Genomic DNA, 288,358 nt, shown 5'->3' with positions numbered 1-288,358 from the left:
AGTCTTTACCAGATATAAGACCCTGACTCCACAAAAAAGAGCACCCGTGTTTCCCTCTTTACAAGAGGGCTTCTAAATCTGTCAACAGCCCCTCCTCCATGATGGATGTTCCATCTCCAATTTACAACCTGGTCCCTGTTAATCCTCCGAAAATTCTTGTCGGGACTCCTTACAAGGATGAAATACTTCTCTGAACATTGAAAAAAATCACAGAGACACAACAGAAGAGTTATTAAACAAGTTTACAGTGGTTTCTTCACAAGGCCATTTGATTGAAAATAATTGGACAGGAAAAATTAATTCCAGACTGAACTGAGTAGTTATTTTCCGAAATGGAAAGAAATGCTTCTCCTTCCATCATCAAAGCCCCTAAAAATGCCACCAAGATTGTTGAATACCACTGACTTGAAACAGGAAGCCAAATGACTGGAAATCCAGCTGCCCCTGGTTTATTCCTATTTACGCCCACAGATTCACCCTTTGGCCTGAGCACACTTGACTCAGAGAAGGGTTACATGTGCCTGAACACCTAGCACTGGCTTTGAAACGCTTTGCATGGCAATGACCAACAAGAATTTTGGTTGGTGTAAACGTGAGGCTGGGCGCAGAGTTATGTGAAATAATGGGACAGAAAGAGACAAGGGACCACATCCCAGAGGGGGATGGAATGAAGCAAAACAAAGGAAGAGAAGGACCAGATCCAAACCCAGACCCCACACATAGGCTAGGACATGGCTTGGGTTGTCTGGAAGCAGTTCCCAGACAGAAACCTCAGTGTGATGAATCAGTTTCCTTGGACATTGAGGGGATAAAGAGTCCACTGTAGAGACAGAGCATATTTATCCAAGGAATGGCTGTGAGAACTGGGCATGGGCAGGGGGCGGGGAATGGAGTGTGGAGTATGCGGTGGGGAAAAGCCACCATGAATCCCCAGTCTAGACACTGAGCCCATAACACCCAGGGAGAAGCAAACTATCTAAAAAAAAGGGTGTGTTTGCAAGAAGCCAGTTGAGACCGGCTCTGAAATGGCTGGTGGTGATACCAGAATCAGATTTTGCAGACAAGCCTTTAAAAATCAGAGTGGAGAAAATAGAGATGAATTTAAGACAGATTTTAATAGGAGCACAAGTCTTCTTTTCTAGCCTGTAAATCACATTCCATTGTAAACAATGCCATAAAAAATGTCTACAACTCTAAACAGCACAAATTTCCACGTATTAGAAAAAGGCTCCCTTATGTGAACCAACACAATTACATTAAGCACAAAAGCAATGTTCAGACAACCTTTCATAACTCAGGACTACTGTCACTCACAAGGGTGTTGAGACCAATACTGTACATTCCACACCCAGACAAATCCCACCACGAGACCAGCAGAGACCTACGTTATGCACTTTGGAAAAAATGGCACTTTTCCTCTTTTACTTTCCGCTCAAAAGAAGGTCCCAATTCTTTTGTGACCAGCCCTACAAATGCCTGATAAATTCCAGACTGCTGTTAGCTGCAGGACCCAGGGCTCGAGGCTACTTTTAAGTGTCTCTGTACTGAAGAAATAACAGCAACTCATATTTGTGTCATTTTTTTGTGTGTGCTTAAGAGGCATTTTTACATACATTATCTCAGCTGAGTCTCACAAAAACCATGTGAGGTCAGTGTGGCATATACATTCCCTTAGCCCAAAGCCCTTCTGTCTCTCCTTGGAGACAGGGAGGCATTTGGAAGGAATGAAAACAGTCTCCCTCCCTGACTTTACTGTGCACCAGGGCCTTCTCATCCTCCAAGAAAATAAACAAGCTTTTATAGTCCCAGGGTGTAGGTGCCACTTTGGTGGGCAGTGGGCGCCATTCAACATGCTTTTGTTGTGGGAGACGTGGAAAGAGAGGGAGCTAGGGTGGAGAAAGGGGAGTCAGTTACCAGGTTTGGGGGACCAGAGATAGTTGAAGATCCTGGAAGTTCTGAAGGCAGTGCCAGGGGACAAGGAGCAGGATGAGGTCAAGTGTCTGAGGCGTGTTCTAGTGGCCATCCTAAAGGAAATCAGTCCTGAATATTCATTGGAAGGACTGATGCTGAAGCTGAAGCTCCAATACTCTGGTCACCTGATACGAAGAACTGACTCATTAGAAAAGACCCTGATGCTGGGAAAGATTGAAGGCAAGAGAAGAAGGAGACAACAGAGGATGAGATGGTTGGATGGCATGCCTAACTCAATGGACGAGAGTTTGAGCAAGCTCTGAGAGTTGGTGATGGACAGGGAAGCCGGGTGTGCTGCATCCATGGAGTCACAAAGAGTCAGACACAACTGAGTGACTGAGCTGAACTGAACTGAACCAGTGCTCAGGCGAGACCAGAGAGCCAAGCTCAGCTCTGAGAAGCGAAGGCAGTCGGATCTAGTAGGAAGCCCACCAGGATGGAGTGTGAGACCCCTTGCCTTCCCCTGAGCTGGACCAACTTCCTCCTAGGACTTCCAGCCCCCCCACCTCAGTGCCAAATTGCTAAGCTATCCAAAACATCTCATAGACATTTGTAAGCCCTCGTGGGACCTGGAAACCCCAGCGAGGATGGAAAAGGAACGCTAAGTCTTGTTCTTTGGGGCCAGATGGGCACACTTGAGACCACTACAAGCCAAGGAGAGATGGGAATGGACATCACTTTTCCACTGGATTTATTGAACCATCATCACCACCATCATCATCAATATTTGCCCATCCTTTCTGGTAAGTCATTAAGGCGCAGTGAAGACAAAGGACTTGCCAGGATTTCATAGCTAGTGAGTAACACCACCACCTTACTCTGACCCTAAGGCCCTGATTACTTTATTAAACCTGCTGTAAGGGTAAAGAACCCCAACCACTGTGTGCATTTGTCAAATGAGGAGAGGCCCTGGGAATTCCCTGGTGGTACAGTGGTTAGGACTTGGCGTTGTTACTGCTGGAGCACAAGTTTGATTCCTGGTAGGGGGACTGAGGGGCTTCCCAGGTGGTGCTAAGGGTAAAGAACACACCTGCCGATGCAGGAGATGTAAGAGATGCAGGTTTGATCTCTGGGCAGAAAGATCTCCTGGAGAAGGACACAAAAACCCACTCCAGCATTCTTGCCTGGAGAATCCCATGGACTCAGGAGCCTGTCGGGCTACAGTCCTTAGGGTCTCAAAGAGTTGGACATGGCTGAGCGACTTAGCACACATGCAGGGGAACTAAGATCCTACAAGCCAGATCGCATAACAACAACAAAAAAAGAGGGCGGCCCTATGTTCTCCCTGTCCCTGGCTGCCCTGGCCCCATGGTTCTAGCCCTGGGGCCCTGACTTGGAGGAGATGTCTCTTGCAGAATGACCACTATCACGCCCTTGGCTTTCTCTCAACAGTGTTTCCTTTGTCCCTGTCCTGGGCCTGCTTTATAAGGTGCGTGCTCAGTAGCTCAGTCATGTCCAAGTCTTTGTGACCCCATGGACCGTATCCCGCCAGGCTCCTCTATTCATGGAGTCTTCCAGGCAAGAACACTGGAGTGGGTTACCATTTCCTCCTCCAGGGATCAAACCCGCACATCTTGTGTCTCCTGCATTAACAGGTGGATACTTTACCACTGAGCCACCTTTGCATAATGAAGCCCTTTTTAATACTGGGGGGAAAAAATGTAAAACCTTGGCTTGGAAAGAATCCCAGACAGACCCAGCGGACACAGTTCCCCGGAAGCTGGGAGCATTTCTGCTCAGCTCCAGGTGCAGTCACCCAGGACGTGCTCCGGAGGGGCTATTTTGTGACCAGACAGAAGAGCCCTCTTCTCTACTATGCCTGTGAAAGTAGCAGCTGTGCTGTGTTCTTCTGTCCAGGAAACTAGCAAACGACTCAGAGAAAATTCCCAAGAAAAGCAACAAAGATGATTAATGAGCTAGACGAGCAAGTGAGGGCCTTGGCAGGTCACACTGGCAGAGCCGGGTGGGTACCGCTCATGGGAGAAGGAGCTGGCCCCATAGAGAGGAAATAGTCGGCGATGGCCCCAGGGAGTAGTAGTTCTATAAGCGTCATGGGAATGAGATGGAAAGAAAAGGAGGATGTCAGCTGAATATCAGGAACAAATTCCTCATGCGGGGCACCCCCGGGGTTGGGATGGAAAGCACATTGCTTTGGTTGCGTCATGGAAGGCCAAGATGGAGATTTGGGCCAGGCTGGCAAAGCCCCAGAGAAATGGAGAACCCCAGAAGAGCAGCAGCTGGATATTCCAGGTGGGGAGGCTGGCTAAGAGGGCCCCCAGCACCTCCCTGGCTCCAGGCCCCTCCACTGCTCCTGAGTCTGCTCCCCTCAGGGGCCAGAGCTCCTGCGGCTCACGGCCCTGGACGGTCACTGAGATTTATGTGACCACGGCCTCCCCGACGAAGACCAGGGATCTTGGGAGCAAGTCTTCCTTTCTTGATGTACTGAAGTCACTGGAACCCATTAGTGAAGTTTTATCCCTGTCGGTAAATCACCGCCTTAGTCATGCAACGTAACTCTTCAACAACTGGGGAGGTTTGTTTTTAATTCTCTTAGACGATGAGGCAGAGATGCAAACACTGGCCTGAAAGCCGCCTTTGTTCCTGTTGTCCTTGTACACAAGCACCTCCCAGCCTCTGCACTCCTGCGGGAGGCGGCCAGGCCAGAGGGCTCTCTGGGGCATTGCAGTCAAAGGGGAAGAAGGGGTGCTGAGGAACCTGGAGCTGTCAATCACCTGGGTCCAGCTGCAGAGTATTTTTGCAGCATCCTCTGGCCCCAGACTGGAGGAGGAAATGGCAACCCACTCCAGTATTCTGGCCTGGAGAATCCCATGGACCGAAGAACCTGGTGGGCCACAGTCCATGGGGTAGTAAAGAGTCAGACATGACTGAGCAACTAAGTATCAGGCTGACCCCAGATGCCCTGCTCCCTCCTCTTACACACACATTTCCACTTACACACTCATTTCCACAGCCACAGCTTCCAACTGTGGCCTTTTCTCATCATCAACCTCGGAAATGTCTGCTCTGTAGGACCCAACCCTGGGCAGGTGATTTCACCTGTGATTTCACATCTCCCTGAGAGCCCAGAGGAAAGACACTTCAGGAAGAGCCTTGGGTTGGGTCTCATTGAACCAGTTTGTGTCAACATGCTCAGCCCTTACAGGGTTCAGGGGATCAGAATATGCTGAGTGGCCAGTTCTGGACACTCAGGTTGCCCTAGCACCTGAGGAAGGTGATACTGTTAAAGGTGATACAGAAGAATGGGATAGACACAGAGGAGATCAAAACAGTCAAGGACTAACCGATGGCCCTGGTAAAAAGCTGCCAGGTACAATGTTGGACACAGGCTGGCCTGTGCTGGAGAGGTGGTGGTGAAAGGGGAACCCTTCTTTGCTGTTGGTGGGATGTTAACTGGTAACATCCACCAGAGAGAATAGAAAGGAGATGGATTTAAAAGGTAAATATCATACTGAGCTACCATATGATCCTGCAATCCTGCAACTGGGCATATGTCTGAAGAAGACCAGAATTCAAAAAGACACAGGCACCCAAATGTGCACTGCAGCAATATTTACAATAGCCAAGACATGGGAGCAACCAAAAAGTCCATCAACAGATGAATGGGGAAAGAAGCGGTACATGTACACAATGGGATATTACTCAGCCATGGGAAAAAATGAAATAATGTCACTTGCAGTAACATAGATAGTCTAGTGATAACTTCTCCTGACTTTACCTCAGCCCCTTCCCCCAAAATCATACCCTCTCCCATCCTCCTATTATCTTCCAGTTCCTACCTGTCCTTCTCCACCAAACCATCTCTGACCTCCATGGTAGGAAAGAAGAGACCCTCCTTTGCATTCTGGCTGTGTCCTGGAATGTCCATGACTTGTCTCATCACCAACTTACTTGTCTGTTTGCCCCATGAGACTGACTTTCTTGAGGGTAAGATCATGTCACAGTATTTATTGCATAATAAGTACTCAATACACGAGTGTAAAGGAAAACAGGCCCTTTGGGAAATGAAAGAAATAATCTCATATGAAGTCCACTGATTATTTTCCATGAATTACAGGAAAATGAATACGTTAATGACTGCCTAACTTGAGTTTCAAAATAAGGTTTTCAGTAGAGATCTGTTTATGATAACCAACCGCAAAGAAGGACTATTCCAAAGTCTATTTGATTGCAGCTCTGATACACTATTCCTTTAACTTCTTACTCAACTGGTACATTTTTAAAAACAACAGTAAAAGGAGACTTCCCTGGTGATCCAGTGGCTAAGACCCTGCACTCCCAAAGCAGGGGGCCTGGGTTCAATCCCTAGTCAGGGAATGAGACCCCACGTGCCACAAGCATTGCATGCTGCGATGAAAATCAAGATCCCCTGTGCCACAACGAAGACCTGGTGCAATCAAATAAATAAATAAATATTTTTAATTAAAAAATAAAATTAAAATAACAGTAATAAATAGTTTGGGATTGGTGTGAAGATTACATTGATCACATCAGGTTTTACCCTAGTTGGATGCTAATATTTTTAGCAGTTATTTGAAAAGGAAATGTTAACCAAATGAAAGTCTGCTTTAAAATGTGTCTCCAAATAACAGACCTCAAGGGGGTCTCTTGCATGCTGGGTGCCAACTCAATTCTATCACATTAGTTTGGAAGGAACCCCCGAACACACACACACAGGCACACACTTGCATGCACACAGGCACACACCCCCCTACCCAATCCACCACCATCCCTTTGTTCTCATGCTCTCAATCCAACAAATATTGTTCACAAGCGTCTTAGACATCAAGACTTGTGTCTTGGTTTCTCCATTCAGCGTTTACGGAAAATGGTTGGGCTGAATCATGTTCCCCCAAACTTCATACGTTGAAGTCCTAAGCCAAAGCACCTCAAAATATGATCACATTGGGAGTAGGGTCTTAAGAGACATAACTAAGTTATAATGTCATGAGATCTGGCCCTAATATACTATGAGCCATGTTCTTAAAAGAAGAGGTGGACACAGACAGCACAGAGGGAAAGCAATGTGAGGACACAGAGAGAAGACGGCAGTCGGCCAGCCGAGGAGAGAGGCCCCAGAAGAAACCAAACCTGCAGACACCCTGGTTTTGGACTTCTGACCTCCTGAACTGGGAGACAATTTCTGTTGTCTAAGCCACTATCTGGTATTCTGTTCAGGCAGTGAGCAGACTGACACAGTTGTGCTCGCGAAGACAAGGATTCACCTATGTGTACCTGGGGTCAGTGGCCACAGGGAAGTCTTCCTCCAGCTCAAAATGCCCACCCATCTGCCTCAATCAGCATGGCTGTAACAGAACGCTACGCACCAAGGGGCTTACATATTTATTTCTCACAGTTCTAGAGGCTGGACCTTTCCAAGATCCTGATACCAGCATGGTCAGGTTCTGGTGAGGGCTCTCTTCCTGGCTTATAGACAGCCACCTTCTCTCTGTGTCTTTACATGGCAAAGTGAAATATCTCTATAGAATATAAGAAAGGATATTTCTTATATGGACTCTAATCCCATCATGGTGACTCTACCCTCAAGACCAAATCACCTCCCTAAAGCCCCATTTCCTAATACGATCACACTGGGAGTTAGGGTTTCATTGTGTGAATTGTGGGGGAGGGGGGAAGGGCACAAGCATTCAGTCCACAACACCAGCTGACCTCTAAAACTTGAAATTCTTTTAAAGGGAAGCCAGCCTTTAATGTCACAGTTAAATATAGGACTTAAATACAAATGAACCTACACAAGGTAAGGACTGTCTCTGAATATCAAGGAGCAGAAGTCCAGCGGAAGGGCTTGCTTGCGAAGAGGAGCCTGTAGAAGGAAGGGGAGGCAGGAGGCCCAGAGTGCAGAACTGCAGGACCCTGGGGATGCGTGAAGTTCTTCTTGCTTCACAGATGTCTCCAACCCCATCTAAGGATGCAGACCCAATGACATGGAATCAATAAATAAATTTTTCAGATATAGGGAAATGATATCGGAAGGCAACTTGGAATATCAAAAATGAATGAAGAGCAACAGAAATGGCAAATATATGGATAAAGAGACTTTTTTTCTTCTTGAAATTATGCTGATGGTTGAAAGCAAATATTTAATATTTTTGCACTCCAATGTACATTAGGTATTTGACTCCACTTATACAAGATACCTAGAACAGTCAAAGTCATAGAGTCAGAAGGTGCATTGGTAGATGCCAGGGGACAGAGGGTGAGTGTAGGGAGAGATGTGGAGCTAGGGTTTAATGGGGACAGTTTCAATTTAGGAAGGTGAAAATTTGGGGAGATGGATGATGGTAAAATTGCACAACAGTACTTAGTGCCACTAAACTGTACACTTAACTATGGTTAAAGTAGCATGTTTTATATTATGTGACTTTTACCACAGTAAAAGCACGTTTAAAAAATTACAATATTTTTGTTAATTGTTTTCTGGTTGTTTTGTCATTCTCTTTCATTCCTTTCTTCTTCTTTTGCTCTTTTCTCTCATAATTTGATAACTGTCTTTTGTGTTACATTGGATTCCTTTCTCTTTTGTGTATGTGTGTGTGTGTGTGTAAATCTCACTGACTTCAGACTTCCCTGGTGGCTCAGGCGGTAAAGCGTCTGTCTATATATATATTACCGTTTTTAGTTTGGGGTTATTATGAGGTGTATATATACCAACATGTTTTTGATTATCTTGGTTTTCCCAGGTGCTAGTGGTAAAGAATCCACCTGCCAAAGCAGGAGATACAAGCGACATGGGTTCGATCCCTGAGTCGGGAAGATTCCCTGGAAAAGGAAATGGCAAACCACTCCAGTATTCTTGCCTGGAGAATCCCATGGACAGAGGAGCCTGGCAGGGCTATAGTCCATGGGGTGTCAAAGAGTCGGACATGACGGAGCACACACACATTATACAATTATTTTAGGTTGATAATCTGTTAAATTTGAATGCATTCTAACCACCCTGCATTTTCACTCCCCCACCACGTGTTTAACATTTGTGACCTCACCCTTGTTTACCCCTTACCTACTTACTGGAAGTAGGGGTGATTTTGACTGCTTTTGTCTTTTACCCTTCCCACTAGCTTTATGAGTGGTTCATCCACCACTCTTACTGTATATTTGCCTTTACCAATGAGATTTTTCCTTTCATAATTTTCACATTTCTCGTTGCATCTTTTCTGCTTAGAGAAATCTCTTTAACATTTCTTGAAAAGCCAGATTAGAGGTGCTGAACTCTTTTAGCTTTTGCTTGTCTGTAGAACTCTTTATCTCTCTTTCAAATCTGAATAATAGGCTTGCCAGGTAGGGTATTCTTGGTTGTAGCTTTTTTCCTGTCATCATTTTGAATATTGTGCCACTTCTTTCTGGCCTGCAAGGCTTCTGCCGAAATGTCAGCTTGCAGTCTGATGGAAGTTCCCTTGTATGTAACTAGTTGCTTTTTCCTTGAAAAAAAAGAGTCTATTTTTAATTGTTGCCCTTTTTTTTTTTTTTATTTTGCCACACTGCATGGCATGGCAGGGCTTCCCTAGTGGCTCAGACAGTAAAGAATCCATCTGCAATGTGGGAGACCCTGGGTTCGATCCCTGGGTTCGGAAGATTCCCTGGAGGAGAGCATGGCAACCCACTTCATTATTCTTGCCTGGAGAATCCCCATGGACAGAGGATCCTGGCAGGCTACAGTCCATGCGGTTGCAAAAAACGACTAAGCACAGCATGGCATGCAGGATCTTAAGTTCCCCAACCAGGGATCAAACTCTCGCCCCCTGCAATGGAAGCAGGGAGTCTTAACCACTGCATCTGCAGTGAAGTCCCAATTGTTGCCATTTTAAATCATTATCTTTCTTGATGTGGACCTCTTGATCAGGACTCTCTCTGCTTCCTGGGCCTCAATGTCTGTTTCCTTTCCCAGATTAGGGACGTTTTCAGCTATTATTCTTCAAATAATTTCTCTGTCCCTTTCTCTCACTTCTCCTGGGACCCTTATAATGTGAATGTTAGTATGTTTGATGTGGTCCCAGAGGTCTCTTAAATTCTTTTTCATTTTTCTGTTGGGCTTGGGTGATTTCCACCACTCTGCTGAGTGTGACCAAGTCCCAGTGCAGCTGGCTGTGTAGCTCACTGCTGATGCCAGCCCACTGGTGGGCAGGGCTAGGTCCCAGAGCAACTGGCTATGGGGTCCTGGGGGCGGAGTGGATGTCTGAGACTGGTTTCAGCCTTCTGGTGGATGGGGTTGGGTCCCAGGATGGCTGGTAGTAGAGCCTGGGGATCTCAGTACTAGTACCAGCTCAGTGGTGAGCAAGCTCACATCCTGGGCCTGCTGGTGGGTAGGGCTGGGTCCCCACACAGCTGACCTCTTGACCTAAGAGGTCCCAGGATTGGTAATTGGTGCTACTCAACTGGAGGAAAGATAAGACTCTGGTGCTAATAGGCTAGAAGGAAGTGTGTGTGTGTGTTAAGATAGAGCTGTGTCCGACTCTTTGCAACCCCAGGGACTGTAGCCCTCCAGGCTCCTCTATCCATGGGATTCCCCATGCAAGAATACTGGTGTGGGTTGCCAGTCCCTTCTCCAGGGGATCTTCCCAACCCAGAGATCGAACCCGGGTCTCCTGCATTGCAGGTGGACTCCTTTCCATCGGAGTCACCAAAGAAGCCCAATAGGCAAGTGGGAAGACTCCAAACAAGTGTTTGCCAGTGCCAGTTTCCTTGTGGTAGAACAAGTTCCCCAGAGTGGCTGCTGCCAGCACGTGTCCCCCGGGGGAGTCCTGGTTGCCTCCTGACTCTCCAGGAGGTTCTCCAAGGTGGTCTGACCCAGGCTCATCTCAAAGTACTGCCTCTGTGCTAGGTTTTGGAGCATGAGAGATTTTGCATGTGCCCTTTAAGAGTGAGTTTCTGTTTCCCACAGCCCTCCACCCCTCCTGTCCTCATGCTCTGCTGGCCTTCAAAGCCAGATGTTCTGGGGGCTTGTCCGCTCAGTGCCAGGCCCCGGGGCTGGGGGTGCTGATGTGGGGCGCATACCCCTTTCTCCTCAGGGAGAACTCTGCCATTGCGATGATCCTCCCATTTGTGGGTCACCCACCCAGGACGTGGGGCTTGACCATATTGCATCTCCCACCCCTCTTGTTGTAGTTCCTTCTTTATATTTTTAGTCGTGGAAAATATTTTCTGCTAGTCTTCAGGTCATTCTCATCAATAGTTGCTCTGTAAAGAGTTGTAATTTTGGTGTGCATGTGGGAGGAGATGAGCTCAGGGTCTGCCATCTTGGTCACTGCCTTCTAAAATTACTAACTTCTGCTCATAAACCTTTAAGATGGAAATAACAAGTTACACACAGAGAAGGTGGGTAAAGCCTTGTCATAATGTGATAAGCAGGGTCTAAAAAATTCAACTGCATAAAGTGCAGGATTGCACTTTTGCAACAATTGTGAAAAAATATTTGTGAAAAAAATTTTCAATCAGTATTTCAGTTATTGTTCGAAAAAAATGAGGAAAATGTATTTATGAGTTGTGTAGGAAATAGACATTTAAATGCTGACCTAGAAAATCCCAAACAGATAAAGAACAGTTGTTTCCAAATGCCATTCCTCTGTCAACAGAGGGAAAGAAATTTAACCCACTCCTGTTTGTATGCCCAACCAAAATGGAAAATATTTTTCAAGAAGAGGGAAAAAGAGCATTTTTAGACAATTCAAATCAAGCAGACTCTCAGTCACTTCAGAAAGAAGTAAAATGATCCCAGAAGAGGAAGATCTGAATGCAAGAATAAATGAACAGCAAAACATGCATGGGTAAATCTAAGTAGAAAGGGATGATGTAAAACAATGATAATTATGCTCCATTTATGCAATTAAAGTAAAACAAGTCAGAACTAAAATACTTGACAATAATACCACACACGTCTGGAGAGAATGATGGGAATTTAGGTATTCTAAGATTTCACATTATTCCAGAGGAAGGAAAAGATAATAATTAACTTCACATGTTAAACGTGTAAGGTTAACTACTAACACAATAGAAATGAGAAACAGAGCATCCAAACCTGTATGGGAATATAAATGGAATAAGAAAAAAATATTCATTCAATCAAAAAAAAGGTCAAGAAATATAGAAAAATCAAAGAAAAATGCAAGACAAACATGAATCACAAAAGGATGGTAAAAACTAATTCTAAAATTATAATTACAATAAATAAAAACAACTAAATGCTGCCATTAAATGACAAAGATCGTCAGATTGAGTAGTAGAAACTGAATTCAGCTTTATGATGTTTAAGAGAGATACAACTGAAATATAATAATACAGAAAGAGTGAAAATAGATAGAATGCAATATTCCAGGCATGCCTAATATAGGCTAATGTATTAATAATTAATATGAATTAAAATAGACTTTAAGACCAAAAAATAATTGCTAGAGATAGATTCAGTACACAAAGATAAAAGGTGCAGATCTGAATTTGTAACTAGTTAACAAGAGACTCAAAATGTATAAAGGAAAAATGGAAAGAACTATAACAAGAAAGAGACAAAACCTCCAACACAGTAGGAAGGTTTAGCACATCCTTTCATAGAATAAAAAAGTGAGAAGTCAGAAAACATAACATGTATTTTAACAGCACAATTAACAAGCTTGATCTAAAGGATCTGTAAAGAAAACCTATACATAACAACTACATATTACATAATTTTTCAAGCACATATGACATTTATGAAAATCTATGACATACTCAGCCAGAGAGCCAATTTTAACAAATTATAACAGTTTAATATTTTACAAACGATATTCTTTAACTAGAATGCAATGACGTTAAAAATCAATAATAAAAAGATAAATAGAAAAGCTAAAATATTTAGAAGTTCTTCTAAATAACCCATAGATCAAAAAAGAAATCAAAACTGAGATGAGGAGATATTTCCAGTCAAACTATAATGTAAATACCATATTAGAAATAAAAGGCGTTTTGCAAGACACAGCTAAAATGCCACTTAAATAGAAATTTGTAGTCTTAAATGCTTGCATTAGGAAAGAAGGCAGAAAAACTAATCAAGTTTGAAACTTAGGAAAAAAAGAGTTAAAAATAAACCCTAAGAAATAAAAAGAAAAAGATAATAAAGAGAAGTTAATGAAATAAAAAACAAATTACAATACGATTTTGTTTTATTTTATTTTTTTTACCATAGGATTTTAAAAGCTGATAGTTGGGTTTTATAAAGATTAATAAAATCAACAAACTTAAAAAAGAAAGGATACAAATAAAAAGGTTAAGAATGAAAAGTGCTGAAGTTGCTAGGGGCTTGGGCAGGGGCGAAGTGTGGTAATAAATATGCAGAATATAGAGGATTTGTAGACCAGTGAAAATACTCTGGGTTACTGTAATGGTGGATACATGTGATTATACATTTGCCAAAACACATAGAAGGCACAGCATCAAGAGTGAATCATAATGTAAACTACATACTTCGGGTGGCAATGATGCCACGCAGGTTCATCAACGATAACAAACCTACCACGGTGGTGAGGGATGTTGATAAGAAGGGAGGCTGTGCAAATGTGGGGAAAGTGGGTATATAGGAACCCTTTGTACTTTTCGCTCAATTTTGCTGTGAACCCAAAACTGCTCTAAAAAATAATAAAGTTTATTATTTTTAAAGTGACAATTAAAATGCTGTATAGGGGGAAAAAAAGGTTGATAAGAAAATAGTGTAAAAAATAAAGGCCAGGAAGTTTGCAAATGAATGCATTTCCAACTTACCAAACTGACCCTAGAGAGGGAAAGTGTTAATAGTTCAACAACCACGAATGACATTGAACTGAGTAGGTAAAACTCTTCTCCCAGCAGCAGCAGGCCCAGATGGTTTCACCAAGTTCTACCAAACTTTTAACTTTTTCTACCAAGGAAGCAGTTCTATTCCAGAGTATAGATAAAGAAGGAAGAGCCCTCACCTTCTGTTATTAAGCTATCATAGGCTTGATTGTAAAACTTGATTATAAAACTGCATCAGTGAAAGCCCCAGCAGGAAATTAGATGATTTGGAGAGGACTCATTTGCAGCATGTGGTCGAAGGGAAACGAGGCATTTGTACCTGGGATGGGAAACAGGGAAGAGAGACGTTATCAAAACCACAAAAGATAAAGAGTGAAGTAGAGTAGGCCGCTCTGAGAGGACCTTCTATCAAAGGACACAGCCAGTCTGTAGTGACCTCACTTTCCTCTCCCACCTCCTGCCAGGGCTCCCCTTTGGCTCAGCCCAACTGTAAACCAGAGAGTTACTGAAGACACTCATATCCTCATACCTGGCAGTCCCACTTGGCAGTGAGCCCATCTGCAAAGGCAAACAGAAAATCTCCAAATCACAGGCCAAACTTGCTCATGAATTTCAATTTTAAATCCTTTTTTAAAAATTAGCAAATTGGGGACTTCCCTGATGGTCCAGTGGCTAAGACTCCACATTCCCAATGCAGGGGTCCTAGGATCAACCACTGGGAGGGAACTAGATCCTATATGCCACAACTAAAGATCCCACATCATCTTCTGTGCCACAGCTAAGCCCTGGCACAGTCAAATAAATAAATATTTAAAACAAATAAGCAAATAAAAAAATAAAATTAGCAAATTAAATCTAACAATGTATGAAAATTCTAACATAGGATAACCAAGATGGATTTAAATTAAAAATGCAAATTTGGTTTAACTTTGGAAAACAAATTAAAGTAGTTCACTGTATTAGCAAATCAAAGGAGGAAAAATCTTGATTACCTCTATAGATGCAGGAAAAGTATTATTTAAAATTCAATATCTGTTCACGATTTTAAAATAGAAATATTCTCAGCAAACTACAAATAGAAGGGACATCCTTAACCTAATACAGTATATTTACAAAAAACCTACAGCAGACACAAGAAACTAAAATGCTGAAGGCTTTACCTCTGAGACTAGGAATAAGACAAAGATGCCTGATAACTCCAGTTGCTTTCAACATTTGCGGGAAATGTTAGACAACACAATAAGGCAAGAAAAAGAAATAAAAGGCAAGAGGTTTAGAAAGGAAGCCTTTCTGTTATTATTTGCAGATGATATGGTTTCTACAGAAGCATCTCACTAAATAATTTACATTTAAGTTACTAGAGTTAATGAGTATAATAAGAATCCTAGACACAACATCTAAATATAAAAGCCAGTTGTGTTTTTATACTCCAGCAAAAAAGAAAACGCGGTTTTTTAAAATTCCAAAAGTATGAAAAAATAAAATGCTTAGAAGTATGAAATAAAAAGATGTGTCAGTCTTTAGGGAAGAAAATTCTAAGACTTCATTGAAAGATATTAAAGAACTAAACAAATGAAAAGAGGTGTCATGTCCCTGAATTAGGAGAATCAATATTGCAAAGTTTTCTTCCTGAATTAGTCCACAGGGACCCCAGATTCAAAGAACTATAGGCAGAGGGGCTCAACAGGGAACTTCTGAAAAACCCAAGAAAGCAACCACGACAGACAGCTTTCATCTTTTTTTAAGGAGCCGATTTTTAGGTGATTTTTAAAGGACTTTTTGTCTAAGGTGCCGGATGTTTCTCTAACACAGTCCTCTATTTCCCTTGATCTGTGTCTTGCATTCCATGTTGAGCCTTTGTCCATGTGTATCCCATCTAGTTTACAAAGTATACAGTCAAAGCAGATAGGATTAGTCCAAGACCGCTCCAGCTGGGGGCAGTGGGGCCAGGGGCCAGAAGAAAAGGAAGAACGTGGTTTATACACCAGAAATATTAGTCTGCTAGGGCTGCAATAACCGAGTACCGCAGACTAGGTGGCCTAAACTATGGACATTCATTTGCTCACAGTTCCGAGGCTGGATGTCTGAGATCAAGGGGCAGCACGGTTCGTTCTTTCTGAGACCTCTCTCCTTGGCTTATAGATGGCCACCTTCTCCCCGTGTGTTCACATGGTTTCCCTCTGTCTTTGTCCTAATCTCTTCTTCTTCTTATAAGGACATCATTAATGCTGGATTAGGGCCCAGCACAAGGACCTTATTTTACCTTAATCACCTCTTTAAAAAGCTCCATCTCCAAATACAGTTACATTCAGAGCTGCTGGGGTTAGGGTGTCAATCTATGAATTTGGGGGGAATCTAATTCAGTACATACCAACAGCTTTCAGGCATGGTTTTCAAGTAATCCTCCCAGCAAAGCTATGAGGCCAACATCCCTTTCTCACTCATATATGATAAAACCGAGGCCCGAGAAGATTAGGTAAACTAGCCAAGGTCACACAACTAGTCAATGGCAGAGAAATGAGTCAAACCAGGTCTGACTGCCCCCAGGCCTGTGGCCGTTGCACCACACTGCCCACTGGGACCAGGTGGCTACAAGTCACGAGGGCTAGAGGCGGCGGTATATTATAAGCTGGCACTAAAAATACTGCACAGAGGGTCACATGCCCATGTGTAGTCAGCCCTAATCTTTCCTTCTCACACCCCTGTCCAGTGCCCTGTGTGCTTCCTTCCCCGCTAGGTCAGCCCTCATATTTATTCTTTACTTGACTATTGGCAGGAATTGCAGAGACTCCCTCTTCCTAGGAAGGATGGGACCTCTATGGAAAAGGTGGGTCTATAAGGGGCAGAGAAGGATGCACAGCATCAGAGAGGCCTGTCTCTGACTTGGGGCTGCTGTGGGGGGCAGCTTGGAGGCTAGAGTAGGAATCAGGAAAAAGCCTGTGGAATTCTGCTGTGAGTAGGAATGGAGTTGTATGGCCTTACCCCTTTCTTCTCAGGAATTCAATCCCAGTCTGGTCTAGAGTGGCTGAGTCCAGAGGTTCCCAAGTGTAATGAGCTGATTTGTGTCCTCCAACATTGATATGTTGATGCCTTAACACCTGGTAGGTCAGAAAATGATTCTATTTGGAAATGGGATCTTTAAGGAGGTAATTTGGCTTGATTCATGTTGATGTATGGCAGAAACCAACACAATATTGTAAAGCAATTATCTGTCAATTAAAAATAAATAACTTTTTTTAGAAAGACGTAATTTAGGTTAAATGAGGTCTTTAAGGTAGGCCCTAATCCGATATGAACAGAGTCTTTTTAAGAAGAGATTAGAGGACTTGCCTGGTGGTGCAGTGGCTAAGACTGCACTCCCAGTGCAGGGGGACTGGGTTCAATCCTTGGTTAGAGAGCCAGATCCTACACGCCACAACGAAAAGGTCTCATGTGCTGCAGCTAAGACCTGGTGCAGCCAAATAAACAGATAAAAATAAATAGTAAAAAAAGAGGAGATTAGGACACAGACACACACAGAGGGAAGATCACATGAGGACAGAGGAAGGAGACGGCCATCTGCCAACCAAGGAGAGAGGCCTCGAAAGGAAGCAGCCCAGCTGACTCCCTGATCTCAAACTTGCAGCCTCCAGAGTTGTGAGACAATAAATTTCCATACTTTAAGCCCACCCAGTCTGTGGTACTTTGTTCTGGCAGCCCAGGCAGACTAAGGTACTAGGTAACAGGTCTCATAACACTGGCGAAAGCTTGGCTACCAAGGCTGCCCCAAATCTTCCTCAGTTCCCCCCCAGGATTTTCCAAAGAGATGGACTTGCTCAGAACAGACCCTCCTCTGAGCCTCTGAGAATCAAGAAAAAGGTCAGCTGGGAGAGAATATGAAGACACTCAAATTCTCTACCATCATCAGTGGGGGGCGGGGGGCCGAGGGGTTCAGTGGTAAAAGAAGAGAAAGGAGAACGAAATATTTAGTAAAAGGAACAAAAGGCACACTGATCAGTCCTTGAGCAAGCTTGACCTTTGCTGCCTTTGTCATTTTGAACAATATCTTTTTTGACTTTTTGGCCTCACTGCACAGCATGCGGGATCCTAGTTCCCTGACTACGGATTGAACCCCCACCTCCTGGAGCAGAAGCACAGTCTTAACCACTGGACCTCAAGGGAAATCTCTGAACAATATCTTCAGGGATCTCTGTCACCTTCTTCTTCTATTAATTGCAGTTTTCCCAGGTAACTCTGTGAACCAACCGGTTTCATGTTAACCAGCCAACCCAAGTCTTTAGGAATTTAGCCCAGGACTTCTGATTTTCCATCCCCTATTCTAGCAGCCAAGAGGCAGGCTGCTTGTCCTCACTGCTAAGGCGGAAGAAGGCCATAAAAGTACTTATGGCCTAAACATTCCAGAACCTTCCCAACACATCTGTTCCACTGTCTCCCCTAAAAGCTGGACCCGCTTTCTGAGAGCTGAGGAGTACTACATTTTCTTTCTGGGCCAGCTTGTCCATCTCAGCTTAGTTCACACAAACATGAAACCCTTATCAAATGACAATCTGCTAACCCACAGAATAGGAAATTTCTAGCTCAGCACAACAGTTGCAAGTTGGAAACTCAAAGATGGAAGTGGCCTGTGTCATTTGTCAACAGAGTTCCACGCCACGTAGCAGCCCCGGCATCTCTGCGCCTCCCACTGGCAAGTCCCTGGACTGTTTGAGAGCTGAACAAGGACAGCGTGGCCATGTGAACGGGCAAAGAGGGCCCCGAGCTGCCCACAGGTGGAGGCATCCATGCCAGGCTCGTCAGGCAGAGCGCAGGCTAGATTCTAGCCCCGTTGGGCAGCCTTGAAGGCCACGGCCCCCGGCAGCAGCAACGACCAGGCATTCCATCGCAGAGGTAACAGAATGTTAAAAGTGACACTTTGAAGGCCAAACTGCTTTTGCTGTAAAATTCCAAAGCAAGAAGTGTTCACAGGAAACACTCAAGGTTCACAGCATGTGAGCCTACTGACCCTGAGAATATAACCCGTCAGCTCATTGAGAGACAGGATTTTAAAGAGAGGGTTTTCTGAGAAGTGTAGCTTTGGAGAAAGCACAAAGTGTTTCTTGAAGGTCAGGTGGGGACCTGCCCCTCATTTCAAACATGTTGGGGGTTTCCACCAACTACTTGGTGAGCTTACCATGTGAGTCCCTCTCAGATGTCAGGTCTAATTCTTGGAACCTATAACTGTGACCTTATTTGGAAAAAGTCTTTGCAGGTGTGATTAAGTTAAGGCTCTTGAGCTGGAAAGGTGATCCTGTATTATTCAGATGAGCCCCAAACGCAATTACATGTATCCTTATAAGAGAGAGCAGAGGGAGACCTAACTGTACACAAAGCAGGTCCTGTGACCAGAGAAGCCGAGATTGGTGTGCTGGGGCCACAAGCCATGGAATGCTGGCAGCTGCCAGATACCCAAGGAGGCAAAGAGCAAATTTTCTCCCAGAGCCTCCACAAAGAGCTCAGCCTTCCTGACACTGGATTTTAGCTTAGTAAGCTGACTTCAGGGACTTCCCCAGTGGCTCAGTGGTAAAGAATCTGCCTGCAATGCGAGAGACCTGGGTTCGATCCCTGGGTCAGGAAGATCCCTGGGTCAGGAAGATCCCTGGAGGAGGACACGGCCACCCACTCCAGTATTCATGCCTGGAGAATCCCTTGGACAGAGGAGCCTGGCTGACTATAGTCCACAGGGTCACAAAGAGTCAGACACAACTAAAGCAGCTGAGCATTCCCACATACACACTGACTTCAGACTTCTGTCCTCAGAATTGTGGAAGATCACGTTTCTTTTAAGCCGTCAAGTTTGTGGTAAGTCTTTACAGCACCCACGGAAACCTAATGAATAGGCAAGGTCACTTCTTGTTAGGTGGTGGCAGCAGGAGCAAGCGCCTGGTTTGGGGTCACCCTCCACCTCAAGAGTTTGTCAGGGCAGATGACGTGTGAAGGTTAGAGCCAGGTGGACCACACGGGGAGGGAACCAGGATGGCCTCATTCCAAACTCATCTGGCAGAGACCCCAGCAGCAAGAAGTTGGAGGTAAAGCTAAGGGAAATGTCCCAAGGGACCACTCAAAAGAGGGACATCTCCCCTCTTCTAAAGTCAAAGAGGTACAGAGCCTTAAAAGAATTCCACCAGGAGAAAGGTCAGCTTAAACCATACTGGACTCCCACAGCATCCACTCAAGGAAGAGCTCTCCTGTGCCTGCTACTTGCCCCGAACTCCAGCTTCCACCTCGGGGAGGTGTGGTGGAGGGCCCAGAAGTCCAGCAGAGGAGCTCCCTTTCCAAAGCAAGCCTCCAGGCCTAAGCAAGCTAAACTGGAGCCAGGAAAAGAATGGGATGTCAAAGTTGAGAGTTTTGACTAATATCTTGGCCTGGACCTTCAAATTCCAAATTGAGACTGTTTTCCATTTAAAGCGACCTTAGGACAGACTATTTCCTAAGAGGAGCAGAAACGGCAGCAACTGCCAGCGTTTTCATCCCAAGCCAGGGTACATTAATCCCGCTGAACACATTTTAAAGCGGCAAGAGCAAACAGACCCTGAAGTTGCAGCCCCCAGTCCACCGCAAGCCAGGTTTATTCAACACACTAGTTGCAAGGACTGGTGAAAACATCTCAGTGGAACAGAGCATCGCTGAGTTCCCGTGAAAGGAAAAAATGCAAATTTGTTTTCGGTATCACTGTGAAGCTTCCTGCGTGGAGCCCTTGGCCTTGACGGACTCACATTGACGTCAGCCCGAGTTAGCCAGATCCGAGCAGCTGTTGGCTTCCTCCCTCAGCCTCGGCCCCTGGTGCAGAACACACGCTGGTTTTGTTTCATGGAAGATTAAAAACATTTGCTGCTGCGTCCATAATTCACAGCCCCTGTTATCACTGGGACCAGGAACACGGAACAAAAAATGCTTAGTCCCCTCTCCAAACCAAAGAGAAAACCCCAGAGGGAGGCCAGACGCAGGATGACGCATCAGCTGGGACCCAGCCCAGACCTGGGTCATTGCATCCTTTCCTTTCTCCTGAAACAAGAGGCAAAGGATCTATAACACACTTCAAATCATGGTCATGTGCACCAAGATGCTTTGTCCTTACACATGTGAGTGAGACAGGGCTACCTACCCCTGGAAGAGGACCCCTTGCCTCTGGTCTCATGACAAAATACCAGCAAAGCAAAATGTGAAACCAGCTCCCTGGCTCTTCACAGGGTTGTGGCAGGGCTGGTGTTTATAGTGGCAAGGCTGATCGTCATATGCCCCCACCACCCCCTCCCACCGAAACTGCAGTCAAGATCCCAACTCTCTATCTTGAACCTTCTGGCCCTTTCCAGCACCCAGGAGAAGACTAGGGCAGACAAAGCCCAGCTGAGATGGTTCCCGCAGCACATAGCCAGTTCTGCAGGAATTTTTGTGGGATGGATCTTTATTGTCAAGCTGGTTAGATAATCCCACATCTTCCGTCATGGTGCTCAGACACGTCCTCTAGGTAATGGTGGTTTGGAGCCTCCATTAAAATGCAACAGAGGCAAGTAGATTCTTTATCCCTTTCATTTGTTTAGTCACAGGAAGACACAGGCTTCCCTGGTGGCTCAGTGGTAAAGAATCTGCCTGCAGTGCAGAACACGTGGGTTCAATCCATGGGTCAGGAAAATCCCCTGGAGAAGGAAATGGCAACCCACTCCAGTATTCTTGCCTGGAAAACCCCATGGATGGAGGAGCCCGGCAGGCTACAGTCCATGGGGTCACAAAGAGTCAGACACCACTGAGTGACATGATCTTCCCTAGCTAAGGCAGTGGGGTGGTGGCTCAGTGGTAAAGAATCTGCCTGCAGTGCAGGAGACGCGGGTTCAATCCATGGGTCAGGAAAATCCCCTGGAGAAGGAAATGGCAGCCCACTCCAGTATTCTTGCCTGGAAAACCCCACGGATGGAGGAGCCCGGCAGGCTACAGTCCATAGGGTCACAAAGAGTGAGTGAGCAAGATCAACTAAGACAGTGAGCTGGGTGAGAGAAGGTATGTGAGAGCAGGAAGCGGGGGCTGGGGGAGGGCTGGAATGCATGGTCACATCTCTCTGTGGCCTTCAGATGCCCTCGGCAGGGACCTGGTGTGCCCCGAGGTAAACCCCACTCCACCGTCCCTCTGAATTCAGAGCCATCAGAGACCTCAGTTGGAATCTTCCCCATGCCATCTCTTATTCTACACAACACAGTTTTGGTCCAGACACTGTGCCAAGCTCCAACCAACACTGGAGGTCCAACTTCTGCTCCCTTCCCTCTTCCCTCTCCCAGAGAGGTGGGGGGGAGTCTCCCCTGTGCCTCCCACCCCGGGATGGGTGGGACCCTTCATCTGACATCACTTCCCTAATCACGATTGGCTGCAGGGGGCTGTGGCATTTCCCCATTGGCTGTGAGTCATGGGACCACAGGGACCAAGCCCCTCTAAACCCAACACATAAAATGCAAAATGAAGTGTACCAACTTCAGAAAGAGTCAAGATATTATTGTTGTCATTCATCTAGTATAGTGAGTCCCTTACCTACAAACCTTCTAGTTGCAAACTTTCAAAGGTGCAAATATGCCTTCCATCAATATCAGGCATGAGTGACATTGCAGCTTGTCCTGTCTCCTACTGCTGACAATCCTTCAGCTCTACCATCTCCCACCCCCTCTCCCTCCTCCCCGCAGTAACTCTTTTTGCCCGTTCACTCAATGCCAGTCCCTGTATGCCAGCTGTTGTACTGTATTACTGTGCTTTTCAAGGTACTCTATGCTATGCTATGCTCAATCACTTCAGTCTTGTCCGACTCTGTGCGACCCCATAGACGGCAGCCACCAGGCTCCCCAGTCCCTGGGATTCTCCAGGCAAGAACACTGGAGTGGGTTGCCATTTCCTTCTCCAATACCTGAAAGTGAAAAGTGAAAGCGAAGTCACTCAGTCGTGTCCGACTCTTAGCGACCCCATGGACTGCAGCCTACCAGGCTCCTCCGTCCATGGGATTTTCCAGGCAAGAGTCCTGGAGTGGGGTGCCATTGCCTTCTCTACTGCAACATTAAAAATGTTTTATTTCTTGTGTTTGTTTTTAATGAATCATTTGTGTGAAAAGTATTATCAACCTATTATAGTACAGTACTATATAGCCGATTACATTAGTTGGGTACATAGGCTAACTCATTGGACTTATAAACAAACTGGACTTACGAACTCGCTCTTGGAACGGAACTCATTCATATGTGAGGGACTGACTGTTATGATAAATAGCCATGTTTCCCTTTCTGGAATCTGAGTAAACCCATAAGATGCTGTGGATTTACATCACAGACTGTCTGCATTGTCTCATCGGAGTTGGGGGATATTCTGGAGGAAGGCAGACTGAAAAGGAAGTTATTTTTGCTATTGTTACTTTTAATCAATCCTTTGTTCACAGCTGCAAACCTTTACTCAATTATGGATGAAACATAAGAACCTTTTTGAAATGCTCAGAAAGGAGTGGGTACCAAGTGACCACAGTAAAAATTGAAACATGAAGTGGGGAAGAGGCTGGGGTTGTTCACTGAGCATGATCCAACCCACGGCAGGGAGATGGTGGCACTAACGGGAAGGAATGCAGGGAGCTTATCTCCCTCAAACTGCTAAATGCTATTGAAACACTACGGACGGAGCAATTAGATGAAATTGCCTCACTGTCCCCCAGAAGTTCCCAGCTTCCAGGAGATGCTGTCACCCCATGCTGAGCAAATGCTATACAGGTGGGGCTGGAGGAGCAGGGGGAGCAGAAAGGGGATGCAGATGGAGCCTGGTGGTAACAGCTCAACTCAAACACCAAGCAGACTAGGGCCAAGCCCTGGAATGGAACCTTGTTGACTCTGGGACTGTCGTCAAGTTACTTAAGCTGTCTCAACCTGTTCATGCCCCTTTGAAATGAGAATATCAGTGTCCACTTCTGAGGGCCATGCTAAAACAATCATACAGCCTAGTCCACAACTTGAAGAAAATCCGCAGTTGAAAGTGTTAGCCATTCGGTCATGTGAGACTCTTTGTGACGGCTCCTCTACCCATGGAATTCTCCAGGCAAAAGTACTGAGGTGGGTAACAGTTCCCTTCTCCAGGGGATCTTCCTGACCCAGGGATCAAACTCAGGTCTCCTGCATTGCAGGCAGATTCTTTACCATCTGAGCCACCAGAGACACTCAGTAATATTAGCTTTCATTCTTATTCACTCAACTGACAAAATCAGAGAAACTGCCACAGAGGAGGTGAGATTTTAGATGTATCAGGACTAGGACTTCCCTGGTGGTCCAGTGGTTAAGACTTGGCCTCCCAGTGCAGAGGGCTGTGGGTACGTGTTCTATCCCTGCTTGAGGAACTAAGATCACACATGCCTTGGAGCAAAAAAAAAAAATAATAAAACATATAAAATAGAAATGATACTGTAACAAATTCAATAAATTCAAAAAAGACTTTAAAAATGGTTCACATCAAAAAAATATCTAATTTATAGGATATATACATCAGGACTTAGGAAGGAGAACCAGGGATTTGGCGAAAAGGATATGTCACTCACAAAGATCTCATTTGGTTGTTCTGTCACTAAGTCATGTCCAATCCTTTGCAACTCTGTGAACTGTAGCTCACCAGGTTCCTCTGTCTTCCACTATCTCCTGGAGTTTGCTCAAACTCATATCCATTGATTCGGTGATTCCATCCAGCCGTCTCCTCTGCTGCCCTCTTCTCCTCTTGCCCTCAATATTTCCCAGTATCAAGGTTTCTTCCAGTGAGTTAGCTCTTCACCTCAGGTGGCCAAAGTATTGGCACTTCAGCATAGTTCTTCCAATGAATATGCAGGGTTGATTTCCTTTAGGACTGAATGGTTTGATCTCCTTGCTGTCCAAGGGACTCTCAAGAGTCTTCCCCAGCACCACAATTCAAAAGCACAAAGATCTCAATACATAGACACATGCAAGGCATGTTTGGAAACCAGCAAGGAGTTCAAAGCCATCGTTCTGAGGGACTTACAGGAGGGAAGAGTTGGATGAGTTTGTTCCATGCTAGGGAATTGGGACTTTGTCCTGTGGGCATTCGGTCAAAGGACAATGAGTTTGGGAGTCAAATGGTTGAGTTCCATCCCCCACACGTACTGTGGGTAGTGAGATTAGGAATCCAGAGGAGCAAGCAATTGGGAATAATAACATCCCACCTGGAGCGTTCTTGAATGGTTTACATGCAGGAGGATCAGAAAATTTTCTCTAAAGAACCAGACAGTAAATATTTTGGGGTCAGCAAGCCATACAGTTCCTGTTGCAACTACTCAACCCTGCCAATGTAGCATGAGAGCATCCATAAACCATACTGACATGAGGACAGTTATGTCCCAATAAAACTTTATTTATAAAAACAAGCAGTGGGCAAGATTTGATCTGCAGGTAGTAATTTGCCCACCCTTGCTTTAGATTAGAAAACAAACCTGAAATGCCCTAAAGCAAGTCACCCGCCCTCCTTTCCACTTGCCAATAGCAGGCACTTTTCCTAGATCTTTATCTCATGTCCAATAGCTCCAAGACATTGCTAAATGATCTGAAGATTATACTGAGCTCCCCCAATCTAAGCTCTAGAGACAGACGTCAAGATAATGTGTTCCACAGAGTGAGAATTGCTTTGCCAGGAGCACTGAGTGTTTTAGTAATCAATCAATCAGTCAGAGAAAATTCACTAAGCACTTGATGCTGGAGACACTGAGATCACTGAGGCTGGATCTGCAGGAAGAGCACGTGGTTTGGTGAGAAAGTCCCACTTCCCAGTCGCCTGCATTCTACTCAAAGTTTTACACAGTTTTACTTGTGCACAATCCTTGAGAGTCACATTTTCCATTTCTTAATCTGTACAGTAAAGAAATTCAGCCAAGCGAGGGTGTGGAGAAAAGGGAACCCTCCTACACTGTTGGCAGGAATGTAAATTGGTACAGTCGCTATGGAAAACAGTATGACGGTTCCTCAAAAAACTAAAAATAGAGTTGCCATATGATCCAGCAATCCCACTCCTGGGCATATATCGGAAGAAAACTCTAATTCGAAAAGACATGTAGGCCCTAGTGTTCACAGCATGTATAGACATACATACACACACACATATACGCACACAATGGAATACTACTCAGTCATAAAAAAGAATCAAATAATGCCATTTCCAGCATTATGAATGGACACGGAGATTATCATACTAAGTAAAGTAAGTCAGACAGAGAAAGACAAATACCACATGATATCACTTACATGTAGAATCTAAAATAGGACACGAATGCACTTTTCTACAAAACAGAAACAGGCTCACAGACACAGAGAACAGACTCATGTTGCCAAGGGGGAAGGGTCATAAAGGAGCGATGGATTGGGAGTTTGGGGTTAGCAGATGCAAACTATTACATACAGGATGGATAAACAACAAGATCCTACAATATAGCACAGGAAACTATATTCAATATTCTGTGGAAAACCATAATGGAAGAGAAAAAAATTAGCCAAATGGCAATGTGATTCTGAGTGTGCTTCAGAGGGCTTTAGGAGTGGAGGAAGGCTTCCTGGCACATCCTGAAGGAAACCATGATCATGAGTTGGCCTTCAGAAGTCAGGTTGGCATTCCTGGGGGAAGGGACACCATGAGCCACGGGGAGAGGACATGATTGGCAACCAGAGTGAGCATCAGTCCATGAAGGAAGGGTTCAGGGAGGGAGATGCAATAAAATGGAGAAATGGGTGGAGCCAGTGCACTGAATACTCTTGGTACTTTTGCTGTCTTTGCAAGAAGAAGGAAACTTGCTGGCACATGGTATGCATAGATCAAGAGACAAAAACGCAAAGTCTGCAGGGGCTGGGTAGGTAGGAGTGAATACGTGGGATGGATGCAAACACCAGGAATCATGAGGACAGGACAAACTGGGGAGTGTATGTCTTCCCTAAGACTTTTTAAGAATGTTGGAAATTTAGGGACTTCCCTAGTGGTACAGTGGTCCATCCCCAGTGCTGGGGATATAGGTTCAATCCCTGGGGGGGGAACTAAGACCACACGTGCCACATAGCAACTGAACAAGTGGGCCACAATTACTGAGCCCACGCGCCGCAACTACTGAAGCCCACTGGCTCTAGACGTACTCTGCAACGAGAGAAGCCCTGAAGTGGCAACTAGAGAGTAACCCCTGTTGGCCACGACGCAACTGAGGACCCAGTGCAGCCAAAATAAATTTTTTTAAGTGAGAAAAAAAAAATGTTGGAATTTTATTTCTATGTGAGAGCTCCTGATTTTTTTTAACTAACTAAATTGTTTTTATTAACATCATGCCAGCCAAACAAAGCATGGACAGTTAGATTCTGCCCAAGTTGCTGGCTTGAAACTTCAGCTATAAACGGTGAGGCTGATTTCAGAAAGAGCTTTGGAGAGCCAGCAAAGCGAAAGAGCAAAGCTGGGACTTCCCTGGTGGTCCGGCACTTGAGAGTCTGCCTACAATAATGCAGGTGGCACAGGTTTGATCCCTGGTCAGGGAAGTAAGATCCCACATGCCTCCGAACAACTAAAGCTGCATGCCGTAACTACTGAGCCCCACACTCTGATGCCCTTGTGCCTGCCCCAGTATCGGAAGCACAGAACCTTAAACACTAGATCCCCAGGGAAGCCCTTATCATTGCTTTTTGTGGTAGGAATAATTAAGATATAGTCTCTTAGCAAATTTGATGAATACAATATTGCTATATATATTTACTATACTGTGTATTAGACTTCCAAAGCTCATTTATCTACTAGTTGCAAGCTCATATCCTTAAATAACGCTCATACTCCCCCATACCCTAACCCATGGAAACCACTGTTTTACTCACTATTTGTGCAAGTTTGGCTTTTTCACAACAGGTTCCACATATAAGTGATACATGGTATTTGTCTCTCTCTGTCTGACTCATTTAGCCTAATGTCCTCAAGGTCCATCCACGTTGTTCCAAATGGCAGGATGTCCTTTCTCGTGGCTGAATAATATTCCACTGTATATATACAGCACATCTTCCTATGCATTCAGCTACTGGTGAATGCTTCAGTTGTTTCTATATCTTAGCTTTTGTGAATAATGCGGCAACACCCATGGGAGTGCATGTCACTCTTCACCATCCTGTTTTCATTTCATTTCCCTTGGGCACATACCCAGAAATGAATTTGCTGGGTCATATGGCAGTTCTATTTTTGATTTTTTGAGGAACTTCTGTATTGTTTTCAGTTGTGGCTATAGCGATTTACATTTTACCAACATACAGGGGTTCCCTTTTTTCCATCTCCTCACCAACACTTGTCTCATCTTCTTAATGAAAGCCATTCTAACACCTCATTTTGGCTTTGATTTGCATTTCCCTGAGGATTAGTGATGCTGAGCATCTTTTCAGGTACCCATTGGCCATTTGGATATTTTCTTTGGGAAAAAAATGTCTATTTATTTCCTCTGCCTATTTTTTAAAAATCAAATTGTTTGGGGTTTTTTGTTATTTTGTATATTAACCTCTTATCAGATACATGGTTTGCAAATATTTCTCCCATCCTATAGGTTGCCTTTTCATTTTGTTGATTTTTTTTCTGTTTCTGTACAGAGGCTTTTAAGTCTGATGTGGTCCCATCTGTTGACTTTTGCTTTGTTTTTTGTGCTTTTGGTACCACATCCAAAAAATCTTTGCTAATGCCAAGTTCAAGGAGCTTCTTTTCTGTTTTGTTCTAGGAGTATTGGGTCTTACATTTAAGTCTTTTTGATCCATTTTGAGTTAATTTTTGTAAATGGTATAAGATAGAGGTCCAGTTTCATTTTTCTACATGTGTTTATCCACTATTCTCAACATCATCCTTTCTTCATTGGGTGTCCTTGGCTTTCCTGTCAAATATTTGTTAACTGTATATGCTGGTAGAGAGTGGGGTTAACTTTAAGCTCAGAATTTTCCTTCTTAATTCATGCTACTGTTCTTCAGCAGCACAGCTCCTGCTGCAGGTAGTATACAGATGGTTTCTTATGTACTCAGAATATTCTTTGAGGGGCTCAGAGAAACCCAGGACTGGTTCCAGCCACCCTCTGCACCCTCTGTGTTCAGGCCTGAGAGCCAGATCCAAACACAGAACAGCTGGGAAGGTCTTCAAGCATTCTGAGGCAAAAAACAGAAACAAGAGTATAAAGTTCTTTTTTTCTCTCTCTCTTTTTAAAATATTGATGTGTTTATTTTTTTGGCCATGCCTCACAGCATGAAGGATCTTATTTCCCTGACCAGGGATCCAACTGTGTCCCCTGCTGTGGAAGCCCAGCACTGGACCACCAGGGAATGCCCTTGAAGTTCTTCTGTATTTTATCAAATTCCTTTCCCAGACTACATAGAGGATGACAAAGTATGTCTTCCGTTGACACACAGAGATGCCACCGCCACACACGTGCACACACACACACGTTAATGGCCTCTGTGAGTATTTGTTTAAATCTACATCTCTTAGAAACATTGCATCAGTTTCCGAGGGCTGTATCTTACTCCATTTGGGCTACTATAACAAAATTACCATAAGCTATGTGGTTTATACACAACCAACATTAATTTCTCACAGCAGAAGAGGTTGGAAGTCCAAGATCAGGGCACCAGCAGGATCAGTGTCTGATGAAGGCCTGCTTCCTGGCTCACAAACAGCACCTTCTCAAGGTGTCTCCACAGGGCAGAAGGGCTGAGGGAGCTTCCAGGGTCTCTGGTTTAAGAGGGCTCTACCCTCTTGACCTGATTACCTCCCAAAGGTCCCGCCCACTAATACCATCTCACTGGAGGTTAAATTAAATATATGAATTTTGGGAGACACACACATGCAGTCCATAGGACCAGCTGACCTCTACCACTTGAAATTCCTGTAAAGGAAAGCCAGCCTTTCGTTCCACGGTTAAACATAGTCTTAAATGCAAATGAAACAACACTCTTTTCCTATGAAACTCAACCTCAAAGTAACTAAAAGATAATAATGACACATAGCATCTGTTTTGTGTCTTTAGGCACCTTGATGTATGCTCATCACACTCACAGCCAGAGGACCCCCAAAAGGAAAGGCACACTCACCATTCTGGAAACCAGAGTCAGTGCTAGATTTCTAGAAGCCTGACCAGGGACAGTGGGCCCTCAGGATTGGCCTAACTGACGCCTTCCAAGCACACCCTCCTTGGAAGGGCACATGGGTAAACCGAGCTCCCATCCAGACCCCACTGCCACGAGGGATGGCAGAGCAGCTGCCTCTGCTCTGTGCCTGCCCGCCTGATCAATGAAATGCGGATAACAGACTTGATGTCTCTCATTGGTATTCTTGAGAAGTGTTAAGAACCAATTAAAGATGTGTCTAAATGCTCGATGGAAAAAAGAGTAAGCTACAGAGAACGTGACTTGAGCTGACGGCGGTAGGATTTGGTTCCAACATAAGGAAGGATTTCCGGGGAAATGTTCTTCCCTCTGGTCTTTCTTCCCTCTTTCCACGAATGGTTCTTGGATCTTGAGTGCCTTGTGCTAAATGCTGGGATCAAAATGACCAAAACAGAGAGCCCCACCCCCTGCAAGTAATCAGTTTCACTGGGCCACTTGATCCCCCCAAAATAAGCCCACCACCCTTAATCACGGGGCAGCTGCTCATGCGCAGAGGGCCCAAGGAGGCAGTGCTGTCTTCCAAGTGACTGGAAATGAAGATCACGTGTCGTCTGTTGGCGACTGCTCAGGCAGGCAGGCTAGATGCTTCCTCGGGCCCCAGGCAGGCCCCTCACTGGTTACAATGAGTAGGATCGTAGGTCCCTGGGCTGGACGAATTCTAGAGGTCAGATCAGGAAATTGAGGACACTCAGGTGGGGACCAGGCCTCCCACAGGCCCTCAGAGCAGACTAGCATCCCAGGCCCTCTGTCTAAACAGTCGATTTTCCCTGCCTAGCAATTGAATTTATGAGGTTCTTTTATGGTAATGAGTTGGAACCGTGTGCCCGCACACTGAAATTCAGCACAAATCACCATGAGAGCTGAAAAATGCTAATCTGCCTCCAACATCTCCCCACCATTCTCCCCAAACTACCTGCTCCTACAAGGTTGCGGCAGGTTAATTATCGCTGCAGAGGAAATGGCACTGATTTGCATCAACTTCCATCGACTGGAACCAGTCAATGTCAGTCCTGTGGGAACAGGCTCAGGTTAACCTATGAGTCCCACAGCTGACAGGTGGGAGGGACTTGGCTTTGCCCCCAGGACACCGCTTCCCTTGATGGATCACAGGCGGTACCCCGCCGCCTCAGGCCCCTGCGGTGATCCAGTTACTGTTCACCTGTACTTGACACATCTGACACTCCGGAGCCTTCCCACCTGTTCCTCGTGGCAGCAGCAACATGAGGCCCAAGCTCAGGACCTGGTATTTCATTCGGTCTCTTTGAAAACTTCCATCCGTACCTAGTGAACTAATCAATAACCATCAAAGCCACCTGTCTTCCTCTGCAAGTTCCAGGCTTCCTGTGGAATTTCAATTTTTGGCCGGCTAGTACTGAGTATTGGAGAAGGCAATGGCACCCCACTCCAGTACTCTTGCCTGGAAAATCCCATGGACGGAGGAGCCTGGTAGGCTGCAGTCCATGGGGTCACTAAGAGTCGGACACGACTGAGCGACTTCACTTTCACTTTTCACTTTCATGCATTGGAGGAGGAAATGGCAACCCACTCCAGTGTTCTTGCCTGGAGAATCCCAGGGACCGGGGAGCCTGGTGGGCTGCGGTCTATGGGATCGCACAGAGTCGGACACGACTGAAGCGACTTAGCAGCAGCCGCAGCAGTGCAGGTCAGGGCCTTCCAGATGGTGTTAGTGGTAAAGAACCCTCCTGCCAATGCAGGAGACGTAAGGGTTCGATCCTTGGGTGAAGAGTCCTTGCAGAAGGGCATGGCAACCCCCTCCCATATTCTTGCCTGGAGAATCCCATGGACAGAGAAGCCTGGTGGGCTGCGGTCCATAGCGTCGAAAAGAGTCGGACACTAAGTGACTTTGCACAGCACAGTACAGGCCAGGCCCACTTCTGAAGGCAGGATCGGTTACCAAACAGCATCACTTGCGTTCAGGGAGAGTGTAAAGAAATCACTAAATGGTTCAGGCCTCTGGGGCTCTGAAGACCTGAGTCCTCTACTCTCATATTGCAAGGAATTTGAAAGATCACTGCCTGTTTGTCCGCCTCTGTGTGTAACAGAGCACTGACTAGTTCTGAGAAAAGGAAGCATCATAATCCATGCATTGATATGCAAATGTGTGTTTACCCAGGTGAGGTGCATTGTGAGAGACGCACCTGGTGTAGGTTCCCATTCTGAGCTTCACCTTTATCCCTGGATTCCTATGTCAGACTGCTGCCCAAGAGGGTTTTGAAAGAAAGTTCTGCTTGCAAGCATGGCCCATCTCCAAAAATCCTTCTCTGAGCTGTGTTTTAACCCTCTCAAAGCTAATTATGTCTGTATTCACATGTGTGTGGACGTGCGTGCTAAGTCACTTCAGTCGTATCCGACTCTTTGCAACCCTATGGACTGTAGCCTGCCAGGTTTCTCTGTCTATGGGATTCTTCAGGCAAGAACACTGGGATGGATTGCCATGCGCTCCTCCAGGGGATCTTCCCAACCCAGGGATTGAACCCGTGTCTCTTAAGTCTCCTACATTAGCGGAGGGGTTCTTTACCAGTAGTGCCACATGGGAAGCCCTTCATACGTGTGGATTGTCACTGAGTGATTTATTATAATAAGGGCACCAAGAGTTTCATATCTAGAAAACACCTGTTCTGGAAGATTCTTGATGATGCTAACTATGTTCAGACATAGTTCTTACTCCCAGGTGGTTCAATAGTAAAGAATCCGCCTGCCAATGCGGGAGACATGGGTCTGATCGATGGGTCAGGAAGATCCCCTGGAGAAGGGAATGACAACCGACTCCAGTACTGTTGCCTGGAAGACTCCATAGGCAGAGGAGCCTGGTGGGCTACAGTCCACAGGATCACAAAGAGTCAGACAAACTGATCACACATGTGCATACATAAGTAGCATGTATTTTGTGTTTATAGATGCCACTGTATTTTATCCCCAAAAGATGCTGAGCAACTCTGTGCTGATAACCCTGCCGAGGGTCCAGGATCTGATCTCAGAGCACCTAGTTCACTCTCTGGCGTTGGTTCTCACAAGCTCTGGAGAGCAGAACTGAGCCTATCCTGTTTCTATACCTGGGCTGAGCGGGGCAGCTGGCTTAGAGGATGTTCAGTAGCACTGGGGCAGGGTGCTTCCCAGGTGGCTTGGGGTAAAGAATCCACCTGCCAATGCAGGAGACTCGGGTTCCATCCCTGGGTTGGGAAGATCCCCTGGAGGAGGAAATGGCAACCCACTCCAGTATTCTTGCCTAGGAAATCCCATGGACAGAGGAGCCTGGTGGGCTACAGTCCATGGGGTCAGGTCGCAAAGATTTGGACACGACTGAGTTACTCACACACGCACACGGTAGCACTGGAGCAGAAATGAGTGGGTGAAGATGTGTAGGAATGGGCAGAAAAACAAAGTCTAGCTCGTAAAAAGATAGCCAGTCATGGGAGGAGGCTGTGGCCACCAGAGAAACCCCACTAGGTGAGGACAGTCAGCAGAAGGGGGCCGCTGCCTGTGGCCACCTGAACAGTGCAGGGAGAGGCAGATATCTGCTGAGGAATCCGGCACAAAACATGTGGCATCTTGTACGACTAGAATCTAGGGATCTTCCTAGGGCAAAAAAGGAGGACTCGGAAAGTGTCAGCAACGCCCCACCTGGTTAGCTAATGCCAGGAATTACACACTGGCGCCAAGGTCTAGTCTATGCAGGTGTCACTCAGGACCGGTACAATGAAGGCCAACCGCAGTGCGGGGCTCAAGTCCCCTCACTGATGGGTGTGTGTGTTACATGCTGCCCGGGGGGCCATCTGAGCCGCACCTGGGGTGCCGTGGCAGCTCAGAGGGGGCTTGTGCCCACGGCTGATGGCCGTGACCATCACGGGCTCCCCTCGTGTGACGCTGCACCTGCCAGCCCCCTCTCAATCCCCACCTCCCCTCCCACTCATGCCCATGTCCCATCCCCCGTTCCCACCGGCTCCCACCAAATCCCCACCAGGAGGTGCTGATAAACGTGCTGAGTCAAAACAGAGCCACTCCACAACCTCGACTCTGTGGCTCCATCACATTGTCCAACCTTAGGTGACCCCAAACAGCACTGTTATGATACCTTCCCCAGCCGTCGCCCTATAAAGGAACACAGCTGCTAATGTACTAGGCCACTGTCAGCTAAGCCACGTCCCTGCCAGCGCATCGACCTTTATAAACAGCGTTGGACACAGGCTCGGGGCACACATGCCCCTCGTGCTTGTAGACGAGATGCAAGCCCAGATGCCTGATGGCAGGAAGAGAACTCTGTAGCAGCCCCCAGGTTCACAGAAGGCTCTGGGCTGCGTTATCCTAGCAAATCCTTGTCTCCTTTAGCAAATTGAAGCTCGGAGAGTTTCAGCATCAGTAAATGACAAAGCCAAATCAGGCTCAAGTCTTCTGACCAAAAAAGGCAATGTGAGAGCAGTCGGCCACCCCAGACAGGGGGGGACGGGTTCTGTGATGTCTCTTGGGGCCCTGCCAGGTGTTCCTCTTTGAACTGTATTAGCTGTGAAGAGGCCTAAGGGCCAGGACCAAGGACTTTTCTTTGCACTTTCCTAGAATATTTGCCAACAAAGGTCTGCATTGCTTTGTGACAAAAGTCCATATAGTCAAAGCTATGGTAGTCATGTACAGATGTGAGAGAGGGACAATAAAAAAGGCTGAGCACTAAAGAATTGAGGCCTTCAAACTGTGGTTATGGAGAAGACTTAAGATTCCCTTGGACAGCAAGGAGACCAAGCCAGTCCATCCTAAAGGAAATCAATCCTGAGTAGTCATTGGAAGGACTGATACGGAAGCTGAAGTTTCAATACTTTGGCTACCTAATGTGAAGAGCCGACTGGTTGGAAAAAACCCTGATGCTGGGAAAGATTGAAGGCAGTAGAAGAGGGAGGCATAGGGTGAGATGGTTGGATGGCATCACCGACTCAATGGACATGAGTTTGAGCAAATTCTGGGAGATCGTGGAGGACAGGGAAGCCTGGTGTGCTACAGTCCGTGGGGTCACAAAGAGACACGACTGAGCAACTGAACGACAACAACAAGAATATTTGCAGTCTCAGAGTGACACGTTTATTGAGATTCTAACATGCTGTATGTTGTGCTAGAAACTGGGTTGTAGCAAAACAGGTCCTGCTCTCAGAACAGTTACAGTCCCACAGATGTGAGTGGCAGCAGGAAGTCAGATAAGATAAACGACACCAGAGTCGCAGGGAGAATGAGAGCAGTCTCCTCGTGGTTCAGAGGAGGGTGACTGATCCTGCCTTAGGGAGGAAGCTGTCTTAGGAGGAAGCGGTGGTGATTCTGAGTGAGGATCTTGCAGGATGAATAGGAGTTTGCCAGGAAACTGAGAAATTAGGAGTTATCCCTGGCAAAGAGAATCATACTTATTAAGGCCATGGGCATGTTGCTGTTGTTTAGTCGCTCAGTTGTGTCCAACTCTTTTGTGAGCCTATGGACTCTGTAGCCTGCCAGGCTCCTCTGTCCATGGGATTTTCCAGGCAAGAATACTGGAGTGGGTTGCTATTTCCTTCTATAGGGGGTCTTCCTGACCCAGGGATCGAACCCACATCTCCTGCATTGGCTGGTGGCTTCTTTACCATTGAGCCACCTGGGAAGCCCCAGTGGGCATGACCAGCATGCAGATGCTGGTGATTACAAGTTGCTCAGTACTTCTAGAGCCCACAGTATCAGGAAATGAGGCCAAAAATATAAACAGGGTCCACGTTTGCATGCCAGGCTAAGAGCTTGTATGTGACCCACAACTAATCAGCAGTCATGGAAGGACATAAATACACACACACAATGGAATATCACCCCACCATAAAAAAGAATGAAGCAATGCCATTTGCAGCAACATGGATGAACCTAAAGATGATTGTATTAAGTAATATAACTCAGAAAGAGAAAGACAGGCACTTCCCAGGTGGTCCAACAGTTAAGATTCCACACTCGCAGTGCAGGGGTCCTGGGTTCAATCCCTGGTCAGGAAATTAGATCTGGCATGCCGCAATCCTGCATGCCACAACTAAGACACAGCCCAGCCAAATAAATAAATACATAATAACGTTTTTAAAAAGAAAAGACCCATACCATATGACATCACTTATATGTGGACTCTAAAATATGAAATAAATGAATTTATCTATGAAACAGAAACAGACTCCCTGACAGAGAAGAGACTTGAGGTTGCCGAGTGGGAAGGGAGGTGGGGGAAGGCTGGATTGGAAGTTTAGGATTAGTAGATACAATCTATCATATGTAGGATGGATAAACAAACAGGTCCTATGATATAGCACAGGGAACTATATTCAATATCCTGTGGTAAAACATATGGGAAAAAAGACCAGGAGGGCATGGCCATATTCCCACCATCAATGGTTACTCTACTGAGTTTGGAGAGAGTTTCAAAGGAGAAGCAAAGAGACTAAAAGATCAGCTATTGTCATAGTCCAGGCAAGGGAGATGTGGGCCCAGTGGGGCTGCCAAGCGCTGAAGGGCAGACTGACCCAGGAGACAGGAGTCAGAAAGTAAACTCAACCAAAAGACTAGAACAGGGGAGATGAGGCGGAGTGAGGATGAAACCCAGGTGTTCTGTCTTGAGCACCTGGATGAGTCTGCATCCCCAGCTGACATGGGAAATACCAGGAGCTAAGCAGACTTGGAGAGGAGGATGGCACATTCATTCCTGACCGTCTTGAGCTTGAGACGTCTGTGGGACCATTCCCTCAAGGTGCCCCTGTGCGCCTGGAAATGTGAATGTGAAAGAGTGCAGATGAATGGCCTTAGCAAGCGTGTTTTCTGTGGGTTCATAAGGAGTCATGAGGAAGTGAAAGCAAGAGTATAGCCAAGTCCTGAATGAGTGAAAGCTAAGGATAAAGAGCAGGAAAATCAGAATTCTGCAGGGTAACAGAATTGACTTCCCTAGGATGCAAGAGAGCTTCAGGGAGTGAGGGGTGGGCTGTGGGGCCAGGATGCAGGCAGACATGCAGATGGGTGGCCAGGAATAGGAAAGGACAGTTTATTTCCAGTTCCTGGAGAGAGCAAGAGACAGACAGACGTGTGAGGACAGATATCATTTGGTAAGCTGGGACAAAGAGGGACAAGAAATCAAGAACTATAATGTTGTTGTTCTCCTCTATTCAAACAAACACACAAACGGGCTTGGCACTTGCCTGGTGGTCCAGTGGCTAAGACTTCACGCTCCCAATGCAGGGGGCCTGGGTTCGATCCCTGATCAGGGAACTAGATCCCGCATGCCACAACTAATGATTCGGCATGCTGTAACGAAGATCGAAGATGCCATGTGCCATAACTAAGACCCGGGCAAGCCAAATAAATATAATACATTTTTTAACGGGCTTAATGAAAAAGTTACCTAGGTAATTAGATTGCATTTTTTAATGACTAGGCAAGAGAATCTTTAGAAAGATAAACGAATTCTGAGTGAAATATGGTCAGATCTGTCCATAGGATATGCACATACATTCATGATATACCAAATGTGATGGTGGAAAAACATCCTCTTGGATATGGCAACACTGATGTATTGTGCTGCTTCTGCTGCTGCTGCTAAGTCGATTCAGTCGTGCCCGACTCTGTGTGACCCCATAGACCGCAGCCCACCAGGCTCCCCCGTCCCTGGGATTCTCCAGGCAAGGACACTGGAGTGGGTTGCCATTTCCTTCTCCAATGCATGAAAGTGAAAAGTGAAAGTGAAGTCGCTCAGTCCTGTCCGACTCTTAGTGACCCCATGGACTGCAGCCTACCAGGCTCCTCCATCCATGGGATTTTCCAGGCAAGAGTACTGGAGTGGGGTGCCATTGCCTTCTCTGGAGGTATTGTACTAAGATGCTGTAAAACCATAAAAACATAGATCGCAGCAGGTAAAACCACTGCACATCAAACACCACGTAGACTTCAGCTACCCCTACTTAGAATAATCAAAATCTATGAAAACATAACACAAATTTCTGCTCATCTGAGAAAAAGGCTGTCTGTCTCGGTATCTGGTCTTCTAAACATCACCGAACTGGAGAACAGAACACAAGCTTCAACCTCCCAAAGGAAGAACATCTGCTATCACCCAGAGCCAAGTGAAAATGCCTTTGGAGACTAGTTTGAGGGCATTTTGAAGACTTTGATGTGCAGAGAAATTTCAAGCTTGAAAGAACAAGAGGCAAGAAGAAATAAACATTTCCAGCATTTTAAAGAACCAAGGCATCAAACTGCTCATTTGACCAAGGGGAGATTTACAAAAGCCTCGGGATGTAGCTTGAATCCAAAGTGGATCGCCATGGCTATGGGCTTTTAAACCACCACTTGCTGAGAACAGGATTCCTACAGAAGGTATAAGGTGTGTGAGTGGGTGGGTGTCGGGTCCACATTTTGGCCCCATCTGTCAAATGCCCCTCTCTGCATAGCATGGTGCAGGCTCTATTCAGTCTCAGGTCCCAGCACCCTGGGGTCACACTCCAGGATGAATTGCAAGGCAATTACAGCATCTGCCACACAGGGGCGCTGTGAGGGATAAAGGCTGTGGTCCTGACGAGCAAGGCAGGCCCTCCCACTGCCTGAGAAAAGGTCATACCTCCCACCAGCAGCTCTTCGGCAAGAGAAGACTGGAGGGGAGAGGGCTGAGCATGTTCCCTGGCACCAGGAGAATCCCCTGGAGTGAAACTTAGACTTTCCGCGAGTCACTGTCTAGCTGTGCTTCTCACCTGTCCTGCTTTCTCTGCCTCAAGAGTTTTGGGGATAAACACAGGGTCTGCAGGCAGGCTTCCGACTCCAGAAGCTCACTCTTCAATTGCCACATCCTCTTAGCAGAATAACTGGGGGCGGGGAGAGGAAAAGAAGAAGATTCGGGGAATGTGATTGCCTCCCAGGCAATCACATTCAGCGTGCCTCCCACGCTGACCAGCCTGGGAGCCCAAAGACTGGGTGTGATGCAGGCGCCAGAGGAGCAGATGACAGAAGCCCTCTGGGCAGAGCTGAGGACATGAGTGTCCAAATGAGGCAGTCTTCCCGTCCCAATCTCGTTATGTTCTTCTTCAAAAGGTGTTTTGTACATCTTAAGTTCAAAGGAAAAATTTGGACAAAAGGCAGGCTGTTCCATCCCCTAAGCCAGTACTTGTTGGAACACGTGGCTTGCCGAGCGCTGACGAGGCAGGGCCAGAAGCCCTGGACCGACCTCCCTGAGGTCCTTAGGCGATGGCAGGGTACCCGCTCTGAGTCAGACGAAGGGCATGCTTCTACTATTACCGGTTCCTCCGCCACCACCAAAACAAGCCGTGTCTTTCTCTTTCCCACGTCTCTGGGCTGAGAAGCAGGTGTGATCCATTGCAGCAAGTTTACATCAACCAAAACCACATTCCTGGGTGCCTCAATGCTATTGACATGTGCAGTTTCTGAGGCTGAGTGACCCCTGACCTCTGGCCAGTCCCTGGGTTTACTCCTCCGTGCAACCCACTCATCCATCAGGGAGTAACCATGCTCTTAGGATGCTCCTCCAGCTCAGCCCCAGAGAGAGCGTTGCAGGGGTCCAGGAGAACAAAGTTTGCCTGCTGCTGGAGCCCAGAGCATCCTCGAGGGTGCTCGCGGGGCATCGGCTCAGATGAACCCGCCTCCCCCCCGACTCCAGCCCACCTTCGTGTCAGCTACTCGGTTGCATCCATTCATTCGGGGTATTGATACTGTGTGTGCCAGCCCCAGGCTCTGCCAGGTGCTGAGGGTGTGACAGGAGGCGGACCAGGTACAGTGCCGTCTCTGATGGAGTTTACCTTTGGGTGAGAAGAGATGTGAGAAGCAAACAGAGAAACCAGTTTCTGGTGGTGACATGTGCCGTGGGAAGCACCAAGGTTGTTGGGGGCATGGGTGTTAACGTCAGGAAAGCCTCTCTGAAGAAGGGACACCAACCTGAGGCCTGAGTGGAGACTTTCAAGGACATTTCAGCCCTGGGCCCTCATCAGGAGAGGCCAAAAGGGAGCCGTGATGGAGAGCCAGGTCACAAGTATGAGGCAGAAGGCCCCGGCACTACCCTACTTCATCAGTTACAGATGCCCGGGACGTCCCTTGTTAGTCCAGTGGTTAGGACCCCAAGCTTCCACTGCAGGAGTCATGAATTCGATTCCTGGCCAGGAAATTAAGATCCTGTGGCCAAAATATACGTAGGCGCTCACTGCGGGAACATGTACAAATGTGTTCGGGACTCTGTCCCCCCCTGCCCAACTCTGAGGTACAGGACTTCCACGGACACCAGTGCAGGTGGGACACTCTGGACTCGGACAAGAAAGCAAGCGTGACCTGCTCAACGAGGAAGCGAGGTCGTCCATGCAAGGACACTCGGGTAACTTGCAGTCGCTCAGATTTCCCCAGGTGACCTTCCAGGTATGCCCATCACAGGATGCAAAAGGCCTCAGCCAGCTCCTGTGAACCAGCATCCCTCCTGTTTGTGGGTGCAACTTCCACCTAGTATTCTCAGAAGAGGGGCTGGTTCAGGTATGGCCAGGGTCCTGGGGGGCTCTGGGCTCCTGGGCTGAGCTGCCTAGCACATCCTCCCTTCCAGAAGCTCCCCTTCTCCCCACCATGTGGAAGGGTGCCAGGCCACACCGAGGCTTCATTCAGGAGCAGCTCACCTCCCCACTAAACGTTGCAGCTCCGTGCACTTCCTGGGGTGATGAATGACCTTCACTCACATGGGTGAAGTAATGGCTTTCAGTCTCAACCTTCTTGGTCACATTGCAACACAGCCTTCTGGAAAGAAGAACTCGTTCCCAGGTGCCAGCTCAGGGAATTTCAAACACCTCCCAGGCTGGGCTTACCAAACTCACTGTCACACGGTTGGTCCAGGTGCCAGAACCACCCTGGCCCTTTTCCATCAAAGATGCAACAGCAGGGCCTTGGGCAGGTAGAGGCCAGAGGACTAGGGCTCATTCCCAGCTCTCCCTTTGCTGTGTGACTTTAAACAAATGACTCAACCTCTCTGAGCTGCTGCCTCTATATCCGCATATGAATTGTGGGGAGAATTGGATGAGGAAATGGTCGTGAAAGCACTTTGTGAGTTGGAGAGCACAACACCAATGATAGTCATTCTGTCTGGTTGAAAAACTGATCCTAATAGGCGAACTTCTGACTTTTTACCCAAGGAGTTCTTGGGGTATGAGAACTGATATCCCCAAATCCACTTCAATGTTTTTAGTACACCAAGAAGTAAACTTCCAGGGTAAAATCCAAAATATACACTCTGTGCCACATTGTAAAGCTTTATGATAAGATGTCAGGAGATTCCCATACATGTAAACATCACAATAAATCCTTTGCTCTAAAATAATTCCCTGGAGACCCAGAACTGGAGCTTCCATGGCACTACTGGCTATAAGTTGGCCTTGCAGTGACATAGAGTAGGTGAGCCCAATATCAAGTCTCTTTATAGCTTCCAATTTATGCTACAAGAGAATGAACGGATTCTCCTAAGGTACATGCTTTGAAGAGGCACAGAGGGCCCCAGCCCTGCTTCTCAGCAGGTCCCTCTCTGGCCAATGACATTGCTGTTCACAGCTCTTCAAATGCCTCTTTGCGGAAGACATGGCTAAACCCTCACCATTCCATTTAAACCAACCAAATGAGAGACAAGGCTCCAGGCCTTCCTCACCCACAGGCGATGACATCAGTCTCACTGCGATGCCCAAGGACAAGTGACCAAGAATTTGGCTTTGAACAGGAAGGGACAAGATGGGCTGGACAGGAAGGGACAAGCAGGCTGGGTCTGCAGAAGGCTGTTCACCATATGGCACATGGCCATCTTGGCTGGTCTCCTTCCCCTACAGTAGAAGAGACCTCCCCAAACCCAGAAAGTAGGAATATAATCCTCTTTGGAAAATATGGGATGTGAGGCTTCCCCTGGAAGGCCCCAGTGAGTTCAAAACCCAACTGGCATAGAACTCGCCACTTTTTTTTTTTTTGGCCATGCGTCATGCAGGATCTTATTTCCCCAAGCAGAGATCAAATGTGCCCTCTGCATTGGAAGCGCAGAGTCTTAACCACTGGACCACCAGGGTTTCCCAACTTTCCATTTTTCTTCTCCATGATCTCAGAAGGAGAGCATAAGAAAGGCTGAAACTCAAGCCCCATTTGCAGCCGGCTAGAAGGCAGCATCAAACACCCATGTCCAAGACCATCCTCTTCACTTCCCATCTCCGTGTGCTCTAAGTCCTCCCCATCTCAATCTGCCGCTCTACTCTCCAACTCAAGCAAACACTCAGAAGTCATCCTTAACTCTTCCCTCCTTCATGCGCCACATCCAGTCCATCAGCAAAGTATGTCGGTACCGCCTCTCCAAGAAATCCAGGGTCACATACTGCTTGCTTACTCCCAACGTCATCTCTTGCAACGTCCTTCTCCCTAACCTTTGAACAGGCCACCTTCATTCCCCTGTCCGGGCCTCTGCACCACTGCCCCTTCCCTCTGGCATGCTCGGCCCAGTCCAGCTTCTCCCCATCATTTGGGATTAGCTCCTACAGACTCATGCTCTGCTCCCCTACCTAAAGTTGGCCCTCCTCCCCCAGCCTACATCGTGCATTTTTATATTCCTCTTCATTTGATGTGGTGACTGTCTGTCTCCTGCAAGCCCCACAAGCCACAGGGGCCACGTCTGCCTCATTCACCACCATAGCCCTGGAAATATTACTGGAAATATTACCAGCACAGCTGCTCAAAAAGTACTTAATCACCACTTCCAAGAGTCCAGTAACTTCAAGCAGACTGGGCTCAGTACAGCGCGTTGACACTTGCTGGGGTCACCCACGGCTGGGGTCAGCATCTTAGACCACAGGGCCGTGACCGAGTTCCTGGTTTGGACACCGAGGCCATCAGTCCCAAGAAGCCCTGCACTGCCTCCACCCCTGGCCTCTGTCTCTGAGGGGTCTCCCCCTTACCCCCAGGAGCTGGGCTTGAGACCACGAGCCAGCAGACCCTGGCACCTCGTGCCCCAGAGTCCCAGGGGAGGGGAGGGCACCCGCCTCCCCTTCTTGGCCTCACCAGCTGGCCAGGCCAGCCCTGCCATTTCCCATCTATAAGACAGGGACAAAGAATGCTTTGTCACCCCACCTACTTCTCACGGGTGTTGTGAAACTACTATTTGCTTGGAAAACACTCTGAGAGCAGCCCGGGTGAAGGTGCCCGTGGCTCGGATGACGCTGCTGTATTCAGTCCAGGCCAGGGAGGGCCAGGCCAACTCGTCATCCGGTGACCGCCTCAGCTGCCCGAGGGACAGGAGGGACGCCCGCCTCCGCTGTGTCGCCAGGCCCGGTGTCGCCAAGCCTGCTGGCTGTGCTGTGGTCCCAGAATATACCCACGAGGTGCGTGTGCATTCCCAGAGCCACCTGACCCACTGATTTCAGCAGAATATGACCTCTCCCGGGGCCTGGGCAGTGGCCACCGAGCACCCAGCCCACCCTGGTGTCAGGAAGGAGAGTCGAGGGTTACCTGGGGATAACCTGCCTGAGCTCAGAGCCACGGCCCGGGTGCCGGCCTCGCAGGCCAGGAGCCGGGAACAGACGAATGTGACGGTCTTGGCCCCTGGCCCGGGGAGGGCAGATCTCACCAACCTGCATGCACTCAGGTGCCCCTCACCAGCTGCAGGAGCAGCAGCCACTGTGTTGCCATGACAACCAGGCTTGGCAACCATCTCTCTGCCTCCCAGGAGGGGACAGTCCCCAGAACTGACCAGGCATTTCCTGGAGCCGCTCAAGGTTGACGATGGAGAAAGGCAGAGAGGCAGGCAGTGCAAGGGACAGGGAGCATACCTGCCACTCTGCCAGCACTCTGGCCTTCACGTTCCATGGGACACTGAACTCAGCCCCACCCGCTCTCTCTCCCTGCAACATCCACCCGGGGGGCTGCTGCTTCCCTAAAGCGGGTGGCGAAGCATTTAGTAGACAGGGAACAACAGACAGCGTGTACATTTAATTATAACTCTCCCGGATAGGAAGGGCTGGCTATATACAGTATGTCTGCCTGTTACTAATTATATTTATTTTCAAATGACGAGGGGGAGGGGGATCTTCTGAAGATGAGTCAGAAAAAAAAATCGTTCAGTGTTATGAAAGCAGAGAGATATCTCTGGAGGGTGTCTGTCATGCATGGCTGTCACAGCCTGATAATGGAAAAACCTGAGCCAAGAGAACCACGCTGCTGAACACCTCAAGGGGGCTCTCCTGGCCTTGCGTCCCCTCAAGTCAGGACCTGAGCAGCTGAAGGGCTTTCCCCGCCCTGCCCCCTGCCCTGGACAGAGCTTGCTCTCGTTCCTGCAAAGACAGGGTCATTCAGTGTCTGCTGTCACCCCAATTGGGAGCCAATTTTCCAGTTGAAACACAGCTAAGTTTTTTTTTCCCTCATCAAAGGAAAAGCATCCTGCCCAGATGGCCGAAAGGAAAAGGCTTCGTCTTCAATCCCCATACAGCCCATGATTGTTGTTATTTATAACAACACCTAGAAACCCAAAATAGTCAGCCCCCCCACGCCTGGCAGAAGCCAGTCCACACTTGGGAGGAAGGCAGACCCCTGGGCTAGTTTCAGCTGGACATGGGCCAGCACGCACAGGTGCACTCACCTCCACATCTGAGTGTGCGAGGTGCGTGTGGTTGTTTAGAGGGGCCTGTTTACCGGGCCCCATCAGCTCCTCCTCCTCCTCCAAGGCTGCCCTGGCCCCTCCCCGCTACACGCACCAGGGGCTGAGCAGCAAAGGGAACCCAAGGTGACACATCTGCCCCAGAGGAGCCGGAGCATTCATGAAGAAGGCGTTTTCCAATAATTTTTTAAATAGTCACACTTGTTTTGTTTGCTTTCTTCCAGGAAGGCGGCACTGTTTTGGAAAAGGAGGGGGAGGGGGGAAAAAAAGTGAGTTCATTTCCTGAGTCTTTGAAACGTTTCTCCGCAGACAGAGCATCGAGAAGCTGTGGCCCCAGGTAGAGAGAGCATAGCACACAGGGGGCGCAGAGAGGAGCTTGGCCCCCACCCTTGTTCGTTAGGGGCCAGCGGCGGGGTACCGCCGGGCCATGGAAGGACCTGGGGGAGCAGGTCCCAACAAATGTCATTCAGACCAGCTGTTTTGGAAAGGGTCTGTTTGTCCAAGGAAGGTTGGATGATTCAATCGGTTTATTCAAAGGAGAAGGCAGGAAATAGACCTGATAATCAGGGACCCAGGAGAGGGTTATGGGAGCTGCCAAGCCCTGTCACCGTCCACAGTGATTTTGGAACCCAAGAAGACAAAATCTGTCACTGCTTCTCCTTTTTCCCTTTCTGTTTGCCATGAAATGATATGATCTTAGTTTTTAAATTTGACTTTCAGGCCAGTTTTTTCTCTCTCCTCATTTGCCCTCATCAAGAGGCTCTTTAGTTCCTCTTTGCTTTCTGCCATTAGAGTGGTATCATCTGCATATCTGAAGTTATTGATATTTTTCCTGGAAATCTTGATTCCAGCTTGTGATTCATCCAGCCCAGCATTTCACATGATGTACCCTGCATGTAAGTTAAATAAGCAGGGTGACAACATATAGCCTTACCGTACTCCTTTCCCAATTCTGAACCAGTCAGTTGTTCTACAGTTCACGGGGTCGCAAAGAGTCGGACACGACTTAGTGACTTAACAACAACAACAAACGTGCTTTTCACATTTGTTATTTCACCCCATGAGCAGTGGCATTGTGCCCAGTCCACAGGGAAGGCGGGCAGGCTCTGGACAGTACACGGCAGACCCAAGAGTATCCCACTCTGCCTGTGATAAAGCCGTCTTTCCTGGTGGCTCTCTTAGCCGTCTGTCCCTCTGCTTCAGGGCTGTAGCTAGCCTCATGTACAAAAGGCACTGTAGGGGTGAGTCAGCCCGTGTCTGTCTATCCATCAATCCCACTAGAATAAAACCTCCACAAGGAAGGGACATCCCTGGTAGTCCAGTGGTTAAGACTCCACACTCCTGATGCAGAAGGCCCAGGTTCGACCCCTGGTCACGGAACTAAATCCCACATGCTACAATGAAGGTAGAGGAACCTGCATGCCGCAACTGTTAACAAGACCCAGCGCAGCCATAAATAAAATAAATAAGTAAATGTCTACATTAAAAAAAAAAAAACTGTTACATATACAAGTCTCTCTCAACAATCGAGAATTTCATTATTGTGTAAGACTGAGGACTCCCCAGGTGGTGCTAGTGGTAAAGAACCCGCCTGCCAATGCAGGAGACGTAAGAGACGCAGGTTCGATCCCCGGGTCCAGAAGATCCCCTGGAGGAGGGCATGGCAACCCACTCCAGTACTCTTGCCTGGAGAATCCCATGGACAGAGGAGCCTGGCGGGCTACAGTCAATAGAATCACAAAGAGTTGGACAGGACTGAAGTGACTTAGCACACACGAGCACTTCAAAAAACAAGATTATGTTCCATTCCTGGGTCACACAGAATAAATGTGGAGAAGCCTCCCTCCCTTGGATCAGTGGCCTTCAGAAGCCGAGGCCAGCAACGGGGGGACTCTTCTCGTGGGCAGGACACCTAACACACAGCAGAGAAGCGCCAAGACACCAGGACTGGCTCTCCTACCTCCCACCGCCACGCTTTCCAAAAGGCCATTTGGCTCCAATGTATCATATGACTTGTTCTTAGAGTTACATTTTAACTGACAAAGTTTAACAACAACTATGACTTATGGCCTTCTAAAATTGGCAGCAGAAAAATGAACTGAGGAAGTAATGGAAAAAACCACAAGTGAAGCTGCTCTGTAATATGCACAATTTCTGTTGTGTTTTTTTTTTCCTTTCTAAGCATGTATATGTGTGTGTGTGTGTTTTCGAATGGTAGAAAATATTTTCCAGATACACTGCCCGGGCATTTCCAAGCATGTATTTATGCCAAGTTTATAAAAAGCAGCTGCAGACAGGGTTGACCGAAAGGATTGCTCTGCTGTCTGGCTTTCAGAAGGCGCTTGGGTCCTAGCTCTGTCATCAGGACACATTCTTACCTCCTAAAACTCTCTCACCTGTGTCCTGCTCCCGAAAGAAGACAAACCTCTTTGGGGGCCCCGTGCCCCAGAGGGACACGGGGCCCCTACTCTCCTAGGCATTCACATCACGCTTTTGTTTTGCAAGGTCCTATAGTGACCTGCGCTTTATCACTTTTAGTCATTTGAAATCCCCACGCAGACACAGAAAGGAAAATGTTCCGAGGTGCATTTCATAAATATATGGATGGCCTGCTTGGAGGGGCAGAACGATGGGGGGCTCATCGGCGTCAGTTTCTGAATTGTTCAGAGCAGACTGTGGAACTGTGTGGCTGAGCCTGTATCAAACTGTCTGCATCTTCTCACATGGACCTGAGACTCTCCAGTCCCCTCCCCTTGGCCCTCAGTGGGTGAAGCCCCCGGCTGCCCAGTGAGAAGCTCCAGCCTCCCCTGCGCCCTGGAGGAGCCTCTCCCTGGAACACCCTGAGCCACTGTCTGCCTGACCCACATCCAGACACTCACTGGCCTGAGGCAGGCCTTATGAGGCACGCCTTAATGAGGATGACCATAACCTGCACCCTCACTCTCCCGGGGGGTGACTAATTCATTAATCCTGGGAAGGCCCTTTGCAGAGGACAGGCAGGGTATTACTCATGGGACTGAAGGCAGGCACCTGACCCAGTCTGGGCCTGAGTCAGCAGAGAGACCTCCCACCTGCAGGCAGGCTGGGCAAGCTGGCTGGGCTCCCTGCTCAAGGTCAGGGTTGGCCAAGAGGAGGGGTGTGGCCAGCACGCCTCCACGGAGTTTGGGAACCATGTCTCATGGGCGTTTGTATGATTGAATAAGCCTTCAAATGACTCTGCCAAGAGGCCAGCACACCTTGAGAATATCAGTCAAGACAGGATTTCCTGGTCATTGTTAGGGGAAAATGCTTTTCTCAGAGCGAATTCCTCCCAAGAAATGTTGTTTTCGTCTCCCCTGAGGGGGAAGCGAGCTGAGGCAGCAGCGCCTGGCAGCCTGGGGGACCTGAGATAGGTGGGCAGAGGTGGGGACAGCTATGTTTTCTCTCCTCCAGCTCTTGGTCCTCTCAGTCTGCGCCCTACTCACATCTCACAGGAAGAGGAAATGGCAGCCAGAACTGGGAAGCAGGGGTCAAAACCAGTGCACGAGGGCGAGGGTCGCTCAGGACTGCACCCCGCCTACCCTTGACCCAGTGGAGGGGGTTCTGACACAGCGGCAGCTCAGAAGCCAGGAACAGAAAGCCTTTGAGTGGCCAAGTTGACGCCAAGATTCCACTGCCGAGAGCCCGTTTCCTGCACTCTGCACATTCTTCCCCCGCCCCGTTCCCCCTTCCAGCACCTTCTTCCAGTGACCCTGCTCCACGCTGCCTCTGTGCATGCAGCCCTAGTTTCTTTTTCCTTCTAGAACACAAGTCATGCGACCAGAAGGATTGCAGGCACTTCTGCTTTCTCTTTTAGGCCCCCAGGTCCTTATAAGTCTTTCATGGCCCTTGCCACTTCCCTAGATTGCCTGAAACTCTAGAGGGCCACCCCGCCACCACACACAGAATGATAAAGATGCAAAAACAGGATGGACAGAGGGGACCCTGAGGGCAGAAAAGGAGGCAGTGGGGCTACTCATCTTTGCAGGCAGCCAGGGACGGACAGGGCGGACTGGGTTGGGGGCAGAGCAGCAGGAACAGGCTACGAAATGATTTTGTTCTGTTCTGTTTGGAAGGAGGTGGGTGGAAATGACAGTTTGGAGAGGATTAGAATGAGGGAAAACGGTTGCAGGGGAGGAAGCCTCTTTTCTCCAGTTCTAACAGTGCCATCAAGTGGCTGCGCGAGCAGGCGCAGGGCAGAGGCGCAGGGTAGAGCCTCTGGACAGCCCCCGCGAGCCCTGTGGAGAGAGGAGCTGCGGGACTTTCAAAGGGCGCCCAGCTGAGGACCGGGGGCCGGCCTCCAGCCGCATAGCCAAACCCCTTTCCCTAGAATGGTTTGCAAGGACAGGGCCAAGAGATCTCCCCAAGTGCACCCTTAAAAACCCGTGGAGGGACTTCCCTGGTGGTCCAGTGGCTAAGACTCTGCAGTCCCACTGCAGGGGTCTCGGCTTCAATCCCTGGTCAGGGAATGAGATCCCACATACTCCAGCTAAAGATTCCACATGCCACAGGAAGATCAGAGATCCAGTATGCTGCGATGCCACCAAATAATAAATAAACAGAGAAAATATAAATGGTGTTTCCCGAAGGACAAATAAGATGAGCTTCTTTTCAAAAAGTAAAATAATCCACATGGATAGGGGCGACCAAGCTTACCAGGTTCCTGCTTCATTTAGCTTCTGCCTACACACACACAGGCGTCATCTGGAGGTGTTATCCCACGAGAGGCACCAAAGCACATTTGCAACCGGAAAAGTGGTCAGTGGCCAGAGCAAGCCTATCTGGGCCATCAGACCCTCGTCCATGTTCAAGGGAGAAGGATCCTGAGCAAGACGAGGCAAGGTGAGCACACCTAGGGAAACCTAATCAGACTAAACTTCCAGCTCAGGGCACAAATCTCCTGGCATTTCACTTAACTGTAGTTGCTTTCTTTTTTTTTTTTCTTTTTCAACCCTGTAAATCAAAATCAATTTGGCTTAGAACTCCACAAATTGCTTTCTTTCCAAAGAGAGGCATTTTACTAAAATAGGAGACTTTGCCAGCCGTTGTGTGTTTGGTACCTGGGATCAAGGAGCAAGTGGAATTTCGTAAGAACGTTCCCCCAGGAGTCTGGGCTCTTGATGCTCATCACACCCTGACGCTGAGCTGCTGTGAACCTCCGAGGCGCTAGCTTCTGTGCTCAGTTGCATCCGGCTCTTGTGACCCCATAGACTGTAACCCGCCAGGCTCCTCTGTCCATGGGATTCTCCAGGCATGAATACTCGAGTGGGTTGCCATGCTCTCTTCCAGGGGGTCTTCCCCACTCGGGGATCGAACCCAGCTCTCCTGCATTGCAGGCAGATTCTTCACCGTCTGAGCCTGTTCTATGAAAACAGGAGATACAGTTAGATCCACAGTTTTCAAAACTCACTCCTCAGCACTAACAGAAGGAGATCAATTTGGTGGGACTTTGGTTACCATCTCCTTTACCAGAACAACTCGGCCTCTGTCCATTTTTTTCATCGTTGGCTGCTAGGCAAGATCTTACAGACAAGCAAAAGTTAGGAGAATTCAGCACCACTAAATCAACTTTACAACAAATGCTAAAGGAACTTCTCTAAGCAGGAAACACAAGAGAAGGAAAAAAAAAAAAAAAACTACACAAAATAAACCAAAACATTTAAGGAAATGGTAATAGGATCCTACATATTGATAATTACCTTAAATGTAAAAGGATTAAATGCACAAAAGACAGAATGACTGGGCAGATGAAAACATGTGCCTGGATGCACTTCCACTCACCACATCTCTCTGCTTGGCCCCCGAATCACTTGTAATTATTTTATATTGTTAGTTTAATCATGTTTCCACTATGGCTTGCAACTGTAATGAATTTTTATTTTTTGTCTGGCTATTGATTGTGAAAACTGATAAACATCTTCTACAATTAAAAAAAAAAAGATCTTATATGATCAAAGGGTTCCACAGTGCCATAGCCAATTTTTTTAATTTTTCATTTTATTTTACTTTACTTTTTATTTTATTTGGCTGCACCAGTTCTTAATTGTGGGATGCGGAATCTTGTTCTGCAACCTAGGATCAAACCCAGACTCTCCACGTTGGGAGCACAGAGTCCCAGCCACCACCAGAGAAGCACCACCGGAGAATCTCTTCATGGGCACTTGAGGTACTGGCCCGGACCGCAGTTCTCGTGACGCCCCACCACGCCGGCAGACGCCCTAACACCACGTCTTTACGCCGTCACTGCACACCCAGATGACGACTACCCGAGAGATGGACAGCTGTCCCAGGTGACTCAATCCCGTTCTTCCTCCCCAGAATTTGAGAGTGGGTCAGACTGGGTCCAAGTCAGTCTCCCTTCAGAGCTGAAGTGGCCAACAGGGAATGGGTGTCTGGGATTAGGGGAGGAAGGAGCCCTGAGCAGCTTTCCACTCCCCATGGGGTTCCCCCAACCCCCTCCCCCCATGTCCCCCTTCAGTAAACAATGTTGCCTGTTAAAAGCTGCCCTGTTCCCCTTCAGTAAATGTCCCCTATTAAAAGCTTTAAAAGCTCTAGACAGGATCCTCTAAAAGCTTCTTCCTGTCTCTAAGAAAAAGCGAGATCACCCAGCCCAGTGCAATACACCTCATCTCCCTGGAGCCACATTCTGGTTTTTCTTTTTTTCTTTTTTAAGTGCAGTTTCTGGGACTTCCCTGGTGGTCCAGTGGTTAAGATTCTGTGCTTCAACGGCAGGAGGCACAGGTTCGATTCTTGGTCAGGGAGCTAAGATTCCGCAGGAGGCACAGGTTCGATTCCTGGTCAGGGAGCTAAGATTCCGCAGGAGGCACAGGTTTGATTCCTGGTCAGGGAGCTAAGATTCCGCATGCCGCAAGACAAAGCAAAAAAAAAAAGTGGGGGGGGCAGTTTCTAAATAGACTTTGTAATTTTATGAACTAAAATGTTTACTGCAGTAGGCATATAATGACTCAGTACAAAGCAACATTATCATTGCCTCTGTGATTAGTATATTCAAAAGTCATTTATAAATCAATCATTTTTTTGCTGCTATACATTTGAATTTCAAAAACATTTTGTTGTTCTTCTGTTCTCAGACCACATTACCGGTAACACATTTCAAAATTTATTAGTCCTGAAATCTTCCATCCAAGGACTTATGTATCTATAAATATGCTAATTCATTCATTCATCCATTTTCTTAGATGAATTTACCAAGATGAAATTCAAGATGAGTTTACTCTGAGATTTACCAAAGAAATAGATGGCAAAAATCTCTTCAGTTGGAGCTTATAGGGTAGAAATGAAATAATGTCATTTTCAGCAACATGGATGCACCTAGAGATTATTATACTAAGTCAGTCAGACAAAGACAAATACCATATGACATCACTTGTATGTGGAATCTTTATCTTAAAAATGATAAAAATAAACTTATTTACAAAACAGAAACAGAATAACATGTTGTGGTCCATGCGCAGGTTGGAAAAGAATTTCCAGACATGAGGCAGAATGAGACAGAAATTAAGTTTATGAGAGGGAGATGCTCTGAGAACAGCAGGCCAGCTCAAGGGAGAACAACATTGAACCAGGGTCCTTAGTCCACTTTTATACCCAGGGTACAAGGAGTGGGATAGGGGTCTTGCGGGTCATTTGCTGGTTAGAGGAGGCATGTATACTGGGTCAGGGAAGAGGAGGGCAGATACCGTCTCCCTGTGGGGTGGGCGGGGAGATGGGTTATACTGTTTCATAATAGTTACAGCACGGGGGAGGGAAGGACAATAAGGGTCAGGTTTTTCTGTTCCTGCATTCTAAGACCCTCCTTGGTTTCATCTGCTCTTTCATCCTTGGGTCACCACATAACAGACTTTAAAAATAAACTTATGGTCACCAAAGGGAAATGTGGGGGGAAAGGATAAATTTAGGAGTTTTGGATTAACATTTACACACTACTATATATAAAAATGAGAATCCCATGAACAGTATGAAAAGGCAAAATGATAGGATAATGAAAGAGGAACTCCCCAGGTCGGTAGGTGCCCAATATGCTACTGGAGATCAGTGGAGAAATAACTCCAGAAAGAATGGAGCCAAAGCAAAAACAATACCCAGCTGTGGATGTGACTGGTGATAGAAGCAAGGTCCGATGCTGTAAAGAGCAATATTGCATAGGAACCTGGAATGTCAGGGCCATGAATCAAGGCAAATTGGAAGTGGTCAAACAAGAGATGGCAAGAGTGAATGTCGACATTCTAGGAATCAGTGAACTGAAATGGACTGGAATGGGTGAATTTAACTCAGATGACCATTATATCTACTACTGCGGGCAGGAATCCCTTAGAAGAAATGGAGTAGCCATCATGGTCAACAAAAGAGTCCGAAATGCAGTACTTGGATGCAATCTCAAAAACGACAGAATGATCTCTGTTAGTTTCCAAGGCAAACCATTCAATATCACAGTAATCCAAGTCTATGCCCCAAGCAGTAACACTGAAGAAGCTGAAGTTGAATGGTTCTATGAAGACCTACAAGACCTTTTAGAACTAACACCCAAAAAGAATGTCCTTTTCATTATAGGGGACTAGAATGCAAAAGTAGGAAGACAAGAAACACCTGGAGTAACAGGCAAATTTGGCCTTGGAATACGGAATGAAGCAGGGCAAAGGCTAACAGAATTTTGCCAAGAGAACGCACTGGTCATAGCAAACACCCTCTTCCAACAACACAAGAGTAGACTACACATGGACATCACCAGATGGTCAACACCGAAATCAGACTGACTATATTCTTTGCAGCCAAAGATGGAGAAGCTCTATACAGTCTGCAAAAACAAGACCAGGAGCTGACTGTGGCTCAGATCATGAGCTCCTTATTGCAAAATCAGACTTAAATTGAAGAAAGTAGGGAAAACCACTAGACCATTCAGGTATGACCTAAATCAAATCCCTTATGATTATACAGTGGAAGTGACAAATAGATTTAAGGGACTAGATCTGATAGATAGAGTGCCTGATGAACTATGGACGGAGGTTTGTGACATTGTACAGGAGACAGGGATCAAGACCATCCCCATGGAAAAGAAATGTAAAAAAGCAAAATGGCTGTCTGGGGAGGCCTTACAAATAGCTGTGAAAAGAAGAGAAGCGAAAAGCAAAGGAGAAAAGGAAAGATATAAGCATCTGAATGTAGAGTTCTAAAGAATAGCAAGAAGAGATAAGAAAGCCTTCCTCAGCGATCAATGCAAAGAAATAGAGGAAAACAACAGAATGGGAAAGACTAGAGATCTCTTCAAGAAAATTAGAGATACCAAGGGAACATTTCATGCAAAGATGGGCTCGATAAAGGACAGAAATGGTATGGACCTAACAGAAGCAGAAGATATTAAGAAGAGGTGGCAAGAATACACAGAAGAACTGTACAAAAAAGATCTTCATGACCCAGATAATCACGATGGTATGATCACTCACCTAGAGCCAGACATCCTGGAATGTGAAGTCAAAAGGGCCTTAGAAAGCATCACTACGAACAAAGCTAGTGGAGGTGATGGAATTTCAGTTGAGTATTCCAAATCCTGAAAGATGATGCTGTGACAGTGCTGCATTCAATATGCCAGCAAATTTTGAAAACTCAGCAGTGGCCACAGGACTGGAAAAGGTCAGTTTTCATTCCAATCCCAAAGAAAGGCAATGCCAAAGAATGCTCAAACTACCGCACAATTGCATTCATCTCACACGCTAGTAAAGTAATGCTCAAAATTCTCCAAGCCAGGCTTCAGCAATACGTGAACTGTGAACTTCCAGATGTTCAAGCTGGTTTTAGAAAAGGCAGAGGAACCAGAGATGAAATTGCCAACATCCGCTGGATCATGGAAAAAGCAAGAGAGTTCCAGAAAAACATCTATTTCTGCTTTATTGACTATGCCAAAGCCTTTGACTGTGTGGATCACAATAAACTGTGGGAAATTCTGAAAGAGATGGGAATACCAGAGCACCTGACCTGCCTCTTGAGAAACCTATATGCAGGTCAGGAAGCAACAATTAGAACTGGACATGGAACAACAGACTGGTTCCAAATAGGAAAAGGAGTACGTCAAGGCTGTATATTGTCACCCTGCTTATTTAACTTCTATGCAGAGTACATCATGAGAAACGCTGGGCTAGAAGAAGCACAAGCTGGAATCAAGATTGCTGGGAGAAATATCAATAACCTCAGATATGCAGATGACACCACCCTTATGGCAGAAAGTGAAGAGGAACTAAAGAGCCTCTTGTTGAAAGTGAAAGAGGAGAGTGAAAAAGTTGGCTTAAAGCTCAACATTCAGAAAACGAAGATCATGGCATCTGGTTCCATCACTTCATGGGAAATAGATGAGGAAACAGTGGAAACAGTGTCAGACTTTATTTTGAGGGGCTCCAAAATGCAGATGGTGACTGCAGCCATGAAATTAAAGATGCTTACTCCTTGGAAGAAAAGTTATGACCAACCTAGATAGCATATTGAAAAGCAGAGACATTACTTTGCCAACAAAGGTCCGTCTAGTCAAAGCTATGGTTTTTCCAGTGGTCATGTATGGATGTGAGAGTTGGACTGTGAATAAAGTTGAGTGCCGAAGAATTGATGCTTTTGAACTGTGGTGTTGGAGAAGACTTTTGAGAGTCCCTTGGACTGCAAGGAGATCCAACCAGTCCATTCTGAAGGATATCAGCCCTGGGTGTTCTTTGGAAGGAATGATGCTAAAGCTGAAACTCCAGTACTTTGGCCACCTCATGCGAAGAGTTGACTCATTGGAAAAGACTCTGATGCTGGGAGGGATTGGGGGCAAGAGGAGAAAGGGACGACAGAAGATGAGATGGCTGGATGGCATCACTGACTCGATGGACATGAGTTTGAGTAAACTCCGGGAGATGGTGATAGACAGGGAGACCTGGCATGCTGTGATTCATGGGGTCGCAAGGAGTTGGACACGACTGAGTGACTGACTGACTGATACATAAAATTGGAGAAGGCAATGGCAACCCACTCCAGTACTCTTGCCTGGAAAATCCCATGGACAGAGGAGCCTGGTGGGCTGCAGTCCATCAGGTCGCCAAGAGTTGGACACGACTGAGTGACTTCACTTTCACTTTTCACTTTCATGCATTGGAGAAGGAAATGGCAACCCACTCCAGTGTTCTTGCCTGGAGAATCCCAGGGTCGGGGGAGCCTGGTGGGCTGCCGTCTATGGGGTTGCACAGAGTCGGATACGACTGAAGCGACTTACCAGCAGCAGCAGCAGCAGCATATATAAAATAGATAGCCAACAGGACTTAGTGTATAATACAGGGAACTCTACTCAATATTCTGCAATAACCTAAATAGGAAGAGAATCAGAAAAAAGAGTGGATGTATGTGTACGTATAACAGATTGACCTTGCTGTACACCTGAAACTAACACAACTCTGTAAATCAACTATACTCCAATATAAAATAAAAATTAAATCAAAAAAAAAAAAAATAAGAGGGAGTTCCCTGGTGGTCCATGGCTAAGACTCCACACTCCCAATACCGGGTTCTGGGTTCAACCCCTGATCAAGGAACTAGATCCCACATTCCACAGCTAAGACCCAGCACAACCAAATAAGTACATACATACATACATGAAATAAATAAATTTTAAACTTTTAAAAAATGTGTTGGATTAAAAAAGTAAGAAAAAATCTAAAAACAGAATGACAGGGTATATAATATGAAGAAATCATCATTTTAAGTGCTGTGTTGTTGTTCAGTCAGTAACTCATGTCCAACTCTTTGCGACCTCCCAGACGGCAGCTGTGAGGCTTCCCTGTCCTTCACTGTCTCGCAGAGTTTGCTCAAATTCATCCCATTGAGTTAGTGATGTCATCCAACCGCTTCGTTCTCTGTTGCTGTCTTCTTCTGCCTTCAATCTTCCCCAGCATCAGGGTCTTCCCCAACGTGTCGGCTCTTCGAATCCGGTGGCCAAAGTATTGGAGTTTCAGCTTCAGCATCAGTGAAGCTGATATTATTCTGAATATGATATATATTATATATACATTTAATATATAGATATATATCCAGTGAATATTCAGGGATGATTTCCTTCAGGATTGACTGGTTTGATGTCCTTGCTGTCCAAGGGAGTCTCAAGAGTCTTCTCCAGCACCACAGTTCAAAAGAATCAATTCTTCAGCGCTCAGTCATTTTTTATGGTCCAACCCTCATATCCGTACATGACTACTGGAAAAACCATAGCTTTGACTATAACTTTAAGTCAGTATTTTGTAAATTAGGTCTTCTTATGCTACAGAAGACCTGTGTCTTCCTCCACAACAGATCAAAAACTCATGTAACGTCAATTTGTAAAAAGGCTTTCAAGGAGCACATGTATTTGTCAAACTCTGGGTCACAACCTAATGTGGACCCTAAAATCCATTGAGTCGACAGGAATGAGCATTTTATATATTTTTTTAATTTAAATGTGTCTCATGAAATAAGGCGAAGTATCGTTATGGAAAACCTGATTTCAGCTCAGCGTGTTGATGCCAAATGCACCTCTCACTGTGGGCTGGGGGTGGAGGATGGGGCAGGTGGCCAGAGGGATTGGCAGGCTTGAAAGCCCTGCTCACTTTTGGTCTAGCTAATGCTTGGCCTGGATGACTGAAGCTGTCCGGTAGCCATGGTTCAGTCGTCTGACATTATTCGTGGAACTTACAGCCAGACAGCAGCCTGTGGGAGATGCTATGGACATGCCATCGCAGAGAATCTAGTTGATAAGTGATGTTTTGGTTTATGTGGTACAAAACAACACTTTACCTAATTTTATTCTTCAAAAGTGTGATGGAACCTCAGTTTTGTTTGGGGCTCAATACAGGGCAGACCCTTACCACTGAGGACCTGGCACTGGGAGCTGGGCCTCACTCGCTACTGCTGCTAAGTCGCTTCAGTCATGTCCGACTCTGTGCGACCCCATAGACGGCAGCCCACCAGGCTCCCCCGTCCCTGGGATTCTCCAGGCAAGAACACTGGAGTGGGTTGCCATTTCCTTCTCCAATGCATGAAAGTGAAAAGTGAAAGTGAAGTCGCTCAGTTGTGTCCGACCCTCAGCGACCCCATGGACTGCAGCCTTCCAGGCTCCTCCGTCCATGGGATTTTCCAGGCAGAAGTACTGGAGTGGGGTGCCATTGCCTTCTCCGGGGCCTCACTTGAGAACTTATTAAAAAGACTTCCAAGCCCCATTCCAACTTAATAAATAAGAATCTGCATTTTAACAAGGGCCTGGAGATTTGTGCATACATCTAATTTTTTTTTTTTTTTTTTACTTTTGGCCTTACCAAGAGGCATGTGGGATCTTAGTTCCCTGACCAGGGATGGAACCCAACCCCTGTGTTGAAAGCACAGTCTTACCCCCCAGACTGCTAAGGAAGCCCCCCGTGCATGCAGTTAAAGTTTGAGGAGTTCTGATTTGGAAATACTGGTCCCCTTTAACTGACACTCAGCTTTGGTAGAATTTTCACTGGTCCACGTAAAAATGTCAGTGTGAAATTTATCCTTTGTTGGCAAGAACTGGGTTTCACTCTGATTTTATCCCCTTCCTACTACGTTTTAGGCATCACAAGTGCTTTAGGAAATGAAGGCGGTTGTGATGATGGATTTAGTTCTAGTTTGTTTCATGTGTTTAGCAGACAAAAATAAAACTTGGGTAACGAGGCCTGCCTTTTTGTCATTATTTTTCCTACCCCATGAACCCAAGGTGGCGCTAGTGGTAAAGAATCTGCCTGCCAGGGCAGGAGACACAAGAGATACTGGTTCGATCCCTGGGTAGGGAAGATCCCCTGGAGAGGAAATGGCACCCCACTCCAGTATTCTTGCCTGGGACACCCCAAGAACAGAGGAGCCTGGCGAGCTACATTTCATGGGGTCACAAAGAGTCAGACAAGACTGAGTGACTAAGCACAGTACAAGAACCATGAGGGGCTTCTCAGGTGGCGCTAATGGTAAAGAACCCACCTACCAACGCAGGAGATAACAAGAGATGCAGGTGATATAAGAGGTGAAGTTTTGAGTCCTGGGTCAAGAAGATCCCCTGGGGGAGGACACAGCAATCCACTCCAGTATTCTTGCCTGGAGAATCGTGCAGACAGGGAGCCTGGCGGGCTTCAGTCCAGGGGGTTGCAAGAGTCGAACTCCACTTGGCATCTAAAGCACCACCACCAAGAACCATCGGAAGATGACGCCTACATGGCCCAAGACCCAAACGTGTCCAGGCTTGCTTTCTCTGACATCCTCTCCTGAAGTATGGAGGGCCTCTTATGAGCAGGAACCAGGGAGAAGGTGACGAAATCACGCCCCTGGGTAATAGGAGTGACTTTCCTGAAAAAGTGGAACATTAAGATTCTAGGGTCCTTGAGAAAAACAAATGGAGGGACTGGCCTAGTGAGAAGGAGAGAAGCCCGAAAGGCAGGCAGAGCCTGCAGAAGGCGGGAGCGGCCGCGACCCCAGGGCAGAAGCCCACGTCCCAGAAAAGACTGAGCTCCCTGCATCCGGAGAAGGCAGGCAGGCCCGCCCTCCCCCCTGCCAATCCCCCCGCCCCCTGCGCGCCACCCCCCCCCCACCCCCGCCCAGTCCTGGGATTCTCGGCATTCCAGAGCCCACCAAATAACAATGGCAGTGTTTGTGGCATCTCAGATCAAGCTTGGAAACTTTTAAATGTCAAAATGAATGATGTGAAAGACTTGTGGGAGCAGCCAAGAGGGAAAAGCTGAGCTGAGAAAACCGAGAGCCCAGGGGCGCCAGAGGGGCCACTGGTTAACACGTCTGCAGGGCTCCAGCATCTTTTAATAAAAGGGATACTCAGAAGCAGAGAAACATCTTGAGCTGTCACGAGAGCCAGTGATATGGCAAAAACGAGATTTATGCGGTCCCGGCGGGGATAGCTGGGCGCATGTTACTGATTCACAGAAGATCTACTGTCTGGGCCCGGGGACGGGCAGGAGCTGCTGATCTGCACCAAGGATATGACAGAGCAAGGAGCCCCATCGCCCCAGCTGACCCAGGCCTGGGGTCCCGACCTGAGGACACCCCAGCCTCGCTCAGAGCAGGGGGCCCCATGACTGTAGTTCCCCACGTGGAAGGCCAGATTTGTCACCCGATTCCACCACCCACATCGGCCCCTCCAGAGAACAAGGGCCACTCTGGCCTCTCAGAGCCCTTCATCCCCTGGGTGGAGGTGCCCTGTGGACCACAGCGGGGAAGCCAGGGCTCCAGCCCCACTCTGCCTGCCTCCCTGGTCAGAGAATTAGATTCCTCATGCCTCAACTAAGACCAAGAGCAGCCAAATAAATATTAACTATTAAAAAGCAGCAGAAGAAGCAACCACAGCAGAGTAGACCCTCCGGAGCAAAGCCACAGAGACCGGGGACCACCCGCTTCTGGCTCTCAGGAAGTCATGGGACCCCACCTAGGAGAAGCAATATGGCAAATGAATCATTCCAATGCATGTGGCCTGGGGATGAGTTTCCAAGGAAAAGGGGTTGAACACTCTTTCAGAATATAAGCTGAGCTCGGTTCAGTTGCTTGCCCTGAGTAAGGTCCACGGCCTGTCTCTCCACGGCCCAGACCCACATGCGGCCAAATCCACAGACCTCTGGCTCTCCCAAAGTCAGGTTTCCCAATGAATTCACTGAAAAGTCATCTTAGCATAGAACAACGTGAGGAGTGAGATGAGGATACATTTTATTCTACAGGGTCTGGTATTTAGCACTCATGGGTGACTGGCAGGCTGGCAGCCCTCAGCTGCCTGCGAGAGACGGGTCCATCCCCTGAACAAGCCTGAGTGCAGGGGTACCACCTGGCTCCCCCCAGACCACAGGTCAGCAGATGACAGCATCTTCATGATGGGAGGCTCAGCGTCTAGCACAGTCAGTCTGAGTAGGGAATGGATGGGTAAGGCGGACATAGGCCCCTCGTTAGGCCTGAGACAATGAAAGAGGTGGGCAAGTTATCCTGCCCTGGGGCAGAGAGCAGATCTCCAAAGAGGAGAGCATAGGCTCGGGAGCCCCACCTCCCTCACCCCCCATGACCCCCTGCTGGGGGACCAGCCTATGATGCCTGAATTTATCTGGGGTTCTCCAGCAGCAGGTAGACAAGTGGGACGAGCCCAGGACCAGGTGAGCCTCGGTCTGCTGCTCACACTCACCTAGCCTCAGAGAACAAGCCCCACATTGTGTACCAGCTGCCACATCTGTAAAATGAGGACAACAGCACCCAGCAAGTGCCCAGGACTTCGGAGACAACATCACCATAGGGAAAGCCCGCCGCACAGCTTCCTGCATACAACAGATGCTCAGTAAGTGTTCATCACTGCACTGCCTGGCGGTCCAGTGGTTAAGAATCTGCCTACCGATGCGGGAGACACAAGTTCCATTTCTGGGGAAGATCCCACCTGCCGTGGAACAACTAAGCCCGTGCGCTGCAACCACTGAACCTGTGCTCTGGACCCGGGAGCTGCAACCACGGGAGCCCCAGTGCCCTGTGCTCCACGACCAGAGACGGCCCCGCAGGGGGCAGCCTGAGAATCGCAACAAAGAGTAGCCCCTGTCACAGCAACTAGAGAAAGCCCTCTAAGCGATGAAGACCCAGGGCACCCAAAAATAAAGTTTAATTAATGAATTACTAGCGGCTCAAGGTGGTTTCTCCAGTGAAGTGTTGCCGACATGTCTTGCTTGAAAGAGCGCCCCTGGAGCCTCAGGGACACTCAGTCAGCACCTGTGAGTTCACCACAGGAGGTGGGGGGGCTGTGTGAGGGAGAGGGGGTGACCTCGGGTGGTCTGAGGAGGGGGTGGAGGCAGGGACCCTGCCAGGGAGCAGAGAACACAGGAGGCTTCCTCCGGCCCCCTCGCCATCCGTCCTGCCCAGAGCAGATGAGGAGAGGGGGCAGGGGTCGCCCACCTCGGGTCCAGCCCCCACCCACCCCATGTCCTGGTTCCTCAGGGACATGCCCCCCACTTCCCGAGAGCTCCCCCTTATTGTGGGCACTCAGGAGTGCAAGGCTCTGATCTTTACAGAACCACTGCCACACGCTGGCAGATGCAAGGAAGTCAGCCCAGCGCCTGGAGGACAGCCCCACGTGTCCGCTGTTTACAGGACGTGAAGTCCAAGCAGGGCGGAGGCCAGGCCTGTGGGGAGCAGGAGTCACACGTCAGCAGGAAGGTCACTGTCAGGGGCAAGGCAGAGCGGCCCCCTGCGGGACCAGGGCTCCAAGGCCTGCCCCTGAGGAAGGAGACTTGAAGGCAGGACTGTGTGGCCCAGCGGGAGGTTCTGATGGGCAAAGTGGGGAAGAAGCTGCCAACAGCCATGGAGACTTCCAGAAAGACTTGGGTCCCTGCTGGGAAGCAGAGCAGACCCTCCACAACGCCCAGCTCCCTTGTCTCAGGGTGGACTTCCACAACTGGCCCAAAGGGACCACCATCAACACCGAGGGGAGCCCCAAGCTCCCGCCATGCTGACCGGCACCAGGGCCACCCCTGAGGAATCCCCTCTGCAGCCCCGCCCTTCTGTCCAGCCCCACCGTAGGGAGCCCACATCCGATCAGAGCTGGGCTGCTCAGCATCCCTGCCCACGAACCCGACTTGCTGAGAGATGTGGGCTCTCCCTAGAGGACCAACAGACGGCGTGTGAACTTGAAGCTGTGAGCGGTCCTGCCATCCTCGCCGGAGACTGTGGAACCAGTGACAGGCCGGAACAAAGCTGGTGCAAGCGTGAGAGCTGAGGGGTGGATACTGCTCAGCCATAAATAAGAATGAAATAATGCGTTTTGTATCAACATGGAGGGCCCTAGAGATTATCATACCAAGTGAAGTAAGACAGAGAAAGACAAATACCATACAATATCACTGATATGTGGATGCTAAAAAAAAAAATACAAACAAACTCATTTACAAAACAGAAATAGATTCACAGCCATAGAAAACAAACTTATGGTTACCACTGGTAGGGGGATAAATTAGGAGTTTGGGATTAACAGATACACACTACTATATATAAAGCAGGTAAACAATAAGGACCTACTGTACAGCATGGGTAACAATAACCAATATCTTATAATAATCTATAATGGAAAAGAATCTGAAAAAGAATATATATATGTGTATATACATGCATAACAGAATCACTTTGTTGTATACCTGAAAGTAATACAATGCTATGCTAAGTCACTTCAGTCGTGTCCGACTCTGTGTGACCCCATAGAAGGCAGCCCACCAGGCTCCCCCGTCCCTGGGATTCTCCAGGCAAGAACACTGGAGTGGGTTGCCATTTCCTTCTCCAGTGCATGAAAGTGAAAAGTGAAAGTGAAGTCGCTCAGTCGTGTCCGAGTCTTCGTGACCCCATGGACTGCAGCCTACCAGGCTCCTCCGTCCATGGGATTTTCCAGGCAAGAGTACTGGAGTGGGGTGCCATTGCCTTCTCCGAAGTAATACAATATTGTAAATCAACTATACTTCAAGTTTTTAAAAAATGAGCCAAGACAGAGAACAAAAGTTGATAGAAACACTTCTACCTCCACCCCCATCTCTGTGAGCTTTCTGACGTTTTCCCAAGAAACTCCTTTTTCCACTTACGTTAACCAGGTTTGATTTTTGATGTTCACAGAGAAAAACTCAGACAAGTCAAGCACGTTACCACACTGGAGTCCCATAACAAGCTCCCACAACAAGCCTGCATGGACAATACTATTTTTTGCATCTCACACATAAGCAAATGAAGGCAAGGTCTCCAGAGCTCAGATCTGCTCCTAGACCTTCTGTCTCCAAAGCCTGCTGTCCTCCTTGTGGGACTAAGGGCCTCTCTGCCGCCACCTTGCCTCAAGCATAAAGTAAAGAGACTGCAGCTGAGATCATAGTCACGCCCGCCATAGGACGCAGCCGTGGTGAAGGAAGCCAGCGGGGGAGGAGAATGGTCCAGAAGGCCCACAGCTGCTGGAGGGAAGTGGCCGTGAGCCAGCACTCCGTCTCACAGTGGTGACCCTCGAATCTTCCTTGTCCGTCCCTTAGCTCCTGTGCACGTTTCTCTCTTGGCCCTGAGCTCATGTGACTACGATCATCTGCTTCTATTCCGTTTCTCCAGCTGGGCTCTGAGCTCCGTGGAGGAGAGAGACCACTTGCTGCATGTCTTGGGTACAAGCAAGGCTTCTCTAAATGTTTGTTAAGGGAATAAAACAAGGAGTGATGTACATGAGTATCAGATCGGATCAGTCACTCAGTCGTGTCCGACTCTGCGACCCCATGAATCGCAGCACGCCAGGCCTCCCTGTCCACCACCAACTCCTGGAGTTCACTCAAACTCAACGTCCATCGAGTCGGTGATGCCATCCAGCCATCTCATCCTCTGTCGTCCCCTTCTCCTCCTGCCCCAATCCCTCCCAGCATCAGAGTCTTTTCCAATGAGTCAACTCTTCGCATGAGGTGGCCAAAGTACTGGAGTTTCAGCTTTAGCATCATTCCTTCCAAAGAAATCCCAGGGCTCATCTCCTTCAGAATGGACTGGTTGGTTCTCCTTGCAGTCCAAGGGACTCTCAAGAGTCTTCTCCAACACCACAGTTCAAAAGCATCAATTCTTCGGCGCTCAGCCTTCTTCACAGTCCAACTCTCACATCCATACATGACCACAGGAAAAACCATAGCCTTGACTAGACGGACCTTTGTTGGCAAAGTAATGTCTCTGCTTTTGAATATGCTATCTAGGTTGGTCATAACTTTCCTTCCAAGGAGTAAGCATCTTTTAATTTCATGGCTGCAGTCACCATCTGCAGTGATTTTGGAGCCCAGAAAAATAAAGACTGACACTGTTTCTGTTTCCACTGTTTCCCCATCTATTTCCCATGAAGTGATGGGACCGGATGCCATGATCTTCGTTTTCTGAATGTTGAGCTTTAAGCCAACTTTTTCACTCTCCTCTTTCACTTTCATCAAGAGGCTTTTGAGTTCCTCTTCACTTTCTGCCATGAGGGTGGTGTCATCTGCATATCTGAGGTTATTGATATTTCTCCTGGCAATCTTGATTCCAGCTTGTGCTTCTTCCAGTCCAGCGTTTCTCATGATGTACTCTGCATAGAAGTTAAATAAACAGGGTGACAATATACAGCCTTGACGAACTCCTTTTCCTATCTGGAACCAGTCTGTTGTTCCATGTCCAGTTCTAACTGTTGCTTCCTGACCTGCATACAAATTTCTCAAGAGGCAGATCAGAAAAAAAAAAAAAGAGGCAGATCAGGTGGTCTGGTATTCCCATCTCTTTCAGAATTTTCCACAGTTTATTGTGATCCACACAGTCAAAGGCTTTGGCATAGTCAATAAAGCAGAAATAGATGCTTTTCTGGAACTCTCTTGCTTTTTCCATGATCCAGCAGATGTTGGCAATTTGATCTCTGGTTCCTCTGCCTTTTCTAAAACCAGCTTGAACATCAGGAAGTTCACGGTTCACATATTGCTGAAGCCTGGCTTGTAGAATTTTGAGCATTAGAGGTCTATTAATATGTGTATGTGTGCTCAGCCGCGTCCAACTCTGCGAGCCCATGTACTGTAGCCCGCAAGGCTCCTCTGACCATGGGATTTTTCAGGCTAGCATACTGGTGTGGGTTGCCGTTTCCTCCTTCAGGGGATCTTTCCAAACCAGGGATTGAAACTGACTGATCTCCTGAGTCTCCTACATTGGCAGCAGATTCGTTACCTCTGAGCCACCTTTGTACTCAGGGAATTAAATCGGTGATGAAGGTGCAGTACCTAAATTTGGCACTAGATGGAACCCAAGCACGCCAAGAAGATGCTTCTGAGACATCTTCAGAAGGTTTGGGTTTTGGGGGTTTTTTTTTTTTTTTTTTTGGAGAGGTATTTGTTTCGGTTTTTTTTTTTTTCTTTTTTGATGTATTCCTTTCTTTTCTTTTTTTAAATAAATCATTCGTTTATTTACGGCTGCACTGGCTTTTTGCTACTGTGCACTGGCTTTCTGTTACTGTGCACAGGCTTTCTCTAGTCATGGCAAGCGGGGGCTGATCTCTAATTGTGTGGGGGGCTTCTCACTGCAGTCATTCCTCTTGGTGCAGAGCATGGGCTCTAGGTGCCTGGGCTTCAGCAGCTGCGGCTAACAGGCTCTAGAGCACTGGCTCAGTAGTTGTGGCACATAAGCTTAGCTGTCCTGCCAGATGTGGGATCTTTCCAGACCAGGAATCAAAGCCATGTCCCCTGCACTGGCAGATGAATTCTTCACCACTAAGCCACCAGGGAAGCCTGGTCCACGGATTTTAAAGAAGACTGTGGCAGGTCCCCTTAACTGAATAGCAGTAAGCTTGCACAAATGATCCAGTCTCAGTAGGACATACTGTATTAATCAGGGTTCTCCAGAGAAACAGAACCAATAGGCTATGTATAGAAATGGATTTATTATAAGAAACTGGCTCCTGCAACTATGGAGGTTGACAAGTCCAAAATCTGCAATGTGGGCTGACAAGCTGAAGACCCAGGAGAGCCAAAGGTGCAGATGACTTTCAAAGGCCTTCAGCTGAGGACTTGCCTGGTAGTCCAGAGGCTAAGACTCCATGCTCTCAATGCAGGGGGCCCGGGTTCTATCCCTGGTCAGGGAACTAGGTCCCACATGCTGCAACTGAGGTTACATGCCACAACTAAAAGAGCCTGCATATCACAACTAAGACCTGAAGGAGCTACATAAATAAATACATGTACATTTAAAGCCACCAGGTGGACATTCCTTCCAGCTCAGGGAGTCAGGTCTTCTTGTTCTATCCAGGACTGCAACTGATTGGGTGTGGCCCACCCACATTAGAGAGGGCAATCTGCTTTACTCAAAGTTCACCCATTTAAATGCTAATCTCATCCGAAAACGCCTTCCAACTGACACATAACATTAATCACCACATGATACCCTTTGAGCTGTTGGTCCAGAGTGGCTGTGACCTTGCATGGAGACCTGCCTCTGTCTTAATGAATGCAAGGTGCTAGAATAAAGACCTGGTTCCTCTTCTCCCCAAATCCAAAGTTTAGATTGATCAATGTGTTTTTCCTGCAGGGACCCTACCCCTCTGGAGAAAGCAATGCATGGAATATGAACCATGACAGTGGTTATAAGCTAACTTTCTGGGGGCACCATCCTAACCTATGGGGCTTGAGTGTACTGTTTGAAAAATTTTAGTGAAGGTTTAAGAATTGGTTGATAATCCCTAAAAGCCTGTGAATTGATTGTAAGAAATTTAATTGGAGATGAGTAAGTGGGAAGAAGGAGGAGAAAGTTCACTCTCTCAGCTGTTCAAAGCTAAAACCCCCAGCTAGGAAAGCCCTATGAGCAAATTCACTAAATGGAGTCATGCTTACCTTCCTATTGTCAACTGGAAACATTTGCTTGTTTAGAGGATGTCTCTTGAATTCAGTGTGATTGTTACAACCTCTCTACTAAAGGAAAGTGCAGGGTGGAGACCCAGGCTCAGCAGTTTCATAAATGACCCCGTGTTAGGTGAGACACAGACTTGCTTTAGCTGCAAAATTATTTTCTTTCACCATAAAACTGCAAATGGTTCTGCCATCAGTAAAATCATTCATGATTCTCTGTATTGGTATTTTTAAACAACCCTTCTCAGGAAAAACTGGTGTTTATACATTGTCAGCACAATAAAAGATATCTTATTTAAAGTGAAAATTTCCCATTTGCAATAGACTCATTAAAAATCACTGGGGTAAAAATCCATGTTAAATCAAATGAGATAAACTCTACTTTGCAATCCAGTTTTTAAAATAAGACTTCTGACAGATACCATTAGTGAGCTAGTGGGCTTCTGTCTTGAAAGAAAGCCACTGTGGCCTGTCCCTTGGTCCACCTGGGTGAGAATGAAGGGACAGGACAGCAGAGACAAGGTTCTGGATGGTGGGGATGCCCTTCTATCACAACACACAACCTAGGCGTGGTGTTATTAGGTCTTATCTGATCCCCCAAGAAAAGACTGAAATACACTGTGGAAAACAGGAGGGAGTTTCCTCAGAAAACTAAAAATAGAATTGCCATTTGTTGTTTGTTGTTCAGCCGCTCAGTTCAGTTCAGTTGCTCAGTCATGTCCGACTCTTTGCGACCCCATGAATCGCAGCATGCCAGGCCTCCCTGTCCATCACCAACTCCCAGAGTTCACCCAAACTCATGTCCCTCGAGTCGGTGATGCCATCCAGCCATCTCATCCTCTGTCGTCCCCTTCTCCTTCTGCCCCCAATCCCTCCCAGCAGCAGAGTCTTTTCCAATGAGTCAACTTTTCGCATGAGGTGGCCAAAGTACTGGAGTTTCAGCTTCAGCATCAGTCCTTCCAATGAACACCCAGGACTGATCTCCTTTAGGATGGACTGGTTGGATCTCCTTGCAGTCCAAGGGACTCTCAAGAGTCTTCTCCAACACCACAGTTCAAAAGCATCAATTCTTCGGAGCTCAGCTTTCTTCACAGTCCAACTCTCACATCCATAGATGACCACTGGAAAAACCATAGCCTTGATTAGACGGACCTTTGTTGGCAAAGTAATGTCTCTGCTTTTGAATATGGATGTGTCCAACTCTTTGTGACCCCAGGGACTGCAGCATGCCAGGCTTCCCTGTCCTTCACCATTCCCAGAGTTTGCCCAAATTTATGTCCACTGAATTGCCATATAATCCAGCAATCCCACTCCTGGGCATATATCCAGAGAAAAGATACATAATTCGAAGAGATACATGCACCCCAATGTTCACTATAGCCAAGACATGGAAGTAACCTAAGTGTCTATCAACAGAGGACTGGATAAAGAAGGGGTACATGTAGACATGGAATACTGCTGCTGCTGCTGCTAAGTCGCCTCAGTCGTGTCCGACTCTGTGCGACCCCATAGACGGCAGCCAACCAGGCTCCCCTGTCCCTGGGATTCTCCAGGCAAGAACACTGGAGTGGGTTGCCATTTCCTTCTCCAATGCATGAAAGGGAAAAGTGAAAGTGAAGTCGCTCAGTCGTGTCCGACTCTTCGTGACCCCATAGAAGGCAGCCCACCAGGCTCCCCCGTCCCTGGGATTCTCCAGGCGAGAACACTGGAGTGGGTTGCCATTTCCTTCTCCAATGCATGGAATACTACTCAGCCATAAAAATGGATGAGATAATGCCATTTGCAGCAATATGGATGCAACTAGAGATTATCATACTAAGTGAAATCAGTCAGAAAAAGACAAATACTATATGATATCACTTATATGTGGAATCTAAAATAGCACACAAATAAACTTATCTATGAAAGCAGACTCACAGACATAGAGGACAGACTTGCGGTTAGGGGGGATGGGGGAGAGAGAAGGATGGACTGGGAGTCTGGGGTCGTAAAAAACAAAACAGACAATAAAGACTGAAATAAGGCTGAGACCAGTTCTGAGCAATGGTTTTCTCCTTGGAGGTGAAGGTAGCTATTGCCCTATCACACCCATTCTCTGAAGTAAGATGAGTAGATCCTTGACAGAGTATACAACTCCAAGCTAAAATACCAAAATCCAGACTATAACACAAGGACTTCCCTGATGTCCAGTAGCTAAGACTCCATGCTACCAATGCAGAGGGGCTTGGGTTTGATCCCTGGTCAGGGAACTGGCTCCCGCATGCCACAACTAAAGATCCCACTTGCCGCAACAACAACTCGGCACAGCCAAATAAATAAATGTTTTTTTAAAAAAGAGCAACACGCTTGACAGATTATCCAGGAATGGTTCCAAATCATTCCATTTTCATTGTCAAATTGTTCCCCTATCTGGCTTTTCCAGGAAAAAAAAAAACTGGCAATTAAAAAGGTGCAAAGGCTTCCCTGGTGGCTGAGTGGCAAAGAATCCACCTGCCAATGCAGGAGACACGGGTTGAAGCAATTTAGCCCCTGGAAGTGTTAGTTGCTCAGTCGTGTCCAACGCTTTGGCTCCCCATGGACTGTAGCCCACCAGGTTCCTCTGCCCACGGGATTCTTCAGGCAAGCGTCTACTACTGAGCCTAGGTTCTAGAGCCGGTGCTCCGCAACAGGAGAGGCAGCGGCGATGAGAAGCCCGCACCCCACAACTAGACAGCGGCCCCCACTAGCCGCAACAAGAGAAAAGCCTGAGCAGCGACAAAGACCCAGCACAGCCGAAAATAAATAAATCAATAGCTCGAATAAATAATAATAACAAAATAGAAAGGCCACGTCTGGGAGAGAAAAGAGGTCAAGCAGGAGTAAGACCAAAAAGTGGCCCTCCCTGCCGCACGTGGTGCTGCTCTGTAAACCTGAAGCCTAGGAAGGGGAAGCAGAGCCCCGGGGTCGCGCTTGTTATCCAGGCCGCCGGGCGCCCCGCCCCGCCTCCCCCAGCACGTCTGCAGCTGCGGCGGCCCTGGGGGAACAGGGCACAGGGCGCCAGCACCACGCCCACCCCGAGCAGATGGTCTTCCTCCGGCTGTCAGCACAGGAAAAAGGATGGAGTGTGAAACGCTCGGGATCTGTGAGAAACTATGTGGTCTGGGCAGAAAATCCCTGAAAATCGTTTTGATGGAAAAGACTTTGGGCAACGGGGTCCAGTGAGGAGAATTCTCCTTTCCCACCGTGTCAAGCGCTTTCTGCAAAGTCAGGAGGGAATGTTGGCGTCCGATCCAGTGTGTCCCTTTGTAAAAGTCCAGGGAGGGTAGATGACTCGAAAGAGAAACTGGACTAAACTCCGGGTCTTTTGACCCTTCGCCTCCGGTTGGCCCTCCGAGGGCGGTGGAGTTTTAGCCTTTAGTGTTAAGGTTAACTCCTCTCTCCACCAGCATACAGAAATGTTATCACAGCACTATCCAAGCCCCTGGAGGTCCTGATGGTTTCCAACTCAACCGATATGAAGAAAGGTCAATAGCCCATATGGTGGCTTCAGGCAGGGACAGGGACAAGGAAGGAAATGTCTTAGCAGCGTGAGAAAAAAGGTAAAGATTGCCCAAGAAAGACAAAACGTGAAACAGGGAATTCCCTGGTGGTTCAGAGGTTAGAACTCCGAGCTTCTTACTGCCAAGTGCCCAGGTTCAATCCCTGGTCAGGAAACTAAGATCCCACAAGCTGCACAATGTGGCCAAAAAAAAAAAAAGAAAGTGAAACAGTAAGACATATTGGAGGTGGAGAGAGAAATGAGTGGAAGAAGACAGTTTAAACTGAGCATTGGACCCACAGGAAAGTTTTATCACCAGAGTTATTGATCCTAACTTGCTGTTAAATCCTGATGAGTTAACCCGTCCCTTTTTGCTTTGGCTGCCAGGAAACTCAGAACCAAAATCTGGGTTTAATCAGAGCACCTTTCTTCAACCGAAGCATCCTGCTTCCTGCATCATTGCTAATCCTTTCTGAGAGGAGGAGGCTATGGCACAGATGATTTTCTGGTTATGATCCATCTATTCCCCTCTTCTGTTAAACAGGCACCAAATTACCTCTCAGAAACCACCTGTCCTCCAACCCATGTGCTTGGTTCCCACCTCCATCTCAGGGAACACGAACTGATCAGCTGCTCTATCCTTCTCACCCCAGCTTTGGTTTTGAGGGGAGCGTGTGAACCAAGAAGATGCAAAGAACATTTTGCCAGGAATCATGGACCAGAAATTGTTCCCACTAGAGCTGATGTCGGAAAGATGCAAATCTAAAGCCGTCGCAGCTGTGTTGTGACCACAAGGGAGCATCTGCCTGAAAGTGGAGCCAACTCAAGAGGGAGACCTGCAGGATGAGAGAGAGAAAGACTCCCAGGCCTTCGGTACCCAGCACCCACCCCCACTTGGGAAGCCACAAACTCCCCATGCACTGCAGTGTGATCTGGACTTATTAGTCACTACAGAACAGGTCGGGAAGATCCCCTGGAGGAGAGCATGGCAACCCACTCCAGTATTCTTGCCTAGAGAATTCCATGGACAGACGAGTCTGGCGGGCTACCATTCATGGGGGTCACAAAGAATATGAATTAAAAAAAATCACCCCAAACCCTATAACTTAGAGATGATGAGATAATGGACAATCCCCCAAATTTACTTTGAAGACAGGGAAAAGCCACCACCCCTGAGCATCTTCAAGCTTCCCTGGTGGCTCAGCAGTAAAGAATCTGCCTGCAATGAAGGAGACCCGGGTTCAATCCCTGGGTTGGGAAGATTCCCTGGAGGAGGGCATGGCAACCCACTCCAGTATTCTTGCCTGGAAAATTCCATGGACAGGAGTCTGGCAAGCTACCATCCATGGGGTCACAAAGAGTCAAGCTTCAGGTCACATGATTGAAGCTGCTTAGCTTGTGCAAGACTGAAACTGCTTAGCATGCACGCATGGAGTTATCTCATTTAAACCGCACACAGGGATGGGACTTCCCTGGCGGTGCAGTGGTTAGGATTCTGCACTTCGACAACAGGGGGCACGAATTGTATCCCTGGTGTGGGAGCTAAGACCCCATGCGCCACCTGGCCAAAAAGGAAGAGTCATACAGAAGGAGAGATTTTTGTCCAGCTCTGTTTAGCTTTAGAGGGTTGTTCGAGCAGGCTTTTGACTTGGATTTAAGAAATATTTCCACCTTCCAAATCCAAAAGCCATAAATCTGTGCTCCTAGAAACCAGACACATGGTGTCGGAGATCCTCCCGACTCTGGCTTGGCCTGGCTCCAAAGGCATTTTGCTACAACAGCTGAGCCGATTGAGGGCTGCCTGCCTCCCGGCAGCAGCTGGCCTCCTTTGGAATCGGCGTGGAGGCAGTGCTGAGCTTGCCAGGCTGCTGTGATGCATCTGTGCACGGCCCTGGGAGGTAAGCTGCGGGGCCCTTGCCAGGAGTCCAGGCCCAGGTGACTTTGAATCAGTAACCCCGTCAAAGTCCTGCTGCAACTAGTTATTGCGATAACTAGTGCTCGGCTTTCTCTAGCTGCAGGGCGCAGGCTTAGTTACCCCAGGGATGTGGGAGCTTAGTTTCCCAAGCAGGGATCAAACTTGCATCCCCTGCATTGCAAAGCGAATTCTTAACCATGGGACCACCAGGGAAGTCTGTTATTATTAAGATTTTCAAATGTACGGAGAGAATAGAGAGAATAGTGTAACGGACACTCATGTGTGCCCAGCTTCAATTTCACAATTAACATTGTGCCAACTTTGCTTCATGTGTTTCTCTTCTTGCTGAAGTAAATTATAAACATACTATTTCACCTCTAAAAATTAAATTATATATATATGGATGTATTTATATAAAATGAAATGGTTATCATAATAATCCCAATTATGTATTAAAACAGCTAATAAAAATAATTTTCAACATGATCAAATACTCAGTTCATATTCAAATTTCTCCAAATAGTACAACATTTTCTTTTAAAGCTGTTTCGTTCAAATAATCAAGAACCATACAATGTATTTGGTATTTTATCTCTTTTCTTTTCCTTTCTTTGACCGTGCCACGCTCCTTGTGGGATCTGAGATTGAACTCCTCCCCGCTGCAGTGGAAGCACAGAGTCCTAATCACTAGACTACCAGGGAATTCCATCTCTTAAATATATTTCCTTTTTTTAAACATTTTAATTGGAGGCCGATTATTTTACAATATTGTGGTGGTTTTTGCCATACATTGACATGAATCAGCCGTGGGTGTACATGTGTTCCCCATCCTGAACCCCCCTCCCACCTCCCTCCCCACCCCATCCCTCAGGGTCATCCAAGTGCACCAGCCCTGAGCACCCTGCCTCATGCATCAAACCTGGACTGGTGCTCTACTTCACATATGATAATTCTTAAATATATTTTCATCCAGGACATTCCCCTCTCCATCCAGTCTCTTTCTTAAAGATATTGACTATTTGAAGAAACTGGTCAAGTAAAATATCCCATCTCTGGATGTGTCCGATGGCTCCTTCAGAGCACATCATTTTATTCTTTTAATTCCTGTTCACATTAGACACCTAAGAAGGCTAATGTAAAATAATAGCTACCATTTATCCATTTAGAGCCCTGGTGGTTCAGCTGGCAAAAAAATCCAGCTACAATGCAGGAAACCTGGGTTCCATCCTTGGGTCAGGATGATCCACTGGAGAAAGAAATGGCAACCCATTCCAGAATTCTTGCCTGGGAAATCCTCATGTTGTAGCCATGCGTTCCGGGAAACAAACTCACTCAGAAGGACAATGCCGATAGTGGAGTGCAGTTTATTACACTGGCGGGCCCAAGGCAGAGTCTCCTCTTAACCAAGGACCCCGACCAGCATTTGTGAAAACCTTTTATACCCCATGTGCACATGTCTGAACCCACCACTCCAAATTCCTTGAGACTTACATAAACCAAGGAAAATACAATCCCAGTAACCCCATCATTCATGAGCTATGTCCTCATGTGCTCAGTCAAACAATTAGCCAATAATCAATAAACCCAAGGTTACATTCTGATTGATACAGAAAAATTTATGGCCTGTCTGGAGAAAGGGGTGATTAGTGTATGTTTTCTCTTAGGCAATGAGTAACCTAGATATGATCCTCAAGGTTCCCCGGTCTGGAGGGGGTCTTATCCTTCTGTTGTTGTCTTCATAGGCACTAAACACAAGAGTTCAGAGTCCACTGGAAAGGTGGCTGAGCATGATCAGCATAAACAGGCCTAAGATGGAGTCCAGGCCCTATGAATTCCTTCTTCACCATGGACAGAGAAGCCTGGTGGGCTACAGTCCACGGGGTCCCAAGAGTCAGGCACGACTCAGTGACTAAATAACTATAACCACCACCATTTATTCATTTATTAAACACTTGTTACTTGCCAATGGCTTCATTCATTCACTTATTTGCAAATATTTATTGAGGACCAATTAGGCTTGAGGGCTTCCCAGATAGTAGTGTAAAGAAGCCACCTGCCAATGCAGAAGACACAGGAGACTCATATTCTATCCCTGGGTCGGGAAGATCCCCTGGAGAGGGCAATGGCAACTCACTCCAGTATTCTTGCCTGGGGAATCCCACGGACAGAGGAGCCTGGTGGGCTACAGTCTATGGTTCACACAGAGTCGGACACGACTGACTGAGCACACACACAATTAGGTTTGAAACCTTGGGGATATAGCAATGAATCAAACTAAGGTGCAAGGGGAAGCCAGCCCTCATGGAGTTTACATTTTTGTGGAGGAGATGGGCATTAAATAGATAAATAAGAAACAAAATATATAGTATACATATGGGCTTTGGAGAAAGGACCACAGTGATCGTGGATGGGGTGAGTCGATGGGTTCTGCATACACTAGAGAGAGCCAATAGGATTTCCTGACAGATGGGATGTGAGGTGTTAGACAAAAAGAGGGCTCAGGCATGGTTCCAAAATGTTTGGCCTAAGCAACCAGATGGCTAAAGAAACTACTAACCAGAGTAGAGATGATCCCAAAGAGAACAGACCTGGAAGGGAGGGTCAAAAGTTCAATGCAGGGACTTCCTCACAGTCCAGTGGTTAAGACTCCACCTTCCAACTCAAGGAGCATGGGTTCTACGAATGGTCGGGAAACTAAGCTCAGGGTGTGGCCAAAAATTAAAAAAAAAAAAAGGTCAGGGGTGTGGCTAAAAATTAAAAAGATAAAGGTCAGGGGTGAAGTCCAGGTTGGTGATGCTACTCAAAAACATTCAGAATATATAGATAGCATTTTCAGCCTTGAGACTGGATGACATCAGTGAAGTTCGTATAGCTAGAAAAGACATCCAAGAACTGAGCCCTAGAGACTGGGAAACTGCTGGCGCAGGAGAACACTTAAGAGAGTGCAGTGTCTCATGGCCAGAAGGACAAAGGGAGAATGGAATGAGCGTGTCAAATACTGTCGATGGGCAGCAGAGATAAAGACTGAGAACCAACATCAATATTCAGCATGAAGAGTCCACTGCTTTCCTTGGCAACAGCAGTCTTGGTGAATGGGCCAGGAGAAGAAGTCTGATAGTCACCAGAACAGGAGAAGCAGAGGCAGTGGGTAAGGACAGCACTTTAGAGATGTTGTTCTATGATATAAATGTGAGAAGAAAAATGGGGAGCTGGCTGCTGGGCATGAGGAGTCAGATTTGTTGTAAGATGAGAGAAATTATACCATGTCTGTGTGCCAATCAAGTTAAGGAGTGGAGAGGGGAAACTGAGGATGCAGAAGTCCTGCTAGGTAAGGTCCACGAATGAGCCAGAGAAATGGACATCAGAGCAGTGTGGACAGCTTACCTCTAGGAAGAGGGGGAAGGCAATAATATGAGCACAGACACCGTAGTTTTCTCTTTTTAAATTCTCCTTTTGAGATGACACTGTCATCCTCTTTGGATAGGAGGCAACTGAAAGACCTCCCTGGTGGTCCAGTGGCTAAGACTCCACAGTCCCAGTGCAGGGGACCCAGGTCTGATCCCTGATAAGGGAGCTAGGACTTCGCAGCAACTAAAGATCCTGAGTGCCACAACTAAGACTGGAGCAGCCACATAAATAATTTTTTAAAAAGAAATGAAGCAATTGAGCCTCAAAGAAGGTAAGGTCCCTAGTAAGTGGCAGATCTGCGACTCAAGCCCAGGTCTCTGACTCTAAAATCTGTTTTTGCACATTGATTATACAGAATTGGGAGAAGTTTAAGAAAATCTCTGTCTCATTTTATTCATTTGGCATGTTCCCATATAAAATTTTAACTTATAGGGATCTAAACCAAGACTTGACAAAATGTCATCCTGGTACATTTTCCAGGATGAACTCTTCCCCGTCTAAATGTCCTAGCATTTTCCTTTCGCTCTTGGTGATCGCTATACATTATGGAGGGCTTTCTTGGTAGCTCAGATGGTAAAAATCCGCCTGCAATGCAAGAGACCCTGATTCCATTCCTGGGTTGGGAAAATCCCCTGGAGGAGGGCATGGCAACCCACTCCAGTATTCTTGCCTGGAGAATTCCATGGACAGAGGAGCCTGGCGGGCTACAGTCCATGGGGTCGCAAAGAGTCGGACACGACTGAGCGACTAAGCATGGCACATACATTATGGAATCACATTTCCGTGCAAGGGGACGCCGAGGGCCTGAGCCCAGAGGCTCCGCGGTGATTTACTCCAGGTCGCCGGCTAGCGGATGGCACAACGGTCCCGGAGGACCACCGGGCCCGGGACAGGGCATGGCCGAGTGCTTTGGCCGCCGGCAGAGACGCGGCCACCAGGTGGCGCCAGAGCTCTCCTTCGCCTCCGCTTCCACCTCCACAAGACTCTCCCGGGGCTGCGCATCACTCAGCCGCACAGGCCGCACGCATCTCCTCCTACCCCGTGTTCAACGCCCCCGCCCCGGCGGGGACCCCGAGCGCGCCGCCAGTGGTCCTCTCCCTCCCGACTCGATCCGGCCGGCGTCTTCCTCTGCGACCCAGATCACTCAGCGAAGAGCAGCGCAGGGCTCGGTGGATGTAGGAAGGCAGGAAGAGGTATTTGTGAAAATACTGCTGGACACATCCTTTGCTGACGATTGCTTCTCATAGAGCCTGCTCCAGTGTCCTCCACAAAGCCAATTCAGCTGCCTTCACCTCTGTGGGGTGGAGATGGAATTTCCCCTGTGGAGCAAGCAGCTGATGGCTTTAAATCGTCTTCAGATGAGCTCACCTGTTACTTCTTTTGTTCCATGGTGACACGCCACCATGGCACGAAACAAAACCAGCTTACAGATACTTGATACAGCAGTCTGTGGTTGACAAGTCCATACTTGAAAAACTTGTCCGTGAGACAAGTTAGATGAAAGAGCTCCCTATCTGATGAATATTATCTACAAATAACCAACCCAGACCCCGCCCCCCCTCCCCCCACACACTCCCACACCCAGAGGGCTTCCCTCATAGCTCAGATGGTAAAGAATCCACCTGCAATGCAGGAGACCCCAGTTAGATTCCTGGGATGGAAAGATCCCCTGAGACAGGGATAGACTACCCACCCTAGTGTTCTTGGGCTTCCCTTGTGGCTCAGCTGGTAAAGAATCCACCTGCCATGCGGGAGACCTGGGTTCGACCCTGGGTTGGGAAGATCCTGTGAAAAAGGGAAAGGCTACCCACTCTAGTATCCTGGCCTGGAGAATTCCAAGGAATGTAGTTTGTGGGGTCGCAGAGTCCAACAGGAGTGAGCGCAACCTTCACTTTTTCAGACCCCTTTGACAATTGGTTAAGGGAGATGCTTTTTCTTGACTTGAGAGCATATCTGCCAAGTGCTTTTCAGCATGGAATAAACTAAAAATTTTTCATCATAAACTGTTTTAAAATCAGAGTATATTATTTATGATAGGAGTCTTCCAGGCATACTGTGGATCTAGAGCTGATGTTTGCAGGGCTGGCTTAGATGTTTCCTGGAATAATTTTTTATCACTTAAGTCACTCTGAGGAAGGAGTTGATCTGAGTATCTGCTTTGGAAAATGATAGCAGAGGTAAAAGGGTAGAGTGTAATTGAGATGTCACCTTTACTATGAAAAGTATTTCATATTGATTAGTACCCCTGGGAACCTATTAATAAGTTCCCTGTTATTATTTACTAATAACAGCCTTTTCTCTCCAACCCCATACATTTTTGTGTGTGGAACCTATGTCTTTTTAATGAACTCATTTAGCTTTTACTGAGGTGTCCATCTTGTGCCAGAAACTATTCTAGGCACTGGGGATACAGCAATGAACAAAAATAGTTTAAAAAAAAAAAAAAAGTAGTGCTGTGTTCCTCTCCTAGGATAGGAGACCACCAAGTTTTTAACCATTCATCCTGTCAAGATACTTATTAATTTACTGTCCTCAAAGCATCATGACATAGCATGGTTCGTGGTTCACATGGCTCAGGTACAAGCCAGGAAGATAAGCTTGAATTCATTTTAACCACTAATCAGGTGATTCGGAACAACGCCCTTCACAGTTCTATGCCTCAATTAATATCCTCTGGTAATATCCTGCCTTCCTCATAGCGTTGAGACTTCAATGATAAAACATCTAGAGCTGTAAGAACATTACACAAATACAGGTTTCTGTTATGTTATGACACAGTATTTAAAGAGAGCATAAGCTAAAATAAGGGAACACTTGATTACTGGTGATTTTTTAAACTGGTGATTCTTAAAATCAGTCAAAAGACTTGTAAGATTAGGCCAGAACTCCCTCCAAAAGAAGGTATCATTTACTTTCAGCTCTAATCAATCTCTCTTAAAGGGATCAGAGTTGAGGCACGTTGTCAGCCCTGAAAAGAAACCGATGAGCATTTTTTTTTTTTTTTTAAAACCCATGAGTTTTAGGTGTCCTCCTAGCAAGTAGGTAGACTCCCTTGGAGAGTGGCTTTAGGCAGATCTGCAGAAAAGGACTGGCTTGCCCAAACACAGAGAATGAAAACCAGCCTTGCCAGCCCCAACAGCGCTGATCTGACGAAGCTCAAGTCCACTGTGGATGGCCTCTTGCCTTTGGGGGACTCTCCAACACTGGACAATCCAGAGCCTCTCTCAGGAGCTTCGGTGAATGTGAAATGCACAGAGAAGACAAGACGAGATGGCTGCTGAAGATGTGGTGTCTAAGGCTGTGGAGGCTGCAGTGCGTCCCACAGAAAGAAGAAAGAACCAGAAGAAAGAACTGGTGGAGCTGAGTGACAGCCCCGCCCCCGCGCCCACCCCCGACAGGATTCGTGCTCTCAGCTTCCTCCCCTCCCCATGCGTCCTGACAGTTAACCCCACCACCGGCAGACTTCACAGGGACTGAGTTTTCTTTTTTCATAGGAAACAGGTAGAATATTAATTCTATTTTTCTTGAGCACAGAAAAATCTGTCTGCCCTTTTGAAGAAGAGAACTCACACGTGGCAAAAGAAAGAGCCTGTAAATCCTGCATATTTCCAGTTCAAAGTCCTTCTTTATTTAGAAAGCAGGCTGGCTGGCCATTCTATGTTTCTACCGATAAACAGGAGAAATACACGCCACCCACCCACTCCTCACAGGCCCAGATGAAAGGACTGTGGGCCAACAATTTCTCTGCAAGGAAATTAAACACTAGGACACCTCCTCTTCCACCTCCTCTACTCGATGCAAGTTTGGTGTGAGCCTAAGATAAATACCTGTGTCTACTCTCAAAATAAAGGAAACTTTGGGTCCAAGGGCATAAGGAAGAAATCTCAAGTTTAACAGAGACCTAAGAGGATTAACAGAAATATCTAAATTTTGCTTGGCATTCTCTTTGGTAAAATAAAGGGGGCAGTGAAAACATTTTGGCTGACTTCTTCATCCCATCCGGAAACTTCTGTCTCTAACTAAAGGAATCACCGTTAAGGCCTAGCCCAGAAAGGAAGGCCGTCTTTGTCAGGTGTTAGAATATCTTAGTTCAAGCCAAGTTAACAGGTCCATTTGCCCTGATTTCTGTTCAATAAATATTTACTATCTGCCATTGACAAGCCAGAGTAGACACTGAGGATCCAAAGGAAAATAAGATCTGGCTCTGTATCAAGAAAACTCCTGGTCTATCAGGAGAGAAAGCAAATAAGCAAACGATTGTATCATCTTACTTTTTCCTCCATTTTACTCATGAGAACCCAAGGCTAAGAAAATATTTCTAAGGAATGAAGTACCCAAGATCAGACAGCCAGTACATGACAAACAATGTCTATGATGGAGCCTACAGTCACTAAAAATATTCATAATTATTATTTAAATTGAGCTTGCTGAATACCTAATGTAGTACCTAGGAAGTTAAAGAAAATTTGTAACGGTGTTTGTCATCAAATATTTAGTGAAGACATGGTCATTTTAGCCAGTAACTTCTCCTGAATATAAAGTGAATTTCAAAATGAGTCATCTATTAATGTAGGTTAGATTTCAAGTCTTCCAAGTTCTGTACGAAGTCCAATTCTGGACTCCTGTGTAAAGTTCTTCTTGCTCTAAGGATAGGTTAAAAAAAAAAAAAATCCTGTCCTTTCTAAGGCACTGGGCAGAGTTTGGACTGTCCACAGAACAGCAGATTCAAGTGATGACTCCACATAATTCACTCCACATTTGACAAGATTTCAACAAAAGGACAAATAGTTTGGAATGACTCTTAGTTGCCTTTTTTAATCTAAAAAATGCTACTTCAATGTCTGCCAGATTTGCTTTTCAAAATTTTTTGGCTTTTTCTTAAGCCAGGAGGCTGTCAAGAAATATGAAAAAACTAGTATGTTCCCACCTATTCTCAAACTGTGTTATTTCTAGTCCAGTGACTTAGTAAGCAGCTTTTAAAACAGACCTCTTCACTCCTCACAATCATACTTTTTTCCTTCCACTTATCCTGCATGTGTCATGTCAAAGAATCTTTAATTTCATTGTGAAAAATTCCCAGCTGACTTCTGCCCATTTAAATCTCCATTCATCCATTATTTTCTCAGCATTTAAGTATGCTTTATGCTGGGAAATCCAATGGTCAGTAAGACCTATGTTCTGGACGTCACTGGCGATCCAGTTATGTGGAATCTGCCTGCCAGTGCAGGAGACATGGGTTCGATCCCTGGTCCGGGGAGATTCCAGTGTGTGGGGGCTCCCTTGCACCACAGCTGAGCCTGTGCTCAGCAACAAGAGGAGCCACCACACTGGGAAGCCCGCACGTCGCTACTAGAGTGGCCCTGCTCAGCGCAACTAGAGACAGCACAGCGGTGAAGACCCAGTACAGCCAGAAATCGAAATAATAATAGTAATAATAAAAATAAAGAATTTTTTCAGATTAAGTGCTTTAAAAAATAAGACATGTCCCTAGAAGTGGTCTAGTAGGAAAGAGGGACAAGTTACCAAGAAATTACAGCAACTTTGGTTGGTGCCATGGTTAGAACATTCCTGGATCCTAAAGAATCTCCAACAAAAGGCACCTACTCTGGCACCCAGGAAGGCTTTTTTCAACCCCATGGTAAAATCGGGGGCCAAGGAATGTTTTGCCTGTCCAAAGACCTTTGGTGGTGTCTGGCATAGTCTCTGGCCCATAGAATAGGATACATGTCACACGCAGAAGCCCCGAGGCAACAGACAGGATCCTAGCTGGAGAGGAAGGCACTTCTGGGGGGATTAGTTTGGTCTAAAACTCAGCAGTGGCCACAGGACTGGAAAAGGTCAGTTTTCATTCTAATCCCAAAGAAAGGCAATGCCAAAGAATTCTCAAACTACTGCACAATTGCACTCATCTTACACACTAGTAAAGTAATGCTCAAAATTCTCCAAGCCAGGCTTCAGCAATACATGAACCGTGAACTTCGTGATGTTCAAGCTGGTTTTAGAAAAGGCAGAGGAACCAGAGATCAAATTGCCAACATCCGCTGGATCATGGAAAAAGCAAGAGAGTTCCAGAAAAACATCTATTTCTGCTTTATTGACTATGCCAAAGCCTTTGACTGTGTGGATCACAATAAACTGTGGAAAATTCGGAAAGAGATGGGAATACCAGAGCACCTGACCTGCCTCTTGAGAAACCTATATGCAGGTCAGGAAGCAACAGTTAGAACTGGACATGGAACAACAGACTGGTTCCAAGTAGGAAAAGGAGTATGTCAAGGATGTATATTCTGACCCTGCTTATTTAACTTATATGCAGAGTACATCATGAGAAACGCTGGGCTGGAAGAAGCACAAGCTGGAATCAAGATTGCTGGGAGAAATATCAATAACCTCAGATATGCAAATGACACCACCCTTATGGCAGAAAGTGAAGAGGAACTCAAAAGCCTCTTGATGAAAGTGAAAGAGAGTGAAAAAGTTGGCTTAAAGCTCAACATTCAGAAAACGAAGATCATGGCATCTGGTCCCATCACTTCATGGGAAATAGAAGGGGGAACAGTGGAAACAGTGTCAGACTATTTTTTTGGGCTCCAAGATCACTGCAGATGGTGATTGCAGCCATGAAATTAAGATGCTTACTCCTTGGAAGGAAAGTTATGACCAACCTAGACAGCATATTAAAAAGCAGAGACATTACTTTGCCAACAAAGGTCCGTCTAGTCAAGGCTATGGTTTTTCTAGTAGTCATGTATGGATGTGAGAGTTGGACTGTGAAGAAAGCTGAGCGCCTAAGAATTGATGCTTTTGAACTGTGGTGTTGGAGAAGACTCTTGAGAGTTCCTTGGACTGCAAGGAGATCCAACCAGTCCATCTAAAGGAGATCAGTCCTGGGTGTTCATTGGAAGGACTGATGCTAAAGCTGAAACTCCAGTACTTTGGCCACCTCATGTGAAGAGTTGACTCATTGGAAAAGACTGATGCTGGGAGGGATTGGGGGCAGGAGGAGAAGGGGATGGCAGAGGATGAGATGGCTGGATGGCATCACCGACTCAATGGACATTAGTTTGAGTGAACTCCAGGAGTTGGTGATGGACAGGGAGGCCTGGTGTGCTGCAACTCGTGGGGTCGCAAAGAGTTGGACACGACTGAGCAACTGAACTGAACTGAACTGACCAGAACTTAGGTTTCTGTTTGGGCGGGGAGGAGGACGTCTGAGGAACGATGTCATGGTGGTGGTTTAGTCACTAAATGGTGTTCGACTCTTGTGACCCCACTGACTGTAGCCCGCCATGCCCCTCTGTCCATGGGATTTCCTAGAGGAAAAATGTTAGTGAGTTAATCAGGTCAGAGTATAAAGCACTTGGACATTACACTAGGGACAAAATGTTTCCAAACAATTCTTTAGGCAGCAGAATGGATCCAAGGGGATGAGGCTGTGCATTTATACAGATAAATGGCCCACAGGAGTGATAGTGAGGCCTGGGAGGAGTGAATGGATTAGGGACATGGTAAGAAGAGGAGAGGCAAGTATGGACACTGATGGAATGTGGTGAGCAGTAACAGCCAGGGAGAGGGCAGTTAAGCAGCAGCAGGTTCAAGGGAATGGATTTAATCATCCACATGTCACCGGAGACGCCTGTGGACATCTGCCTGATGCTGTGCACAGAGCCAGATCCCCCTGAGCTCAGGAGGGGTCATCAGGTGCCAGTGCCACTGAAACCAGAAAGGATAAAATCACCCGGGAGGGACGGAAAAACTGGGGAGAATTTCCAGAAGGAGACTCGAAGAGAGGAGCAAGTTCCGGCAGAGGTTCACCACCTGCCCTGAGCGCCAGCTCCCATGGCCTCTGGCTCTCACCCAACTTCAGCGTAGTCCTCAGCCTCCTAAATGAGCTGCTCTCCAACCTCTGGTCCCATTTATCTGGTCCAGTCTGTGACAGCAGCTTAGAAGTCACAGAGACGTTCATTCCTGAAGCATTACATTTCAGTAACTTGGGAGATTTTTCTTAGACATTGCCAAGTTATAAAGCAGAAAGCACACCAAAAAAGTCTCATTTTACAAAAGGTGTAAGGCACTTCCCTGGCGGTCCCGTGGTTGGGAATCTGCCTGCCAGTGCAGGGGACACAGGTTTGATCCCTGATCTGGGAAGATCCCACATGCTGTGACGATTCTAGAGACCTTGCTCCAAAACAAGGTGCGGCAATGAAGAGAGGAGTCATCAAGATGAGAAGTCACCGCACCGCAATGAAGAGTAGCCCCCGCTCACCATAACTAGAGAAAGCCTGTGTGCAGCAGCATAGCCAAAGATAAAAATAAATAAAAATTTTTCAAAAGATGTAAGATTTCAATGATGTGTCATATTTTATCTTCTCAGACTCCGTTCTCACTAGAAATGGGCATGCACTCTATGTGCAACTTGAGTTATATAGTGACCATCTTTAAAAACATCAACAAAAATATCCCTAATGCTTTCATCCTATCAAATAGGTAAGGCAGCCAAGTACAGTGCAAATTACCCTTCTTAATTCAAGTCCGAAATCTTACAGTCAACTAACCTTCAACCAAAGTGCAAGAATACACAACGAGAAGGGTCTCTTTAATAAATGGTGTTAGGAAAACCGGATATTCACCTGTAAAAGAACGAAATCACACCCTTACCTTACACCAGATGTAAAGACTAACACAAAAGGGATTAAGGACTTACATATACACCTGAAACTATAAAACTCATAGAAGTAAATTAGGGGAGAAGCTCCCTGACATCAGTCTTGGTGATTTTTTGTTTTGAATCCAAATGTACCGCCAACACAATAAAAAATAAGCAAGTGGGACTACATCAAACCAAAAAGCTTGCTTTTTTTCCCTTTGCATAGCAAAGGAAACTTAACAAAATAAAAAGGCAACTAACGGTTAACCCCCTCCAAAATATAAGGAATTCATACAATTTAAGCAAAATAATAATCCAATTTAAAAATGGGCAAACAGCTTAGACAGACACTTTTTCCAAAGACAGTCAAATGACCAACAAGTATGTGAAACACTGCTCATCACTAGTCATCTGGGAAAGTCATCAAAGTCCCAGTGAGTATCACACCTCTCATCAAGCTATGCTGGTGAGGGTGTGGAGAAAGGGGACCCATGCACTGCTCATGGTAATGTAAGCTGGCGCAGCCATATAGAAAAGTGTGGAGGTTCCTCAAAAACTAAAAATAGCACTAGACGATCAAGAGTACCACTGGGTACACATCCAAAGGAAATGAAACTGCTATCTCAAAAAGGTATCTGCATCCTCATGGTCACTGCCACATTATTCATAAGACTCAAGACACAGAAATAACCTGTCAGCGGATGAATGGATGAATGTGATACACATCCGCGTACAATGAAACAGTCACCTTTATAAGGAAATTCTGCCATTTCCAGCAGCATAGATGAACTGGGAACATTATGCTAACAGAGGAAAGCCAGACACATAGAGACAAATACTGCATGATCTCACTTAATTTCACAATGGCCACATACATCAGACGTCACACTGTACATATATTTAATTCAAAATACATATACAATTTTCATTTGTAAATCACATCTCAATTGACCAGGGGGGAAAAATCCCTGTCTTCCACTTACTGTGCAACACTGGGCATACCTTGTAAAATGGTGAGGATTCATTCGTTAATTCATTCTAGAGCTCAGAAAGGGCTTTCCCAGGTGGCGCTAGTGGTAAAGAATCCACTTGCCAATGCAGGAGACCCAGGTTTGATCCCTGGGTTGGGAAGAACCACTGGAGAAGGAAATGGCAACCCACTCCATTTTTCTTGCCTGGGAAACCCCATGGACAGAGGAGCCTATGGTTGCAAAAGAGTCAGATACGACTGAGTGACTACACCACCACCACCAGAAATCAGGAAGTGTGACTGTCTTTACACACGTCTGCAGCTGCCAGAGCCCAGAGCTCCAGCCTCCTCTTTGTCAAAATGAAACAAGCACAGTGAGAAGCAGAGATGCAAGGAGCTGTCCGGGTGTGGTGATCCAGGTTCTAATCAGAAGTCTCCCTGAAGAGCTAACAAATGCTATTATTTCTTAAGCTAATTCAAGTGGGTTTTCCATACTCGCTATAGGGTCCTAATTCATACAGGGAACTGCAAAGGAAGCCTTTGCAAACCACTGCAGCCCTCCACAGGAATGGAATATGGATCAAACTGGTCTATAAGAAATTTCCCGATGGTCCAGTGAGGACTCCATGCTTTCACTGCCGAGGGCCCAGGTGTGACCCCTGGTGGGGGAACTAAGATCCCACAAGCCTCATTACATGTGTCCCCCACACCCCCGAAAAAGAAAGAAAAATGGTCTATAAAAGAATCAGTCTCTGCTGACAACTACAAAGTTATCCTCTTCAAACGCTAAGTAGGGAGAGCAACTGTGTGTGATGTGAACACCGCGCAGAGGTCAGAGTAGTGCGTTCAGCCTCTATGGGGACCAGGGCTGTGTTAACTCGGGGTAAACTGAGACATATTCTGATTTTAAAACTTCAAAGGTGCCTGCTCAACCAAGGAAAAAACGGAAAGGCCAACACAGTATGTCTACTTTCTGATGCGATTAAAGGCAGGGTCCATGGGGTTTGAGGACTTTTGGGGAATTCCAGCGGGACCTCGCTGTTGTCCCTGAGTGTGCAGACCACCAGGCACCGTGCCGTTTCTGACATCAAGCCCCAGGTTAGCCACAGCCTCTCTGCCCTTTCCCCCACCTCTAGCTTGTCAGTATTACGTGAAAGTACTTGACTCCCTTATCAGTTATTAGTGGAAATTAAACCAGGATTTACTACCTCAAAAATTATATAACTATTTAAACACTATAATGTTCCCGACAACCCGAATCTAAAAAGGGGGGGAAATCCATCTGATTCACTCAAAGATATAAATGTGGAGTAAAAACTTAAAAATGCACAACTAAAATGCTTAGAGGATGTAATTTCTGCTTAGTTGAATTTATTTCCCTCCAGAAATTCCTAAAATACATCTACTGACCTGGCCTATCTTGAACATAGTCTGATAACTGAGGGCCTGTACGGGGGGGGCGCCCATCAAGTTCCACTACAGGGGGCCGGTTTAAGCACGTATCTGCTTTTTAGAGTGCTATAGGACATCATCTGTGACCTTAACACAGCGTAAGTTCTTTCTATGACCATTTCCTATTCACATTTTCCACTTCACCACTGAGCATCACTGTCTGTGTCATACGCATGACTCCGACACCAGCAATATCACCAAAACCAGGGAACTTGCTAGAAATGCTGATGGATACGTGTTTCTGCCCAGACTTGCTGCCCAGCAATTTGTTGTTAACAAGGCTTCCATGTGACTCTGATACATCTCAAGTTGGGAAAACATTACTACTACCTAATCCTCACCTGCTGACATGAAAGCAGGGAGGGGCTCTTAACCTGGACCTGTGAATGCTCTGAAGTTGAACGCAAGTATCAACTGGGGAGAAGCTGCACAGCTATCAACTTTCACAAAGGAATGGTGACCAAGAAACTTAATTCTGCTTTGAATGACCAAACTCAGCAGAATTCACTTCTGCAAATATATGCCAAGCCAAGATATTCTCCAAGCCTTAACAGCACTTAAGAGCACTTAAACAGGTGAGGCACAAGCAATAATAAAAACTCTATTTTTTGTTACAAAAAAAATTTTTTTTTCTATGGTAGACCAGTATTCTCAAAAATCTCTTGCAGTAACATTAACAAACACTCTGGTCTACAGGCTGATTCAACAAGGTCAGAAAGGCAGATAAACTCCTGAACTTAACTGAGGAGTAAAAGGATTCAAATGTTTACTGAATGCCTACCACACACATGGAACCAGGTTTCACACACTTTGTGTGAGATGTGAACCTAAGTTCTATTTATCTGATAACAGAACAGCACTGATACTACCAGGTAAAGTGAAGTCACTCAATCGTGTCCAACTCTTTGCGACCCCATGGACTGTAGCCTACCAGGCTCCTCCCTCCATGGGATTCTCCAGGCAAGAGTACTGGAGTGGGTTGCCACTGCCTTCTCCAGGGGATCTTCCTGACCCAGGGATCAAACCTGGGTCTCTCGCATTCCAGGCAAACGCTTTAACCTCTGAGCCACCAGGGAAGCCCCCGTTTTAAATGCTCTTCAAGTACAAACCGTGGAGACAATGGTGGAGAATCCAAGGGTACCTTTTCTCACGAGTACACCAAAATCACAACTACTGATCTGTCAATTTAAAAGGCTGGAATCTACAAAAAGATACTCTACAAAGACATAATGAGCCCCATACCAGGCTCCCCAGACCCGGGGTCCAGCATTAGGAGGAACCCCCACAGCTTTTGGCTTTGAAGGCCAGTAGGGCTTGTTCGCAGGAACCCCCAGAACTGAGGGCAAAGGAGATTTCACTCCAGGAGGGTGCACACAGGGTCCAGCACGTGACAAAAGCAGCAACCCCATACAAGATGGGTCAGATCTACCTGCTGGTCTTCAAGGGTCCCCTGGGCAGGGGGGAGCAGCTGTGGCTCTCTGGGGTCATTTAAGCTGGTGGCAGATGCAGCTGGGACCTATGTTAACTCCAGTTAGCAGCAGACATTTTTCCCATCTTTGGCTTAGAGACCTGGCCCCACCCGACAGCCTGCAGGCTCCTATGCTGGGACTCACAGGCCAAACAACCCACAGGGCGGAAACAGAGCCCCACACCACCTTTAGACACGTCCCTGCCCACTAGAGGGCCAAGACCCAGCTCCACCCATGAGTGGGCGTGGACCAGCGCCTCCCACCAAGAAGCCTGAAACAAACCTCTAGACGAGCCTTGCCCACCAAGGGGCAAACACCAGAAGCAAGGCAAACAGCAATCACAGATCAGAACCTACCCAGGTCCTCAGCCCCTGGGAGACAAGAGGAAACATGCTGCTGGGACACAGAACATATACAGAAGGCTGCTTCTTCAAGACACATTAATGATGCTATTACACAGATAAAAATGCAAACAGAAATTAAAAAAGGAGATGGCCACACAGTAGGTTCCAGATGAAGGAACAAGATAAAATCCCCAAAGAACTTAGTGAAGTGGAGGTGGTCAGTGGCCAGCCTATTAGAAAGCGTTCAGAGTAATGGTTGTAATCCACGAACTCGGGAAATGGATGCACAGTGGGATTTCAAGAAGTTTTCAGCAGAGAAAATATACAGAGCAACCAAATAAAGAGCTGAAGACTCTAAGCACAAACTGTGGAACCAAACAGCAATCTTTGTCCAAGGAAGCATGCCAATGTGCACTAACATTTTCATTTCCAAAGATACAAGTGCAACTTTAACAACATCCAAGCCATTCCACTTGACTTAAATCTTGGGTTGAGCTCCATTTAGCCAGCATCCCCACCAATGCCTGTTTCCATCACTATGTGTGTTCAGCAACTGTGTGTCTAGAAGGAAAAAAAAACTTTTGGTACCAGTAGTTTTTAACACAATATAGCTATAGCTTTCAAACGTGGTATCTAATTTTTCATGGCAAACAGAAGGGGTAAAAGGGGGAAGTGACTCATTTTCTTGGGCTTCAAAATCACCATGGACAGTGACTGCAGCCATTAAATTGACACTTGGTCCATGGAAGGAAAACTATGGCAAACCCAGATGGCGTATTAAAAAGCAGAGATATCACTTTGCCAGCAAAGGCCTGTTTTTTCCAGTAGTCATGTACAGATGTGAGAACTGGACCATAAAGAAGGCTGAGCACCAAAGAACTGATACTTTTGAATTGTGGTGCTGGAGAAGACTCTTCAGAGTCCACTGGACTGCAGGGAGTTCAAACCAATCAATCCTAGAGGAAATAAGCCCTGAACATTCATTGGTAGGACCAATGCTGAATGAAGCTGAAGTTCCACTACTTTGGCCATCTGATGTGAAGAGCCGACTCACTGGAAAAGACCCTGATGCTGGGAAAGACTGAAGGCAAAAGGAGAAGGGGGAGGCAGAGGATGAGAGGGTTAGATAGCATCACTGACTCAATGGACATGAGTTGCAGAAACTCCGGGAGATAGTGAAAGACAGGGGAAGTCTGACATGCTGTAGTCCATGAAGTCACAGAGAGTCGGACACAACTTAAGGGACTGAACAATTTTTAAAGCACCGAAACTGTCATTCAAGTAAGACGAACTGGGCAAAATCAGCTCTACTATAAGCACTTCACTGCCTCTTCAGTAAGCATTAAAGCAAAGCTGATTATTTTCCATAAAGCCAGGTGACACCCAGCTTGGACGGCACTGGCGTTCACAAAGGCGTATATTAAGCATCCCCTCCTAAAATAAAACCTAGGCCAACCCCTCCTCCTCTTGGCCAGCTGTCTGCCCCTTGCTCTTTCCTCGTCTGTAATCCCCGACTGTTCCAGTCCATCCCCTTTTGGCAAACGTAGGACAGAAGACTGCTTCCTAGTTGCGTGGCCAATCACGAACTGGGCACCACTGCACTATTTTGGATTTGGGATCCTACTAGGAAAATGAACCGATCAACATGATTGTAGTGTTCACCTCATCCCACCTCACCCCCTAAAGAGCCTGCAGGGTTGTCACTGAAAAAAAGCACACTGTTTAAGGGCTCAGGATCACAAACCTGAAAGGTTCCTGAGGAAAAGTCACCAGGAAGTGTGAGTGGCCTAGTCTGATGTTCTTATTGTATAGATGAGAATATTGGAGTCCAGAGATGTAAGATGGGCGTGCCCAAGGCTAGGTGATTATCCAGAGGCGGAAACTAAAACCATCCTCCAAACTCTTCCCACTACGTCACAACCACCACAAAACCCTATTAAGAAAAAATGTCGAGTATATAGACAGGGTCTCTCCACAGACTTTCAGACAGAATAAAGGCAATCTGTACAACGAGAAATGCCACTCAACAGACACCACTAAGTACCAAGGATCTTTATTCTTAGGTCTGATATTTAATCTGTGGCTGCAGATAATATGTCACTATTTAGAGGATAAAAGGTCCCATTATCTTCATTCAAGTCTTCAGCCACAAAGTTACACCTTATTCTCATACAAGATAAGGGTTGGTAGGGGATTAAGGAGGTACACTGAGGATAAAAGCAAAAGGGAACAAACACTTTTACAAGCATATCGTCCCAGTCACCGTGAAGGTCACGTTTCAGGTTAATTTACAAAAGTAGTGACAGAACCATGATTTCAGTGAAAATCAACACGTTATGCCTTTTAAAAACCAGAAACACTACGCCAGGCAAGCATGCGAAATTCAGAGTATAAAAGAACAAGGGCTGGCTGCCCAAACAGGTATTTCCCTCAGAAAGAGGGATTTGAAAATGCTGCACAGAACCAAAGGAATTAGAAGCTGAATTAGCACACCCATTTCCTCAGTTTATATATGAGGCAAGTGGGCAGACATTAACTGGTAAAGCTTACTCAGCCAGATTAAGAATGTACAGACATCCAATTCCTGGTGCCATCTGCAACTACATGTATCTAAAATACAAGGAGGTAAATATCCAGAATACATCAAACCCACTGATTTAAAGAAAACATTTCAAGGGAGGGGTGAAGTTGTTGTTATAGCATAGCAGCACATTACACATATTTAAGAGATTAAATGGAAAGAAATAATCTCTTAATGCTCAGTTTTGATCAACACAAGTTTCCAGCCAACTTTCTGATGTAGAGCAAAACAAGTATATTCTTCAGTTTTCTTCTACATTTTTTGGGGGCCTATCTTTCAAAACTGAGCACCGGGTATTTTTAATGTAAGTAATGGGATGTTATATGTACATTCTAATCACACATTTTAAGAATAAACAAAATGCGTATTTCAGTAATTCATAGTGTATTTATAAAATGAAAAGCTCTCTATCAAAATACACTTTTCACTGGGAAAAATAAATAAAACAGACAAATGGATCTACACAAAGTAAAAATTAACTTTGGTAGACTTCACTGTGGAGGACAGTCCATAACAAGCTTATCTGCCCTTACTCCCAAGAGCCGATCATCTTCTGAGTTAAGATTTTAAAAATATGTTTTAATTGAGATCATTATGTTGACATTTGTTTCTCATTCCACATCATCTTCAGCCAAGCTCTGAGCACTTACAATTCTCTGAAAGAGAAAACATTTATAAATTTATAAATACTTATAAATTCTTAAAAGTATAAGCATTTAATCAGGATTCTAAGTTCAACATAAAATGCTTTTTTGATCTCTGAATCAAATCTTGCTGAAGTTTATTAATATTGAAATGTCAATATTTAACACTTCATACACCGTTTTTATTTAAGAAAATAATCTGTCAGCCCCACCTCAAAATTCAAGTCAATAAAATAGAGGAAGAGTAACATTATATTGTGTTATGTCAATTTTTTAACTAAAATAAAAAAGAATTTAAGATCTCTATTCACTCCCATATGAACTAAAAATAATGATTAGTGTTTTAGTGATCATTCTATCCTCCAAACATTTCCCTATTGGCCTGTAAATGGTCCGTCATTATACAAAGAAGGAATACAGTATTCCGAAATATTAGTATTTTGAAAATATTTCCACGTAACATGGGACAAGTGAACTAAGTAAAAGAGGCCATTCTTACTGAGGAATTCAAGCTTCATCCTGAAATCATCCATATTTCAAAAGACATCATACTCAGGTCGATTTTCCAAAAGCACTATGCTATGCTGTCTTTCAAAAGGTGAGTAATGTTAGAGGATTCGGACAACAGACTGGGAACCACATTCATTAGGATCAAAAAATAAAATAAAAAGGATCAAAATCCAGTTTCTTGCTCTTTCAATTCTTTCCTTTAGATCTTTGGGACCTTTTTCTTCTCAGTCTTTTCCCAATCCAGATGAGTAAAAGCTCAGTTTAAAGAATTAACCAGTCATTTTTATTAATTTTCAATTATATCAACCATGAAGACTCATTTAATAGACATAATATTCCCAAAAGTAGATTCATTGGGGCTCCTTGACTATTTAAAATGAATGGGATGCATTTTAATCAACTTCTAAGTTATGCTTAACCTACTGTATCAATGAGGATGTATCGAACAGCTCCAAATTCAAAGCCCAACTCAGCATTAGCAGACACTGAGGCCTTCAGATAAGTGGGGTCTGAGAGAGCCACAGGCCTTCAAGGGTCTGATTTCTAGGCTGTGCCACCTTGGCTCCTTTGTCCTCTGCCACTTAAGTAAGGGGTCTCACAAAAGAGGCGGCAGAAAGCTAGGTTTAGAAAGCAGCTGGAAGTGATCTCAATTTGGGGATCTGAACACCAAGGCCTGAGATTTAGCATTAGAGAGACTTACTTCCAGTCATGCTCCTGGGCACGATCACTGGATTTTCTGCCCCTTTGTCTGGATGTTTTTCTATTAGTTGAGCACTGACATCTCTAGTACTGTTTTCATTATACGGAGGAGAGGCTCATGTCGTCATGTTCACTAGACTCATTTTTAAATGCCAAACTCTCAGATCCTACTCACTTATGTAACAGTTCAAATCTTTACCTGACTAATTGTTGGGAGCTTAGTCAGAAGCATCTGGAACACTGGTGGCGGAAGAGTTTGTTGCAATACTTGCAGTAACTGCTGTGGCTGTCCACACACAGCAATCGCATTTGTCAGATGGTCCACACCCTTCTCATATTCACCTGCAAGATTTACATAAAAATGCTGTGTAACTGGAAAAGCCTCTGCCTTTAAAGTCTTCACTATATCTCCAAATGATAATGACCAAAAACATCACGCAGGTAAACATCTAGAAAATATAGTACACTCGTATAACTAAGAAGCCACCAACAAGAATAAGTCAGATTAGATGAAGGGACTCCAGTAACACTTTCAAAGGGGGAGAAATTAAGGTACAGAAATGTCTAAGTTTATTACTAGTTACATACTGAGTATTTCTCCAAGATTACTTAAGAGGTTGCTAACAATGAAACAACACTTTTTTACGAAAAGAGAGGACTGGAAGACTGGAGGACTGAGGTGGACAGGCCCAATTTCACTTTAAACCCCTTATACTATGGGAATATTACCACACGCAAGTAGACACCTACAGGCCTTTAATCTCTTCTGAACCTAGTCATCACTGGCAGTTATCCTCTCTGCAGATCCAACCGCGAGCAACGCCTTAAGAATCCTGTATATCCAGAAGACACTTATACAATCACACAATCTCAGTAGTGGTCAACCTGTCATCTTGAGCTTCCTTGTTGCTACAACTTTCATAAAACTTTTGCTGACTGGATGGCCAGATCTCAAGTGGTACCTTGAGAAACAGCATGGAAAGCAGCATATAATCCACTTAGGACATAGCAGAGCAGGATCAAACCACGTGTTACAAGATGAAAGTCACCATCCGCTCCTCTGCTGGGCAAATGCTCTCCCTTTCCTCAATGCCTAGGCCTTCTCTCTCAGGAAATTCAAGGTGCAGCCTGAAGGAGACCTGAAAATGTTTCCCTGGTTTATCTCATGTTCTCCTACACTTGTTATACACAGTTTCACTGATTCTCTTATTCACTGAGTGTTGATCTTTCTAGGCTTGCTAAGCAATTTAATGTAGGGACTGGACCATTTGTAACTCTTTAAGTGAAAATGAACAAATTCTAATTATGTAAAAAAATTATTTCTTAGGATTCTGGATTGGTAAATATATCAAAGACTAGAAGGGTGGCACCTCCAGAGAAGGCATGAAAGTTCTCCACCCCCTAACCCTTTGCATCTCCTATAGCTGGTTACTCCTGAATAGTATTATTTATAATAAACCAGTAAACACAAAAGTTTTCCAACCCTGAGTACGAATGGGACCAAATAAGGGACTGGTAAATGAGGAGGAACTGCCTGCTACATAATATTTTTATTTAAACTACTCAAATTGAAGAAAGCTTTAATTCTACAAAGAAGCATTAAAAATGGAAAATGTAAGGCACAGGTCTTCCACATAGGACTGGACCTCCATCAGGGCCACAAGGGCTCCACTGACTTGGAAATTAAGATGCCACAATGGCCACTGAATCCTCGGGCCACTGAATTTACAGGCAACAGAGGAGCTCACAGTATTGTCTGAGAATATTAATTCTTATTATTAAATGGAAATAAATAGAGCTGCTACCATAGTGGTATGTGTCGAGCACAGGGGGTCTTTGGCTGAGACACCTCCTAAAACTTCTGAACACATTGGAAACCGTTTATAAACAACCACAGCAATTTAGTGTAGAAATGAAACCATTTCCTCTCCACACTGCAGCCTTGATCCTACTCACTTATCCTGAGATATTGCCCAGTTATTACGGATGAAGACACCTGCACGAGGGAGGCCGTGTCAAGCAGTGAGGCTCACTGCCTGAACTGCTTATGCTTTCTCATGGCCTGCTGCTAAGTCGCTTCAGTTGTGTCAGACTCTGCGACCCCACAGACGGCAGCCCATCAGGCCCCGCCGTCCCTGGGATTCTCCAGGCAAGATACTGGAGTGGGTTGCCATTTCCTCCTCCAACGCATGAAAGTGAAAAGTGAAAGAGAAGTTGCTCAGTCATTTCTGACTCTTAGCAACCCCATGGACTGCAGCCTACCAGGCTCCTCCATCCATGGGATTTTCCAGTCAAGAGTACTGGAGTGGGGTGCCATTGCCTTCTCCGGTTTACCTTTCCCTAATTCTAACCTCAGGCTGGTTCAGTGGATTCCACCAGAATAAAGGCGGCTTGGCAGCTGAGTTACATAACTCTCAGGGTGTGCTAGGCTGAAATGTGGAATATAAGCTTCAAATAAAGAACACAAAACACTTCCCTATCCTTTCCTGACCCCCTCACTCCCCTCATGAGTTAACTGTTCTTGTCAATATAGATCTAACAGCTCAAGTCAAAGAGAAATGGCCACAGTAAGTGATCTCCAAGATAAGCATGTAATTGGGAGGGCACTATAGTATCTTAGATAAATTTTTTTACATTATGTTTATTTTGGAGGCTAGAAGGAAAATTTGATAGTCATAAACTGACATCTTTATGAGTATAAACAAATACTGACAATATCTTTGCATAAATTGAAACATTATAATCTCTATCCTTAGAAACAGATATACATGCTTCACTTTTCTTTCGATATTAAACCAATGAAATTATAGTCTCTCAAATGACCTTTATGAGGACTTAAGTGCTTTACTTTGCCCAATGATTAAAAATCCACAAATGACCTGCATCATATAGTTCAATAATGTCAAAATCTATTATAATACAACAGTGAGAATAAGAAAAACAAGTTAACACGTGATACCATTTCAACAGCAACTACTTCAAAGCTACTTTTGTGATAAAAGCTATTTTGACAATAAAAATATAAATGCATTTAAGACACTCAATTATTGAATAAATTATGGTTCTCAAATTTGAAAAATGATCATTTTAATTTCATAATAGTAATTTTTAAGACAGAATTCTTAATTCTATTGATGGAACACACAAAGCACAAAGCCCAAAGCCTAAATTCTGGGTCAGATTTAGATCACTGTTTCTGAAAATCATACGCCATTAACTGTGTAACTTGAACAGGTAAACTAGCCTTCTCTGGGATGTATTCTATTAGTCATTCCTTCCTACAGGTACTGGGAAAGAGCTGAAGATCAGGTGAAGGAGCTGAGGAAATTACATTCCCAGATATTTCTCTCAGTTACTGTTTACATATTACAATTGACTATATTCTTCTAAACTACTTTAAAAGCAACCTCATTTGTAAAGATTACTTATTTTCCTTGCATTATTAAATGCCTCATATTATTAAAACCCTAATTCTTGAAATATTTAGAATATCCCTTTAAAATTTTTTTTGCATTAGAGTATAGCTGACTAACAATGTTGTGATTGTTCCAAGTGAACAGCAAAGGGACTCAGTCACACAAACATACGTATTCATCCCCCCAAAACTCTCCTCCCATCCAGGCTGCCACATAACATGAGCGGAGTTCCATGTGCTATACAGTAGGTTCTTGTCAGTTATCCATTTTTAACATAGCAGTGTGTACATGTCCAACCCAAACTCCCTAATTATCCTCCATCCCAGAAATTTTAAGAATATCTTTTTAAAAAATAGCCACACTGTACCAAAAAAGCCCCTTATCACCTATCTAGTTTCCTAGTCTTTCAATGACTATTAATTACCTTGAGCTAGTAATTCTTCACCAAGCTGTATTTCTTCTAGAAAGAATTTCTGAACAGCTTCAGCATCTTTAAGGTCAGGTAACTGTTTGAAAATAGAATATTTAGTAATTTTATATATATTTTATTTATATATATATTTTATATATCCTTGGTTTACTCAGGGATATACACAATACAAAAAACTATGCCATTAAAAAAACAGCTCATTATGAAAGCTGACAAAAAGAAATTTACTCTTCAACAACACTCAAGGATAGGAGTTTAATATCTACTTTAAAATAAATGCAAGAAAAAAATCCTTTTTGATAAAACGGTGTTTGAACAGTTCTTAGAAAGCTGTGAATCAAACCTCAAGTAAAAAGACGGTACAGATATATCTTTACCACAAAATACGAACTTTAAAACTTACACTATTTTTTGATGGCCATTATCATAGATTTTTATATAACTATATTGAGAAATATATAACTGTATAATCATGATCTATTTGTTGGGCATTTGAGCTGCTTCTGATTTTTTTTTTTGTTATTTCAAACAAGAAGCTTTATTTAATTAACTTTGCCTTTCTGTGTTTTTGTTTTATGGCTTGTTATATTTTACCAAATCAAATGACTATAATAAAGTCACCAGCTATATGCATTATCTTTGTATAAAATGTAAACCAAGTATTTAAAAAGTCCCTTTTTATTTAAAAACCTAGACTACTAATAGAAGTTTCTGGTTCTTGAGTATTATTATATACACTCTTATTACAGGTGTGTACAGTTATCAGACACCATGCAATGCTACGTACACAGTACAGTGTAAACACAACTATTACATGGACCAGGAAACCAAAAAATTCACAGTCTCTTTAAAACAGTGGTCTGGAACCAAACCAGAAATATCCTGAGAAAGAAAAGACTACTGAAACATAATGAATATATTAGATATTTCAGAAAGGTAGTTTGGATACAACAGGGAAACAGAGTGATTGCCTCCCAGTTTCATCTTGCTATAATCATATCCGGTCAGTTAGGTGTGTTAATTACTCAAATGTAACATTAATTGATCTAATTTTTTCACTGCTTCAACTTGCTTTAAAAAGAACTACTACTGATCCAGTAGGTCCAAGTACTGTATATCCAGACGATGGAACTAATTTCAATTAAAAAAAAAAAAAAGGCTATATGCTCAGTGATTAACATTTACCTATACATAAAGCAGAGACATTACTTTGCCAACAAAGGTTCATCTAGTCAAGGCTATGGTTCTTCCCGTGGTCATGTATGGATGTGAGAGTTGGACTGTGAAGAAGGCTGAGCGCCAAAGAATTGATGCTTTTGAACTGTGGTGTTGGAGAAGACTCTTGAGAGTCCCTTGGACTGCAAGGAGATCCAACCAGTCCATTCTGAAGGAGATGAGCACTGGGATTTGTTTGGAAGGAATGATGCTAAAGCTGAAACTCCAGTACTTTGGCCACCTCATGCGAAGAGCTGACTCATTGGAAAAGACTCTGATGCTGGGAGGGATTGGGGGCAAGAGGAGAAGGGGACGACAGAGGATGAGATGGCTGGATGGCATCACTGACTCGATGGACGTTGAGTCTCAGTGAACTCTGGGAGCTGATGATGGACAGGGAGGCCTGGTGTGCTGCGATTCATGGGGTTGCAAAGAGTCAGACACGACTGAGTGACTGATCTGATCTGAATGTTCTTTATAAAATAAATCTATGTAGTCATTAAAAATAATCACGAACATAGGATCTATGAAAAGGAAAAAAATGAATAAGACTCATGTCTACATTTACATATTACAAGGTAAAAATTCGACAGGCAGTGGGATTGTGGATCAGTGGGTGTGAATAATCTTATGTAACTTTCAAAATGAGTAACGTGGTTCTTCTAAAGGAATCAGTAATAAAGGTTTTGTTATTTTGGAGCAGCTAAGTGAAAAAGTTTAAACTTTTTGTTAAGTGTCTTCAGTGCCTATCATCTTACCACCCTCAAACACTGTTCGCACAGAAGTTGTCTGCTGTGAGGCTGACAAAGGGGAAATAAGGAAGGACTGAAAAATCTGAAGGGCAACAGAGCTAATAACTGTTCTTACCAAGAAATCCTATTTTAAAACATAAAATCAGTGTCTGATACCAATTAGCTTTCTCAAAATATACATTTGAAGTAGACTATAAAAAAAGATTATTACCTTGGAAAGCCCAGCTCTCTCCTTGGCAAGCTTCTGTTTCTTTCTTCCTGCAAGAAAGGGAATATTTTCATTTTATTATTATTAAAATGGGAATCAAAAGAAGTCTAATTGCTGTGGTACTCATTCTATTTGCAAAACATGACCAACTCAGGCTTTTTTTCTTTTGATTTGTCAGTGTCATAAAAATAGTTCAGGTCAGCTACCAGCAATGGGACATTCCTGGACAGAAGCTTTGTCCTTCCCTCTGGGGTACCAGGATCGGCAGTTTGCAAAATGGAGATAATTAAGACACTCAGCTGTTGGAACCATCCTAAGTAGAGGAAGTCTCTCTCCCCAACCTCCAACCTACATAGGACAGGACACATGACCAAGAATCAAGCCTCTGTTGTTATGATAGATCTTTTTACTGAAATATAACTGACTCTGTCTTTACTAAATTTTGACAACTATCTGGCATTATTAAATAAGAAAAGAATTTAAAAAATCAGCATTTGAACAAGCTTTCTTGAGAAAAAAAGCATTTGGCATTTGGCAAAAATAAGGGCAAAGAAAGGCAGCACTCAAATAATTACCGCCAGTTAAAGGGAAAAAAGCCTCGCCCTACAGTCTGTAGGCTGTTTTTGTTTTTGACATGAAATAGTAATACTAAAAACTCAGGAGTAAGGGACATTGTTTAAATCATAATTAGTCAACCTTTTAAAATCAAATCAGTAGGAGGACACTAACAATATTTTAAGCTGTTGTTTAATTGCATGGGCTTCCCTGGTAGCTCAGCAGGTGAAGAATCTACCTGCAACACAGGAGACCCTGGTTCCATTCCTGGGTCAGGAAGATCCCCTGGAGAAGGGACAGGCTACCCATTCCAGTATTCTTGGGCTTCCCTGGTGGCTCAGCTGGTAAAGAATCCGCCTGCAATGCAGGAGACCTGGGTCCAATCCGTGGGTTGGGAAGAACCCCTGGAGAAGGGAAAGGCTATTGACTCCAGTATTCTGGCCTGGAGAATTCCATGGGCTGGAGAAGTCCATGGGGTAGCAAAGAGTCGGACACAACTGAGTGACTTTCACTTTAATTGTACACTCCATGAGAAAGGGTGCTGGCACAAGGAAGCTTGGGTTTCCTTTATACCCCAGATCTTCCACTGACTAGCAGTGTGACCTTGGGCAAGTTACAGTTAACTTGCTATGCCTCTCTTTCTCCTTATGTAAACCTGGCTTAAGAACAATACCTGCTTCAAAGAGTTGATATGAGGATTAAATGAGTTACTGTATTTTCAGTGCCTGGTTGGCACTATTGAGATATAAGCACTCAGGACTGAGCTCAACAGCAACCAACTCCTCAGCTAAGGAGTTGCACTATGCTAAGCAGTTAAGTTAGTTTCACTGACCAGTAAAAAGTACCAAAGACACCATATGGCCAAGAAAGGTAAAGCTCTAATACTTATTACTGGGTCAGCAAATAAATATCAACTCGCAAAAGACCAGACATGCTTTATTACTGTGAGAAACAAAAGTCATAAAACAAGCAAATGTCCTCTTAAAACCTTAAAGCAGTCTATAAATCCAATTTTCAATGCATGAGTAGAGAGGCGGTGACCTAAGTGCACACAAATGGTTAATTTACTCTGGTCAGGGAACCTTTTCTAACTTGCATTTACAAACTAGGCTTACCACCAGTATCTCTAGCCAATTCTAGCCCCCAGATTACGTGAAGTGCTACAACTCTAAGGCCTTAGCACTTTCAAAAATATATACACAGGTTAAAGCTGATCTTACTATTAATTTGAAGACTGCCTATTTTTCCCAACTACCTTTCTTAGGTGTTCATCATTAGGCAACTGCGGAGAAACAGAATATATAGCCTCAATTAAGGTTCAGCTCTCTTTTGGCAGAATGAAACCAGACTATATTACCTAGTTATTAAAAGACCATGATACAGACGTGCTGGGAAGAGGACTAGGATTGGACATGGACACTTGATGTTAAGGATAAGCACTTGTTTTAGATTCAAGAGAGACATTATTCTACATGTTACTAATTAGCTTATTTATCCTCACAGCAACAGGAGGACAGGTACTGGTATCATCACCATGTTATCACAGAGATAATTTACCAGATCACAACTAATGGGTGGTGGAGTGGCAACCCAAACACTCAGGCAGCAGAATTTCACTCAAACATCACTCTACAGTATAAAAGGCATCTCAGAAATAAACCCAGCAAGTTAGTGGAATAAACTGAGATATACAATTTGCTTCATCAAAATTTGCAGAAAATGATAAAAGTGAAAATAGTACAAAGAAGCCTGATTTCCAAACATATATATACATGGTTTTTTAATGGAGTGGAGAAGAACGTATGATTGTTGCTGAATGTTTGGTAGTTACCAAATTTTAAGCTTGCTTAGCTGCTTTAAGTTTACAGCAATAACATTAAAATTCTCACTTTACTTTTGTAAGACAACTAACTTGTTACATCAACTTATTTATCAAATAGTATCTCTGACAAACAGGCAGATAACAGACTGAAAAATCAAGGAGCTACTACATATTCAATTAGCAGACTGACACAATATTTACTAGAAATCAGTCCAAAGTGTCTCTGCGTAAACCTAACAAGTTAAAACCGACTAAAACAAATACACATAAAATGCAAAAAGTCCCGAATCTAAAGCAATCTTTTAAATTAGATTACTTAATATATTTTAAAATGAATCATTTCATTCAGTGCTGTAAAATGAAAAACATCTGTAGTTGGTACTTTGTAGGTTAATTTTCACTTATTAGTTATTATTTAGATAAAAATTATGCTGTAGGAGTTTCTGGTAATCTCACATTAATGAAGGTAAGAAAAAAATTGGATAAATTAGTCTTGATTTAACTTCAAACCTATTTTAAACAGCCTAATTCTCTTTTCCTAAAAACAAAACCAAAAAACCTTTAGAAACACTAATTTGAAAAACTCTGCCCTTTTATTACAGATGTCAGTCAATTCAGTGGCTCAGTCCAACTCTTTGAGACCCCATGAACTGCAGCACACGAGGCTTCCCTGTTCATTACCAACTCCCAGACTTGCTCAAACTCATGTCTATCCAGTTGGTGATGCCATCTATCCATCTCATCCTCTGTCCTCCCCTTCTCCTTTCTTCAGTATTTCCCAGCATCAGGGTCTTTTCCCACGAGTCAGTTCTTCGCATCAGGTGGCCAAAGTATTGGAGCTTTAGCTTCAGCATCAGTCCTTCCAATGAAGGTAGGGTGTATAAGCCCCACCACAGAGCCACTGAGCAGAGAACCCACAAACTGGAGAACAATTATACCAAAGAAGCTCTTGCACTGTTGTGAAAGTTCTAGGGTCCACAACAGATTTCCCAATGTGGGGATCCTGCAAAGGAACTGAGAACCCCCAGGGAATTAGACTCTGGAAGCCAGTGGGATTTGATGACAGAACTTCCACACCACTGGGGAAACAGACTCTTGGAAGGCACAAACAAAACCCTGTGCTCACCAGGACCCAGGAGAAAGGAGCAGTAACCCCACAAGAGACTGAACCAGACTTGCCGGAGTGTCCAGTCTTCCACGGAGGCGTGGCCTGCTGTGGGGTCAGGGTACTGAATACAACAGTCCTGGCATAAGACCTTTTGAAGGAGGTCGTCATTATCCCTATCATAGGTCAAACTACCTGGAGGGAACACAGCCTCACCCATCAACAGAAAATTGGATTAAAAATTTACTGAACAAGACCCAGATTCCCCCCAGTTAGCTCTCATCAGGAAGCTTCCACAAGCCTTTTATCCTTATCTAGAGGGCAGACAGAATGGAAACCACAATTACAGAAAACTAACCAAACTGATCTTGCAACAAACTGTGGATCACAGCCTTGTCCAACTCAACGAAACTATAAGCCATAGGGCCATGGTAGTGTTTTGACAAAATGTGGTCCACTGGAGAAGGAAATGGCAAAACCACTTCAGTATTCTTGCCTTGAGAACCCCATGAACAGTATTACAGATATAAATATTCTATTAGAAATTAAGCTAAGAAAATGAAAAATTAACTAAACTGAAATCAATTACACCCCACAAATACAAAACACCCTCAAGTTCTTAAAATCAGTCAACCATACAGACTTTAAAAAGACTTCAAAATTACTCTGAGCAAGTTTTATTTGCTAAAGAAAATACAAAATAACAATTATATTCACAAACAATCTTTCAGTTCAGTTCAGTTCAATTGCTCAGTCCTGTCCGACTCTTTGCGACCCCATGAATCACAGCACACCAGGCCTCCCTGTCCATCACCAACTCCCGGAGTTCACTGAGACTCACGTCCCTCGTGTCAGTGATGCCATCCAGCCATCTCATCCTCTGTCGTCCCCTTCTCCTCCTGCCCCCAATCCCTCCCAGCATCAGAGTCTTTTCCAATGAGTCAACTCTTCCCATGAGGTGGCCAAAGTATTGGAGTTTCAGCTTTAGCATCAGTCCTTCCAATGAACACCCAGGACTTTAGCATTCATCAATTACCATGTGTCAGGTATTGTACTAAATTCTACATTACAATGTTTTACAAAAAAAAAAAAAAAACTAAAGCTTGAAATTTGTTGCCCAAGGTTATTCAGCTACTAATTCAAGTCTGACACTTAAGTCATTAGGCTACTACTGAAACTAGAAAGAAACTTATGGAAGACAAAAAAAAAAAACTGTGAAAATAACAGATTTCTCAATTTGTTCAAAATGACAGCTTTTATTATTTCTTCAACCAAAAATTAGTTTTCTCAAGGTTTTCAACAATAGGATTGCAGCGATTCCAAAGGAAGGCTTAATCCATTCTTTACCGAGATCTACTTCCACACCACCACTGCCCAACTATTTCTTGGAAGCTACAGGAAAATGATAAAAATTCCAATAATTACATTTACAGCAGGAATTTATAGGATCTTCTCCATGTCAAGAATGGTGGTGAGCACATCAAACACTTTAATCTTCACAAAACCAACAAGAGGCAATACCTGATTTTGCAAGCTAAGAAAATTAAGACTCAGAAACCCCAAGATCATACTGCTAATCTGTGACTAACCTGAGTCAGGAAACTCAGTGTCTGAATTCAAAGCAGCATTATTTCCATTAGTCTACCTAACCATAAATAAAAAAATTACCTCTATATCCCTTTATTCCTGAGACACAAGAGAGCCAGAATCAGATATCATATTGCAGATGGTATAAGAGCGGCAGTTTCCAGTAAGGTAGTCCCAGCCACGTGTGACCCAAGTACACGCGAAACGCTAATCACTTCGTATTTTTCTGGGCTTTAGTAACTTACCTATACATTCTAGTTTCAGGAACTACTCTGACTGAGCAACCTAGGTAGATTACAAAATTATTTCTTAATGCAACAAATTTGCTCTTCCGTTGCTGCGAACGAGCATACCTCCGAAATTCAAAGATTACGAAAGGTTTTGGTACCTCCGAAATTCAAAGATTACGAAAGGTTTCGGCGACACGATTTCCTTCTTGCAAATCTCTTTTAAAAGATGTCGCAGGTATGAAATAAGGCTGAGCCACAGGAAACCTGCAGCCTTTTGGACGCCCCTGCGATTTCTATAGCATTCACTCATATCTTGGAAGCCTTTACAGTGGAGCTACCAAGAGGGTTTAAGAATGCACGCAACCTTATCGTTTGAGAATGACACTGAGCTGGATTTGCAGGTTCAGTCTAAGCACAAACTCGTAAAATACAAAAAACACAAAAAACCCGACTTTCGAGTTCGGAAGAGGTGAAAAAAGATAAAAGGCAAAAAAGAGCCACAATCCCCTAAATTATAATACAAACGAATCTGCACTTACACGGTACATGTTTAGGGAAAACAAAATGGGAAAAATCGTTCCTCCAAAATGGAGGGACGCGTTCGTTGGCACATGGGCCGGGAGCAACCCTGGGAGCGGCGCCATCACCTTTCTCTGGCGTGTGCGCTCAGGGCCCCAGACCCTGCAGCACCACGCGGCCGCCCAGCACGCGGCGGGTCGGCCGGCGCGAAGCAGGGGACGAGGGCGCCGCGGGGGGAGGGGGAGGGAGGCCCAGGGAACCGGAGACCCACTCACGTTCTCGCAGCCTGTTCTTGAAGTTGGGGTCACTCCGTCTCTTGCGGTCGAAGTAAATGCAGTAACCGATGAAAAGGGCCCCGCACACGCCGGCGGCGATGGCGCTGTTCCGGCCCACCATCTTCTCTCCACCGAGGAGCCGGGTCGGCTGCGGCGGGGCCCGCAAAGAAGCCGTTGACCGCGAAGCCTCGGATCCGAGTGCGCGGCTCAGTCCAGACGCCCGCCGCCCGCCGCGAGGGACGCGGAAAGACGGAACATGCGTCACTTCCGGCCCCCGTCGCCGAGGCCCCCGGGGATGTCCGCTACAGTGCCTGAGCGGAGGCACCCGCGCCGCTTCTGCGCCTGCCCAGGTCCTAACCCCCCCGGTTCGCTTCGGAGTCGAGATTTTGCGCGAGGTCGCGCACGTCCTTAGGAGCCTATGAGCTTGACGTAATGAGGGCGGCACGTGGCCGTCGTGCGCACAATCCAAAGTGTGTGTAGCTGACTTTCTTGCTTGTGTCAAAGATGGAAGGTCGCTGACCACAAATGCTTCATCTTTTTATGTTACACAGGCACCCTCAAACTCTTGTTTGAATTGTTTCATTTGGTTTTCAAGCTCAGTCACAGTCCGTTTTGCAGCAAGGACCATAATCTAGTGATTCGATTTCAAAAGATTGTTACGGTCTCAGGAGTGGAAGAAAATTAAATGGAGCGATTCCTGGAAAAGGATAACGGGTAAGAGACACAATGGAAAAAAATAGTAAACGCTGAGTTGTCAAGTTGTACCCACCGAAGACATGTGTGTAGTTTAAATTTGAAAAGACATAGACAGGATCCTCTGAAACCTTTGGAGTGATAGGAATGTTTATTATAGACTGTTGTGTCCTGACAGTTTATGCTAAAGAGATGGTTCATGATGGGGTGCCCAGCAATACCTGAAAGACCAGGGTTGTGATTAGAGGGTTGAGATTTTGATCTGGGTGGTATCAGCCCTATTTCTGGGGGAAAGAAGGGAAGGAGGCTGGAGAATAATTTCATGGAGTTCAACTTCATGTGACCTACATAATTGAAGTGAAGTTGCTCAGTCGTGTCCGACTCTTTGCGACCCCATGACCTTAGGCTACCAGGTTCCACCGTCCAAGGGATTTTCCAGGCAAGAATACTGGAGTGGGTTGCCATTTTCTTCTCCAGGAGATCTTCCCGACCCAGGGATTGAACCCGGATCTCCCGCATTGTAGGCAGACGCTTTACCGTCTGTGTCGCCATGACCTCCATAGGGAAGCCCAGTGAAGGCTCTGGACACCGAAGCATGTGCACTTCCGAGGTTGGCAGTACTCTGTCTACTTAGGAATCAATGTGCCATGTGCACAGAGGGTGAGGTGTTCTGTCTTCTGTGAGGTGTTCAGGGAGGGAACAACAGAAGCTTTGAATTTGGGACTCTCCCATACCATTCCCTTGTGCGTGCTTCTCTTTCCCTTTGGCTGGTTTTGGTTTGTTCTTTTTTGGCTGCACAGCAAGGCTTGTGAAATCTTAGTTCCCTGACCAAAGGTTGAACCCTGGACTTCAGCAGTGGAAGTGCTGAGTCCTAACCACTGGACTACCAGGGAGTTCCCTGGATGCATTTTATTTATATCCTTTTGCTGTAATAAAACTGTAATCATAACATGTTCTTGAGTTCTGTGATTCCTTATGGTGAACCTGAGAGGTAGTAGGAACCTCCAAAATACCAGCTGGCTGGTCAGAAGAGTGGCCTGGAGACACATCTCCCCCCATATTTGTGACTGGTGTATTCTCATACAGCAATCTTGTCATACAGCAATACTGTCCCCATAACACGAAGTCTGGCTTGACTCTAGGGTAGATGGTGTCAAGTTATTGTAGGGTACTTATGGAAACATTTAGCTGACATTCCTAACCTAGTCCAAGAGCTTGGGAAAGCCCTTTTGCTTGAGTGATAATGAATCTGTGCATGTGTGCGCGCTAAGTCACTTCGGTCATGTCTGACTCTGTGACCATATGAACCTTCCAGGCTCCTCTGTCTATGGGATTCTCCAGGCAAAGAGAGAGTACTGGACTGAGCTGCCATGCCCTCCTCCAGGGGATCTTCTGAACCCAGGGATCGAACCTGAGTCTCTTATGCCTCTTGCATTGGCAGGCTGTTTTTTTACCACTTGCGCCACCTGGGAACCTGAGATCCTATAAGACTGGAAATCTGATCAAAGGTACATGTCTATTGCCCGGACTGGGGTGAGATGTGAAGGTGCATATATATCACAGCAAAGCAAATGACTGATATCAGGGGATTGCACACAACAGAAAAAAAGCTTTTCCTTATATCATGCACACATACAGATTCTTCCTAGCCTTAACAGTGCACCTGTATCAGTTGATAGAGGTATGTCCTGAGCCACAGGTGGAACAGAAGACTTGTAAGGCCACACAGATGACCTGAGGCCTAGAACTTGACCCGGGGCAATCTGAGACTATGTGTCTGTTACCTTATGGCACTAAGGAAAGAACATGCTGTTCCTTCTGTTGTGCATTGCAGAACGCCACGTAAGTGGGAGGTGATTGCTATAAGATAAACCAAGCAACCTGCTGATACAAAGAACAGTTAGTGCAACTCCTGTGCCTCGGAATCTCTCAACCACACTACGGTTATTCACTTGTAAACCATCTATAAGCATAGACTCCTCAAACAGAACCAGACTGTAAATCCCTGAGGCATGTTGCTTCTAAGTGGTATTGTTACTGGGCTGTGGACTGACAGTGGTTCATCACCAGTGTTGTAAACAGAATGAAAAGTATCAGAGGGCAACATGGGTAGTAAGGACTGGTATGGTCATGTGAGACTTGTGTGTCAGATAAATATACCTATGTCTGTACTGATCACTGAAAGATTAAAGACTATCACAGATCATAGTCAAAAAAGTGGGAAACCACTGATCTAGTCCAAGCCCCTTATTTTCCCAGTCAAGATATTTAGATAAAGAGGTTGAGGTTTGTCCAAGGTCATGCATATACAGCCAGAGAACTGGGTCAAGGATCAGATGTCCCTACACCCTAGTCCAGGGCTCCTTACATGAAAACCTAAAGACCAACACTCTGTATACACTAAAAAGCATATACAGAAGCATATATATATATATATATATATATATATATATGTATATGTATATATATATACTTATGAGAAGCAAGCGAACTTCCCTGATGGTCCAGTGGCTAAGACTCTGCACTCCCAATGCAGGGAGCCCAGGTTCAACCCCTGGTCAGGAACTAGATCCCACAAGCCACAACCAAGACCTGGCACCATCAAATATATAAATATTGAAAACCAAGGTTCAAAGTGCCATAGAAGATCCTAAGCATAAAACATCCAGTCTTTGGATACATGAAAATGGAGCTCTTTCTGCTTTCTACAGAGCTATGTTTTAAAGACCTATTTAGGTTTTACTTGTGCAATGCCTGAAAGACAACATTTTCAAAATGAGTAATAACTCACTGTCCGCCAATTCCCTTACCCACCTGTAAGGAATCAGTTGCATGTATCACAGATGAGCCTGCCTCAGATCAGCCCCCCTGGCTCACGCCCACTCCTCCCTCCAGGTCACAGCTTCAGCTTGCTAAGTCTTGTGAGCAGGGACACCAGCTATTATGTCATAAGGGTAAATCTCAACGGAATGCAATGCTATTCTTTCCCCTGGTTGAACTTTACACTTTGTGACTTCAGTACCATACTTTTTCAGAAAATTGTTTCCATGACTTTTTTAAACTTATTTTTTGGCCTGCATGCCACACTGTGTGGCGTGTAGTCTTGGTTCCCTGACCAGGGGTCAAAACCTGCGCCCCCAGCATTGGAAGGTGGTCTTAACCCCTGGACCTCTGGTTTTTGTTGTTTTTTAGTCACTCTGTAGCACACCAGGCTCCTCTGTCCTCCAGTATCTCCCAGAGTTTGCTCAGATTCATGTCCACTGAGTCAGTGATGCTGTCTAACCATCTCATCCTCTGCCACCCTCTTCTCCTCTTGCCTTCTATCTTTCCCAGCATCTGAGTCTTTTCCAGTGAGTCAGCTCTTCACATCAGATGGCTTCCAGTTCAGAAAGTGAAAAGTTAAAGTGTTACTCGCTCAGTCATGTCTGACTCTGCAATCCTAAGGACTGTAGCCCACCAGGCTCCTCTGCCCTGGGATTCTCCAGGCAAGAATACAGGAATGGGTAGCCATTCCCCTCTCCAGGGGATCTTCCCTACCCAGGGATCAAAACCAGATCTCCTTACTGCAGGCAGATTCTTTACCTTGCCACCGAGGAAGTCCAACAGTCCTTGGGAAGTCCCTAAATATGATTTTTTAAAAATAGTTTCATTCTATTGGGTGACATTAAGTATCACAAGTTTTCCTGGGAGAATATTCTTCAAATTAAGAACCCGCCTGCCAATGCAGGGGACACAGGTTTGATCCCTGCTCCAGGAGGATTGCATGTGTTGTGGGGCAACTAATCCCCTGTGCCACAACTGCCGAGTCCATGCGCCCTTTAGCCTGTGCACCACAACCCACTTGCTGCAACTAGAGAAAAGACCAGGACTCGGTGCAGCCAAAAATATATAAATAAAATTTTAAAAAAAATTGAAAAGTAAAAATCTGCCTTATAGCAGATTTACCAAGGACTGCAATAACCAATCTAATCACCAATTAAGAATAAGAAAGCAGACCTACATTTGATATAAAATTCCTGTTTAATTAGGTTGATGAAATAAAATTAAAACCTAGAACTCCACTTATCATAAGTACAAAAGAAAGAAAGAAAAAAATGACTAGCTATCATATACCAGCCCTCAAAACTTTACTTCTTATGGATTATCATTTGACCTCAGATCAATCAGTATTCCCACTTTTATTTAGATATTTTGTCTAGGTACAATAAATATTAAGGTTGTTTCATTTTTCTTTAAATTTACTCACTTTTAAATTTAGTCTCATCCCAAGTAATTCTTTGGACGGAAGAGCCTGGTGGGCTGCAGTCCATGGGGTCGCTACAAGTCAGACAAGACTGAGCGACTTCACTTTCACTTTTTGCTTTCATGCATTGGAGAAGGAAATGGCAACCCACTCCAGTCTTCTTGCCTGGAGAATCCCAGGGACGGGGGAGCCTGGTGGGCTGCCGTCTATGGGGTCGCACAGAGTCAGATACGACTGAAGCTACTTAGTAACAATAGCAACAAGTAATTCTTAAAAATGACAGGTATATTTGCAACATATGGTAAAATAATACATAACCACTAAAATTCTAAATGTTCACCCTACACTTAAAATCATCTCTCATACAATCAGCAGTATTACATGATGACTGAACTGCCGACATCTTAAAACAGTTGCTTCAAAGGTAGTATTACAACATGAATAACTGAAAAAGTGTCCATGTTTCACATATATAAAAAATTCTGAAACTCAGTACATGGATTTATCACAATTACCAGTAGTCAGTGAGGGGGGAAAAAAAAAGATTCAGGTTGTTACTTCTGCTTTTTCTGTGTCTTAGTTCGTCTACTTTTCTTCTGTCCTTTCTTTTTCTTCTTCATGAGAACAGCTTTTTCTCCAATAAACAAACCTTTAGAATTCTGTGCACTTTTCGAAGCAAAGTTAAGTCCCTGCTTAGGTTTACTGACATTCTTCAAACTAAGATTTGAATTTTGTTTTAACTTTTCTTTATGGACAGAACGCATGACTCTGAGTTTTCTTCCCATCAGTTCAGAATTATTTAATTTCAGAGCAAGATGAACAGCATCTGTATTCTGTAATAAAAATCAATATATTAAATTTTACAGAAACTCTTCTGCAAAGAATCTAGCAAAATTACAACTTTTATGGATTAGAATAATTTTCAAGCTTGTGATTCAGAAACCCCTGTCGGGAATTCCCTGGCAGTTCAGTGGTTAGAATTCTGTGTTTCCACTGCAGGGGGCACAGGTTCCATCCCTTGTTGGGAAACAAAGATCCCACCAGTCTCGGTGTGGCCAAAGAAAGAAAAAGTAGAAACCCTGCTCACTTCCACAGGTAGGCAAGTCCAAGCCGCAGTGTTTCAACAGCAGTGCTTGCAGTTTTAATCATGTACCCTCATGCACTTCTCCCCAGGAAGCACTTAGGCTATCTTGTCAAATGACCAGGTAAGCCCACAATCAAAGAGGCTTCATTTTTTCTCAATGTAAAATGAACTTTCAACTAAGGAGATGAATCCTAGGTGGCCTTTTAAACCAATGAAGCTCCTCCTCACGAGCCTCTTCCTACAAAGCCCCAGCTGTACTGGTTGATGTGAGAACAGAGAACTCTATTACAATCCTCGAGATGTCAGACTAGATGCCTTCAGGGTGCCATTTAAACCCAAATACGGTTACTCTTTTATTCTAACTCAGTGTTAACAACTCTAAATATTCATGACGTGTTTGTTATAGGGGTTTACAAACTTATCAGCAGTCAGAAGACAGAGAGCAGAGAGACAGTGAGATTGTTACACCACAGTCATGGATGGAAGCATAAGAATGTGAGTCCCTTCCTTCAAACCCATCTGGCCCTACATACGAAGAGCCTTAAAAACAGTCACATGTCTTGATCTGGTTAGTGATGACCCACTGGGGAACTTTCCTAAAGAAGTAATCCAAAAATGAAGGCAAACATTTGAAGGAAAAAACAATCACTCCAATTTCATTATTATAGGGAAAAAGAGAAAACAGTACACATGTGTGACACTTGGGAAACACTAGGGAAAAGACAGTATAAATTATGTTACATGCCTCAATGGAGCATACTTACACAACAGAGAACATAAAGGCAGGTTACAGAACCTTATGTTCACAACATTAAGTATGACCACAAAAGGGCAGAGATAAAAACCAAGAGGACATATATGAAGGGGTGATTGTAGAGGGAAGAAAAAACTTGAGTGCCTTTGGGTTGTTTGTGTAATTTTAGACACAAGATGCTAGTTAATATTTAGCGAACTAAATATAAATTGTGTAACAAAAACTAAAATTTTCTTCTAGCTGAGTGAAGAGTCCATTTTCTCCTTTTCCAGTAGGTAGAGATTTGGAGATTCAGTACCTTTAATGTTGTTGTTCAGTCACTAAGTTCTGTCTGACTCTTGGAGACCCCATGAACTGTAGCTCACCCGGCTCCTCTGTCCATGGGATTTCCCAGGCAAAATACTAGAGTGGGTTGCCATTTCCTTCTCCAGGGGATTTTCCCCAACCCAGGGATCGAACCTGCACCTCCTGCACAGCAGATTCTTTCCTGCTGAGCCACCAGGGAAGCCCAATACTTTTAAAAGCCAGCATCTAAAACATTATTTAAAGAAACAACTGACAAAGGATTAATTTCCAAAATATACAAGCAGCTCATGCAGTTCAATACCAGAAAAACAACCCAATCAAAAAGTAAGCAGAAGACCTAGCACACATTTCTCCAAAGACACACAGATGGCTAATAAACGCATGAAAAGATGCTCAACATCGCTCACTATTAGAGAAATGCAAATCAAACTACAATGAGCTATCACCTCAACTGGTCAGAATGGTCAGCATCAAAAAATCTACAAACAATAAATGTTGGACAGGGTGTGGAGAAACAGCAACCTTTTTGCATTGGTGGTGGGAATGTAAATTGATGCAGCCGCTATGGAGAACGATCTGGAGATTCCTTGAAAAACTAGGAATAAACCTACCATTTGATCCAACAATCCCACCACTGGGCATAAACCCTGAGGAAACCATAACTGAAAAAGACGCGTGTACCCTAATGTTCACTGCAGCACTATTTACAATAGCTAGGACAGGGAAGCAACCTAGATGTCCATCGACAGATGAATGGATAAAGGAGCTGTGGTACATACACACAGTGGAATATTACTCAGCCATAGAAAGAAAGCCATCTGAGTCGGTTTTAATGAGGTGGATTAAAATAGAGTCTATTATACAGGGTAAAGTAAGTCAGAAAGAGAAAAAGAGTATATTAATGCATATATATGGAATCTAGAAAGACAGTACTGATGAACCTATTTGCAGGGCAGCAGTGGAGATGCAGACACAGAGAACAGAGTTACAGACACAGTGGGGGAAAGACAGGGCCTGAACTGACAGAGTAACATGGAAACATAATAACATATGTAAACTAGCCAGCCAGTGGGAATTCGCTATATGACGCAGGGAGCACAAACTTGGTGCTCTGTGAAAACCTAAAGGGGTGGGATGGGGTGGGAGGTGGGAGTGAAGTTCAGGAAGGAGGGGACATATACACCTATGGCTGATTCATGTTGATGAATGGCAGAAACCAACAGAATACTGTAAAGCAATTATCCTCCAATTAAGAATAAATAAGAAAAATACAAAAGTCAAAATGAATGAATAAATAAAACATTATTTCATGACATTACTATGGAGAAACAACCAGGACATCTCATAGTTAGACGCATAATAGAGCACAGTAGGAACAGTGCTCTATTATGGCAGGTTATGAATTTACTTAAGGTGCAATTTGAGGGTGACAGCGAGAGTTATGGTGGAATGATGGGACAGCAGGGACAGCCTCCCCCAACACACTTCAAGGACGGTGACGCCACATTAATCTCCATACCTCAAACAGCACGTAGCCAAAGCCTCTGCCGACTCCAGTAACTTGATCCCGCACAATCCTCACGGCCACAACGTTCCCACAGGCCAAAAAGTGCTTCTCAACTGCAGATTCTTCAACTTCTAAAAACAGGTTCAACCAAAGGGGAAGTGAGGACTTGGAATCGCCTCAGGACGTTAGAGATGTTTAATTATACATCAAGGTAAGCGCAGCCTCGCAGTAATTAGTCAAGTTACACTCCACATTTTTCAAAGTTAGTCTTAAAGCAAAACACTGAGTGACCACTCAGGTGATATCTGCATTACTTCAATGACAAACAGATAGCTTTTTATTTAAACGAACTTACTGTATGGGAGATTTCCCACAAATACGGATCTCTTGTCCCTCTGAAACACAAAATAAAAAAATCACGAAAGAGAAAACAGAAGTCACAATGAAGTCCACTCTTTCCCTCACCGCACATGTCTGACGGGGCTCCATCTCCTGATTCCCCTGCCTATCAGGCCCCTGTTGGATTTGGCTTCTGCCATCTTTCCCGCAGGAGTATGAGCCCCAGAGTGAGGAACTTCTGTTCACAGCTGGCACTGACAACATGGCAGTGCTCAAGGAAGGCCTGCTCCTTTGGAGGTGGGCACACTTTTTCTATAAAGGGCCAGAAAGCAAGTATTTTAGGCTTTGTGGGCCATGCAGTCTCTGCTGTACCCCTTGCCTCTGCTGTTAAAGCAAAATAACATGAAATTAATGGGCTTCCCAGGTGGATCAGTAGTAAAGAATCCACCTGCCAACGCAAGAGACTTGGGTTTGATTCCTGGGTCAGAAAGATCCCCTGGAGGAGGAAATGGCAACTCACTCATGTTCTTGCCTGAAGAATCCCATGACAGAGGAGCCGGCGGGCTACAGTCCATGGGGTTGCAAAGAGTCGGACATGGCTGAGCACGTAATGGGTATGGTTTTGGAGCAATAAAACTTTATTCACAAAAACGGGGAGCAAACATTGGGCCCTCAGGCCAGTTCACTCTTTTGTGCCACGTCCACCATCAAAGCCAGGACAGTCAGCCAGGTCTTGGTCATTTCTCATCTAGCTACCCTGATGCCGATAGTAACACATTCTGTCTCTGCAGTGAGTTCTTACCAACTCATGCTTCATTCATTTCAAGAGACCCCAAGGAAAAGCTTCTGAACAAAACCCAGATTCCTCAACATGGCAGGCCAGGGTCATCATGACTGCCCTCCACATATTTCTCCAACAGCAACTCTGACTGTGGCCTGTCCTCACACTACCCACTAATAACTGTATCAAGCTCTTGGAACCCCCACAAAGGATTAGGTTTTGGTCCCACCGTTCACAGTGTTCAAAATTTTTTTGCCCATACAACACTGATAGGACACCTGTTCTCCAGGAAACCCTCCTTTGTCCCTTCTTGCTGGCAACCTCCCACACTGAGTGGCCCAATCCTGAGCTGACGTTTATGACAATTTATCATAAAACAGTGCCATGGTCAGCCCATCTGCTCACCTTTACGTTGCGAACTTCTAGACAACTGAGACTGTGTCTCAGCACTAACATCTGACACAGAGCAGGGACTAAACACTATTAATGAGCAATGTAACTCGAGACCTTAGTCTATAAATAGGGTGCTGGCTCCAATGCTCTTTAATATTCCTTTCAGCCACACTCTCTAGGATTATTGGATCTGATGTAGGAGTGGGAACCACTTTCTTTTTTTTTTTTAATTAATTAATTTATTTTAATTGGAGGCTAACTACTTTACAATACTGTAGTGGTTTTGCCATACACTGGCATGGATCAGCCACGGGTGCACATGTGTTCCCCATCCTGAATCCCCCTCCCTCTTCCCTCCCCATCCCATCCCTCTGAGTCCTCCCAGTGCACCAGCCCAGAGCACCCTGTCTCATGCATTGAACCTGGACTGGCGATCCATTTCACATATGGTAATATACATGTTTCAATGCTATTCTCTCAAATCATCCCGCCCTCGCCTTCTTCCCCCGAGTCCAGAAGTCTGGGGAGCCACTTTCCTGAAGCTAATGCTGACTTGGACTTCCCTGGTAGTCCAATGGTTAAGACTATGCTTCCAATGTAGGGAGCGCAGGTTCAATCCCTGGTTTGGGGAACTAAGATCCTACAGGCCGCATGGCACAACCAAAAAGAAAATAAAAGTCAAAAGCTAGAGGCTTCCCAGGTGGTTTAGTGGTAAATAATCCACCTGCCAATGCAGGAGACATGGGTTCAATCCCTGGCTTGAGAAGATCCCCTGGAGAAGTGGCAACCCAGTCCAGGATTCTTGCCTGGGAAATCCCATGGACAGAGGAGCCTGGCGGACTACAGTCCCTGGGGTTACAAAGAGGTAGACATGACCGAAGTGACTGAGCACAAGCAAGGATGAGCAATGCTGACTTAAGCCCTCGCCTGCCCCAGGCGCCCAGGCTGAGACCACAGAGGGCAGAGGCGGCTTCCTCTAATTCCCTCATGCTCCCGGCTAATCCAACTCTTCTCCCAGCACAAGCTCAGAAGAAAATGTTCTTCTCTACACTACTGCAGCGAAATTCTTCAGACAGTGCAAACACTACTTACGGAGGAGGTCTCAGTTGCAAGATCCACTCTAACACGAAATCCTTCTTCAAATTGGGCCCCATTTCTGTTATAAATATGAAGGGAAAATGGCTGTTAAAAACAGGCACTGAACTACTGGGGTATTTAATCTGAAGTGAACCCAAAGAATAAAGACAGCATGGACTCATACGTAGAATAATTCTGTTCAAACATCAAAGAGACGAAATTACCTTTCCAGTGCTTTTGTAGCAGCACTCTCATCCTTAAACACAACATAAGCATTAATATTTTTCTGATCGGGATGAATTTTACGCCTACATAAAAAAAAAAAAAAAAGTGTAAAATTTGCTAATCCCAAAGTCACTAAAATAAATACAGCTCGTTTTACACTCTCATTCAACACCTATGACAAGAATTTCTGGGAGGATTTTCATAAATTCTTTTCATAAACATTTAGTAATAACCCCCAAAATAACACACAACATGTACAGATAGTGGTGAAACACGCGACCTCCGCCCTCTTCCCAGTCATCACAGTGGGCAAGCAGAAGACTGCCCCAGGCGACCCCACCACATGACCAACGGTCCCCTTAGCTGCACCTCTGTATCTCACACACACATAAACAGGAAAAACAACTTGCTTTTTTCTTTTTACTGTAAAATAAAAACTACACAAACCTGTAAACGTGCACAGCTAAGGAAATTATTAACAGGGTAGTACCTAAATAGCAAAGCACTCCAGTATTCTTGCCTGGAGAATCCCATGGACAGAGGAGGCTGGCAGGCTATAGTCCATGGGGGTTGCAGAGTTGGACACGACTGAAGCAACGTGGCACTTAGCACCCTTGTAGCCTGTCCGTGGCCCCAACAACTGCAGCCCCTCCGCTCCTTCAAAGGCAACCACCACTCCCACCTTTATAGGAACTACTTCCCTGCATGTCTATGTGGTTTTACCACCGAGGTGTCTACCCCGAGACATACTTGGGTCTTGTTCAGTTTTCCACTTGAAAAGTCTTTAGAATCCTGTTTAATCTGATTCCCCATTTATCTATCTTATAGTTTGACCTAAAGAATTTCCCTGGAAAAAACTGGCCAGCCAACAGCAATCATGAGGCACCTCTGATTTGAAGATGCATTCTGGCAGAGGAAGGAGAGATCAAATTGCCAACATCCACTGGATCATCAAAAAGCAGGAGAGTTCCAGAAAAACATCTATTTCTGCTTTACGGAATGTGCCAAAGCCTTTGACTGTGTGGATCACAATAAACTGTGGAAAATTCTGAAAGAGATGGGAATACCAGAACACCTGACCTGCCTCTTGAGAAACCTATATGCAGGTCAGGAAGCAACAGTTAGAACTGGACATGGAACAACAGACTGGTTCCAAATAGGAAAAGGAGTACGTCAAGACTATATATTGTCACCCTGCTTATTTAACTTCTATGCAGAGTATATCATGAGAAATGCTGGGCTGGAAGAAGCACAAGCTGGAATCAAGATTGCCAGGAGAAATATCAATAACCTCAGATATGCAGATGACACCACCCTTATGGCAGAAAGTGAAGAGGAACTAAAGAGCCTTTGATGAAAGTGAAAGAGGAGAGTGAAAAAGTTGGCTTAAAGCTCAACATTCAGAAAATTAAGATCATAGCATCTGGTCCCATCACTTCATGGGAAATAGATGGGGAAACAGTGGAAACAGTGTCAGACTTTATTTTTGGGGGCTCCAAAATCACTGCAGATGGTGACTGTAGCCATGAAATTAAAAGACGCTTACTCCTTGGAAGGAAAGTTATGATCAACCTAGATAGCATATTCAAAAGCAGAGATGTTACTTTGCCCACAAAGGTCCATCTGGTCAAGGCTATGGTTTTTCCAGTGGTCATGTGGATGTGAGAGTTGGACTGTGAAGAAAGCTGAGCGCCGAAGAATTGATGCTTTTGAACTGTGGTGATGGAGAAGACTCTTGAGAGTCCCTTGGACTGCAAGGAGATCCAACCAGTCCATTCTGAAGGAGATCAGCCCTGGGATTTCTTTGGAAGGAATGATACTAAAGCTGAAACTCCAGTACTTTGGCCACCTCATGTGAAGAGCTGACTCATTGGAAAAGACTCTGATGCTGGGAGGGATTGGGGGCAGGAGGAGAAGGGGACGACAGATGAGATGGCTGGATGGCATCACTGACTGGATGGACGTGAATTTGAGTGAACTCCAGGAGTTGGTGATGGACAGGGAGGCCTAGCGTGCTGTGATTCATGGGGTCGCAGAGAGTCGGACACAACTGAACGAGTGAACTAAAATGAACTGAACTTTGAGCTTAAAAATGTTAAGGTAAAGGAAATATGTGCCTTAGAACTGATGAAATGTGATACTTGTGATTTATAATAGAATTTTTAGATGCAAACTTTCTTATTCTCTTCACCCAGTATGTCTGATTAAACGTCTCTGAAATTTCTCATTTCTCGTGGCACATTTTAAGTCATTCTGCAATTCTTTCTGTGACTCTACAGCTTACATTGAGGCTTGAAGACAAACTCCTGACAAATTTATGTTATTATAGACATCAGAAACAATAAACCATGATGGTTCATCCAAATATACACATTTGTGAGGTTAAGAAATTATCTCATTTTTCACCAAAATGGAAGAGAATTTACAAGTACTCCCTTTCTCTAATTATAAACTTACTTTATTGCTGCCAACTTTTTGGACAAAGTTCCCTCTGCTGGAATCTTTAAGAGAAAAAAAAAAAGTATTACAGGAAAGTCATCATTTGACATTATTTCAAAATAATTATATTTTAATTAATCGAATTATAAATACCTAACTCTGATATGGAATAAAAATGAAGGAAATACTGAACCAGAAACAACTGTCCTAGTGCCGTATGAATGGGGCCTTGTGGCTGAGGACAAACATTCCCAGCGACAGCGCCGCATTCAGATTTCACAGGCAGCGACTCTCCAACTAGGTGGGAATAACGGATGACTCGAAGGGGTTGCTGGCATATGAGGAGACGATGTTGTTGAAGACACATGTGAAGAGTGTTAAGGAAAACTGTTTTATAAAATGGGCATGGAAAAAAGGGACACTTCTAAGTTGACATTTTATTGAATATGCTGCTGCTGCTGCTGCTGCTAAGTCACTTCAGTGGTGTCTGACTCTGTGCGACCCCATAGACGGCAGCCCACCAGGCTCCCCCGTCCCTGGGATTCTCCAGGCAAGAACACTGGAGTGGCTTGCCATTTCCTTCTCCAATGCATGAAAGTGAAAAGTGAAAGTGAAGTTGCTCAGTCGTGTCCAACTCTCCGAGAACTCATGGAGTGCAGCCTACCAGGCTCCTCCACCCATGGGATTTTCCAGGCAAGAGTACTGGAGTGGGGTGCCATTGCCTTCTCCGATTGAATATGCTATCTTCACTCATATCTCTCTGAGTTTATATATGCCAACTGGCAAAAACAAAACCCTTCAGTATCTGTCCTCGGACAAACAATGGAATCTCCCTTTTTTCAGGATCATGCTATTTTCAGTCATATACAGTACCTAAGAGTGATGGGAACGGGTAGGGAAAACTTTATGGAGAAGGTGGAAATTCAAGTCAACAATGGTGACTAACAGCAATGTGCCAAATACCGCCAGGTACTGTGAACAGGAAGGTCAAAAGATGCAAATTGCCAAGTTCACAGTCCAGGGGTATCTGTAAACACCAATCTCATTTAGGGCAGTCACTATACACCTCCTCTGGAAAACCTGTCTTTTAGTCATTTGATAGTTCACATAGTAAAAGTAAGAAACTGAACTACTACTTCTTAGTCTGCCTTGCTCAAGCTAACAAATGATAAAGCTCTCAGAATATAGACAGAAACATAGTCCAAGACATGCAAAACGCCCACACGAATAATCAACATGTGAATGCCAGGCATCAAAATTTGTCCCCTAGGTGCTTTCTAGGTGCTCTCAAGGACCTGTGCCCTGCTACTAAAGATGAGAATGAATAGATATAGCATAAGACGATAAATTACAAAAAGGATTCAGAGGAAGAAAAATACCACTTGATGTTACAAAGCATCAAAAAGCCTTGAATAAGTGACATCTTAAGTGCCTTCTGTAAAATACATATTATCTTGATGAGCAAAATGAGAGTTTAAGGATTCCCAGAATATACAGTGAAATACTACTCAGCCATAAAAAAGAAGGAAATCTTGCCATTTGCGACACCATGGATACATGCTGAGGGTATGCTAAGGGAAATAAAGACCAGTACCCTATGATGTCACTTATTCATGCATCTAAAAACCAAAACAGGGAATTCCCTGGTAGTCCAGTGGTTAGCAACTCCGTGCTCTCACTGCCGAGGGCCCAGATTTGATCCCTGGTTGGGAAACTAAAATCCTACAAGCCTCACAATGTGACCAGATAAAAAAACAAAATAAAACTCAAGAGATACAGAGAACAGATTGGTGGTGACCCAGAGAGAAGGGGGTGGAGAGTGGGCAAAACGAGTGAAGGGGCTCAAGTGCACAGTGACGGATGCTGACTAGACCCATGGCGGTGACCATGCTGTAGTGTGAACAAACGCTGGACTGTTACACTGAACGCCTGAAATTAATATGTTACATACCAATTTTACCTAAGTTAAAAAAACAAAGAACTGAGCAAAAGGATGTGGGTGGGAAGGCCCACGTGTTGATCTGCTACAAGCGCAGCGCCCAGGCTGCAGGACAGTCACGTGTGGCAGAGCGCAGGGCCCCAGGGCCGCCCTGCACAGACCGTCAGGATGTCGGGAAGAACAGCTAGAAAAATGACAAGATTTTAGGCACCTCCATACATATTTGATGTGAACCGGTGTAGGTGCTGGTGACCCAGCGGGCAGCTGGGCTCAGTCTGGTGGCACAGAGGAGCAACATCACAATGTCCCAGCCGCCTCCTAAGGACTACAGTGAGGTGCCGGCCACCAGAGGGTGGACGGCAGGGTCACCTGATGCACCAGTAATCCATGGATACGAAGAATCAGGGCTGGCTCCTCAAGGAGAACACCAAGCCAAGGCAGGGGTGTGTGTAATGTTCATGGGGAGGGAGGTGGAGGAGAGAGATTTCGGGTTAGGAGCTCCAGGAAGAAGTGCTTTAGGAAGATTAAGTAGACAGAGGTGTGTTGGCTACATGTGAGGCAGACAAAGCAGGAACTGTAACAGGCCTTTGCAACTATTTTGGCCAGAAGTGAAAACTTAGGTGGGACAATGCAAAAAGAAAGGAATGACTCATCTTCAGAAGAAACCACAGTTGAAAACCAGGCAGGGATGATAAGCAACAGGCTGGATGGGCTAAAGAGTCCAAGGCTGGCAGTCTGAGCGGTACTAAAGAACAGGTAATCAGTAGATGGCATAGGATAGGGTTGTGGATCGATACAGGTAAGGTGAGCACAGAGGGGCTGGCAGGACAACCCTGTGGATGTGTCAGGCAAGGATCTGATATGAGGAAGCAGGACTCAAGAAGGGCTGACAGAAGACACATGTGATAAACAGAAGAATCTAAAACCGTGATAGTAATTATGGAGACTGTGCCAAAACCTTAAGGTCTACTTTTAGAGAAGTGGGCAGTTTTGCCTGCTGGGGACGTTTGGCAATTGGTTGTTACGACTTGGGTGGGAAGGATGCTACCGGCACCTAGTGGACAGAGGCCAGGGATGCTGCATTACAAAGGTCAGTGTCCAACAACACACAATTACCCAGCATCAAATGTCAATGGTCTCACGGCTGAGAAACCCCATTTTAGAGAGTCACGTTGAGAAAGAGCAGTTTGAAACAAGGAATAAACATTTCTTATATTCTAATACATATTAATTGTATTTTAAAAAATCTATGAATGATGCTTCTTCATGCTCCAAGGAACATGGCTGTAACTGGTCTACAGAGCACTCAATTGGTGAAATCAGATACCATTTGCTTCCATACAGTTTTAACATTAAACTGATTAAACATACTTTATCCTTCTATGTCAGAGCATAAGCACTGCTCTCCAGAGTCAAGCAAACCCTCCATATGAACAGCTGTGATTCCAGAAATGCTACTCAATAGGTTGAACATCTCCACCTGTTCAACTGACTCACAAACAAAAGTCACAGATCCACCCTCCAAAATATACTTAGGAAGGATATCATTTTACTATGTGAACTCATTAAATTACCTAACCAAGTCCAGGGGTCAGTAATAGACAGCAGGTGTGACTCTGCTTTGGCGCTACATTTGAGCCTGTTGGTTCTAAAGGTTAAAGTCAAGGGCTCCTTCATCTCACTAAAACCAACACATGAAAACGTCTGATTTACATGCAATACATTTTCAGATGATGTACTTTCAAGGAAGGAAAACATACCAGGGAACGAAATCGTACAGATTCTATCTGTCCATACTCTTTAAAAAATGACTTCAGCTTCTAAAAAAGAGAAAAAAAAAGATACATATATTTTAGTCCATTTTAAGAACATCAAGTAAGTACCACAAAACAGAATTAAGTAAAATGGTTGGATAATCTTTTCCTGCCACGTTTCAAGAATATTTCAGGAAAAGTAAGTAACTATTCAGTTAGAAGACAAAAGTTTTTAAGTAACTATTCAGTTAGAGGACAAAAGTTTTTACTGAAACTTATGTAAAAAAAAAAAAAACAACACACAATTCATGTTACTATCCCTGAAATACACATTTCTGCCTTTCAATCTTTCAAAATCTTTTACTACATGTAAACTAGTACTATATGCTCCATAGATTCTGTCATCTTTTCACACTGGCTTATTTAAACCAGAAATGGATTTTAAGGATGCTTATGTCACTATGGGAAATTTCCCAATTGTCTGGAACCAAGACCATCAGATTCAAGAAAAATCTTTGGGTGAATTATATACATTATGCTTATGACTGGCTCAGGATGTGATGAATGTGTATATTTGACAGCTCACACAATAATGTCTATAAGCAACTTTAATTCAAAAATAACTTATTAAACATGTAAAGCTCCACAAACACTCCCCTCCCTTGAGCCCTTATAATCTAACATGAAGATAAGTAACCAAACCAAAACTATACTACTACGGAAAATGGCTTATCTTCTACAAAATAATCACCCATCAAAAGCTAGGAGACAAAAGGTCAAAGGGGAAAGGGAAAACCCAGAAAGTAAGCTTCTTGTACTGTTTTAAGAAAGTGGAACTGAAATTGTTCCTTAAAAGATAAGCAGGATTTTGACCCAAGGGATTGCCATCAGGGTGACTATCACATGAACACACAGAAAGAAAAGGGCGTGTCTTGGTTGATCGAACTCCAGGTAATGGAGGGAACTTAGGAAGGATGGATTCATTTTCATGACAAATATTTATCAAGCCTCTACTACACATCAGGCACTGTTTCAAGTGCTAGTGACAGAGACGTGAAGAAGAAAAATACACATCCCTGCACACACCGTGCTGCTGTTCTCGTGGCATGTAACAGAAGAGAAAGCTGGAGGAAAAAACCAGAGAAGACCACTGCGACAGTTCAGATAAGATTTGCAAAAGCCCGAATTAGAGCAGAGACTCTGGGAATGGAAAGGAGCAGGTGGATGCTGGAATGAATCTATCAAATGATTTATATAGTCATTTATAATGAAATTATGTATTAATGACTTATTAATTATGTACTTATTCAATAAAGTGATATCAATGGCCTTCCTGGGCGGCTCAGACGGTAAAGAACCTGCCTGCAATGTGGGAGACTTGGGTTCAATCCCTGGATTGAGAAGATTCCCTGGAGGAGGAAATGGCAACCCTCTCCAGTATTCTTGCCTGGAAAATCCCACAGACAGAGGAACCTGGTGGACTGCAGCCCATGGGTTTGCAAAGTCGGACATGACTGAGCAACTAACACACAAACACAAAAACAAAATTATGAATTAGTAATTTCTCTGCATGTTTATAATACACAGACTATACACTCACCTTCTTATTACAGGTGACAGGCAAATTCCCAACAAACACAGTTCTCTCATTCTTTAATCTCTCTTCTTCTTGGTTGATTTGAATTTTCTTTCTTTGATTTACAACTGTCTCTTCTACATCATCAAGTAATTCTTTATCTGCAACTGTAACACCAGGTTGAGAATTTTTCCTTTTCTGCCCTTGTTTCTGGTGAATTTCTTCTTCTAAATCAGCACTTGCTAAAGCATCTTCCCTTTTTAAGCCAAAAAAAAAAAGAGGGCATGGAAGTCAGGTCTAGCATTTGGCAAAGCACAGATTAGGAATGCTTCCCACCTCCTGGCTTTCCTATAAACTTACCATTCATAATCTACATTTAAATAGCATTATCAAAATGTGACTCATATCTTTAGGAAACTCAAGAATTAGCAAAAGGTCAATTTCTGAAGATAGTTTAAAACTGCCAACTAATTAAGCAACAAAAGTTCACTCAAACAAAAGCTGGTTCACTTGAAGTTCTTGGGGATTTAGTTTACCTGCTGCTGCTGCTGCGTTGCTTCAGTTGTGTCCGACTCTGTGCGACCCCATAGACGGCAGCCCACCAGGCTCCCCCGTCCCTGGGATTCTCTAGGCAAGAACACTGGAGTGGGTTGCCATTTCCTTCTCCAGTGCATGAAAGTGAAAAGTGAAAGTGAAGTCGCTCAGTTGTGTCCGACTCTTAGAGACCCCATGGACTGCAGCCTACCAGGCTCCTCCATCCATGGGATTTTCCAGGCAAGAGTACTGGAGTGGGGTGCCATTGCCTTCTCCGAGTTTACCTTCTACCAGTGCCTAATTTTATTCTCTGCTCTAGAATTCTAGAGTTACTGCAGCACTCCCAGGGGCTCTATTAAGGTTAACAGACCAGCAAAGTATTTAACTTTGTAAAACCAATCTGACTAACAGAAGAGACCAGATTTCCAACTGCAATATTTAAAGGACTGCTTATCAAAATTATTGGCTTGGCCAAAAAGGTCATTTGGGTCTTTCCATAAGATGTTATAGAAAAACCTGAATGAACTTTTTGGCCAACCCAATAAATTCTGCCAGTATTGTAAAGTATCAGTGCACTTGGATAAGCACACCAGTCCAGAAAGAGAACTGGACCAGGAACTTAGGAGTGAGGGGGGAGAAGCAGTAGTAGGCATCATCAAACTCATTCATTCATTCGCTCAATAAATATTTACTACTCAGTTCTAGCCTCTGAGGATACAAAGATAAGCAGACCATTAAAAGCTTTTAACAGTCTAGTCTCTGAGGAGACAGGCAAGCTTCACCATAAAATAGTAACATGTATAATACCTGGTGTAGAAACATAAAAGAAACAAGAGACATTCTCAGAGGAGGAAAGGCAGTATACAGCATGTGGTCAGTCCTCAGTGAATGATGACCATTATCATCCCTCCACTAGACCACAATTTCCACTAAGGAGAGGGTATATGCCTAGTTTTCCCATTTACTATGGCATTTAAAGTACCTAGCAGGAGTGAGATGAAATGAGACGCAACAGTAAGGTAGGAACCAGATCAAGAAGGACCATGCCTGTTATGCAAAAGTGCTTAGATTTTATCCCACAGAAGACAAGGAGCTCGTGAAGACCCTGAAGGTGCCTGAAAAAGGTCATTTAGCAGCAGCTGCTGTTCAGTCACTCAGTCGTGTCGACTCTTTGGGACCCCATGGACTGCAGCATGCCAGGAGGTCTCCCTGTCCTTTACTGTCTCCTGGAGTTTGCTTAAATTCATGTGCACTGAGTCAGTGATGCCATCTGAACATCTCATTCTCTGTCGTGCCCTTCTCCTCCTGCCTTCAATCTTTCCCAGCATCAGGGTCTTTTCCAATGAATCGGTTCTTTTCATCAGGTAACCAAAGTATTGGAGCTTCAGCATCAGTCCTTCCAATGAACACCCAGGACTGATTTCCTTTAGGATGGACTGTTTGGATCTCCTTGCAGTCCAAGGGACTCTCAAGAGTCTTTTCCAGCACCATAGTTTGAAAGCATCAATTCTTCAGCACACAGCCTTCTCTATGGTCCAACTCTCACATCTGCACATGACTACTGGAAACACCATAGCTTTGACTAAAGCAGAGCAAAGTGATGTCTGATTTTTAATACGCTATCTACATTTATCATAACTTTTCTTCCAAGGGGCAGTCGTCTTTTAATTTCATGGCTGCAGTCACGTCTGCAGTGATTTTGAAGCCCAAGAAAAAAAAGTCTGTCACTGGTTCCACTTTCCCCCATCTATTTGCCATGAAGTGATGGGACCAGATGCCACGATCTTGGTTTTTTGAATACTAAGGTTTAAGCGAGCTTTTTCACTCTGCTCTTTCACCCTCATCAAGAGGCTCTTTAGTTCCTCTTCACTTTCTGCCATTTGAGTGGTATCTGCATATCTGAGGTTGCATATTCTGCATATTTCTCCCAACAGTCTTGCTTCCAGCTTGTGATTCATTCAGCCTGGCATTTCACATTATGGGCAGCAGAGCAGAAGATAGTTATGAATGCAGCAAGGCTGGGTAAGGGAGACCAGTAAAGAGACAGTTACAACTGCAGGCATCTCAGAAGACAACAAACTCACCAGAGCAAGAGAGGTGGTGGAAAGGGAAATCACATTATAAGAGATAATTAAAAGACAGCATCATTAGGACTTGAGAAACGTAGGGAAAAGAAAGAGTCTAAGATGACTCCCAAGTCACAGGCTCAGGCAACTGGAAGGCTGATGGCACCACTCATGCAGAGGAACAGATATGACGAGTATAATGAGATCAGTTTGAAGCATCCTGAATTTGATGTGTATATGAATAAGCCGATGGGCAGCAGAGCATTGCATGATAGGACACTGCCAAAGAATTGATGCTTTGGAACTGTGGTGCTGGAGAAGACTCTTGAGAGTCCCTTGGATTGCAAGGATCCAGTCCATCCTAAAGGAAATCAACTCTGAATATTCATTGAAAGGGCTGATGCTGAGGCTGAAGCTCCAACATACTGGCCATCTGATGCAAAGAGCCGACTCACTGGAAAAGACCCTGGTGCTTGGAAAGAGTGAGGGCAGGAGGGGATGACAGAGGACGAGATGATGGATGGCATCAACAACTCAATGAACATGAATTTGAGCAAACTCTGGAAGATGGTGAAAGACAGGGAAGCCGGCGTGCTGTAGTCCGCGAGGCTGCAAAGAGTCTGACACGACTGAGCAACTGAACAACAAGAACAATCAACAGGCTGACAAACAGATATACAGGCTTACAGATCAAGCAACAGAGATCAGGGGATTACCCTGATGGTCCAGTGGGCTTCCCTCATGGTTCAGACAGTAAAAAATCTGCTCTCAATGTGGGAGACCTGGGTTCGATCCCTGGGCTGGGAAGATCCCTTGGAGAAGGAAATGGCAACCCACTCCAGTATTCTCGCCTGGAAAATCCCACGGACAGAGGAGCCTGGAGGATTACAGTCCACGCAGTCGCGAGAAGTTGGACACGTCTGAGCAACTAACACTTTCACTTTCACCAGTGGCTAAGATTCTGCGCTCCCAAGGCAGGGGGCCCGTTTTCCATCCCTGGTCAGGGAATTTTATCCCACGTGCTGCAACTAAAAGATCCCTCGTGTCACAACTAAGACCTGGCACAGGCGAATAAATCTATGTTTTAGAAAGAGACAGTGAGATCAGAATGCTAGAGCCACACAGACTGGGAGACTGCCCAGATTGATGGCTATAAAAAAGAATTATGAGATGACCAAGAACAGAATTCTGAGCGAAATGAACATTTAAGGAATAGTCAGAAGGAAAGGTGCCTGAGACAACAGTGAGAAGGAACAGACAGAGAAGTGGAAACTCAGAAGAGGTTGACACCAAAGAATGCAATAGCTTCAAGAATGGCAACCACATGACATGTAAAAGAGAGGGCTACAGTTAGAGGCAGTGCTCCCTATTAAATGTGGCACCTAGGTCAGAACGGCTTCCCTGAGCACTGTTTCAAAAGTATGGTCAGATCAAATAAAAAATTAACAACCAGAGTGCCAGTGTGTGGAAGAGAAAATAGATCAAGAAAAGGAAGAGAGAGCAAGTGGAGATTTCTTTTTCTAAAAGTTCAATGATGAAAGAAAGATTTGGGGGTCACATATGCCTGTGGACAGTTGGATTTCTTTAAGATGAGAATCTTTAAGACAATCTTGAGTGGACAGATCAAAGATACAGGAAAAAAGCAGAAATGGATATAGGTATCTGATGGCATATAACCTCTGAGAAGACAGAAGAGGTACGTGATATATAAACAGTACAGGTGACTGCAGTAATCTTGGACAGGGAGTAAGACACCCTTCTCTGAAAGCGGAAGAAACTAAAAACGTGATAGCTGCAATCAGGAGGAGGAGGAAAGGAAGCAATTCACAACCGTTAGCAATTCATGACTCTCAGAATAGCTAACAAGACCACCTGCCAACAGAGAACAGAGATATAAAGAGCGTGAAGAGAATGGTCTAGAGACTGAGGAAAGTTAACTAGAAACGTATAGTGTTTAAAAAATAAACTGTTTAAAAAAAAATTGAGCTAATGGAGGAATCTGATCTCTGAATAAGTTTTAGAAAACCAAACTCATCTTTTATATACACAAAGTAATATTTATAGATGAAATCTAAGTCTTAGGTTTGCTTCCAAACAATGAGGAAGATATGAACAGGATAAAGATGAAACAAGCTTTGCCAAGTATTAATTACTGCTGATGCTGGGTACATGGGGTTCCTTACTCTTTTCAATTTTTGAATATGTATGGGACTTAACATAATAAAAAATTTTTAAAGAGAACTATCAAGTGAGAAAAAAAACTAAAATGAATACTACCAGTGTACGAATCTCAATTTCGTTACCATCTGATTTCTTTCCCATCAACTTAAAAGAATTTTACCAACCTGTTTGCCAACTTCTTCTCTGCATCAGAAAGTTTCTTCTTCACTTTCATTTTTTTGGCAGGTTCTTGCAAAAGTGGCCTTTGGATTTGGGGTGAACTTTCTTCCTCCTCATCTCGTTTCCTTTTTTTGATGGCTTCCTTTTAAAAGTTTAAAGTTATGTTTGAGACCTCATCACTTACTGGTCTTTCAAAGTAGCATCTTTTCTCTCTCACTGGTATATCCAGTAATGAAAGGTTACTGAAAATTGATCATATCTGCCCCAGTTTACAAAGCATCCCCTGCAAGGTAGGTTGCTTGTTTTTAAGTTGTTTTAATGGGCCACTCGTAGTAGAACGCAATGACTTACTTTAGGCACAGGCACGTACACAGGTTGAAGCTGAGGGTTCACAGAGCCGAAGAGGGAAGCCAGTCGACCGGTACTACCCCTGGAGGGTTGCTTGCCGCGGAATAAACTATTGGCGACTTGTCCCACCTCATAGTCTCCTTCCAGATTCCCACAAGCGCCGTCGTCCGGGTTCTGTCTAGACACGGACGCCAGAGACTCAACGACATGATTCCACGCACCACCCCTCGCGTCCCAAGCTCCCGAACGCATTCCCGCCCAGGCAGACAAGCCACGAGCCACTCACCCCTCCTGCGCACTCTGCTTTTTCTCACGTTTGTTCTTCCCTTCCAGGGCCATTCTTCACCTAAAAGCCTCCCAGCCCGCCGCAACAGCACGTGAACCCGCACTTCCGGGTCTCGGCCGCTCGGCTCTCGGAGCCACGCCCCTTCCGCCCCAGGAGTCTCTGTGGACGCGCTAGGGGTGGAGACAGCAGGCGAAGGGGCGGAGATAGCGGATGAGGGCGGACACTGCGAGCCTGCCGGTCGAAGCCAGACTTTCGAATCGGTTCGCACTTAACTCTCTTTGGCTGAGACCGAGTCTTCTTCCGTGAATAGTTCAGGTCTGAAGTAGGAATAAGAATCAGCCGCTGTGAGTGGGCTACGAATCCAAGCAGAGGTAAAACACGTACGAGAATCTCTGCGTTGTCGAAGACAGAGGAGGTGTGTCGGGAAATGAGGTTACAAAGATGTAGGTCACACTGTATTAACAAATGACGAATCGGTGTGAAGGATACATGGGGCTCCTTAGTGCTGCTCTTGCAACTTTTCTGAAATCTGACATAATTTCAAAGTAAAATTGAGAAGAAATTGTGGTAGACCACAGCTCTAACCTGGGCTTCCCTTGTGGCTCAGACGGTAAAGAATCTGCCTGCAACGCTGGAGACCTCGGTTCGATCCCTGGGTTGAGAAGATCCCCTGGAGGAGGGCGTGGCTACCCACTCCAGTACTCTTGCCATGGACAGAGGGAGCCTGGCGGGCTACAGTCCATGGGGTCTCAAGAGTCGGACAGGACTAAACGACTAAGCAGAGCACACGCACAACTCTAACCTGCTCTGCGCTATTACACCAGAAAAAGGAGAACCTTGGCTCTCAAAGCCTGAAGAATCCCCATGGACAGAGAAACCTGGCGGGTTACATTCCTTGGGGTCGCAGTTCAGTTCAGCCGCTTGGTCGTGTCCGACTCTTTGGGGTCGCAGAGTCGGACACAACTGCGCGACCAAGCACACTGCATTGGCTCTCAAAGCTAATGCGATTTTCTCAACCTACTCAGCGTGCGTGATAAGTCGCTTCAGTCGTGTCCGACTCTGCCATCCTATGGACTGTAACCCGCCAGGCTTCTCTGTCCATGGGATTATCCAGGCCAGAATATTGCCAGGAGTTGCCATGCCCTCCTCCAAGGGATCTTCCCTACCCAGGGGTCGAACACACGTCTTTAAGTCAGCTGTATAGGCAAGTGAGTTCTTTTACCACTAGCGCCACCTGGGAAGCCCCCACCTCCAAAGCCTGCTTTTTCCCATCACCTAGTTATTTCATAACCTGTCATTCCTTATTTTTGTTATGCCTTCCTCCACTATTATCCTCCTCTTTACCCCTCATTGTCACCAGCAAAATTGTACCCATCCTTCAAGGCCCAACTCACTTGGTAAAATTCCCTGCCATTTACAATAGAGATGAAATAGTGTCTCTAGATACAAATTGGTCTCTTATTCATCCTGTATTCTGTATCCCCACTCACCATACCTAGTGAGTATGTGGTAAACGGACTTTGAAGTAATAAAAGATAAATATTAGATTATCATTAGTCATTGACTCAGTAGTTTGGGTGATGAAAGCAAGTGACCTTGAATCTTTGGGGACAGACTTGCTATTTTTGGAGAGCTGCTTAACAAGTCACTGGGAATGTATGACCTTTTTTATAGTCCACATCAGATAACATGATGGTAAACCATTATTTGCTTGGCCCTGATTTTGCTTTGAGTCCCTCAGTTTGACTTCCCATAATTGTGACCTTGTGGTATCTCACAAAGAGAAAAACTGTCCATATCTGCAACTCAAGCATCTCCATCTATTCTATACCATCCAAAGAAGATATTTTGTTCACTTTTCTTTCAGAATGTCTTCCAATCAGATTCCTTCCTCACTCTAAGATTTCAAGAATCACTTCCTATCTGGAGCACCGTAACCTCATTGAATCTGGCCTTCCTGACACTTCCTCTCCACACTAGCCTACTGCATTCCACTTCCAGATGAGTATGTTAAATGCTAAATTAAGATTTGCATCTCCTCTATGTTACCATCACACCAATCATCGAGTTTCTTGTATGCTCATACACTGCCCTTGTTAAAGCTCTTATGCACGTTTTCCTCAACCATGTAATTTAGTGCTTAATTTTCAGTTCAGTTCAGTCGCTCAGTCATGTCCGACTCTTTGCGACCCCATGAATTGCAGCACACCAGGCCTCCCTGTCCATCACCATCTCCTGGAGTTCACTCAAACTCACGTCCATCGAGTCGGTGATGCCATCCAGCCATCTCATCCTCTGTCGTCCCCTTCTCCACCTGCCCCCAATCCCTCCCAGCATCAGAGTCTTTTCCAATGAGTCAACTCTTCGCATGAGGTGGCCAAAGTACTGGAGTTTCAGCTTTAGCATCATTCCTTCCAAAGAACACCCAGGGCTGATCTCCTTTAGAATGGACTGGTTGGATCTCCTTGCAGTCCAAGGGACTCTCAAGAGTCTTCTCCAACACCACAGTTCAAAAGCATCAATTCTTCGGCACTCAGCTTTTTTCACAGTCCAACTCTCACATCCATACATGACCACTGGAAAAACCATAGCCTTGACTAGACGGACCTTTGTGGGCAAAGTAACGTCTCTGCTTTTCAATGTACTATCTAGGTTGGTCCTAACTTTTCTTCCAAGGAATAAGCATCTTTTAATTTCACGGCTGCAGTCACCATCTGCAGTGATTTTGGAGCCCCCCAAAATAAAGTCTGACACTGTTTCCACTGTTTTCCCATCTATTTCCCATGAAGTGATGGGACCAGATGCCATGATCTTCGTTTTCTGAATGTTGAGCTTTAAGCCAACTTTTTCACTCTCCTTTCACTCTCATCAAGAGGCTTTTTCGTTCCTCTTCACTTTCTGCCATAAGGGTGGTGTCATCTGCTTATCTGAGGTTATTGATATTTCTCCCAGCAATCTTGATTCTAGCTTGTGCTTCTTCCAGCCCAGTGTTTCTCATGATATACTCCACATATAAGTTAAATAAGCAGGGTGACAATATACAGCCTTGACATACTCCTTTTCTTTAATTTTATGATTTTATATATATATATATATATATATATAGAGAGAGAGAGAGAGAGAGAGAGAGAGAAAGAGGCTTCCCAGGTGGCCAATGGTAAAGAATCCACCTGCCAAGCTGGAGACACACGTTCAATCCCTGCACTGGGAAGATTCCCTGGAGAAAGAAATGGCAAACTGATCCAGTATCCTTGCCTGGGAAATCCCATGGCGGGCTACAGTCCATGGGGTCTCAAGGTCGGACATGACTTAGGGACTAAGCCACAAATACATATTACTTCCACAATTAAATCATGGAACTATTCCTCTGGGAGATTTACCTCTTATACATACAAAACCCATCATACGATGTTAGATAAAATTCCCTAAATAGTAGCTTAAGTTTAGACAAAAGGTGGAGAAATGGCCTTTTGAATTTCAACAAAGAATGAAAGGCAGCCCACACTTTGGAAGGAAAATGGTTACGTATGCAAGAGACATTGGTTGGAGACAGTTAAAAAATGATCCACACTGCTATTAAGAACTGTTTTTTAACCATTTAGAGACCACCAATGCCTTTGAATAGTTTAAACTTATAAGTTTAAATAGTCTTAAATAGTCTTAAACTTATAAGGGCTCTTTTCATTAAAAAAAATACATTTTGTAAAAAACATAAGGGGTTTCATGAAATCTACTCCACTATCTCCAATCTCCCCAGGTTATTAAAATTTACAAGATCTCACCCTCAGGTTATTTCAGAAGGAAAAAAAGGTTTTGGAGAACACTAAAAAACATATCATCTTAATTTTATCTGAGATTGTAAACTAGTTTGCTAAAATGTAGTTTAGGTGATCAGGGAAAAAAAAGTCGAATTCCAGAAATGCCATGAAATTCTCAAACTCTCTGGAGAAGCTGGGAAGAAATAGGCAAGCAAGAGGGCAGAAAAACCCAACAGTATAAAACCTCAACTCCAAAGCTGATCATCATTGTCCTTTAGAGCACTCTTTCTGTAACACACCAAGTAGATGATATTGGGAGTTTCTTGAAAAACAGGGTTTCATGATCAGGTAAAACTAAAAACAGTAGGTTAAGGAAAAAACTTCCCTAAAGTTTAAAATATGCTAATATTATAGCTCTAAGAGGCTTCCCAGGTGGCACAATAGTAAAGAATCTACCTGCTAATGCAGGAGACCCAAGAGACTTGGGTTCCATCCTTGGGCTGGGAAGATCCCCTGGAAGACGAAATGGCAATACACTTCAGTTTTCTTGCCTGGAGAATCCCATGGACAGAGGAGCCTGGAAGGCTACAGTCCATGGGGTCTAAAAGAGGTGGATATGACTGAGTGATTAAGCACACACACACTGAAGCTCTAAGAAGGGAATGTGCTATATATAAGCCTTTCCAAAATATATTTGATAATAAATTCTCAAGAGCATTTCCAAGGAAATACCAGGGACTGGTATTCCAGAATCTCATTTTTGAGAAGCACTGTTCTATAAATTTAAAAACTCATCCCTTAAATGTTAAACTTCTGTGAAAACGGTCATCACAAAAGTGAGTCAAAAAGTAAACATTTGGGCTTTTGGGGCCTTGAAAAAAGTTTTTGTTTTACAGAAAGGATTTTCTCATAGTGGAAAGGTCATTAAATGAGGCGAAAAACCCTAATTACTGATTTTAAAGGTTTGGAGCAATATAGTGGTTCTCAACCTAGATGCATATTAAAGTCACTGTCCACCACCTTAAAAAAGAAAAAAAAAGGAAATCAATATCCAGGTATCATCCCAGACCAATTAAATATGACTTTTCGAGGGTGGACCCTGGGTATTGACTATTGTTTTAACAATGCCCAGATGACTCCAAGCTGTACTAACGGGGTCAAGTACACTAAAAGCTTAACGGAGTCACAAGGTCTAATTACATTAAAAGACAAGAATAAAAAAGCTGCTAGTAATGGTTTCAAGTGTTAAAAGAAAAAGCTTTTTTGATTTTTCTTCTTTAGACAAACCTACAAGTCATAAGTATTCATGTTCAGACTCAAGCTGAACAGTGTATGCAAAGATATAAGAATGCCTAATAACTCCTGTACATAAATCTGGTTAATGGACTTTCAATTCCTGTAGGCAGAATATTCCCTTTTTTAAAAAAAAAGAATCCTTTCTGATCATATATGCTGGAAATGTATGTTTTGGTCAGTCATCATACAGAAACTAAACTAAAATGAACTAAAATTACTTAACCTTTTAGAAACAAAATCAAGGATTCACAAACTATGGCATTTTATTTCAGAGCCTTTGCTTACATTTGTACAATATATTACATAATTCTTCATTGTTTGCAGATCCTAATATATACTTTATAGCTTTTATTCTATAAGCTTTTCTTCAAGGTTTTGCTGTCAACAAATCTTTACAGTCCTGTACAAATTTGAATAACTTGAAACCATTTTCAACAAAATTAGTTACTGTAAGCACACACTACAAGACTGAAAATGCTTTTCTTAGAAAAGTTGAATGTAAAGGATTCTGACACGTTAGCATCTACAACAAAACGCTTCGAAATTCTCACATGTCGTATTGCCAGAAAACAAATAAAACATGCCAGCTCCATCCAAAAAAAGTACACAGAACTACAATTAAAACAGTAAAACAGTCTGTACAGTAAAGTACTGTGTATTAACAGTGCCAGGTATTAAATAGCTTGAATGAACACATCCGCAATATACAAATGTCTTACAAAGGTGTAGAATTAAATACAAGTGCCAAACAGAACAGAGATTGGAATCATACAACATAAAGTCAACACAAGTGAAAACAATTTTGCGTTCATTTTGGATTTTATACAAGGCATTTAATTTTTATAGGCCTACCACCCCAATTAGCTATTTATACTTAAAATAACAACCATCCTTTTGAGACAGTTCATAGCAACAGCCTTGAACCATACTAATAAAGTTTACTTGTTCCTGAAGTCCTCTTGTTGTAGCTCATAATAAAATAAGCAATACAAATGAATTATCTGTATTTAAGGAAAAAGAAACATTTACAAGAAAACACAAAAATATAACTGTTATAATTCATTATGAATAAATATACACTTTGAACTGGCTAAGTACAATCTTTATACATTGTTTAAGATTTAATACAGTTTATTAGCCATTTTCTTTTTTCACACAATGTATTATATCAAAATTAAAAAAAAATACTGATTTATAGAAAAATGGCAAAGTACAGTAGTTCCATTCCAATTTGAAGGGGCATGAAAAGCCACTGCAAGACCTTTTAGCCTAATTCAAACCTGTAAACATGTTCAGTCTTTTTTAAAGAGAATCTTTAATATTTGGTTATCAGGATTGATGTCTAACATCCTGTTAACTGCAGGTTTTGAATTTATTACATGTGCTTGACTTATACAATTAAAGCCACCGTAAGGTGACTTGCTTTAAAAAACAATTAGCTTGTACAAATGAAAATAGGTTCATATTTTTTCATAAATAAATGGAAAAATATCAAATGTTCCAGCTTTAACAAAATACAAGGGAATACATATACAGTAAGTTTTCTTAACATGTTCTGGCCACCCAATGACTACGCTTACTGTATTGTCTCTACAGGCAGTGAAAAGCCTCCATTTGCCACAGTGGAAGGCCTTCAAGTTACCAGACACACAATTCCCAGACAAGTTGGAAACAATTATTGCTTGAGGAAAAGCAGTCCATTGTACTTTTTCTTCATAAAAAAAGTGCACTTAAGTGCCAAGTCAGCTTGTCAAGAAACAACTTTAAATATAAAATAGTGCTTGTCTGATTTGTTTGTGCCGCTGTGCAGTATAAAAAGGCGTGGCCTCAGAGCCGGAAGTGCGCAGTGCCTGGCCAGCCCCGCCGTCACCTGCACTCGACCGACACTCCGTTCTGAGGCGCGCCGGGCATGGGCGGTTCAGCCAGCGCCAGCATGACAGCAGCCGTTATGGAGCTGGATGAAGGCGAGGACGACGACGAGGAGGTGGCAGCACCTGAGAGGAAGGGAAGCCGAGAGCTTAATAACTGCAGAAAGAAGCAACACACTAGTCCTCTAAACTAAGATTCTGCTGTAGTATCCAGAATCATTTAGCTTACCAGGAGAGCAGTCAATTTTTAGGATACCATAATGTACACAAAGGAGAATCTAGTGCACCTCACGTAAGGAGACACTGCCAAACTACAGAAGTGACAACAAAGGAGAGACCAGGGAGCGTTCCTGCACTGTTCAAAGGAAAATAAACTGTGGGCTCTGTCCATGGAGATATGGAAATAAAATAAAGGGTAGACTTTCAGTAATAATGAAACCAATGTCAAAAAAAACCTTGGAATTCAATAGGAAAATCTTAATCTATCCCCAAATCTTTTCCCCCTTCCAATTCCTGTATCTTTCTGCTTCTGGAGTTCCTTATGAAATGAAATAGTGATGAGAATCGAGGGCTAACTGCTTTTTAAAGTTGGGAAAAATAACTACTACTACACATCACATCGTAACTACTGCCTTTTGTTCCACTTGGTTTACAAAGCAAATGACACATTATTATTTTCCTCAAAGAAATTCTCTCAGTGTTATAAATCAGCATTTCAAAACTTATGTTTTATGGAATATATGCACAAGGTTAAAAAAAAATCATTCAGAGATGGGAAATAAGGGGTAAAAATGAATCTTCCTCTGATTCAGGACCCTCCTCGTCTTCCAAATTCCCCTCCCCACTGTTACCCCCACTGTTAACAACTGCGCCACCATCTTTAAAACGCCACAAGAAGGACTGGTAAATTACTGCCCCAGGGCCAAATCTGGTCTGCCTATTTTTGTTAAGAAAATCTGATTGGAACACAACTATGCCTATTTGTTTAGATCTAGCTTATGGCAGATTTCATACATACGATGATAGGGTCCAGTAGTTCTAGAAACTACAAGGTTCACAAAGCCCAAAATATTATCTGTCTCTATAGAAAATGTTTGCAACCCCAGTTCTAGAGGAATTTTATCTGTAGAATCTAGACACATGACATGCATATTTAAAATGAGAACACTAGTAACTTCGTTTTTAAAAATGCAAGTGGAAGCATAGTACAGAGTCTAAGTAGGTTTTTACACTTAACAATCTGAGATGTTCCTTATCAGTACATACATAGATTTACCTTTTTCTTTTCAAAGCTGAATAGTTTTCCATTATATTTATGAACCGCAACTACTTTAATTCCTAGCCTTTTGCTGTTACCAACAACAAATGAATACTTCAGAGCATTATAAATAAAAATTTAAGTATTTAAATATATTATTGGAGAATACAATTTAAGGATTTCTATCTTCTACTATAAATACTACCATAACAAACTTATTTGTGGCCACATATTCTTCCTTGGGACCCATTCTTGGAATTGGAGGTAGCCAGTTGTCCAAAGACACGGTCAAACCATTTCCCAAGATAATTGGGCCTGTGGTCCATCTACTTCATTTTATTATGCTTTGCTTTACTGTGTTTCAAAGATACTGTTTTTTACAAACTGAAGGTTTTCGGCAATCTTGCATTCAGCAAGTCTAGTGGCACCATTGTTTCCAACAGTATTGCTCACTTTGTGTATGTGTCGCATTTTGATAATTCTTACCATAATTCTAAGTTTTTCATTGTTACTATATTTGTTATGGTGGTGGGAGCAGTGAGTTTTGATGTTACTATTAAAATTGCTTTGGGATATCATGAACCATGCTCAGTATTATAAAAGAGTGAACTTTTTGATTACTAAAATAATAACATAGGATTTAGAATAAAACAAAAACTTAAGCTGATGGAACAGCAGCAGGGTTTGAGAAAACTAACTTCAATTCTGAAAGAAGTTCTACTGTGGGTAATATGCCATCAAACAACACTGCAGAGAAATCATTCATGAAAGGAAAAGCCAATTGGTAGAGCAAACTTCAGAGTACTATGATGTAGTCTTATGTTAAAAAACTGCCACAGACACGCCAACCTTCAGCAATTAGCACCCATCAACATCGAGGCAAACCCTCCACCAGCAAAATGATCACAATGAAGGCTCAGATGCTGGCTAGCATTTTTAGCAATTAAGTATTTTCAACTGAGGTACGTTTATTATTCTTTGGAACATGATGCTATCGCACACTTAACAGACTACAGTACAATGTAAATATAACTTTCATATGCACTAGAAAACCAAAGAAATTCCTATGACACGTTATTGTGACATTTGCTCTTTTGTGACAGTATGGAAACGAACCGACAACATCTTGGAAGTAGGCCTGCACTTTGTTTCAGCAGCCCTGTCAGATTAAAACAACCCCCTTCCCTCAGATTTTAACCTCTCTCATTCCCTCTGGTCCTTCAGGTTCAATGCAAATGTTACAGCCACTCTGAATATAACACAACCCACCCAATCACTGCCTTAGCGTTGCTCCACTCTGTTCACAGTGCTTTGTACTATCTGACATATTACTAGTTGTTGAGGGGGGAAGCAGATGGTAAGCTCCATGGAATTGAATATTATGGTTTGAGATAATTATTTTAGATAAAGTTTTTCGATTTTATAGATGAAGAAAATAAGCCAGAGCAGTTATTGCCTGAAGAATCACAGACACAGTTCACATGAGCCCAACTGTCGAGTCAAAACTCCTTTGTGTTTAGGTAAATTAAGTAAAAACACTTACTTTCTCTTTCTTTCTTCTTTAAACGCTTTCTCCTCCGATCTATGGAAGCTACTTCAGATTTTAATGATAGATAATGTTTTCTGATTTCTTGCAGTTTTTCTTGAAGAATTGTAATGCGTTCAGCACTTGTCATATTTTCCAGGTCCGCTGTGAATTTAAAACTTTCATTAATATGCATTTGTGAACAAAATTTTAATATATTAGAGAATATATAGTGTGGTTGCAGAATGAGGTCAAGACAGAGAAACTTTAAAAAAAGGCTTATAAATACTGTTTGCCTATTTTCTCCCCAGCCTAAAAAAATACCCAGCACTAATACATGCAAGGTAATTTTTGAATGAATGTATAGAATTAAAGATCTTATGACCTAAATAAACATAGAGGTTAAAATTTCCACATTTGTGCCCCACCTCCCCCCCCAAAATCCACATATGTGTATAGCATCACCACAGTACATCATTAAAAATACTTAGAAATAAGACTGGAAAGACACCAAAATGTTTAAATTGCATATATTTTTGAATGTTAGAACTCTGAACAAAATTTTTTCTTATCTTTTTCTTATCTTTTTTTGATCTTTTTAATAACTATGCATAACTTTAAAATTGTTAGAAAAATTTTCAAATGCTCTGAAGCAATTTTCAATCTCCTAAGAATATTTCCTTGCATGAGAAACTCTGAAGTAGTCTCTTTTTAAGAAGAAAAAAAAAACTTGTAATGGCTATTTTTCAGGTATACAAAGGTGCAAAGAGTAGTATAACAGAGTCACATATACTCATCCAGCTTCAATAATTAGCAATTCATTGTAAACTCTGTCTCAGGTATACCCTAAACAATCCACTTCCCAGGAGCAACACTAGATTTTTTATAGTAAATTTCTGACATTATATCAGAAATATCTAGTCAAGGTTGATATGTGCCTCAAATGCCTTAACATACTGAGTAAAGTCAGTCAGACAGAGAAGGGGAAATATCACATGACATCATTTATACGTGGAATCTAAAAACTGACGACAAATGAACTTACAAAACAGAAAAAGACTGACAGAGAACAATCTTCTGGTTGCTGGGGGGAGAAGGATGGCGGGAAGGGATAGTTAGGGAATTTGGGGGACATGTACACACTGCTGTATTTAAAATGGATAACCAACAAGGGGAAAAAAATTACTGGGAAGAAGTTTCTACTGCTTCACCTCTAACTTAGCATATGTCACTTACACATCTGAAAACTCCATTTGTAAACTTTGGGTAATCGATTACTGGGTTCCTTGAGGTCAGCATCCTTATCGCCATTCTTTCCGCATTTTCCTGGAGACTGCGTCCTAGCAGGAGATTTGGTACCATGAGCCTTCATCCCAGTGGAAACTGATTTGATGGGCTGAGTCTTAGTTACACTTTCACCAGCAGAAAGTTCTTCACTATCACTACTATTTGCTGAAAAAAAAATTTTTTTAAAGCATCAGTAAACAGAAAAGTAATCATAATTTGTTACAGATTTTAGTGGACAATTTAAAAATTAACCATTTCAATTCACTACTACAGTAAACAACTTGCTTTACAGACCCTGACTAAAAACTTGGAAAATCAAGTATAAACACAGCAGCACAGCAGTTAAGGAAAACAAAAACTCTTCTTACCTGAACCGCCAATAATGTGTTTTTAAAAAATACTCAAAGTAATCTTTCATTATATCTGGTAGATTACCAAATATGCAGTAATTATTTAAATAGCTTTTAACTCTACTATATTAAAATATATATAGATAGTAGAATACAGCATTTTTTAAAATGAATCATATGAAATCTTCTTAATTTCATATTTTAAATTGTGTACATGCGACACTTTCCTACTTCTCTGGCCAAATCAATGACACATAATCATTACATTCCATAAAGAGTTCTTTGAAAATAAATTCTAAATTTTAATATATACAATAATTTCTTAAGAAACTCCTACATCATAACCTGTTGACTAAAATAAATCATAGGTTTTACCCTGATAAATACATTCAGTAATTTATGAAGAATTCAGAAGTCTATGTAATAATGTTAAATCTGCCTTTGTTGATTAAAACCTCAACAAAGTGTGTGAGTGTGTGTGTGTGTGCGCACGTACTCAGTCGTGTCTGACCCTTTGTGACTTTATGGACTGTAGCCTGCCAGGCTCCTCTGTACATGGAATTTCCCAGGCAACAATACTGGTGTGGGTTGCCATTTCCTACGTCAAGGCATCTTCCTGACCCAGGAATGGAACCTCTGTCTCTGTTTATCTCCTGCATTGGTAGATGGGTTCTTTATCACTGTGGCACCTGGGAAGCCCAAAGCCTCAGAACCAGAATGGAAATCTTTAACATCTTGACATGTGAATAGGTGATGGGATTGCTATTTCCATAAATTACCTCTTTATGGATACAAAGCATTACTGTAGATTCTATGAGAGTTAATTCATTTGACTATTCTCAGAGAACTGTTTCCTCATTCTGATTTACCAAGATATAAGTCCAATAATTAAAATGTTAGCATATATAATCAACAGTTATAGCTCAAAATTATATGAATATGTCAACTGACTTGTTGAAAATGAGCCCTCTTGGAAAATATCATTTAAAAGTCTTGAAGATAAAAACATCACAATGTAATTAAAAAATGGCCTTGAATATCCTTTCAGTTACTCCATATGTGGCATCAATCTGGCATCAAATTTATCCATTTTCTTTTATCAATTCTTCATTTAACAATAAGCTACCCTCCAAAAAATATAGTTCAGCTGTAAAAAACTGAAAAGTATTCCAGATAGCAAAGACACAGAACAACTCCTCCCCACTGTGGTGTTCAGGAGTAAAGAAACTACACCACTCTTTTGTACATGTCTTAAAAGAATCCGTTCCCAGTCCCCCCACTGCTGCTCTGGAACCCCTGGCAACTCCTAGCTCAGCCACCCAAGGCTTGGCCCCACTCTGATGCAGTGGTCTGCCTCAGCTTGGCTTTCATGGCCTCGCTGAACACAGCCGCCCGGGGCCCCGAAGGATGCCATATTCACCGCCTGGAAGTCATATGGGCTCAGCAGAACCGCGGGGAGCTGGCCGCAAAACCCTTTTCTGCACTGAAGTGCAGGCAGGCCGGCCGATAGCAAAGGTCAGGCAGTGGAGGTGGCAGGAATCTCCTGGAAGAGCAGCAGGAGGTCAGTGTGGGGCACCTGAAAAAAAATTCTTTACATATTTTCTGCTTCGTACTTTGTCTATGAGAGAGAGAAAAAACGTGCAGCTCTCAGGAGAAATACAATATATATATTCCTGTAGACTGATAAATAGGAATCATTGCTAAAGTCATTAGTTAGAACATATTTAACCCACGTATTCTTAGAGCTGCTCTTGAATACACAGTTCAGGATATTGAAGATAAAGATAGTAGGCTGCAGCTATTGGAATTATAGCTCTAAAGCTATCTTGATTGTTCTCTTCTAGGCTGATTTTGCCTGAACGGATTACAAAGCAATCAGTTTCACTGTAATAAAAAGAATATATAATTCAAGTATTTAATAATATGTAATATATATAATGCAAAAGAATTTACATATAAAACTAACAAAAATGTTGGTGTTTATATTATACTGGCTATTATTTTTTAAAAAGATTACCTGAATCAGCAATCAATACCACTGCTGAATAACAGCAAATTGCTCAATCCTAGAATCTACCTACAGTCAAAAGAGACTTCTGTGTGATTTTTGCAGGGGTAGAGACAACAATCAAAACATTAACTATCCCATATTCTAAATACCCTTTTCTTAAAGGGAGAAAAAAACATATCCACCATTATCTTCATATTTAAAAAATTAGAGATTTCACACTTACTGCCTTTTCCCTTCTTTTTGTTGTTTACCACTGTAGATTTATGGCTTCGTTTCTGCTTTTTTGATGAACTTCCTCCTCCCTGAGCTTCTTTCACTCTTTTCTGACCTGTACAGGCTTTTATGGGGAAAAAAACTATTAAGTAACACAAAATAAAATCAAGCTTGTCCCCAGGTATAAATTAATTCCACATTTTAGAAGAATAGACCAATTCTGAAACTATAGATGTTCTTTGAGATTTACAAGTTATCACAGAAATTATTAGAATTTTAAAAAGTCATTAATGAACTGAATTATAACACATAATAAAACTAGAGTTTTTTAAAAAAGCAAATAAAGCACTACCCTGGTGGCTGAGTGGTAAAGAATCTGCCTGCCAATGCAAAAGACATGGGTTCTATCCCTGGTCTGGGAAGATCCCACATGCTGCAGAGCAACTAAGCCTGTGTGCCACAGCTACTGAGCCCATGCTCTGGACCGCAGGAGTCGCAACAACTGAAGCCCTCGTGCCCTAGAGTCCGGCTGGGCAACAAGAGAAGCCAGTGAAATGAGAAGCCTGTACAGAGCAACAAAGAGTAGGCCCTGCTCACCGCTACTAGAGGAAAGCCTGCACAGCAACAAAGACCTAGCACAACCAAAAATAAGTAAACAAATAAAAATGTAAAAATAAAACAAAGCATGCACATCCTTCTTGGCCAATGGTTAACATATATACCGTTTACAAATCCAGTATAGTAGTTCTAAAAAAGAATTTCATCTTCTTGGTAGGAAGTTTTTCCAAAATATTAAGTCTCGCTTTTCTTCAAGGATTAGCCCGTCTTACCTTCCCTGATGTCCAGGCTAGTTCAAATTACAGTTTCTCTACTTCTAATAGGATCCTCAGCATCTGCTGTGTTTCTAGCGTTCTAATTGTATGTATTGTTTTTCAGAATATATAGTAATCTCTTTTTCCTGAGACTTATAAAGTCTTATCTCTATTCCACTGTAGTGTCAGATACTATTAATATAACCACAATACAATCAATACTATGATAAAATTATGCCACGTTTGTTACTGCTGCTGCTGCTAAGTCACTTCAGTCGTGTCCGACTCTGTGCGACCCCAGAGACGGCAGCCCACCAGGCTCCCCTGTCCCTGGGATTCTCCAGGCAAGAACACTGGAGTGGGTTGCCATTTCCTTCTCCAATGCATGAAAGTGAAAAGTGAAAGTGAAGTCGCTCAGTCTTATCCGACTCTTAGCGACCCCATGGACTGCAGCCCACCAGGCTCCTCCGTCCCTGGGATTCTCCAGGCAAGAACACTGGAGTGGGTTGCCATTTCCTTCTCCAATGCATGAAAGTGAAAAGTGAAAGTGAAGTCGCTCAGTCGTATCCAACTCTTAGCGACCCCATGGACTGCAGCCCACCAGGCTCCTCCGTCCATGGGATTTTCCAGGCAAGAGTACTGGAGTGGGGTGCCATTGCCTTCTCCAATGTTTGTTACTAAAAGTTTCTTAATCCTGTTACAATGGTAACATATACAAGACATGGTTTTGTTGGTAAAAAAAATTGAACAAGCTATTTTAAATGTTTTCTTTGCAACTTTTTAGTTGTTTTTTTAATGGGTTACATCTAATTGATAACTTTTCCTAAGGCTATTTTAATATAACAAGGTGAACCATAAAGAAAGTGATTTAGATATTACCTATATTAAAGTACAGAATCTTAACAATAATTGCCATATTTCTCTCCAAAAGAGTTTAATTCTGAAACTTTCATCTCCAAGAAATAAAAAGCTTACTGTAGGCTAACCTGGAAGGCAATCTGAAATCTAAATTGTAAAACTTACGTTTTTACTTTTAATATAAAGTCAAGTCTTCAATATCTGCAGATAAATTTGCTCCTTTTGCAGACAAAAGGAGCCATATTAAACAGGTGCTTAAGAATTTATTTTTAAAGAGATACAAATTCTAATAAGTTCTGTAATATGCTTTGATTTGATAAGACAGATATATCCTAAATGAAGTTCTCAAACTGTTTACTTTTTAAGCTAGTTAAGATTAAGATTCAAAAGGGTAATACTGACCTAGTCTATCAGAAGACAAGCTATCAAATTTCTTGTTGAAAACACATCTCAATCTTTCATAAGATATGAGGAGCACGGTGAGGATGCAACCTCTTCAGAATTATGATTAAAAGTTCATTATATTATTATTGAAAGCTTTTCTAATCATCTGCAATAAATGCTTCTTTTATCTTGAGGATATTTATGCCTGGATAATTCAATTCCATGAGACAGTACAACACACAAACATAATCACAGTAGCTATGCGTATAAATATTTAAATAAAAAAGGATCATTGAAATCTGCAACTATCTTTTTTACTTAATATTTTTTGAAAAATGTTTTATTTGTGTGATAGTTATGTCAATTATGTCTCAGGGAAACTAGAAAACGAAAAGAAAAAAGGTTTATGAGAGAAAACTTAAAGTTAACTAATTTGGTCTAGATTGTATCTCTTTAAGTTTACCTAAAAACCTGAAATCAGTATAATAAAACCTGATATGTTACATAACATATATACCCGAGTGCTTTACACTGGAAAAGTGTGTTTCAAAGCCAAGTGTCAGCTTACAGTATGATTTAAAGACACCTGAATGAAGTGGTTTTTAAGAAGAATGATGTCAGAAGTATAGCTATGGCACCAATAAAAAGCCACCAAGACTTCAGGGAAGTACAACACAGACATTGGTCCTTCAATTTGGAAGCTAGGCAACCAAGCAAGCATCAAATTCCGTTACAAACTCTCACATAGTAGTCAGGCTCAAAAATCAGTTTGACATGGTTATCTGAGGAGAGCACAGCCTGGACAGTTGGTTGCTCCAAACCCCTACATAGAGAACTTTGGTTAAGGGTGGACGAGTCCATCAATAAATCAAAATGTTAGTGACAAACTGCATGGGACAACTGCAAAAACAACATTAAAGAAATATAGTTAAGCTGCTCATGCCGTGTAGTCAACCAGTATATAATGAGTTTTCAAACAGGTCTGGATTTGGGCCTGGGTGCATTTTCTAATAAACAGCACATGATCTGGTCCACTGAGAAACGTCACAGGTGGCTGAAGTGAAACAAACACTCAATTCTCAAGCTGTTACATGCATCCCATCCTCCATTACCCAAATTACCTTTCACATGGCCATTTTCACCATGTTCACACAAGTACTCCACGTAAACACCTCATGTTGTAATGAGGGACATGAAACCCCTGCAACCGTAAGGGGGAGGAAATCGTAAACCACGACACTGGGGCCTATGGCCTCACCTTTCTCGGGATGCTCTGCCTCAGGCTGATTGCTGCTGCTCGAGCTCACACTGGCATCAAAGCCCGTGGGCGAGCTGTTCCCTTCTGACTGCAGGTCCTGGAGCTCCCCAGCGACACTGTCCACTTCGATCGTGCTGTCGGTCTCACTCTTGATGCTGCGGACTTCTTCATGGTTTGGGGCCAGCGGCTCTGACACTGTTACAGAAGGTGGCTGCCGACCAGCTTCCGTCACGGTGACTGAGGAAGGGGACTCGGGTGTCGTGGGAGGGGTATTGAGCACTGAATTGCTGCCACTGCTCGGAAATTCCGATTTTTTGTCACTGACCTCCGCTGGCTTCTCCTCAGTGGGTTTGCCCTCTGCACTCGCTGAGGGCGGAGCGGCCAGATCGGTGTTGGGGGAGCAGCTCTCCTCCTCGGCCACAGTCTGCAGGGACCCCTCAGTCGGCCCCTCTTCTGGGGCAGGATGGGGTGGGGAGGCTGCAGCCTCAGTGTCAGAGTCTGAGAAAAGCTCCTTCAGCGTTTTTTTAGGCCACTGACCCTGAATACTTGACCAGACATCTTTTCGATCTTTTGCTCTGCTGTTCTGAAGTCTTTCATCAGAGTTATTTAAAAGTTTTATCCTTTTTTCGGCCACTTCTGAAAATCCTGAATAGAAACCAGTTGTCCGTAGAGACTTTCTTTTCTCCTCCAAACCATTGTATTTCTTAGTCGGTGTCACCTTGGCTTTGGACTTTTCTTCTTCGTCCTCATCTGAGGAGCTATTGCTACTGTTTTCTATGCAAAGGGCTTCTTTGTTCTTGGCTTTATCCTCCTTTTTACTGGGGGAGCCACTTTTTAAACACTCCTCAGTATTGCAGTACCTTCTCTTACCACGTTTCACTGGTGGCTTTGAAGATTTATCAGCGGCGTCCTTTTTAACATCCTTTCTCTTTTTTGTGACTTCATCTTCTTCTTCATAGTCGGTATCTTCAGATAATGCTTCCATATCTTTTCTTAAGCTTTCTGGAGATTTTGACAAGGGTTTGGCTATTACCAAATCTGTGTGGACTTTGTTTTCGTCAAGCAAAGATGAACTGTTCTGTTCCTCTTTGGATGTAAGATCATTTCTGTTGTGAGTCAAATGATCAATCTTAGATTCTTCTTTGCCATGGTTATCTAAGTCTTGAACACCTGTTTCATCCTCTTGCTCACTGTCTTCAGCAGAACTTTCAGAAGCTAGAAAAGAAAGAAAAAACAGTGAGTATGATAAGAATACCAGCAATGTCTTCTCTGGGCCCCCTAATGTAAACAAGTATTAGCTCGTATGTTTATAACCACTCCAGGTTGCTAGGTTTTATCCTCATTTTACAACTGAAGAAACTGAGCTTCAGAGAGAAGATATTCACCCAATGATGGAAATGTTATATATCATGACTATAGTGGGAGTGAAACTACTGTATGCTTTTGCCAAAACTCATCATATTGTAAACATAAAACTGGTGACTTTCATTGTTTGTAAATTTTACCTCAATAAAGTAGATTATAAAAAAGAAAGAATCTTCTCCAAATTTATGAGCAGAACATAGTGGAGTCAGGATGTAGTTCCAGGATGTTCAAATTCCAAAGTGTATATTCTTATAAAAGTGTAGTCTTCACTTTCAATGTAGCAATGACAACTCAAAATTTTGTAAGCAATGTATTTCTGCCATAGAGCTTTAAAGAACAACACAATTAACTTTATACAAACATCAGTTCAGTTCAGTTCAGTCGCTCAGTCGTGTCTGACTTTTTTGCAACCCCATGGACTGCAGCACACCAGGCCTCCCTGTCCATCACCAACTCCCAGAGTTTACTCAAACTCATGTCCATTGAGTCAATCATGCCATCCAACCATCTCATCCCTTCTCCCGCCTTCAATCTTTTCTAGCATCAGGGTCTTCTCAAGTAAGTCAGTTCTTCGCATCAGGTGGCCAAAGTATTGGAATTTCAGCTTCAGCATCAGTCCTTCCAATGAATATTCAGGACTGATTTCCTTTAGGATGGAAAGGTTAGATCTCCTTGTACTTCAAGGGACTCTCAAGAGTCTTCTCCAACACCACGGTTTAAAAGCATCAATTCTTCGGCGCTCAGCTTTCTTTATAGTCCAACTTTCACATCCATACATGACTACTGGAAAAATCACAGCTTTGACTATATGGACCTTTGTCAGCAAAGGGATGTCTGTTTTTTAATATGCTGTCTAGGTTTGTCATAGCTTTTCTATCAAAGAGCAAGGATCTTTTAACTTCATGGCTAACAGTCACTGTCTGCAATGATTCTGGAGCCCAGGAAAATAAAATCTATCGGTTTCCACTTTTTCCCCATCTATTCGTCATGAAGTCATGGGATCAGATCCCATGATCTTTTTTGAATGTTGAGTTTTAAGCCAGCTTTTTCACTCTCCTCTTTCATGCTCAACAAGAAGTCTTTTAGTTTCTCTTCACTTTCTACCATTAAGAATGGTATTATCTGTATATTTGAGGTTGTTGATATTTCTCCCAGCAATCTTGATTCCAGCTTGTGATTCACCCAACTTAGCATTTTGCATGATGTACTCTGTATAAAGGGCTTCCCAGGTGGCACGAGTGGTAAAGAACCTGCCTGCCAATGCAGGAAATTAAAGAGACATGGGTTTGATCCCTGGGTTGGGAAGATCCCCTGGAGGAGGGCATGGCAACCCAATCCAGTATTCTTGCCTGGAGAATGCCATGGACAGAGGAGCCTGGCAGACTACAGTCCATAGGGTCTCACAGAGTTGGACACGCTTGAAATGACTTAGCATACACTCTGCACAGAAGTTAAATAAGCAGGGTGACAATATGCAGCCTTGTCGTACTTCTTTCCCAATTTTGAACCAGTCTGTTGTATCATGTCCGATTCTAACTGTTGCTTCTTGACCTACATACAGGTTTCTCAAGAAACAGGTAAGGTTGTCTTGTATTCTCATCTCTCTAAGAATTTTGCACAGTTTGTTATGATCCATACAGTCAAAGGCTTTAGCATAGTCAAGGAAGCAGAAGTAGATGTTTTTCTGGAATTCCCTCGCTTTCCTTATGAGCCAATAAATACTGGTTATTTGATCTCTGGTTCCTCTGCCTTTTCTAAACCCAGCTTGTTCATCTGGAAGTTCATGTACTATTAACGCCTAGCTTGAAGGATTTTGAACATAATCTTTATTAGCATATGAAACAAGTACAGTAGTTGGAACATTCCATGGCATTGCCCGTTTTTGAGACTGGAATAAATACTGACCTTTTCTAATCCTGTGGCCACTGGTGAGTTTTCCAAATTTGCTGACATACTGAATGTAGCACTTTAACAGCATCATCTTTTAGGATTTGATAGTTCAGCTGGAATTCCATCTCCTCCACTAGCTTTTTCCATAATAATGCTTCCTAGGGCCCACTTGACTTCACACTCCAGGATGTATGGCTCTAGGTGAGTGATTACACCATCATGGCTATCTAGGCCATTAAGACTTTTTTTGTACAGTTCTGGATATTCTTGCCACCTTTCTTAATCTCTTTTTTCTTCTATTAGGTCCTTACCATTTCTCTCCTTTATCATGCCCATTCTTGCATGAAGTGTTCTCTTGCTACTTCCAGTTTTCTTGAAGACATCTCTAGTCATTCCCATTCAATTGTATTCCTCTATTTCTTTGCACTGATCACTGGGGAAGGCTTTCTTATCTCTCCTTGTTATTCTTTGAAACTCGGCATTCAGTTGAGTGTATCTTTCCCATTCTCCCTTGCCTTTCACTTGTCTTCTTCTCTCAGCTATTTGTAAAGCCTCCTCAGACAACCACTTTGCTTCTTGCATTTCTTTTCTCGGGGATGGTTCTGTTCACTGCCTCCCGTACAACTGTTACAAATCTCCGTCCATAGTTCATCAGGCATTCCGTCTACAAGATCTAATCCCTTAAATCCATTCATCACCTCCACTGTATAATCATAAGGGATTTGATTTAAGGCATACCTGAATGGCCTAGCGGTTTTCCCTACTTTCTTCAATTTAAGCCTCAATTTTGCAGTAAGAAGCTCATGATCTGAGCCACAGTCAGCTCCGGGTGTCATTTTTGCTGATTGTATACAGCTTCTCCATCTTTGGCTGCAAAGAATATAATCAATTTGATCTCGGTATTGACCATCTGGGGACGTCCATGTACAGAGTCATCTCTTATGTTGTTAGAAAAGGGTGTTTGCTATGACCAGAGTGTTTTCTTGACAAAACTCTGTTAGCCTTTGCCCTGCTTCATTTTTTACTCCAAGGCCAAACTTGTCTGTTACTCTGGGTATCTCTTGACTTCCTACTACTTTTGCATTCCAATCCCCTATGATGAAAAGGACATTTGGGGGGGGTGTTAGTTCTAGAAGGTCTTGTAGGTCTTCATAAATCAGTCAACTTCAGCCACTTCAGCATTCATGATTGGGGCATACACTTGATTACTGTGATGTTGAATGGTTTGCCTTGGAAACGAATCGAGATCATTCTGTCATTTTTGAGACTGCACCCAAGTACTGCATTTCAGACTCTTCTGTTGAGTATTAGGGCTACTCCATTTCTTCTAAGGGATTCTTGCCCACAGTAGTAGATATAATAGGTCATCTAAATTAAACTTGCCCATTCTCATCCATTTTAGTTCACTGATTCCTAACATGTCAATGTCCACTCTTACTATCTCCTTCTTCACCACATCCAATTTACCTTGATTCCTGGACCTAACATTCTGGGTTCCTATTCCATACTGTTCTGCACAGCACTGGACTTTACTTTCACACCAGACACATCCACAACTGAGTGTCATTTCCACTTTGGCATAGGTTCTTCATTCTTTCTCGAGCTACTAATAATTACTGGCTGCTCTTCCCTAGTAGCATATTGGACACTTTCTGATCTGGGTGGCTCATCTTCAGGTGTCATATCTCTTTGCCTTTTCATACTGTTCATGGGAAGAGTACTGGAGTGATTTGCCATTCTCTCTGTCAGTGGACCACATTTTTTCAGAACTCTCCACTATGACCCGTCCATCTTGGATGGCCCTACAACAGCATGGCTCATAGCTTCATTGAGTTACACAAGCCCCTTCACCACGGTAAGGCTGTGATCAATGAAGGAGCAAGTAATACATATAAACAGTGAAAACTAATTTACTCTCATAACAAAATACCAACAGCTCCTCTTTTCTTCCTTCCCCACCTTTCAAAATCTTATAACTATTTCCATTTATAGTTACTATCATCATCTCTTAATAATATACTATTTGTTGACATATGTAAGCAATGAGAATTCTCTTGTTAATACCTCCATCCCCTCCTGCCACACTATGTAAGTGGTGTTGGAAAAGCTGGACTGCTAAATGTAAATCAATGAAGTCAGAACATACCCACACACCATACACAAAAATACACTCAAAACAGTTTAGACTTAAGTTTAAGACATGACACCCTAAAACTCCTAGAAGAGATCACAGACAAAATATTCTCTGACATAAATTGTACCAATGTTTTCTTAGGTTCATCTCCCAAAGCAGTAGAAATAAAAGTAAAAATAAACAAATGTGACCTAATCAAATTAGATAAGATTTTGCTACAAAGGAAATAACAACCTATGGACTAAGAGAAAATATTTGCAAACAATGCAACTGACAAGGATTAATTTCCAAAATATACAAATTGCTCATACAACAACAAAAAAAGAACAAACAACCCAACTGAAAAATGGGCAGAAGACCTAGACCTACCTATCTCTAAAGCAGACAGACAGATGGCCAACAGGCCCATGAAAAGATGCTCAACATCACTAAGTATCAGAGAAATGGGAATCAAAACTACAGTGAGGCACCAGTCAGAATGGCCATCATTAAAAAGTTTACTAATAACAAATGCTGGAGAAGGTGTGGAGAAAACGGAACCCTTGTACACTGCCAGTGGGAAAGTAAACTGGTGTAGCCACTAAGAAAAAGAGTATGTAGGCTCCTTAAAGAAGCTAAAAACAGAGTTTTTAGTCTTCCTGCTGTATGATCCAACAATCCCACTCCTGGGACATCTGGAGAAAACTATAATTTGAAAAGATACATGTATCCCAATGTTCACAGCAGCAGTAATATATAATAGCCAAGACATGGAAGCAACCCTAAATGGCGACTGACAGATAAATGGATAAATAAGATGTGGTACATATATACAATGAGATACTACTCAGCCATACAAAAAGAAGGAAACAATGTCATTTGAAGCAACATGGATGGATCTAGAGATTATCACACTAAATGAAGTTAAATCAGAGAAAGACAAATACTATGTATCATCACTTACATATGGAATCTAAACTATGACACAAGTAAATTATTTTGAAAAAGAAATAGACTTGAAGACATAGAAAACAAACTTATGAATAACAAAGGGAAAAAAATTTTTTTACTTAAAAAAATAAAATCTTTCCTCACTCAAAAAAAAAAAAGAATAACCAAAGGGGAAAAGGAGTGGAGCGGGTGAGTTAGGGGTTTGGGCTTAGTAGATACAAACTACTATATGTAAAATAAACAACGAGGTCCTGTCTAGCACAGGGAATTATATTCAAAATCTTGTAATAAACCATAAAGGAAAAGAACATGAAAAAAGACTACATATATAACTGAACCACTTTGCTATATACCAGAAACTAACACAACATTGTTAATCAACTCTACAATAAAAAAGAATGAAATCAGAAACAAGATATTGCACCCAGCTGTTTTATAAGAACAATTATATGAAGCATGCAGAAAACAGAGTTCTTAAAAAGTAAAAACATTACAGCTGTCAATAAGCATTACAGTACTAAACAGTAAAAGGATTAAAAGATAAAACCAAGAAAATTTCTAAGAAACTAGATGACGAGACGACAAACCAATCAATAATGTGTCTCTGAGAAAAGTAACTATATTAGAGTATACTGCAGAAGGTTCAATATTAATATAATGGTAGGGTTCAAAAGAGAGAAAAGGAGAAGAGAAGGGTAGGCGAAAGAATACGGAAATGTAGAGGAGAAAAATCAACAAAATATTTCAAGAAAACTAGACTTTATTTTTGGGGGCTCCAAAATCACTGCAGATGGTGACTGCAGCCATGAAATTAAAAGACGCTTACTCCTTGGAAGAAAAGTATGACCAACTTAGATAGCATATTGAAAAGCAGAGACATTACTTTGCCAACAAAGGTCCGTCTGGTCAAGGCTATGGTTTTTCCAATGGTCATGTATGGATGCGAGAGTTGGACTGTGAGGAAAGCTGAGTGCCGAAGAACTGATGCTTTTGAACTGTGGTGTTGGAGAAGACTCTTGAGAGTCCCTTGGACTGCAAGGAGATCCAACCAGTCCATTCTAAAGGAGATCAGCCCCGGGTGTTTTTTGGAAGGAAGGATGCTAAAGCTGAAACTCCAGTACTTTGGCCACCTCATGCGAAGAGTTGACTCACTGGAAAAGACTCTGATGCCGGGAGGGATTGGGGGCAGGAGGAGAAGGGGACGACAGAGGATGAGATGGTTGGATGGCATCACCGACTCGATGGACGTTGAGTTTGAGTGAACTCCAGGAGTTGGTGATGGACAGGGAGGCCTGGAGTGCTGCGATTCATGGGGTCGCAAAGAGTCGGACATGACTGAGAGACTGAACTGAACTGAACTGATCCAGAACAGAAAGATACAAGTTTGTAGAATGAAGCAGCTTAGCAAGTACACATTACAATAGATGAAAATACATCCACAAAAGGGATAATCTCTGTGCAGTATGAACACATTAAAAACAAAGATTCAAGATTTCAGAGAAAGGGAAGGCAAAAAACAAGCCATAAAACAAGTCATCTACATAGAATCAGGGACAAGAGCTCTGGATTTCACAGAAAACACTGAAGGAAAAATACAGCTGAACAATGCCAATAAAATAATTAAGGAAAAACTTCCAACCCTGCTAGACCATAAATAATGTTTTCAAATATGGACAGTCTCTAAAAATTTATCTTCCCTCTTACTCACCTGTCCTTAACATCTACTAGAGAATGGAGAACGTGCTCCACCACAGTGAGTATACCAAAGAAGATATTTTTAAAAATCAGATACCCAAAAGAATTTTAGGGACTATTTTGAAGAGAGAGCTCTAAAAAGTTCCCATGAAGAGAACTATGCACCAGATACAGAAGGAAACCAGTCCAGACCCGTGTGGTGTTATTTCCAAAGGAACTCGTATGACTTCTATCATCAACAAAATGCCTCTTGGCATGAATTAGATTCTTTCTATGTATATTAGCTTGTTCCAACCATTTGGTGATAAAATTCCAGCTCTCTGCTCAACCTCTTGTGTGCCATTACCTGGATCAGGCAATGACATCATTTTACCCAGCAGAAACATTTTGTTTTGACCTACACCTGAAAACTAGGAGTATATTTGGGCAGCCTAGAATCAGAACATACAAAGCACCTTATCAATAGCACTGAGCATAATTCTTTTGGTCATCCACTGAGTTTATGTCAGATATTCCTGAGAGCCCTGATGTTTCCTAGAAGGCCCTAATAACTTTGCCCCAATGAATTTCCTTACAGAGGTCTTTGTAGACTCACAAAGAAGCTGAATATGACCTGGAAACTCTATTCAGATGAGCCTTCATTAAAGTGGAAATACTGTCTTTTTTTACAGTTAGGTTTATGCTTGCCACAGTTTTAAAAAAAGTAAGTAATATCCTCTTTAGGAGTATACACAGGTTTAATACAGTTGTAAAAAAAATAAAATCAATGGCTGATTTCAAGTAATAACAGAGTCAACAAAGTTATGGTTCAATTAAAAAAGAGAACTTGATAATGTCACTGAATTACCTTTATAGCATTTGATTTATAAAATTAAAACAAAGACATTTAAAACAAATACTTGCATGCAACAGGATACTTGTTATGTTTACCTTGAAGTCCATTAAGGATAGAAGTGATTTCTATGGATTTAATATGAGCTGTATCAGAGTTCTTGGCATCAGTAAGATCCAATTTGGATACCATTTCAGGAGATGAATTTGTCTGAAATGGCGGTTTTGACAAGCGCCGGAGTTTACAGTTTTTAGGAGAGTATTTTTCATCTTTGTCTTTGTCTTTGTCTAATTTATTCTAAGTTAAGGAAAAAAAGGTATCCTATGTTAGTCATAATTTATCATGAAGCATTCATTAGTAACAATGCTAAAACTCATTTTTAATTCAAAGCTATGCAATACATTACTAAAAAACATAAAAAGAATATAAAGTCCCACAAAACAGTCAGAGATGTGTTTTCAAACTTATCTAACAAATATTATAGAATGAGAAAGTTTCTAATATTTATATTTTAATAATGGAAATAAATTAGCAATCAGATAGGCAATTAAGAAAAGCAAACCTCCATACTGCTAATAATCGGTGTTACAAATTCTATAAAAATGAAATCACAATAGGCTTAAATATTCATTTTTTTAAAAAGAAACAATTTCAATCTGGTAGTTTTAAAACCTGGAAGATTCTCAATATAAAATAAGGGTTGGGAATGATAAGATTTCAGTTATCTTCAGTTGACAACTGGAAAGAAACAAATGACTTGCTATAAAGTCATTTATAGCAAGTGGGACATCCTTCCTGCATCAATAAATTAATGTTTCATGAAAAAATGAGAAAATTTCCCAAATTCTCTATTTATGAATAGATGGGCAGGGGCTAACATATTTTCTGGAAACTTCTATAGATTGCTGAGTGACTATTTTCACAGTTCTCTCATAGATGGTACAGAGCTAGTATCATTCTGGATACACAGAAGTTAATTCAGTTTAGGATAGTGGTTCTTTAAGTATGGACCATGGGCCCAGAGACCTTAGCACTTCCTGGCAATTTAAGTGAAAACTCCTCGAACCAGACTCAGAATCACTGGGGATGGGAACAAGCAATCTGAGTTTCACCAAGTTCTCCAGGTGACTGTGACACATGCTTAAGCGTGAGATTCACTTACTCAGAGCACCCGAGCTGAAGGTTCTGGATGCACTGAGAAGGCTTATGTGTACCAAAGCTTATCAATGATTAGTGCTGCTCTAATTTTCCTATTCTGGCCAGACTTTTCATCACTTTATACCAGAGATCATAATATACCATGCAGTCTGAAGGTAGAAATAGTCCACGCCAAGCAAAGTTCAAATATGGCTTTTAATGGCTGTCTTCTAAGATGAGCTCAAGGGATGGGTATAGTATTATTAAATAATTTCTAGGAAGCTTTTCCAAAATTCACATGCCTCTTCCCTTATGACCAACAATTTTAAATGCCTGGGAGGGGCCTAGAACTAAACTGAGATGTAAATAAATATTTAGAAAAAATTCCCCAAGTAATATTCTAATATTTCTTCTCCTACCCCTACCCTATCCTCTACCGGAGAAATACGACTCCTAAAACTTGCTCTGTGCAAGGAAACAGGCTTTTTACTGCCATACACACAAAATTCTTCTAGTAGCTTAGGAGCAATAGCATGACTTCCACACTTTCCAATAAAGACCAAGAGTGTCCTGAGTTGTAGCTACTGACTTGCCAAACCAAAACTTTAAAAATATGAACCCAGTTTCATCGTGAGAAAAGAGTAATCATTTTAGGGGAAAAATTTTGTACATAGGGCCATGAAGGTATCATTTAGCCAGAAAGTAAATAGCGCCTCACTTTTAAAATGAAAATTCAATTTCAGGAGGACTATTAAATACTTCAATTATATATACCATTCAAAGTAGTAAAAAGCCATTAAGAGATAAAAGATATTCTAAAACCTAGTTAATGGTCTGCTTTCTAATAAAACATCAAAAAGATTTAATCTTACAATGAACAAGACTAATTCCATCATATATAAAACTAACATTAATCTCCATACAAGTGCATTATTAATAGACTCCCCATGCTATCTATGCAGTGTGTGCCTCTTGGGGTCTTGTGAACACATTCTAAAGCACTGTCTATAGTGACAGAAAGATGATGAGGAACAAAAGAGCTACAGCTAGGCTCTTCTGTGCCTTCAGGCACCTTCTTTTCTTCCTCTGAACGGTTTACAGCTATTACAGTAACCCCAGAGTTCCCAGCTACACACTACTTCATGACTCCCAGTTGGAGACCAGAGGTGCACGAACAGTTGAAATGGCTAAGTGAAATAAATCTTGGGTGAGTGGACTTATACAATGTTGGAACTAAAAAAGCCTCAAAGATCACTTAGTACTGTTATCAAAATGCCTTTCCATAAGCTGACAATATTAATTGTACCCAAATCTAGTATTTGATAAACTGGCTATTTCAAGAGAGTATTTCCAACTCTACTAAAACACACACACACACACACACACACACACACACACACACACACACTGTCTCTCTCTCAATTCACTCTGGAGGAAAGGTTCCTTAATTAAGAGCTATAATATACAGCAAAATATATTTTGCTTTTATTACCTTTATTTTCTTGCGATGTTTTATCTTGGGCACATTTTTATCAGCAGGTCTTACTATTTTATCTGCTTTAATCCATTCGTCATACCTAAAATCAAAGGAAATTAACATTAATATACAAAACACATACTACAGAAGGAACTATGCCATATTAAAGAGAAACTCATAAATAGAATCATAATACTGTAAAACCTTGGGAGCCACTAAGTTCAACTTTCTGGTTTAAGGAACAAAGTTACCGAGGCTCAGAGAAAGATGCAGTGGCCTGTCCCAGGACACACTTTCAGCTACTGGCTGAGCCAAGGCTCAGCTAGGTCTCTGGATTCCTGGACCAGCACTACTTCCTCTGTTACACCAAAGAGAAACCAAAGCTGTACAATAACCATTAAGAGCACTCACATATTTCCTATCGTTTTTGGTTTACTTTGTTCTTTTCTTAAGCAGCAAGTAGTTCATTTTTCCCTAAACATATCAGGAAGCTAAAGGGAAGCATGACTGCGAAGCTTTCAGGCTTTGGAGTTGCTTCCTATGTATACAAATGGCTGAGAGTCAACAGTTGTGATGGGTTCTCCACTTGGTGCTGCCTGTCTGCGAGAGTTCACAGGGCACAAGTTACTACTGACTGTAATATATCTATTTGTTTAAGGCGGGGGGAGTTTAATTTTGTAACAAACTCAGCTAGAAAGAAGAAACATTAAAAATAAACCTCTTTTTATGTTTCAAAGTCACATACATTTATTCTGGAAAATGGAAAACTGACTGACATTTTTAACTCGAGAACATGAAAAACTGAAAATGCGCTTTTAAATTAAAATCTCCTCATTATTAGAGGCATTAAGTGAAGTAAGAAAGACCCTGAGTCAGGAAGTAAATGATTTAGGTCTTACCTTACTAGTAAATTATATTCTTGCCTAAGAGTAGGCTTGTATGCATACATGCTAAGTCCCTTCAATCGTGTCCAACTCTTTTTGACACTATGGACTGTAGCCCACCAGGCTCCTCTGGAGGCAACAATACTAGAGTGGGTTGCCTTGCCCTCCTCCAGGGGATCTTCCCAACCCAGGGATCAAACCCATGTCTCTTACATCTCCTGCACTGGCAGGCAGGTTCTGTACCACTAGTGCCACCTGGGAAGCCCCAGAAAAGGTCTAGGAAGTATCTGTAAGGACTCCCAGGCAGAGCTAGACTGCTGGTGCGAACTATGGCCTGCAGCAACGCTGACGGCTCAACCCCCACGAGGGCTAGGCTGCTGTCTGCTGGAAGCTGGGGAGGGCCACAGCGATAATTAGGATGAGGAAAGGATGGAATGAGTTCTAGAGAAGTCTTTACATAATCCCTGCTGACTAGCTATGTGGTCAGGACATTCTCAACCTCAGACTTTATTCGGTATAAAGCAAAGATTATTCTTCTACTAAAAACACTCCTCTGGTATGTATACTGGCACATTAGCACCTACCTGTATATTTACATATTTAAAATTTTCCCATTAATGCTAAAAACTGCATTATGCTTGAGAAAAAAGCAATTTAGCTCCTAACAATATTAGAGAGTGAAGGCGAAGAATAAACAGAAAATACCTCCACCCTCTGCAAAGTTAGATGTGAACTTTTAGAAGTTGCTCTTATTAGAATATAGTTATGGAAATTAATGCTATGCACTTTAAAAAAAAACACAACACAGTTTTCTTGTGAGAAAAAATAGTTCATGATGGTTACACATATCATCAACATAAGCTAAACAAAGATATAATAGTATTTTAACCTTTCTTAATCAAAGATTCTGTTTAGTTAATTTTGTAATATGAGGTATTTTGACTACCAATAAGTGTACTATTAATTCGACTTGTATTTTTGACATGAATTATATGTCAAGTTAGGATAAAATTCAAATTAGGATAAAACAGTAGCTTTCAGTGTAAGAATATCACCAAGACACTATACCCTTGTATATTTTATATGGAGCACCAAACACATCAAACAAGCAAAAAATAGTCACTGTCTTCATAGTTACAATGTGCACTGTGAAAATGATTTCTTTATGACTTAGAGGTAAAGTACATTGCTTAAAATTTCTTAGGAACAAGGTAGGAGGAACCTATACATAAATAGAATAATGGTTACTCCATATGGCACAGGCTGATGCTTGCTGCCCTAAGCACCACTAGAGTACAGATGCTATATGGTCAACATTCTCTCCTCTACAGATGGTATCAGGGGACTGGTTATCAGACCTTGAGTAATGAATCTGGGGGTGGAAGCAATGTTGAGTCAGGAAAAAAGCTAGAGAAAGCTTCTGGAATTAGATGAAACAAACTATACATGCTTCTAAAATATTTGCATAGTAGTCATTAAACACTATGGTCTTAACTAAACTGTAACAATCATTTTTTAAGTTACTGATCATTCTGCATGATTTTAAGAGATTCTTTGAAAAATTCTTCAGATGTGTTTCCTACTAGAGTAATTACATGGGTCTGTTTATTCAAGGCTATTGGAGAAGGAAATGGCAACCCACTACAGTGTTCTTGCCTGGAGAATCCCAGGGACGGCAGAGCCTGGTGGGCTGCCGTCTCTGGGGTCACACAGAGTTGGACACGACTGAAGCGACTTAGCAGCAGTACTCAAGGCTATGGTTTTTCCAGTAGTCATGTATGGATGTGAGAGTTGGACTGTGAAGAAAGCTGAGTGCCGAAGAACTGATGCTTTTGAACTGTGGTGTTGGAGAAGACTCTTGCTTGGACTGCAAGGAGATCCAACCAGTCCATTCTAAAGGAGATCAGCCCTGGGTGTTCTTTGGAAGGACTGATGCTAAAGCTGAAACTCCAGTACTTTGGCCACCTCATGCGAAGAGTTGACTCATTGGAAAAGACTCTCATGCTGGGAGGGATTGGGGGCAGGAGGAGAAGGGGAAGACAGAGGATGAGATGGCTGGATGGCATCACCGACTCGATGGACGTGAGTCTGAGTGAAATCTGGGAGTTGGTGATGCCACGGCGTGCTGCGATTCATGGGGTCGCAAAGAGTTGGACACGACTGAGCGACTGAACTGAACTGATATGGTTCCATAAGTATTAGCTAATATTATATGACTCCCTTATTATTTGCCCCCTTCTATTCCATTTTCTTCATGCTTTCTGTTTGTTTAGGCATTCCTTTGTTCTAATACTATTCTTTTAGATCTTGTCTTTTCTCAGTTAGATTTTGGAGAAGGAAGTGGCAGCCCACTCCAGTACTCTTTCCTGGAGAATTCCATGGACAGAGGAGCCTGGCGGGCTACAGTCCATGGGATCGCAAAGAGTCACATGACTGTGCAACTTTCATTTTCACTTTTCAGTCAGATTTATGCTCTTTTCATAAAATGTAATAATAACAATATTGTTAGTGTTATCATAATTTATATCCTTCAGAACTAGAACATGCCTTAAAAAATCTATCAATGAATTTATTTCACAGATTAACAAACTCACACCATGGAATTGAACTGACCGTTCATACTACAGGCTTGCCAAAAAGTACTATGTGAAGAGTGTGAGAAGAATGGGAAATGGGCCTGTTAAACAATGCATGAGAAAGCGTGCCGGGTCCTATTCTCATCAAGTATACAGAAGAGTGCAGACCAGCAACTAAAAAGCCTCTTTAAGAATGCAAAGTAGGAATGAACCCGTGAGGAGGGAGACCAGGTAAAAACAGTGTGTGAGAATTTTGGTTAAGGTAGCTGCTTCAAATTACAAATGCCCTTACCCCACATAGAGGTTGAGAAAAGGGAAAAAGTCGCTGAGTCATATCCAACTCTTTGTGACCCCATGGACTGTACAGTCCATGGAATTCTCTAGGCCAGAATACTGGAGCGAATAGCCATTCTCTTCTCCAGGGGATCTTCCCAACCCAGGTCTCCTGCGTTACAGGCACATTCTTTATCATCTGAGCCACCAGGGAGCCCAAGAATACTGGAGTGGGTAGCCTATCCCTTCTCCAGGGGATCTTCCTGACCCAGGAATCAAACCCAGGTCTCCTGCATTGCAGGCAGATTCTTTACCAGCTGAGCTACCAGGGAAGCCCTGAGGTTGAGACCACCAATGTAAACATTAACAGACAAACATTTCAGAATGTAATGAGGTTCTAAATATCACCTTAGTTGCCTGACTAATCTTACAAGGGAAAAAAAATGACCAGAAAATAAACTGATGTCATAACTAATCACTGTATTTTAAATATAAAGAAATGTTCTTGCCTGTTATGTAATTACTCACTAGAGTATTATTCAAGAGTTCTATTTTCTTTACAGAATACTTTCAAAGAACACAAAGGAGAGAAAAAGAAATTGATGCAGGAGAAAAAAGCAAACTGATATATCCCAAAATTACTACTGACATTAAATTATGTAAGACAAAGAGCTAGGCCGGTTTCATTTTTATTTTACTAGCGTTTGTTAATTTAAATAAAGGAGGTAATAATCATGGATTAAGATCTCTGATTCCCTATAAAATACCAAGAATAAAGACTTGAGTAAAATAAAGAGAATTAAGATCAGAACTACAAAAAAAGCTGTCACTGAATCTGTTTATTCTATATGAATTTAAAACTTTTTATGTAGTATATTTAATATTTATTAAAAAGAGATTGCAACATATTTACGTTAGGCATAAGTAAATAGTCCAATAAGATAGAATATGGGGAAATTAGTTCAAATTTAAATATCTTGCATAAAAAAATAAAATTATGGGGAGGTGGCAAAGAGCAGAAAATTGTAGCTTAAAAAAAAAAGAGACCATAAAACATGTCTCAATTTTTCCTCAGGGCACCATACCAAGCAGGATATTCATTCATCCTTCAAAATAACCTCTTTATGAGGTGGATGAACCTAGAACCTATTATACAGAGTGAAGTAAGTCAGAAAGAGAAAGATAAATATCATATTCTAATGCATATATATGGAATCTAGAGAAATGGTTCTGAAGAATTTATTTACAGGGCAGCAATGGAGAAACAGACATAGAGAACAGACTTATGGACATGGGGAGAGGGGAGGAGAGGGTGAGACGTATGGACAGACTAACAGGGAAACTTACATTACCATATGTAAAACAGACAACCAATGGGAATTTGCTGTATGGCTCAGGAAACTCAAAACAGGGGCTCTGTATCAACCTAGAGGGGTGGGGTGGGGAGGGAGAGGGGTGGGGTGGGGAGAGAGACGGGAGGGAGGTTCAAAAGGGAGGGGATATATGTATACCTATGGCTGATTCATGTTGAGGTTTGACAGAAGACAATAAAATTCTATAAAGCAAATATACTTCAATTTAAAAATAAATAAATAATAACCTCTTTAAAGAAAACAGGAATTTAAAAAACTATAATTTAAAAAAAATTTTAAAAACTAAGTCAAATATAAATTTTCTGGTTTTAAGATGCTTTCCTCCTCCTCTCAAACATTCCCAAATAAATGAACATGCTTTCATCCCTCAGCCATAGTGGTCATCCTGTCCCAGTGGCTCTCCAGTACTCCTGATTCTGCTTTAAATACCACAAAGGGAATCAAGATATTAGAATGCATGTTCCGATGCAGACTCTCAACTGTGAATGACGAACACTATTAACAGCTATTCAGGGCAATAGGTATTCCAAGAAACCACTTCACTGCTAAATACCTAGATTTAAAAAAAAAAAAAAAACAACAACAAAAACAAAAACCTAGATTTCCCCCCAAGGACAGCAGGCCCATTGCTGTCAGCTGTCATGTTTTGTGATGATGCAGCTTGAAAACTAGTAAAGAAATTGAAGCTAAGCATTTGGCCTATGAACAAAATGACCTGCAACTTTAATTCAAGCATCAGAGTTTTATGAGAATGTTTGAGGAAAACCAGGTACTCTAGACTACTGATAAAAACTGCACTGCCTACATGCATGCATGCTAAGTCACTTCAGTCATGTCCGACTCACTGCAGCCCTATGGACTGCAGCCCGCCAAGTTCCTCTGTCCATGGTATCCTGCAGGCAAGAATACTGGAGTCGGTTGCCACTTCCTTCTCCAGTACTGCCTATAATTGGACTTTAAATTTAGAAATTACAAACTGAAGAGAGCAACTGGCCTGTTTATGACAAAAGGAAATACAGCTTGCAAGAGCACAAGGAAACAAAAATTACTAAATACTTTCATTAAACAACAAATATTAAAAAAACAAGAAAAACAAATACTGAAACAAACATGAACAAACACTGAGTACAAAAATGAAGACTGAACCTGTTGGCGATTAGACCGGACTTTTTCAATTCAGTTATCAATAAACTCTTTGTAATTAATGTGTGGAGCCTAGATAAGTATCTCATCTGATACTTCAAGTACTAAGGAAAATATTTTCAAAGAATATACTGACTTGGGAAAATCTGTTGGTATCATCTAACGTTCAACTAATGGAATAAACATGAAAGAACAGAGCGTGGGCAGCTCATTTAACTTCTGGCAGTTGGCTCCCTGACCTCCACAAAATGAAGCAAAGTAGAACAGATGATCCCCAAATTAAAAACTCGGACGAAACCCCAGACTAGAAGTCTGCACAAGGGCTTGTTCCCTGGACAAATATTTGTTAGGTACCTGTCCTGTGACAGGCTCTGCACTAGGCGCTGGGCAATGAATGCACCACAGCATTTTCTCAAGGAGCTTACAATTTAACAGAGAGGACAACAGTAGTCAGCCATTACATGGCAACAACACAAATCTTCTGAACCCTTCCCAAAAAAGCAGCTACATAATATTTGAAATTTTAATGTGTTGAATTAAAATACTTATACAAAGCTAAAAGGAACCATTCAGAGACCATAGCATACTTGCTCTCACCAGAGAAAAATAAAGAGTTCTAAAAAGAAAACATTTTGATTTTTGTTTGGATGTGTTGGCAAATCATCTAAGAAATCATTTAGCAACAATAAAAATGGAAAAGAGCATTCGTCAACCAGACATAAGATACCAAAACGGTTACTGTGCCCACAATAATTCAGATTTTGGCTCTGTTTAAACCCAACTAAACCACTTTCAAAGACATATTATCAGTCATGTGTTTACATATACCCACACAATAATTACATGCAGAATAATGTGCAAATAACTTTAAAAGCAAAACTGAACTGACAAAATATTTTAAAACTCATTATTTAAAATACACATACAGATTGTAAAAGATAAAAATCTAGTAACCAACCATTAATATAAGTGAAATAATAAAATCATTTGTACTTTTTCTGTAAAGGAGAGACTCATTTAGCAATTGCTGAACAATTATGTATTTTGTATCTTGCCTATCTCTACGCAAAAAAGATAACATACATCATAAAACTAACTTAGCTTTAAAAACCTCACATCTGAGATGAAAATTTAGGCCCTCTTAGCACGGAAAGGAATTTCCCCACTTAAACTGGGTAAGAAAATATGGGGGAAAATATGTAGTTATCAATTACAAACTTTATAAGCAATGTAACCAGGCTACCTACTTTATGAGTTTTCTGTAATAATATTGATTTAGACATTTATTTTTAACGTGAGAAAATACCTAAAGCAAAATTTATAAAGAGACCTACTGAGTACTGTTTAATGCCTTTAGTCATGAACTTAAAACAGGGCTTCCTTGATGGTACAGTGACCAATGATCCACCTTGCAATGCAGGGACACGGGTTTGATCCCTGCTCCGGCAAGACCCCACATGCTACAGAGCAACTAAGCCTGTGCACCACGACTGAGTCTGGGCTCCGGAGCCCGAGTGACGCAACTACTGAGCCCGTGAGCCCTGGGGCCCGTGCTCTGCAACAAGAGAAGCCACCACCGTGAGAAGCCTGTGCCCCGCAACTAGAGTAGACCCCGCTGACCACAGCTAGAGAGAGCCCGTGTACAACAATGAAGAGCCTGTGCAGCCGAAAAAATTTAAAAATAAACTTAAAAGATAAAACAAAAATAAAAGCATAGTATTGAAAAAATAAAATTCTAAGCATGCTCTTAACATTTCATATTTCTACCCCAGGTAACACTGTTCAAATCACACCAAAAAAAGCAGGAATGGTTTCATTATAATAGAGAAAAGCAGAATGATAGAAACACTAATTATAACATCATCATATTAAAGACATAAACAGTATAAGAGAACGGCATTACAATACTATAGATCTGTTTTCCTAGAAAATCTAACTGTGTAAAATGAAACAAAGGTCTTCAGGCAGAGGTGGAATATGATGTTAACAACACATCACAGGACATTGAACCAGGACTACAAAGACCACTGTAAATGGTTAACAACTCTGGCACTCACTGCATGTTGTGATGCAGCTGCTGACTTCTAAAGAATCCCCAAAGTTTGTTTTATGAATATTTGATAAGTTTAGGGGGTTAGTATTTGTGCACATTTAGACAAACATACTGATGTATCTGCCAATCTATAAAGCTATGAAATGGAACAGGTCCAAGTTTATGCTTTACAGTAAATGTACCTATCAATCTATAATAAATACTGATGGAATAGGTCCAGTTAAATAAGCACTCCGAGACAGAGAAAAGCCATTTGAGTGCAAAAATACCTGAGTTTATTCATCTTTTTCACAAAGGAAATGTTGATTTTCACTTGCGCTGAAAAGCTAACCAACTCAAAAGTCATTTTTATAAAGAGAAATTATATTTATGTTCACTTTACTCACTGCTTATAAACTTTCATTTAAATTTCTCTACATGAAGGACTGTCTAATATAAAGCATTTTACATGGTGCAAAACAATTTTTCACATGAGCAGTAACATACAGCCCTTGACTTCCATAGTAGTTTCCCATTTTAATGCTTTGGATCATAAACGTAAGTGAACAGGCTAGGACAGAAGGGTTTATGGAGACAAGAGTTTGGAGATGGCAGTGAGGAGTGAAATGAAGAAGGGCACGCGAGAAGAGGGGTGCACAAAGAGGTAAGGGGGCTTAGAGACAGATATGGGCCATGTTCCCCTTCTCTCCTTAAAACAGACTGACAGATACTTACTTGGAGACCACTGTCAAATGGCCTTCATTTACAGTTCTTTAACTTAACATGGAGTGGAAGAAAAGTCACAGGATTGGGCACGTCCAGTCTATTTAAGTCTCTAACTCTCAACCCCATTTTATCTGCAAATTAAGAGATGGGCTCTGTGTAGACCCAAAGAGGTCATTAAAAAAGTTGAATACCACATCAAAGATAAAAATTAACTCAAGATGGACCAAAATGCTAAATATTAAAGCTAAAACTATAAAACTCTCATAAGAAAATGGGGACATTTTCGTAACACTGAATTTGGCAATGTTTTCTAGGATACAAACCAACAGCATGAGCAACACAGAAAAAAAATAGACAAATTGGACTTTATCAAAATTAAAAACTTCTGTACAGCAAATGACAATACCAAGGGTGAAAAGACAATTCTGTGGGCTCACGAGAGAAAATATATGCAAATTACATGTCTGATAAGGGATTCGTATACAGAATACATAAAGAACTCTGACAACTCTTTAAGATCAACAAAAAAACAACCAATTCAAAAATGGGCAAAAAAAATTTTTTCTTTAAATTCAACATCAAAAAAGTGACTCAAATCAGAATTCGAAAAACAGAAATACAGTGTAAATTAAAGTGTATACTGGAAGAATAAAAGAAGAGAACAATTAAAAGAAAACACATAAAGACAAGAAATAAGATAGAAAAGATATAATAACTGAGAAGTGGTTTTTTAATTTTGAGAAAGGCAGAAAAGAAAAATAAACAAGAAAAGTAACTGCAGCTGCAGCAGTTGGAACTCATGTAAAAAGTATCACAGAAAGTGATCAACTGGGTCAGTCACACAGGCAAGGCAAGTAAGAAGTTAAGAAATGAGGCTGAACAGTTGACGGTTCTGGAGGTGCAGGGTGGCATGAGCCTTACTGGGTTGGGTTTACACAAAAACAATAGAAAAAGTGGGTAACAAGTGTAAATAACTCAAATCATTTTTGCCGGATGGAAATGGAGCAAAGAAACACCACAGTAGAAAACGCAGGGGTAAGTTCAAAGAAGTGTTCTTTGAGATGAAAGAAGTAACTGCAGGTCTATATACAGATGGGAATGGTTTAGAACAGAACAAGAAACTGAAAATATACAGAAAAAAGAGGAGAATTTCTGGGCCCATAACTCGGATTTTGGCAGAAGGTACGGCAGTTAGAAGATGGGTTTTAGATAGTAGTATGCTTGTTCACCTAAAGTGAAAGGTGAGAAGGCATAAAATATGGCAGCATATATAGGTAAGAAGGTCACGTGGTGGAATTCTGCAGACAGCTTCTTCTTTCAATTTTCCAATGAGGTCACCAGCTCAAAGTGGGGATGGAGAGAGATGCTGGGGTTTTGAGGAGGGAAGAAATAACATTAAAAAAGAAAGATTTCTGTAACTATGTACAGTGATGGATGTGATCATTACACTTGCTGCAGTGATAACTGAGTAATACATACAAATATCAAATTGTTATTTTTGTACACCTGAATATAATATTACATGTTAATGATACCAATAAAAATTACAGTAATAATTAAAGATTATGCCATTAAAAATAAAACAGTCTGAGAAAGTAGAAAGAGCATGGGGGAGGACATACAGTGTCCACTTGAGGTTCACAGTCATAAATTTAAAACAAGACCAGTCACTGTGGTTGTTGATCAAGTGCACAGGTGCAGCAAGGAGGAGGAGGAGTGTTAGATTTAATCGGATTCTTGCGGTTCTGTCAAGCAGGTGTTGCAAAGCACCATAAGAGCAACAGAAGAATACAGGGGTATAAAAAAAAATTATAAGAAATGATTGAAGAATGTAAGCAACATAAGGAGAGGTTGAGGGCATTAGGGGGTTGCAAATCCTGGTGGGGTACTTCCCTCACCTGGACAAATTCCTCGATACGGAATATTTCTTTGTACCTTTAGTGCAAAGCACAATATTAGCTCACAGATGTTGAACTTATGTTTGCCAAATAAAGAACATGTTTGATAAACAACGGGTGCATGCTCACAAAAATGTGATTAAATCAATTGGTTTGTGAAAGCTTTTTACTCCACCTATTCCCTCCAAGGAAGGGCCAATTTGCTTAGAAAAATATGGTATTTTTAAAATGAAACACATTTTCATTTCAAATAATATATTCAAGAATAATTTATCATATTTTCAGTTTTCTGTGACATAATATGGACTAGAACTAACTTGTTATTTGAGTTACAGTTGAAATTTACAGTGTCTCTTATTTTTAGTTGGGGTATTCTTTAATGTAGTTGGTAATCATCAACATAAAAAATAAATTCTCTAGTCAAACTCCCAAATCCATGGTTATAGAAAGTCAAGGTAGAAATGGAGAAAAATCAATCAGCACCAGTACATGATAGAATATTGATGTATTTTAAATCCCATGCCAAGCAGTCTAGATAGTTCTAACACACAAGGTTGTAAATATTACTGAACAAGGCTATTTGCTACTGAACAAAGATAAATCCAACACACTCAAAGTTATGGCCAATGAATTCCAAACTGTAACTTTATTTTCAAACATCAATCCTATGTTTTATGGCACGACCTAGAAACCTGAGAGTGAAAAGGATCAATTAGCTAATAATACTAAAAATATCTATAAAATATAAACATCACTGAGAAATTAAATATAACAGAGAGCCTACTATTACAATTACTGAAGTATGACTATAAGTTTTTTAACGTATGGAGATATATTGTTTAAAAGACGAAAAGAACACTACAATACAAAAAAGTGATCTTATCTTTCTTTTATGTATTTTCCTATTGAATGCGATTTTTGGATGTTTTTAAAATTCTGTAAACAAGCATATGGTGAAATAGTAAACACTAGCACTGGACAACAGCCTTACATATGATCATCACAGCTGAAAAATTCTGTAGCTATGTTTTACCATTTTGGGCTTCCCAGGTGGCGCTAGTGGTAAAGAACCTTGCTGCCAACGCAGGAGACTTGTAAGAGACTCAGGTTGGATCCCTGGGTCAGGAAGATCCCCTGGAAGAGGGAATGACAAGCCACTACAGTATTCCTGCCTGGAGAATCCCACGGACAGAGAACCTGGCGGGCTATAGTCAGTCTGTGGGGTCACAAAGAGTCACACAACTCAAGTAACTTAGCACTGAAGCACAATGTGGTTAAGGATCAGAATTCTGGCTATTTCTCATAAATCTGATGTGAGCACTTTAAAATGTCCTTTTTCTCACTGTAGTAGTTAAAAACAAATTGGCCCAAACACTATCTTATGTTTAAAAAAAACACACGACATTTCCAGTTATGAAATAGGGGTATAAATGAAAATTAACATAAAGGTTTATATAGAACTTCATAAAAAAGAAAAATGTAGAAATCCTAAGAAAACAGTATTTTTCTAACTAAGATAGATATTATTTTTCTTAAGAAAAATCTGCTTTCTGGAAAATGTTTCCTATCAAACAAAACTCAAACAGTTCCATACAAAATTTCCTAAATTGCTACTGTAATGAATGACTGCCAGTGAAAATAAAACTATTTTCATGAAACTTCATGCATAAATCTTCACTTCTAATTGCACAACTCAAGTTTAAATTCAGAAATCAAGCTGGAGCTCTCCCAAGTAACAGGAAGACAGTTGTAGAGCTGATGAGGATTTGTTGAGGTCCTCATCAGATTAGCTTCAGATGTAAAGGAGCAGCAAAACTCACAATTTCTTATTCATCAATAAGACAGACTCTTTGGGTATTTATTATTCCAGAGAGAAATGGAAATACTAGAACAGTGACTATATAAAAATAACTGCTTAATCTACTGAAGTACAATTGTTTTCTCTGTGATGCTAGAAGTCTGTAGAGATCCACTCTACAGGTCTTCATCAAGATGATAAGTTTTCTTCTTTTGAAAGTTCGTACCGTACAAATACATCAGTTGTCAGGAGTAGATGACATCCTTCTTATTAATTCAAGTTTGTCTTGTTGAACTAGGCCTCATTTTTCTTTTCTATGTTATTAAAAACTTGAATGCCTCAATTTAAAATCTTCCCTTACTCTACCCAACCCTCCGTCTACTTCAAAGCACAAGCACCAAACATTCTTTCTATCCTCTAAAATACAAGTGCTCCCACGATAGGATTACTCTTTCCTTTATTCAATCTTTTCTTAACAAAACAAAGTTGTAACTTAACTGCAGAATAATTTCATGAATGTTTCAATTTTTATCTATGCCTCTTCTATTTGATGAGATAATTAACAGAAAATAATCAAGTCTGTGTTACAGTTGAACTTGGAGAATGCTTTAATTCTACCCACTGGTCACAGAATTAAAGCATTTTATAAAGACTTCTAGGAAAACTGCCTTATTATATAACCTAACAGAAAAACTAGAAGGAAAGAACTGGAAACAAGCAAAAAAACATAAAAGATGATGTATCTCAGATTATCTATCTTGTTGGCCTTACATAGTAGTTATTAATTTTTACTGATTCAATTTTTCCTTCCTAATTTTAAACTAACATATTTAACATTTACATCCTGGGTCAAAGTAGAACTACCTCTACATCTATATTTAATAAAATCAAAATGATTAAATATTACAGACAGCAAAATATTCTGATAGCAGCTCTGTAATCTCAAGTATCTTCCTTTGAACATGATACTAATAGCCCTTCAGGTGAGGAAAGTCACACACCACAGAGACAGCACAAGAACCAACAGCCAAAAGGATAAATTACACAGGACATTAAAAAGTGGTATCTGGAGAAACTTATGTTTCATCAGAACAATACTGACAGGCATTTTTAAAATCCAAAACTTTGTTAATCTTTCTGGTTAGAAGCAATAAAGGAAAAAAGTCCCAAACAAAACTCCTATACATTTCCTTATGACTTGAGTGCTGTTTTCTTCCAAGCTTCAGAATGGAACAGAACCGCACTATTCTCAAATTAGGAAAGGTAATCAGATTAGACATGCTTCCAAAGCTTCCTACTGCTGCAAAAAGACAACACAAATTGTACTTTTAAGAAACAGAGAGTGTTTTTGTTTTTTTTTTTTAAGAAACAGACACTCTGGAGATGATGTTTTCTTAATCACATTCCAAACCACAGAATACAATGTAAACATAAATCATGAGAACTGTTTTCCTCCTTGAAAATACTAGGCACACCATGACACCACCGTTGAAAACTTTGATGGCAACCTTTTCAAAAGCTACAACTCTTATCATAGGCTACTGCAAATATAGTATCAGACATTCCAAAATAAATAAGGTTTTTCTTAAAGATATCTAGATGCTCAGATTCCAAAACTAGCTTGCCCACTTTGGATAAAATTCAGATATTACCAAAGAAAACTTGTATAAGAAGAAAACTCAGTCCTGCTTTTCAGTTCCCTAGGTAAGTAGAGTTGGACCATGCGCCCTATTTCAGTCAAGCAGACTTGCTCATATTTCAATCATTGTTTCAAACATAAAAATTAATTTCTGAGGCTTCTGAACAAGATGAACAAGATGTAATGCAAGAGCTGCTAATGAAGATATAAGGCCTTCCTGAAATAGCTAAAGCTTCCTGAGAAATCGCAACTTTAAAATCCTGCCTACTAAAGGAAAGAAATGTGATGATTTAAGAAGAAAACAAGGAAGAGGTTACCATGGAAAGGTAGATGAAAATGCAAGAGCCAGAAGCCTCATAATTGGCTTGTAGACCTCAAGAAGCTCAAATCCCTTTTAACTTTTAAAGAAAGTTTTCTATCATTTTACCAACAATGTTGCCCCTATTAATCTACATGCATAATATTAAAATCAACTACACAGACTTAAGTTTTCTAGACACTAAGGATATCTTTGAAGTATTGAAAACAGTAAGTAGGAAGTCACTGAGAGAGGTATTTACAAGCCAAAACTCCATGTTTTTTATATGGTATACTATGACCTCAATTGGAATACTAATAAATCTATAATTCGTTAAATTTTAAAATAGAAAATTACTGTACAAGATTTTTTAGGTAGTAATCACTAGCTAAAACTCAAGTTACCTCACATTCCATCCGCAGTAATGCACCAAGTAAAGGACCTCTCCACCTTCGACATCAGAATCTTTAATACTAGCTTCATACATTTTTTGATTTTTCCCTCGTCCATACCGCACTTGGACTTTCATGCCTGGTGGATAGCACTCAAACTCCTCTTCCTCATTGTTGTCATCATCCTCTTCATCCTCTTCCTCCTCCTCCTCCTCCTCCTCTACTTCTTCATCATCTTCCTCTTCCTCTTTATTCGTTTCATCTCTTGAAAGGTTTAAAAAACTGCAGTTAATAAAAGACACTTCATAAGCTTTTCAGTTCCAAACCACATAAATTGATAAAAATCGTGGCTGTGATTGTTCCGGGAACAGCAGGTTCCAAGCGTATGATATTCTCTGAGTTTCAATTTAATATTAAAAACTAAAACTGTATGAGATGACCATGGATGATTACAGAAAGATATATTCAGAGAAAATGAAAACTGAAAAGTAAGTGTATTAAAAGAAAATGTCCAACAGGCAGAAGAACAGAAGTTGTGCTGAACAGCAAGAAACTAGCTAGTAAGTCGACGCTAACATTTTCCTCATGTTTTATTGTAGAAGTGTTTTATAATTCAGTTAACAAAAACAAAAATCACCATAACTCATAGCCATTTTCTGACTAAGAAATATTTTTCATTCAAATATTTCCAACCTCCAGATGTTTAAACAAGTTTTTACTAGCCAATGGCTAGTTTTAATAATTAAAATAATTTCAACCAGATTTTCTGAAGTTGTATTAAATGAAATATTATTTCACCTTTTATAGGAAGATCCTACTAAGTTCACATTAAAATCACATCAACTTTTTTCTTTCTATTCTTCTAAACTTCAACACAATTTCTGCTCTCTTTTCTCCATATTTACCAAAAGTCCTCTTCTACCAATTCTCTCAACATTAAAGTTCTGAAGAAACAGGCATATGAGAGACCAGTTGCAAATATGAAACTGAAAGTCATTTGCATTCTAGAAGCAGCAATGCAACCATTCCGGTCTTCTCAATATCACATACTTTCTAAAACAATCATATTCATTTTATATTGATCACAAATTTGTATTCAATAAATTGGAGGAAAATCTTAAATTATAAATTTTCCATGTACTATATTTATTTTTTAAAAACTTCAATTATTTACTCTGCAGTATGTCTATCCTTATTACAACAGTTAGCTCTCAGAAAGAATCCATCACTTTATAGCTGACAAATGAATAAATGTCATAAAATAAAACCATAAGACAGCTAAGTAACTAACCCTTAAAAGTTAATGGGTATAGTATGTAGATAAAAAAATATTCCTCCACTAATAATTTTAGTTTTATATTCTTATACGCAAACTTTTTTAGCAATAACATACTTTATCATTCCTAATTACACAATTATGTAGGCAACAAAAAATAAATTAGAAACAGTGTCACAAGTAGAACTATAAGGCTTTTTTATTCTCCTACCCCTTTCCTTCTATACAGTGAGGCAGCAGGGATGAAGGGAATCTTAATATACTTATGAAATTAAGTCTGAGTTCACAAAAGTACCAAATGAGTCAATTTTCTCTGAAATGCATCACAAAGTCTACAAAGATTCTTAAGAATTACTCCTATTTTAAAGACTTGTTTATAGTCAAATTGGTACTTAAAAATTAAATGAATCCAGCTGTAATCTGAGATAAAAAATATGAACTCTACTACTGAAAATCTATTAACATTTCTATAATGAAAAAATTGTAAGGCTGAAATATCTAAGAAACTATCAGAAAGGCTGAAATATCTAAGAAACTATCAGATATTAACAACTTTGACTGATTTATATATGTAATAAACACATGTAAAATTAAAACAGTAAGGCTTTTTCTGAAAGAATACTACTTGTTTCATCAGAAGATTATATCACTGCTCATCAGGGAGAAAAGGAAGCATATTCTGGTAGATACAACAAAGATGGATCATACACCAAAGAGATTTATCATGCATCTCAGAATCACTATACAAAACATAAAAGAGATATAAGATGATTAAAAGTTTAAAATGTTTTAAACGAAAACTCTAAACTGTACATTACATTATTAAGCCAAAACTATATAGGACTGAGGGCTTCCCTGGTGGCTCAAGGGTAAAGAATCTACCTGCCAAGGCAGGAGACACAGATTCAATCACTGGGTCGGGAAGATCCCCTGGAGGAGGAAACGGCAACCCATTCCAGTATTCCTGCCTGGAGAATCCCATGGACAGAGGAGCCTGGTGGGCTACAGTCCATGGGGTCGCAAAGAGTCAGACACGACTGAGCGATTGAGCACACACGCACACGTAGCACTGAACACAGCCGGCAAACGTCAATAACAGCTAGTACAATCCTACTTTAAGTGGTAGCCAGGGCAATCTTTTATGTAATCTGGAAGAAAAACCTAATACTCTATATTAATTTTTAAAAGCAATCAAAAATTAAAAATTAGAATCTCATTTAATGTCAACCTCAGACACAAACCAAATGAGTCACTCAATTAACACACTGAACTACAAAGAGGCAAACAACACAACTACTGGCTATCAGCCGAAGCAAATATCCTCCCCTCTTTCTCTTCTCAGTGGCAAAATCAGAGGTAGGTACATCAAACAGAACACAGAATGCCAAGATAGAGAGCCTTTCAAAGTATAAAATGTAGCTAGTATACTAAGCGGATGTATGTATTACACACAAACATAAACACAGAACACACACACATTACATGAGTTATCTTTTACATTTTGGGAAACCAAATGTATTCACGAGGACTTTTTCATCGGAACTCACAAATATCAAATTTCCCAAGTTTGATGTCACATTCCTTACTTACAATGGACCAAAATTAAGAACAAAATAATGACTATAGTTCATTAGTACCTACTACGGTCCAGGCACTGAACCGGACATTTTACATAAATTACTCAATCTTACACACCTGAACTACAAAGGAAGGACACCGAACGTTCTTGTACCAGCTAATTACTCAGAGACAGTTTATATACTAGATAAATATTTATATATTAATTCTTTACAATCACAAAATTTTCTGTTGCACTGATCTAATAAAATCCAGAGATCAGTTTTGGATATTTCTAACCCATAAATCTTCTACAGCAGCCATATCAGGAAAATTTGTTTGTGGTATGATACATTTATAAATATCTGCAATAAATAAAAAGCCATAGGAATTTTCCTGGTGGGCAACGCAGGTTCAATCCCTGTTTGGGGAATTGAGACCCCACATGCCCCGGGGCAACTCTGCCTGTGCGCCACAGCTGCTGAGCCCGAGCTCTGGAGCCCATGCACTGCAGCTAGAGAGAAGCCTGGGCGCCACAACGAAGACCTGACGCAGTCAGGAATAAAACTAACGTTTTTAAAAAGTGTATAAAAATGTTAAAAATTTAATAAATAAATACATAAGCCATATAACTGAAGAATCCAAAAAATCTACAAAATATAGTTTATACCATAAAATAAGCTGAAGTACCAACGTGAAAAATTAAGATAATTATTAATCACAAAGAGAAAATATAGGCTTATTACAGGGCTTTCCACACGGTAAATGCTCCAGAAATAGATGCATATTTATAAATCAGATTTTTAGGCAAAAAGCTGAATCCTTACTAAATTTCTTAATAGCTGACGTAGTCTTCAAGTAGCAGCAAGAGTACTTCAAATATACATTTAACACACACAGAAACATAACTAAGTATCATAAACAAACAAACTATATTCATCTAAAGCCAGTTTTGTTTTATTTTTCCATGTTTATTTGCATGCTGTGGTCAAAATTTTAGAAGAACACTAAAATGGCTCAGTCAGGAAACAATATGCCTGCAATGCATATTGCAGGAGACAGGAGTTCGATCCCTGGGTCGGGAAGATCCCCTGGAGGAGGAAATGGCAACCCACTCCAGTATTCCTGCCTGGAGAATCCTATGGACAGAGGAGCCTGGCAGGCTACAGCCATGGGGTCATAAGAGTCAGACACAACTTAGTGACTAAACCACCAACCACCACCAAAATGAGCAAGAGATTTTAAGCAAAAAGATACTAAGTTTCCTAAAAGTAGAAATAATTTCCAGTATCACTAAGGAGTACTTGAAATACACATTTGTACACAGAGAGACATATATATATTACAAAGTGTAATAAAAACATTTTACTATAGTCATCTAAGCATCGTTTTTTCCTCTTCCTTGCTTGTCTGCATGCTGTGGCTGAATTTTAGAAAATACAAAAATGATCCAAAAAATATATAGTTGTACTTATTTAAAAGAATCACTAACAATGGGGATGTTTAGCTTTTTTTTAAGCCTCAGAAACAAGATGAAATGCCAGAAATCACCTATAAAATGCAGGGTCCACTGTCAGTGTAGGTATTCTTGATACATTACTAAATAATTCTCAAACTGACCAAACCAAGTAAATGCTACTATCACATAAAATGCAATATAACAATTTTGACTTTTTATAAACTAAGTACTAGCACTTTTCCATTCTTATTTTTTGCTTAAAAAATGATTACAACTCTCAAAATCTATACCCAATATACCATCTACAAAACACTGGAGAAAGACATCTTCCCAAATTTGTGTTATATAGTTATGAAGCAGAGGCTAATACAGTAAGAACTGTTTTACTCTAGCTCAAGATTTCATAAATTTCCATGATGAGAGCAAGAATAATGGATCAGAAATATGATCTTCTTCTACAAATTTGCATTAGTAGGGTCTCTGAAGGAGGCAAATGCTATCTGCATAATAAATACAAATTGAAATCAGTCAATTATTTATTTTGTCAATCACATTTAGATTCATAAAAACACACAAAGAGCAAATTACAAGAATTCATTCAGCTATAAAACGCATCTTAACCAAAAACAGATTTCTTACCCAGATTTTGCTTTTTCTTCTTCAGCTTCTACCTTTATGCTGAGGGATTCATCTGCTCCAGTTGTATCATCATCTTTATCTTCCAGATTTTCATTTTCTTCCGTTTTTTTCATGTTAACTTCTTTTTCCTGTTCAGATTGTGTAGGCATAGATTCTAATAAATTCTTTTTACTCCCCTAGAAAAAGATCAGAGGAACTAAACCAACAAAAGTAAAAACTGTCAACCTAATTCCATTATCTAATTACTAGCACAGGAGGTACCAACCAGTACTAACACTGAGAAAGTTATTTTAACATTCTTCTGCCATCCCTAAAATAATGGCAAAAATAGCTAACGGCTATTTCAAACACAAAAATAGCACATAATAAAGAAAATGCATGAACAATAAAATTCGTAAGATAAATTAAATAAGGAATCTTTAGAGAGGATGGAGAAAATGTACCAGAGAAAACAAAGGACTATAAACAGTATCCTATTTACCTGAGAGGGCTGAGTATTCTCCTTTCTTTCAACACCTGCTTCAAGAGGCTTTTCTTCTTTTGGTATTATATTCGCTTCCTCTTCAATCTTTATTTCTTTGATTTCTGGTTCATTTTCTTCCTTAACTTTTATTTCTTTTACATTTTCACACTCCTTACAAGGCTTGTTAACAACTTTCTCTGGCAGTGCCATCTGAAATTCAATATTGGCCGACCTACAGTACTCCTCAAAACCATATAAGTATCTGGAAACATGAAAAGAAGTTATATTTGGGAAAACATTTCGAAATGTTATTGCAGAGTTGTAGTTTTTAAAATATGTGTTCACTTCTTCTAAGTTCTCAGATATTGAGCTACCTTAATAGTCTAGCTTATTTTAATTGTTCTTTATAATCTTTTTACTCAAATAGAAACATTTTTCAAAGAAAAAAACTTCATTTAAAAAAATGCTAAAAGTGAAAAGAAAGTCATAATCTTAAATGTAGTAACCGTAGTAATAGTAGCTAGTAATAGCATCTATTTATATGTCAGGTACTGGACCCCCAAGTATATGTAAAATTTCACTAGCTGATCAGACTAATCATTACTATGAGACAAATAGTATTATCTCATTTTATAAACAAGAAAATCAAGGTCTGAAAGAACAAATAAGTGGCCCAAGGGTATAAACAACAAATAACTGGCAGAACCAGGATTCGAACCTGGGTTTATATGACTTTAAAACTTTGGCATTTTAACTTCTACACAATACTTTCCAAATTTGCCTGAGCACAAAAACTTTCTTCACAGATTATCTCACAGATCTAATATTCATGGAAATCAGTCCTGAATATTCACTGGAAGGACTGATGGTGAAGCTGAAACTCCAATACTTTGGCCACCTGATGCAAAGAACTGATTCATGTGAAAAGACCCCAATACTATGGCCACCTGATGCAAAGGACTCATTCATGGGAAAAGACCCCAATACTTTTGGCCACCTGATGCATACTGATTCATGTGAAAAGACCCCAATACTTTGGCCACCTGATGCAAAGAACTGATTGATGTGAAAAGACCCCGATGCTGGGAAAGATTGAAGGCGGGAGAAGAAGGGAACGACAGAGGAGGAGATGGTTGGATGGCATCATCAACTCAACGGACATGAGTTTGAGTAAACTCCCAGAGTTGGTGATGGACACGGAGGCCTGGCGTGCTGTAACAGTCCATGGGGTCGCAAAGAGTTGGACACGACTGAGCGACTGAACTGAACTGAATATTCATGGGCTACACTCTAGAAAACGCTATTATAGAGTGATTACTCTAGTAAACCTTCCTCAAAATTACTAGCCTCAGTTATATGGTAAATTCCATCCTGCTTTCTAGGTAAAATACTGTTGAACATAGCTATATCCAGTGCATGGACTTACTTTTTATAAGCACATTTAACATTGTATCCTGCAGCTGAATTTAAGACAGGGATTCCAAGATCTTGGTAGACTTGTTTCCAAACAGCCCCGCTTTCAATCTAAAAGAGTAAAATGAAAATTCAAAAATCAAAAGGCGGGGAATATGAAAAAATTTTGATAAATACCAAATGTTTATGTTTGTGTGTGGATATACTATGTAGTTCTGTATTTGTTGTTTCTAGTCTCAAGGAATGACAAATACCAATTTTGATAAATTCTAAAAAAAATAATCTGGTTTACAGCAATGTTTTTAAGTTAAGCTTTGGTATTCTAACAAATCTCAGAGAATTATAAATGCTGAAATCCTAGGTCATTTGACGTTTTACCTTTTTGGCCATGCCTCAAGGCATGCAGGATTCCAGTTCCCTGACCAGGGATCAACCTTGCTTCCCCTACAGGGGAAGTTCAGAGTCTTAACCATTAGATAGCCAGGGAAGTCCCCGTTCAACGTTTAAATAAACCCTGCTATGGTAAATAAGAAAACATCTACATTCCTGAATCAAAATCTAAATGAAATGACAGATAAAAAAACTTCAATGAAGTATGATTTCTATAAGCTAATAATAAAGTTGTTTCATTGAATCCTAGTAACACAACGTACCTTTCCTCCCCCCAGAATAGTCTTAACTAGATGAGTACCATACATCATGGCAACTTTAAGATAATTTCCTCAGTTCAACAAAGACTTTCTACATATATGCACACATATATATGCAAATAATGTTTTCTATATATGTAAGGCACAATGGTAGAGATCAAGGACATAAAGAATACAAAGACAGATCCCTGCTCTTACCGATCTTACCGTCTAATGGAAGAGAGACACAGAAAGAATTTCCACTAACATGGTTGTGTTATGACTCAGATAGCTTATGAAAGTTTGACAAACTTAACAGTAAACTGGAAAGCTCATTTTTAAAAATCTTCAAATTTAAATTTGGTCTGAGGAAGCTAGCTAGCTATTTCTAACTTGTACTCTCCATTTTCTCTTCCTTTTATTCTTAAGTTTTTGTATGAAGAACATGTTTCACTTCTGATCGTAATACTTACATTATCAAATCCTCCAAGTTTGTGTACAAGCCTGAATAACTTGAAGAGATTCAAATTTCGATATCCAAGCACAGGTCGTTTGTTAATAGGTGTGCCTATTAAAAAGAAAACACAGATATATCAGAACCATGCTTCGTATTTATTTAAATTTTGAAAAGATTCAAACATTACCATCAAATATACACAGTGCAATCTGTGTCTATATGAGAGAAACATCCCTGGTTAACCAAAAATATATCTACTTAAATCCGTTTTATTAAAACCTTTTTTCCTATAGCAGATTTTTGAAACTTTATTTATATTTTATTCCACTTTCATTTCCTTGATGAGCAAAAGAATAAACAGTAAATGAAGCAAAATAAAATACCAACAAAAAATTTTAAAACATCAGGGTAACAATGTTTGGTAGAACTGAAAACAGTGTTGAGATAATTGATGGGCAACTGCTTCACAATGGGAATTACCTTTTATTGTCTTTGTATTTTACTAACTTCCTACTATTCTACAAAGTAAGTAATTCTAGAGTAAAGTTATAGTGTTGTTTATTCTAGGATGTAAAAAAGTAGAAGGATACTAAAACTATCAGACTGCTAGAATGTGATTAAGAGAAAATAACAGGATAGAGATACACAACCTATTGCCCTTTCCAAAAAATATATGACGAGGATAATCATACTCTTCATTTTTTTCTAATATTAGATTTTATTCATTTTCTTCACTTTTTAACTTAGCTTATATAAAAAAAGCTTAAGAAATAGCCTGCCTTCTTAGGCCAAGCCTCCATGCACACAAATAAACACATAAATCAAGGACATTTTATACTGAAGAATAAAAAGATAACTACATTGTAGTAGCCACTATAATTTATGAGAGCAAAAACAAGACCAAGCCCGCAGCTACTCATCAACAATACAAAACCAGATTAAAAACACATGAATTCACAGAGCATGGTAGCCCTTCTAAGTATCATTCATTCATTTTGTCTTTTTCTTCAAGTCAGAAAGCTTTCAGCCTCTGCCCTCTACCTTGCTAGCATCTTTACAGGAAAGGAGAAACTACACTCATAACAGCAGATAAGAAATAAACAGGGCCACAGTTACTAGATGACCAGGTCATCACTGCAAGTTAAAAGTTAGTGTTAATTACCCATGCTTATATTTCTTGAACCACAAAGGCAGATTCAAAAAGCTAAGACAAGGCTCACCTTGAGACTTGGTCACCTTTCTCTACAGATGGTTTAATTTTGTTCTTAGTTTTATGTAGCTAAGTCATAAGAAGACTTATGGCCCATCTTAGAATGAATGCCGTGTCTGTCTGTGTGTGTCTCTTACTCACATACACAAACACATACATCTTGGGGCTGGCAGTGATTTTAGAGAAGAGGCTTTTCTACAGGCATACATGGAGGCTCAAATAAAAAGACACTATGATTCCCATTCTGTTACTGTTTTCTAATGTAAAGGTTCTTTGGGGTCCCCCAAAGCAGCGGTGGGAAAGACAGGACAAAATACAGTTATTTATGGGTCCATGGCCACAACATCCATCAAAATATTGTCAAATCCCACATTCTACTTACTACGTGACAGACATTACATGAGGGTGCTGGTGATACTGGTAATCAAAATGATAGCAATGACTACCAGTGACATGCAGCTTAATCAACAGAATTCTTATTTTTAAGATATTATCTGATATCTACATTAATAACGAATCGAAGGAAAAACACTCACCTCTATCTTCCATAAATTTGTATAACTGCTGAAGAAAGTTCTCCCTTTCCTCTGGAAATGGTTCTATTTCTTCCTAATTTTAGTCACAGAAGAATAAAATATTATTTTCCTCAGTTAAGCATTTTAATAACACAAGAAGATTTCTTACCAACAGCAAAGACTAATACTCACTATAATATTTCAAAGGCTTTTTACAAAAAAAAAAAAAAAAAAATGACTTAACACTAAGCTATTCAAAACCAGAAAGTCTTGACATGTTATGCTTTACAGAGAACTATGTCCTAAAAGGTTATCTCAATAGTGACAATCCCAAATGTAAATGCTCATATAAGAAATGAGACCAACAAGATGGTTCATAAACTTTTTACCACATCAGAGATCTAGTCTTTAAATCACTGTCACAGGCTCAAGAAGACCTACTCTCACTTATATTAATTTGGGTCAGGGCTTAACATCGAAACAGACTCAACTCTTGCTCCTCCAGGAACTAAATAAGTGAGGGCCCCATCAGCTGCAACTAAAATTATCCTTCATTACATTCGGCCCCACAGTATAGTACTTCAAGCTTATAAAATCAGTAAAGTGGGGAACAAACTTGATCTACAATACCTGAAGATTCAGACTTAGGGAAATCTTCAAGTAATAAAATAGTTCCCCGATTTATCAATTACAAGGGAGGGACTAGCTTCTTGCTGCTGTGGCCAGGGGCTGTGGCAGTAGGGAGCTGGTCCTGAAGCAACCTGCAAGGAGCAGGGTAGTAGGTGAGATGGAGGAACTCATCAATTCAGTGACCATCAACAAACATTTAATGAGCACCAGTGAGTGTAGGCACTGTGCAAGGTGCTGAGTCCAAAGAGAAACAAGCGATGGTGCCTGCCATTACAGAGCATGAGCAGGGTAACTGCAGAGGAAGTGATTCAAAATACACACTGAGGCTTTACAGTTACTCAAGTATTCCGAGTGGTAAAAGTCAGGAGAATACTTTTCAACTGATAGCCTAAATATATCATTCTAATTTTAAAAATCATGTGTCTAAACCACTGCTGGCGTGAGACTGGCCTCTATCTTAAAAGCGAGCAGAAAAAAGGAAGTTAAAGACAACAAAAACTTGTATCGATCAATCTATTACTATGCTTGCTAATAATTGGGCAGAGAAGAATAAATGACAATTATTAGTTTGCTTATGATAAAATTTGTTTTTCTCAACCTAAACATGATCCACATGCACTGCATTTTGGTAAGGTGGTCAGATGTAAGTCTAAGGAATACTGTTTTCTAGGTATTTTCTTAAATGCCCCCATGGTACAATATGTGACTTTCATAAACCACCAAATTTATTCCTACTGCAAAAAATTTTAAGTGAACTCTGTATTTAACTTTTAAAAAAACTGTTTAAACTGGAAACCACACTTGCTTAACATAAATCTAAGTAACACAAGTTTTGGTAACTAATATTTACTGATCATCTGTTCCATGTTACACACTATGACAGACACTGTGAGTACAAGTAAGATGGACTCCTGACCCTTGAGGAGCCTGTTGATTAGTAGGGCAAAAAACAAACACAAAATAAATACATGCACATATGTAATGCATGTATATATGTAGGCAAAAATTTCTACAAGGAGTGGTATCTGTTTAGACTATCAAATGGAGTGATTAACTTTTCTTGCAGAAGGTGATGGTTCTCTCCTTTACAGGGAAAACAGGTTAGTAAGGTTTAAAAAACTCAACAGGAGTGTGTCATGCTGACAAAGGGCAGGGTGGGGAAGGGCACCGTGGTGAGTAGAAACAAAGGTTTGTAATTTGATGTTGCTACAACCTAGTTCAAAGGAGGAGGGTAGGGAATTCCCTGGAGGGCCAATGTTAGAAATTTACACTTTTATTGCCAAGGGCCGGGGTTCAACGCCTGGTTGGGGAACTAAGATCTGGAAAGCCATGTGGTACCACCAAAAACAAATAAACAAAAAAATAAAAGTAGGAGAATATACCAGAAGAAGTGATGGAAAAAAAGAGAGCACAGGTTGGGCTATAAAGCGAGGTTCTGAAAGTAAAGCCTGACTTCCAGAGTAATAAGTCATTCAGACTGTAGCCCACCAGTCCAAGGAATTTTCAGGCAAGAATACTAGAGTGGGTTGCCATTTCCTAATCCAAGGGGATCTTCCTGACCCAGGGATTGAACCTGCATCTCTTGTGTCTCCTGCACTGCAGGCAGATTCTTTACCACTGCGCCACCTGAGAAGCCTTAAGCAAGGGACTGATGGCTTATTTTTAACATTTAAAATAGAAAGCAATGGGGAAGACCGACGCCAGGGAAACTTTCACACTATACACTATCATTACAGACCACTATATTATAAAACCTAAACGTTAACATGTTCCTACTTCAGCAATAGTTGTTTATTACAGTTACATAGCAAAATTTCGTAACTTACCTAAAATAGTACATATTGACATTAACTTATCTTTGTTTCCTAAAAACATTAAATACAACGATCATGTATTGCAGCTACCATTATCTGCATCACTGTTCCCCCAAGAATTTTCATAAAGCCATTCAGCAAACCATTAAAGAGCACAGTGGTGCACTGTCACTAGTTATACTGTGGGCAATTTTTTCACTACTTGTCATTGATGGACCTCAAGTACCAGCTACAATAAAATCTAAATTTAGCTCCTTGAGCCATATAAATTCACAGATGTCTTATTTTGTATTAGATAAAATCTAATATAAAAATCTTTGCATTGATTCTTTGAATCAAAGATATTAATCTTTACTTTTACGTTGATTATTCCTTTAACATTAGATAAAAAACACATTTTATTCTTTATGAGATACTGTAATAAAATATGCAGATGTAAACACAGTATGAGGTCACAGCTGTCCACGTGATGTTAAACAGCATATGAAAGTAGAGTTGTGCTGTATTAAGAAACATTTTTTCCCTTTTTTTAACTGAACTATAGATGACACACAATACTGTATAATTTCAGGTGTATGACATATTGATTTGACATTTAAATACACTATGGACTGAAGATTAAGAAATATTTTTGAGGTTACAGGGATTACTATACTTAATATTTTTAATTTCACAAAACCATATTTCTATTTTAAGGTTAAGTAAGCAAACTACTTGATTATGATGAATACACAAGAACAACTGTATTATAAAACACTTCTAATACTAAAAATACTTAAGTGATTAATGACTTCACGCCAAATCCCAAGGGGAACTCAACTGTTTTTCATTGTAAAAGGCATTAAGTCTTTTTACTCACCTCTTCTTCGCTGCTGTTATCCTCCTTTTCTTTTTCATCATCTTCCTCCTCCTCTTCTTCCTCTGCTTCGCTGCTAGAACTATCTTCTTTCAATTCAGTCTTCCAGTTAGCAGGAATAGTTCTACTTTTGTGAAATTCAAGTGCCTGATCAAAGGCTGGAAAGAGATAACAAACTATCAACTGGAGAAATTAAGACAACTGATTTGTCTAAAAATATTAACAGGATAAAGAAGTAAAAACTACTGTGCTGCTACCACTGACATTTATGAAGTGGTTGCTATGGGCTAGGCACTGTGCTAGCTAACTGCTTTTCGGTGTAGCAGCCCATTAATCTTAACAGTCTTAGGCATTAGGTATCTATTTTATAGATGGCAAAACTTAGGTGACGTAGGTTCAAACAAAGACAAGAAAAAGGGGCAGATATATTCTTTTAAAACAAAAATTAAGAGTGTCTAGTCAGACACGACTGAGCGACTTCACTTCCACTTTTCACTTTCATGCATTGGAGAAGGAAATGGCAACCCACTCCAGTGTTCTTGCCTGGAGAATCCCAGGGATGGGGGAGCCTGGTGGGCTGCCGTCTCTGGGGTCGCACAGAGTCGGACACGACTGAAGCAACTTAGCACAGCAGCAGCAGTAAACATTAAACAGTCAAGTAAATCTAGTAAACATTAAAGTAAATCTTTATAACCATTTTATCAAAAAATTATTAAAAGTATTATATAACAGGCACAGAGCCACTGTAATAACTTACAAGTATCTGAAAATATACTATAAATATGTACTCCTGAATTAAAATTATATTAATGATTAATTTGGGAGAAGGCAATGGCACCCCACTCCAGTACTGTTGCCTGGAAAATCCCATGGACGGAGAAGCCTGGTAGGCTGCAGTCCATGGGTCGCTAAGAGTCAGACACGACTGAGCGACTTCACTTTCATGCATTGGAGAAGGCAATGGCAACCCACTCCAGTGTTCTTGCCTGGAGAATCCCATGGATGGAGAAGCCTGGTAGGCTGCAGTCCATGGGGTCGCACAGAGTCGGACATGACTGAAGCAACTTAGCAGCAGCAGCAGCAATGATTAATTTAACTAGATAAATAACTAGAAATAGTTATTCTCACTTTACAATACAGAGAAATAAATTCTCTACCATAAATCTTGATGATTTTTAACCAGTCTATATAGTGTATTATCTGATTTGGTGAACATGGGCAAAGAAAAAAATAAAGTTATTTGCAGTGCCAAAAATCAAGTAAGAGATGTAATTGCAGATATTCCCCAATAAAATGTAACTACTATTACAAGAAATGACAAAAATCAAGACTACTTTGACTCCTGTGTTTACCATCCTCAGGAACTGATATTTTATTTACTAGGCCAGACTACAGTGATAGCTAATGATCTTGTTCTTGATCTTTTTTAGATTACTATACCAATTATAAGCTAAAAAAAATAGAGAATACTATGATAACAAAAGACACATTGGTTCACAAAAGCAGAAGTCACACAGGACCAAACGTAACTTCAAAGACTTCACTAAAAAAAAAAATTGTTGAGACCAAAAGAATATTTAATCTTCAGAAACACTTCCTTAGTTTCCTTTCCTCTCTGTCTGGCCACACCGTGCGACCTATGAGGTCTTAGTTCCCTGACCAGAAGCTGGGCCCCAGCAACGAGAGCGCAGAGCCCACCAGTGGGCCACCAGGGCACGCCCCATCAGTTTTAAATTAAATGTAAGTTGTTCCAAAATTATCCTTACCTTGTTTTAATACAGCATCAGGCTTTGGTACAGTGTCACTAGTAATTTCATGGACATCCTTCCTTGGTACTGAAGTACTGTATTTTTTTTTTTTTTATTTTAAAGGAAAAAATCCACAAAAACACAATAAAGATTAATTAAGAGTCCAATTACCTACCACAAAAAGATACTGAGAACATGGGAACACTGATGGAAATGACTGCACACAGGGTTGCAAGTCTCAAACAAAATACTAGGCAGGACATTAAAAATGTAACCATCCACACAAGGACCCCACCTTAACAGATGTTTTATAAACAAGGAATTCTCAGAGTACCTGGTTAAATGCAATACTAAAAATACTGAAACCCTGAAAATAATCAATTAAAGTGTTTACATAGCGGAATGCATCAATCCAATTAAAAAAAAAAAAGTTAAACAGCAAGAATTTGCCACCATCTTAAGATAATCTCAAGAAATAAATTTAAGATTGGAAGAAAATGTACTATTTTATAATGTAAAATGTTCAACAATCTTTTTAAACTGAATTCTAGGTTCAAAGCAAACTTCTAATATACAATTGAAGTTCTTTCATGTAGAAACTATAAGAAGGGTTTGGATGCAAGCAACTGGGAGAGGTCATTTTATCATTTATGTCACATTTCTTACTTTACATGAATAAATCATCATTCAGCTTTTCTGCACTTGGTTTGTTTCAACCAATCCACAGAAGTCTAAAAACTATTCCAAATACACTTTTCAGCCTGCCTCTTTTTAAACTTTAAATTTAAGAATTTCAAATATATACAGAAGCATAACAGTAAAATGAACTCCCACGAATCCATCATCCAACTACAACAATCATTAACTCAGAGTCAGTGTCTCATTTATACCCCTACCTACCTAGTCCCACCCCAACTAGATTGTTTTGAAGCAAATCTCAGACATTATATAATTTATAATATTTTATTCTTTTAAAAATAAAAAAAGTTCATAGTAATTTCTTAGTATCAACAAACTAGTATTCAATTTCAATGCTCAAATTTTTGTGAAAGTGGGTTTCATATAGATTATTTTTAAGTCATGTTTCAGAACTTGAAAATCCAAAAACCAATCTTAAAGTATCATGATCTTTTTTAAAGCAGTCACCCAATAAGGCAAAACAGCAACATAAAATACATGGATTTTCTAGTCACACAATTCTTAAAGGGAAAAAACACCCATAGAAAATGACAACTCAGTTTTAGAAAAGTTCTACATGAAAATTCATTGTCTTAATACCCAACATACATTTATAGTAACTCGTTTTAAACCTTAAGACTACTGCAAAATTCAAACGTTACACAACAGGTATTACCACACTCATTTAGAAGTAATTTAAAATGTTAGAAAATCCTAATTAGACATTCAAAACAATAAATATATATCAATTAATATATCCATGAAATATTGGATGTGGTAGATATATTGAATTTCAATAAACCATCAGTTATTATATAGGCAAATATTGATAAATTAGACAGCATTGAGAGTATAGCTTAGAAAAGACCAAATGAACAAGACATATTTTAAGACTATTACACTTAATGATAATATGAAAGATGATCATGCTTTGAAACACTCTGAATGATAAAAAGGAAAAGCAGAACATCACTGGAAATAACTAATTTATAATTTATCATTCTAATCTGGAAAAGCAGCTTATTTTTCATACCAAGTGAATTCTACTTACAATTTGCCATCTTTGAAAGATCGCACAAGAATATTATCCTTTTTCACAGCAATTTCATCACTACAGTCAGGACATACCACCTTTAAAAAAAAAAGTATGAAACTATTATAACTAAAAGCACTGTTTATAGATAGTTACATAAATATCAATTATTTAAATCTTAAAAAATAGTTTCAGCTTAAAATGTAAAAACTAATTTTAGTTTGAGGGTAAAAACACATACACATGCGTAACAATATACACAAGTAATTTAAAGTTTATATCCTAAAACACACACATACATATGTGGGAATGCACACAAGTAATTTTATTTTCTATATCCTTCCAGCTCTCTGGATTATCCACATTAATTTTTGACACAGGCATGATGTTGAGAGCACAATCGTGGCTATGACTAGACTGATGCTATGGACCAAGTCCAGGCAGGAACAGAAAACTGGATGAGAGTGGCGCAGGCGTGGAAAGAGGGAGAGCAAGGAGAGCTAGTCCAACAGAAGGTCTGCAGCGGGGCTGGTGGGACCAAAGTGGGGTATCAGAATCTTAACCAGAGCAGCCTCTATCTTGAAAAAGACAGAGATGATGAGCTGGCTATTATTTACATCTAAACATGAATGTTAATAATACTAAAATTTCTCTATAATACTACCCATTCTAAAAATAAATGATTTTAAAGTGAGTACCTTCCTGGAATCTACATAACATTTACTACTACCAAAAAAGAAGATTTTATTTGAAGTCACTCCAGCTATTACTGAAAGCAAGGATAAAGCATGCCTTCTCAAAGATAATATTAATTCAAGACACCTATAAATTTTTATTATTTAAATTCCAAGAGAGTTCACTATCTATATCAAGAACAACATCATAGTTTGGTTTTTTAATGGAAAAAAATGGGCTAAATAAGCATGACAGATTTAAGGACTGTCTCATTAGCTCTGAAAAATGCCACAATAGTACTTAAATGCATGTATTCTCACTACAGGTTTGAGAGGAGCCAGAAATACGTAAGTTCTAATTCAGTCTTTAATTCACTTTTTTTCTAATCTATTTTTTAATATTTTGGCTGCATCATGTGTTACGCAGGATCTGTTTCTCAACCAATGACTGAACATTCCTCCCGCAGTGGGAACACTGGTCCTAACCACTGGATAGCACAGGGAATTCCCCTAATTCAGTCTCTAGAAGGTTAACAATTTCCATAATTGTAATCGCACTGCCGTTAAGCATTGCTTAAATGCTGATGGCATTATGAAATAATTCACTAAGAAAAGGCTTTTACGTGTATTAGCATCTAGGAAAACTTTCCTATCATTTCAAAAGAGTCCTGAAGTAAATACTTAATTTGTCCATTCATTCATCCACTCTACAAACTATTTCATCAAGGTACTGTGTACTAGAGCACAGAGGCCAGGACAGTCCCTGTTTCTCCCCACAGTGAGTGTATATTCTAACTGGGAAGACAAGCACTAAACAAGTTAAGTGCACATGTATTTAACTGCTATTATCTAGGTGATCAGAAATCACTTTCTTGAGGACACAACATTTACACTAAGCTTTGAAAACTGAGGAGGAACTGACTTGACAAAGGATGGATGTGTACGCACATGTCTGTAGGCCAGGCTGCAAGAACAGGAAATGGGTTATGGGAAGGGCCTGACACAGCAAGCAGGGCAACCCATTCTAGGAAGTAAAAGGTCAACATGGCTAACTTTCTGCCTGGGCTGAATAAGAAAGATAAGCAAAGCTTAGATTTGTCCATTTTGTAAGCCATGGTAATTCTGAGGACAAAAATCTGAAGTCTCTCAGAGAAGGATCTGAAGCAAGACAATGTCATAATAGAATTGCCATTGCCTTTCTTAAAATTACTTTTGGCTGTCACAAAGAAAATGGACCAGAGAAGGGCATGAGCTGAAAGAGATTAAGCTACTGCAAATCATCCAGGTGAGAGATGGTGACCTGGATACAAAGTGATGGCAAATTAAAGGAATGAGAAATATTAGAGATAATTAGGGAAGTGAAGAGGTGATAGAGAAAAGGATGCTTACATTTCTACCTTGTGCAAATGGTGTCATTCGCAGGGAAAGGAAACAATGGAGAGGGGTCAAGTTTGGGGATACAGGGAGGAGAGAGTAAGTTTAGGTTTATTAAGCTTGTTAAGTTTTCAGGTGACTAAAGGACAACCAAGTAGAGATACTGAATAGACAGATACTCAGGTCCAGAGCTCAGAGTAGAGGTCTGAACGCTAAGATATAAACTTGGGAATAAACAGCCTAAATAGAGGTCTAAACCTATGAGCCAAATCACCCATATTTTTTTCTTTCTCATGAGATTGGATTTTGAAAAACAAACATAATAGACTTTGCTGACATTGTGTGTAAGTAAGCGGGTCCAGTCTCCATTCTGTTACAGGAACTAAAATCCATATTTTATCCCATTTACCCATGCATCTGATTTTCTCGGTCCTTAAGACATTTCAGTTTATTATCCCTCCAACCAATGTTATTAAAGGGGATGAGATCACCCTGAAAAAATAGAGTGATATATTCTGAACCCTAAACAACAACATTTAAAGCTCAGAGGAAAAATGATGACTGAAACTGAAAAACAGGACTGTGTGAATCAGGGAAGCTAAGATTTCCACCCCTTAAAACAGGGGTAAATAGCACTTATGTTTCAGTGTCAATTAGGATGAAATGAGACTGTGCACTTACTTAACAAGTTAGCACAGTGCCTGGCCAGGGGAAGTGCTCAAAACATGGTAGCTATTTATTGTTCCTAAGAGTATGCAACTGTTTTCTAACATGATATTTTATTACCAGGCACTTGTTAACATTACTCAATTTATAAACTACTTTCAAAAATAGAAATGCAAATATTTTATGTGATTATGTCAAGGTTGTTTGATTCAGAACACAATTTCACACTCTCGTTGATAAAAATTATCCATTACTGTTCAAGAGATCTCAAATTTGCGTGGAGGATAACATGTATCAATAATGCTAAGATGTTAAAAATAATAATGAAATGGTTGACTAAGCAGATTACTAACCTTTTGGTACTGTAAATCTTTTCCTCATCATCAGGAAACTATTTAGAAATGATGATGAGAATGTTAAACTAATATTGAAAATACTAAAGTGAAAATTTTAATGTTCCTGTTGTTTTAGAAAAAGACACACAAAGCTCTTTCAAAACACGTTTTCAAAAGAAATGCTCACAAAGAATCTTAAGTGCTTTAGGAAAAAAGAAATGACCACATACACTGACTTAAGTTTTCTGCTTACCATTAACCCAAAGCTTGACAGGTTATTTAACCCTTCTAACACTGAGTTTCCTTATCTTTAAATGAGGATAAATAACATATACGTCATAATCCTCATAAAGATCTTAGCACAATCCTTACACATAGCAGGCATCCAATAAGTGAGGAATGGATAGATGGATATACGAAGAGGTACAAAGGTATTATACAGTATTTACATTTATGAAAATAATTGCCCTCATTAGTTTAAATTAAAAGAGCTGACATTTATTGGGCACTTATTTTGTGCAAAACACTTTTAATACTCAAGATACAGAATACAAAATGTTCAACAAAAATGATGACAAATAGATACCATTTGCAGACAATAGTAGAAAACAAGATTCCGTTCTTCTTTAGCAGTCTTCTGCATGGTACATTTAGAAGTTTTAAAAGTTTGCACAAGGAATTTTTTATCCAAAATTCAGCAGTGTAATATACCAAGCCTCTAAAATTACCATGATTTTGCTTTTCATGGATGAATTCAAAAGTTCTTTGTACTCAGAAACAGTTTTCAAAGTAATTCTGTGTGAACTGAATGATGCTAAAACCATTTCCCATTCTGTACCTATGAAAAACACTGATTTTTAAGAAAATCAACTGCTTTCTTCATGACTTATATAGTTGAAAATTAAACTCTTATACTGAAGTTACTCACCAATGCAGGAAACCACAGTGCTTTCTTTTTATCCAAACTAATGTAATCTACACACACAACTTTTCCCAGAAGCTCATCAATCTGTTTCCTATCATCCTCATCTTCATCACTGGAGGATGAAGAAGACTCTTCCTCTGGTCTAGGGAGAGAAAAAATGAGATATTCCTATTTATCATCACAAAGAATAAGCATGCCAAGTTGATGAATACAGGCTTTCTAGAAATCCTATCCTGTTTCCTACAACCTACAAAATGGCTAAATTAAATTTTTTAATAGCTTTCTAAATTGCTAAAGAATAATTTTTAAAAAAAAGGTTATCGCTAGAGGAAAAGCAGAGCATTTTCCTAAAAATGTCCTGAATTTATTTAGTGCTATTTTAAAAGATTACACGGAAGATCAAAACACAACAGCGCTGGTTCCCAAATTCTCAAAACCTGAAGGCCCCATTTTAAGTATCCGAAGACTGCACTAAAATATACTACATTCTCCTCTCAGATTAAAGGAATTCTAGAAATGGTAATGCACTCCCCGTACAATGCAAATTTTAAAAGGGGGAAGGGAGATCTTTACTAACAGAGGGTCAGGGTAGAGAGAGGAGACAATCTGCTAAGACATCACCACTACCATGCTTAATATCAGATACATAAAAACTAAGTATTCATAAGATGTACAATATGGTTCTTTTGTATTACGTGAAAAACTCCTTTTGGTTACACTGTATCCTGAATAAATTAAAAAGAAGAAAAAGGAACTCAAACCACCCATTTGATGTTAGAGGGAAGTATAGTAAAAAATAAAACTTAAAAAGAGAGGGGAAAGAAAAAAACCACAAACACACAAAACAAAGTTCTCAATCTGGTTTTAAAAAAGCCCACAGTCAGTAGTGAAGAAAATGGATTCTAAAGGGGGGATGTGTGGGAGGCTTGGAGGGAGGGGGACGTATGTATATGGCTGATTCACTTTGTTGTACAGCAGAAGTTAACACAATATTGTAAAGCAATTATACTCCAATTTAAAAAAAATCATTCTAATTACTATGTTCAAAATGCCCAGAATAAAGATATTAAGAAATGTGGAATAAATAGACTGCAACAAAATGAGAAATAAAAACATGGTATTTTTATAAAATAAAAAGCATGACAATACAAATGTCATCCCCTCATATTTATATGTGCTGCATGCTTAGCCGCATCTGACTCTTGGCAATCGCATGGTCTCTAGCCCTCCATGCTCCTCAGTCCATGAGATTTTCCCTGCAAGAATACTGGAGTGGGTTGCCATTTCCTTCTTCATTATATCTATATATTCCAACATAAATATAAAGGAAGAAAAACCTATTATAACACTGTTAAACATTTTATAGTGATAAGGGGAATATCATAATTTGATTTCAGTGATTATTCAATTAACCTAAGAAGTGTTCACTGATAAAAAACAAACCACATCTTCAAAGTTTGCTACTGAGAACACTGTACTTCAAAATGGCACTTAAAGCAGTTCAACCCCTACTTAGAAAGCACGTAATAGGCAGCAGGAAAAACCAACATATTTTCATATTAGTGGAGCGTAAAACCTTACAAATAGGCACACAGCTTGGAACAGTAATGACAGACCTTCACAAGTCTGATTTCTACTTGATTAGAAGAACTTCTCAAAGACAAGGACTTTTATTTCTCCACTTTCTAATGATTATAGAACACAACCAAATTTAAAGTCATAATTATTGCTTTTTTCAAAACAGCACAGAGGATGTATTCAGCTATGGATGCCCTCTATGCCATTATCATTAGCAAGACAAAATCACAATGTCACAAATAACATTAATCAAATCTGTAAACTGGGCTTTACTCGGCTAACACAATCATCTGCGATAGTATAAAAGTTCTAATTTCTTTCCTAAGACTTAACAAACGTGAAGACTTCAGACACGACAAAGTTATCTATCTACTATAAACTGACCGTCTACATAGAACATCCATCCACTTTACTACCTAGGTTCCACTCCAAAACCTTCCCCACTCATGGACTACACACCCTTCTCCACTCTCACATCCTCAAGCTTTTGTTCCAGCAATGTTCCTACCTCTCCCCTCTATCAGTTTTTCTACCTCTACTAGTTTGAGTCCTCCTAGCACTGTGTTCGGAGAAGGCAATGGCACCCCACTCCAGTACTCTTGCCTGGAAAATCCCATGGGCAGAGGAGCCTGGTAGGCTGCAGTCCATGGGGTCTCGAAGAGTCGGACACGACTGATCGACTTCCCTTTCACTTTTCACTTTCATGCATTGGAGAAGGAAATGGCAACCCACTCCAGTGTTCTTGCCTGGAGAATCCCAGGGACGGGGGAGCCTGGTGGGCTGCCGTCTATGGGGTCACACAGAGTCGGACACGACTGAAGTGACTTAGCAGCAGCAGCAGCAGCAGCAGCAGCAGCAGCACTGTGTTATTTCTAAGAAAATGCTGTTACTTCCTCCACTTAAAAAAAACAACAACAAAAGATCCCTTGACCTCACTTTCTCCACCAGCTACTACTCTTCTTTGCAGAGAAACAGCCTGGAATGCTTTATCCCCAGACACTTGGAAACTTTTTCACCTCCTCTAAGTCTCTGTTCAAATGTCATTTCAATTACGAACACCTTATTCAAATTTGCTTCCCTGGTGGCTCAGAGGTTAAAGCATATGCCTGCAATGCAGGGGACCTGGGTTCGATCCCTGGGTTGGGAAGATCCCCTGGAGAAGGAAATGGCAACCTACTCCAGTATTCTTGCCTGGAGAATCCCATGGACGGAGAAGCCTGGTGGGCTACAGTCCACGGGATTGCAAAGAGTAGGACTCAACTGAGCAACTTCACTCACTTATTCAAATTTACAACCTGCCCATCCCAATCCCCCACTCTTATTATTTCCACAACACTGACAAATCTATCATACTACATAATTTACTTAATTCTTCTTTTTTCTGTATTGCCCATCTCTCTCCATATGAGAGAATATAAGCTCTAAAGGTAGAGGAAGTGTTTTGGCTGCCTTGCATGGCATGAGGGATTTTAATTCTCTGACCAGGGATGTAATCCATGTCCAATGCATTTGAAGTGTGGAGCCTTAACCACTGGACCACATGGGAAGTCTCCCAGAGACTTTATGAATGCCTGTTTTGTTCACTGATACATCCCATGTACTTGAACAGTGCTTGGCACAACACAGATGCTCAATAAATATTTACTGACTAAATAAGTGAACTAAATAGGTTTATTTCTTTCTACTGTGATACTTCTGATTTCTATTTCTCCTGAAATTACATAATGTATACAATCAACATAATGTATACAACCAATTTAAACCATACCTTTATACCTAAGACTCCTGTAATTTTTCCTTGTAGTGGAATGTACCCAGGAAACTGTTTATATAAGATGAGTACTCAATAAACTGATACACCAAAATAAATGAGCATTGGAAATATTTTAAGGGAGCAAAGATGGAATGAGCAGAGAATCTGCTTGATGTTTACTCCCCTCTGACACTGTTGCGTCTCTGGTACCAGGTACGTGTTTATAGAGCCACAACAAAGTAACTAGTGTCGTGGAAATGACATGTGATGATGCCACTGGAAACAATGCTAATTACATAGGAATGTTTACCAAACAAACGAACAGCTAGTCACTTAAAGTTGATCACACGATATTAATTATAAATCAAGTAAGAATTTGGCAACTTAAGACATGTGCCAAAGAATACCATATGATGAGGTACAGATAGAAAACTGAGCCAGAAACTTTAGAGGCTCGATCTTTAAAATGCAATTTGGACTTCAGTGATCCCTACTCTTTCAAACAACTAACTCAGCTTCAAATTTTGTATTGCAAATTCAAAATCTGTATTAGTTATCAGGAAAAATGTGTAGCCTCTTAAGAGATTAAAATATACAGATCATACAAAATGTATGAAGCTAACCAGTAAAACATTTTTTCCCAGTTTTTATCAAGAAGGAAACTAGAATCAAGCTCTCATATCAAAATAAAGCAGTGAACAATAAAAAGAACTTTTGGACTCAGGTAGTGGTGCTGGTTGTAAAATTTTGTGAATGCACTGAAAAAAAAAAAAAGAAAACTAAATAGTTTAAAAGGGTGAATTTTATATGTGAATTATATCTCAATAAAAATATTATTCAAGATCGATCTGCAGACCTGTAAATATCCGGTACAAATCACTAGTTTATTGGGTAAATCTTAGCAATGTTACTGGGTAGAAACTACCCACAAATAATACCTAACAAGTATCATTACAAGCCTTATTCTGCTTTATCCTTTTTCTGAAGGATAACAGCCTAGAGTGCTTTCCTACAAAGAGTGCTGTACATACACTTTGGCCACGTTACTGGAAAAAACTTGGAGGAGCACAAAGATTTCTATAATTTCAGCATTCTATTCTTTAGGTAGAATCAAAGAAAACTTCTGCATACAATATAAATTATAAGGGAAAAATTCACTCAAGTTATACATTATCAAAAGGATCAATAACTTGCTTTTAAAAAATTAAGCTACAGGATGATAATCTTTCAAACATATCTGAATACATTAGGATTAAAAGCAGACTATAAATAAATGAAAGGAAGGTGTCAAAAATAATCAATTTTGGAATAACTAGAGGCCAATTAACTGGTATGTGGATTGACAGTTCTTAAAAGAAAACAAAGGTAGTGATATATCACTGCAACAATGGAGTCCCAGGAATCCTGGGAAGGATAACCTTATTTATCTTTGTACAAATTTTAAATGGCAATCAGAGAACCGTAATGAAGACCTTTTCAAGTTGAGTGATGGAAGAGGAAATGAAGGTCAGACAAATGACCTTAAGACGCAGGTCCCAGATTTTGTTGCAGAAAATCACTCTGAAGAAAGGGAAGAAAGAACTTCGAGGAAGTGTAATTTAAGGAGATGGGCATTTTAAGCTGTGGTGCTTGCCAGTGGCGCTTACATGCCAATGCTTAGAGCACCAAGGAGGCACTAAGAATGACCACAGTAGTGAGATGGAAGAAGCAGCAAGTGAAGCAAGACTGTAGACAGGCGGCACTTCGTTTCCTACAGTAGTAATTCTCGACCTTTGTTCTGCCTTCACACTTCACGTATTTACAGCAAATCTTTCATTGTACACACAGATTCTCAACAGGAAAATCGCTAACTCGGTGTTTGTTAGAGTCTTTAAAAAACGAAAATCAATTTGCTCAGTGACAACTGCATGCTTTCTTCTCATATACAAGAAAGGGAGACCTCAGCCAAGAAACATAACAGATATTTTAATATACTATAATTTTGGTCTGCTGGGTGTGTGTGTGTGTGTGCTGGGGGTGTGTGTGTGTGAGTATGTGTGTGCTGCGCAGCTTGTGGAATCTGAAGTTTCCCAACTGGATCTGGGCCCTCAGGAATTTCTTTTTGGTCATTTTTGTGGATCAATCTATGTGATAGTCCATAAATTACCTTATTTTAAAATATTTTTACACTTCCGGATGACATCTGTAGAAAGGTAAAATACTGTCTAAATATTAGATGAAATTTGTTTCAAAATTAAGAGGATTCCCTAGAGTATGTACGGAGAAGGCAATGGCACCCCACTCCAGTACTCTTGCCTGGAAAATCCCATGGATGGTGGAGTCTGGTAGGCTGCAGTCCATGGGGTCGCTAAGAGTCGGACACGACTGAGTGACTTCACTTTCACTTTTCCCTTTCACGCATTGGAGAAGGAAATGGCGGCCCACTCCAGTGTTCTTGCCTAGAGAATCCCAGGGACGGGGGAGCCTGGTGGGCTTCCGTCTATGGGATTACACAGAGTCGGACACGACTGAAGCAACTTAGCCGTAGAGTATGTACATAATATAAAACAAAGGAATGTTGTTTTTAAATTCACAAAATAGAGCCCCAAACAGTCCTTTCTGTTAGACATAAACACTAGTAAGCAGAATTTTTATATGTAAACGAAACCATGTTACATACTGATATTTCATTAAAGTTTTTTCATTCAATACATGATGATGATATCTAGTATATATATGTGTGTGTGTGTGTTAGTCACTTAGTCGTGTCCGACTCTTTACCACTCCATAGACTGTAGCTGGCCAGGCTCCTCTCATGGGCTTCTCCAGGCAAGAATAGTGGAGTGGGTTGTCATTTCCTTCTCCAGGGGATCTTCCCGACCCAGGGATCAAAGCTGGGTCTCCTGTGTTGCAGGCAGATTCTTTACCATCTGAGCTACAGGGAAGTCTTAGTGATTACTAAGTGATTATTATTAGTAATAGTAATTACTATATAAACCTTTTAAGGATATGAATTCATTTCACCTTTGAAACAACTCTGCGGGCTTCCCTGGTGGCTCAGACAGTAAAGAGTCTACTTGCAGTGCAGAAGACCTGGGTTAGATCCCTGGGTTGGGAAGATCCCCGGGAAAGGAAATGGCAACCCACTCCAGTACTCTTGCCTGGAAAATCCCATGGATGGAGGAGCCTGGCAGGCTACAGTCCATGGAGTCGCAAAGAGTCGGACATGACTGAGTGACTTCACTTTCTTTCTTTCAAACTAAACTCTTAAGAGTCAGGGAATACTATTACCTCAATTTTACAGATGAGAAAATTAAGGTATGAAAAGACTGAGCATGCTGCCCAAAGTCACACAGCAAGGAAGTGGCAAAAGCAGGATTCAAACCCATGCTATTGTGCTTCACTGTTCACATTTAAGATCTCTGTTTTTTTTGGGTCACATCTCAAGACATGCTGGATCTCAGTTCCCTGACCAGGCATTGAACCCTTGCCCCCTTCAGTGGAAGTACAGAGTCCTAACCACTGGACCACCAGGAAAATTTCCACTGTTCACACTCTCAGCTCAGCCACACCTCTACTCTTAAGAGCTAGAAAAGTGGAAAATATTTGCTAATAAAGTAATCTTACATTAAATACACCCACACCTCACTATTTCAACATCATCAACCACAGTTTATGAAGAGTTGACTATAAAGTTATGGGAAGACTATAATGATCAATGATAGGTAAAATTTTAATTCACAATTGAAATTATTAATTTTCAAATAGATATCAAAATATTTAACTTCTAAGTGCTTCAGTGAATATGTTATGGCAAATAATAGCCCTCTGAAAACCTGAAAACAGTATCAGATCACAATAACATTTATTAATCACAACAGGACTCTTCTAAACTGATAATGTCATTGTACATTTTTTACTTATTTTTCTTTCTGGCTAGAATACTCAAATTTTAAATGTTACACAAAGAAGAGTAAATAATAATCACAACCTCGGTATCCTAAAAATAATCAAGTCACCAGCAAGCTACATCACAAGTGAGAGAAATTGTCACCTATTAATTGAGAAAACATTTTCTAAAAGATTCAAAGAATTAAGGAAGAAAAAGAAACGCATGGTCCAAATCATTAGCAGCAAAATAATCAATATTAAATATTTTTTCAATGCAAGGATTTGTCTTTTCATTTCCCCCTTCAAATGAGTCCTTATTCATTTCCTGTTAAAATTTATTTGGAAAATTAACTGTGATACTCTAAACAAGAAAGAGTCTGAATGGGAAAAGGACTATGCCACATGGGAGAGTTCAAGTCCTGGTCCTTTCCTTCCTGTGTTTCTTGGATTAGTTACTGTCTTGGAGGCCAATTTCCCCAATTTTTAATAGGGATAAACATAATACCTACCCTTATGAGTTTGCTGTCAGGCTGAAATTAAGCTATATGAGAGAGCATGTTTACCTAATTTTTATTGCCAAAGCTTAGCCACTATTAGATTTAATACCTGACTCTATATTTTGAATGAAAGCATTCACTTCCATTTAAAAGTTTCAATAATTCAACTCAATATTTTTCATACCTACTCTGGTAATACTTAGCTCAGGCACATTAATATTTTAAAAATTTTATCCAAGTAAAATATTCAAAACTTTTTAAACAATTTAACCTCCAATAGAATAAATTAAAAACTACTTTTTCCTGCCGCATCCTTTCCCATTTTCTTCTGCAGAGACAACTGCTTTTAATTTTAACTCTTTCAGCTCTGACAGTTAAAACCTCATCGCTAAGTAATATTCTTATACCACTATATTTATATATTTAAGATGCTATTCTATCAATTTTCCATTGTTATAAGGACTTGACTTTTATATTTAAGTAACTTCTCTACCCTCCATCCTACTAATGCAGTGTTTCTTTCTAATATAATTTTTGAGAGGAGTAACTAAATGCCTTTGCTATTTTTTCCCATCTGTTACCATTGTTATCTTTAATTTCCCCCTAATGTTCCATCATACATGATAACAAGTCCTCCCTTTAATAGCAATTTTCCTTTCTCCACTCTCCAGTCTACTGACCACTAGCACCTAGTGTTATTACTGAGAAGTCTGATGCCTGCCATTCTGCTTCTCAGTCCTTAGCAATAAAGTATTTTTTCTTTCTAGAACTGTTAGAAGATTGTTTATCTCTAATGACCTGAAGTTTCATGACTCCTTGATCCTGTGATCCCTTTTAATTTAAAGCCTTTAAGAGCCTAAGCATATTTCATCGAAAGTAATTTGTTAAATATGTATAGTATGTGTCGCAACAGTAAGAAGACATAAAAACAAGTAAGATAGTTCGGTTGTCAGGAGGATTTAAATTATTAGGAAGCAAAAGCAAACATGACAATGATAATAACAGGTGAAATATTGTCTATGACATTAGATAAACGCAAAGAATTTAGAGGATTCAGTGGAGAAGAAAACATGTCTGTCAACCCACGGATCGAACCCAGGCCTCCCGCATTGTAGGCCGATTCTTACCAGCTGAGCCACCAGCGAAGCCCAAGGAAAGAGAGGGGAGGCACAAAATGGTTCACAGAAAGGTTGGGCATTTATGGCTGAGAAATGAAGAATGAGTGAGCCAGTGGCATGGAAGGGTGGGATTTAAGACAGGAAAAAACAGCATGAATAAAAAACACAGTACTAGGAAAACAGAGGGTGTATTACTCAGGATACTCAGGAAATATTGACTAAATCCATTTTGACACTGGCATAAGATACATGTAAGGAGAACTGGGAGGCAGATAAATAATATAGCTGTTAAGGCTGGCTGAGCATGGAGATCCTCAAGCACCCATGCCAAGGAGAGTCTGAAGTTACTTGTAGATTCAGTTAGCACTTAAATTTACAATTTAAAATTAACAACTATAAAACAACACTAGAAGGAGAAATGAATTCAGGTTCAACTAACAGTTATGAAAATGGACTTACATATGATTAGATCTTCTTCCTCTATTTGTTTTCTTTCCTATGACGGGAGTGCCAAAATGTTCAGGGTTGGTGAGTGGGAGCTGGTCTAATGTCTGTGGGTAGGAACATAAACCCATCAAAAGTTATTAAGTTGCAAGTTCTCTTTTTCCTGTTTAAATCAAATCAATTTAAGAATATCCTTAGATTTTTAGATTTAAAACTTCCCAAGGGAGACAAAAATACAACTTTCCTCAAGATTAAAAACTTTCACTTCAAAGAATTATTAGAAGATGAATGAGCTCATAACTGGAAAAAAGTGAAAAGAAATTTAGTGTTCTTTCTAGATAATTTCATTATCTACTTGAGGGTTGACAGACTTCTAAGAGTCATCAAAATATAAAACAAAACAAATACAGCTCAGTGGAAACACAGATTTGAGAGATGAGAAATCTATGTGTAAGTACCTAATCCCTAGATTGAGGCCAACTGTATCTCAAAATTTTCTTTGCATATAGGGAATCATAATCTAAAAAACAGAATTCTTAGTAAGTAATGGAAACTAAATTATCAGGATAACCATCAACTGCCTGAAAAAGAGGCTTCAGATAGGCGACATTATGACTCTGCAAACATTTTCTGTAATAACCCCCCCAACCTACACCCCAATCCCCCTGCACTTAGCGAGATCCTATTTCCCCAGTCAGGGATCAAACCCAGGCCCTGGCAGTGAAAGCACCAAGTCCTAATCACTGGCCCGCCAGGGAATTCCCTGCAATAAATCCTACTTTTAAGGAATATGTAAAAATTAGTTTTCCTAAAGTTAGTACTTTTATTTTCGCAACATCCAATACGTGCTATGAAGACAATAATCAGTAAGTGAACACTTCCTTCTTGTTATCAACTGGCAATTCATGTCTCTTACCCTGCTCAAAAAAAAAAAAAAACTGATTTCCAGGGAAGGAACTGGTTGTTGGTTAAAAGCATAGTGAAAAAAGGGATTTTGAAATTCCTTTGTTTCCCCGTATCAGAGACTTCTTGGATTGTTTTGTGGCATTAATTCCTTAAAAGGTTTATATATCTAAAAAGTTAAAGTATCAATCTGAAGGTGCTATCCCAACTGACTTAATTCTCTGAATATCATTTTGATAATAATCAAACTTTTTCAGCATTTTAAAGATTTTCCACTTACTGTTCCTTTTATACCTCCAATAGAATCTTTGCTATTTCAGATACTTTTATGAACACAAGGGGAACAAAAAAATCCCAGGAAAACTGTCACAGTGGAAATGAGGGCAAGGAACTAGTTATGATAAAAACGTCTCAAAGTTACAAACAAGAATGTTATATGAAAGGGTGTCCATTATCTTAAAGATCAGATATTTAAACTAATGCCAATATTTATAAGAAAAATTTTAACTTTTATTCTTAAAACTGAGATAATTTTGTTGAAACAGTGAACTAAAACATGAAAGGAGGAGGCATATTAATTTATTTTACATAATTTATTAGAATATGTAAATATGTTTAAGGTACACACACACACACACAAACACATGTGATAGTTGCTCTGTTGTATCCGACTCTTTGTGACCCTGTGGACTATAGCCCGCCAGGCTCCTCTGTCCATGGAATTCTCCAAGCAATAATACTGGAGTGGGTTGCCATGTCCTTCTCCAGGGACACACACACACACACACACACACACATGTCCAACAATGAAGAATCCAGTATAGAAAAAAGGCACTAGCCACAAAGCATTAAATAAAAACTGATTCCTTGAAATGATAGACAAAAATCATAACTTTTATATGGCTAAAAATATAAATCTTTCAAATGTAGCTTGGAATTCAGGCATTTAAAAAAATATCTGAAGGCAAAAGCTTGCCCAAATACAATAATATGCCAGACAAAATCTTTTCAGAAGTAACCTGTCATTAACTCCTAATTATGCTTCCCAAGTGTGAAAATTTCAAAGCACTCTATTTGGTAAATAGGGAAAATAAATTATTTTGGCTCAATTTCTCCTAAGCTAACAAAAAAATTAAATGCCCCTCCCCTAAGATTAAGGCCACTCTCTTAAAAGTAGAGAAAGATCCCCTGGAGCAGGGAAAGGCTACCCACTCCAGTCTTCTGGCCCGAAGAATTTTACAAACTGTATAGTCCATGGGGTTGCAAAGAGTTGGAAACCACTGAGCAACTTTAACTATCAGCTTTCTATTTTATTTCTGTTATCAGTATCGGCTAGTTATTTCACTTGGTTTAAGAAAGAAAATATCCAGAATTTCAGAAAAGTTATCTAGGAATCACATACAGGAATTCCCAAATAAACCACAATCTCTCCCTAGTATTTAAAAAAGAATTAGAACAATAAGAAGCAATTGTCTTATTGCTAAAAGCAGCCCTGTGTCCCTGGCCTCAATCCTGGAAAGCAGAAGCACTTTTATTTCACTTCACAGAAAAGAGTGAAGGATGGTCAGAATTAAGAGGGCTTGCCTGGTAGCTCAGTAGTAAAGAATCTGCCTGCCTGTGTAGGAGACGTGGGTTCGATTCTGTAGAACTGTGTAGGAACTGGGGAGAAGGAAATGGCTACCCACTCCAGTATTCTTGCCTAGAAAATTCCATAGACAGAGGAGCCTGGCAGGCTACAGTCCATGGGGTAGCAAAAGAGTCAGACATGACTTCAGTTCAGACATTCAGTCGTGTCTGACTCTTTGCAACCCCATGGACTTCAGCACACCAGGCTTCCCTGTTCATCACCAACTCCCCGAGCTTGCCCAAGCTCATGTCCATTGAGTTGGTGATGCCATCCAACCATCTCATCCTCTGTAGTCCCCTTCTTCTCCTGCCTTCAGACATGTCTTAGCAACTCAACAACTACAACAAATACTTGTAGAGCACAACCAGAGACTCCTGGCTATATTAAAGGCTGAAGAAAATTCCACAGGCCTAGGGGAAACATGCTGATAGCCCTGTTATCTAAAATGGGCTGCAAGAAATGTGGAGCTAGGATTTCATCTAAACTTTCTTCAGCATTTTCTTTTTTTTTTTTTAATTTTATTTTATTTTTAAACTTTACATAATTGTATTAGTTTTGCCAAATATCAAAATGAATCCGCCACAGGTATACATGTGCATTTTCAATTGCATGTAGTAACTGCACAAAGAGAATGCCAGCTGATAAAACTACTTTGGAATATTATTCAAATTACCACTCTAACAGATGCCAAGGATAAATTCCATGTCTATCTAGCTTATCCATGTACCTAGCATAGCACCTGCATATGGCAATGGGTAAGGAAGAATACACCAATATTCTAATATCCTCTAGCAAAACATCAAATTTAACACGTAGATACACAGAGTAAAATTGATCTCTCCTGAAATTAAGGTGGATACACTGAGCTACTAGATATCACTGCTTTGGCCTTCATACCACAACTGTCTTATAAACTATCCCAATTTAAAATTCTCCTGGCAAAGACAAAATTAGTTCCTTAAGATACTTCACTGGAATAAGTAAATAAGACATATACATATCTTCACTTAGATGAAAAATCAAGTTTTGAAGTTCTCACACTCATTAACCCACCATAATTATCACATATTCTAAGGAAAATGAAATTATTTCTAAGAACTCCATAAACTCAGAATTCTGTTAATGTCATCAGTGAAAGAAGCCAAATTTACTGTACTTGTCCCAAAGTTATATGTATTTGCTATCTTTAAACCTTAACAATTAATTCACCAAATGGTTACTGAAGGCTTTTGTGTAGAAAACACTACTAGGAAAAGGAGAGTTCATCAAGATGACAAAAATTTGGCTATTCCACCAAAACAGCTTACAATTTTAAAGAGAAAATGATAAAAGTAACAAAGAAAGACCATTAAAAAAAATAAGAGAAGTGGAAAAGGATCAAAGGATACTGAGATCAAATTTGGTTAGAGAGCTCATGAAAGACATCATGAAGGAGGAAGCATTTCTCATGGTCTTGAGAGGAATGGGGCTCAGAAGAAACAAAGAAAAGGAAGTATGAACCATAATCTGAAAGTCTTACAAATGAGAAGTACAGGGAAATAATAAAGCATGAGACTGAAAAGATAGGCCAGAATTATTACAGAGAATCTGTCCCAAATTTGCAATTGAAATGGGAAGTCAATCATTTAAGGGAAAGGAAAAATAACAACAACAAAAAATAAAGTCTAATAATTTAACAGAAATATTATAATTCCCCACAATAACATCATTCTAAATAGTTATTAGAAAAAAGAAATCTTGGTTTGGTCACACTGTATATTAACTAATATTTATAGTGTTAGAGAATATAACACTATTTGTAACAATGTGCCCATTAAAAAATTTTTGAATTGCAAGTTATTGATTTTCAAAACTGTGTGTGTGAAGCCTGCACACTTATTAAAACATATTTCGATTTTAGAGCATGATTTTGGTACTTGGAAGTGCTGGTTTGAGAAATGGTTCTGACCATCAATTTTATCAACTATAAGCTAAAAATAAGAACTGCATCTCTCTCATAATGCTGTAAATGTGAGGACGTATGTAAAGCACTAAGCAAAGTCCCTGGCAGATATGAGCACTTCAGTTATTCATCCAACTAACGTTTATTCAGCTTCTGCTCTGTGCCAGGCACTGTTGCAGGAACTGGGAACACAGTGGTGAAGAAGACACACGAAATCCCTGCCACTGAGACACACGGCGGTGAGGAAGGCAGACAATACAGAAGCGCGTAAACACAGTGCTGAGAAAGACTGTGCTATAAAGAAAGTAAAGTAACCCAGAAAGCTTATGAGGATGGAGGCGTCCACTTTAGAAAGGCAGGCAGGCAAGCCTTCTCCAAAGAGAGGCTGTAATAAATGCAGCTGCTGGCAGCAGCAGTAGTTAGGAGGTGTTTGCAGCACTTAGAGTAGTTAGGAGGTCCCTTTAATAGTGATGATGGGGTTCAAGTAGGTTACAAACGAGGAGTCTCTATTCTATAATTATTTATAAATTAAAGGACTCTATATGAAAGTTGCCTAAAGATAATGAACAATTTCACTGTATTTTCTTCATGGACAAATGCTAATTGCTAAAATACATTTAAAAAAAAAGAGCATATAGAACCTGATAACTCAAACACAAGGCCTTAAAGTTTTCTCAGACTACATGCTAATACTTTTATATATTAATGAATTTTCCTGAATAACAAGTAAGTTGCTTGAGTAAGAAAGCAAAATTTTGCCACCCCCAATACAAAATACGACATGTTTGTTGATTAAGTGATTACTTACTTCACTCTCAGCAAAATGCCTCTCTCCTTTCAGGCACAGTGAGGACCGTCTCAACGTTTTCTCATCACCATCATCAAAAACTGCGAGAGAGGTAGAAAAGGAAACTACTGAAGGGATGTTCAAAGATTAACAAAATGACGTAAGTTATATTTAATTTTATCAGTGTAAAGAGAGCTACTGCTTTAAAAGATTAGATGTGACATTAAGTATCCATTTTAAGTTTTCTAACAAACAACTTCAAATGCAGAGTATCTTATCCAATTTCTAGGGAAAAAAATAATATAATGAAAACATCTTCCCTGGTACAGAAAACACCAAATGAAAAGCTGGCATTTCAGAAAGAAAACTGTTAAATGCTGATTAACCCTTCTCAACAGTGTAGAGAAAAAGCAAGCTTTTCTACTGGTAAATGCTAACAAATTTAAGAAACAAAAACCAAGAGTATAAATTTATATATTCAGACCGCCCCTATAAATTACTCTAATTTCAATCTCAGCACTACTAACATTTTGGGCCAGATGAAGCAGGAAAGCCTTCTTAAACAAGATTCAAACTAAAATTACAAAGGAAAAGGCAACCACAGGAAAACTGACTATCATATGTAAACTGACAGCAGAGATAAGAGTAAAGCAATAGAAGAATACTTGCAACTGAAGAGGAAAAGGTGTAACAATCCCTTTGTATATTTAAATATATAAACTCATTTCCTAAAAATAAGATGATAACCTTTCCAAGAGGAAAAGATGGGACTGGGAAGACACTATACATTGGCAATTCAAAAGAGAGAAAATACAACAGAAATAATGTTCCTTTCAATAAATATATGAAAATATGTCCAATCTCACTACTAATCATGGGAGAAGCAAATTAAAACAACATTGAGATACTATTGTGCGTCCAGATGGGCACAAACTTAAAAATACTAGTAACGTCAAATTTGACAAGGGTTGCGAAAACAAGTACATTCATACACTACTGTTTATGGGAGTGTAAATTAATAGTCTTTTAGGAAAGTGGTTTTCATAAACTACTAAAGTTTTAAAAGGACATTTCCCTTCAATCTATGCCTAGTTCTCAATGCACACACTAGGGAAATACTACAATAATGTCCATGTACAAAAGACATTCAATCCATAATACAGTAATTTACTATATAACACCAAGAAAACTGGCAACATCATCAGCATGAATATTAGTTTAAAAAATTTATCTGTTGCATGACAACATGAATTTACTGAATGCTACTGAAATGCACACTCAAAAATGGTTAAGATGAAAAAAAAATACTCTAAAATACACATTGAAGTGAAAAGCTAGAAATCCACTGTATAATATATACACTAAGTTCAAATTATACATTATGTACATATTGATGAAATAAAGTTTTTAAAGATCTGGAAAGATAAAAACTATTAATAATAGTAATAACTATGGCAACTAAGAGAGGAAGTAAATCAAGAAAAAACTCTGCCTTATTTGTATTATCATTGAAAATACATTTTAAGAAGAATATGTATTCCCTTACCTACAGTGTACCAACTAGCATCTGTTAACTTATTGATTACAGCTTCCTGATATGCACCATCAAGATTCTTCACTTCCACAATAGCCCCAACCTAAAGTATTAAAAAAAAAAAGTTAGAAAAACTTAAGAGAAATGAACAAACTAAAAACTGGCTTTTTTTTGACAAATTGATTTTGTGACGGTGAAGAATAAAGTAACTACTGATTTGTCTTAAAGTGCCAGCAATTTTACTCACGATTGTTTCTGTATCATCAGTGAAAATATCAACATAATGAAAAAAGCAAGTAATATCTAAGTATTATTATGAAAATATATAGTTTTGTCCTTACAACCTCTCTGAGGGAACTCTCACAGGTCTGGGGATCCCTATCTGTGAAACTGCGTATCTTCACCTCATATTACAACTCTTCTTTAAAGGATGCTGGGGAGAAATTAACAAATAATTCTGAGGTTCTCCTTAAGTTACAGTGTACCAATAATGAAAATCATTCGAAATATTTTCACCTGATCAAGAAAATGCTGATAATTTATATGGTTTATAAATGTATATGGGTCTTTATAAGTATATGTGTGTGTGTGTGTACACACATCATACCAAAACACTTCTACATAGCAAAAGAAATTGTCAACAATTTGAAAAGGCAACCTACAAAAAGGGAGAAAATACATTTGCAAATCACATATCTGATAAAGGGTTAAAAACCAAAATATATAAAGAATTCATACAATGCAACAGAAAAAGAGAAGAAGAATCAAACAATCCAACTGAAAAATCGGCAAAGGTTCTCATTCCATACACAAAAATAAACTCAAAATGGATTAAGGACTTGCATGTAAAACTGGAAACCATAAAACTGCTAGAAGAAAACATAAGCAGAGCACTCTTGGACATAAATCGTAGCAGTATGTTTTTTTGGATCTATCTTCTAAGGCAAAGGAAGCAAAAGCAAACATTAATAAATGGGACCTAATTAAACTTAAAAGCTTTTGCACAGTAAAGGAAATCATTGACAAAACAAAAATAGAATCTACTGAATGGGAGAAAATATTTGCAAATGATGCAAATGACAAGGAGCTAAAATCTAAAATACATCAACAGCTCACAAAATTAATATCCAGAAAAGCAAAAAGCTCCATTTAAAAAATGAGCAGAAGGCCTGAACAGACACTTTTCCAAAGACGACATACAGACAGCAAACAGGTACATGGAAATATGCTCAGTATCACTAATCAACAGAGAAATGAAAATTAAACCCACAATTAGGTATCTCCTGACACCTACTGAGAATGGCTTATCATCAAAAGACAAGAACCCAAAGTGCTGCCCAGGATGTGGAGAAGGAAACCTCTGTGCACTACTGGCAGGAACGTAAACTGGTGCAGCACTATGGACAGCAGAAGAAAGGGTCTTCAAAAAAATTACACAGACAACTGTCACATGATCCAGTAATTTCACTTGTGGATATTTATCTGAAGGAAATGAAAACACTAATTTGAAAGGATATACGCACCCCCCAAGTTCAATGAAGCATTATTTACAATAGCAAAGATATGAAAAGAAGCTAAGTATCCATCAATGGATGATAAAGATATGTGTGTGCACACACACATGCTCACATAAATCAGCCATTAAAAAGAATGAAATCTTGTCATCTGCAACAACATGGGCAGACATTGAGGGCATTATGCCACGTGAAATTAGTCCTATAGAAAAAGACAATTACCATATGATATCACTTATACATGAAGTCTAAAAAACAAAACAAACAAAAAGCCAACTTTATAAGATAAAGAGAATAAGATCGAAAATAGAGGCTAAGTCTTAAAAGTCATCACACCAAGAAAAAAATTTTTTTACAACCGTGTGTGCTAAGTTGCTTCATACAGTACCATCCAACTCTTTGTGACCCTATGGACTGTAGCCCTCCAGGCTCCTCTGTCTATGGAATTCTCCAGGCAAGAATACTGGAGTGGATTGCTATGCCCTCCTCCAGGGGATCTTCTCCACCCAGGGATCAAACCCGAGACTCTTACGTCTCCTGCACTGGCAGATGGATTCTTTACCACTAGCACCACCTGGGAAGCCCCTTTACAGCCACGTATGGTGACAAATGTTAACACAGCGATGCACAAATATTGAACCATTATGCTGTATACTGAAACTAGTAATAATATTAGTTTCATCTCAGTTAAAAGAAAATGTATATGATCTTTACAGTGATAACAAAACTAAACTTGTTTAGAGAAGAGAGTGTCAGCCCCACACAATGCCCAAAAAAGGGAAGGAAACTCTTCTCTCTCTCTCTTCTAGTTCCCAAACCAGAGATGAAGCACAGGCTCGTGCAATACAAGTGCACAGTCCCAACCACTGGACCACCAGAGACTACTGTCAATAAATACATGGTGCATTTTTTAAAATATAATCCTCAAATGTTCCAGTATTATTTTCATGTCAATTCACTGAAAATATACTGAAATCAAATAACCACAAATAAATAGGAAGTTTATTTTCTCTAGGACAAACATTTATCCAAATACTAATACTCTATCAGCTGATAGAAAGCTACAAAGTATATTAGGAAACAACTGAAAATCTACATACAAAAAAAATCCATAAGCAAGAGAAATATTTCAACAATTTTGAGACTGTAATTTAATACACTTGTCTATGTCAAAATCAAAATGATCCCAAGCCTAATCAAAAACAAAGAAAATTTTAGTAAGACAAAACAAACAAGCAAAATAAACCAACTATGCCATAATCAAACAGGCTTAACCAAAAACAGAGATGTCTTGAGGATTCAAATTGTCTTTCCAATCCCTGCAACGCTGAGCATTTTTTGTAACTGGTACCAGCTAGCATGTGCCAGGTAAATAAGGTAGTCAGGTAGTGAAGAGCTAGCTGGTGTGCTCATAAGGCAAACACACAAATAAGGCATAGAGATGCGTGTGTTCTGATCATCCAGGGGGCACAATGCTTCAAAACTACAGGCTATGAGTCCATGAGAATTTTTATTTTTGCCATCTCATTACTGGCTATAAGACCTTGGGCCAGATTACTTTACCTCCCATCTCCCTCCAACTTCCTCATCTCTAAAGAGTTGTTATGAGGATTATATAAAATAATATGTGCAGAGGAATTAGCACAGTACCAACACATACTAAATGCTAAATAAATGGCAGTTAACATCAAATTGCATGTGTGTGTGTTAGTCACTCAGTTATGTCTGAATCTTTGTGACCCGATGGACTACAGCCCACCAGGCTCCTCTGTCCATGGAATTCTCCAGTCAAGAATACTGGCGTGGGTTGCAATTTCCTTCTGCAGGGGATGTTGCTAACCCAGGGATCAAACTGAGTCTTCGGACTGCACAGAGATTCTTTACCATCTAAGCCACCAGGGAAGCCCAACATCAAATTATACATGTGCATGTTTCTGTCTTTTATCCCTACAAGTGATACACATGTGCATTTAACATTAAAGAGGACACCTATAAAAAAGAAAAAGTGGAAAATGATTTTCACAAGGCAATATTAAAAACTTACAAGTTTTACTCTTCTATGTGCAGATGTGCTCAGTCATGTCTGACTTTGTGACCCCATGGACTGCAATTCACCAGGCTCCTCTGTCCATGGAATTTTCCAGGCAAGAATACTGGAGTGGGTTGCCATCCCTACTCCAGGGGATCTATCTTCCCAACGTATGGATCAAACCCACATCTCTTGCATTGGCAGGCGGATTCTTTACCACTAGTGCTATTAGTCTTCCACAGTGCCTACTATATATGCAAGGTACTAATGCCCTGGGGATTCAATTAAAAGTTTTCAAAACCACCACCAACAAAAATTGGCGGATAGAGACATCTATCAAGTTCTCTGAAAAGTACTGTTTGATTAGGAAAGGAATTTTCTTGCATCTAAAAATGTTTCTTCATTTATGTTAGTGTTTCTTAAAATCTGCCCAGCTAGGCCAATGTCCGTTTCAGACATTCACAAGGGCTGAACAGGACATAGTGGCTACCCACATATTTCCTTTAAGCCTGCTCACTAGTGCAAAGTAAAGTAGCACTTAATTCATAACTGGCCAATGAAGAAAAAATAATGCAAAGAAATTAAACTCTCTATGTGTATGCATGAACAGTTTATCACTTTTAACCGCCTGCTGCTGCTGCTGCTGCTGCTGCTAAGTCGCTTCAGTCGTGTCCGACTCTGTGCGACCCCATAGACGGCAGCCCACCAGGCTCCCCCCGTCCCTGGGATTCTCCAGGCAAGAACACTGGAGTGGGTTGCCATTTCCTTCTGCAGTGCATGAAAGTGAAAAGTGAAAGTGAAGTCACTCAGTCGTGTCCGACTCTTCTCGACCCCATGGACTGCAGCCCACCAGGCTCCTCCGTCCATGGGATTTTCCAGGCAAGAGTACTGGAGTGGGGTGCCATTGCCTTCTCCGTATAACTGTCTAATGACCCTTAAAAAATTTCATAGGCCAGCAGTTGCTTCAAAGAATTGAAAGCTCTGAAGATTTATTATGTTTTGTTTTCTCACTTTTCACATCATCATGGAACTCGTATCACTCGATCCCTAGTTTACCACTTAATATTTCTGGAAATTCCACCCTTTTAGTAAGTGAAACATGGTGAGACTAAAACAGATGAGTGAATAATAAGCAATCAATCTTTCCTTGATGTTCATTTCACTTGTGAACACAAGTTTTACTGTCATATAGGTTTTATGGCACATTAATTCTATTTTTTCCTATTTAGAGAGAATTACACATTTAGAAAGCATCACTATGAACAAAGCTAGTGGAGGTGACGGAATTCCAGTTGAGCTATTTCAAATCCTAAAAGATGATGCTGTGAAAGTGCTGCACTCAATATGCCAGCAAATTTGGAAAACTCAGCAGTGGCCACAGGACTGGAAAAGGTCAGTTTTCATTCCAATCCCAAAGAAAGGCAATGCCAAAGAATGCTCAAACTACCACACAATTGCACTCATCTCACACGCTAGTAAAGTAATGCTCAAAATTCTCCAAGCCAGGCTTCAGCAGTACGTGAATCGTGAACTTCCAGATGTTCAAACCGGTTTTAGAAAAGGCAGAGGAACCAGAGGTCAAATTGCCAACATTTGCTGGATCATGGAAAAAGCAAGAGAGTTCCAGAAAAACATCTATTTCTGCTTTACTGACTATGCCAAAGCCTTTGACTGTGTGGATCACAATAAACTGTGGACAATTCTGAAAGAGATGGGAATACCAGACCACCTGACCTGCCTCTTGAGAAATTTGTATGCAGGTCAGGAAGCAACAGTTAGAACTGGACATGGAACAGCAGACTGGTTCCAAATAGGAAAAGGAGTACGTCAAGGCTGTATATTGTCACCCTGCTTATTTAACTTATATGCAGAGTACATCATGAGAAACGCTGGGCTGGAAGAAGCACAAGCTGGAATCAAGATTGCCGGGAGAAATATCAATAATCTCAGATATGCAGATGACACCACCGTTATGGCAGAAAGTGAAGAGGAACTAAAAAGCCTCTTGATGAAAGTGAAAGAGAAGAGTGAAAAAGTTGGCTTAAAGCTCAACATTCAGAAAACGAAGATTATGGCATCTGGTCCCATCACTTCATGGGAAACAGATGGGGAAACAGTGTCAGACTTTATTTTTGGGGGCTCCAAAATTACTGCAGATGGTGATTGCAGCCATCAAATTAAAAGACGCTTACTCCTTGGAAGGAAAGTTAGGACCAATCTAGACAGCATATTGATAAGCAGAGATATTACTTTGCCAACAAAGGTCCATCTAGTCAAGGCTATGGTTTTTCCTGTGGTCATGTATGGATGTGAGAGTTGGATTGTGAAGAAAGCTGAGCGCTGAAGAATTGATGCTTTTGAACTGTGGTGTTGGAGAAGACTCTTGAGAGTTCTTGAACTGCAAGGAGATCCAACCAGTCCATCCTAAAGGAGATCAGACCTGGGTGTTCATTGGAAGGACTGATGCTGAAGCTGAAACTCCAATACTTTGGCCACCTCATGAGAAGAGTTGACTCATTGGAAAAGACTCTGATGCTGGGAGGGATTGGGGGCAGGAGGAGAAGGGGACGACAGAGGATGAGATGGCTGGATGGTATCACCAACTCGATGGACACGAGTCTGAGTGAATTCCGGGAGTTGGTGATAGACAGGGAGGCCTGGCGTGCTGCGATTCATGGGGTCACAAAAAGTCGGACACGACTGAGCAACTGAACTGAACTGAACATATTTATCAACTGAAATGCAAAGTAACCAATGAATTTTTTAAAAGATCAAGATCATTACTTCTAGTGCTTCAGTGGGAAACAGTTATTATGAATAAATAAATGAATTACCTTTAGTGGGCCCTTTATATGGTCATCTTGAACTTCCACTGTTGAAGAATCATGTCTAAATGTTACCTAGAGATTATAAATTTAATTAGCCACCAAAAAAGAAAAAAAAGCAGCATAAGCTCATTAATGCATGAATTCTTTTTTTTTAATAAGTAATCTAAACAAATGGCTGCCTAGTTTGTACAAAATCTCAATCCCTAAGCAGAAACTGAAAAACTTACTATTTAATAGACAACACCCAGACTAATTTACTTGATGATTCACTTATTATAGTTTATTCAGTACTATTAATTATGAGTTTAATCATATAATTTGTTTTCCTAAAAAATGAGGAAAAAGGAGGTGGTGATCTTAGTTTATTATGTATTCTACCATTTTGTGAAGCCTTCAGTTAATAATAAGCAGTAGCAACACACATTTGCTGAGTGTCCAGCATCAAGCTCAAGCATTGAACCTATCATCTTCACAAAAACTTTATTAGGTAGGGTGGTTATTCCCATTTTGTTGCTAAGAAAACAGAGGAACACAAAGTGTAAGCAACTGGTCCAAGATCACAGAACTAGTACATGGTAGAGCTGAGATTCAAACTCAGGCCATCCGGATCCAGAACTTTACTGTACTGTCAGTACAGACATCAGAGAATGGGACACTAGATGTTAAAATAAAAGGATCAAGTTTAAATATTTAATTAGTTGGTAAAAACAAAATAGCTTCCAATACTCAGTATAGAAAAGGTGGTTTCCCCTATATAAAACAAGAGCTTCCAAGGACTGAACCATTAACGTGGTCTTATCTGATGTGTGTGGTAATCAATTATGAAATAGGCTCACACACCAGCTACGAAAGGAGCTGTCCTGTACTCACAGCATCCCATACATCTCTCACACATGGCACTACTACACTTGATTTAAATTATGTGTTTACACATCTGTGTCATTCACTTAGACAGTAAACCACTTAAGAATTGAGGAAAGGTCTTTAGAATACTAGAGTTTCAATACCTGATACAATGCTTAGCATGTAATAAATGCTCAATAAATAAAAACTGATGGGGAAGAAGTGTATCAACAAATTGTTGAAAATGTATTAACTCTGAATCATAAACAAACTGATACAGAAATATACTACCATATCTGTTGAGAAAATCATTAGCTTTGAATTATAAACGGATTTTTAGAGCAGTCTAAAGAACTAAGAACAAATTTTAGACAGCCACTACTTATGAGACACGAGGCACTGGCTGGCACTCTGTGCTACCAGCACAAGTCACACAGACTGCTTTCTCCCTTTCACTGGTAGCAAGCAATGGCACAGCTGCTGTGTGTCGTTTTGCAGGATCATGCATTACACAGAGACACCCAGGTGAGATTACAAATCACGGCTCAATTCCAGTGAAGCATGCTTCCTGGAGTAACACATGGCTCTTGCCCAAAGGAACACCTTTTCTAACCAGCACAGGTTAGAAGGTGCTTATCTGGAGGCCAAGTTCTGCTGAGGAGACGTCCCACCTCTCTCCAAAGGGAGAGATTTCTGTCTAATTCACACCATGTGCTCTCAGGAGCTCTGTCTGAAAGAGTGAAAAAACTGATAAAAAAAAAAACTTTCTCTTCATCTACAAGATAGTAATGGCAAAAATGAGTGCTCAGAGAACACCAGCGTGTGAAGTCAGAACAGGAAAAGGCACTACAGGAGCTTAGGTACACCAAGCATGTGAAACCTGAAGGCAGGGAGGGAGACCAGATCAGCATCCTACAGGTTTACAGTTAGTTTAAAGGCCCTGTCACAAAGGTTCTTAACCAGCAGTGTGAATTAGCATCGCCCCGAAGCTTTTTTCAACATATCCCTGCATAAGGAAAGAACCAAGGCATACCAGCATGGAAGAAGCTCTGATAGCTCAAGTACAACACCTCTATGGCTGTTTTACTGGTGATGTTCAAAACAGTATTTTATGGGGTATCTGCTAACCTAGATTATAAATCTCTTGAAAAGAGACAAGGTTATTCTCGTATCCCCATCCTCCTTCCCACCTGCACAGCTTGTACTCAATAAATAATTGGCAACATTTTTTCAAGAAAAGTAGAAGATAAGGAATCAACAACTAGATCCACCATCATCAGTTATAAACCACATCTCAATTTCATGGTTAAAATGGTGAAGGGTCTTAAAATTGATGTACTATTCTAATTCCCATCCTGTCACTAATTTTCCAGGATGGCCCTGGACCATCCTGGAAATAAAAGGCCCTGGCCCTTTTATTGAGCCTCATTTTCCTTAGGATAAAATTAAGAAATTAAACTACATGACTTCTAAGGTCCTTTCCAGTTCTAAAAGGCTAACAATACAAACAATACCATGTCTGTAGTGAAATGGCATTCAAAATACCAATTATGATCACCTAATTTCATTCCAATTAGAACACTTAAGAATCACAAATAATGCTTTGTTTTCAGTTATTTTTACAATCTTTACTCTTAGAAACTAAACTCAACTTGCAGAAGAAAAAATTCTTAATACATTCACCAAATAAAAGTTCAGATATCAAATACTAAATATATAATTTATAAAATCTACATATACTGTACCTTGACTTTGACAAGTCTTTTTGCTGTCTTGATCTTGGCTTCACAAAAGGCTCCTCTGTATTTAGCACTCACATCAGTGCCCACTGTCAAATAGGGAGGTTCATCAAGCGCCTAAAAATGCAAAAACTTATTATTAGATTTAAACTTTTGAGTTCTTTCCCCCAATCAGACTTCAGATTGGCAGATCTAATCCTGTTACAGCTATAAAAGTTATAATACATGAATGTATTGTTAACAAGAACAATCTATAAAATATTCTAACTTAAAAATAAGTAAAATACATAAGGTCTATTTACATGTACCAAAATGTACGTCAAAGAAGATACAAAGGCATCTTTTTTCCTCTACATAAAACACACATGGTCCATGATATGAATTAGCTCAATCACAAGTATGTATCATTCTATCCACTCTTTTATTCAAATTTTCTTTACTAAATAACCACTGAAAGAAAAGGAACATCCTTAAAGCTCAAAGAAAATTTCTTTTCATATTTAGGCTATTATCTTGGCAGCCACCCAAATTCAGAACAGCTCCCTATCAAGATGACTCTAAGGTAGAACAGTATCAAAGCGGGTAGGGAAAAACTACATAGATTCAAACTATTGTTAAAAACCGTACAAAGAAATCCAATTTGAAAAATCTCAAGTAAAAATCAGCCAAAATGTCTCAACTGCTTTGACACGAATTCACTGTTTACTTCCCGTCTACAATAAATATTCTAAGCTTTTTCACTGTGATTTAATTTTTAATAGTCCTAATCTAGCTGTTTTTTTATAATCAGGTTCTTTTTCTGTTCAGGAGCTATAGTTGTAAAGGGTTCTACTTACATTAATCAATTCCACAGACAAAGAAAGATTATACAAGTAACTTCTCCCAAAATGTTTTATAAGAAAAACTAATATACCAAGATGCACCACCAGAAAAAAAAAAAAAAAAAGAGTTGGGAGTCTGGGAAAATCAGTTTATTGAATCAATTCCCATTCTGTCTCACCATTTTCCAGTCTATTTGTCCAAAGAATCCTTTTTTAAAATTAACATCTATTAACATCCTGCAGAAATTCCACAGAATACAAGGTGGAAAAATACTAATATATAGCAATAACTAATGAGAACATCAATTTCATTTGGATCTTAAAATAAATTTACCTCTAATAGTTCTGGCTAATACACATAGACGAGATCTATCTCTAAAAAAATATTCTAATGGTATAACAAAAATTATCATAAAGACAGCAAATAATTTTAATAACTTTTTGAAAGATGGGGAGGTATCAGAAACCAAAAAAAGGGGTTACAACTAAACATATCAGGTCACCCTCCTTAATGGCCATTTGCCTCACGTATTTTTTTAAAAAACACTTAAAACATATCAAGTATATGATTTCTTAAATCTACTTAAGAAAATGCTTATATTTCAATTTATGCTATAGCAGAAGTGTACTCTCATAGCAAGATAATCATTTCTGCATTGTTATTTTTAAAATATGCTGATACCATGAACTACAATTTGATAACTCTGTACTAGTCTTTGCACCTAAATTTAATAAATACATTTCTACCTTATGGCTGAGCCCTCTTAAAGTATCACTTTTCTTGGTCAAAATTTTGATTTAATTCCAGACAGGCTAATGGCTTTATTTTAGCAAGAATATGAACAGGAATTTGCAGCACTTCACTCAGAAATTGTCAAAAAGACATCAATTCAATTGATAAATTTTGTGTTATTGCTAAAGAAGCCCAGATAAAGGGGCTGCTTCATGCCCATAAGGCCCATTAACCTCCACAACTCACAACCTCTCCCATTAATACTTCCTATCTCATTAGCCAGCAAAATTTTATTTTCATAGATAAATAGTTTGGTTACATAAAAATTAATGAGGAACCAGAAATCGTGAAATAGAGAAAAGAATCAGAGGTGATCTAAAAGTACTTGTTCGTGCCCAATCAGGAACAAATAAATATTTAAGAAATGATACGCTTTTTAGATACTTTTATTATAGAGAATTCTAAACCAAAAAGGCAGGGGGTGGGAATAGAACAGTAATATTATATAGACTACTAGTATACATAAACTCATTTAAGTATTCTTTTCACTAATATTCATATCAAACACTGGTCACATTCCAACATTAGCAAACAATAACTATGCTTACTGAGCAGATTTATTCAACTTGAATTTGAGAAAGGTGATTTTTCCTCCAAATCAAAGCCCATCCCACATTGTAACCCATATGGAAATCCATGTAGATAGAAAAGAGTAATAATTAACTCAGATTTCATGAGGGCAAATTATTACTTTCAGGGAGTAATATTTTCCTTCTGTCACACTGCTGCTGCTGCTAAGTCACGTCAGTCGTGTTCAACTCTGCGACCCCATAGACGGCAGGCCACCAGGCTCCCTTGTCCCTGGGATTCTCTAGGCAAGAACACTGGAGTGGGTTGCCATTTCCTTCTCCAATGCAGGAAAGTGAAAAGGGAAAGTGAAGTCGCTCAGTCGTGTCTGACTCCTAGCGACCCCATGGACTGCAGCCTACCAGGCTCCTCCATCCATGGGACTTTCCAGGCAAGAGTACTGGAGTGGGGTGCCATTGCCTTCTCCACTAGAACACAAGAAAAGGAATTAGAAAAGTACATGAAGAAAATGTCTATTAGAAAAATACTTGCAAAGGAAAGTCGAAGTTTAAAAAAACTTGCTAGATACATTGTTAGAACAGTGTTATTTTCTCAAAAGAGCATAAGAAAAGCAAAGATCTATGCCCTGATTTTAATTTGTCTCTCTTTTTTTTTTTTTTGGTATCATTATAGGTAAGTTACTTTTTGTCTCTTAATTATTCAGATGACTAATCTGAATTCTGTATACATTTGTTTAACAAGCCTGCATTTTAACACAGGTTGGAGCTACACAGATAGAATGGGATACTGACACACATTAATTGTCTAGAAGTGAAACTATGCTAACCAGAACATGAATTTCTACAGAAAAACAAATAAAACTCACAACGTACATGGTCAGATTTGTGTATATAATTTTGTTGTTGTTTAGTCACTAAGTTGTGCCTCTTTGTGAACCCGCGGACTGTAGCCCACCAGGCTTTTCTCTCTCCATGGGATTTCCCAGGCAAGTATATGGAATGGGTTGCCATTTCCTTCTCCAGGGGATCTTTCCAACCCAAGAACTAAACTCGCAACTTCTCTGTTGGCAGGCAGGTTCTTTATCACTGAGCTACCAGGGAAGCCCGTATATAATTTTCAGTTCAGTTCAGTCACTCAGTCGTGTTCAACTTTTTGCGACCCCATGAATCACAGCACGCCAGGCCTCCCTATCCATCACCAGCTCCCGGAGTTCACTCAGACTCACGTCCATCCAGTCAGTGATGCCATCCAGCCATCTCATCCTCTGTCATCCCCTTCTCCTCCTGCCCCCAATCCCTCCCAGCATCAGAATCTTTTCCAATGAGTCAACTCTTCGCATGAGGTGGCCAAAGTACTGGAGTTTCAGCTTTAGCATCATTCCTTCCAAAGAAATCCCAGGGCTGATCTCCTTCAGAATGGACTGGTTGGATCTCCTTGCAGTCCAAGGGACTCTCAAGAGTCTTCTCCAACACCACAGTTCAAAAGCATCAATTCTTCAGCGCTCAGCTTTCTTCACAGTCCAACTCTCACATCCATACATGACCACTGGAAAAACCATAGCCTTGACTAGACAGACCATTGTTGGCAAAGTAATGTCTCTGCTTTTGAATATGCTATCTAGGTTGGTCATAACTTTCCTTCCAAGGAGTAAGCGTCTTTTAATTTCATGGCTGCAGTCACCATCTGCAGTGATTTTGGAGCCCAGAAAAATAAAGTCTGACACTGTTTCCACTGTTTCCCCATCTACTTCCCATGAAGTGATGGGACCAGATGCCATGATCTGCATTTTCTGAATGTTGAGCTTTAAGCCAACCTTTTCACTCTCCTCTTTCACGTTCATCAAGAGGCTCTTTCCCCCTCCTTGTTTTTCTTTTTAAAATGGGAGAGGCAAAACCTCATTTTACATGACTGCTCATCATAAATTAGGGCAAAGAGAAAGTTAAACCACTTTTCTCACTTTTTCAACCAGTGTCATTACTCCTCAGAATATAGTATTTCTTTAGCATTAAATCTAATGAGAACACAGTACAGAGTAACTGGTAATATGTACATATCTTTAAACTGTTATACTTTTTATGCTTCTAGAAATGCAGGAATAATCAAAGATATATTTGATACAGTATGCTGCTGCTAAGTCACTTCAGTCGTGTGTGACTCCGTGCAACCCCATAGACAGCAGCCCACCAGGCTCCTCTGTCTCTGGGATTCTCTAGGCAAGAATACTGGAGTGGGTTGCCATTGCCTTCTCTATGATACAGTATACACACAGAAAAACATACACATTAAAGGTAAAGACAACTACTAAAGAGGGATTAACCTATGAGCAAGGGACTGGAAAGGAGGGGTATGGAAATGAAAATACTTTATTCAAAGTATGTTTTCCTGTTTTGCTCTAAAAAAAAAGTTTCTTTTTTGTTTTTTACATTTGGCATGTAGTTCTTTACTTTTTAAAATATAAACTAAGGAACATTTCACACATATTAAAAAAAGAAGACATAACTGTGTGATAACTCTCCCTTATACTCATAATCTGGGTCCCACAATTATCAATTATAATACTCAATTTAATACTCAAAATATTATAATCTGTTAGTCACTGAGAAGAGGGGTTATTTTGAACATTCTTAGTAATACTTGTCTATATTCTCCAGTGTGTTTGGAGTGACTCTATTAATGAGAACCAGTATAATATAGTAATTAAGAGCACAGGCTTTTGAATTAGAGGCTTACATTCAAATCTACCACTGAGCAGCCAGATAACCTTGCCTCTAGACACAATAAATAGTGACTATCTCACAGGGATGAAGCTTGAAACGCTACATTTAAAGTGCTTATTAGAACAGGACCCAGCATACAATACCAAATAAAGGCTGTTATTACTCAATATTCTGGAGGTACAATTGTGAGTTTAAAAAAATATTTAAGTCCTATACAAAAGAGATCCCACATAAATAAAACAGATTCCACTATAATTGTGTATATGGAGAAGGAATCTTTAAAATAGTATCCCCCTGTTCAATTCAGAAATAAAGCAATCATGTTGAAATCTAGTAGCAGGAGAGGTTAAGTGTTTGTGGGGATGCTAGAAAAAGTCTATCAGAGTCCTTTAGTGTAGCAGGAAGATTACCAAGATTATACACCTCTCTTTTGAGGCTACTGCACTTTGATCCAAAGCAGAGCTATTCAAAGAAGCATGTCAGATTTACCAAGATACTTCTGACCAATACCAACCCTGTTAGGTGTACAATATATACCACCAGAGAAAAACCAAAAAACCTCTTACCTTCTTTTTTTGTTCTGTTGCTTTTGGTAAAAAATACAGACCATCTCAGAGGCTAAAATAAAATGTTTTTCTAAACTACCTCCATGCCAAAAAGGAAATTAAATGACTAAATTACCATCCCTTTGTTTAGCAAACAGAACAGTTTCCCAGTTGTCAAGGCAACAGCTACCTCACAGTTATCTCAGCACTGCTTAAACAATTATTTTTCTAGTCAATCTACCAAGTGTCCTAACTGGCACCTAAAAACCATTAAATTCCATGGAAACACTAAAAAGCATAAGCAAATTTTAAATTAGGTATTGGTGGATAATAATCCTTCAAGAAGCCAAAATGCCATGGAAATATATAAGTACTCAAATGAATCAACAGTAATCTCTTATGTGCCTTGAGCTACAGTACACGATATATACAAGTTTCAGAGAGATAACAGTTTAATCAATGCTCCAAATGACTAACGTTGGCACTGCCTAAGAAATATTCAGTTACTCAAGATATATTTTTCAAAAAGGAAAACATGCTAGATAACGTTTTATTGAGGTAGACTTTTTAAAAACAGTAAGCATTCAAATTGATTACTAAGGCAGTGCCAGTATAGCAAAGAGAATCAAGATATTAAATTTGATACTAAAATTCTCAGTAAATAAATGTATTTAAACACACACTGTGATAATAAATCTATGAAAACCATCTTTTTATATGCAACAATCTCAAAGAGGCATTAAAACAATAATGGAGATAATTCGAACAGATGAACCCATACTACATCAAAAGGTACCAAGGATCCTTGGAGAAACAGCTAATTTCAAAATTGGGCAGAGAAAGTACAAGAAGAATCTAAAACATCTTATGGCAGAAGGTAAAGAAATGCTCAGTGAATAATGGGGCCATTTCAAAGGGACATAGGAGCCACCTTGAAGGGGCTCCTACTGGCCAAATGAGGGAAATCTTCAGCATCAAAATAAGCATTGGCTGTCCCATAATCTTGTTAGGGATATATGTATGTCAAAAATGAATGACTTAAGATGTGTGTGTGTAAGTAAATTATATTCAGGTAAAAAATCAAAACTCACTCAGTGAAACTTGCATCTATGATTCCATATTGACAAGGAAATGAATGAATGATGAATAAATAAAAAAATGTAGAAAGAGGAAAGCGCCTCCTTACAGTAACATGTTAATAAATGTAGCAGGAATGATGGAAACAGAGAATTATCTTTTAGCAACCATCATGAAGGTGACTGATTTCATACAGTTGTCAATAGATCCTGAACTGATGAGTGAAGGTGTGATAAAGAACGGGATACTGACACATTCCTGGCATAGGTTTCAATTATCAGCAGTGGAATGATGCCATGCACTGAGAGCAAAAGCACATCCTTCTGTGATATACATGCCAAGAATGATTTTGACGATGAGAAAAATTAGATGCATAGAATGTAAGGTCTGTATTCCTTAACACGCTGAAGGACATGAAATATAGTGAAAACTCAGAAAGACTTTCAAATTGAAGCACTCTGAAGAGACGTGATAATCAAATGTAACGTGTATTCCTGCACCGAACATGGGCCAGAAAAGGAAAAAGATTTATGAGAAAAGTTGGTGAACTCTGAAACGGTCTCGAGACTAGGATAGTAGTATTATACCAATGCTGATTTTCTGATTTAGACAGTTGAATGCACGTTAAGGAGGAGTGTCCTTTTTGTTGGGGATTATGCTCTGCCGTATTTAGGGATGAAAGGACATCATGTCTGCAGCTTGCTCTCAAAGTCTGAAGACAGCAATAAGATGTTTTGGAAAAATCCAAAAGAACTTTTCTGCCAACCCAATATATGTATACATATATAGAGATTATATGAATTCTGCATACTATAAAGTTGAATACATGAAAAAAACTATTTTTAAACAGTATTTATTGAGTATTTGTGTATTTTTTCTATGAACTGCTCATATGTGTTCTTTTTTTTAGATTTTATTTTTTTGTTTTATTTTTCAGTTTTATTTATTTATTTTACTTTACAATATTGTATTGGTTTTGTCATACACTGACATGAATCTGCCAAGGGTGTACATGTGTTCCCCATCCTGAACCCCCCCTCCGCATCCCATCCCTCTGGATCATCCCAGTGCACCAGCCCCAGGCACCCTGTCTCATGCATCGAACCTGGACTGGTGATTCATTTCACATGTGATAATTTACATGTTTCAATGCCATTCTCCTATATCATCCCACTCTTGCCCTTTCCCACAGAGTCCAAAAGACTGTTCTATACATCTGTGTCTCTTTTGCTGTCTCGCATACATGGTTATCGTTACCATCTTTCTAAATTCCACATACATGCGTTAGTATACTGTATTGGTGTTTTTCTTCCTGGCTTATGTCACTCTGTATAATAGGCTGCACTTTCATCCACATTATGTGTTCTTTATCAGTTACTCATTTTTTTAAAAACTGAACTGTAAAAGTTCTTCCATATTAAAAAAAAAAAAAATCAACCCTTTCCTCTAAGCACAAGAATCCTCTCTGGATGGTACGTATTTAATAATTTTCTTCCTAAAATTTAAGTTACGTTGTGAGATGGAACCATAAATTATTTATAAGTAAATTTTAGACCCACATCTATTAACCAGAGACCTACATATTCACAGAGGGGTGTCTGGATATTCCTGGAAACTTAAATAACTCAAAAAAGACATTCTAACTAGAATGCTCATCATCTGCAAAGAGGTAAGAGCGAAATATACTGGGAAGGACATTTATTAAGTGCCACCTGTATTTAAGACATTATTCTATGTGCCAAAAAGCAAAGGCACTTTCTCCATGTAACACAAAGGTAGACAATTTATTTTGCCCTCAGAGAAGTTAAACTTATCTGTTACTTGCTGGTGAAATCAAAACCTTATTCAAATGAATCTACTTTAGCATAAAGTAGATCACTCAGAACATACCATGCTTATTTATAATGTTTAAACTTTAATAATCTCGAAGGTTCAGTTCAGTTCAGTTCAGTCACTCAGTCGTGTCTGACTCTTTGCAACCCCATCAACTGCAGCACGCCAGGCCTCCCTGTCCATCACCAACTCCCAGAGTTTACCTAAACCCATGTCCATTGAGTCGGTGATGTCATCCAACCATCTCACCCTCTGTCATCCCCTTCTCCTCCTGCCCTCAATCTTTCCCAACATCAGGGTCTTTTCAAATGAGTCAGCTCTTTGCATCAGGTGGCCAAAGTATTGGAGTTTCAACTTCAACATCAGTCCTTCCAATGAACACCCAGGACTGATCTCCTTTAGGATGGACTAGCTGGATCTCCTGGCTCTCCAAGGGACTCTCAAGAGTCTTCTCCAACACCACAGTTCAAAAGTGAAGGTTACAGCCAGTTCAAAACTCAGAAGCACAAAGAAAAACCATAACTGGCACTGTAATGATTTATGTCTGGCCATGTGGACTTGGGGTTTGGGTCTTGGTTCACTAGCTCTCTGGATACAAGCCATCACTTATTTGTTACCTGATTTCAGAAAGGCTGCTGTCTACTTGAACTGCTCAACGTACAGATTAAGACCCTGGCAAATTTGAACACACTCTGGTTTTGGAACAAGAGATTGCAATTCATTTACTGAATAACTTTGGGTATGTCTTTGGGTGTATGTCACCCCACCACTTTGATTTTTGGTTTCCTCTTTGTAGACTGATCGTGTAGGGTGTTTGAGAGTTTTAAATTAGGTAGCATGTTCAGAAACTTTTGGAGACTGACAGGTCCTGAGTAAAACACTTAGCAAATATTAGATGAAACCATATGAAACTGCAATTTTTCTTAAATCAAAAAAGGTCAAATATTGGCAATTTTATGTTAGGTTCAATCTCATACTGATTTTCTCCACTTCCTTTAAGCAGCTAGGAAACCACAGACCAACACCCAAGAAACAAAACAGTCCTGTTCCACAATCTGCTCAGACGCAGTTTCTGCTCTATTGCCCATGCGCAAGACAGAGCTTTGCAGGACGACTCACCCTGGAGCTTGCAGGACTCCACCTCTGTCAGAGCACGGGGCTTACACAGAGATCTGGGTCCTGGGCCAACCAACGATGGACTCATTACACCACTAATGAAACTACAGCTATTTTCCCACCTGATGGCTGTCTGGTTCACCAACCACGTTTCTGTCCGGTTTTATTTTCTCAAGAATACGACCTTGTAAATTCCCTGGAAGTCCAATGGTTAGGACTTAATGCTTTCACAAGCCACAGAGCATAGCCAAAATAGAATATACAGACGAGACAGATACACAGATAGATATGACCTTGAAAGAAGCCATCAAAAGCAAACCATAATCTCTGACTGCTTGAAAATCTATCCATTCTTTGTCTAGTGAGCAAAAGAAACTGAACCACGTAATACGTAATAAACAAATTCTAGGCCATAGAATGCACTCTAATTTCAGAGCCCAAGGTAACCCTTTTGGTAACAATGCTACAGTACTCACTGCCATACTACATACTAGCTTTCTTGGTCCAAATGGTACAAACGTTCTGTGAAGATGAACATTTCACATTGTATTTTAGTAATTTGTATCAGTCTTCTCTCCTAGATTGAGCAACTTAAAGCAGAAACAGCATCTTATTTATTTATCTTTAGATATCCCAGTCCTAGAACTGTACCTATATACAAGAGGAATTCAGGAATTATTTACTGAACCACAGAAGTAAGACATTAGTTAAGCCCTGCTAAATGGGATTTTCCTTAAGGTAAAAATTACTCGCATTTCAAAAACAAAGGTCACATAAATTGGGAGGAATCTTATATACTGAGAGGTCAAAAGCATGAGCTCTGGAATCAAGAGTACCTGGGTTCAAACTCCACATCTATGTGAGCTTTGTTGTTGCTGTTTAGCTGCTAAGTCACATCCAACTCTTTTGCAGCCCCATGGACAGTAGCCTGCCAGGCTCCTCTGTCTGTGGGATTTCCCAGGCAAGAATACTGGGAGTGGGTTGCCATGTCCTTCTCCAAAGGATCTTTCTGGACCAGGGATCGAACCTGGGTCTCCTGCATTAGCAGGTGGATTCCTTACCACTGAGCCACCAGAGAAGCCCGCATGTGACTTTTGGGACATGTTATTTAACTTCTCTGAGCCTAATTTCACATTTGTAAAGTGGAATTGATAACAGTAATAAAGTAAACATATGATGTGTATTTATATATTTTATAAGTAAATTATATAATATAAAAAAATAAAGTTACCTATTGCACATAAAATTGTCATATGCTGATAAATCTAAAATGCAGTTTATAACTTATGAGATGATCAAATTTTTACAGTTAAAAAGAGTCCATATAGTTTTATAAAGAATAAGCTGCTAATGCGACAAGCATCATCAGATTATTTCTCTTAACAAAGAGGTATGTTCTGGGAATACATTTTGCCGTCAAGAATTTGATTATACTGATTGTCAGCAATCTGATCCAAAGTGTGCCAAACAGGTTCTCCCTGTTAAGAATTCAAAACTGAAAGACTTGTCAATTTTCTGGTAGAGCAAGGCAATAAAAACCTGTGTTAGCCATTTTCTGGCATGTGTAGGGAGGAGAGAAAACCAGTCTGCAAAGAAAGAGAAACAGTAATAAAGAAAAAAGGACAGACATGTAGAGAAAAAAAGGGACACATATGAGCGTGTGTGTCCGTTAAGTGACTGAGAGAACCACGAGACAGTTTCTGCCAGCTTTCCAAAAGTTAAATCTCTCCTCAAACCTGACTGGGCTCTCTACTTGCAGGTACTCAGTAGCCATAAAATAAATTCACTTTTTGGCTTTCAATAATTGAGATGGTTTCTATTACTGTAACCAAAATAGTCTTAATCAAACACATCAGAAAGAAGACATAAAATGTTGTATCAAGTCTACATTTACTGAGCATCCATAACGTCCTGGGCTAATTAGGACTTAGATCCTATTCATACAAATAGGAAACCAATTCCAGTTTCAAGTTTTAAGTGAAATCATCACGATATATAAAATTTCAGAAGACCAATAAGGAATAATGAAATATGGACATACGAAGTAAAACACCAGATTTTTTTATGGTCATTTTAACTTTATTATTTAATGTGAAAGTATTTGTCATGAATGTTTAAGATGTGAAAGAAATATCGTAATAAAACATCTCTTGAGATTACCACCAACTGTAAAACTCCCAACACCACTGACCCTGCCTCCTCTACAAGGAAACCACTATGACGTGCATTTTGGTTATCTTTCCTATGGAAAAAACATTTTAAAAAGTTATTGAAAGTCATTAGTCATTATTACAGCAGGATTAGAAAACAACACTAAAATACAACCTCTGGTCTTCAATTTTAAAAAATCAACTTGCAGGCTTTTATAGGTCTGGCTCTACACTCTTTTATCAACTTATTAAAAATATATTTATACCAAAAAAACAATAGTTTCTATTGTCAACAGACTTCTCTACTTTTTTCAGTCATATTTTTCAAAACTTAGAATATCTTACCAAATCAGAAGAAAGAAACGGAGCGCTAGTCAAGAATAAGTAAGGGACAGAGAATCCCTGGAGGCCCCACAGTCAGGACTCGGCACTTTCACTGCTGGGGCCTAGGTTTGATACTTGGCTTGAGAACTAAGATCCCACAAGCCGTGCAAAAAAAATAAAGTAGGACTAATAACTACTCAATAAAACACTAGTTAAGTGAATGAATGAACCAAACCAGATCAAAACTGAACTAGCAGTAGGCAGTTCCTGGTGAGGCGCCTAGAATATACAAAAAACAAAATGTATTTTTCCTGTCTTCAAAAATTCATTATCCCATTGGACATAATGAGCAAAAGAACAAATCAATGTTTAAAGACAAAAGAATTTCCCTGCTACAAGTTCAAATTAATCTATATATTCACTTACTTTTTAAAAATATTCTAACCCTTAAGTGATAATATCTAATATGTGTTAGGTTTATCTGACTTAGTACAATGCTCTCCAAATTCAGCAATGTTGTCAAAAAGAATTTTTTTTTAAAGTAACTCTTCAAGGACTGTGACAGTGAGAAGACTAATTGCACACATTTAATGTCATATACTCCAGATAGCAAGATTTGGATGGAGGCTGGGGAGTTGCCAAAACTTTCAAATTAAAATCTCAAAAACCTCAAACTAATTTGATTCACAATTCTGAAAGACTGCAGTAAAAATAAGACCCCAGGTGGATCAGTACATTCTCAGAATTTAAGTATCAAACCCGCCTTGCTGTCTTTTATGATGACCATGCCCATCTTGTCACCAGCTAAACTCTGCCACTTTATGATCCTCGGACACGACTGAAGTCATGAAAAACATTCCAATGGTACTCCCTTCCATAAAGCATTCCCAGCTGGAGAGGAAAGCCAACAGAGCTCTTAAATTCTAGCATTTCCCTTACTAATCGACTGTCCCCAAGAAAATATTGAAGAAAGAATCCACTGGACTGTAATTACCCAGGTGACATGATAAATTCCAAATGATGTGGGGAAGATTCCCTGAGCACATAAAAAAATAAGGGCTCTATTATTTATCTTAAAAACAGATAAGAAAGTATGCTTTCCTAGTAACCATTTCTTATGTTGATCTACATGAGCACGTGTCCCACGAACGTCTCAAAAGAAAAACAGCAGGCGCACCACACACACACACACACACGAGCTGGCAGCAGCGCCATCAACTGTCCGCTCACTTTCAGCACGTTGCGTTAGGTGCGCGCACACATACACATTCTACAGATTACAGTACGCTTGTTACAGGAGTTTACACCTTATCATAAACTAGAAAAGAGGCTTGTACAGTGTGTCACCAGGACCAACATCACTGACATCACGCAGGAACTTGTCAGAAACGCAAAGTCTCAGGCCCCACTCTAGGTATCCTGAATCAGAAACTCTGGGGGACGGATCAGCAATCTGTGTTTTAATAAATTTTCCAGAGAACTCATATGTCCCACAGTTTGAAAACCAATGACATAGAGGCTATTTCTCTAGAACTTGTACTAGATATATGCAGCAACTAACAGACTCTCTACTTGGTTTCCTGACTAATACGGTATGAGGTAATATGGGAGGAACACCCAAGGTGAAAGCAATTTGGGAAATTACAGCTACCATTTAAACACCTGGTGCTTCCCAGGCAGCTCAGGGGTAAAGACTCCACCTGCAATGCAGAAGACCAGGTTCGATCCCTGGATCAGGAAGAATCCTTGGAGAAGGAAATGGCTACTCACTCCACTATTCTTGCCTGCAGAATTCCATGGACAGAGGAGCCTGGCAGGCTACAGTCCATGGGGTCACAAAAAGTCAGACACAATTGAGCAACTAACACTTTAAAGACTTGAGAGATGCCATGATGGTGATAATGGAAAAAAAAAACAAACCAGGTAACACAAACACAGAACGAAATAACGCAATGAAAATATGCATTTAAAATAATGTAATATCAGGACTTCGCTGGTGGTCCAGTGGTTAAGTCTCTCCCCTTGCACTGCAGGGGGCATGGGTTCAATCCCTGGTTGGTAACTAAGATCCCACATGCTGCGTGGCATGGCATGACCAAAAAATAAATAATATAATATAGAATATAGAAAAATGGCTTAAAAAGATTCTAGTGAAAAAATGAGAAACTGAGATACAGTTATCAATGTAAAGAGAAAAAGCTAAGAGAAGTGAAAGCTAAGATATCTCTATGAAAAGAGTTAACACAGCAGGCCTGACTGCTATTTTTGGCCTACTTTCAAGGTTGGCCCTTGGATGGCATCTGGGAGGTTGTGGGAACCTGAATTTCGGGAGGGTTCTCACAATTAATTGATAAGAGTGGCTCACTGTGCCTAAACTGTATGTACAAATAATAGTTTATGCTAAAATATCTGCTTTGATTCCACTATGTGCCCTGTATGGGCTTTCTAAGTGACTGCTGCTGCTGCTGCTGCTGCTACTACTAAGTCGCTTCAGTCGTGTCCAACTCTGTGCGACCCCATAGACAGCAGCCCACCAGGCTCCCCCATTCCTGGGATTCTCCAGGCAAGAACACTGGAGTGGGTTGCCATTTCCTTCTCCAATGCATGAAAGTGAAAAGTGAAAGTGAAGTCATTCAGTCGTGTCCGACTCTCGTGACCCCATGGACTGCGGCCTACCAGGCTCCTGCTGCTGCAGCTGCTGCTAAGTCGCTTCAGTTGTGTCCCAACTCTGTGCGACCCCATGGACTGCAGCCCACCAGGCTCCTCTGTCCATGGGATTTTCCAGGCCAGAGTACTGGAGTGGGTTGGCATTTCCTTCTCCAATGCATGAAAGTGAAAAGTGAAAGTGAAGTCGCTCAGTCGTGTCCCACTCTTCAAGACCCCATGGACTGCAGCCCACCAGGCTCCCCCATCCATGGGATTTTCCAGGCCAGAGTACTGGAGTGGGGTGCCATTGCCTTCTCCACTCCTAGTCCCCAGTGAAAACCCTAGGTGCTGTGTCTCTAACAAGCTTTCCTGTTGCCAACACTTACGGTATGTTGTCACAATTCACTGCTACAAGAATTACCTGCGTCCTGTGACTACTGAAAGAAGACTGCAAGCTTGCACCTGGCTTCCCCAACACTTCACCCCAAGCATCTTTTCCTTTTGCTGATTACGCTTTGTATCCTTAAGCCTAAGTACAACTATACACCAAGTCCTGTGAGTTCTCTCAACCAATTACCAAACCTGAGGGTGGCCTGAGGAGTGCCAATACACTCTTACTTCAATTCAGAGTTCTCTGACAGTCACGTAACAGGGTTAAAAACACTGACCAGACCAACATATCTGCCATGTTTATACTATTCTTACTTGATCCATTAATAATATAAAAGATTTTAATATTATTTCATTTTCATTTTCTTATTCTTTGTAATACAGCCAGTAAGTGTAACTTGAATTACACACTCAGTCCTTGACCCACGAAGGGCAGGGCACCTACACCGACAGTCAGTCCATTAAGGGAAAGTGGTGTGCTGTTACCAAACGAAGGATGACCGCTAAAATCAGGCTCTTTGGCACACACAAAATCTACTTCAAGGACACTGGGAAAGCACTTCAAGGAGGACAGTCATGACCTCTCACAGTTCAAACTAAGTTACAGAAAGCCCTAAGTAACTTCTAATTGTTAGTTTATATGTTAAGATATAAAAACAGAAAAAAACAATATGGTTTCAAATGTGAGCCCAGAATAAAAAGTCACAGACTCTACAGACTGAAGGGATAACTTGCCACCAGATTATTTCTCACCAAGACAACTCTATACAGCATGCCACAAGGTGAGCAGTTTTTTATATTTAATTCAGTGGTCGGCAACTCTAGGAAAGCTGGGTGATATCTAACAAATCTTTTCTTTATATCATTTAAAGACCAAGGAGAAGTGTTTTAAAAAGTAGAGCTAGACATAAATGAAGAGAAAGTAATATATTACTAACCCTTCTATGTATCAATATTGTCAATAAGGGAATAATTCTCAGACACAAAAATGATCCTTAAAACTTTCCTATTTGGTAGAAGTGGTGGTGGCATGGCACAGGGGGACTTGAGTTTGTAAAAATGAAATTTTAAGCAGTAGTAATGGCAGCTGGAGAGGGACTGGGATCACAGAACTGACCTCCAGTATTCCCAAACCTGTTTCCAGGTGGCAAAAAACCTTGACCTTGGGACCCACTGAACCTGCTTGAGCATGCTGGATTTGAAGTCGTCACTGGCATTACAACCAGGGAAGTCCAAAGGGTTTTATGTGCAGACTTCAAGATGAAAATAAAGCTAGATATTGTGTGTATTCCTGGTAAAGCTGACATGGGAACTGCAGATTCTCTGTGCCACATATATCAGAAACTTACAGTGAAAAACCATTCATTGAGTTTTACTATTTACTGAAGATAAATTATCTTGTATTTTCCCAATGCACTGCAGTTTACAATGCCTTTTAAAATATATATTCTTGCATCACACACACACACAAAAACTTTCCTATTTGGGTAAAATAATAGCCTTGGGATATACACAATGATTCAGGAAAGAGGGGATCTAGTATGAAATAAAGACAAACACTGAAATACTAGAATTTGGTGGCACATTAGGAATTAAGGTCATCAAAAACACAATCACTACGTAAAGCATAATGGTGCTGAACAAGGGTCTGCCCTTAACACTGTGACATCACTTGAAACTGTTCACAGCCCTGACTTTACTTATAGATATACCTATATATATATATATATATTTTTTTATTTTTTAGATATACATATACATAACCACAGTAAAGCTTGTGCTTCCAAGGGATCTAAAAAATATGAATTTCTATTGTGGCATGGTTTTTCGTAAAGATTACCTAATTAAAATGGGAGAAAGGGAGAAAACAAGAAAACCTCCAAGTTAAATCAGATTTAACCAGATATGGAAATATTTACTACCTAGATATTATTCAATATTATAACAAAATAATACATTTGACAACACATCTTTTAAAAGCACTTTCATTTCCATCAAAAAACAAAAACAAAACCTCTGTAGGCAAATGTCAGCTTCCCTGATGCCTCAGACAGTAAAGAATCTGGCTGCAATGCAGGAGACCTGGGTTCGATCCCTGGGTTGAAAAGATCCCTTAGAGAAGGAAATGGCTACCCACTCCAGTATTCTGGCCTGGAAAATTCCATGCATAGAGGAACCTGGCAGGTTACAGTCCATGGGGTAACAGAGAGTCAGACATGACTGGGTGACTAATGCTTTCACTTTCTTTATGTAGGCAAATAGGAAAATTACTATCACCCACTGGTTTAATAAAGCAAACAGAGGCAGAACTTTAAGTGGTTTTAAGGTCACAGCTAATCAGAGGCAAGAAAAGAGCTTAAATTCAGATTTTTACTCAATGTCATTCTGTGCTATCAGGTAGTAACAATCTATCGACATTTAAAAATTTATCTATAACTAATATACAAATTAAAACATCTACTCATTTAGGAGTCACTGTTAAAAATGGTTAAAAGAAAAATTATTAACAATCATTCTAAATACACACAGACATACACACGGGTAAAGACTTAAAAGGATGTAATAAAATGTTAATAGCAGTTATCTCTACAATGTCTGAATTATGAGTAATCTTTTTTCTGTCTGCTGCTGCTGCTAAGTCACTTCAGTCGTATCCAACTCTGTGTGACCCCATAGACGGCAGCCCACCAGGTTCCCCCATCCCAGGGATTCTCCAGGCAAGAACACTGGAGTGGGTTGCCATTTCCTTCTCCAATACAGGAAAGTGAAAAGTGAAAGGGAATTCGTTCAGTCGTGTCCGACTCTTAGAGACCCCATGGACTGCAGCCCACCAGGCTCCTCTGTCCATGGGATTTTCCAGGCAAGAGTACTGGAGCGGGGTGCCATCACCTTCTCCTTTTTCCTGTCTACTTTTCTAAATTTTCCATATTTTCTATAATGAGTTTTTTAAATAATAACCGGAAACCAAGTGAAATGTTTATTATAAAGTTATAAATATTAAACTTTAGTATTTAATGTTTACTTTAAGGTTATCATTTATGCCTTTTCTTGTCAACACTGTATTTTCTTAAAAAAAAATTAGTTAGACTCTAAGGAAATTAAATTCTTCCTGTATTTTAAATGAATCCCCCATTAATTCTATAAGGCCTTTGGGAGAACGGCATTGAAACATGTATATTATCACATGTGAAACGAATCACCAGTCCAGGTTCGATGCATGATACAGGGTGCTCGGAGCTGGTGCACTGGGATGACCCCGAGGAATGGGATGGGATGGGGAGGGAGGTGGGAGGGGGGTTCAGGATGGGGAACACATGTAACACCCATGGTGGATTCATGTCAATGTATGGCAAAACCAATACAATATTGTAAAGTGAATAAATAAATAATTTAAAAAATTCTATAAGGCCTAACACTCTTATCTCCAAGTACAACGTAAAATCATCTTAAGGTGCAATGTGATAAACTGATCTGATAGTGAAAGTCAATTAGTTATTTCACTGGCTTTCACCTTTTCATACTTATATGTCAAGAATATCTTTAAAAATATGTGACTATTGCTCATTATTTTAACTAAATATTAAGTGATTTAATTGTAAATGACTTACATTTTCACCTCAACTTGGTTTTTAACTTTGCCAAAATTCCCCTACTTACTGCCTAACCTACTGTCATTAGCCCCACTGTCAACAGGCCGTATTGTCATTACCCTGATTATCAAAAGAAAGCAATTACACTTCTTCCAAAAAGATTAAAATGCTATATTTGGTTAGCCAGAGAACAGGCAATGTATAAATACTTCTGTATTTACTCTTACATCTCAGATTTAAGTGGGCATGAAGGTTTATCAATAATACAGTCACTATCACCAAGAATACGGTAAATTAAGTTTACAACAATCTTTTAGACAATACTGAAATACCACGACATTATTTAAGAGTTCCAGTCAAAAATTTTAAGGCCTGACGTTAGAAAAAGGTACAAAATGTACTGGGTATCTAGAAGTGACTCACTTTCTCCAAAAGTTCCCCAAAACCTAAGTTTTACAGTATCCTCAAGTAATACAGCCATTCAGTACAATACAGTTCAGTCCCCAGTCGTGTCCAACTCTTTGCGACCCCATGGACTGCAGCACACCAGGCTTCCCTGTCCATCACCAACTCCCAGAGCTTGCTCAAACTCATGTCCATCGAGTCAGTGATGTCATCCAACCATCTCATCCTCTGTCAGCTATTCAAATTATTACCAGAAAATGCAAACCTTCTATTTAACTATCATCAGCATAAAATCCTACAGTAACATTTATGACGCTAACCTAAATGCTTCTATAGTCTCAATGAGATAATGTAAGAGAAGGTACAAGTAAATAGAGGAATAAATAGATAAAGGAATGAAACTCTTAATGACAGCCTGATCTTTTGTCTAACTCATAAACTTAATATTATCAGCTCCAATCCCATGAATAAAATGCCCTAAACCGATAATTTCTTCAAAAGGCACTCGGTATAAATTTTGATGCACCATTTCTGTGGTTTCTGGAATCTTGACTTATTGATTTTTTTTTTAATGTATAAGATATTTTCTTTTAAAGAACTTATTAGTCTCCTTTCAGCCAAAATGGAGTAACAAGCAACCAGATTCACTCTCCAGCCTAAAACAAAAAACAAAATTCTTTAAACACACTGCTTTCAAAGGACAGAGATTCTTCAAAAGACAGAAAACAAATAAGGTGAGTAAAAGTTTCCCTGATGGCTCCAATGGTAAAGAATCTGCCTGCAATGCAGGAGACCTGGGTTCAATCCCTGGGCTGGGAAGATACCCTGGAGAAGGGAATGGCTACCCACCACTCCAGTATTCTGGCCTGGATCACAAGGAGTCAGACATGACTGAGCAACTTTCACTTTTTTACTTTACTGCCCTGAGAGCTAGCAGGCCATGGAACAATGAGAGGGAACTGAGGCAAAAGTCTAAGACTTCTTTGAAGAAGCAGAGATAAGAGTCTAGGGAGGCCAAAGTAGCCAGAATTCATACAACAGACCACCAGGAAGGAGAATGCTGCACAGAAAGAGAATCATGGAGATGGGCAAAGAGTCGCCCTCAACAATTCAGCAGAGGACTTACCAGCACATGCATGGGAGGAAACCAACCAAGGCCACGCAAAGAACCACCAGAAAGGATTAGATGGAACAGTGCCTGGTGTTTACATGGAGCCAAAAACAGTGTTTGTTCCTGCCAGCCAGACTAAAAAGACTCATAATTTATGGGACACTGGGTAGTGTACCCAGGAAGGTCTTATCTTAGTAGCAGAAAATAATTAAATAGCCCTTGTCTGAGCTCCTGACCTGCCTAACAAATTTTAAAAGATCCCAAAAGATCAAACTGTATCCAAGTAACTTAACTACATCCTAAGAAAAAGTCCAGGCAGATTTACAGAACTGTAGAAATATCCAGTACCCAAAACGGCAAAATTCACAATATCTGGCATCCGATCAAAGATTAAAAGTCAATAAGAGGTAGGAAAACATGATCCACAGTGAGAATAACTGATCACTCAAAACTGATCCAGAACTGTCACAAACATTAGAATTAGCACCGAAGAACATCAATTACTTCTAAGTGCATTCCATATGTTCAAAAAGTCAAACAGAGACAATAGAAACTATTTTTAAAGGACTCAAATTTCTAAATATGAAAACTACAAAGTCTGAGATGAAAAAACACTAGATGAGGAAAAGATCAGTGAACTTGAAGACAAAGTAATAGAAATTATTCAAAATATAAAGAAAAAAGAACCCCCACCTCTCTGCAAAAAATGAGAGGAGCATGAGGAAGGTGCCGCACAACTTTCAAAAGTCTAACAAACATGTTGCTGGAGTCCCTAAAGAAAGAGAAAAAAATAAAGAATTTTTCAAGAAATTATAGCCAAATTGTTTCCGAACTAGACGAAAACTATAAATGTAGGTAGGGATCCAAGAACGGCACCCCACTCCAGTGCTCTTGCCTGGAAAATCCCATGGACAGAGGAGCCTGGTGGGCTGCAGTCCATGGGGTCTCGAAGAGTGGGACATGACTGAGCGACTTCACTTTCACTTTTCCCTTTCATGCACTGGAGAAGGAAATGGCCACCCACTCCAGTGTTCTTGCCTGGAGAATCCCAGGGATGGGGGAGCCTGGTGGGCTGCCGTCTATGGGGTCACACAGAGTCGGACACGACTGAAGCGACTTAGCAGCAGCAGGGACCCAAGAAGTTCAACAAATCCCAAGCAAAAGTAAACAATGCTATCAACAAACTCAACCTGAACCCAACACAAAGAAAATATACATTCTCTTCAAACGCACACAAAACATTTACCAAGAATATATTCTGAGTCACAATTAAGTATCAGATAAGTTTGAAAGCATTTAAGTTACACAAAGTATGACCAAAATGGAATTAATTTAGAAACCAATAACAGAAAGAGCTCTGAAAAGTCTACAAACATTTGGAAATTTAGTAACACATGTCAAAATAACCCATGAGTAAAAGAATAAAAAGGAAAATTAAGAAGTATTCTGAACAGAATGAAAACAAAACCACAACACATTGCAAAGTGTGGGACATTGCTAAAGCAGCACTTAGGCGTATATTTATAGCACTAAACATGTACATAAAAAAAGGAACTTTTCAAATCAATGACCTTCAACTTGTACCTTAAGAAACTAGGAAGAAAACAACAAATTAAACCGGAAGTTAAGTAGAAGATATAAAAAGTAACATGAATATTAATGAAATAGAAAAATAGAGAAAATCAAGAAACAAAATCTGACTTCTTGAGATAACAAAATTGCTAATCTAAACAAATGGGTCTGGAGAAGGAAATGGCAACCCACTCCAGTGTTCTTGCCTCGAGAATCCCAGGGACAGGACAGCCTGGTGGGCTGCCGTCTATGGGGTCACACAGAGTCGGACATGACTGAGGTGACTTAGCAGCAGCAGCAGACAAATGGATCGTGGAAAAAGAGGAAAGATGCAAGTTATCATTATCAGGAATAAAGGAAGTGATATCACTACAGAGTGTACAAATATTAAAAGGATACTAAAGGAATATTATGATCAATTTCATGCCAATAAATTCAACAACTTAGAGAAAATGGACAAATCCCTTGAAAGACAGAAACTACAATAGCAGCACACTCAGTAAGAAATGAAAACTGAAACAGAAGATCTGTTTTAAAAATTGAATCTGCAGTGTAAAACTTTCTCACAAAGAAAACTATACCCAAAGAGCTTCACTGGTGAAGTCTATGAAACATTTAAAAGACATGATAATCTACAGAAAAAACCCAGGGAACTAATACTAAGTGGTTTTAGCAAGATCACGGGGTTCATAATCAACATAGCTAAATCAATTGTATTCCTATACACAAAACAATCAGAAACTAAAATTTTAAAATGATACCATTTATAATTGAATAAAAAATTGGGGGATAATTCTGGCAGTACTCACATTCTGAGAGTACTACCTGATGTATCACGATTCCCTTACACAAGCAGTTTTCAAACTGTGAGTCAAACCCTCTTAACGGACTGTGAATGGAATCTGGCGGGTCCTCACTAGCAGTTTTTGAAAATGAAGTAGAACAGATCAGAAAATACCAGAGTGAAATAAACATGGCGTAATTATTACTTTGTGAAATGTGTGTTTCCATTGTTTATGTGTGTATATATGGGCTGTTACACAAAATTTGTATTCAAAAAAAGTCTGAAAGACTTTTATACTGTATTATAATACCCCTGGAATCTTTTTTTTTTTTTCCTTATGAAAACCCCACCAAGATGCATGGCTGAGGGTTAGGCCAAAGTAAAAGATGAGCACTCCAACTGCAAGTACTGGCCCTGAAGCAAGGAACTAGAGAGGTGTGGGTACTGGGAAGTGTAATTCTAATCAAATATTCAGAAGCAAGAATCGGGCAGGAACAGTCTCTGTGCTCCAGCCATGCCAGGCTTTCACCACTTCCAATTCTCCCAGCACAGAGGGCCTCTGGCCGCAGAGCATCCCGCCTTCTAGTTTTCCATCTGGAAACTCCTATTCATTTGACAAAGTTTTGCTCAAATATAAAGGCTTTTCTGAGTTTCTAGACAACGTTCTGTATTGGTCTTACCTTTGTTGGTCAGAGCACACAGATTCTCCCATCAGTGTTTTTACTCTACTTACTTCATGATATATCTTTCCACCATCCCTTCACCTATCTGCAAACCACTCATATTTAAAGAAAATGGCTAAAGACTTGTAGTTTCCCATCTAGCCTATAAGGAGATCAGTAGTCATCACTCCCATTCTCACAAGAAAAAAAACAAACTGAATAGCAACAGTCTTCCTAGATCCATTAGAGAACTGAGGTTACAGAACCAACCACTGACCCCAAATTGGAGACAAACAGGCAAACACAGAAAACCACAATTTATCAGAGAAGCAGGAATGCAGGAAAAGAAACCCCTGCTGGAGCTAGTCAGTTGTCGGTGATGAAGTGCTGGAGGCTCACTGTGGACATCATGAGAGTTAAAAACTCCAAGGGGACTCAGTATTCAGGGAGCCCCCACGCTTTCAGGCACTCGAAATGACGACTCACAGAGGAATGAGGTTCTCGCAGAGAAGATGAGAGAAAAATCTCCCTGATGCTCTGGCAGGGAGAGAGAGAACTTTTTTTTACCCATTTTGAAACATGGCCAAAGTATTCTATTCTTCTTAACAAAACTTGCCCTCAAGAGAAACAATCAGAGCCTAATCTGTTGGGGTTTTACTAGAGCCTAACTGACCTGGCTAAGTAAAATACCCAACTCCAGCCCCCTCAAGCCTCCCAGTCTCACCTAAGGAGAAGCACCTGAGAAGGTCACAGCTAAGGGACACCAGTGCACCAAAGAATGAGACCTGATCACAGGGCTATGGAATGCGTCCCCTCCCCCCACATCTTGGCTGATACGTAGAACTCCTGCACAGTGGATTACAACTGAAAGAACTGCATCTATCAGACTCACTTAAGAAATCTCTAGGAAAACCCGAAGACAAAAGCAAGGACACCAAAGGAAATTTTAGCCTGACATCTACAGCTACACCAACAGTAAACAAAGCTTAGCTTTTATACAATAAACATGCTGCTAAGTCGCTTCAGTCGTGTCCGACTCTGTGCAACCCCAGAGACAGCAGCCCACCAGGCTCTCCCGTCCCTGGGATTCTCCAGGCAAGAACACTGGAGTGGGTTGCCATTTCCTTCTCCAATACAATAAACATAAACCCACCTATTAAAGGCCTCAGTTCCTTTTACCCAGTATATCATGTCCGGCCTTTAATAAAAATTACAAAGCACGGTTAACCGGGTTTGAAGAAAGAGACCATGTATCAGAACCAGAGTCAGCTGTGGCAGATGCTGGAATTATAGGACAGGGACTTTAGAGTAACTGGCAGGCATCAGCGCAATTTCTCTTAATACTTCAGCATACAAATATTGCCTTTTTAGTTTTCAAACTAAAAACCATATCACTTGCCCAGAAATCTGAAACTGAAAAAGCAACTGTCCATCCTTTGTAATGACGACAATAAATTATTTTATCCTTAAAGTGTGAGGGGGGGAAAAAGGATTAGGCATAGAATACTAGAACCCAGCAGCACACTTTCCTTCTCTTTTCCCAAGTTTCCTTTTTCCCTACCCGTTTCCCTATTTCTTCTACTTCCTCTATCGCTAGGTGGAGAAAGAACAAGCGAAGGGTAAGAAGAAAATGGCTGAGAGCGGCATGCATGATAAGATTAACCATCCACCAATTCACATATTTGACCTAAAGCTGATAATATACAGGAACTGAATAGGAACGGGGTTCATAATGTGAGACAAAGTCTAGTGGAGGCATCAGTTAAACAAGTGAGCAATTATAGCACACAGATAACTACTGTGACCATGTTCTGTATAAAGGGAGATAAATCAGTCTTAGGGTATCAGGGAAGGTGGTCAATGAAAAGGAATCAAGATGTTCAGACAGTCTGAAATGAGAAATACACTCTGGAGAACTGGAGTGCAAGGGGAAATGTGGCAATATAATTATTAATGATCATATTGAGAAGCATTTTGACCACCAATGGACAAGCAGGACCTGACAGCAATAGAACCATTACAAAATTCTGTGCATAGGATTAACATAATCTAATGTAGGTCTTAGATCACTGTGGCTGCCATGTGCAAAATGGAAGAACTAGAAGAACACAACAGAATCGAGAGACCATTCAGTTCAGTTCAGCTGTTCAGTCGTGTCTCTTTGCAGTGACCCCGTGGACTGCAGCACGCCAGGCCTCCCTGTCCATCGCCAACTGCCAGAGTTTATTCAAACTCATGTCCATTGAGTCAGTGATGCCATCCAACCATCTCATCCTCCGTCATCTCCTTCTCCTCCTGCCCTCAATCTTTCCCAGCATCAGGGTCTTTTCAAATGAGTGAGTTCTTTGCATCAGGTGGCCAAAGTATTGGAGTTTCGGCTTAAACATCAGTCCTTCCAATGAATATTCAGGACTGATCTCCTTTAGGATGGACTGGTTAGATCTCCTTGCAGTCCAAGGGACTCTCAAGAGTCTTTTTCAACACCACAGTTCAAAAGCATCAATTCTTCAGCACTCAGCTTTCTTTATAGTCCAACTCTTGCATTCATACATGTCTATTGGAAATACCATAGCCTTGACTAGATGGACCTTTGTTGGCAAAGTAATGTTTCTGCTTTTTAATATGCTGTCTTAGGTTGGTCATAACTTTTCTTCCAAGAAGCAAGCATTTTTTAATTTCATGGCTGTAGCCACCATCTGCACTGATTTTGGAGCCCCAAAAAATAAAGTCGCTCACTGTTTCCCCAACTATTTGCTATGAAGTGATGGGACCAGATGCCATGATCTTTGTTTTCTGAATATTGAGCTTTAAAACTAACCTTTTCACTCTCTTCTTTCACTTTCATCAAGAGGCTCTTTAGTTCTTCGCTTTCTACCATAAGTGTGGTGTCACCTGCATATCTGAGGTTATTGATATTTCTCCCAGCAATCTTGATTCCAGCTGGTGCTTCATCCAGCCTGGCATTTCTCATGATGTACTCTGCATATAAGTTAAATAAGCAGGGTGACTATAAACAGCCTTGACATACTTCTTTCCCGATTTGGAACCAGTTTGTTGTTCCATGTCTAGCTCTAACTGTTGCTTCCTGACCTGCAAAAAGATTTCTCAGAAGGCAGATCAGGTGGTCTGGTAATCCCATCTCTTGAAGAATTTTCCACAGTTTGTTGTGATGCACACAGTTAAAGGCTTTGGAGTAGTCAATAAAGCAGAAGTAGATGTTTTTCTGGAATGCTCTTGCTTTTTCAATGCTCCAATGGATGTTGGCAATTTGATCTCTGGTTCCTCTGCTTTTCTAAATCCAGCTTGGACATCTGGAACTTCATAGTTCACGTACTGTTGAAGCCTGGCTTGGAGAATTTTGAGCATTACTTTGCTAGTGTGTGAGATGAGTGCAATTGTGTGGTAGTTTGAGCATTCTTTGGCACTGCCTTTCTTTAGGACTGGAATGAAAACTGACCTTTTCCAGTACTGTGGCCACTGCTGAGTTTTCCAAATTTGCTGGCATATTGAGTGCAGCACTTTCACAGCATCATCTTTTAGGATTTGAAAGAGCTCAACATCCCATCACCTCCACTAGCTTTGTTTGTAGTGACACTTCCTAAGGCCCACTTGACTTCACATTCCAGGATGTCTGGCCTTAGATGAGATATCATACCATCGTGATTATCTGGGTCATGAAGATCTTTTTTGTATAGCTGTTCTGTATTCTTGCCACCTCTTCTTAACATCTTCTGCTTCTGTTAGGTCCATACCATTTCTGTCCTTTGTTGAGCACATCTTTGCATGAAATGTTCCCTTGGTATCTCTAATTTTCTTGAAGAGATCTCTAGTCTTTCCCATTCTATTGTTTTCCTCTATTTCTTTGTATTGATCACTGAGGAAGGATTTCTTATCTCTCCTTGCTATTCTTTGGAACTCTGCATTAGAATGGGTATATCTTTCCTTTTCTCCTTTGCCTTTCACTTCTCTTCTTTTCACAGCTATTTGTAAGGCCTCCTCAGATAACCATTTTGCCTTTTCGCATCTCTTTTTCTTGGGGATGGTATTGATCCCTGTCTCCTGTACAATGTCACAAAACTCTGTCCATAGATCTTCAGGCACTCTGTCACGTCTAATCCCTTGAATCTATTTCTCACTTCCACTGTATAATCATAAGGGATTTGATTTAGGTCATACCTGAATGGTCCAGTGGTTTTCCCTACTTTTTTCAATGTAAGTCTGAATTTGGCAATAAAGAGTTCATGATCTGAGCTACAGTCAGCTCCCAGTCTTGTTTCTGCTCACTGTATAGAGCTTCTCCATCTTTTGCTGCAAAGAATATAATCAATCTGATTTCAGTATTGACCATCTGGTGATGTCCATGTGTAGAGTCTACTCTTGTGTTGCTGGAAAAGGGTGTTTGCTATGACCAGTGCGTTCTTTTGGGAAAACTCTATTAGCCTTTGCCCTGCTTCGTTCTGTACTCCAAGGCCAAATTTGCCTGTTACTCCAGGTATTTCTCTGGAGAAGGCAATGGCAACCCACTCCAGTACTCTTGCCTGGAAAATCCCATGGACGGAGGAGCCTGGTGGGCTGCAGTCCATGGGGTCGTGAAGAGTCAGACACGACTGAGCGACTTCACTTTCACTTTTCACTTTCATGCACTGAAGAAGGAAATGGCAACCCACTCCAGTGTTCTTGCCTGGAGAATCCCAGGGATGGCAGAGCCTGGTGGGCTGCCATCTATGGGGTCGCACAGAGTCGGACACGACTGAAGTGACTTAGCAGCAGCCAGGTATTTCTCTCCATAATCTGGAACAAAATACAAGGTAGACAGAGAAAGCAGGACTGACTGGAAACATCACTGCTAACTCCCATTTCATGAGAACAGATCTGATCCTGGGCCAGTAAACTAAGAAAACTGAACTAGAGAGATGTCCAGACTGCAGGAGAAGTTGTAGAAGAAAAGAGGAGAAGAGAAAATTTCAGATGAGGATACAAGTGAAGAGAACAACTCTGTATTTACCATCCTGCATGATATAAGAAACAACTAGTATTCATGATGGTATATGGGAAAAGGTTTACTTATTTTTATTCTTGTATTTGCCCTAAAGTGATGAAAACACATCAAGTAAATAAATCAGCAAACTAGTAAAATATATCTTTATTCTCTACCTAGTGATTCAACTAGCAGCTAGTATTTTCATTAAGAACTATTAAATGAGCCTGACAAAATGAAATCATATTCTCATATGAATTCTTGGTCTCAAAGAATTTACTCCTTTTTCCATCACAGACATTAATACATGAATTCATCATTCGCTTTATGAAAATACAGAAATACAGAAGTACACAAAAGTACACGCAGTTGTTCTTCTTTTCTCTTCTCACATCCCTCATCAACAAAACTACTGTCTTCTAATATCCTTCCAGTCCCCTTACTCTGCATTTACAAGGATACATGTACAATACAACATACTTTTACTGCTAAAGTATGTGTAAAATTAGCTTTTAGCTGCACAATCTATGAATATCTTATCCTTGTATAAATAATAAAACCTTAAAAGAGAGTTCTAAATTACCATACACAATCCCAAACCACTTCCCACTGGTAATCACTTTTATTATTCGGGGATATGTTTTTCCAGATTTTTCCATTTATACACATGTCTATGTGTCCATATATAGGATTTCTGTGAATATATTTTTCATAATTGGTACTATATTTAACACACTGCCTTTCAAATTTGTTTCTTTCACAGAAAAAATGTATTGGAGATCTTTCCAATCAGTAAATACTATCAAATTACTTTAGTGATATAATCATTGTAGGAATTTACGATGGTTCAACTTTTCTACTAATGATATAAGTGGTGTCCAGTTTTTCACTATCACAAACAGGCTGCAATAAACATAATTAGAACATGCTTCCTCGTGTACCTGTACAAGTGGTGCTCTAGGGCAAATGTCAAGAAGGATGATGCAGAACTGGCACTTTAAGAGATAATGGAAATTCTTCAAGAATTTCTAAAATTTAATTCTGTTGCCTTGAAGATCAATACATAATGGAAAAAGATTATTATTTACAGCCAAGTATTCTGTTCTGCGGGGTTTCCCAGGTGGCACCAGTGGTAAAGAACCTGCCTGCCAATGCAGGTGATATAAGAGACGGGTTTGATCCCTAGTCCAACACGATCCCCTGGAAGAGGGCATGGCAATCCACTCCAGTATTCCGGCCTGGAGAATCCAATGCACAGAGGGGCCTGGTGGGCTACAGTCCGTCCATAAGGTGGCAAAGAGTCGGACACGACTGAGCAACTAACACTTTCACACTGTCACATTCTATTTCTGACCAAAGCTTTTCTAGTAGTACTGCAGGAGGTTCACAATCTGGCACCTTGAACACAAGTCACCATTAATTTCCTCACCAGTTATTAGCAATTATGTATCTTAATGGTCTTGGAAAAAACATGTATTCAGTATGATGGTAACTGTCAAAATTTTATAAACATGCATATCAACAGCCCCAAGAATATACACCAAAATTTATCCAACAGATATACTTGTATACATGTCAGATAACATGTTCAAAGGTATTTGTCACAGATGCAAGTCAGTAGATCTGGCTAAATCTCTAACTTAATTCAAACTGGTGACGAGTTAATGACCTTGGAAGGATGTTCAATATAGGCCTTACTTTAAATAATTAATAAACTCAAAGTTCAGAAGCTATAAGAGGAAATATTGATAAATTTAGCAATAAAAAACTACATGACAAACAAAAACTACACAAAGCAAGCAAATCGAAACACAAATGACAAACTCTAAAAGGATTATAATTCGTATCTCTACAAAGAGTTAATCTCTGGTTTTAAAGAACACCTAGAAATGAGTCATTTTTAAAAGGACTAACTACTGAACAGAAAAATGAACATAAGAAGAGATAGTTGACATAAAAATAAATACAAGTAAATGGCCCTTAAATGTATAAAAAGAAGACCAAAGTCATTTATAACAGAAATGCAAATAAAATGACTCCAAGATAGCATTTTCCACTAGCAGACTGGCAGAAGTTGAGAAATCAGGTAACATACTTGGCTGGTAATGTTTGGGAAAACAAACGATTACACTGAAGGGGAGAATGTAAGTCTGTATAACCTATATGGGGAAAACCTGCAATAATTATAAAAAAAAAGTATATACACCCTTTAAATCAGTAACCCTCCTCCTGGAAACTTATCCTATAGATATTCTTGCATAGGTATGAAATAATGTATATACAAAGTTACCTCAACTCAGAATTGTTTGTAAAAGCAAAAGGTCAACAGCAACCCAAACATCCAAATATAGGGGAGTGGTTTTAAAAAACTACATCACATCCACAAAACGGACTAGCACAGGGCTGGCAAAACAAGTGTGGAGCTCCAGGGTCACCTGAGGCTCAAGATGGGAGTAAGCATAGACTGCACATGGGCAGGAAGTAACTTTTTAGGGGTGATATAAATGTTCTAAAACTGGATTGTGGTGATAAAGGCATAACTCTATGCATTTATTTTAAAATCATTGGTTTTTTACATTTATAATGGCTTAATTTTTTGGTGTAAAAATTATACCTCAAAAAAGTGATAAGAGAACACACGAATGAGGGCACTCTCTATGTACTGGTATAGAAACATTTCCCAGATGTGTTAAGTGACACATCTGAAAAGTGCAGAATAGTAAGTATGATTTAAAAACTGAAGGTAAAAAAAAAAGAGAGGAATAAGAAGGCAAATCTGTGTTTTTCTCTGAATAGGAAATACTGGAATGATGATGATGCATGATAAACAACAGCAGAAAGAAGGAAATTCAAAAAAAATGGAGGGAAAAGATGGGATCCAAGTTTTTTTTGCTATATTACTTTATGTATTTTTAAAAACTTATTGGCCATGTGTTTTAACCATTAGGAAAATTAAATGAAAAAAATAGATATTTGGACTTCAACAATATGAATATATCCCCAAATAAGTTATATGCTTCTGTATTTCATTACATATTATATGTGATATAGTTTTGCAGTCATCCTGATTGTCCCCAAGAGTCTGCCTTCCTGAAGTGTTTGTAGACATATGCCTACAAAAACCTTATATCCGTAATATTCTGGGAATAGTTCCATTTATTTCCAAAGCTGTTCATTTATCTATCGACAAAGGCTCTTGAAAATTCCAAACTTACCAGGTTATATCTACAGTGACATCTGGAAGAAATAAACCAAAAAATCCTTTTTTAAAATCACATGACCCAGTTTGATATTGAGGAGGTCAATTCATCAAGGATACCTATTAAACCTGAATTCTGACTTCTTACATTTTACTGAGTAAGATAAATGAATATACCAATTTGTAGGTAACAGTAACGCAACAGGTATAAAGTGGACCCAAAGTCTCTGTTGGGCAGAAAAACTGGAAATGAGTCCTCTGGGAATATACATACAGGGAAGAAAAGTTGAAGTGGCAAGAGAAGGTTGTGAGCTCAAATGAAGACAAGCTCTTGTAAGATTCCACAATACACTCCTCATATGTACACAGCTATACCACTCCTAAGACCTACAGAGCATCTACGAAGACTCCCCTGCTCACTCATCGTGTGCCAGGCATTATGCTTTAGTGATATTACCCCATTTAACCTCAGGACAACACTGACGTAAGTAGTGTTAGCCTTGGTATCTAGGTACAGTAACTGAGGACCAACACTACACAATTCAACGTCAGAGTCAAGGCCAAATAAATAAATAAATGCGATAACAGAGGGTTTTTACTTTTCCTCAGATTTTTATATATTTGAATTACTGATCACTAACAAATTTTTTGGAAGTGGAAAATTTTTACAGTTAATGAAGCAGTACACATTTGATTAAAAAAAAAATCAAACATTTTAACAATACAAAGTAGACACTAAACATTTTCTATACTCCCACTACCATTAACAACTTGATACAGGTCCTTCAAGACCTTTTCCAAGAAGCATTAACACCTAATGTGCCCACTTCAATAAAACTGCTTAAAAGGGGGAAAAAAAAACAATAACCAACACCATCAATATACCAGTCTATATCCCTTAACTATAGTAAATCAGTAAGAATTTACTTAAAAAACAACAACAAAAAAAGCCAATTCAATAACCTACGAGATAAAATACCTTACTTATCTAAATAGTACCAATGTAAGCAAAAGCAAACCACTGATGGAACTTACATAAGCCAGCACACAGAATATTCTAAAAGCAGAGATACTGAAAAAACAAACAAAACAAAGAGGAAGGATGAGAGGAAGATAGGGCCAAATAAAGTCTAGCAACCCAGTACAGCAGTACAGCCAGTTTTGTCACCACCTACCTACTCAAGAGCTTATTTTAACATCTATTTCCATGGTAGCCAGGCATTCAGCAAAATTATACATACAAAAAACTTTTGGGATAAGATTCCTTCTTTCTCCTCCAATAGAAAAGTGCCCCGTCTGGCAAATTTAAGCCACATAATATAAAAGTCTGACTCTGTGTTGTGATTTCAATACATCAGCCTGTAAGACATCTTTAAATAGTTGTTAATTGACTAGGGAGGAGGGTGGAATTATTTACTGATTATCTGCAAACATCACAATCGCAACTTTTAAGCAAGTATATATCCATTTGCCTTCTAATGGCAAAATCCAGTAAAACATTGGAAATTCTAAGAAGCAATATATAAACAAGAACTATTTACTGCCATCTAGCAGCCATCCACTGGACTTTTAAATTTGAACCTTAAAAACTCATAAAGCAGATATTAAATTTTAAAACATATGGTAAAATGATACACTGCTTTAGTTAATGATAGAATATGGGGAGAATTATGATGTACAACTGTACAAAAAAGATCTTCACAACCCAGATAATCACGATGGTGTGATCACTGACCTAGAGGCAGACATCCTGGAATGTGAAGTCAAGTGGGCCTTAGAAAGCATCACTACGAACAAAGCTAGTGGAGGTGACAGAATTCCAGTTGAGCTGTTCCAAATCCTGAAAGATGATGCTGTGAAAGTGCTGCACTCAACATACCAGCAAATTTGGAAAACTCAGCAATGGCCACAGGACTGGAAAAGGTCTGTTTTCATTCCAATCCCAAAGAAAGGCAATGCCAAAGAATGCTCAAACTACCGCACAATTGCACTCATCTCACACGCTAGTAAAGTAATGCTCAAAATTCTCCAAGCCAGGCTTCAGCAATATGTGAACCATGAACTTCCTGATGTTCAAGCTGGTTTTAGAAAAGGCAGAGGAACCAGAGGTCAAATTGCCAACATCCGCTGGATCATGGGAAAAGCAAGAGAGTTCCAGAAAAACATCTATTTCTGCTTTATTGACTATGCCAAAGCCTTTGACTGTGTGGATCACAATAAACTGTGGAAAATTCTGAAAGAGATGGGAATACCAGACCACCTGATCTGCCTCTTGAGAAATTTGTATGCAGGTCAGGAAGCAACAGTTAGAAGTGGACATGGAACAACAGACTGGTTCCAAATAGGAAAAGGAGTACATCAAGGCTGTATATTGTCACCCTGTTTGTTTAACTTCTATGCAGAGTACATCATGAGAAACGCTGGGCTGGAAGAAGCACAAGCTGGAATCAAGATTGTCGGGAGAAATATCAATAACCTCAGATATGCAGATGACACCACCCTTATGGCAGAAAGTGAAGAGGAAGTCAAAAGCCTCTTGATGAAAGTGAAAGTGGAGAGTGAAAAAGTTGGCTTAAAGCTCAACGTTCAGAAAACTAAGATCATGGCATCTGGTCCCATCACTTCATGGGAAATAGATGGGGAAACAGTGCAAACAGTGTCAGACTTTATTTTTCTGGGCTCCAAAATCACTGCAGATGGTGACTGCAGCCATGAAATTAAAAGACGCTTAACCCTTGGAAGGAAAGTTATGACCAACCTAGATAGCATATTCAAAAGCAGAGACATTACTTTGCCAACAAAGGTTCATCTAGTCAAGGCTATGGTTTTTCCTGTGGTCATGTATGGATGTGAGAGTTGGACTGTGAAGAAGGCTGAGCACGGAAGAATTGATGCTTTTGAACTGTGGTGTTGGAGAAGACTCTTGAGAGTCCCTTGGACTGCAAGGAGATCCAACCAGTCCATTCTGAAGGAGATCAGCCCTGGGATTTCTTTGGAAGGAATGATGCTAAAGCTGAAACTCCAGTACTTTGGCCACCTCATTCGAAGAGCTGACTCACTGGAAAACTCTGATTCTGGGAGGGATTGGGGGCAAGAGGAGAAGGGGACGACAGAGGATAAGATGGCTGGATGGCATCACTGACTCGATGGACGTGAGTCTGGGTGAACTCCAGGAGTTGGTGATGGATAGGGAGGCCTGGCGTGCTGTGATTCATGGGGTCGCAAAGAGTCGGACACGACTGAGCGACTGATCTGATCTGATCTGATGATGTGTCAAACAGCAGCATCTTTTTAAAAAATACCCCTAGCATTTTGAAACAATGTAAATATTTTATACCAAAAAATTAATAAGGAAAAATTAGAGTATTCCTGAAAAATCAAAAGCAAAGTGAAGTAAATGACCTGTTTTTCAAGTTGGCAGGATAAGGACATAGGAACAATTATTTCAAGCCAATTTAAAGTAAGTATTCTGTTCTTATATCCCTAGTGGAATATAGCCTAAGGACAAAAATAACATAAAGGAATCTTAAGTTGCATTAATGACTCTTCTTATGACTAGTAAGATGTATTATTTCAAAATGTATATATGTTATATGCAATATATGCTTAAGTTGTTAGGATTATTTTTAGCATAAAGGATTTTTAGCATAAAATAAAAATGATACAAATTACAATAAGTCAAAATCAAAACTCTGGGGCTTCCTGGGGCTCAGTGGTAAAGACCCCACCTGCCAATGCAGAGATGTGGGTTCACTTCCTGGCCCAGGAAAACGCCACACGCTCTGGAGCAGCAAAGCCCATGCACCACAACTACTGAGTCTGTGCTGCAGCGCCAGGAGCGCAACTACTGAGCCCACACAGCCCAGAGCCCACGCTCCACAGCAAAAGAAGACTCTGCAATGGGAAGCCCGCACACCCCACTTGGCCCCAACAGAGTAGCCCCTGTTGGCCACAACGAGAGAAAAAAGCCTGTACAGCAACAAAGACCCAACATATCCAAAAGTAAATAAATAAAATATATATTTTTTAAAAATCTCTGTAATTTTTATGGAAATTGAAATATCAGTAAAAGTCATCTATTTATTTCTCTTTAAAAACAAACAAAAAACAATCATTTCCTGAGTCTAAGCATTAAAAATATCTAGAAGCAATAACGAAACCAGTAGCAAGTAATTCCCCTAATATCCTGACTGTGATTTCTAAAAACCATTTCTCGCTTGAAGAAACCAGGGCTTCCTGAAGAAATATCTGATTCCCAGTCTGGGACAAGAAATGTATAAGATGAACCTGAGATTCCTTGTGACAAAAAGTAATGAAGTTATCAAAAGAACAGAGGAGTCCATTTGAAGAGACTCCAAACGCCCAAAGATGAGAAAATTAAAGTATCACTAACAGCAACCACAACGGATGAGGACACAAATAATACACTAAAATCGTGACACTAAAACAACTAAAACAAAAACAAACAAAAAACTTCACTGGTCACTTTAAGAGCTTCCTGTAGCACCAACCCATTATTCTAAACCAGCAAAGTCAGGGGGGAAATAAGCATTTATTCTGCATTTCTGTATTGCAGAGTCACTAAATATAAAGAATTTCAACTGATAAATGTAGTAGGAGTGATACAATTAAAAAACTATTTTGTAATCCTTATACAATGGAGCAGGCAGCAATCACTAGCAGGGGCTGAAACCACTGAGTGAAAGCTGACAGGATGTTTATAATAGCCAGGTAAGACCGACAACACGAAAATCACTGACCAATCATAGCATTAATAACAGTGAGGTAACCTAGCATTACCTGCCTCCTGATGATACGCAGTAGAAAGAATGCCACACCTACTATGAAGAATGCTCACTAAAAAAGCCTCTGGAACTAATGACCAGCTTACAGGAGAGTTAGGGGTTAAACAAAATCAAAAAGATGCAATGAGTCAAACAAAGAATGAGGGAAAGATTAAATGACATGGATCCTTCATCAAATATAAGGCATGAAAAGGGAGGAGACTTAACAGAATAAATGACTCGGCTTAAGAGACATAACTTTCAATTGCAACATGAGGACTTTATCTGGAACTTAATGCAAACAATCCAACTGTGAAAAACATTTTGGAGGCAGAGAAATCTGAACATTTCTAACTATAGGATATCATTGCTGCTGCTGCTGCTAAGTCGCTTCAGTCGTGTCTGACTCTGTGCGACCCCACAGAGGGCAGTCTACCAGGCTCCCCGGTCCCTCGGATTCTCCAGGCAAGAACACTGGAGTGGGTTGCCAATTCCTTCTCCAATGCATGAAAGTGAAAAGTGAAAGTGAAGTCACTCAGTCGTGTCCGACTCTTAGCGACCCCATGGACTGCAGCCCACCAGGCTCCTCCATCCATGGGATTTTCCAGGCAAGAGTACTGGAGTGGGGTACCACTGTCTTCTCTGATAGGATATCATTAGAAAATTGTTAATATTATTAGTTGTGACAATGGCATTGTACCTATGTTTTGGATAAAGGTATCTGTGAAATAATACTCGGAATTTGCTTTAAAATCCCACATGGTGATGGGGAGGGGAGAGAAGGAGCAGCAGAGTAAAAAGGATAAAACAAGAACGGCAAAATGTTGACAATGGCTGAAGCTAAGGATGGGAAAATCAACTGAACTTCATTTAGCATGTTTTAAGTTTCCATAATAAAGTTTCAAAGCTGTGTATCACCAGTGTGCTTGCTACCCTCAAGTGTATTCATCTCTAACAATGTTTTTATTAGAGTCCCCAGATTTGAATATCATTCAATTTTCCAAAACTTAAAAATACTGTATTTCAAATAACATATTTATATGAATCCAAATGCCAATTACTACATCATATTAAACATTCATGTAAATTACTATCTGCATTATAGTCACTGTGCCTACCCACTGGACTGGTTAAATATTTGTTTTGCAGATTTGTGCTTAGGTAATATACCGCTTCACTAATGTAAGATCTTCATTGTGCTTAATTAGGACCCTATATTTGTTTCATCAACACTTAATTCAGCTAATATGCAATCAAGGCAATTTAAGTTGTAACTGGATGGGCATGGAGATGGGGAACTAAAACACATTCTTCATACTTACCATGAAAGCTGGCTTTGATCCACTCACAGAGGCATTTCATTCATTAAAAACTGCAGCCTTGTAAGTCTCTCATTGTACATCTTAAAGTTTGAACTTAATCCAAGTTCATATACATAAGAAGTTTTTAGTGTTTTTCTAGGGGATAAACTGTGTTTTTAAAATTTCCATAAGTTTAATATCCTAATAACGATAACAAATCCTGAGAGTTCAGTCTCATCAAAAATTAACATCAGACACTAATACATCAAGGAGTTATTTTCTCATTAAAACAAAACAAAACAAAAAACACTTCTTGCCTATCACTATTTAACCTTTCATTTGAGGAGATCCGAATCCTGGCACTGGTTTACAAGTAGAGCAGTTCTCTACAATATAATGGAAAGGAACACTGGATTATGAGTCAAGAGATCCAAGTGAGGAGGCAGGTCTACACCAGTTTGAATTCATAATTCTTATCCATGGGTGGTAGCTGCCCACAGCCTTAGCTTGCAAAGGAGTCTAAGGCATCTTTTAGGACCAGCAGAAGTCTTTAGAGTCCCTCACAGTTCTTAAATGTATGATGTGTCTGGAACAAATATTACTCTCCCCATTTTACATAACTGCCAAAGGCCTTGCAACTAGTTAAGGGGCAGCGCGGAATTTAAACCTAACGACTCCATTCCACTGCAGCCCATCACAAGGGTGGCGAGGCGTGCAACAGCACAGCCTGAAACACACGCGTGTTTGCTTCCAATACACCTGTAATGACATCTGAGAATGAAGGGTGCTTGAATTTATCACCTTCATTAAAATGAGGTGCTGATATTTAATTTTTTAAAAGTTAGATAATTTGAATACAGTACCATATGTGCTACAAACTCAAATCATTCATTTATCTACATTCTAAAAAACACTATTTGATATATATAAAACAGAAATAGTTGATATATGTAAAACAGAAACCTTAAGAGAATAAATTTAAACTCAGGGCAGACAGAACTTTGTGCAACTTATTTTGTACTGATGCATGTATGAAAATAATTGTCCAGGATTTACTGCCTGTCATTAGTGTGTGATAAGGGCACTGCTAGAACTATGGAGAGGATAACTAGAGGAAAATGACAGAAGGGTCAGAATCAGAGGATCCGCTAATGCTAGAAGAGCCAAATGACTGGTTACAACTCAATCTTCAGACACATTCTAACTTAAATCATACTCAGTCAGCAGCTATGTGTGCAAAGAAATACGTGATAATGCAATGCAGAGAAAAACCAACTTATTCCTATCACAGAACTGAGAAAATTTCTATTTCTTACTTGAAACATATTTGCAGTAAGACAATCAGTGGATTTCTCTTTCCATCTATATCTACAAGACAACCTAGAGAATGATCACATAGGACTGTTTTGTTATGTTTATTCTAGAGCTGTGCTATGTGCTTACTTGCTCAGTCGTGTCCAACTCTTTGCAAACCCATGGACTGTAGCCCACTAGGCACCTCTGTCCATGGGGATTCTCCAGGCAAGAATACCGGAGTGGATTGCCATGCTCTCCTCCAGGGGATCTTCCAAACCCAGGGATCGAACCCAGGTCATCCACATTGCAGGCGGATTCTTTACCAGCTGAGCCACCAGGGAGGCCCAAGAATACTGGAGTGGGTAGCCTATCCCTTCTTCAAGGGATGTTCCCAACCTAGGAATCGCACCAGGGTCTCCTGCATTGCAGGAAGATTCTTTACCAGCAGAGCTACCAGGGGAGCCCCTAGAAAAATGTAACTCAAATTTTAACCTGGAGACAGAAATAACAGAGATGACATATCTACCCTTAAAATTCCCTTTGACTTTAAAAAATGCTTTTCTAACAGCCATTTCCACTATCCACTACTCTACTCTGTGAATCCTGTCTCACAGCACCAGTTTTGAGAGCTGAAAGACTAAAAGAAAATTTAGGAAATGACAACACTAAACACAGCAATTCTCCAAGTTTAACTTCAAAAAAGAATATGAAGTTGGCACGTACAAAACAATCATCAGGAGTTGAGATTTAAAACTACAATTACTCAAGGCCTCTCCATTAATTATTGTCGTAACTTTCTTTGAAAAATCCTAGCAAGTAGAAAAGCATACTGCTTAAAAAACTGTGTTGTATCTTTCAGACTAAAACAGATTCAAACCATAAAACAAATTACAGTTAAGCATTCTTCTATTTTTTTCAACTCTATGCTATAAATTAACACTATCCTCAACCAGCAAAGGTCTGGAAAAGCTGAATTCTAAGACAAAAGCCTGCCTTTATAGGAGTCAAATGAAAAGTAAACAACAGCAGAGAAGGCTCATTCTCTGGAAAGCCTATGAGTCACTGACATCCTGTTCTGCTTCCAGAGGCCAAGTGTAACTCCAGGTATTGAGACTGGAGTTTACCAAGCCCACTCACTGCTTACCGTGGAGACGACCTATCCACAAGTTAAGCATCTACCTATTACGTAAGACCAACCAGAAAGCATCAGTTAATATTTCCGAGTGTATTCTATGCATGGTCTGTCTTCAGTGGTATATAATTTCCATTTCCATAAAATTCCCTTGTAGCAAACAGTAAATATTAATCTCATTTTATGGAACAGCCTAAAAGGTTAAACAGATCCTGCTGAACTAAGGAGTCCGTAGTAGGCAGAATAATGGCCTCCCCAAAAATGTCTGTATCCTAATTCCCTGAATCTGTCAAACTGCTTTTAAAGAGCAAGAGGGAATTAAGGCTGCAGACAGAATTAAGGTTACTAACCAACTGACATTGAAATGGGAAGATTATCCTGGATTATCTGAATGGGCCCAACGAGCTCACAAGGGCCCTAATATAAGTGAAAGAGGGAGGCAGAAGTAGTGTCAAAGCCAGAGAGATTTGAAGATACTAAGGTGCTGGCTTTGAAGACAGGAGTGAACACAACCAACAGTATGTATACAGCCTCCAGAGGCTGCAAAAAGCAAGGAACATTCTCCCCGAGAGACCAAGGAAGGAATTCTGTTCACTGAGACCCAGTTCAGATTTCTGACATACAGAACTATAAAATAATAACTCTGTGTTGTTTTAAGCCACTAAATATTTGGCAACTTGTTATAGCAGCAATATGAAACAAATACAGCCTAAATCTGTCACCATTCTGCAAGAATTTGCTAAAGTTTGTGAACAACACAGGTAGTAGCAGTAAAATTTAGCAGTGATACGTTTCCTCTATCCTGTTCAATGCTTCAAAATTCAACTTGTAAACTCTTACATAATAGTTTCTTGACATCTTAAAAAAAAAAAAAAAAAAAGGAGTTAATCCTGAATTTTCAAATATTTTTTAAAAATACACCAGCAATTTATAGAACAATAGAATCAAGTCCTAACAAGTAAATAGAGGATATTTCAGACAAGTAAACTTATAACTTAAGGAATGCTACCAAAATTCTAGATACTTTTTTGGGGTGGGCATGAGTAAGGAAGGTGTAGGACACTTTTTTAGCCTAGATAACCTTCCATGCTGTTACATGGCAGGGGAGTTGGGCTCTAAATCCAATGGTCCAAACGATCTTTAAAAATCTCTTCTGACTCTATGAGCCATAGTGTTTCAACTCAAATTACTCATGAAAATATACCCTGACAATTCATTTTTCTCCTACTTTAAAATATCTTCAAGCCTTGTACTATTTTCCTCTTACTTACAATTTCAAACTAGAATAGGTTCTCCTAGAAAACTAAGTCCACTGTAGTTCATTTTAATATATTTTCATATAATTTCTTCTGCATTTAAGAGAATAGGATAAATTTCCCTAAAATATTTATTATCACAATGCAAACCTTTCAATGAAAGTAGGTAAATGGTTTCTAAGCTATACTTGCTATTCCATAAACCCATCAAAAGGTCACGAAACGCTAACACCTTTATAACTCACGCATAACTAGCAGAAAGCAGCACGGTTCAGTTTACTAACAGAAGAGCAGATTCTGCCGTAAGTTTAGTGTGCCCGTGGGCAAATCACTCAACATCTTTGCATCTGCTTCTTCAACCATAAAAAAGGGAAAATGCTGCTGACCTGCCTCAAAGGGATGTTATAAGAAATAACTAATGATTATGAAATTTTACAAACGTAATGTGCCATTTAAAAACCTAACTACAGTGCTTAAAAAAAAATACTTTACAAACCACATGTTCTGACTAAGCAACTGCTGGGGTCATTACCTAGAGTGGTCTGTCCCAAAGTAACCTTTCTAATAAACGTTCCTAAAAATCCCAAGTACAACATTAGCTTCTTCAGAAACAGCCATATAGCACGGGATGTTCCCTCACTACCTCCCACGGCTTACCTTTTAAAAGCAATCTCATGCAATCAGATTTCACTAACAGTAGCTGTAATAATAATCTATGGAGTTATGAGAGACTATCATAAATGTTACAGAGGACTGGGTCTATTCACCACCTAGCAGTACTAGACATTCAAATAAATTAATAATACCTACTGAACACCTGGGCTTCCCAGGTGGCTCAACGTTAAAGAATCCATCAATGCAAGAGATGCAGATTCAATCCCTGAATCAGGAAGACCCTCTGGAGGAGGAAATGGCGAACCACTCCAGTATTCCTGCCTTTCTGGAAAGTCCCTTGGGCAGAGGAGACTGGCAGGCTGCAGTCCCTGGGGTTGCAAAGAGTTGGACACAATTGAGCAACTGAGCACGCATGCACTGAATGTCTACTGAGTGCTAAACACCACTAAGCAAGGCCTATACTTATCTGCCATTAACGTAAAGCTAAAGAAACATGGCATTGCCCTAAGTAACTCATTTGGTAGTAGAGAAAATAGCATACTGAATGCAAATAAAATCTTTCTGAGGGCATCAAAAAAGAATGATATATATCTTTTATAAATTGATATAGAAAGACGTAAAAACAGCCACAGAACAATATGCAAAGTAAAAGCCCATTTTTGTAAAACCAAACATATCAAAAAATATATGTTTATATGTGTAAGGAAAAAGTTATGGAAGACTTTTAAGTTACCAACAGGAAGAAGGTAATGACTTTTACTATTCACTGTATACATTATCTTTCTGTAATTTTTTAACATTTACAGCAAACTGCAATTGCTTTTATACTTAAAAAAAAAATTTCTTTAATTTTGCTAGAACAGGACAGATTAGTTTAGAAAAGTATTTCTCAAAAAAAAAAAAGAAAAGAAAGAAAAGTATTTCTCCAAATTGAGGCAAAGCAAGATTAGGTGACTTACTAAGTGTGAAGCCCTCTGACACTGAACAACTTTTTTTTAAAATCACTGAACATAGGGCTGCCCTGGCAGTCCAGTGGTTAGGACTCTGAGTTTTCACTGCAGGAGCCCTGGGTTCAATCTCAGGACCAGGAACTAAGATGCCACAAGCCAAGGGGCCCAGACAAGAAAAAAAGAAATCACTGAACAACTTTCAAAAAGGATATGCAGATTAAAAAAAATGAAATGGGACCTTGGATGAGATACACTTACCGAGATAAAACTAAAAATATAAAAAGCTAAATTTCTTAAAGCTCCCAAATAGGTATAAGCCAACTTGCCTCATTTAAAATCTGAGAGCAATAGTAGCTCTTTGTCATTGAGCCTGTTCAGTTTTCCTTTTACTCTCTCGGGTAGAGACAGACTCAGGCTTGGCAGGGCCCCAGGCCTCGTACACCCCACCTCCACAGCGCGCCACGCCAGAGCAGCTTCAGGTGACTAACTGCCACATCCAACAGTGATCAGATCAGATCGTGAGAAGAAAAAAGACTTTTCCCTATATAAGCAAGGCTGGATGTGGATGCCTGCTTAGAAAATGAACGTCTCCAGTGGCTCACCTAATCCAACAAAAAACCTCTAGGCTTGGAAGTAAACTTTACTTTTCCCTTGAAAGAATCCCATCTAGGCAAGCCAGCAGCAAACTGGAAGAAAGGGCAAGTATTTTCTAAGAGATGATTCTGCATCAGGAAGAGCTAGAATAAATAAAGGTCTGAAATGGAGGCAGAGTTCTTGGAATAAAGAAATCTGGTTTTCACCCTCCCTTGAACAGTCTTTTTAAGGATTTCACAAAGACAGTAATAACAGGCTTCAATCTTAATTACAAAACTGTAACTTCTTCCCCCAACTTCCAAATCAACCTTTAAGTTAAAAGAGACTAGAGTCACTATATCACCCCCAAAGCATTTCAACTCATAAGGATTTAAACATTCTTTCCATGAACTAACAATAATAGCTTCAATTTAGTGAGAACTTCCTATGGAGTAGATGCTGTCATTACACTTAGTCACCCCTAACAGCCCCATGAGGTAAGCGCTACCACCATTCCTCATAAGACAAGGACACCAGCCTTCCTAGAAAGTTAAAGAAAACTGCCCACAACTTGGCAAGCGTGAGAGTCCCAATTTAATCCCAAGCAGTCTCGATGAAAGAATCCTCACTCTACCCATTTATAAAAGAAGTGACAGCTTTTACCAGAATAATGCAGCTACCACGTACTGACTACTCAGAACACGTACAGTTTAAGTTAAATGTTATTTCATTTAGTACTTATACAACCTTGTAAGGTAACTATCCCACTTTGCAAGAAAATGAATCTGACGTTTACTTTCACTTCAAAAATAAACAACTTTCCCCAAACTTCAACAGCTGAACACAGAAAGACAGCCCTGGGAACAAGACCTCTCTCTTTTCAAGCCATATGCTCTTAATCACTGCTAAATCATTTCAGTCGTGTCCGACTCTGTGCGACCCCATAGGCGGCAGCCCACCAGGCTCCCCCGTCCCTGGGATTCTCCAGGCAAGAACACTGGAGTGGGTTGCCATTTCCTTCTCCAATGCATGCGAGTGAAAAGTGAAAGTGAAGTCACTCAGTGGTGTCCAACTCTTAGCGACCCCATGGACTGCAGCCCACCAGGCTCCTCGGTCCATGGGTTTTCCAGGCAAGAGTACTGGAGTGGGGTGCCATCGCCTTGTCCTCTTAATCACTAAGCTACACTATTTACTGGGCACTTTAACTAAAAAAAGATGGTGTTTATAGTCACTTTCAAATACAACTTTTACCATCAGTATAAGGTAAATCTTTTCTTTCAATACCATGTGGTCTAAGATTTGATGATTTATAATCTTCATTTCTGCTATTAAAGAAAATGATAAGAAATCAGTGTAACTTTAAGTGAAACTTACTAAAAAGTTACCAATGACACTCTTCTAAGTGTATGCCCTGCAAGATTATCAAATTAGGAGACAGCAGTCCACTGTTCGTCAAAACCCTGACATAGGACTTTAGATCTCCTATAGTTAGGACTTTAGATCTCCTATAGTTAAGTCACACTGCCAAAAATCCATCTATAAATTAGGGGAAAAAAATGGCTTAAATAAGAAAAGTCTACATAAAGTATCTATCTCACTGTCCCATACAGACTGTTTTCTGACACATTTCAATAGTAAAAGACTATGTACAAATTATTATTCTCTCAAGTTATAGCTAAATTTATAACTTTAAAGTGATCCATTAATTTCTGTAAAGATTTCCTTCCTTCAAATGATAATAATCACCCCAAAGAATCAACCTCTCTACCACCAGACCACCAGCACCAATGTTAAGCTGGAAAGATACACCAGGCAGACTAAAGTAGAACTGTATCTTTATCTTCAACTGTCCTAATGCTCAGTACATCTAGTTATTCACAGTTAGATATTATCCTCAGAGTAAGCCAAGTGTTGTTTTAAAACTTTCTTTTCTGCCTCTTTTATTTTGTCCCTTAGTCCTATTAACCAACCTAAAACACGACTGTTAGTATGTGAGGTGAAAAGGAAGTTGGTTTCTCTGTCTCTGTGAACTGACCCTAGTATATTTGTCTTTTATCTTCTGCTAAACTGTTTACATACTTTTTTAAACTCACTTTTCCTCCCCAAACTTGAATGCTGTCTCCAATTTTAGTATGAAAATTATCAGATTTCTAGAAACACATTGTCTTCCATGGGAAATGTGAACATCAAGATTTCCTGTACTCCTGAATTTTTATAACAAAAGCTCTCTCTTAAAATTAAACATACTCACTAGCAGTTTAAGAGGTAACAAATATACTGACTTATTTTCATGTAAAGTAATTAAATGAAAATATTTCAGTCATCTTGGGAACAAAAGCTTGTTATTTACAGCTCATGTTTCATTTAATGTCCACCAGGAGGACTTCCCTGGTGGCTCAGATGGTAAAGTGTCTGTCTACAATGTAGAAGACCCAGGTTCAATCCCTGGTTTGGGAAGATCCCCTGGAGGAGGAAATGGCAATCCACTCCAGTACTATTGCCTGGAAAATCCCATGGACAGAGGAGCCTGGTAGGATACAGTCCATGGGGTCACAAAGAGTCGGACACGACTGAGCAACTTCATATTCAGGTATAAAAAAGTCCCCAAAGTTTCTTTCTTTTTCTGAAAGAAACAGACTTTTTAGTATTTTCTTTTGTCTTCTGTATTCAAAATAAGTTACAAGCTAAAAAGCTCTTTACTTAAGTATCAATAAAAATTTTTAAGTAATTCTACTTGTAATATATGCTTATCAAAATCTGTACCTTCTAGAATATGCAATATTTAAATATCAAAAAGATTTTGGCCCTTTTTGACCCACAGATGACTGTGGGTGTCATCTTACACAGAATACTAGAGCATGCTTTGCATGAATGCAGCAACATCCTTGTCCTGTGATACCCAAATGAAGGTACCACCAGTCCTGTTTTTAAACAGCTCATCAAAAATGAAAGTCTGCAATGTTTTTAAATATTTGTAACTAAAAACCTAATAGAGTTGACTCTTAAGCAACACTGGTGGGGGGACTGGAGGGACAGCTGTAAATCCTGACTTTACAGTCTGCCTTCTGTATCTGCAGATCCACATTCTTGGATTCAGCTACCCATGCATTGTGTAGTATGACTGTATTATTTGTTGAAAAAACTTCTTGTATAAGTGGACCCAAGCAGTTCAAACCCATGTTATTCAAGGGTCCACTATATAGCATATCCATATTTTGAGTTTAGTCATACTTCACCAAGCAATATACCAGTCAGCAATTTTCACAAATGTAAAATATATTTTATAAATGAATTCAATATAAATGTTTATTTCCAAAAATTATGCAGACCTAATTTCCTCATAAAATCCCAGCTTTCCAGTTATTCATCTACAACATCTTGGTACCCTTCTTGACTTTCCTCTGCATTAAACCTGACAAGAACTCCTTTCGGCTCTATCTTCAAACCACACCTAGAAGCTGACCATTCCACACCTCCCTCATTAACTGGTCGGTTTCCATCTTATAGACTTGCCCACAGCCTGTTTTTAACACAGCAGTTGCTGCTGCTACTGCTAAGTCACTTCAGTCGTGTCCAACTCTGTGTGACCCCATAGACGGCAGCCCACCAGGCTCTGCTGTCCCTGGGATTCTCCAGGCAAGAACACTGGAGTGGGTTGCCATTTCCTTCTCCAATGCATGAAAGTGAAAAGTAAAAGTGAAGTCGCTCAGTCGCGTCCAACTCGTAGCGACCCCACGGACTGCAGCCTACCAGGCTCCTCCATCCGATCCTTTAAAAATATAAGGAAAATCAGCCACTCTGTAATGAGACTGCATCATTCTTCTGTTCAAAACCCACAACTGCTCCCTATTTCTATCAGAGTGAAAGCTAAAATCCTTACAAAGGCCTTCAAGGGCCCAGGTGATCAGCTCTGACGTGCGCCACCCACATCGTGCAGCCCCTTTAGCTGCCTGACCCCCTCCACTTCTGATCTCCCTCCTTCCTTCATCCACTCCAGCTACCCTAGCCTCCGTGCAGGTCGCTGAACACGTTCCAACTGCCTTTGAGGCCACATGACTAACTCCCTTACATCCTTCTCTCAAGTATTTGCACAAACACCTTCTCGATAAACCCTACTTGGCCACCTTACTTCATGCTACAACCTAACCACCTCATATTCCCTGTCCTCCTTACCAAGCTCCCCTCTATTTCTCTACTACTGACCACCTAACAAATTAGATAATTGATTTATTATGTTTATTCTTACTTGTCTGCCCCTCACCTCATCTTAAAAGGTAAGATCCACAGGGCCAGGACTTTCTATCTGCTTTGTTCACTGGATATATCCTAAATGGCTAGATTGGAGACTAGCATGCAAGGATTCAATAAATGTTGAGTGAATTTTTTAAATGGCCAACTCTTCAGTGGCCACTTTCTACAACACAAAACACTCAGCTCTCAATAGGGTTACCAGAGGCAGCATCACTACTCTGAAAACTGAAAGGTCCACTCCTAAGAACCCCCAAAATGGAAAATGTATGTTCACACAAAAGCCTGAAACAAATGTTAACAGCAACATCATTCATAATAGGCAAAAGTAGAAATAAACGAACCAACAAAATGTGGTATACCCAGGGAAATGAAATATTATTCAGCAATTAAAAGGAATGAAATATTGACATATGCCTCAAAATGAATGAATCCTGAGAATATTATGATAGGTGAAAGAAGTCAAACACAAAAGGTCACGTATTGTATGATTCCATTGCTAGAAAATGTCAAGAATAGGCAAACTCTTAGACACAGCAAGTAAATTAGTGATTGCCAGAGGAAGGATCGAGGGAAGGGAGAACAAAGAGTAACTGCTAATGGATAACAGGTCTCTCCGGGGAAAATGAAAATGTTCTGGAGTTGGACAGCAGTGACAGAAACAATCTGTGAAAAAGTACTGAATTGTGTACTTTAAAAGGATGAATTTCGGGACTTCCCTGGTAGTCCAGGGGTTAAGACTCTGCATTACCAGAGCAGGGGGCCTGGGTTCAAACCCTGGTCAGGGACTAGATACCGCTTGCCACAACTGAAGACCCTGCAATGCTGCAACTGAGACCTGGCATAACAAAATTTATAAATAAATACTTTTTTAAAGGGTGAATTTTACCTCATTCCCTAAAATTCAAAAGCAAAACAAAATAACAGAAAGGACTGCTCAGTTCAGTGTTCACTGTCCACTAACAATGGAAGGCCAAGAGTTGGGAGCTTCAATACTTTGGCCACCTGATGCAGAGAGCCAAATCACTGGAAAAGACCTGATGCTGAGAAAGATTGAGGGCAGGAAGAGAACAGGTGACAGAGGATGAGACAGTTGGATGGCATCACCGATTCGATGGACATGAGTTCGAGCAAACTCTGGGAGACAGTGAAGGACAGGGAAGCCTGGTGCTCCAGTCATGGGGTCGCAAAGAACGGGACACAATTGAGCAACTAAACAGCAACAAAGAGCTGGGAATGGCTTCTTGGCTGTACTCAGTTCCAAGAATCTATCCACCAACAAATCACAGCAAAAAGATTTTTTTAAAGGGACTGGGGATGGGAGGGTTAGTCATCTATAAACAGCAGTAAGCAGAAACCTCATACCCAATTCATTACACTCCTATATCCCCACCTTCAATACAACCATTTCCCACACCTGGTCTATTTCCGTCTCTCATCAAACTGACTTGCAGCTCGCCTCCCTACCTCCACTCCCATTCCTCTGCAGCTGACCCCCTACTCAATCACTTCACTCTCTGGCTTGAGACTCTTCAGTGACTTCCTAGCACACTCAGACTTTAAGTCCTTACCATGGCCTACATGGCCCTACATTGTTCTGGCCCTTGTGAGCTCTCAAGCCTCGTCTCCTCCCACTTCAGCCCTAAAGGACACCTTCCTGCTCCTTAAACATTTCAAGATCAAACAATCTAACCTAAAGTCACACTCTCGGTCACTCTACCCTTTTAACCTGATTCTGCTTCATCTCCCTTCATAGAACTTACCACTTTTTTCTTTTGGTTTGGTGTCTATCCACCCTAATACAGTCGATCTTTGAACAACACAAAGATAAGGGGCCCCCACTCTCCCCATGCAATGGAAAATCCATGTATAACTTCAGACTCCCCCCACATTTAACCACTAATAGTTCGATGTTAACCAAAAGCCTTACCAATAACATACAAAGTCGATAAACATATTTTGTATATGTATTTTACACTGTATTCTTACAATAAAGTAAGCCAGAGAAAAGAAAATATTATTAAGATCATAAGAAAAAGGACATACATTTACACTACATATACCTGTATTTACTTCCCTGGTGGCTCAGATGGTAAAGCATCTGCCTACAATGCTGGAGACCTGGGTTCGAACCCTAGGATGGGAAGATCTCCTGGAGAAGGAAATGGCAACCCACTCCAGTATTCTTGCCTGGAGAATCCCATGGACGGAGGAGCCCGGTGGGCTACACGGGGTCGCAAAGAGTCGGACATGTACAGGTATCACTATGCCTGTATTTATCAAAAACCCACGTGTAAGTGCAGGTCCAGCGTCAACTGTAAAGTCCACAACGGTTAAGAATTCTTATTTTGTTTACTGCTGTATCCTCAATACCTACAGTCACATCTAGTACAAACAAGGCACATGGTATCTCTTCAGTGACTGAATCTACAAGGTAAGCTAGCAAAAACACATTCTTCTGTGAAATATCTACCACATTTTTAAAAATTACAATAAGCAAAGGATTAGAAATTTGGACAGAAAACAAGTCAGTGTTTTACAAAATTATCTATTCATCAAAAAGATCACAAGTTTATAGCACAAAATACGTTTGTCATATTATGGGTCCAAGTACCCTGAAATACCATAAATATTAACTATGAGGTTAACATTCACACTGGATTAACCAAGCCTCCAATTTCTCTTCATTCTACCTGCTCCCTTACTCTTATATCTTAATTAGTTAAGTCCACTTGGATGTGGACCTCCTACAGGTCCCTTGAATACTCAAAACCTTATTCCTGTTTACTCCAGTCACAGCATAGTTCAAAATAAAATAACATCTATCTCATACTCCAAGACAGAAACCTCCATCTTCCTTCTACCCCAGGGTGAGTTGCTAGTCCTCAATTTTACTTCCTGGATATTTCAGATCTATTCCCTCTGGTTCTACTCCCATGGAATTAGCTCCTTGTTCACTTCTTACTTTGATTTATCACCTGGAACTAAGTCTCCCATGAATTAGTTGGAACTAAGTCTCCCATGAGTCAGCTCCTTATTCATTCTCACTTTGACTTATCTATCACCTGGAATTTCCAGATTTTCCATTCAGATTTCCCTTTAGATATTTCACTACAATACTACCAAAGTGATCTCTCTCTAGTATAAGCCCAGTACCCTGACATTCAGTGGTTCCACGTAGCTTTTCAGAACTTTTTCGGCTCCCTGACTTACTTTCATCTCCCGTCACTGCCCTTCTATTCCCACCCCCGATGCATCACACTTTATGTCAACCTCAGTCACACTGAACTACTTACAGTTCCCAGATACATCATCTGGTTTTTTTCCTTTATTTTCCAGTATGTTGTTCCCTCTCTGAAACACTCTTTTCTACTCTTCTTACCTAGCAAAAGCTTTAACTTTCAGCTTAGATGCCAAGTCCACCAAAGAACTTTCCGTGGCTCTCTGCTTTAGATGTCCTCTTCTGTCCTCCCATTGCACTAATCACAAATACTGTACAGCAAAAAATACTTGTATAATTCAATATGTACCATTTGCTTTATTTTTCTGTGTCTTCAACTAAATTATGAGCTCCTTGAGAACAGGACTGACGTTATTTACCTTCATGTCACACTCCCTGACACATGGAAGGGGTTGTTGTTGAGTCAAAGATTTATAAAACGGGGAGAGAGAAAAGAAGGATAGATGAGGAGAGGAAGGAAGGAAAAAAAAAACAGAGAGGAAGGAAAGGTAGAGGGGAAAGAGGGAGGGAGAGAGAGGAAAGGAGAAGGGTGGGGTGGGCAGAGAGGGACTGAGAACACTCACTCACACAAAGGATACTTCAATAGGCACGTGCAATCAATCCATTATTTTTATGTGGTCTCAGACAGTGATTACTGAGGAGAGAATGGTACATCCGAAAAAGCCCATCTCCCCAGATCCTAAGCACAACCATCTGAATCACTTATCCCCTAAAGACTCTGAAATGTCTACTCTATTCCATATCCACTTGAAAATTTACTGCAGTGTAATGAGAAATGTTAGTAACATGTACGATATAAAAGCAAAAAAAAGAAAGAAATTTAGAAAAAAGCAAAATGTAACTGACGTAAGTCTTAGAATGATTTACGGACTTCAATAATCTATCATTTCCTCACAGTGTGCTATCAACGACATTGAAAGGCTTATCACAAGTATGAAAAGTAGACCCAACACAACGCCAACGTCATGCTCCATGTTAAAGCACAAAACCGCTTTTACGTTATAGCCATTTCTCAAAACACAGCGGGCAGAACCACAGATATAGTAAAGGGGCTTTATTTATTTAAATAAATTTTTAAAGGCAGTACTACAGGAAAACTGCTTCTAAAACATACAATATTTAAAATGATATGTGTATTTTTCCTTGCCTTGGGACTCTAAAGCAACAACCCAAAAAGTGTATTCCTACACACTTTTTCAGTTACCTCAATACGCTGTCACTTAATAAAATTTACTGTGGCTAGGAGGACAAATAATACGAACTTAAAAGCTTGCTACAAAGTACAAATTTCTTTGGTAGATCTGATAATTGACCTAGGTCCTACCATGGCTTAGTTGTCATTACAATATAGAGACTGGGAACACACAAAAGAGAAAATCTAAAGTCTAATATAATCAGTACTACATACTTTTTGAATTACAATTTTGTTAAAGCAAATACCAACCATGGGCAGCCTCTCAACTTTTTAAGTTAAAGGAAATAAGCTTTTAGAACTTATGATTACTAGTAGATTCCCAAAGAGAGGACTTACTGTACTGATAAAAACAGACCTTCTTGTATAAAATTGGAAGATTATTTTAGCAATTCTTTCTTTTTAACATTATTAGTAACTTTTTGTTTAAAGGCAATAATAACAGAAATGCTGAATCTTTAAAATGAGTTGTTCTAAAATAACACCAAAAAATTGCATTTGCCTAATACTATGAAACTTTCAAGCTGAAGTTTCCAATGTACTTTCATTTTTTAAACAGGTTTAAAAAAAAAATGAAAGGAAGAGAGAAAAAGAAAATCTAAAAGACCTTCAACTTACTACATTTCCTTTAACCAAAAATTAACACAGTACCCTAGATGTGCCAGGCACTCCACTGGAAACTTTGACAGATTACAACATTTATTCCAAACTAACTCCTGTATTATTCACCCTATAAACTTAAATCATTCAACCCAACATTTTTCTATAGAAATTGCTGTCCAATGCCAAAGAAGATATAATTTTTTCTAAAAAATTTACTTGTCACTGTTTCACACAGGTCAGACAGAAGGTGACGGAGCTAGCATCTGTGATTAACAAAAGGGGTTCATTTCTGAAACATCACTGATTGTTTTTTTTATTTACATGAAGGTTAAATAGTAATTCATCAGATTTAAACTGTTTCATGTAGGAGTTTATAGCACCTCAAACTCAAAAAGAAAACAACCTAAAAAAAAAAAAAAAAGGACTGAATTTAACTACTTTGTATAGCTGATAAATATTTAAGTAGTCACAGCTTTCACTTTCTACCATGAACAAGTACTACAAATTTTAATTTGGATGCAGTACTATAAAAGTGGTCCTAATTCTGAAGAGAATTAAAAATTTTTTAAAAATAATTCAAAGGACTGTCAAAAGTGGTTGGAATTTACATTTTAACATACTAACTGTTGCATACTCTTTTCAAGCTCTTCTGAATTTGTAATGGATGAAAAATACCTGCTAATCTCTAAGTTCCACTAGCTGAATCTAAACATTTCAGATATCTAAGGCTTTTCATCCTGAAGTGGCGTTAAAAAATATGGCAGCATTCAATCACATATTCTCTAAAGTGAAAAAACAACCTGTACTAAGTTTATGACTATAATGTCTTCAACCATTTACGCAAACCCTACTCTTTTAGACAATATCCTCCCCTCAGTTAATATGTTTACATTTAAAAGGAACCTGGCCATCGGTTTTATCACAATGCAATACAGCACCTGATAATTAATAGACCTAATGGATCAGCAGAGGAAAATACACCATATAATCCTAAATCCCGGAAATACAAGAAACAACTAACTGCTATCTCTGAATTATGGAAAGATCACCAACATTCTCTTCAAAAAATCTTTCAATTAAGATTATAATTCCCTTAAGCAAGGAGGTCTTCTGTTAAAAATTCACAATACTGTTCACACAATAAATGAGATGTTCTTTCATCAGTGTAACCGATAGAACCACAATACAGTTCAGTTTCTAGAATCAGATTACTTGACCTGCTTTTAAAACACTTAAATTCACGCAGCTATTTCTCTCATTCCCCGCAAAAAGAGAGGTTCTATGAGGAAAAATCATCCTCAGCGAGATATCCGATAATCAGCTCCAACTCCAGAGCAAAGCCCACCGATATCCACATCAGCTGACCCTCGTCGTCTCCGGGGACGAGCTCGGGCGCCAAGCCACCACACACACCTTCCTCGGCAAAACTCGGAGGGGCCCCCTACCCGAACTCAATCAAAGCCCCCACTTTCTAGATTCTCTAGCCCCCGAGGCTCGACTTCTGCAGGTGATCTTACCTTCATGATGATCCTGGGGTCGCGATCTCCCCGAAAATACCAGATTCACCTGCACCTGGAGAAGAAACAAAAGACACCCCGTCAACATCACGGGCACCCCTCTGCACTGGCGGAGGCGGAGAGACTCCAACGAAGCCTGCACGCCGAAAAGGAGCTCAAGGAGGCGTCAGCCCCCAAACCACCACACGCCGATCCAGGGTCCCCTCTGGCCCCGCCATCCCCGCAAACCCGGCCACCTACACAGCTCGACAGCTTCCCGTCCCCATTGTCGGGACCCGACGGAGTTTCCCGTCTCCGACAATGACGCCATTTCTGTCAGAGAAGAAACTCACAACAAGCCTGGGAGCCGGCGCGGGGCCGGGCGCCCTCCTGCCCGAGGGCCTCCGCGCCGTTCCGGCAGCTCCCCCTCGAAAGGGCCGCGCACCCCAAGTCCAAGCGGGCGCAAGCCGGGCCTGGGGGAGCACAGCAGGGGCGACGGACGGGCCGGGCGGGCCGCGAGCTGCACCGACCCGCCGCAGAGCCTCAGCCCACGTCCCGCTCCGAGATGGACACCCGACAAGTGGGAGCGGGATCCGAGGGGACGGCGAGAGCGCCGAGGGGCCAGGAGGCGGCAGAGCTCCCCCACCGACCCGGGCCCCCCACCGCGGCCGAGGGACGCTAAAGCGCTGAGTGTGCGGCCGCTAGGCTGGGGGGCGACTCGGACTCGGCAACTGCGGGGAACGGGGGGAGCTCCATGGAGGCCGAGGCCCCGAATATCCGTGCCCGGGGAGACCACCAGAGCGACCTTCCCCGGGTCCTCGGCCGGGCCCAGTGACTCCCTTAAAGACCCCCTTACGAGACCGCGAAAGCCTCAGAAAATGTCCCTACCTTCCTCGGAGGCGAGCTCCGACCCTGGCACGTCCAGAGTCCCCTTCCCTGCTCCCCCCCCCAAACCAGCAGGGCCGGGGGAGAGATGGGGGAAGAAGGGCGGCGGGTCCAGCGGTTGCTGAGGCTGAAGCTCCGGCTCCTCCTCCTCCCGCGGCGGCGACTGGTACCTTTGTTTGGCGGCCGCTCGGGCTCCCTCGCTGGGGGGAGGGGGGACGACGAAAAATCTCTCCCGGACTGGAGGTCTGGGCCCCCAATCGCGCTGCCCTCCAGAGGACGGCGGCGACAGACCCTCTGCGACTCCCTCCGAGCAAAAGTACAGGCGGTGGCCGTGGCAGCGGCAAGCTTAAGCTGAAGAGTCTCCCTCCGCTCCAGCGCCCGAGCTCCTCACTCCGGACTCGACTGACGGGCAAACATCGCTTCCCCCCCACCCCAAGTACCCCCCTTCCCTCCTTTCTCCCCTCCCCTAGACTTTTTTCCCCTCCCCTACCTCTTTCCCGGATGGCTTCTTAGACGACCTCGGATTGGTTAGGCTCCTTTAGAACCCGCCTATACCCTGTTCCTATTGGTCCCCGCGATACAAACAACGACGCCATTTTCCCACCAGTTCTATGGAAACAGAAAGTTACGCCTCAAAGCTCCCCGGGAAATGCAGTCCAGCCTTTCGGGCCAATGCGCGAAGCCTCCCTCCGGAGAACTGCAAGACCCGCAATGCCCCGCTCCTCCGTGAGCCAGGCAGGGGGGTAGAAAGGGGGCGGAGCAACAAAGCAGAGGGGAGGTGGCAACGACGCCTGCGCAGTGTGACCGGGATGGCGCATTTTATTGCACCGAGTAATGCGGGGTCGTCGGCGGCCGAGGAGGGCGGCGAGTTCTGTGGTGAAATAGGGGGAGGTATTCATGTAGGCATCGGAGGGACTCTTACTCTGAACTATAAGCTGGGAAGCTGATACTGGGTACAGCTTACTCCCGGACCCGCGGCGTGAAAGTTGTGATATCATCCTCGAACCGTGAGTGGCTGTGGTGGCGGCTGGGGGGAACCCGGATGGGGAGGTGGGTGGGGGAGGCTGGGAGGCGGAGCTGAGAGGAAAGAAAGAAAGGAGGGTGAGGACCCGGATGCTGAACCGGATTGTGTATGAATTTTCCATCCTCTGGCTGGAGAAGGGAGGAGCTGTAAGGGACCCAGCGGGGCGGAAGGGGCCCTCTGGGCTGAGAGGAAGCGGGCACCTCACCGACCCTGTGCTAGGGGAGTCGACGTCTGAAGCTCTTCTGCCAAGCCTGTGTTAAAAATCTGACTCGAAGTTATTTAAATTCCCTCCCTGTGTCTCTCCGGCAATTTTCTTCAGACCCATCCATCATCTCCCGGATTTTGGACGGATGCACTCTGCGCTCCGCAGCCGTCCTTATATTTGTATGTCGATTTGGCAATACTGAAACCAGATCCTTCCCTTTAAAGAAAAAAAAAAAAAAAAAAACACTTTGCGTGATATTTTCACTTTTCCATGCCGGAGTGTGCCTTGAGTTTATTCTCTAACGCGTTGGAAGGCACTTGCCGTTGGTTCCGGCGTTCATTTCACATATTTGAGCGCCTACCATGTGAAAAAACTGGTATGACCCCTGCCTTCCTGAATCTGAGCGTAAGACGGACAGGATGGACTCACACCTCAGTGTGAAATTGCAACAGGTGTGATTGCTACTGGAGAGAATGTAATGGTGATAAGAGAATTGGAAATAGGGAGATGAGGGAAGGCTTTCCCGAGCAAGTAAAGATCGAGCTGAGAGCAGAAAGTTTAGCAGGAGTTTAACTTAAGGAAAGAACATTCCAGACAGAAACGGTATCATGTTGGAAAGCCTTATGCCAGCGGGGAGCTTTTTAAAATACGAAGAACTGAGGCTGGAGGGCTGGGGGTTTGACTGTGCGAACCTGACACGCTTTGTTAGGGAGTTTTGTTCTGTTTAAGAGCCATGGGATAATATGTAAGGGTTCCCGATCAGAGGGGAGATAGGACCAGATTTGAATTTAGGAAAGGTCACAGGGTGAAGACTAGAGGACTAGAAGAGAGGGGCAGGTACCAGGGAGTCCAGCCTGGGGGTTATTGTCTCCATGGAGAAGAGAGTTTGATTTTGTGTTAATTACTATTCATAATATATTGTTTGAACAAATTTAAGGCAGTTTCCCAGTTTTGAAAATGAGTAGTTTCAGACTGAACAGAGGCAATCTATGGTGGTTGTTCACTCTAGGCACGACATTGTAATGAACTATACATCAATAAAATATTTTAAAAATTAGTAGAGTTCATGTAACACAGTAATGCCTCTTTATACTCAGGTCTCCTATGTGACAGCTAAAATTTCTAGGTGTGGTAAATTGCAGTCTTTTGGGTAAAGAAAAAGGTCAGAGTAACTTATTTATAATTTATTAATTAATATATTTATAACTTAATTATTACAGCAACTGTAATAATTATTGTCACAGAGTTGTAATGTAGCAACAGTTAAACTACACAAGACAAGAAACAGACTGGTTTTCAGTACCTAGAAAAATTGAGGCTTCTATGTTTCCCCACTGTTGAGAATACTTTCATATAAACGTTTTTTGGGAAAGGAACATTAATGACCTATTTGTTAGGTGAGTATTCTTAAACTTTCTTGAATAATCAAAGGAAAGGATGATTTTTTAAAAAATTCATAACTGATTTTTCAGTTGGAAAAAACATCAAACAAAACCCACAGAATTGAAACAGATTAGCTCTGATATCTATCCAGGAGTGTATAGTTGCTACTAGTCTGCTGCTGCTGCTGCTGCTAAGCCACTTCAGTCGTGTTCAACTCTCTGTGATCCCGCAGACGGCAGCCACCAGGCTCCCCGGTCCCTGGGATTCTCCAGGCAAGAACACTGGAGTGGGTTGCCATTTCCTTCTCAATGCATGAAAGTGAAAAGTGAAAGTGAAGTTGCTCAGTGGTGTCCGACTCTTAGGGACCCCATGGACTGCAGCCCACCAGGCTCCTTTATCCATGGGATTTTCCAGGCAAAGTACTGGAGTGGGGTGCCATTGCCTTCTCCGTGCTCCTAGTCTAGACAGAGACAAAACAGAATTATTCAGAGTTGTTCTTACAAGTTTTTATTTTTCTTTTGGCCACACCGCATGGCGTGTGGGATTTTAGTTCCCCAACCAGAGATCCAAACTCTGCCCGCTGCGTCGGAAGTGTGGTTTCTTAACCACTGGACCACTAGGGAAGTGCATATCGATTTTCAAATTCTGTGTTCTGGAGGCTGTGAAAAAGATAAACAGAATATTTGTTCTCAACCTAGTTGAGAAGAGTGGCTACTAATTGGTTTAAATAAAATAGTATATATATGGTACATTTTTAAAATTCTTTTAATTCTGTTAAGTAATCTTTTCCCTGAGTGATTATTCTTCCTGCATATCATCTTCTTTTTTAATCTCTTAAGAATAAGGTAATTTTTGTTAGACTTTAAACAGTATAGGTGTTATTAGGTTACTTCCAGGTGACACAGGGGTAAAGAATCAGCCTGCCAATGCAGGAGACAGGGTCAGTCCCTGGGTAGGCAAGATCCCCTGGAGAAAGAAATGGCAAACCACTCCAGTATTCCTGCCTGGAAAATTCTGTGGACAAAGGAGCCTGGCGGGCTACCGTCTGTGGGGTCACAAAGAATCAGACATGACTGAGCACACATCAGGTTACCAAACTGGTATTTAGATTATTTCAAAGTATTTTCTGAACTTTTTTTACCTTGGGACATACTTAATTGTTGTTCAAGGCATATGTAGCAGTTTTCTGTATGGAAATTTTCTCTTTGGATTCATATCGCTAAAAGGATTTCCTTTGGGAAGTGCAGATTTTTATGATCCTTTCACCTAGATATTCAAGAGTAGACTGTAGAAAACACACCTTTCAATCCTTTAGCATGATCCTTGGGACCAAATCATTGTCTCAAAAAACGAAAGTAGACAGAGGTGAGAAACCTTCTAAAATGTCCAGATTAGGAATGAAGACTTCCCCGCAACCACCCCCCCAAACAAAAGAAACAGAAAAAAACAAAAACAGAAATGAAAATTCCTTAATAAGAGGACAAAAGTAGCAATAGATATTTACAAAGAGATAGTGGAAATTCAACAGTAAAGGAGGATTCTAGTAAAATTGTGAGTGCAATTTTAGGAAATATTGAAGTAAATGTAAAATTCAAAATAATAAGTCACCTCAGGGGAATATTTTCAATAATATAATTGCACTGAAGGGACTTCCCTGGTGGTACGTGGATAAGAATCTGCCCACCAGTGCAGGGTACACTGGTTCGACCCCTGGTCCAAGAAGATCACACATGCCAAAGGGCAACTAAAACCATGTGCCACAACTAAACCCACGTGCCCTGGAGCCTGTGCTCCACAACAGAAGCCACCACAGTGCGAAGCCCATGTACCACAAGGAAGAGTATGCCCCACTTGCCACAACTAGAGAAAGTCCACGTGCAACAATGAAGACCCAAAGCAGCCAAAAATTAGTAAATTAACTAATTTTTAAAAAACTTCTTTTATAATTGCACTCGTTAGTGCGTGTCTTAATCAGAGTGTCTGAAATGGATTGTGAAGAAAATGCATCAAAGAATTTTCTCCTTGTATTCTCCTTACGTTTTAAATATACATTTGACCCTTGAAGAATGTGAGTTTGAACTGCTCAGGTTCCACCTATATTCATATATTTTTTTATAATATATACTACAGTATTACATGATTTGTGGTTAGACTTAAATCTGTGCCTGCAGAACCAGGGATACTGAGGTTCAACTGTGAACTATTGATAGTACTCAAGATTTTCAACTGCAGAGGGGAGGGTGTTGGTGCCCCGAACCCCAGTGTTGTTTAACGGTCACATGTATAAAACATACTCATTTTAATGCTCTTAGGAAAAAAAAGTATGTTTTCTAATTTATATGATTAATCAAATACAGAAGTATCTAATTCTGTGGATTTGTTTTTAAGATTTCATAAGTGTAGAATTTGCACTTTTTTTTTTTTTTTTTCCTGTCTCAGATTTATTTGTACAAATAGCACAGGAGGACACCAGCCCCACGCAGACAGAGGGCTCCTTACTTGTTTTACGCAGGGCATGTCATTCATTCACACAAGCACACGGTTGAGTTAGTAAAGCACAGCAGAAAACGTGTTCGCTAAGAGAACAAAGAACTAAAGCTCCAAGCATCCTTACCTTGTCCTGAAGGATCCCGGACGAGCCCCCAAGATGAAAGGTTGTTGTTGAATCACGCGAATACACCGGGATTCTTGGCCCCCGGAGGAGAAGAATTCAATCCGGGGCCAGAGACGAGGCTTGATCGCTCAGAGCTTTTGTGTAGTAAAGTTTTATTAAAGTATAAAGGAGATAGAGAAAGCTTCTGACATAGGCATCAGAAGGGGGCAGAAAGAGTACCCCTAGAATTTGCACTTAAAACCAAACTGAAAGTTTACTTTTACTAAAACATCTTGAAATACAAACTCCTTTCCACTTTGATACTCAATTGCATCATCTTTATGTTTCTCCTTTTTTACAGATCAGCTTTGAAATTTAAAAACAATGGAGAAGACTCAAGAAACCGTCCAAAGAATTCTTCTAGAACCTTACAAGTACTTACTTCAGTTACCAGGTAATAGTTTAGTCATAATACATATAGGGTCATTTATATAGAGAAGTAGTCATTTAAAGATTAGCTTACAGAATAGGTTAGAATTGCCAGCTCTTGAGACTTTCTATAAGGAGATACATATAGTGAAAGTGAAGTCACTCAGTCGTGCCTGACTCTTTGCGACCCCATGGATAGTAGCCTGCACCAAGCTCCTCCGTCCATGGGATTTTCAAGGCAAGAGTACTGGAGTGGGTTGCTATTTCCTTCTCTAGGGAATCTTCAGATACATATAAGGAAAATAATTATAAACTTTTACAATCTTTTTTTCTTAAAAGGGACGTTTTTAAGGCACCTCTTTAAAAATACCCAATTTTATAACATAAATAAAAATAAAAATACTTAAAACATTTGAGTATCTCATTAGAAATTTTATCCTTTATGGATGCGACACATTTTTATTCCCTACTGTTTGGATATTAGGGGGTTTTATGCCAATTTGTATGACAGCAAAAAGCTGCTGCTGCTAAGTCGCTTCAGTCATGTTTGACTCTGTGCGACCCCGTAGACGGCAGCCCATCAGGCTCCCCCATCCCTGGGATTCTCCAGGCAAGAACACTGGAGTGGGTTGCCATTTCCTTCTCCAGTGCATGAAAGTGAAAAGTGAAAGTGAAGTCCCTCAGTCGTGTCCGACTCTTAGCAACCCCATGGACTGCAGCCTACCAGGCTCCTCCATCCATGGGATTTTCCAGGCAAGAACACTGGAGTGGGGTGCCATTGCCTTCTCCACAACAAAAAGCTACACTTAACTTTTTATTTGTTTGGCTGTGGTGGGTCCTCGTTGCAGCATGTCGGCTTTCTCTAGTTGCAGCGAGCAGGGGCTACTCTTCAGCGAGGTGCAGGCTTCTCACCGCAGTGGCTGCTCGTTGCGGAGCATGGACTCTAGATGCACAAACTCAGTAGTTGTGGCCCATGAGTTTAGTTGCTCCACTGCATGTGGAATCTTTCCCGACCAAGGATCGAACCAGTATTCCCTGCATTGCAAGAAGGATCCTTGGCCACAGACCACCAGGGAAACCCCAGACAGCATTTTTTAACACTACTACTTCCTGTAAGAGACGAATAGCAATACATTCAAAGCACATTACTTGGAAGCATAATCTAAATTATTCCTCTACAAAGATGAGTCACTTGAACATGGCTTTATCATATGTATGTGCTTGTTTTATTTTGCTAATTTTTTTTCCTTAGCTTTTCTGAGATGTGATAGTAGCAAGTAAAAAGTCATGCATTTGATAAATGTGGCTTCTCATAATAAAAATTCAAACCAGTTACTCAGGTGAAAAGTTGGGAATCCCCTGGCAATCCAGTCATTAGGACTCTGCACTTTGACTGCCAAGGACCTGGATTTAATCCCTGACATCCCACAAGCTGTGCAGTGTGGCCCCAAAAGAAAATAAAGTGATAAGTTGACAACCATAGGAAGACCTATTTAGCTCATAGTGTGTCTCAGCTATAGTGTAGTGATGATCTCAACTCAGTCACAATTAAAACTTTTTATTTCGGTTCCAAAGTGCACATGTGGGCTTCCCTGGTGGCTCTGTGGTAGAGAATCCACTCACCAGTGCAGGAGATGTGGGTTCGATCCCTGATCTGGGAAGAAAACTGAGTGCCGCAGAGCAACTAAGCCCACATACTGGAACTATTGAGCCTGTGCTCCAGAGCACAGTAACTGCAGCTCCGGAAGCCCTCATGCCCTAGAGCCCATGCTCAGCAACAGGAGGGGTCAACACAATGAGAGGCCTGCACACCACAACTGGAGAGTAGCCCCCGCACACCACAACTGGAGAGTAGCCCCCACTCACCACAACTGGAGGAAAGCTCACGCAGCAACAAAGACCCAGCACAGCCAAAAGGAAATAAACACTTTAAAATGAACAAAGTGCACACTTTTCTTGATGAGCATACCTCAGTGGAAATTAGGGCATTTCTATTCTTTATGAGCCGGGGGAGGGTAAGTGTGGTTGTCCAAAGCCAGAAGAGTGGTAGCTCTACCTCCACCTTGGAAACCATCATGCTTTCTACTCTAGCAGACCATAATCTGAGAAGGCAATGGCACCCCACTCCAGTCCTCTTGCCTGGAAAATCCCATGGCGGAGGAGCCTGGTAGGCTGCAGTCCACGGGGTTGCTAAGGGTCAGACATGACTGAGCAACTTCACTTTCACTTTTCACTTTAATGCATCGGAGAAGGAAATGGCAACCCACTCCAGTGTTCTTGCCTGGAGAATCCCAGGGACGGGGGAGCCTGGTGGCTGCCATCTATGGGATCACACAGAGTCGGACACGACTGAAGTGACTTAGCAGCAGTAGCAGCTAAGTCAACATAGCAGACTATAATGGAGACACACTTACTAATGTCAATGCTTCAAAAGCATGGAGGAGAAACAAGTGGAGAATACAAGGGAACATTGCCAACTGTTACAGAAAAAGCCAAGGGACAGCTTTTGGGTGACATTTATTCAGCTGCCAGTAGCTTCACTTATTTTAGGATCTCGAATTGAGACAGGTCACACTGTTTCTCCTGAACTCTCCCCGCCTGTTGCTGGGCTTACTTTGTTACGAGCTGGCAAACACTGGTTGGAACTGGGCTACTGTAAAATGTGCCAGTTATCAGTTATAAGAGTCTTAACTAGCATCTCCCAGTGTCTCCCATTCCACCACTATACAAAGCAAGAACTGCCTGTATTTACATGTTACTAATAATGCTTACGTACCTAGTGAACTACTCCAGTAGCTTTGTTGTAATTCTCATTATTCGGAAGTAATGCTTTAGGCCTTTGGATAACATATTTAAGACTCGTTAGGTATCCCATCTTTTTTTTTTAATCAACTATACTCTTGCATTCATGGTAGACTATAATCTCAAAAGATTTTCCTAAAGAAGCAGGAAACTGTTATGCATTTTTTTCACAGAGACCTTCAGAGTTACCAAAGTGTCTTAAAGGTGGGTGAGACCACTTATTGTAAAGTTACTCTTACAATAAAAGGTTATAATAATAATTTTTGACATTAGGGTGTTCTGAAATTCAGTTCAGTTCAGTCACTCAGTCGTCTCCGACTCTTTGCGACCCCATGAATCACAGCACGCCAGGCCTCCCTGTCCATCACCAACTCCCAGAGTTCACTCAGACTCGTGTCCATCGAGTCAGTGATGCCATCCAGCCATCTCATCCTCTGTCGTCCCCTTCTCCTCCTGCCCCCAATCCCTCCCAGCATCAGAGTCTTTTCCAATGAGTCAACTCTTCGCATGAGGTGGCCAAAGTACTGGAGTTTCAGCTTTAGCATCATTCCTTCCAAAGAAATCCCAGGACTGATCTCCTTCAGAATGGACTGATTGGATCTCCTTGCAGTCCAAGGGACTCTCAAGAGTCTTCTCCAACACCACACTTCAAAAGCATCAATTCTTCGGCGCTCAGCCTTCTTCACAGTCCAACTCTCACATCCATACATGACCACAGGAAAAACCATAGCCTTGACTAGGTGAACCTTTGTTGGCAAAGTAATGTCTCTGCTTTTGAATATGCTATCTAGGTTGGTCATAACTTTTCTTCCAAGGAGTAAGCGTCTTTTAATTTCATGGCTGCAGTCACCATCTGCAGTGGTTTTGGAGCCCAGAAAAATAAAGTCTGACACTGTTTCCACTGTTTCCCCATCTATTTCCCATGAAGTGATGGGACCAGATGCCATGATCTTTGTTTTCTGAATGTTGAGCTTTAAGCCAACTTTTTCACTCTCTTTCACCTTCATCAAGAGGCTTTTTAGTTCCTCTTCACTTTCTGCCATAAGGATGGTGTCGTCTGCATATCTGAGGTTATTATATCTCCCAGCAATCTTGATTCCAGTTTGTGCTTCTTCCAGCCCAGCATTTCTCATGATGTACTCTGCATATAAATTAAATAAGCAGGATGACAATATACAGCCTTGACGTACTCCTTTTCCTATTTGGAACTAGTGAAGTATTAATAGAATGACTTGTATTTATGTTTGTTTATTTACCTATGCAGAAGGGTAGGTCCCCAGGCCTTTGCGGTTGAAAGCCGAGGAAGAAGTAAGCGTGCAGAAAGGGAGTCAGTAATCTTAAGGTCTTAAAGAGGAAACAGTTATTATTGTAATATTAAAACCTGAAAACAAAACCTGAGTATGTGTAAATTAAGCCATTCATTTGACTATTTTCCAAATACATTCTGAAATGACAGTGGAAATGTGACTGTACATTGCTTCTGTTTTCTTCATCTTCTAATGAAAATGAAGCTTGGTTTTTTAAAGTGATGAAGTTACTTTGCACAATTGTGCATTCTCATTGTAGCCCAGATTGACCTTTGTCAAACTGGAAAATACATCAGATGTTAAGGGTATAATTGCTACTCAGACCTTGTTCACCTTAAGGGTTAATAGAGGACACTACTTCCAGAACCCTAAGAGAGCCTTCCCTTTTAGACTTTTCACAGAAAGTGAAACTTTTTCCATTTGGGTATGTGATGAGGGTGTATGTATTCACTTGTTTGGATGATTGGTGCAGAGAAAAACAGATAGGACTCAGAAAATACTGTTTTTGTTTACTGAAACTTTTTATGTAACTATTTCTCTGAAGCCTAATCTGCAATTAGTATGTTGCTATGCATTCACTTTAGCAGGAATCTCATAGAACATTTTTATTAAATGAACTGATTGTGGTTTTTAGCTACCATTTCTTTATATCTGGGCTAAAACAGCTTCTAGAGGTGACTATTAACCAAATATCTCTCTTGAGCTTTCTGTATAAGAAAAAGATAATATTGAAAAACTAATAGCCCCAGTCAAAATAAATTAACTTTTGACTAAATTCAGGATGTTAAAAAGGAATACTTCATGGGATGGTAATCTTACTTTTTGCTTGAAAAGAAACAAAGCTGTCCAGTCTCTAAAATCTTAAAGGTAAATAATTTTAAGAGGTCATTTTATAAGGTAATTCAGTAGCAAAGTACCTTTACTTAGAAATACCTATAGTTATGTATGGGATGGATAAACAACAAGGTCCTGCTATATAGCTCAGGGAACTATATTCAGTATCCTATGATAAATCATAATGTAAAAGAATATTAAAAAAGAGAATGTATATATATGTATAACTGAATCACTTTACACTATAGTAGAAAGGTAACACATTATAAATCCACTATATTTCAATTAAATAAAATAAATACCTGTAGTCTCTGAAATAGGCTGTCACTAACTAGACTGTCTCCCTTTTCATAAAAGGAATGATCATAAAAGCCATTCCATTCCAAAATTGTTGATATAAGTTAAGATGAAAGGAGTGGGTGCACTGATGGGCCACTGCTGCTGCTGCTAAGTCGCTTCAGTCATGTCTGACTCTGTGTGACCCCATAGACGGCAGCCCACCAGGCTCCCCCATCCCTGGGATTCTCCAGGCAAGAGCACTGGAGTGGGTTGCCATTTCCTTCTCCAGTGCATGAAAGTGAAAAGTAAAAGTGAAGTTGCTCAGTCATGTCCGACTCTTAGCAACCCCATGGACTGCAGCCCACCAGGCTCCTCCGTCCATGGGATTTTCCAGGCAAGAGTACTGGAATGGGTTGCCATTGCCTTCTCCAGATGGGCCACTGGAGTACTATAAATCTGTTTCACCTGCCTAAATTTTAAAAGGTTATGTGTCTTTAGGATACGAGTTTTGGCAGTAGGGACCCAGCAGTAGGAGATAAGCTCTATAGTAGGTAATGAATTGGTGGGGCTGAATTTATCAGGTCTTACTAGTTTTAGAAGAAGTTTCTTTATTTTTATTTTATTTTATTCTGAATGTGTTCCTTATAATTAAAATATTAATTTATTGCCAAATTGTATTCTTTAAATGCAGGTAAACAAGTGAGAACCAAACTTTCACAGGCGTTTAATCATTGGCTAAAAGTTCCAGAAGACAAGCTACAGGTATTTAGGCAATTATAACTTCATTATTTTTTTTTTTAGTATGTACGTATTTGTTTATGGCTGCGTCAGGCCTTAGTTGTGGCACACAGCATCTTTGTTGCAGTATGTGGTCTCTCTGTTGTGGCACGGTCTTAGTTGCCCCGCATCCTGTGGGATCCTAGTTCCTGACTAGGGACTGAACACACATATCCTGAATTGAAATATTCTTAACCACTGGACCACCAGGGAAGTTCTCTAACTTCATTCTTAAGCCCAAGAAATTAATAGATACTGTGTAAAAATATTCCTAGCTCTTAACTCAGTTTAGTGATCATATGCTATTTCTATTGAGGTCTCTAGATAATAATTAATTATAAAAACTAAGACACCTGACACTGATAATCTGTTATATAATAAGTATTGGTAAGCTCTTTTGAATAATTCAAATAAAATGAAATTTTTCAATTGTATTTTTTACTAGATTATCATTGAAGTGACAGAAATGTTGCATAATGCCAGTTTACTCATCGATGATATTGAAGACAACTCAAAACTCCGACGTGGCTTTCCAGTGGCACACAGTATCTATGGAATTCCATCTGTCATCAATTCTGCTAATTATGTATATTTTCTTGGCCTAGAGAAAGTCTTAACCCTCAATCACCCGGATGCAGTAAAGCTCTTTACCCGCCAGCTTTTAGAACTCCATCAGGGACAAGGCCTAGATATCTACTGGAGGGATAATTACACTTGTCCCACCGAAGAAGAGTATAAAGCAATGGTGCTGCAAAAGACAGGTGGACTATTTGGATTAGCAGTAGGTCTCATGCAGTTGTTCTCTGATTACAAAGAAGATTTAAAACCACTACTTGATACACTTGGGCTCTTTTTCCAAATTAGGGATGATTACGCTAATCTACACTCCAAAGAATACAGTGAAAACAAAAGCTTTTGTGAAGATCTAACAGAGGGAAAGTTCTCATTCCCTACTATTCATGCTATCTGGTCAAGACCGGAAAGCACCCAGGTGCAGAATATCTTACGCCAGAGAACCGAAAACATAGATATTAAAAAATACTGTGTACATTACCTTGAGAATGTAGGTTCCTTCGAATATACTCGGAATACTCTTAAAGAGCTTGAATCTAAAGCCTATAAACAAATTGATGCTCGTGGTGGAAACCCTGAGCTAGTAGCTCTAATAAAACACTTAAGTAAAATGTTCAAAGAAGAGAATGAATAATGTTAAGCCATTCTCGACTAGGCCTGATACTTGGTTGACTTTTTTTTGTCTTTTGGCCTATTACCTTAAAAATTGGACCAAGCTGTTAGTCTCCAAAAATTGGGTGATAATGATGATGTGAGTTGTTTCCATTTAGAATCCCTGTGTACAGATAATCATCATAGTACAAAGTTGTAGGAATCAAAAGGAGCCACATTTAAATAAGTCTAATTTGAATGTCAGAATGTGCTATGTTGGGACCTTGTGGCCATCTCTGCCTCACATGTTCTGTGGATTCTGTCAATAAAGAAGACTTCAGCTTCCAGGAACTTTTATCCACATACTTCCTAACTGTACTACATGGGCAGTTCACAATTCATCTACCCCATTTCTGAGCCATCAACTTGGGACCAGTTTCTATAGCTCACTGGCCCAAAGATCACAGGAACTCTTCTTTCTTCCTAAATGTTGTTGCTTAGAATAATTCATTCTCCTCCCTGGAAATTCCCTTACTTCCATGAAGAAGCTGACCATGAAAGTAAGCATTCTGGCACTTTGTTTCAACTCGTTTTTTCCTTCCTCCCCAACCAGCAAATTCCGCTGTTTTAACCAAGGAGTCTTCACTGAATGAAGTTTACACACTAGCCCAGATAACTTTTTCCTCCTGTGTAACTTGCTACCCACACACATGCTCAGTGCTCTGTTGTGTCTTAACTCTTTGCAACTCTGTGGGTTGTAGCCTGCCAGACTTCTCTGCCCATGGAATTTTCCAGGCAAGAATACTGGAGTGGCTTGCCATTTCCTGTTCAAGGGATCTCCCTGACCCAGGGATCAAACCTGAGTCTCCTGCATTTCCTGTTTTGCAAGCAGATTCCCACTGAGCCAGCAGGGAAGCCCTAATGTAACTTCCACCTCAAAATTAGTGTCTGGTTATAGCGGTATCTTTCCATTTAGGAAAAAAGAAAAGGTATATGCAAAATATTTTAGGAAGGAGTCTTTAAACCTTTCTTAGTAGTAAAAACCATAAAAGAGTTACTGGCTCACCTCAAGTCAAAAGCTGGGGCAACTGACCTTTTCCTTCCCACGCACATCACTAGCCGCCGGCCCCCCACCCAAAGGCAATCAGTTGCTTGAATGGAAAAAGGAAGTAGGCATCTTTAATCTCTGATTAAAGAAAAGAAAAGAGTTAACCTGAGAGCCAAAGTGTCTAGACTCGGGCACAGTTAGCTTTATAGTGCCTTAACCGTGACTATCCCTTTGTTTCATTTTAAACCCTAAGCTCCTGGAGCAATCTTGTGGCCCAAGAGCTATGAAGAAAAAGAGACACTATTTTCTGTAGTAAGAGGTGTCACTGACATCCCAAAGTTTGTATTTCTCAGTAACATTACATTTTGCTTGATTTGTTGTGCAATATGTTATCAGATTACCATATACTTGTGTAAGGATTCCCACCAAAGCACTTAACCTAAGTCTTTTTTGAAAAAGTTGGGTATTGCCTTATCTAACTGAAAATTTGAATCTTCCATTTTAATTGATCCAGGGAAGCCTCTTCTGAAAATCAGATATTTGTGCTACCCTACAGATGTTTGAACTTTATTTTTTGAACCTATAACTTAAACTGGATTACTCAGAAAGATCTAATGCTAACTATATTGACAAATTACCTGTAAGTATAAAGATTGCTTAAGTAGTTATTCCTTATCTAATCAAATTAATTTCGGCCTGGTACAACTCATGATTCTTCTGTCATTTTTATCTTGCTTTTCAGTGACAGAAATGCTTGGCAAAGAATTGTGTATTAAATAATCAAACATCTTTTTCACTTGAACTGTAGTCATGGTGGTTAACACAGAAGAAAACGAAACTGATTTTATTTGTTGGCAAAATCAAAAGAATGAAGGCTAGTTATGTTGATAGAAATGACTTTCTGACCTCAGCAAGGTTTTAAATGCATCAGTTCTCACTGTCAGCTTCCTGAGTTGACTTCTCTTCCTAACCTATACTTTGTAGTCATTCTCTTCAGGGACCCTTTCAAGAGCTTTCTTCAATCACCTTCTCCCTTTCTTTA

At 41.3% G+C, this 288,358-nt stretch overlaps 4 protein-coding genes, 1 long non-coding RNA gene and 2 other non-coding genes across 13 annotated transcripts; 2 read left to right on the top strand and 5 right to left on the bottom strand.

The window, feature by feature from the left end:
• Positions 1-7,537: 7,537 nt before the first annotated feature.
• Positions 7,538-27,864, bottom strand: LOC138986133 (uncharacterized). Of its 2 annotated transcripts, none has more exons than XR_011463033.1 (3): positions 27,627-27,864; positions 13,926-14,065; positions 7,538-7,912 (listed from the first exon to the last, which is right to left on the bottom strand). It is a non-coding gene; the product is annotated as an uncharacterized lncRNA (long non-coding RNA). The 2 variants fall into 2 exon arrangements; XR_011463034.1 differs by lacking the exon at positions 27,627-27,864 and adding an exon at positions 16,729-16,826.
• A 62,872-nt stretch (positions 27,865-90,736) lies between these two features.
• Positions 90,737-105,526, bottom strand: TOMM20 (translocase of outer mitochondrial membrane 20). The gene is made up of 5 exons (XM_005901786.2): positions 105,248-105,526; positions 99,158-99,204; positions 96,974-97,055; positions 93,333-93,475; positions 90,737-91,936 (listed from the first exon to the last, which is right to left on the bottom strand). The coding sequence occupies exons 1-5, from the start codon at positions 105,366-105,368 to the stop codon at positions 91,892-91,894; spliced, it is 438 nt and encodes a 145-aa protein (XP_005901848.1). The 5' UTR covers positions 105,369-105,526; the 3' UTR covers positions 90,737-91,891.
• LOC138986157 (small nucleolar RNA SNORA14) lies at positions 104,678-104,812 on the bottom strand. Its single transcript, XR_011463056.1, has one exon. It is a non-coding gene; the product is annotated as a small nucleolar RNA SNORA14 (small nucleolar RNA).
• Positions 105,527-108,433: 2,907 nt separating the features above from the next.
• On the top strand, positions 108,434-108,506 carry TRNAG-CCC (transfer RNA glycine (anticodon CCC)). The gene has a single exon. It is a non-coding gene; the product is annotated as a tRNA-Gly (tRNA).
• Positions 108,507-108,509: 3 nt separating this feature from the next.
• RBM34 (RNA binding motif protein 34) lies at positions 108,510-130,069 on the bottom strand. The gene is made up of 11 exons (XM_070364860.1): positions 129,932-130,069; positions 129,649-129,823; positions 129,303-129,439; positions 124,382-124,613; positions 122,788-122,847; positions 119,107-119,150; positions 116,649-116,732; positions 116,440-116,503; positions 114,190-114,229; positions 113,847-113,965; positions 108,510-111,016 (listed from the first exon to the last, which is right to left on the bottom strand). The coding sequence occupies exons 1-11, from the start codon at positions 129,982-129,984 to the stop codon at positions 110,738-110,740; spliced, it is 1,287 nt and encodes a 428-aa protein (XP_070220961.1). The 5' UTR covers positions 129,985-130,069; the 3' UTR covers positions 108,510-110,737.
• A 5,161-nt stretch (positions 130,070-135,230) lies between these two features.
• On the bottom strand, positions 135,231-273,892 carry ARID4B (AT-rich interaction domain 4B). Of its 6 annotated transcripts, none has more exons than XM_070364897.1 (24): positions 273,475-273,892; positions 272,608-272,662; positions 218,665-218,775; positions 216,083-216,148; positions 209,718-209,808; positions 208,193-208,272; positions 202,928-203,019; positions 193,656-193,794; positions 189,697-189,776; positions 187,986-188,062; positions 186,223-186,377; positions 182,941-183,013; positions 181,211-181,305; positions 180,122-180,219; positions 178,714-178,957; positions 178,233-178,408; positions 173,314-173,583; positions 158,285-158,369; positions 155,754-155,952; positions 146,810-148,024; positions 143,508-143,621; positions 140,873-141,088; positions 139,655-139,801; positions 135,231-136,979 (listed from the first exon to the last, which is right to left on the bottom strand). In XM_070364897.1, the coding sequence occupies exons 2-24, from the start codon at positions 272,611-272,613 to the stop codon at positions 136,852-136,854; spliced, it is 3,957 nt and encodes a 1,318-aa protein (XP_070220998.1). In that variant the 5' UTR covers positions 272,614-272,662; positions 273,475-273,892; the 3' UTR covers positions 135,231-136,851. The 6 variants fall into 6 exon arrangements, 5 of the variants coding, with proteins under 5 accessions (XP_070220998.1, XP_070221001.1, XP_070221000.1 ...); XM_070364900.1 differs by having other exon boundaries at positions 173,422-173,583; XM_070364899.1 differs by having other exon boundaries at positions 173,314-173,565.
• Positions 273,893-274,263: 371 nt separating this feature from the next.
• Positions 274,264-288,116, top strand: GGPS1 (geranylgeranyl diphosphate synthase 1). Its single transcript, XM_005905649.3, has 4 exons — positions 274,264-274,478; positions 279,038-279,130; positions 285,019-285,089; positions 285,550-288,116. The coding sequence occupies exons 2-4, from the start codon at positions 279,061-279,063 to the stop codon at positions 286,309-286,311; spliced, it is 903 nt and encodes a 300-aa protein (XP_005905711.1). The 5' UTR covers positions 274,264-274,478; positions 279,038-279,060; the 3' UTR covers positions 286,312-288,116.
• Positions 288,117-288,358: the final 242 nt, after the last annotated feature.

This window comes from Bos mutus, chromosome 28, assembly GCF_027580195.1.
Source record: "Bos mutus isolate GX-2022 chromosome 28, NWIPB_WYAK_1.1, whole genome shotgun sequence".
Taxonomy (NCBI): Eukaryota; Metazoa; Chordata; class Mammalia; order Artiodactyla; family Bovidae; genus Bos; species Bos mutus.
Note: the sequence above shows the minus strand (reverse complement) of the source record. Positions and strands in the feature narration are given on the sequence as shown.

Excerpts from the sequence above, each read along its gene's own strand:
- TOMM20 (XM_005901786.2), bottom strand. The coding sequence starts at position 105,368 with ATGGTGGGCCGGAACAGCGCCATCGCCGCCGGCGTGTGCGGGGCCCTT. Across the intron at positions 99,205-105,247 it reads CAAGAACAGGCTGCGAGAAC|GAAGAAAGAAACAGAAGCTT; the intron begins GTGAGTGGGTCT and ends CCTTTCTTGCAG. Across the intron at positions 97,056-99,157 it reads AGAGAGCTGGGCTTTCCAAG|TTACCTGACCTTAAAGATGC; the intron begins GTAATAATCTTT and ends ATTTTCAAACAG.
- RBM34 (XM_070364860.1), bottom strand. The coding sequence starts at position 129,984 with ATGGCCCTGGAAGGGAAGAACAAACGTGAGAAAAAGCAGAGTGCGCAG. Across the intron at positions 122,848-124,381 it reads CTGTCACCTGTAATAAGAAG|AAGCTGAAGTCATTTTTTAA; the intron begins GTGAGTGTATAG and ends TCTCTTTTTTAG. Across the intron at positions 113,966-114,189 it reads TGTGGGAAATCTCCCATACA|AAGTTGAAGAATCTGCAGTT; the intron begins GTAAGTTCGTTT and ends ACCTGTTTTTAG.
- ARID4B (XM_070364897.1), bottom strand. Across the intron at positions 183,014-186,222 it reads ATAACAGCAGCGAAGAAGAG|GAAGAAATAGAACCATTTCC; the intron begins GTGAGTAAAAAG and ends GACTAAAATTAG. Across the intron at positions 141,089-143,507 it reads CAAAAAGAAGGGAAAAGGCA|CAAATAGTAGTGATAGTGAA; the intron begins GTAAGTGTGAAA and ends TTTTTTTTTCAG.
- GGPS1 (XM_005905649.3), top strand. The coding sequence starts at position 279,061 with ATGGAGAAGACTCAAGAAACCGTCCAAAGAATTCTTCTAGAACCTTAC. Across the intron at positions 279,131-285,018 it reads GTACTTACTTCAGTTACCAG|GTAAACAAGTGAGAACCAAA; the intron begins GTAATAGTTTAG and ends CTTTAAATGCAG. Across the intron at positions 285,090-285,549 it reads TTCCAGAAGACAAGCTACAG|ATTATCATTGAAGTGACAGA; the intron begins GTATTTAGGCAA and ends ATTTTTTACTAG.